This window comes from Saccopteryx bilineata, chromosome 1 (assembly GCF_036850765.1).
Source record: "Saccopteryx bilineata isolate mSacBil1 chromosome 1, mSacBil1_pri_phased_curated, whole genome shotgun sequence".
NCBI lineage: Eukaryota > Metazoa > Chordata > Mammalia > Chiroptera > Emballonuridae > Saccopteryx > Saccopteryx bilineata.
The window spans coordinates 22,731,477-23,019,834 of record NC_089490.1 but is presented as its reverse complement, the minus strand read 5'-3'; the positions used below and the strand labels follow the sequence as shown (position 1 = coordinate 23,019,834).

The 288,358-nt window shown below is 45.7% G+C and overlaps 1 protein-coding gene across 3 annotated transcripts; it reads right to left on the bottom strand.

Moving 5' to 3' along the window:
- Positions 1-138,247: 138,247 nt before the first annotated feature.
- Positions 138,248-274,040, bottom strand: RUNX2 (RUNX family transcription factor 2). Of its 3 annotated transcripts, XM_066251654.1 has the most exons (7): positions 273,625-274,040; positions 264,963-265,119; positions 258,611-258,715; positions 196,198-196,371; positions 176,291-176,452; positions 144,175-144,240; positions 138,248-142,641 (listed from the first exon to the last, which is right to left on the bottom strand). In XM_066251654.1, exons 1-7 carry the CDS (start codon positions 274,000-274,002, stop codon positions 142,163-142,165), a joined length of 1,521 nt encoding a protein of 506 aa, XP_066107751.1. In that variant the 5' UTR covers positions 274,003-274,040; the 3' UTR covers positions 138,248-142,162. The 3 variants fall into 3 exon arrangements, with proteins under 3 accessions (XP_066107751.1, XP_066107758.1, XP_066107767.1); XM_066251661.1 differs by lacking the exon at positions 144,175-144,240; XM_066251670.1 differs by lacking the exon at positions 196,198-196,371.
- Between the last annotated feature and the right edge of the window lie 14,318 nt (positions 274,041-288,358).

The following is a 288,358-nucleotide window of genomic DNA, read 5'->3' as shown; positions in this document are numbered from 1 at the left end:
CAGAGGCTGTAGTTCAAGGGTAAGGGCCTGAGTCAGGGAAGGGCAATAGTCAGGAGGCTTCCTTTTAATATTAGACAAGCATCCAGCTGAATCCAGAGGGGAAAGGTACACACTTGAGAGCACGGCCAGTGTGACCAGTGACCTGCCCAGGTGATGGACGTGACTTCAAAGGAAGAAAGTGTCCTAGAGTTTGGTGCATGGTCTGGTACAATGAAGCCACTTGAAGGTCCAATTTATAGGTGCTCAGAGGACAAAGGCACCAGCTGACCAGCTAGGAGCAGGTTCTTGTGATAGAGCTCGTTTTCTGATTTTATGTCATTAAAGATGTCCCTACCCTTCAGAGTACAAAAGAAAGGTCTGGAGAAAGTCCGCAAAGATCCCTAAGGTGGCCAGGGCATCTGCAATGTTAACAAGCCCTTTCCCATCAAGAGGTTCCAGTATTGGTGGTTGGAGGACCTATTGTGCCCGAGACCCTCTTCCAGGGCACCAAGCCTGGTCCCTTCATGGGCCCCAAACAGAACACTTGTAGGCAGGGTCAAGCAACCCAAAGATAAGCTCTCTGCTCCTTGAGTGAAAAGGCCACGGTTTCTCGGCCCTTCTTTTGAAATGAATCACAGGAGCACTGTGCCTTTGTTCTTTGTGTACACGAGGCAATGACTCAACTCTGGCAGCAGCATTCTGGTAAGATGGCCTTTGCCGGGCCCCATAAGCAAAGAGACAGTCAGATGCATCACTAATTCAGCTCGCTGACTATGGCCACACTTCACTCTCAGAGGGGCCTCTATAGATTTCGTTACGCTCCCCAATCCTCATTCTCCCCTCCCCACTCCACCAGAGCTGCCACCAATTACATATACTATAAGCAAGGAATAATAAGTAACATAAGCAAGGAAGGAATGTTTAGTGTCGTTATAAACCAGTGAGTTGTTAAGGGTGTTTGTTACTGTAGCGATGCTGGCTGGCACAGCCCTATTCCTTCACAGGCACAGTGTGTAGGCCAGACTTTCACCCAGCATACTTTCAAACACCTACCATGTGCAGATGAAAGGCAAAGCTTACACATGGAGAACGTGAGCACACCCTACCTTTCAGCTTTCTCCCTTTTCTACTCAGAACCCCTCACTGGCTCTCCAGCTAACTCAGAGTTAAAGCCCCCGCCCTTTATGGTGGTCTGGAGGGCCCCACAGAGCCTGGCTCTCATCTCCTGTCATTTTCTTACCAACCCTTATTGCCCAGTGCTCCAACCACTCTGGGCTCCTCGCTGTTCTTTGAACACGTCAGTGTGCTCCTGCCTCAGGGCCCTTGTACTTGCTGTCTTTTCTCCCCTGACTGCTGTTCCCTAAGATACCACAGGGTTCAATCCCTCCTCTCTTTTGAGCTTTCGCTTAAATGTCACCTTCTCATTGAATTCTGCCTGGACCACCAGTTTGAGTTGCGGCCTTCCCCCACTGCTTCCCCTGAACCTCTTCCCTGCTAGAATATTCCCTGTTGTCCTCACCACCAGTGTATGTAATCAATAGTCAGAGTGGGGTGCACCAGCCTCTGAGGGTCCCCGAGACCCAGTCACACTATTTCATAATCATGCTAAGATGTTATGTGTCCTTCTCACTGGGTTGGCATTGGTGCTAACGAGCCAAAGGCAATGGTGGTTAAAACTGGTGGCACCTTCATGTGAATCAAGTCAAACCGTACGAGTGTCCCTTGCACACCCCCTCCCTGCCACGCCCTCCCAGTACGAAAGGCACTAGTTTCACTTAAGGATGTCCCTGAGAAAACTGTATAAATTATTAATTTGATTAAATCTTGACCCTTGCATGCATATGTTTTTAATATTCTGAGGCATATGTATAAAGCCCTCCTGTCACCTATCAAAGTATGATAGTTGTCTCAGTAAGTATTTGTGAGATTGTTTGAGTTACAAGCTGAACTAGCTGCTTTTCTCAGAAATTCATTTTCACTCAAAAGAGTGAGAAACTGACAAATTATGGTCATTTGGACTTGGGTATTTGACTGATATTTTCTGGAAGATAACTGATGCTATCTGCTGATAAAGAGAAAATACAGGCTTTCAAGTAAAAATTAAAAATTTCAAAGACTTATATCTACCACTTCCCAATACTTAAAAGACTTTTCTAATGAGATTTGTGTTGATAATCGTAATGTTGATTTTTGCTAATGGAGAATGAAATGTATTAACATTTAGAAGATCTACAAAACTGGGTGAACCCATACTTTCCAAATGATTGGTTCATAATGCATGGGTTAAAGGCACATTCAGAATGCAAGACAGACCAGCATATTAATGACATAGAGCATAGACAGTTCATATCCAACACTCCAACTAACCTTGAAGAAACTGCTACTGGAGTTCTAGTGTAGCATCAAAGAGGAGCATCCCCAATTAAACGGAAAGGCTATTAAAATACTTTTCTCGGCCTGACCTGTGGTGGCACAGTGGATCAAGTGTCGACCTAGAATGCTGAGGTCGCCAGTTCGAAACCCTGGGCTTGCCCGGTCAAGACACATATGGGAGTTGATGCTTCCTGCTCCTCCCCCCTTTCTCTCTCTCTATCTCTCTCTCTCTCTCTGTTTCTCTTCTCTAAAAAATGAATAAATAAAAATAAATAAATAGAAATTAAAAAAAATAAAATACCTTTCTCTTTTCCAGCTACATGCCTCTGTGGTTTGCTTCATATACCTTCTGCCAAAGCAGTTTTTCAGCACAAACTGAATGCAGAAGCAGAAACGAGAGTCCAGCTGTCTCTGCTTCAGCCAGAAATGAAAGAGATCTACAGAAAACACTGAAAATGTCACCTTTCTCAAATTTTTTGTTTGTTTTGGGGGAAAAAAGTCATAATTTTTCACTAAACAGATGTTATCTATATGAAAATGTTAATGAGCATATTGTTATTTTTAAATTTTCATATACACATAGTTTTAACGTCTTGCTTAATTTCTAGTATTATAAATATCAATAGCTTTAACTTACACAAGCAGAGGCTCTTGGAGGTCCTCGATAATTGTTAAGACTATATATGGGTTCTGAGACCAAAACATTTGAGAACTGCTGCTGTCCATCACTCACTAGTTCTTCTCTGCCTTCCTCTTTTAGAATGCAGATGACAGTAAGGCGGGGGCTGTATTCTGTCTGCTCACTCCCGAGTCCCTAGAATTTGGTAGAGAACCTCGTGATAGGCACTCAGTAAAGAGCTGTTGAGTGAATGAATCAGTGAATGAATGGAGGGCCCAGTCACACGCTCCACTCACCAGGGCCTGTCTGCTCACTCTCCCATGAGCATCGCAAGCATCTTGAGTGGAGCTAAGACCCCATATCCTTCTGCTCTAAGATATGTCCCAACAAACCAAGCGATTCTCACCCGTTCTGAACTCCCCTGCATTGACCTGTGGCTGGCGGCTGGCCCTGGCCCTTCAGGCTACCCCTGGCCTTGTTTACGTGCATTTCCTTTTCTTCCCACCAGACCGCAAGATCCCGGAGTGCCACCTGCTGTGATTCCCTAGTCTCATAATATATATATATTATTAAATTTAATGCAGTGATATTGATAAATCAGGGTACATATATTGAGAGAAAACATCTCCAGATTATTTTGACATTTGATTATGCTGCATACCCCTCACCCAAAGTCAAATTGTCTTCCATCACCTTCTATCTGGTTTTCTTTGTGCCCCTCCCCTCCCCCCACCCCCTCTCTCCTTCCTCGCCCCCCCCCTTACCATCACATTCTTGTCCATGTCTCTGAGTCTCATTTTTATGTCCCATCTATGTATGGACTCATATAGTTCTTAGTTTTTTCTGATTTACTTATTTCACTCTGTATAATGTTATCAAGGTCCATCCACCTGATGTCATCATTTCGTATGGCTGAGTAGTATTCCATAGTATATATGTACCAAAGCTTTTTAATCCACTCGTCCTCTGACAGACACGGGCTGTTTCCAGATCTTCGCTATTGTGAACAATGCTGCCACAAACATGGTCAGCTAACCATGCAGGCAGGCGAGGAGTGCCAGGGCCCCAAGCAAGATTGGAGATCCCAAGTCACAGGTATTCCCAAGCTCTCTGGAGTTCACAGTGGTCAAGAGACAGCACCTAAGCACCTCTCTGGCAATCGAAAAGAGACAACAGAGAGACAGGCCCTTCCTCTCAACAGAGAACAGAGTGGCTTTGGCACCTTCATACACACACACACATGCACATCTTTGATTGTTTTAGGTTACTCTCTAGTTTAAAAAGTGATACATTTCAAAAATAGAAAATTTGAATAATACGGTAAAAGCACTAAGAAGAAAATGAAAATTACCTGTGACCCCATTGTTACCTAGAAATGACTATTTTGAGTATTTTGTACAAATGCTCTAGTCTTTCTCCTACACATATCTTTACTTTGAACATATTCATCTCATAATGTTCAAACCATTTTGTAAGTGGGTTTTCCACCAAACACCACATGGCAAACATTTTCTTCATCACAGTAAATAAGATTGCGTATTTAAAAAACATACAGAGCATATTCTGTCATCATCTGGGATTTATTGAAGTATTATGCCCTCTTATTTAACTTTTTTGCTATTCAAAACAATGTGCTAAAGATCTTGAACATAAGTTGAGCACTTCAATTATTTCCTTAAGAGGGTGACCAGATGGAATTATTAGGTAAAAAAAGTACACATGCTTTAAAAAATTACAACAGTTTAGGTATAATGACATACAACAAATTGCACATATTTAAAGTGCCCAACTTCATCATTTCTGACCTAGGTGCACCCTCGTGGAACCATGGCCACCATCAAGATCATCACCCTCGTTGGTTGCTATGTCCCTTTGCAATCTCCCTCTCTCTCTCTCTCCTCCTCCCAACAACCAGTGTTCTGCTTTCTGTCACTCTAGATTCATTAGCATTGTCTAGGATTTTGTATAAATAGACCCATAAAGTATGCACTCTTTTTGCTCTGGCTTCTTTTACTTTGCCGAATTATTTTGAGATTCACTTGACTGCAGGGAGCGACAGTCCACCCCTCTTTGCTGCTGAGTAGTTCTCCGCGGCACAGAGAGAAACGCGCGCACATTTTAACCACTCCTGATGCACACACACTGCCAGACTGGCTGCGGGGGGCTTCTGGGGACGCTCTGTCGCAAAAGCACGGTGATATGCAGGTGACCAGCCCTGAAAAGCTAGGGTTGAAGTTCCACTTGTTCTCAGAGCACCATTCCGCCTCCGGAGCTGTCCAGCCTCGGACAGAGATTACCAGGGAAACATGAAACTGACCAAGAAGAAACACAGGAGAAGAGGGACCCGTGGGGGCAGCGGCGGGGGTGGGGGCAGCAGTGGGGGCAGCAGAGCCCCGGCGGCTCACGCCTCGGCCCTCCAGGCCCGGAAGGGGCCTGTTTCGCAGGATGCTGTGCGGCTGGTAGAAGAGCCTTCTGGGCACCCGCTTCGGTCCCTGCAGTAACGGGCATTGATGGGCAGGGCGCTCAGACCGCAGCACAAGTGTGTGTGAGGTGCGCCTGCTCCCGCCGTACCTGTGCACCAACAGAGTACTGAGACAGACAAATATAACTGTAAAATAGCAGAAAACAAAACAGAAAAAAAAACACCTATATTTGCTTTGCTACTAGACTGTAAAACCACTTGAGGACCAAGTCTGTAGCTGACTCACAGTTCTACACAGCCTGTCACTCTGGTAAATTCTCATGCACTTTTCTTCAAGGCTGTTGATGACATTTTCTCTGAAATCACTCAGCTCTTGCCCTCGCCCAGGGGACAGAAGTCAGATGACCTCAGGAATAGTGGCCAGGGGGCGGGGGAGCTGCTCCAATCAGGGAAGGCCATCTGTCCTTCTGAGGAAGACGCTCACTAGAGGAGGGGTGACAATTAGTTTTACATGGCACACCTGAACATGTTCGTCACAAAAGAAGGAGGAATGCTCACCACGATGAGAGTCTTCAGTTCCGTAACTGGCCCCACGGGTGCAGCTGGTTGGACCTTCTTCCACTCCCCATTCTGTGTCCCCAGTGCCTTCAGCAAGCACCGCCGCTGGGCGTGGGTCTTCACCGGCCGGAGTGACTCCACCCTTCATTCCTGCACGGTCTGGGCCGTTAGGTCTCCTGCCTGGACTGGCTTGTTGTAGTTTTCCCTTGGCTTTAGTCGCAGAGCATGGTGATACTAAGAGATGCCCGGGATCTCCCGTGTTGCACACATTCTCTTCCTTCCCCACGCTGTGGAGGACCAGTCCAATCTCCCTGGAGAGTCGTCAACATCACTCGCCCAGCCAGCACAGTAACTCTCTTCTTTGCCCGATGACTCAGAGGCATGAGAGCCCAACGTGGCTGAGTGGCAGCTTCAGCTTGCAGTTCAATGGAATCATTATTGTGTTCCTGGTGAAAGCATTCCTCCTTCTGGAATTAAGACCTCTAGGCCAGCAGAGCATAAAGTCACAGAAACAGGAAGCAAAAATTTTGCTAGTGGGTCACTAGGGGTGCATCCTTCTCCCCACGTCCCTCCCACAAGCTCCTTTGCTTCCTTCGACATGCAGCCCCATGTCCCATGCTTAAAGCCACTTCCAAATTCCGCAGTGGGAATTAGTCACTGCCTCAAGGCCCTTTGCTTTCCATTGCATTGAAACTGTTTGTTCAGCCTGACCTTTCAGTGGTGCAGTGGATAGAGCGTCCGCCTGGAACGCTGAAGCTGCTAGTTTGAGTCCCTGGCCTTGCACATACAGGAAGCAACTACTATGAGTAGATCCTTCCCTCTTCTCCCCTCTCTTTCTCAGTCTTCCTCTCTCTCTCTCTCTCTCTCTCTCTCTCTCCTCTCTGTCCAAAACTCAATAAATAAAATCTAAGAAAAAAATGTTAAAAAAAAGAAAAAGAAATTGTTTATTCAACGAGTTTCTTGAGGGCCTACTGTGTGTCAAGTACCCTGGTCCTTCCCCTTGTAGCGTCCAGCATCTAGTGAAACAAAAAGACACTGAAGACAATCCGAAGATGCTTAGGAGCAATGACGGAGATGTCACCGGACAGCATGGGCCCCCGAAGGGAAGGTGCTTGTCATAGAGTGAGCTGGGATGGAGAGTACCCAAGGCTTTCTGGGGGAGTGGGGCCCAAAAATAAGGCTTGAAAAAAGTGCCTAGGAATTATCCGGGTGCAGGAGTTACAAAGGAGGCAGGGAGGGAAGGTAGAGAGGTGGTGGGTATGGGGAGCGATGTACAGAAGGGAGAGGAACACCTGGCCACCAGGAGGACTGGAGGCCAGCCCATGCCAAAGAGCTGAATACTCAGTCTGGTTGTCAGGAGCACCCACTAAGGGGTAGATCTGGAAAGGCAGGTGTAAGCCAGGGCATCAAGGACTTTGTACTCCATGTTAAGTGGGCAGAAGGGTGCCACTTGAAAGTCTGAGTGAGTGAGTGACTGAGCCAGATGTGTATTTTAGGCAAATCATTTATGCTATAGTGTTGGAGAGTGGTTAAGGAGGATGAGACCAGGTCAGACAGATTAATTATGAAGCAACTGCAATAATCAACAAAAGAGATTTAAAAGACCTAAACTAGGGGACTGGTAACTGGTATGCAGGAGTAGAGAAGTGTATGATGATGATTTCAAAGGCAAAATTAGAAAGCTCTGAAACCTATGTACTCTTATTGATCCATGTCACCCCATTAAATTTCATTTCCAAATAATAAATAAATAAATAATAAAAATTGGAAAGACTTGATGTTTGATTGCAATATGGGTGCTAAGAGGAGGGAAGAGTCAACAGTGACTCCTGGGTTTCCAAAATGGCTTATGTTGCAGATGCAGATGGCATATCTCCATCAACTAAGGCAGACCTGTTTTGTTTACCTCTCCATCCTGAGAGACCAACAGAATTTCTAAAATATAACTAGTACTTAATAGTATTTATGAATGAATGAATGAAAAAATGGGGTCAAGAACACGGCCAAGGTCTTGCCTTAATGCCCAGCTCTGAATACACAGAGTACAAAGTGAATGGTGCCCTAGAACTGAGCAGCTGTATGTATGTTGTGCAGGGGAACCCTCAGTTTGAGAAGGGACCTCTGGCTCAATAGCCTGAACTTCACAGGTGAAAATGCTAACTGAAGACTCAACCACAGCAAATAATAGAGGATACCAAATAACCACAGCAGGGGTGACTTGGATCCTGGTCACATTCAGGCTGTTGACAACTCATCAAGTCCCTGGGGGAAAAAAATCACAGGAGCGGCTTTGGTGACTTTGGTCAGGAAGAGAGACTGCACGTTGTCAAGATCAATGTTTACGAAGTCAGTAAGAGGACACCTAAACAAGGATATTCCAGCCCTCTTCTTAGTATATATAAAGATGTTAGCAGAGGTCAACTAAATGAAAACTCGACTTTTTGTGAGAGGGATCACATAGATTGTGGATCCCCTTCCATTGAGAGGAGATAAGATCAAAGACTACAGTAGATTTTTAATGCACATTAAATTGACTCTGGCTGATACACTAGAAGTTACCTGGGTGCCTGTGACACAACTCATGTATAGGATGGGGTCATCGAGTGCTTTCATCCTGCATCCCTTCCCTTTCTCGTCTCTGTCTAGAACTCCTGTATGTGCTTTCGCTTCCCTGGAGCCTCTTAGTTGAGTGTCCTAGAACAAGTTTTTAAACTGGTTTTCCAGATTCTTCACTGTAGAGAAGGCACAGTAATACCAACTTTGGAGGGCTATTGTAGGATTGAGTGAGGTACCACACCTAGGATGTGGTCCTTAAACGTCAGATTTCATCCTCAGAGATAGAATCTTGCCATTGTCTTGGAATAAAGAAACTTTTCTGAGTTTCACCACTCTCTCTCTGTCTGTCTGTCTCTCTATCTCTCTCTCTCTCTCTTTCACACACACACACACACACACACACACACAAATGGATGAACACATTTTCCTGGAGATACTAAGGATATCCACCTAGAGCATGTAAACTTTTGTCTTTAATTCAAGCCTGCAATTCAGATTGGAGATCTGCACGTTGGACTGCTTAAGAGCTAGGCTTAGGACTCCCCTCCAGGACCACCCAGGAGTCAGAGCAGCCACAGGACGCCTGCAGCTTGTTGACTTAAGAATATGAACCATTGGAATGTACTACACCTGTCTGTACTGGCTACCTAGACTTTAGTCCTTCAAGGTGTTTAATTTAATCTGCAGAACTCTATACAGTGGGACCCTCATTCCCTCTGAGGTTATTGCTTACTTTTATAACATCAAGCTAGGAAGTTATAAAATTGCAGAGTGTGGGAAAAATACCAAGGGCCTAACCTTGGTTTGACCACCAACCAACTGTGTGGTCCTCAGCAAATCATTTCACTTCTCTAAGCCTCAGTTTCCTGGCCTATAAAATGGGGCTTATGATCCCTGCTGATCTCTAAAAGTTACTGTGAGAATCAAGAAAGTATTTTGTGCCATATATACAATTATATAAAATAAATATATAAAATTATTCTGATTCCTGCTATATTAGTTAGCTTCAGCTGCACTATGCTCCGAGAACAGAACAGAAAGTTATTTCTTATGTACACAAAGTCAAATGTGGATTGGGTCTTTTGAGCAAATTCTCCTCCATGCAGTGATTCTGGTCCCCAGGCTCACTCCATCTTGAGATGCTAATATCTCAACTGTGAGAGAGGAAGAGAGGGATGGTGGTTCACCCCAGATATTATTAAAAGCCATGTCTGTAGTTGGTGGTACATCACTTCTGCTTACCTTCCTTGGGCAGAACCCAATCATGTGGCCCAACATATAGTAAGCGAGGGTGGAAAATCTAGGGGAGCTGATGGACTAATTAATTGGTGAATATCACTGTCTTTGCTACACCTGCACTAATGACAAGGAATTCACATGTTTAGAAAAATGGACAAAGGACAAAGATCTTGAAATCAGATAAGCCTGGATTCAAATCCAAGCCTTGTTGCTTACAAGCTCTTTGGGTAATTTGTTTAACTTTTCAGAACCCCAGTTTCCTCATCTTTAAAATGGGAATATGGCTAGAACCTACCTCATAGTTTTGTTGTAAGGATTTATGAGGCCATGCATGTAAAGTACTTTGCATCTGACACATAATAAATGTAACTATTTCTTTTATTTCTACTCTAGTCTCTGAACCTTGAAACTGCTACTTTACTCCTGTGAGTGTTTATGGCACACTGAGAAGAAAAGAATCTAATGTGTCTGTTACACTCACTAACTCTCACCCTCAAAATATTTTATTGCTAATAATACTGATGAAGATGATCTTCAGAAAGAAGCAATCAACTGGGGGACATTCATCTATCAAATAAGCACTTTATACTATGTTCTAAGTGCCAAGACCTGGGTTTCCACTATTCGACAGAGCAGCGGTTTTCAACCTTTTTACGCTTGGGAACCGATGACCTAGTGGTGGGAAATGGAAACACGCAATGAATAAGGTTTTATCTTCCCGCGCAAAGCAGTGCAACAAGGGACAAGCTGCTGCTTGATTTCTGAACTCCACGTACACAATGCGTTGAATACTACATAAGCTTGTCTGAATGTCTTTTGTCTGTTGTGCATGATTTGTAAATGCTCTCATGGTGCAAAAGGTCGCTTGAATGAGCCTACTCATTCTAATGATAACTAAGACAACCTCAGTAGTATATTCATTGATGATACAGGCTCATAAGTGGCAAATCACCCTGAACGTAAGTGAATTCGACTAAGATCATTGGGTCTATAATCTTCATACAACATCAGGGTGGTTAACTCTTTTGCAGATCGGCACAAAATTTCTGGTGGACCGATCTCTGGACCGGCAGTTGTAAAACACTGCCGTGGAATCCCTGTGTGCAAATTAGCAAAAACTACTCCCTCTCAGGGTATGATAATCCATGGGGCCGCTGCCTGGTGAGCGTGGATTTTATGCACAGCCACCCTGTGCAACAGCCCTGCTGGAGACACATGAATAAAAAACATCTAGTCTTACTCTTGAGTAGCTCACCGGGAAGCCCTGGAAGGACAGACCCACAACCAATGAACACTGCTGCATTGTGGAGCAGGGAAGAGAGAGAAAAGCATCTTATGAACACAAAAGCAACAGGTTGTCCTTTCTTCCTTCTCTCGCCTTGTAAATGAGCTTGTTTAGAACCATAGTGATTTTCAGTCTTGGATGCTCCATGCAGAGTTAAATGGGTTCAACGTCTTTACTCTCCTTGAATGGAGACCAGGGAAAGCCCGAGATGCATAAGTTAAATCACTCTAGTTTGGTCAAATTGGGATGCACCTCAGATCCTTCCTCAGAAAGCCTGGTGCCCCTGTTTCCAAGTCTCTCTCCAGCTCTTTCTACTAACAGGCATTTTACTTTGGAGAAATCACTTAACCTACTCGTGCCTCAGTTTCCCTTAGCATAGAATGGACATAGGATACTAATCACAAGTATATTAAAGGAGCTTAAGTAAAAAACATTATGAATTTTGAAAATTATTTACAAATATAAATACAAAGAGCTTGTTATTTAATGTGTATAATTGATGAGCCTCTACAGGAATTAGCAGTCATATTTTCTGTGAGATAGCTTTAGAATGTGCCTTAACTTCTTTGTTCTAAGCACTTTCTTCAAATGAGGATAAACTGGGTGCTTGAGTTTGCTGTTAAGAATTACACTAAGCTAGGCCCTGGCCAGTTGGCTCAGTGGTAGAGCATCGGCCTGGCATGCAGGAGTCCCGGGTTTGATTCCCGGCCAGGGCACACAGAAGTGCCCATCTGCTTCTCCACCCCTCCCCCTCTCCTTCCTCTCTGTCTCTCTCTTCCCCTCCCGCAGCCAAGGCTCCATTGGAGCAAAGTTGGCCCGGGCACTGAGGATGGCTCCGTGGCCTCTGCCTCAGGCGCTAGAGTGGCTCTGGTAGCAACAGAGCGACACCCCCTGGTGGGCGTGCCAGGTGGATTTCGGTCTGGCACATGCGGGAGTCTGTCTGACTGCCTCACCGTTTCCAGCTTCAGAAAAATACAAAAAAAAAAAAAAAAAAAAAGAATTACACTAAGCTACAAGTAACAGAAGCTTGATAAACAAGAGCATAAATAATTTAAAAGTCTTATCTTTTCTCTTGTAACTAGAAGTCTATAAAGAAGGCTTTCTAGGATTGGGTCAGTGCTAAGTACTGTGGCCATATTATCAGAGGCCCAAGCTCCTCTGTCTTTTGTCTCAGCCATTCTTAGCTTCTGCTGCCACCTCAAAGTGATACCCTCTAGCATACATTCTCATTCCAGGCAGGAAGAAGGAGACGGGGTAAAAGAGTTCCCACCCCTCTTCAGGAAACTCCACTGATTAGTGCATTTGTTTCTCATTGGTTAAAGGACAACTTCTTTCTGCCCGTGAAGCTGGGAAATGTAGGTTTTTAGCTGGGCACATGGATCGGTCAGTAGCAAGAAGGGAAGATTGGGTAGGCATCTAAGAGTATAGACCAGATAATGTATCTGGCCAGTTGGTTGAGACAAAGAATAAAGGAGTGATAAAAAGTAGATGGGATAATTTCCCATATCAAGCATCTACTCCCATACTAATGCTGCCTTACATCATGAAACTTCAGTGACACGCAACAGTTAACACCTAAGGTTAGCTGGGGGTCAGCTACATGGCTCTGTTAAGCTTGGCTGGGTTTACATATGTGGGTTTGACTGGCTTTTGACTGATCTATTCTGGCTTCGGCTGGGGCGACTGGCGTGACTCAGCTCTGCTCTTTAGTGTCTGTCTATTCCTCCAACAGGCTAGCTAGAACACGTTGTCATGGCAATGATAGATGCACAGGAGAACAAGAGGAAACATGCAAGGCCTCTGGAGATCTAGCTTTAGAACAGATACAAATCATATATTCACTTTATCCTGTTGACCAAAACAAGTTCATGACTAAGCCCAGAGGCAGCCATGGAGGGGACAGTACAAAGTTACGTGGCAAAGGGCATGGATACAGAAGGGATAAAGAATTAGAATAATTAAAAATTTTTTTTTAAATCACTTATTCATTTTTAGAGAGGTATAGGGGAGAGAGAGAGTGAGAGAGAGATAAGGGAAGGAGGAGCAGGAAGCATCAACTCTCATATGTGCCTTGACCAGGAAGCCCAAGGTTTCGAACCAGTGACCTCAGCATTCCAGGTTGATGCATTATCCACTGTACCACCACAGGTCAGGCCAAGGGTCATTTTTTATACCAGTAGTAGTCAACCTTGTCACTACTGCCCACTAATGGGTGTTCCAGCTTTCATGGTGGGCAGTAGCAGAGCAACCAGAGTATAAATAAAAAGATAGATTTAATTATAGTAAGTTGTTTTACTTAAATAAAGGTTTATTCTGTCAAACTTAGCAAAAATCTGACATAAAGTACTTGGTAAGTAATTATTATTATATGCTTTAACTTGCTGTAACTCTGCCTTATAAATTTTATAAAGTAAAGTTACTTCCCTGCTTTATAAATCACCATTACTGAGGAACCAGTGGGCAGTTAGAAAGTTTTACTACTAACAGAGATACAAAAGTGGGCGGTAGGTATAAAAAGGTTGACTGCTCCTGTTTTATACAATCGCACCATCCCCTCTCTATGGACCCTCATCTCTAGGGGCTTGAAGAAGCATTAAGTGTCTTAAAAGGACTGTTTAGGCAGTAGGGTTCAGCACATTCATACTCACAGGTGTGCTGGAAAAACAATTATGTCCAAGCAGCACGATCCTATTATTTCTTATTTGGGGAGTTGACTGTCTTCCCAGAAAGCAGAGATAATATCAGTATTTTTAAGAGGTAGAAGAACCAGGATGACAAAGGTTACATCAGAGCGAGGAGGAGGAACATGAATCCTCCAGCCGCAGAAACGGCCCCTCACCTGAACTTGGCTCTCCGCCGCCATTCGGGGCTGATGTAAAACTAAACGTGTTTCCAAGCTGCCCTTTCTGCACAGTGCCGCCATTGTGCGGTGGGTGGTGCAGCTTCAGCGGACCCTACAGGCTCCACTTCCCTGGGCACATCCTGCCGGGTTTCTACGACCGCTGGTGGTAAAGCTCCAAAATGGAGCTCATTCGTCACACTGCCCTGCCTTCCAGCCCCCCTCCTCCTAGGGGCACACACGGGAGGGGGTGGGAGAGTTTTTCCCTGGGGTCTTGGGCTTGTCTGTTCACGGTCTTGTAAGTCGCAGGAAGGAGTTAGGAAGACGCATGAGAAAATGAAAGTGTCCAAAAGAATCAGCCAACTGTGCAGAAACGGTGCTGGAAGAGCAGCCTCCGGGGAACCTGACCAGGACTGTCCCCCTCTGCGGGGCAGACAACAAGAAGGCAGGCAGCGTTCGGTGCCCAGTAGGAGAAAGAAAAGGGGCTGCAGGAGGCCTGAATTCTACGTTAGATAAGTGAGTGCGCCTCGCTGGGGCCTCAGTGTCCCCAGATCAGCAGGTGGAACTGGGTAGGACTGCCCCTTCCAGCTGTTGGAGTCTGTGTTGGGGGAAACCAAGAGGTCACCAGCTCAAGGAATTTGTATGGGACCGTGCATGTGTCCCCATCCCAAAGAGGAGAAGATGACAGGCCAGTTGGGCAGAGGGACGACTAGGGGACAGTGGGAGCTTCCAGCCCAGGAGAGTGTGCCCCTGACAGTAGCCCTTAGGGAGGCAGAGGGTATACATGCCGTGTCCCTGAAGCAGCGGAAAGAGCTCCGTCAGAGTATATTTTGGACAAGGGGAGTCAGAAAACAAACCGATTGATGATCCAGAAGGAGCTAGGGCGCCGAATGCTCTCCAAGCACGTGTGAGGAGCATTCACAGCAGACCACCTCGGTTCCGATCCAAAAAGGGTGACTGTGTCCCACAGGGACAGCCAGATGGCATTTCTGAACCGGAAAGGATTGTCACATTTAGTAATTCAGTGTAGGGGCTCGGAACCCTTAAATAAATTAGATCTAAACGTCCATTCATTGACGAAATATGGCTCGATCACCCACAATATATGCCAAGTCACATGTGGGGACTCTTGTTCCCTTCCTGTCTCCATGACATAGATGACAAATCCTATCACCTCTCAGCCACAGGTAGAGAGCCCCAGCCAAGGAGATACAACAGAACCACAGATCAGTCCTGACCGAAAATGCAACAGGGAGGTCTCCTATTTCCCCAGCTTCGCTGATAGAACAAATTTCCTGCCCTATCCACACGAAAAAAAAAAAAAAAAAAAAAAAAAGGAAAAGAAAGTAGCAAAGGCCTTTTAAAACTAGCATCCTGTGATAAGGGCTGGTAGGAGGAGGGACGGAAAGAAGGTGTTGGAAGAAGTCCAGCTTCGTCATTCCAGCTCTCTCATTCCGATTTGGTGATCTGGGACAGACACTTGATTCACAACTTTGGAGTTCTCGTTCAGCACTGATTTATAGATTGACCAATCTGGGCCTAATCGGTCGGAGAAGGATTGGGGGTTTTTTGGTCCAATAATGTTATATTTATGAGCCCATGAAGTGCCCCGTGGCCGCAGCCCTGCCTGGAGACTATGGAACAGAACATCTTAGATCTCGGAAAGGGGAGGGCATGGACCACTCTCCACTCCCTGATCATGCTTCAGGCTCCGCGTGTACATTAAAGCCTTCTGGGGTCATCTCGTCCTTAAACTCCGCACTGCCTGCCCGTAAATCTCTAACAACTGTGAACGGCTCCCTCGGTGTTCAATGTTCCTGGTTCCATCTGCTTGTCACTTTTTTTCCTCTCTCTTTTGGGGGGGTGGGACGGGGGGGGCACTGTGGAAGGAACCAGCCTGAGGCTGGGGTTTCCGCCGCTGCTGTACGCTCACTGGATACTTCGCAGCTGCTCCGCAGGCCAGGGCAGCGTTTGAACGGCCTCAGGAGAAGCCCGGCCAAGGCCGCGCAGAGTGCAGCGGGCTATCACGTGCTTCCGGCTCTATCTGTGGACATTCTGGCTCAGCGAGCAGCCCGGGGAGACAGAAACTATAATAGTTAGGAAGCCCCCACGACGGGAAGGAAGTAGCGGTGCTCAGAACACAAGCACCCTGGTGTTTTTCTCTGATGGGAAAGAGGGTGTCCTCGTCACTCTCCTGACAGTGGTCTTTCCTTGGCCCCCACCTCCTTCCGGGCCCAGCCAGGCCATCTGCAGGCTGTCTCTGGGCAGCGGTGTCCTGCCTCCTTGCCCCGTGTGGGTCCCAGCAGCACATGTCCATTGCCAGCCTTGACCCCCTGGTTCACCTTGGGAAGCCTCCTCAGCACTTGAAGTTCCCAGACAAGAGGAAAATCGAGCAACAGCCAGATCCCACTCAGAGAACTCGCAGGCAACTGACGGATGAAGGAAGAAAGCCTCGAATTCCGAAAATCTGAGTCAGAAACCTAGAAAGATGACCAGATCTACCCTGGAAAGAGGAGTTTCCAGGGTTCTGGGAAGACTGTTCACTGCCACTGGATGAACAAGCCAAAGAATCATCGAGACTGGGGACGGGCACCCTTTTTCTGCAAAGGGTCAGATAGTAAATATTTTTGGCTTTGCGGGCTGCATAGAGCCTCTGACGTGTATCTTTTTTTCACAGAGATTTAAAATTGTAAAAGTAGTTCTTAGTTCACAAGCTGAATAAGAACAGGTTAGGGGCCATAGTCTATAAATTTTTTATTAAGAGATGTTGATCCGTCCTCCATGTGTGTGTGCACGTGTATGTTGAGCGTGTGCGTCCACCGTCGGGGACGCAGGCTGCATCTAAGGAGGTGGACGGCCTGTCCAGGGGAAAGAGTCACTCAAAGGGCTCCAGGACGTGCTGTGGTTGAACGAACAAGGACCCAGGAGACATGAGCTTTCAAACCAGCTCAGCTTCATGTCCGCCCGGTGCCCCTGAACACGTCCCTCGACCTAAGTCACCCTCCTGTACAATGGCACAGTGAAGGGGCTCAAGCCAGACGCTGTCCAAGCACCCTCTCAGATGTGATATTCCATGCGGCCCTCTCAAACCCTCTTCGGAACAAAGTGGGATATAAAAGGGAGCAACGGATAAAGTCTGTTAGGTCTGTTCATTCCAGCTCAAAGCACAGCCAAGTTCAAGGCGACCACCACCCCCATCAGAAAATCCTGGAGTCGCTCGGTGTAGGTCCCGCTTGGGGTGGCACAGGAGGTAAGTCCGGCCTGAGTGTACCGGCCATGCCTGTCACGCTCACCGTGGAAACGAGGGGTGCAGCCTGTGCCACGCCAAGAATCCGGGCAGCTGAGCGAGCCATGCCATGGTGGGCAGACACCAAGGCTCCCAGAAAACAAGCAAAGGCAAGGCCTGGAAGCTGGGGCGGAGGCAGGTCATCATGACCGTCCCTCCTGGGCCGGCACCGGACTGGTGGACGGACGGGTCTTCACCTCCATCCAGGCATCCAGGACAGCACTCGGGAAGCGAGAGGTGGAGCCCACACCACTGCCGGGCTGGACCTCCGCGCCTGCCGCCTCCATCAACATTTGCTCAGCACCAGCTCTGTGCCAGCATAGTGTTGGCACCGCAGGGACAGGGTAGACGAGGCCCGGTGCCTGCTCCTCCAGAAGGGGTGGCTGGGCCGCAGTGCACGTGGGTCACAGAAACAGCACTTGGTGCTTTTAGGAGAGGAACACTGGAGCCCAGGGCCTTGGAAGAGGCTCCTAGTGGCCTCGCCTCAGAAGGTTTGTACATTTGCTTTGTGGGAAGGGTTTGAGCCCACAGGGGCCCGGCCAGCCTCATCCGGGAAAGCCACAGTGGGAGTCAGCCTGCTCGCCGCTTGCGGGGGGCCTTGCCGCACAGGAGGTTTAGCTGATACCCCTAGAACTCAGGGTCCTAATGCAGGCACCACAAAACTGCAGAAATTCTTGCATTTTCTGGTTCTCTAAGCAGAGTTGGTTGTTTGAATCAGGCAGACTGGGAAAGTAAGGAGTAAGAGAGGGGGGAAAGTACAATTGTGGTCGAGACACCTTGTACACGTAATGTGGTTAATGACATTGACCTTAAGGGACTCGAAGGTTCTCGGTATTTTGGAGCCACCACGGTGGCACAACCCTCCTGGCCTGTCTCCTCATCCACTCTTTCCTGTACCTTGTCGTTTCCTCCTTGGTCTTCTTCTCTCTCTAAAGCCCTCCCCAATATGTACAACATCATCAGCGCTGTGACTTGGTGGGGGTTGGGGAAAAGTCCCCTGTCTCCTGGCTTACTGTTCCAGTGTGCTGGCATTTTCTCATTTTTCAGAGACCTGTTACCCCCAGAGGGCAGCTGGCTCCAGGGGCCACCCCGGGGGGGGAATCCCCAGCCAAAGGCAGTTGGCAGGCCCGAGTCCCTGACCTTCTGAATGGGGGCAGTCCTACGTGAGAGTCAGCCCCAGGTGACGGCCCAGCCAGAGCTTTGGGGACAGACAAATCCAGGCTCTGTTGGTTATAGGCTGTGTGACCATGGGCAAGCCACATGACCTCTCTGTGCTTCAACTTTCTGATCAATGAAATGGGCTTATAAGCCCTTGCTCGCAGCTTTGCCTACAGGGTTACTGTGAGAAGTAAATGAGACCCTGTCTGTAGAGCACACAGCGCAGGGCCAGACACCTGATAGGAGCGTGACAAATGTTAGCGCAGACGTCCCTTAGACAATGGAACATTTCTAAAGGCAAGTGACAGGGCTGGCTTTCTGTCTCCCAAGGTGGCAACACACACCCGTTAACCTGTGATTGACCATGGCCTAACCGTGCACCAGGAAGGCTCAGAGACCCAACCCATGGGCACCCTGCAGCAGAGACATCTCTCAGGGACAGTCTCCCACTGTCACACTCACTCTCAGTTGTTGGGCTGTGGCCGATGACCGAGCCGGGTGCCTGTGTGCCACCGGGGCCGGTCCAGGGGGCCAAGCCCTCTGCTGCAGCCGTGAGGACTGCCCGCGGTGCCTGCTGCTCCTGCACTCAGGGCTGACCAAGCCTGCTCTCTGACAGAGGCTGCTCTCTGTAGGACGACCGCTGCTTTGACTCCAGTCGCTGCTGCCTCTTATCATTTTCCTATTTGCTGTCAGCTGCATCCCCATCCTCTTTGCTCTGCTCTGGGTCAGAGAGGCGGGGCCCCGGCAAACTGCATTTCCCAGACTCCCTGCAGCTGGCTTCCTGCTGGGTCTCAGGAAGGGCAGGTCCTGGCAGGGCCTCCCTTGTGGTCTCTAGTGGGGCCCCAGACAACAGGGGCAGCTCTGGTGACATCTGAGAGTGACCGTGGCAGCAGCTGCAGTGGCCGGGGCTGTGGCCTGGCAGTGTCGCTCTTGGGTTCCTGCTGAAGCAACATCCCTAAGCTGGAGCTTTGGAGTCGCATGGTCCTGTGTCCCCCTTGGCTCGTCCAGCCCAGGGCTGGCAGCGCTCTTCCCAGAGTTGCTCATCCTCGGGTCCCACCCCTTTTCCCATGCTCCTCCAGCCTCCCAACAGCCTGTTTCCAATTCCTCGATGACATCCCCTCTGCGTGAAAAACCTGGACGGCTCTGTGTGGAGCCACGCCCAGAACAAACGGGCCATTTGAGTGACCATCCAAGGTTCGCCTCTTCAAGGTGGCTCTGCGCATCTCTGATCCGGCCCTCTGTGTGCTGATTTTAAAGTTTAACCTTCAGAAGGCGATTTGTTTTTATTTCCCCCTTTCCCAGGGTCTTCAGTGCAACCACCTGGAGGCCCCTGTGTTCCTCCTACTGTTCATTCACTTCCCCCTTTTGAACCTAAGGAAGCCGCAGCAGCAACCTGAAACAGGAAGTACGCCTTTGACCCAGCACTCACACCTCTAGGAATTTACCTTAAAATGTAATTACGGGAGAGCAAACACATGCATGCCCCACAGATAGTCATTACAGCCCTGCTTATAATCATAAAAACTGGATGCACATATAGAAGATTGGTTATGTAAATTTTACTTCATATAGAACATTATTTTTTCCCCCATCTACTATCAAGTTAAAAAATAAAACAGCCTACAGAACAGCAGATAGACCGTGATCACAGTTGACCAGAACTACACACACATGGATGCACTTGTATCGTGACACAGATGTTTCAAATAGTAATTGCTAAAATATCTCTTAGGGGTGGAATTTTGGGTGGGGTTTATACTCTTCTTTGTTCTCTTTTGCGTATCTGAATTGCTACAATTGATGTGTCCCTTTTACAAAATACCATTTTATTTTTAAAGGCGGTATGATGGGATAACAGCAGTTAACAAAACAGACAAAAATCCCTTCCCTCATGGAACTGACATTCTAACGACAAAATAGAAGATAAGACACGTTGCTATGGGGTGGTGATTAGTGTGAGGCAAAAACGTAAGAAAGGAGAGAAAGAAATGCACCTAGGACTGAAAGGTTATGGTTAGGGAAGAGGTTATAACTTCTAAAAGGATGGTGATGTTTGAGCAAGGACCTGAAGGAGATAAGGGAGCAAGCCATAAGATCTATCTAGGGAAAGAATTGTCTAGGCTGCAGAAATAGCCAGTGCAAAGGGCCTGAGGTAGGCATGTGCCCGGTGCATGGGAGAAAGAGCTAGGGGGGGGGGGTTCTGTGACTGAAGTAGACAAGTGTTAAGAGATGAGGTCAGGCTGATAATAAGAGATCAGATTGTATAAAGCTTTGGCTCTTACTCTGCATGAGATAGAAGCCACTGGAGAGTCTAGTGCAGTGGAGTAAGCTGGTCAGAAGTATTTTAAGAGACTGCTCCCTGTGAGAGCAGGGAGGGAGCAGGGAGGCTAGTTGGGAGGCTACTGCAGTAACTCTGTGTCTTGGACCAGATGGTAGCAATGGAAGTGGTGAGAAGTGGTTGAATAGTGGAACTCTTTACAAGGTAGAACCAATATGATTTGCTATCAGATTGGTGTGGGTGTGAGCGAGAGGGAAGAGCCAAGAATTAGCTCAAAGTAAGAGGAGCAGGAACTGTAAATCACTGTCCTACCCAATGTAGAATCCCTTCTGCGGCACCATCAGTGACTCCCCGTCTGCTCTCTGTTTGAGGGCCGTGGGGAACAGACCCCTCACTGCCTCACAAAGATGAGCTGCTGGAGCTGGTGGTAAAGTCTTCCTTGGCTTAAGCCTGCTATTCTCTGCTTAAGATGAATGCCAACTTTCAACGTGCCTTCTTGAAGCATCACGCGCTTGTCTTATGCTGTGCTGACCCTAACAATGCCCTGAGCCTTGGGAAGAACAGGGATCAGGACAGTTTAGTATCCAGACGGGAATTTCCTTCTAAAATCTACAAAACTAGTTTTCCTTTTTTGCTGTCAAGCCCCTTCAAATTTTGATTGTGTGAGTGTGTGTGTGTGTGTGTGTGTGTGTGTGTGACAGAGAGAGACACAGAGAGAGGGACAGATAGGACAGACAGGCAGGAAGGGAGAGAGATGAGAAGCATCAATTCTTCATTGTGGCTCCTTAGTCTCCTTAGTTGTTCATTGATTGCTTTCTCATAGGTGCCTTAATTGGGGGGGGGGGGGCTACAGCAGAGTGAGTGACCCTTTGCTCAAGCCAGCAACCTTGGGTTCAAGCCAGCAACCTTTGAGCTCAAGCCAGCGACCGTGGGGTTATGTCTATGATCCCACACTCAAGCCAGTAACTCCATGCTCAAACTGGTGAGCCCTCAAGCCAGATGAGCCCACACTCAAGCCAGTGACCTCGGGATTTCAGACCTGGGTCCTCTGCATCCCAGTCTGATGCTCTATCCACTGTGCCACTGCCTGGTCAGGCCAAATTTTGACTTTCTAAAAACTCAATTCCACCCCCACCCCTAACATCCTGGACACTGGCAGACTTCCCTTGGCTGCACCTTCCGTAAGGTGAAGGCCAGGCCTGCTCCTCCCATCCCCCTTCAGCCCATCTCCAAAAACCTAGACCAGGCCCGGTTTCTAAGGCCCTTCTCACCCAGGACAAGAGCTCAGACTTCTCTCCGCTGTCCTTGCATGGAATGAGTGTTAAATCAGCTCCTTCCTCTGATCTCCTCAATCCAATCAGATAGGTAGGTAGGTGGGTAGGTAGGTAAGTAGATAGGCAGATCTATAATTATATATCTATATCTATATCTATATCTATAGATATAGACATAGACATATGGGATACTGACCAAAGGATTCAGTCACTGTATCTGAATACAGGATATATATGCCAGCCCCTCTTTGTTCCTAAAAGATTTAGTTTTGACGTTTTGAATTTATATCTAATACAAAATAAGTCAGTTAAAATGAGAACAAAAGACCGTTCAGATGAGCCACTGAGTGAGAAGTCGGTGCTGACGCTCCTAAGTCGCTCCGGCTGAATGCAGATTTAGTGTTTCTTCCACTAAGAGCAGAACATAGGACAGTCCCTGTGGGCCAGGGATTTTCTTCCAGAACAAAAAGGGGGAAGGCTTTGTCCCTCGGAGATGGAAGGGCAGCTGTGACCTGAGTGTGGGACTCTCACTCCACCAGGGGCCTCCTGACCCACGACCAGGAGGGAAGAAGTAATGATGCCCACTAACCTTCCAAGGGCACTTGAACCACTCTTTCCAGAGTGCAAAGTCCCATGGCCTCTGTGTCTGGTTCTGATAGGCCCTGGCAGAGCAGATGCTATCACGGCTATTTGACAGAGATTAAGAAACTGAGGTGACCCTGGTTGGTGGCTCAGTAGATAGAGCATTGGTCCAGCATATGGATGTCCTGGTTCAATTCCTGGTCACGGCATACAGGAGAAGTGACTGTCTGCTTCTCTCCCTTCTCCCTCTCCCCCTTCTCTCCTTCTTCTCATCCCACAGCCAGTGGCTCTATTGGTTTGATCATGGCCCCAGGAGCTGAGGATAGCTCCTTCAGAGCATGACAGTCTCAGGTGCTAAAAATAGCTCAGTGCTCAAGCATCATCCCCAGATGGGGTTACCAGGTAGATCTCAGTCAGGACACATGTGGGAGTCTGTGTCACTATCACCCTTCCTCTCACCAAAGAGAGAGAGAAAGGAGGAAACTGAGGCACAGAGGAAAAGTTAAATAACTTTCCCAAAGTCAAAACCCAAGAAGCCTGGCCTCCATGTGACTGCCATTTTCACTACCCTCTGTTTCAAATTGTTGACACACTAGAACATGTTAATCCCTCTCGTATGAGACGCGACCTGGGCTGCAGGTCCTGGAGGAAAGGACTCTTATTCTGTTCATCTTTGTGTCCTCAGGTTCACCAGCAGGAAGTGTAGACACTCAATGAATATTGAAGTTTATTTAGAAGTGGGTGGCTAGACCTACAATACCCTGGTTGAAAAAACAAACAACAACAACCAAAAAAAAACTTCCCTGCAGGAGCTGAAGTGAAAGTTTTGGTAAGAGATTGAGAAATCTAGGCCACTGTGGGGTGTAAAGACCCAGCAGGAATCCCACAGCAGACAAGCCCTCCCCACCAGCCCTCCCCACTCAGTGCATCTTGGGCCAACAACATCCACTTCCTCCTAGAGCAGTGGTTCTCAACCTTTCTAATGCCGTGACCCCGCAATACAGTTTCTCATGTTGCGGTGACCCCAAACCAAAAAACAATTTTGGTGGCTACTTCATAACTGTAATTTTGCTACAGTTATGATTTGGAATGTAAATACCTGATATGCGTTATGTATTTTCCGATGGCTTTAGGCGACCCCGCTGGGGTCGCGACCCACAGGTTGAGAACCGCTGTCCTAGAGCTAAATGGAAATGCTGAGTCTCAGGTCCGACCCCGGAGCTGTTGAGGCAGAATCCACATCTTAACAAACTCTCCAGGGGATTCCTGAGTGCAGAGAGACCAAACAGGCACCAGCCTCAGCACACCAGCTGCACGCCCTGCAAATGCGGGGGGATGGGATTTCACTGGATGCAATGTGCTTTCCTGCCCCTGGTTTGTTCCTGGACAGGGAGCAGCAGATTAGCTCTGGTAAATGATCGCAGTTTAGTTAAGTTCTAATTCAGATAGGAAGGTGAGAGCACCCTGCCCCTCGTTGTGGAAAGTCAGATGCTGGAGGCCAGAGGTTAGTCCAGGCTTCTGAAGTTCCTTCTAGGTCTCAGCCAGGGGACACTGGCAAAATCCGGAGACATTTTTGATTGTCGCAGTTGGGGAGGGTGGTGTTCCTGGTATCTAGTAGAGGCCAGGGATGCCAGCTTCCTCCAGAGTGGCCTCTGTGACTGGAACTCTGCTCCAGTCCAGAGAAAAGGGGTCGGTTGGCCAAACAGAGGGAGATCTGGGAGTTTTAGAAAACAATCGTGAGAATCTTTAGAAGCTTATTCTTCGCAAACGTGAGAAAAGTTGAAACAAGACCCACGGAGAAAGACGGGCTGAGACTAGGAACTAAGGACAGTAGAGCAAGGTACCCGCGAAGGAGGAGCGTTATAGAGAGAAGCCAACACCAGTCAGTACATATAAAAATTTTGTTTATTAAACAAAACACTTTCTTAATCATAAGAAAGACTTAAATACCCCCACCCTTCTCCAAATACATCAGGGTTTTTTTTCACTTCTCTATTTTCCAAACGTCTTGAAATGTGGTTACAATGAGAAAAAAATAAATTTTCCCAAAACTACTTTTTAAAAAAAGAAACATGTAGAAGTCACCAGAGATCAGACACAGTGACCAACCACCTCAAGAGAGGAAGGCTGGAGCTGCCGTTGAACTACTGCAGCTTTAGTAAAATGCTTTGCACCTGCCTTGCCTCCACCTTGCCCAGAAGTCACAGGTGTGAGATGTGAAAGGCGGTTCTCTGAGCACCTTTCCCGCGGGTGCACCTCCACCCTGGGGCGCTTTCCCCACCAGGAATTCAAGGCCTTTTCCAGACCCTCGAGGGGCCAAGAGAGCCTGGAGGAGGAGGGGGCAGGCAGCTGGGAGAGCGCTAAGCCTCGCATGGGGCAGGGTGTGAGCGGCCATACTTTCATATTGAAATGCCAGCGGAGGTCCGTTCTGATAACTAGGTTGGTCAGAGTAATCCCCGGTTCTGCTGGGTTTGCTTGGCTCGCGGTGACGGACAGGCGGAGAGGCCTGGTGCCCTCCGGGATCCCGTCACTGAGCGTGGCTCAGATGCACAGTCAGGTGACAGCTGCATTAGTTGGCATCAGAGGCGTCCTGCAGGGGCTGGGGCTGCGGCCCTAGGGACGAGGCCAGTTTGGTGAGGGCCCTCGCTATGACGTCCAGGTGGCCGTTCATCCTCCGTAGCTCCACCAGGATGTCCCCGACATTGGCTTCCAAGCTGGCAGGGGCGGCGAGCGGGGCGCATGGCGGCGGCGAGGCGCCCGGGTCCCCTGCGCCCTCTTCCCTGCCCGCTGCGCCCGGGCGCGGGGCGCGGCTCCTCTCGGGGCCCTGGGCAGGCGCCGGTCGCTCGCGCTCATCCCCCCGGACGCCAGGAGGGGTGGCCGAGGGGCAGCCCGGCAGCCAGTCAAGGAGGCGCGGGGCAGCCTCTGGAGAGGAGGCGGCTACCGAGTAGAGGCCGGCGCGCCGGGGGGCGCCGGAGCCAGGGGGCGCAGGGGCTGCGGGGCACGGCGCGGGCAGCAGCGGGGGCAGCACCGACGGGCCGGGGGAAAACGCCTGGGGCTCGCAGGAGGAGGAGGGGGAAGGCAGGGCGGCGGTGGAGGGGCCGGGCTCCTCCGAGGAGAGGAACAAGGTGGTCGAAGACTGGGAGTCCAAGGTACTGGGCTCTGAATCTGCCAAGGAAGAAACGAGAAAGGGTCATTCAGGCATTTATTGTCCGCTGTATGCCCAGCTCCATCCTCGGAAGTGCATAAGGAACTGAAGAAGCAGGTGACAGTTTATTTCCTACCCCAAACTTGCAGTCTAGTAAGGTAGAGAGAGTTATATGAGCTGAGCAGTTAATGTACAAAGCGCGAAGGGTGTGGCCCCAAGCACTGGAATTCAGAGGCAGGGAGAACCACGGGGCCCATCCCGGCAGCCTGGTGGGAGACGTTCTCCACTCAGGTCTAGACACGTGCTCTCCTGTGAAGACAGAGAAAGTTCAGACAGGGGCCAAAGCTGCAACCTATTTGGAGGACAGGAGGTGCAGACTGCAAGGAAGGCCCCTCGCGGCTCTTCTCAGGAGCAGAAGTGTGTTCAGCAGACAGCCCCCTCCAAAGTCCCAAAAAGCCAAACTCTCGGGGAGGAAGTTGAAAGAGTTTGGGGCCAGGAGCCAGAAAACCCTTAGTGCTAATTCTTGCTCTGCCAAAAAAAAAAAAATGCCCAGGCACCTTGGGCCAGTCCCGTCCCCTCCTAGGGATCTGGTTTTACGTCCCCATTTGTACAAGACGGTGGGGCCAGCAATCCCTGGGGACCTTTCCAGGACGATCGATCTGCCTTCATAGGTCTCCAACTTGAAACCTTAATCCGAGTTCACAGTGGGAGACACACACAAGATGGACAAACCTACCTTTGTTCCTTCTCTCCTAATCCCTTGAGCCTTCAGGTGGGGGACAGCTCTTTGTCAGGGGTGTGGCAGCAAAGTCTCCCAGCCTCAAATCAAAGGATTTACATCAGTGCCAACCACCTTAACTCAACTGTCTTGGCCCCCCTGCTCACCACCTTTGGGCAGGTGGTCCGTGCTCACCCTGGAGGCAGGTCTGAGTCTCACCAGAGCCAGGCTCCAAGGCCTCTCCCGGTTCCAGCGGAAGTATCTGCTCTTGGCTCCCTTCACTGTCTGTTTGGGCGTCCACCTGGATGCCCCGCCCTGCAGGGGTTCTGCGCCTCTCAGAGGCAGAACTTGCTTGATTGCCTCAGTGTATTCTACTGGGGACAGTGACATGATGAAAGAGTCACTGAGTTAAACAATCCCCCACTGCATGTGAACACGTGTGCTCTTACCCCTCGTCGTGGGTGAGGTGTTCCTTTGTCTGCCTCTGGCTGAGACTCAGAAGCCCTACTCATCTGGTGAGAGCCTGTTCCCTCCTCCATCCTGACTTCAGCGCCCAACAACGTTCTCACGGCCCCCAGATGTTCAGATGTCCAACTTGTGTGGTTGGCAATTATGTCTCACGAGGCCAGGGAGGCCATTGTTCCTTGAGGGACAACCTTTGAGGAGAAGTCACCCACGTGCCTGAAAACGTTTCTGAGAGAAATCATGAGCACCGAGAGTCTGCTGCTGGCTTCCATGGAACTGCCTCGCCTCCACCAAAACCTAGTTCCTCAGGTTTCTGTGATGACCTTAGTTTGTAAACCAAGAATCCCAGACACTTCTAAGCACATAGCTCCTAGGAGTTGAGAACGATAAGGGAGAAACTCCAAAATGTTTGATCTGGTTTTACTTGAGAAAGATGTTAATGAGCTTCACACGTCCAACTCTTGTAGCGGACAAGAGCCCTCGGCATTAAATCCAACAGAAGTCTCGTGTGTAAAGTGAAGTAGGGGTGGGCACACAGAACGTTCTAGGGCAGCACTTCTCAAACGTTAACATGCATGCCGTTCCCCAGGGCTGTTGTTAAAGGACAGGCTGTGATTCAGCAGGTCCGGGGTGGGGCATCTCTAACCAGCTCCCAGGTGATGGGTACGCTGCTCTTCTGAGGACGGTACTCTGGGCAGCAAAGGTGAAGACCAAATAGACAAGCTTGGCAAATAAAGCATAGGATTTAGGACTGTAGAAATTAGAGTGACCAGGTGTAGAGGAGCAACCTGGAAACCTAACATGATCATGAAAATAGTGTTGATGCTGATGACCTCCTTGGCTTCTGGGGGCATAAGAGAGGTGGGCTCTCCTGCCTCCAGTAAAGCCTTGAACCATGAACACGGGCTTGGGCAGGGAGGAGGGGGTGAACTTTTCTTAAAAAGAAAAGCCTGTCACTGTTGTTTCAGGTAAAACTTCATAAAACATCAAGGTGTCAGGACTCACCCCAACCTGACTGACACAGAGAATTGAAAAATGGAAGCACCTTTTTAACAAGCGCGTCACCTCCCAGAACTTTCCCCTGGCTGTCAGGACACTTGGTTGCAGCCCCAGCACAGTTAAAATCTGGGCCAGATGATTTCTAGGTCTCTTCCATCCACAGCTGGTTATTTTATCGTAATTTGGGTCATAGGCATTTGCATCAATGACATACTTTTTATGTGATTGCTACAAAATAACCTCAGTGTCTTGCTGTTGGAGACACGGCTCTTTGTGGAGGTTGGGATTCTCAGGGGCCGAGGGTCGATTAATCAGACTCCTTAATTCCTTCCTTCACCCCCTCTCATGGTCTCTGACTCTCATCTTGCTTTATTAGTCTTCTGAGAATTCTGAGCACCTGACATTTTATGTCGTTTTTGTTAACCAGAATGTAAGCCCTCTGAAACGAGAGACACTGCTTATTTCATTTTCTGCTGTGTCACCTGGGCCTCACTGTGTCTGGCAGAGAGTAGATGCTCAATAAATACTTGCTGAGTGGATGCCATGGACTCGTCATCGGTCCAGAAACACAACTCCAAAGGCAATAAATTGATCCAGCTGCATGATGGATAATCACCTGGCGCTTCGATTATTTATGGAACCTATGCAATATTTGGGGCATGCTTATACACAAAAACTTGTTCCTTGTTTATCTGACATGCTAGTTTAACTGGGCATCCTGTATTTTATTGGGCAACCTTGTGGGAAGCCAATATTTTCATCCTGTCTCATCAAAGAGGAAACTAAAGCAAAGACGGGAGTTGGTGGTCTTCACAGAATTTTGAAGTGATTAGGAGTCTCTGCTGTGACTGGATTAACTACGAAGGATGGGGAGAGGCAGGCAAGTGAGAGAAAGGGACTTGCTGTTTCACAACACAGCTGAGAACAGAGATGAGAGCGATCTCCTCTCTCCTAGCCGTCTGTCATTCAGCCACAGAACAAGTAGGTATTGAGGGCCTACTGTGTGCCAGATGCTGCACCAGGCTCTGGAAGCACTGCCGAACCAATGTCCCTACCCTCTCACTGGATACCAAAACCCATCCGGCAGACCAGACTGGGGCAGAAATCCAAACGAGTGCACAGCAGATGTGCACCGCTAGGAATGAGCACTGGCAGGGAAGGTGAGGCTCAGCAGTGCCGCTTCCTGTTGTCATCTGCGAACATCTTTGCAAAAGTCAGTTTTGAAAGTACACAATATATATAAATGTATATTACATATATATTAAATATATGCTTATATATCGTATATGTTAACCATATTAAATATATATTTGACTGCAAATTAAAGTAATGAATTATGAATTGAAATACATAAAATATACATTGAAATATATAGAAAATATATATAACTAATAAGCATTTGAAAAATGTTCATTCTAGAAATAAACGAATTGCAAATTAAAATGATTATGAATTGAAGTAACTATGAATAATGAATTGCTATTTTCCATCTGTAAAATTTCTAAAGTATTCTCATGCTAACGCTCACTGCTGAGCAGACAGCAGGGGAGAGGCATTCTAATATACAGTACTTTGTGGTAGAGCAATCAGTCCATCCTCTCCTGAAAGCAATTTAGAAACACGTGTTCGCTGTTTCGGGAGAAGAGGAAATTGCCAAATTATGTTATGTGGATGAGTTCAACTGCTTGGAGAACACCGTGTAAAATAGAGACCAAGAGAAAACACAGGGAGATGGGAGGCGTGCGAAGGGATTATACTTTGCTGAATTTTCAAAGATTTCTGCAGTACCTGTGCATGGATATGCCTTCCCTTGTGGCAGAAAGTGACCAAGGGACCGCTTCCCGCCCAGCCTGCGGGGCACGCTCCGCTGACCTCTTGCTGTTCAATCTTACTGCCCAGTCACTGAATCATTTCTTGGCTGGCAACTCTGCACTTTGAAAGGTCAACCTTTTTATCTTTTTTACAGCCACCTGGCACCCACACCAAGCCTGGGGCTTGGGCTTTCTCCAGGGGATGCTTTTGGAAGAGTAGAAGTGTGGGCCAGCAGGCTATAGGGACCCGCCATTCATTTGCAAATAAACCCTTTCTATCACCTCCCTAAGGCCTGCTCCTTTCCCTGTCTTCCCCTTCACAGTAAATGACCTTCCATTTGTTCAGCCAAACCCCCAGGACTAATTCTTGTCCCCTCTCTTTCCCTCAACACCCTGCTCCCACCTGCCAGCAATGGTAGTAGGCTCTGCTTTTGACTATGTCCAGCATCTGACTGTGTATCCCTGTCTGCAGCTGGTGGCCCAGCTACTGGGCGCTGAGCTGAGAAGAAAACAGGCCTCCTGAGTCCAGTTCAGGGCTCCCGCCTCCACACCCAAGAGCCTTCTTGATCCGAATGAGCCATTTAGAACTCTCCCCTACTCTCCTGCATCTCCCAGCCCTCCTGGCCACCCTCCACGACTTGTCCGGGAAAATCATTTGCTAAATACTATCCTTTTGTTTGTTTTTTAATGTGTATGAGATAATAGCTAAATTTATTCATTAATTCATGCAACAAATATTTATTGAGCACTTACAGGAAGTCCAGCTCCAACAGGGGTCTAAGCCTGGCTTAAACCCTGACCTCATACGAGCGAATATGTAATTGCAACAGTGACCCGATCTGTGTGCTATAAGCATCTGAAATAGGAGGTTGACCTCATGAAGGAAGACTCCCTGAGGAAACGCTGATTGAGCAGAGTTCTGAAGAACCAATAAGTAGTTAGGCAGGAAGAGGGGGGAAATACTGAAATGTGAGCAAGGGCCTGGGGCAGGAAGGAGTATTGCAAATATGTGGGCCTCCTGGAGAAAACCAGTGTGGTAAGAGTGGGGAGAGAGAGGTGGAGAAAGCAAGAGGTGAGAGGAAACTCAAGAGGAGAGCCAGGGTCTGGAAATGTAGCATGTGATATACACTGTCAGTTGTTACCTGAGATCCATTCTCCTCTTCTGCCTCCTTTTTAGCTGGTCCACGACCACTTAGAACAAAGATTACCTCTCCCAGCCTCTCTTCCAACTAGCTGTAGCAGTATCGTTAAATTCTGGGCAGAAAGATGCAAGTAAAAGTGCTGTATGCAATTCCTCCTTCCTGTGCCTGGAATTTTGTTGCAATGGCTAGTGCTCAAGCAGCCCTTTTGGACCATGAGGTAGAAAACCATATGCTAAGGCTGATAGAGCAGAGAACTGAGTCTCTGACAACTTTGAGGAACTGCTCTGCCAATCCTAGCTCATTCAACTGCAGGCTTTTCTTATGAGAAAATAAAATCTTACCTATCCACACTCCTGTTAAATTCTGTTTTCCGTTACAGCCAATCTAATTCTAATACACATAGCCTTATTGGATTTGTTAAGGAGTTTTGCCATTATCCTAGGAGCAGTGAAAAGCTTTAGGTAAATTTTAAGCATAAGGGTGTGTGGAACATGACTGGTTTTGTATTTTGAAGCGTTCACTTGGCTGCATTGAGCAGGTGGTAGAGAGAATAGGAGAAGGGAGACCACTTAGGAGATTCCAGGTGCAGTGAGAAGTTACAGAATGACAGTGGCCTTTGCTAGAGTTGTAACCCTCGGGATGCAGAGCAGTTGATTCTAGAGACAGCTGGGATGTGAAAACGTTAGGACTTGCTGTCGGCAGGGACACAGTGGGTGGGGAAAAGGAGGCATCAGAGAAATGGGTGCCCTTCCTGGCTGCTGTTTCAATTCAAGGACTCAGAAATTCTGGCCCTTGACAGGGAACTTTCCCTTTCTTGTCCTCTGGAGTCCGGGTGGCCCCTTCCCAGTCCACACCCAGCCCTCCAGCATAGCTCAGCTCTGACACACCTCACCAGAGGCAGCCCTTGGGAACATTTTCCCAGGAGCCGGGAGGGAGGAGAAACTGTGTAGCCTCCAGGGAAGCCGAGAAGCAGAAGTCTGTGGGAAGAGGACTAGACCTGTCTCTGCGGGAGCAGCATCTCTCAGCGCCGCAGCCTGGCCCCAGCCTTTGATGCTGCAGACTTGGCTGGGTGGCTACCTGCTCCTTGCGGAATGCCCTGCACACAAAAGGGAGGGTTGAGTGTCTGATGAACTCAACCCAATAATATTCGCTTCTTTTATTTTCCAGGAACGTCATGAGAACCACAGGGCAATCTTCTGGTTTTAAGACCTGGTGAGTCAAATCTACAAATACCTCTGACTCAATGTGATCCCAAGTTCTCAGCAGGCATCTCCCAGGAACATGGCTCAGCAGGAGAGCTGGAACCGGGCAGCCCCTGCAGGGGAGAGGGGGGCTGATTTCCCTGGAGGGGGTGAGAAGGGCTGGCTACAGTCGAGACAAGCGGATTCCTGACTTGACACTGACCATTCTCACAATAAGAGCCAACATCTACTGAGTGCTCACTATCTCCCAGCTGTGTGTTAAATTCTCTCTTCTAATCTGCACAGAAAAACTATGTGCTGGATTCTGTTCTTAATCCCGTTTTACTGTTGGGAAGACTGAGGCTCTGTGAATGCTGAGAACCCTGCTCACCAGCACAGAGCTGCGATATGACCCAGGACAGCTGATGCCAGAGGCTGTTCCCTGTGAAGGAGGGCATGTGCTTTATGACATATTTTCAGGGCTGGAAGGAAGGCTGAGAATGAGGGCGAGCGTTTATAGAGGGTCTGCTCCACTCTGGGCCTGTGATCCGCCACCTTGACTGCCTATTAACATCACTTGATTAGTAAACACTATAGATGCCCCCAACCAATTAAATCAGGATCTCCAGGGATGGTGCCCAAGTATTTGTTTTAAAAGCGCCCAGATGATTATACTCCTGCCCAGCTCCAGTTCCTTGACAATGACCCTCTACCTGTCTGCAAATGGAGACACGGAGGCTCTCCGAGTTTGGATAGCTCGGACAAAGTCCACAGCTGACCAGGCCCACGTCCTGATGTCGCTGGCTGACTCCCACACCAGTACTCATTCCTGCTGACCCGTTTGCTCTCATATCTGGGCCTCCTTTATTTTGAAAGTGTGTGAACTTCTTTCAATGTAAACTTCTTCAAGTTCAAAGGCTGCTCAGGCCAGCTGCCTGAGAGTAGCAATGTGGTCTACAGCCACTGAATGGGATGGGCTGGCCCAGGGACCACTGAAACCATGGCCTTGGCTTTGTTCGGGCTCTGCTACAGCCAACGGACCAGGCCCTCCACACAGATGCCCAGTAGCTCCAGCCAGGACGTGCCCTTTGACTCTCCCAGGAAGGACACTGCCAATGGACTACAGTCCCCAGCCTGAGGGCACACCAGACGCACTGCCAATGGACTACAGTCCCCAGCCTGAGGGCACACCAGAAGCACTGCCAATGGACTACAGTCCCCAGCCTGAGGGCATACCAGAAGCACTGCCAATGGACTACAGTCCCCAGCCTCTGAGGGCACACCAGAAGGACTGCCAATGGACTACAGTCCCCAGCCTCTGAGGGCACACCAGAAGCACTGCCAATGGACTACAGTCCCCAGCCTCTGAGGGCACACCAGAAGGACTGCCAGTGTACTACAGTCCCCAGCCTGAGGTCACACCAGAAGGACTGCCAATGGACTACAGTCCCCAGCCTGAGGTCACACCAGAAGGACTGCCAATGGACTACAGTCCCCAGCCTGAGGTCACACCAGAAGGACTGCCAATGGACTACAGTCCCCAGCCTGAGGGCACACCAGAAGGACTGCCAATGGACTACAGTCCCCAGCCTGAGGGCACACCAGAAGGCCCAGCCCTGGGGATATCCTCGGTCTCTCTTTTTTTTTTTTCCTTGCAATATTAGTGACTTCCCAAGGAGTGACACAAGAAAAGCCACACCCTTTTATTTCTGTGTGAATTATCCAGCCTCTAATCTCCTGGTGGCTGAAGGTTGAACTAATGAGCAGAATATTCATCACCCATCAAGCTCACAGAGCAAAGGAGCCAGAAAGGGAGAAGGGCAGGCAGAGAGACTGATTCAAACAGCCGGAACGTGCTCCCGCCTGGAGAGCCCCTTTAAAGAAGGAGAAAGCCGGTATCTGTATATCCGTGTTCATGGCTGCATCGTTCACAACAGCCAAAAGGTAGAAGCAATGTGGTGTGTATATCTATAATGGAATTACATTCAGCCGTAAAAAGAAAGACAATTTTGATGCATGGTACACGGATGAACATTGAAGACACTATGCTAAGTAAAATAAGGCCGTCACAAAAGCCAATACACAAAATATTGTAGGATTCCTCTTGTGCGAGGTCCCTGAGGGAGTCACATTCATAGAGACAGAAAGGAGAATGGAGGTGGCCAGGGACTGAGGAGAGGAGGGGCGGGGTCAGTGTTTGATCGGCACCAAGTTCCAGTTGGGGTGGTTGAGGGCTTCTGGAGATGGACGAGGGTGATGATTGCCCAACAGGGTGAAGATACTTAATGCCACCGAACTGTACACTTAAAAACAGTTAAAACGGTCAATACGATGTTGGATATAATTTGCCACAATAATAAAAACGGGTGGGGTAAGGCATGACAACTGAATTCACCATGTTATCCAAACGCTTGAAAGAAGGTCTGCCTATGGCATTTCTGGGACTTTCGAAAACTAGGAAGAGGAAGGAACTAATAAAATAAATTGCTGTTGAGAACAGATGTGGGTTGAACACCCCAACGACGCCCTAAGGACGAGGCTCACTTACCCAGTCCGGGACTGAAACACTACCGCATCCTCAAAGGTGCTTCCTTTTTCGATTACCAGGGTGACAAATCCTAAAATAGCTTTGTTGATACTGTGTGGACATAGGTTGGAGGAAAACAAAGTCCAGAGCCTGACACTTTTGGGTCTACTTTTAAACCTACTCTGCTTTCATAAGCAAAGTGATGTTAACCCTTCAAACATTTCGCAGCCAAGCTGCGGGCTCCCCATGGTCACATATTCTCAGGAGCACAACTGCCATAGAAAAGAGGCAACTGTTTCATTTCAAGAGCTCCATGGTCCTCTTCCCCAGTCCTCCTTCACTCTGCTCTAATTACTCCTTGAAAATACTGGGCATATCCCTACCTCAGGGCCTTTGCATCTGCTCTTCTTTCTCATTGGAATGCTTCTCCCTTGGATATCTGCATGGCATACCCCCACCTCAAAGTCACCTTCTCAAGGGACCATTTCTGGACACCTTACTTGATAGTGCCACCCCAACCCCAGCACAACAGCTTTCAGTCCCCCTAGCCCTGAGCAGCCAATGCCGTCACTGTCCCATTCATACCCCCAGGGCACTCCAGGTGGAGGGAATTATACATGCAAATAAATGCATGAAGCTTGGGAGACTGTGGCCTGAAAGGCATGTTGAAATGGCTGGAGGGTGGGCTGCACAGGTCTGGAGCTTTGCATGAAATGGGCTTAAAGGTAACAAGGACAGACAGCCGGAAAGCTTGTCTGCAAAACTAAGGATCTGACCATTAGCAGGCAACAGGGAGCTGTTGACAGGTTTTAAATAGGAGAGTGCTGGACTCAGTCTGCTGTTTTAAAAGCTGGGCCCTGGCCGGTTGGCTCAGTGGTAGAGCATTGGCCTGGCGTGCAGGAGTCCCGGGTTCGATTCCGGCCAGGGCACACAGGAGAGGCGCCCATCTGCTTCTCCACCCCTCCCCCTCTCCTTCCTCTCTGTCTCTCTCTTCCCCTCCTGCAGCCAAGGCTCCACTGGAGCAAAGTTGGCCCTGGCGCTGGGGACGGCTCCATGGCCTCTGCCTCAGGCGCTAGAGTGGCTCTGGTCACAACAGAGCGACGCCCCAGATGGGCAGAGCGTTGCCCCCTGGTGGGTGTGCCGGGTAGATCCCGGTCGGGCGCATGCGGGAGTGTCTGACTGCCTCCCCGTTTCCAACTTCAGAAAAATACAAAAAAAAAAAAGTTGACCCCGGGGCCCAGCACAGTAGAGGCTGAACAGAAGCAGGTAAGGCTGGACGTGAGGAGATCAAATGTAAAAGTAACATCTTGGACATCAAAGCAGCTAAAATGATACGACTGCAAAAAAAAAAAGCACAAGAGGGAAGTCCAGCCAACCAGTATAGGAAGCAAAAAAAATTTTTTTTCTAGGAACAGATTAAATTTCAGCAAAAAAGAAACTTTCCTGCTACCCTTTATGGACCTGACTGTGAATGTTGGCTCCCGCCCGCCCTGATTCGAGCCGGCCACCCTGGGTCTTGCATGCATCACCGTTCAATAAAAGCAAGCATGGGTTTTATGGGATTGTTTGCTAAGCCGGGAGCCAAGCTCCTCCACTGACTTAGGCAGGGCTGCTCTGCCAATTCCTGAATTGGCTGTTTTTTTACATATAGGGTGTGAAGGATATCTCTATGTGTCTCTACGAACACACCCATTTGGAAGGAGACACATGTGACTGTATATAATATCTTTATGTGATTTTTTTTTAAGAGATGTTTACACCGTCTGTATATTCCGTGGCGTGTATATTTCTGTAGTAGGGAGAAAGGAAGAGAAAGCATGAAAAAGCTATTCTCACACCGTAACCAACTTGGGCTCATGAAGAAAAATTCAAAATAGATTATGTTCCTAACAGTGCCTCCAGGGTAGAACGGTTTCCAAATCAACCCATTTAATTCTTCCTCCTGGAGAGTCACTCACCTTTGAACTTCATTTTTCTTTAAGGACTATTATTAAAAAATAATACTAATAACGTGGGCAGACCAGACCCTGGTGAAGCCTGTGCTCCCTGCCCCTCCCCCTCACCAGAGAGAGCGCACCAAAGGGGCCATCTCGCCTGTAAAACAAGAGGGTTGCTTGATGAACTTGGTGGAAAGAGCAGCATTTTGTGTAAAAGTCGGCATTTTGGCTTTAACAAGGCCAGGGAGCCCAGAGCAGAGCCAGCTGGGTAGTCTGAACAAACCCAAGAATATTAGAACCTGGGGTCACAGGGAGCTGGGCCGCCACCAGGAATGCAAGGAGAGACAGTCTGGCGGGGGGCTGGGGAGACAACTGGAACCCCACGCTGCCAGCTCCTCGGATGTGAGTCAACCGTCTGGGCGGCGGATGACGGGCCGCAAGGCGGGACCAGCACTGTGCCCGGCCACGCCGGGGTCACATGGGTCCTCTTCACACAGGACAAGGCTCCAGGACCTCTAGGGTGTGGCAGGTGGTCACACACATGTCCACTCACCAGCTTAACCGGGACAGCACCTTAGAGGCAATGCCGCCTTGGTTTGTCCCCCTTGCCAATCTGTCAACCCACACTGAGTAAGACAGCAGTGGGGTACCGGCTGGAGGAGAGGGAGGGGTGAAGGCCCCGTCCGCCGAGGCAATAAGCAGCAAGGTTCTAGACAAAGGTGTCCCCTGCGGCAGTGGCAGGGCAGGGGCAACAGCTCGAGATCCTCCAGAACCCTCCCTGGCCGTATGGACCAAGTGACAATGCCCAGTTCTGGACATGCTCGGTGCACATCCAGGAAGTGGGTTACCCTGTTTCTATCAGCCATCCCTGCAGCCCAGGGAGCGGACCCTGGCTCTTCCCAGCTGATGCCTCTGGTGGCTGTTGCCACCTCTTATGGCAATCCCTTTCCCTGCACTTTAAAAGCAAACAATCCCAGGTGATGACAGAAGCTCACAGTCCCCTAATTGCCCCTCCGGGCACTTTTTATGGTCAGTCCTTCCTGCTAAGAATCCTCGGAGCTGAGGCCTCCCAGCCACGCCACCCTGTCTCTCCTCGGGCTATCTTTTCTATTTTGGGTCCACGCTTTCCCTTTTCTTCATTTCATGCCATTCCTCCTAATGATCACTCTTTGTGCCAGGCTCAATTATACACAAAGCTTAAATGAGCAACCCTGACTCTAAATTGGTTCTGTCTACTGGAAGGAGAGGTCTGGGGCATCTTGCTTTGCCCAGAAGGACAGATGCTGCTCCCTAAGGAGAAACAAAGCCAAGAAGGGAAAACAAAACAAAATATAACGACTTTTACAAAAATAAAAGTCTGGAATGGAGAAACAGGCCAGCGCGGCTGCCCAGGGGCCACTCAGGGCTGCTCCGCAGCTCCAGCCAGGCCGCTTAGGGCTCTGCCCGCCACAGGCCCGCAGGAGAAGCAGAAGCACTTGATTGTTCCTTTTCGGAAATGCCCTCCAGCCTGACCCTACCTATGCTCTTCCTGCAGGGTCAGTGGAGGGTGACATGAGAGCATTTGCTGGGAATTTCCTGACTTCGGTGAATTTTTCTCAAGATGTGGCCGTGAGTCAATGCGATGCACTGTGACACCAGGTGTAACCTGCAGGGGCTCATTCTTCCCTCGGGGGTGACAGCATGGAAAGCATCTCCCTGCTGAGTAACTGAGGATGAAAATCCCTGCGTCCCACCCTGGCCGGTTAGCTCCGTCAGTTAGAGAGTCATCTCAAAACAGCAAGGTTGATGGTCTGTTCCCCATCCGGACACATACGGAAAGCAACTGATAAATGCACAACTAAGTGGAACAACAAAATGAATGCTTCTCTCTCTCTCCCTGCCCCTTCCTCTCCCTGTCTCTCTAAAATTAAACAATAAAGAAAAATAAAATCCCTAAGTCCCCCCTACTCTTCCTCCAAACTGTTCCCAAATTGGGGGAGATAAGGGAACTACGTTTACACTACTTAATCTATATTTATATCCTTATATATTTATTTTATATATTTATACATTTATTATAATATATAATAGGCATATATTAATATCATAATATATTACATATTTATATACTTATATATTGCTTTTTTAATCAGGATATTAATATTCTCTAAAAAGACAGAAAGATCTCTATTTATACAGTTCACTTCCTTTCAAAATTAAGCCGCCTTGCATGAGTTTGTTGATCTCTGTGTTTCAGGTGTTCTGAGGATGCGTGGGGAGAGGGGGGAGGGGAGAAGGGAGGAGACACTGCTCAGATTTACAATGTCCTGACGAGCTCTGGGGACCTAGAACATCCCCTGAAAGGTCTTAGTGAACTGGACAGCTCAGTTGGTAGAATGATCTGTTCAGTTTTATCGACGTTGACAACTAACCTGAAACAAACAAAGCAGATTAATTACAATATCGCCTGGCAAATTGACTGAGTACCAGGACTGACTATCCCTCGCCAGGGGAGGTCTACTAGGACCAGTCTCCCTGCTAACGGTGGTTCATAGTCAGCCCGAGAGTGTGGTGGGAAGCGCTTGGACCAATGACATCCTGGAGTGCAAATGGAGGGAGTGTTGAAAGGAGACCGCTTCATATCTATGGAGCCTGGTCCCACACGGGGCTGTCCGGAGCTTCCGGGGAAGCGTCTTGCAAGGGCTATGCAGACAGCAAGGGCTCTTCGATATCGTCGTCATTGTCATCAGGGTGTATGAGCACACCAGTCCAGGACAAGAAGACAATAGCCTTGTATACATAGAGCACAGACAGTCCACTGTCCTTATGAGTTCAGGGGCCAATACCATAATTCTTCTCTTTCAAATGCAGTGACGGGCAGATGCCAAGTGAACTGCATAGGCACGGACGGACAAGGGTCACCTCGTGCCCCGAAGTCACAGCCCCTCAGCCCACTCAGCCCCGCCCCCTCTAGGCCAGGACCGTAGGAGGAGCCCTGACCTCAGCTGTAGAGAGCCTAACTTGGGAAGGAAAGTCCCAGTTTGAAGCAAAAACGCACAGAGCGCTGAACACCTTCTGCCATTCTGAAGTAAACAGTAAGATAAATATTTTGGAGGGGCTCTTTCAACCAAGATGAGGAAGGTTATCTTCCTCTTCGCCGCCTTTCCTCCTCCCTTCCTCACCGCACCGCCCCCCTTCCTCACCGCACCGCCCCCCTTCCTCACCGCACCATCCCCCTTCCTCACCGCACCGCCCCCCTTCCTCACCGCACCGTCCCCCCTCCTCACCGCACCGTCCCCCCTTCCTCACCGCACCGTACCCCCTCCTCACCACACCGTACCCCCTTCCTCACCGCACCGTACCCCCCTCCTCACTGCACCGTCCCCCTTCTCACCGCACCGTACCCCCTTCCTCACCGCACCGTCCCCCCTTCCTCACCGCACCATCCCCTTCCTCACCGCACCGTCCCCCTTCCTCACCGCACCATCACCCGCACCATCCCCCTTCCTCACTGCACCGTCCCCCTTCCTCACCGCACCGCCCCCCTTCCTCACCGCACCGTACCCCCCTCCTCACCGCACCGTACCCCCTTCTCACCGCACCGTACCCCCTTCCTCACCGCACCATCCCCTTCCTCACCGCACCGTCCCCCTTCCTCACCACACCGTCCTCTTTCCTCACCGCACCATCCCCTTCCTCACCGCACCGCCCCCCTTCCTCACCGCACCATCCCCTTCCTCACCGCACCGTCCCCCTTCCTCACCGCACCATCACCCGCACCATCCCCCTTCCTCACCGCACCGTCCCCCTTCCTCACCGCACCGTCCCCCCTCCTCACCGCACCGTCCCCCCTTCCTCACCGCACCATCCCCTTCCTCACCGCACCGTCCCCCTTCCTCACCACACCGTCCTCTTTCCTCACCGCACCGTCCCCTTCCTCACCGCACCGTCCCCCTTCCTCACCACACCGTCCCCTTCCTCATCACACCGTCCTCTTTCCTCACTGCACCGTCCCCCCTCCTCACCGCACCGTCCCCTTTCCTCACCGCACCGTCCCCCTTCCTCACCGCACCGTCCTCTTTCCTCACCGCACCGTCCCCTTCCTCATCGCACCGTCCCCCTTCCTCACCGCACCGCCCCCCCTCCTCACCGCACCGTCCCCTTTCCTCACCGCACCGTCCCCCTTCCTCACCGCACCGTCCCCCTTTCCTCACCGCACCGTCCCCCCTCCTCACTGCACCGTCCCCCTTCCTCACCGCACCGTCCCCCTTCCTCACCGCACCGTCCCCCTTTCCTCACCGCACCGTCCCCCCTCCTCACCCCTTCCTCACCGCACCGTCCCCCTTCCTCACTGCACTGTCCCCCGTACCGTCCCCCCTTCCTCTCATCTCACTACCGTCAAAGGACAACTCTTCGCTTTTCTTCTCAATCTGGAAAAAAAAAAACCAAAGAAACTCGTTTTTCTGAATTGTTGCCTCTTCACTTGTGAAGGAGGCGAAACAAGAACATCAAATGAGCTCACTGGGTAAAAAGGAATCCAACCTTAGTGAACGGTGATTTTTAAAGGAAAACGTATTAGAGAGTTTGTATTTTATTATCTATTTATTAAGTATATAACATTTAATATTTTAAAATTGTTTTCCTTATAGATTTTAAATAAATTTATATATTTTTTTGATTTATTGTAAAATTAACGGAACCTTTCCTCCTCCCAGCCGACCATGTGCCACCACCTTGTGCGATTTGCCCGCAGCAGCAGCAACGCGGCCGGCCGCGGGGGGTGGGGGGGTGGGGGGCAGCCCGGGTCCCCCACCCACGGGCTCGGGCACCGTTTCCTCCCAAACCCTCCGTGCAGCCATTCTCCGCTACAGAAAATGAGCAAAATAACAGTCCTCCTTCCCACAGGTATGCGGTGAGGTTCAGTTATTGCAAATGTGTGAAGTGTTTTAAGGTCCCTGGATTGAAGCAGTTACAGAAGAAAAGAAAATATTATTCCGGAGCGGAGTCCCGCTCAGCTGTCATGCTCCTGCCACTGCCCGCCCGTGTCCCACATGCCTCGCACCGAGGGCGGAGTAAGGCGGTCTTCAGAAAGCCACTGAGCCATTTCTTGGCCTGCTTTTTCTTTACCTCTTCTTCTACTCCTGTTTTTTCTTCCTGGTGTGTGTTATCAGAAGGGGAGCGCTGGGTGGGGAGGACCACCCCCGCCCCCTGTGGGCCGTCCCTCCCGCACCTGCCTCTCCTTTGCCCCAGCTCCCCGCCCCCACCCGCATCTCCTGTTTTTAACATGCCATTCACTTTACTACCTGAAAATAAATTTGACCCTGAGCCCTTGGCCATAAATTTGCTTCTTCCTCTCAGACTGGTGGCGGAAACTGGGTACCGAATTCGCTCACCGGGACCGATCGAGTCCATGCCGCCTCGGGGTGCGGGTCACTGTCATGGTGACGGCTCTTCCCCGCTCGGGACTTCCCGACAGCGGTGTCACATGTGGAATGTGGGAAAACACCCAGGCAGCTGCTGGGGCAGCGATGAGACAGAAGTCAAGAATGCCCCCTGGCCCTGGCACAGCTGCGTCCCTCAACAGGTGCTGCCCGGCTGCTGGCTGGGCACACATGTGTCACATCTTCCTCCGGGCATACAGAACACATCCCAGGTCAGGGACACAAATGCGGGCTTCTCCTACCCCCGTCCCCCTCCCCCGCCAGTCCTGAGGCCACGGAGACTGTGCCTGTCTCCCCTGTAGCTGACTTTACTGAGTCGCCTGCATTTTCCTCTGTTTTACTTCACATTTCCCGCGGGCTGTGAACCAGAGTTCCATGGAAATGTCGTCTCATGAACAGGCGATGCTGGTCTGTTGTGAGCTGCACAAAGTTAAACGGTGTCCTCACTGCAGGACTTCTCAGGACCTTGACGTGATCAAGGGCATGGTGGTCATCCGTGAGAATGATTTCCAAGTTGACTTAACACTGAAGCCCCCTTTTGGAAGAGTATTTTGAGGGACTGATGTCCCTTTGGCCAATGGGGCAGGAGTCATCGATTCCTGTCTTGAATTATGTACAGTGACCAGCACAGGATCGTGCAGGGGCCGACGCCTCACCTTGCTCCCAGACAGAGGGACAGAACTGGCCTGTCTCACAGTACCTGTGCCTGTCCCAGCAGGAAGAGCTCACGTCTTTGTTATGGGGAATGTTCTAGCTGGGATAAGAAAGGGTCACCCAAGGCCCACACCAAGTCCCCTTGTTAAAAAATAAAAGAAGCCACATCCCTCAGCTCCCAGCCAGCAGTACTGACCTCAGGGCAGCAGAAACCCAGCCAAGCACAGACCCGGCACTGGGCTGTGATGAGTCTTTTCATCACAGCTCTTCCCCTCTCCCCACCCACCTTCTTGGACCTTGTCTAACTCCTTTTGAGTCTTTCATTAATCAACTCTCACCTCCTGGCTCCCTGGGGCCTCACTTTGGTGGTCTGTGTGACAAAGATCTGGGACCTGAGCCCTTGTCCTGAAGGCCTCCAAACTACTCTCTGGCCTGGACATATATCCATTGGCCAATTGTGTTTCCTTCAAGCCAAGGGGAAGAGAGGAATGGTGCTCTAGCCACCTGGAAACGCGGCACTGTCAGAGTCAAGCCAAAGACGGGGGGGGGGGGGGGGGGTAAGGGCACTGTCAGAGCCAAGCCAAAGACGGGGGGGGGGTAAGGGCACTGTCAGAGTCAAGCCAAAGACGGGGGGGGGGGTAAGGGCACTGTCAGAGCCAAGCCCAGGACAGAGCCAGGCTGTTTGGAGAAACCAGGTGGGTTGCATGGTGCACCATCAGCATGGAGCTCTGGAAACAGAGTGCTCCAGCAGAGGGCTGGGTGCCCACTGTCACTGCCAGCAACGCCACGGCTGCTGGAGCACAGACGCTCCTCACTCCCTCCTTGTCTTCCTCTGACATTGTCCCCACAGAGAAGGATGGGGATTACTCAAGAATCGGGTAGCTGATATTGTCTCAACGTCATCAGGGTTGCTAAGCATCACAACAAGCATCTGCAGGCCAACTCATGCATCTTTATTCTCTCCATGGGTGTGAGACACTGATGGGACAGTGAGGAAAGCACAGCTCAGGAGCCACCAACATTCAGTGTGATGGTGTAGTCACTTTGCAAGGAATCTCAGTGTGTTCATCTGCAACATGAGCGTCATGGTCCCCTCCTGGCTTGTCTCACAAGGGCCTTCTGAGATTCGTGGTGGGGCGAGGGGGCTGAGAGATCAAAGGACCAGTGTCCCCTCCTGAGCGTCCCATCCCTGCTACTCAGCAGCTCTCCCACACACAGAAAAATCCAGGCTCCCTCTCGGCCAGCACAGGACAGAAAGGAGACCCCAAAGTCCCACCTGCTCAGATCCCAATTCCAGAATGACACGGCAAGAGTCCCCTGCCCTGCCTAACCAGGCACAAACTGCATCATGGAAAAGGCAGCCTCCACCCCCTATCCTTTACCAATTACCCCGCTCTGACAATGCCTGGGCATCTTGTCACCTCTGCAAAGCCCTTTCTTGGAAAGCTCTTCAAGATTGTGGCAGAGCAAATGTCACTTTAACCCCACTGAGATTTAACCCCAGGTAAGTACACCTCCATATTCCTGACTGGAGCGTATATATGGAGTGAGAGAATAGGATGGGGGAGGGGGAAGAAGGCAGGGCAGAGGGGAGAACACTTCCTCTTCCCCACTGCCTTGAGCCAACCTCCCGACCCCGCTTCCAGTGTCAGACACTCTGGAGCCAGTCCCCAGCAGTTTGCCCAGCATAATTCAAAGGGAAGCCCAGGATTAGAAGACGCTTTCCCTGGACAGACGAGCCCGCCAGCGCACCAAGGTGTTGACAACGTGCTTGGCATAAGGGCTTCCTGTCACTGGGCTGAGGCCTCTCTATCTTCCTGAGTGTAACTCACAAAGCCTTCATCATCCCAATCTCAGACGTTAGGGCGTGTAGACAAAGTCTCAGCCCTTCACATACCCTTTCTCTCTGCAGGGACTTGACTGTGGTCATTGTTCCTTGGCTTGGGACTGCTTGCTCCCTTTTCCTGAAGTCTCAACACAGGGGAGACTCTAGGAGAAGCCTAAACCATAATATTTGGATGTATTATCCAAGGACAAGAGAGAGGAGGATATAGAAAAGGGAAGCAAGAGGAGAGGGGAGAAAAAAAAGAGACAGAGAGAGAGAACAGGAAAAGAGGAATTTTAGAAAAACCTTTAAAAATGAACTTTCTCTTCCCAAACAGAGGGATGGGATGGGCCTGGAGAAGGAAACGCCACCATAGAGAACACATACAGGTAAATAGGAATAGAGCTATTTTAGGACCGAGGTGGAGAATGGACGCTGGTGGTCTCCGCCTTCTTCCTGGTGGGTCGGCATTCATCCCAGGGAGGAAAGCTGGGCCATCACAAGTCTGGCCCTGCGGCCCACAAGGCAGCCAGCCTGGAACCGCGGCGGGCGGTCGCGCGGGCGATGGCTCCGAGCTGCACCTTGAGGCGGGCAGGCGTGTGTGAGAGCCGCACTTTGATGCCGGGCCACGAAAGGGCAGGTTCTCAAAGCCCCCATTCATGGACCCTACACGCAGGGGCAGCAAACAGAAAAAAATTGTTTCCCTGTCCGTCTAGAAAGGTAGGTTCCTGTTTATTAATCGAAGACCACATAAAGAATGCATGTGTTGAGGCCCACAGAAGCTGGTGGTTAGATGCTTAAAAAAAAAAAAAAAAATTCCATCCGGTGATTACCTGGGACAAAAAGCTACCTCTGCTGGCCCCGTGTTAGATTCAGGAGGAAAATTCTACAGAAGTACAGGGGCCCATGTTTAGCGGGCCGTCCCTCATTTAGGGTGATGTGGTTTTCCATAGGCCCTGCTAAAAACAGGCCTGCAGCTGGTCGCTCTCAGATGGTGGGGTCAGCTGCAGCCAGCCACAACATCCCCTTCTTCCTGCTAGCAACCCCCACCCCTATCCTTCCTTCTGAGTTTGTAGCGATGGGAAACACCCAAGGGGGTTTTATTTTGAGGTCGTTGGCAATTAGCTCCCAGTGGAAATGGGGAGAGTAGAGAGGAGGCTCATGGAGGAGGTTTAGAGCAACTCAATCACTGGGCAAGGCTGACCCCTCCATCTGAGACCATGGCTGCACTTCTCCCGACAGCAGAAACCGTGGGAAAGGTACCAGGGAGCAGACAGGACATGAGACGGAGGCTCCGGCTCTCCTTTGAAGCGTAATTAAAGCAAAAGGATCAGCCTTGCGCTGCGCTGCGTAAGTACGCACGCTGTGACCCCGACGTTGCAGATATTCACGAGCAGGGAGCGATGCTGCTCCAGAGCAGAGGGTGACAGGGAAGCTGGCCCAGGCTCCCCGCGCAAGGGGGGCGGGGGGATCTGAACGTGAGGATTACATACATGTCGTACCTAGGGCCAGCACGCTTCTTGCTATCCCCAGATAAGGGGGGAAGGAGACCGTCAGGAGAAATGAATTCAGGGCTATCTTCATTTAATTTATTTCTCCTGCAGATCCGAACGAGGGGAGGGGATCCAACAGCCCTGTCACCAAATGACGAAGTCTCAATATATGTGCAGCATGTACCCCCCTGCAGCTCCTGGGCCACCATCACGTTTTATGATTTCTTTACACTACAAATATTTGGCAGTGCTGAAATCACCCAATAAAGTCAACCCCCCGGGTTTCACCAGCCGTTTGGAGGTGCTCTCCAAAGGTTTGGTGGAGCCTGGCTCAAAATATCCACTGCTCATCTTATTCTAATGTCACAGGAAAACATGGCTTCCTTCCCACATCTGCCCCACCACCGTCTGTGAGCGAGGCGAGGGTCTTCGTTGGGTGTGTGTGGTTGTTGCTTTTGCGGCTGACGTGGCTACTGCTGTTTTCCATGCACACAGACGCACACACGGTCGGGCTGACTTGCCCATGGGTGACAGCCAGGTCCCATGAGCAGGCTACAGGACCAGTCCTGACCCCCCCCCACACACACACACACACACAGAAAAAGTGAGTCTAGGCCAGCCACCAGGACAGAGGCCAGGCGGGCCGCTCTGGGAAGCCACGACATAGCCTAGTGGCCTGTGTCAGAAGACCAAGACTCCGAGATTGTCCCCTACCATCTGTCCTTCGGCCCCAGGCCCTCTATCTTCCTGCCTGTAGAGGGTGGAGGAGGGAGGAGGGATGTGTCTGAGACAGAGAGGGAAGCTGAGACTCAGAGCGTATGCCTGAGGGGGTCCGGGCCGGGTGAGCAAGACAAGGGAAGAGAGGCGAGAGGCAGCCACAGTCATAACCCCTGAAGATACCCAGGGATATCGGGCAGGGAAGCAGCAGCATCGGCTACTGTTTGCTTCCGGCCACGGAATAAGATTTCACCCCACATGAACACATCATACACATCGGCCTCAGCTCTCTCTTTGAAGTTACAAGTTCTTGGAGAATACAGTTTGGGCCCCACTCAAAACCATCCTGGCCTTACTTAGAGAACTGGTATAACATTTGCTCTTCACAGATGAGAAAACAGAGGGACAGAGAGAAGGTGTAAAGCCAGTAGCCACGTCCACCATCACAGTCGTCTGGCCAATGCAGATTCACATTTGATTCAGACAGACGGTAATGAAACAACGGAGCCAAAAACTGGTGGGCCATTAGCTTTAACCCTAGCTTGCACCCAGTAGGCAAGAAATACACACAGTGGGAAAACACTTCCCTTTCCATTCAGGGCTCCCAAAGCCACTGACTTATCTGAGTGTCCTAGAAGCAAAGGTTTCTAGCTCACCAGACTTATTCACCTCTGTTCCCCATCTCCTTCTCTCTGCACAAACTCTGCACAAACTGTCTTCTCCTTCAACACTCTGCCATCTTGGCTGCTTCTCCTCTCCTCCACGTGGCCTTTCTCTGCTCTCTTTCAGCATGGGTTCCTCTGACCCATTTTATACTGTAGAAATCAAAACCTTTAACCCAATATACAAACTAGGAAGTCTCTGATACAAAGTCACTTAAGGTGGGAAAGGCTTAGTCTTAAAACTAAGCCTTAGGCTATAATGACCCTGCCTGCTTACAGCCTGTCCCCCACACCCAATGCAAACTATAAGCAAGCAAACTTATATATCATATTTACAAACTCATTTGACCAACAGAAGGGCAGTGTGAATTGATAGGAATCCAGGCAGGATTTCTCAGGCTGGACTGAAGCTCTGGAGTCCAGCTGAGGCCCTTTCAGGAGGCTTGGAGGAGTCTGCACTTGCTTGCTAAGCACCTGTCTCCAGAAGCCTCCGTGTCGGGGCTTCGGGACTGAACCGCGGAACCTGACAAGCAGTTTCCTCCACAAGTCCTCAGACTTCCAAGGCCTGGACAACACCACGAAGGACGAGATCCTGGACATCGGCTAACGTATCGTGCATTCTATAGCTACCCCTCTGAGCCGGGCTTGTGGACAGAGCAGACACCATCAGAACCCACCCCCAAGGACCTCTCTCCAGAATGGCAGCTTGCCCTGGTGCCAGGGGTGAAAACATGGAAACCAGCCCTGCCCATCATCAGACGCTTTTCATCCTGTAAAGAAGCAAACAAAGCCTCGTGGCCAGGCCAACAAAACCCAGTGTTTCTCTGAAGGCCACACCATGCTGCACAGGGACTAAGATCCCTCCCTCCTGTGAGTGACCCCTTGCCCTTCACTCCCCCCGCTCTGCTTCTTTCTTCCGGCCTCAGAGCTGGCAGAGGTGCCCAATGACAGCCCCCACTTCATGTTGGCATGAAGTCCAGGGGAGATGTCCATGTTCCCTGGCCCCCTCACTTCCCTTCTGGGAGGCCCGTGGCTCTCCGGGGTGTGGGCTCCCTTGCTGCAGTGAGTTCATAAACCCGGCTCGATCGGATGACACATGCATTCTTGGTGGTGGTTATCTGTTGGGAAGTGTGTGGGTTGCAGCAGCTGAGGCCGAGCTCCCGACCACAGGGGCCCCGGCACACGCCGCCTCCATCAGGGATGACGCTGACGCTCTGCTGAGACACCCGCCGTGTCATCAACAGCTGGTTCCCCAGAGAGAGCTCGCAGGCCCCCACCATGGGGCCGGGGACCCAAGTCCCTGTCCTCCCCCACCCCCTGGGAGGACACGTTTCCCACCTGCAGCCAGGGCTCTGTGGGGAGAGAGGAGGAGAGGGACACCCTGAGCTCTGAAATGCATGAGTTTTGTCTTTGTCACATCGTGGCTAGGTTTATTTTTACATGGGAAACAGCCGTACTGTTTTCTGATTTAAAAATGATAAGTAGTTGCAAAATTTTCAAACTCTAGAAAACTATGAGAAGGAAACTAAAACTAACCTGAAATCCCCTAACCTGCTAGTCACCATTAACACTTTGGTGACTCATCTTTCTATCTCTGTATGTGAACATACAGACCCTTTCTATAGAAATGGGAGGCCGTGCACGCTGGCCTTTTATATCGGGTGTGCCCTTTTTTCTCTTTTATGGTCTTTCTGTCGTACCTCCCACCTCCCCCTCGTTCACACTTCCCCTGCAGGGAATCCCCGCTCGCTCCCTCACCGGCCTCCTTCCATGCCGATCCCCACCCTTCTCTAGGGAGAGCCCCCGGCCTGTGCAAGGCCTAGATGTGGACAGTGGACCCTGGGGACAGACCAAGGCAAAGACCCACATCTGCAGGTAAGGAATCTCTGACCGGAAGTCAGAAGACATCTCACCCATAGATGCTGGGTGTGGTGCCGGCGCTATCATTTTATTTTATTTATTTATTTTTAAAAATTATTTTTATTTATTCATTTTAGAGAAGAGAGACAGAGAGAGAGAAAAAAAAAGAGAGAGAGAAAGAGAAGGGTGAGAGGAGTAAGAAGCATCAACTCCCATATGTGCCTTGACCAGGCAAGCCCAGGGTTTCGAACCGGCGACCTCAGCGTTCCAGGTCGATGCTTGATCCACTGTGCCACCACAGGTCAGGGTGCTATAATTTTAAAGATTGTCAGAGTCGGTTGCTGGGTCGAATTGCATGCAAAATATCCTGGCAGGACAAATAGGACAACCTCAGAGCCGCCTCCTCCTCCTCCTCTGGCTAGGTTGGATAAGGTCAAGGGTTCTATGTGGATTTCTATACACTTCTTGCTCCCTTAGGTGGGACTGTGGTTGGTTCTCTGTGGGTGGCAGTAACTGGGGCGGGATGGTACCCAACCAGGTTACGTCCAGCTTTCTAGATGACTGTACCACAGCCCCACACGCAAACTTCTCCCAGGCAGGAAGAGCTCAGCCCTACGGCAGGGCACCCATCTCGGCTCCCGAAGACGAGCCTCTTCTTCTCTCCCACCAAGTGTTTAAGATCTTGGTTCTCCTCCCTTCACCTGAATGCATTCACCATGTTCTGCACTGAACCCCTCGTGTCTCTCCATACATGCCACTTGTCACCATCTCGCATGACATCTTTAAGACACCAAGTATGATAAGTATCCGCTTCATAATGAGCTGCTGCACTCCCTAGCATGTGACAAAGATAGACATCAGTTTAATCCATCTGTCTTCTGAAAACTCAGGGGTACACTACAGGTGGATGAGATGGTAATTACTTGTTTAAAAGATAATTCATGCACAAAAAAAAAAAAGGAATATCCTACTTACCCTATTTGGTGTTATGAAAATATGTGATTTGTGCCCAACATTTCAGAAGCATATTTATTGCATTAAGCAGAGGGGGGCACATCTGGGTCCCTGTCTGTGCGTCTCGGCATCCATAACCTGGGCCTCTGGTCTCTGGCCTTTTAAATCAGGACCAGGTTCCTTGCCACATAGTTCTCTCCTGCTTGTCACTCACCAGAAGTGAGCCCTGGCAGGCGACGGCTCTGCTGTAAAAACAGGTGCCGCAGAGTTCACCCAAAAGATTTTTTTAAAAACCCAGAAAACAAAAACTTTCCACTCGGAGCAGGCCAGCATTACTTTTTTTCAAAGTGTTACTTAACAGAAGGCCTTGTAAAGCTCATAAAACCCGGGAACATCTGGTCAGTGGTGTCAGTTTTACACGTTCTCCAGCGCAGGGTCCATGACTCTTGTTTCCACTGGTGTAACTCAAGGGTGCTTGTGCCCCTCCGGGCACCCTGCCTGTCCTGATTTTTCTGGGATGCTCTCAAGCCAAAAGGTCTGTCTCCACCTCCCACCAGCCCAGGAACAGACAACAGACAACCTCAGGGCCCAGATAGAGAGGCGAGGGTGGGGAGGGCGGAGTTAGCCAAGGACACCACCCCCGCTGTGACAGGCACCCGGGGAGTGCTGGGAGCCTGGGGGGGGGGGGGAGGGGCGCAGACGAGGGTGCCTCGTGTGCCCGGCAGACTGACTTTTTTGGGTGCCTTTAAAATACCATGAGAACCTGCGGTTTTCATGTGCATTCACTTGTGCAAGATGCTAAGCGCACCTCCCGGTGCCTGGGTTGGGTGCCAGGGGTCGGGGAACAGGACTCAAGAACATTCAACGTCGACATTTCCAAAGTCGTCTGGAAATGAGGGCACAGCCCCGTCGGCAGATGCATTTTCTATATCTGTTTTTATGTCTTGGCAAGTGAGGACCCCCAAAGGCACCACTGTGAGATTCTGACTCTGTTATCAGAAGGCTTCTGGCTTTCCAGTGGGCCTGCCTTCCTGCTGTGTGACTTACAACTCTAGGAATAATCATTAAAAAAAAAAAAAAAGTTAGAGGGACAATCTAAATTTGGGGTTTCAAAGCAAACACCCCAGAAAGCAAACCCTCACCCTTTTTTGCAAACCCTCACACACTTGCATGTCCCTTTGGGGTGCCCTGCTTTTAGGGTTCGGGATCGTCCCGCTCTCCAAAACAGAAAGACATGAGGCAGTGCAAGCACCCAGGAGTGAGCTAAGGCTCTCTGGCCAGAGGACTGACCATGTGTTCTCGGGTGAGCCCATCGCCCGGGCTTCGATGTCTTCATCTGAGAGATGGCTCTGCCTTTCTCACAGGACTGACGTGAGAAACACACAGCTTCATACACAGGAATGTGGTCTGCTAGACATTCCACAGATGTTACTTACAGCTATTTGCGTATAATTGCTGACTCCTTTGTTTTTTTCTGTAGTATTCACTAATAAACCCAGTTTTGGCTAATGAATTAACGGAAAGTCTGCTGAAAGTTTTCTGGGAAAGAAATGTGGCTGCTGATGAAATATACTTGTGTGAGAGAGAAGAGCTCTCTGGTACACCCTGTGCTTCCTGTCTTTGTAAATGGAGCCACCGTAACTGTTCTGTAATCATAAGACTATAAACCCCACAGGGAAAAGTTCACATGTTGAGGATCGCAGGGAAGAGGCATAGAAAGGGTCTGGGTCCTTGATGACATCACGGAACCAGTGCCAACCTGCTTTTGGACATCTTGGTATGTGAAAAAAATAATAATAATAAATCCTATTTAGGTTAGCCACTGTTCTCATAGGACCTTGTATTTTCTTCTGATGAATTTATCATAGTTACAATTACTTTTAAATGATTTAATTTTTAGTGTAATATTATCTGTTTGATGTCTCTATCGCCAACTAGATGGTAAGTTCTATGAAGGCAGGAACCACATCTGTCTGGTTCACCACTGAATTCTCAGCTCCTAGCACAGTGCTCAGCATATAGTAGATGCTCAGTAAATATTGGTTTGTGCAATGAATGCCTCTTGTTCTGAATGGATGTTGATTACCTTGCTTCTTATTCCCACTAGCACTAATAGGGTGATCACTCCAACTAGTGTTTGGGTTCTGCCAACACGGAGTGGCCGCTCTATCATTTTACTTCCAATACTAACTTGAGTCACATTTTCCATGCCAGTAAAGCCACCTCCTTTATGGAGAATAATGCCCAACACCGACCATTAGAGCAGCCTCAATCCATACCTGTTGAACAGAATTTGCGGCGTCTGAGAACTGAGAGCTGTTTCCAGTCACATAAATGCATTCTGCATTCTAAAGGCAATTTGAATCCTTTCTTCTGAACTTCAAGCCTCAAACCCAGCATTAAGGACAGAACACCCCAGGAAGTAATATTCCCCCAAACAGTTTCCTGATTTTGCTTCAAGAAGAAGGAAAAACTTTTCTTAGTGAAAAACCTCCTTCCTTTTCTTGCCTCTCCCTGGGGCTGTGTGTTACCACTTCTAGTCTCAGCCGGAACTAGCAACCAACAAGCAGCCTCAGAAAAGAGAAGGAAAAAGAATTAAATCACACCACCCACAGGGATCAGGAGTTTACCAAATAGTTTCCCCGTGGTTGGCTGCAAACACAGAGTGGAGGGTGGTCTCTCCCTACATCGCTTGTCCCTCGTCCTCCGTGTGCGAAGGGGTGTGTATTACCTTTCCCTCCTCTTAAATGCCAACACACAAACTCCTGGAAAAGGCCCATCAGCAGTTCGAAGAAAGGATCTCCCACAGAAGGCAGGAGGATCCTGATTTTCAGCTTCCTGTCTCCATTCACAATGTACCTTCCAAACTGAGGGAGACCGGTTCCCGTGGGGCTGTAAAGCACAACAGTCAAGAACCAGGATTCCAGACCCGGGAACCCTGCCACTTCCTGGTTATATAATCCTGGCGTTCTATCCAATCTCCATAAAACTCACTCTCTGCGTTGCTAAAATTTGGAAATCAGTGAGATAACCCATGCAACGTGCAAGCTTTCCACATAGTGAGCCTCAAAAAAAAAAAAAAAAAAAAAAGCCAGGTATTTTGACCCAGGCTCAACAAGAGGCATACGTACTATCAAGCAATACTCCAGGGCTTGCTAAATGACCATTGAGGCTTTCCCTTCCGACCGACCGGTTCCCCCAGCCTCGCTAGTTTTGCCTGTGCTGTTTCTGAGTCCACCGGACTCTTTGAGCCCAATCCTCTATACTGAGCTGGTTCAACGTAAGAGACGCCTTCTACTGCATCTAATTGTGTGAGATACTCACATGGGTATCTCAGCTACCACCTCCGTCACCCTGACTCTGCTCTCCAGTTCTCTGCCAGGCAAGTCACCGCCCCTCTGCTGTTTATGTCCTCTGAGAAAATCAGGGATGGGAACATCTACTTTGCCGAATTGTGATAACGTTGAAAAATTAAATAATATTTGCAAAGTGCCGGGCACAAACTGGGCACTGAATATGTACTTTTGATATTGCTTTATAATGCGATGATGATGAAGGTTCCAGTTGGCATGCGCTGAAGTTAACTGAAACAGACAAACAAACAAACCAGGAGTAAGGACCAAAAATATGTTTTTCTTTTCTCAAAGCTGAGATGCAACTTGGCAGTTGGCTGGGGTCTGGAAGGGGAGCCGCCAGCCAGCCACCCAACATGCTGCTGCTTCCCGGGAACATTCTGAAAGCCGGACCCCCCTGGGCAGGGTCCAGAGACGCCTGGCACATCGCGGGCACTGCCACACAGTGAAAGAAGAATGTGCGGTGGCAGATGCAGATACAGATTGGAATTAAGAATCAGATGGACCCACCAAGCTTTTATTTTAGAAGGATTTCTTTCTCTCTCTGTCTCTTCATCTCTCTCTCTCTTTCCTTCTCTCTCTCTCTCTCTCTCTGGCAATATTCTGGGCTCCTGAAAATAGAGGTTGATTATGGAAATGCTGACAGACCCTTAAATAGAGCACTGTATTTGCAACATTGTAATTATGCCTCCATTGAAAAGCTCCAAAGAAAACATGATTTCCTTGTGCAAATAAATCAGGCACAGCTTTAAAGGCCCAGATTTAAATCATCCGAACCATAAAGAACCGTCATCTTCCATAAAGAAATGAATTATAAGTAATAATGACTTTAAAAAACACTAGCCAATGCAGCAGAGAAATGTAGATGGACTTTTATGGTCTTCAGCAAATCAGAACCCTAGCTTACTACCATTCTACTGCATAAGCAGGTACAGGCCTCAGTCCAGTGTTCCTCTGATGGGCCTAGAAATTGCCCCCAGATGAGGAAAGAACCCATATCTCGGGTCTCTCTCTCTCTCTCTATCTATCTCTTCCTCCCTCCCTGTCCCCCCACCCCTCTATTCTCACTCCCACCCTCCCAGTCCCCCTCTCCTGTATCCACTCTGTGGCATTCTTCAGCGAAATGACCTCAAGTCAGACCCAGGATATAACCATACCAGGGTGACACCGTAGCTCAGAGGTGTCCAATGACTACAGCTGTGACTGTCACACTTCTCCATGCTCTGGACACACGTCTCATTGCAGACACAAGGCCACCAGTGCTACAGAGCCGCACCTTAACCTGCAGCATGTGTCTGCAGCCTTGGCAGAATTCACTCCAGATTTCACGGGCTGCACGGCGCTGGCCGAGGGGCCGTGACGCACACCGGGCAGCTCCCAGCAGTAATCAGAGAAGCAGAATGTGGTCTTGGAGGACGGGCTTTTTTTTTTTTTTCCATCCAGATTGTGGTTTGCTTATTTTCAAACAGTTATTGATACTTCCAAATGGCAGTCACTAAATGACAGGTTTCATTTAGATGATTATCGAAAATGAAACTAGCAGAGTTGAGGCTGAAATTCTTTTTCTTAATAGCCAAAGAAAATCTGCATTATAACGATATGGACCTACATGTGGTTATAAATATTTATAGCTACAAAAACTAAAAGTGTTATATGGCATTAGTTTTTTTCAGCAACATAATTATATCTAGATTTTTTTTTCACAGATGTAGTTTTCACATGGGGGGGTGAATTCACTTCTCTGTGGCCTTTTGAATTACAGATAAGAGATTAATGATCTTTCTTATTTTCTTATCAAATCTATTTTATTACATTAATTCTTTGAAAATTGGGTAACTGAGAGCTACCTAAATCTATGTATAACTCTAAGGAACTGAGGATCCTTGTAACCTAGGCGTGATGCCATGGTGTATTAAAAGCAATTCAACAGAAAAAAAAAAATATATATATATATATATACATACACATATATATGTTTAAAAGTAATTTAATTATTTCTTTGGTTCTTTTTTAAAAACACCAAGTTGGCACAGGGGATTCATGTTTAATATGACAAAACAACTTTAAAACCCTAGTTATCAACTAAATCCCTCCCAAATGCATATGTTGAAGCTATAACTCCCAGTGTGACCATACAGGCAGGTCTTGTTTTATTGCACTTCTCTTTATTTTGCAAATATAGCATTTATTTTTTTTACAAATTGAAGGTAAGACCCTCCACCAACAAAAAAAGATTACAACTCACTGAAGGCTCAGATGATGGCAAGCATTTTTTAGCAATAAAGTGTTTTTTTTAATTAAGGTGCATATTTTTTTTCAGACACAATGCTATTGCACACATAATGGACTTCAATAAACATAACTTTAATATGCACCGGGAAACCAAAGAATTTGTGTGACTCACTTTACTGCGATATTTACTTTATTGTGGTGTTTTGGAAGCAAAAATGCAGTATCTCTGAGGTACGCCTATCTTTGGAGATGGGGCCTTTAAAAAGTAGTGAAGGTTAAAGAAGATTAAAGGTTGGGCCCTAGTCTAATATAACTGGTGTTCTTATAAGAAGAGGTGAAGTGGTAGAGTGTCGGCCTGGCGTGCAGGGGTCCCGGGTTCGATTCCCGGCCAGGGCACACAGGAGAAGTGCCCGTCTGCTTCTCCACCCCTCCCCCTCTCCTTCCTCTCTGTCTCTCTCTTCCCCTCCCACAGCAGCCGAGTCTCCATTGGAGCAAAGATGGCCCGGGCGCTGGGGATGGCTCCTTGGCCTCTGCCCCAGGCGCTAGAGTGGCTCTGGTCGCAACAGAGCGACGCCCCGGAGGGGCAGAGCATCACCCCCTGGTGGGCAGAGCGTCGCCCCCTGGTGGGCGTGCCAGGTGGATCCCGGTCGGGCGCATGTGGGAGTCTGTCTGACTGTCTCTCCCCGTTTCTAGCTTCAGAAAAAATACAAAAAAAAAAAAGAAGAGGTGAGACAGCAGGGATGCAGGCACACGGAAAAAAGGCCGTGTGAGGACACAGCGAGAGCAGTGACCCTAAGCCAAGCAGAGAGGCCTCAGGAGGAGCCAAACCTGCCAACACTTTGATCTCGAACTTCCAGCCTCCAGAAGTGTGAGAAAATAAATTGCAGTTGTTTAAAAGCCACCCAATCTGTGCCATTTTTTTTTTTCTGGCAGTGCTAGAAAACAAATATACCCCTCTTTAGGTATATTTCACAGTTCTTCTCTCTTCCTTACATTTATCAGTGACTCCCTCATCAAAAAAATAAAGAAATAAAGTCTATTTACTCCTCTTTCTATGGCTCTCAAACTCTCCCTGAAGTCTTGTTTTCATTTGTCTCTTTCGGTCTCGCTCTGTGGCTCTTTATGATGTATCTCTATTGGACCGGCCAGCTGCTCTAACCACTTGTCTTTCTCTTTCCTCATCTTACCCTGCCCAATACCAGAGATTCCAGAAAATTTACAGCCTTCCTCCAAGAGATAGAGAGAGAGAGAGGCCGAAGGGACTGTTACAATCGGCTACCCTTGTTACAAATGTCAAGATTATAACATATAATTTTTATTTATTTATTTTAATTTATTCATTTTTTAGAGAGGAGAGAGAGAAGGAGAGAAAGAAAAAAGAGAGAGACAGAGAGAGAGAAGGAGGGAGGAGCTGGAAGCATCAACTCCCATATGTGCCTTGAGCAGGCAAGCCCAGGGTTTCGAACCGGCGACCTCAGCATTTCCAGGTCAACGCTTTATCCACTGCGCCACCACAGGTCAGGCAGATTATAACATATAAGCAACTGGAGACAAAAGCAGAAGAGATGAAGGTCAAAAGACAGAAATACTAACAGCAGCACTGCTTCCGTGACATCAAAATTTAGTAGAAAAGACTAATTATTTCTCCTCATTGGAAAAAAAAAAAAAAAGAATCCAGATGTTTGACTAATATGTTTGCCATACTGACAAAATTGACCAAAAAGCTTTGCCATCCTGTCCACCAGATCAGAAAAGAGTGTGGAGATACCCCAGGGAAGGGAGCGGGTTCCGGTCTCCTCACCAGGCTCCTGCCCGGGGGAAAGCAGAAGCAGGCAGGCCCCATCCATCCATCCTCCCTCCCAAACAGAAGGGACAGGAGAGAGGAGGAAGGGGCTAGACATGCTCCACGGAACAAGGACAACTTTAAAAGCACCAATAGAGTCTGATTTTTGTTTTGGAATGGGCTTGTTTACAAGTGACAACCAAAATATTTAGAAATGTTATGGGGGGAAAAGGTCACCACCAACTCCAGCAAATTCTACTATTAGTCAGCAAAGTGCCTGTAAGTCTGGATTCAGGCATCTGGGTGCAATTATGACAGCATTTAAAATGCACTCTTCACCTTCAAAGCCCTTTCCTCAGCATTAAGGAGTGAATCCTCACATCACCCTGTCGGGAAGCTGTGACTACATCTGGAGAGAGGGGCCGGTGGAGACCAAAGAAGGCTTCGCTTCCCCAGGCCGGAGACAGAGGCCCGAAGACACAAACATTGGGCCAACTCCGGTCACCTCGGAGCGCTCCAAAGACTTCAGATGAACTGGCTTCCCCTGAGTGAAGGAGCCACCCAGAGAGGAGGCCACCAGCTAATGGCTGCCGCTGCCCAAGAAACTGAAAGACACAGGTCCTTTCTCATGGGTGATAAAAGCTCATTTTGGCAACGTGTGATAGCTTTGTCCAGTGTTGACTTAGCTAAGCTATAACAGGAATTCCTGGAATTCTGTTCCCTCTGTGTTCCCAGCTCAGGGTTGACCTCAGGAGAACCTGGGTTGGGATTTGGGAGGTGGAGGCGAACAGCCTCCCGACCCTGGGAAGGCGGTGGCGGGCTCTAAGCACCTCCGTGGTTTGCACCTGTGCTAGTCCTCCGGCCCACCTTCCTGGAGGAGGGCAGAGCTGGGCCGGAAGCTCTTGCTGATCCTGCAGGGTCTCCTCCTCTGGCTTCCCTCTGAGTCCTGGGCCAGACACGCATGCGGTCCCATGAAGAAGGGCACCTGCTTCTACGGGTCATCCATATCGTTAAGGTTAGAGGTGTTGAGTGACACACACAGGTTCAAGTGCATTTTCATGGGCTTTCTGAAGGTGTGTTACAATTTGTTCTTGGCTCTCCCCTACTTCACACCTGAGCTCCTCTTCCCGGTTGGCAACATCGACCTGCCATGACTTCCAGATACTGACCTGCCCACCACCGGTTACAGAGTCAACAGCCTTCCATCAACGTCTTCGCCAGTCCCCACAAATGCGTAAGGTATAATCTCTATGGAAAATCTCTTATTTACCATATCACTCATCGTGGTTTGGCTTCCTTGCTCAAACCCTCACTGACACAGAGCATTTATTTGACTACTTTTGTGATGACAGAACCTTCAAACAAAATGGCTGCCAACTAGGACTCCTCTCCTCTGGAAGCCCACAAGGCAAGTAAGGTGGCTTCCACAATCTGGATGGGTGTCCAGATCTTCTTCATTTCTCTCCTATAGGTTTGCTTGGCCTCGTTCCCTGTGAACCGGGACTCAGAAGACCTGTGAGTCCGGAGTCTAACCCAAGAGCACATTTTCAGTCCTGTGTGCTCCCTTCTACTTACTTGCATACCGCTGGTGGGAGCAAATGAAGGTACAAAGACTGGGCAACAGTGCCCGGGCTGTGTTTACAGGTCAGTGTTTATTAAGGAGGAGCTGTCTGAAAGGTGCTCCACCCATGTAAATTTCAGTTTCAGGCATGAGACTAGTTTGGGGATAGAGTGGTTTCACTAAGCAGGCTAAAAATGGAAGAAAGAAAAAGTAGGTCAGCACAACCCTCCAAAGGGCGGGCCACTTATCGAAGGGGAGTGCCGCCATATTCCCTCAAATCCACGCATAATGACTACTGCGGGAGTCTATGGATGAATAGATGGATGTTGTACTGGTCCTTTACCCGTTTGTCCTCAGACCCAGCTCCCACCATCTTCTTGTTCTTTTTTTGTATTCAAAAGGGATAATCCAGAAAACTACCAAGACTCCCTTACCTGTTGCTTCCTGCTTGGTGTGGTCAATGAGAAACACAAGCAGGAGACTGGAAAAGGGCTGGGAATGTTCACCTCCACCCCACTCCATGCTTGGGCTGTCTTCTCTAGCCAACGCAACACCAACTGGACTTTACTGAGAACCAGCTTTCGACAGGTAGCTCAGACCACTGGGCTCAGGTGACACCTACTTCTGCGCCACCAGCCCTGGAGGGTGGGGTGGCGTTCCCCAGTCGCTAACCCTGGGGTTGCCCTGCTTTTCCTGGTAGCTCTTGCAAGTCCTCTAAAAAAAAAAAAAAAAACCTTTGTAACTCATTTCCCATATTAAATTTCTTCTATTCAATTACTCCACATGGACTTTATTTTTTCTTGAGAGACCCTGGCTGATACAGATAGTCTCAACCCTGGAGATTAGAATTTGCCAAAATCAACTTCCTTCCAAGATTTCTGAGCTCCCTGGGCTAGCATCATTTTTAAAAAATTACTTGTAGACAACAATGCACAAAGTGTTGAAGAAGAAGAAAATTGAACAATAACTCCGCACCTGAACTTTGGAGGTGGGGGTACAGAGCCGAGTCAAGTCTTCCTAGGAACTCAGTAAGAGCAGACACGTTCTGGAGAAGTTTCTCAAGTGACAGCGATCAGTTTCTACACGTAGTCGTGGGTTTTTACACCGTCTCACCCAAATTTCACATCTTGTATATATTTGCCTGCACCCCTGGAGAGATATATGATGAACAAGTGTGCTCCTGACATCAAGGAACTTCCAGGCTAGCAGTCAAGTACGATCACGCGATCGCATTCTAAGCTCAGCCCTCACCATTATGACACAGGGAAGTTAACCGGTATGAATCTGTGGTAACGGCTTGCTCCATTAGAACGGCTTGCTCCATTCAAGCCAGCCAGGTAAACTCATCATAGGCTCCAATCTTTGAAGTCATTTGGGTAGAGATGTTCTTAAACATAAACATATTAATAAGGTTCTTCAAGTTCATCCTCACAGCATTACCCACCACTAAGGTCACTCAGGTGAGGAGGGCCGTGATGTGCACCGCCAGAAAGGAGACCATATTCTCCCTCTCAAAGTTCAGAGCCCAGTCTTTCCAAGGACTGGACACCATTCTGGTTGTTCGTTTCGCTGCGTTCTGTGCTCTGACCACATATCAGACTAATCTACCCCTTTATGGGTGGCCTTGTTCTGCATGTTCCAAACCCCTTACTGTCTCTCTTCCTCCATCTCCAAGCCAGACACTGACGTTGTCCCTCATGAGTTCCCTTCAGATCATGACGCCACTTCTTCCTTCTTAATCAGCTGTGTGTCTTTCCTAGGCACCTAATAGGTTCTTACGAATTGAAGGCCTTCAATAAGTGTCTGCTTGTGGAATGAATGATCTTAGGGACGCACGGTTGATTAGTTCGGAGTGGGAAACAGCCACTGATATGTTAACAGGCGCTGGTTTAGAGATCTCACTTTAACTGTAGTAACACATCCACTTTTGATCACCCTTGCAGTTGTACGTCAGAAATAAGACTTACAAGGAGTCACACTGAAACCCCGTCCCCGGACACAGACCAGGACCTGGCCGTGCAGAGGCAGGCCGGCCGCTGTGACCAGACTGGAAGAACTAGTTTTGTCCTCAGATTCAGCTGATTCTAGAAAAATCAAGATTTCTAAGAAAATGTTTGAAGCATTCATTTCCCAGAGTGCCTTCATAAAGTTGGCTCAGTATGGATCCAATATTCAAAACTCTTCCCCCGCCATTTCCACTCGCACAAAATGTGGATCACAGCAGATTGCAAGCAGACAGCTCCTTCGTTTTCCTTTGCCAAAGCGGCCTGCAAACCCAACACCCACGGACAGAGCCCTCAGCGGAGAGTAAGTTAGAGACTGCGGGAAGGTGTCTGTTAATAGCTGTAAAAGTCTCCCCTTTCTCAGACCTCAGACCTTGGTCTCTAGCTCCTTAAAGACAGACAGTAGACTCCCCTGAGACCCAGACTTGTGCCCAGCCTACTAGAAACCATCAGGAAGCCAGAAGTGACTCAGCTCCTACTTTAGAACCAGGATGACTGCTCCACCAGCCAGTGCTGTTGTTTTCAGGTACCCAACCATCGTCTGCTTTCCTGACCCTGCTTGCTTTGACCTCCAAGGCATGTCTGTCCTGTCCTGCCATGACTAATCCACTGGCTGAGCCTCAGGCTTGCCCTTGACCTCTGAGAGCATAAAGCTCATCACTCTTGGCCTGCAGACCCCTACTCTCAATTCCTGTTTCATCTCTGCAGGTCCAGTCCTGACAAAAGCCACCCACACCCCCAGTAACTCTCTCCCAGGAAAACCAAAGCAAAACCTATCCCAATAAAAACCCTGGCTGAAGAAATCTGGCAGTTTTCTTGTAACTTGGGTGACATGCAGAATTAATACGGGATGCCTTGTTCCATACAACGGGATCACAAGTGCAAGGATGGCCTCCGACTGTCCCTCCACCTTGCTGACACCGGGCAGCAAAGGCTTGCCCGCTCTTTGCCTTCGAGGCAGGAAGTCTTATATGGCTCTTGCATTCCATCCAAAAGACAGAAGAGGGGGTGGATTTCTCTGAACCCTCGCCAGGTCGCACTGAGGTGGGTGTTGGGTCTTTTGAAACCGTCAGAATGAGTATGCTTCTGATTATGGGGTTCCCAAGACTCTGAGCCAGCTTTTTTTTTTTTTTTTTTTAAGCACATACATTTTCTTTCTGGACTGGAGCCACGTTGCTCTGGCTATGTTAATCTCCCCCAGTAGTCACCGTGCTTCCCAGGGCATCCAGGGAGTTGCTTGTTTTAGGGGAATCCTGTTAGTTTGAACTCTGTTCAAGAATGTGCCCAGTGGGCTTCAGCCCAGGAGCAAAGTGAATTTTGCCTGGAGAGTTAAAAGTACTTGGGTAGTTGGAGGGGGGAGAGGGGTAGGCAGAGATGACACATGTGAATCTAAGGGGTCAGTGAGCTCAGCCCTGCAGCGTTGGGACCTATGATCTTAGAGATGAGCTACTGGAAGATTCCAGTTAACGGAGGGTCAGTTAATAGTGACATGGTGTGGGTAACTGTGAAGTGGACTCTCCTCCACCTTTTGTTACAAGGCCTTCCTCTCCCACTAGGTTCTCTCACCCTCTCTGTGTCTCAGAGCCCAGGAATAGTCAAGGCCATGTCTTTGCTGCTAGGGAAGTATGTTGCCTTTTCCAGACTTCTACCTCTTACTTTTCTGACCCAGCAAAACATGCCTGTCTTGTGTCTCTCCACTGATAGTAGGAGATGATGATACTCCCTGTTCATGGGTTTCCCTTTAAGAGCAACCCTTTAAGAAAACAACCAGAGAAGGCTACTTCCTGTGTGATGGGAATTCTAAAATGCCGATTGTTTGCCTCCTTCATCCCAAGGGCTCTCCACCTCTGAGTCAAGGCCACTTAGAGGTTCACCATGATGTATGTTAAAAAGCAAATTGAGGCCCTGGCTGGTTAGCTGAGTTGGTTAAGAGCGTCATCCCGGAACAACAAGGTTGTGGGTTTGATCCTCGGTCAGGGCACACATGGGAAGCAGCCAGTGAGTGCAGGACTGAGTGGAACAATAAATGAGTGCTTCCCTTCTCCCTCCCCTCTCTCTCCTTTCCTCTCTCTCTCTCTCTCTGAAAATAGAAAAGAAATTAAGCCCTGGCCAGACAGCTCAGTCAGTGGGAGGGCCCTGCCAGAGCGGAAAGTTGCCAGTTCAATCCCTAGTCAGGGCACATACAGGAGCAGATCCATGTTCTTGTCTCTCTCTCTCTTTCTCTCTCTCTCTCTCAAAATAATAATAATAATAATAATAATAATAATGATAGAAAGGTTAAAATATCCTTTCAGAAAAGAGAAAATTGAAGAGACAGAACAATACAGTGGGCAGAACATGCCACTGAGAATCAGGGACCTCTATCTCCCTCCTGGCTCTGCCATTCGCTGGTTATGAGAGTAGAAGCCTCTTTCTTCATCACCAGCACTCCATGCAAGTCCCAGGCAATCATGGCGATTTACTGCCTCAATAAAGCTATACAGCCGGAGGGCTGCCTGTAGGGGTCGCTCTCTAAATATTTGATGAACGGAATGTGTTCCTGCCATAAATTATCCCGCAAGACAGTCAAGACCCTATGATCATTTATGCTTGTACATTCATCCGATTCTTTCCCAATATTAAGTTTTATTTAGTAGGGAGAGGAAAAGGGAGAAAAGAGAAAGGGAGTGAGCGACGTGGAAACAAATGAGGCAGAGCCTGAAACATGCCGCCAGAGAGAAAAGGCAGAGAGGAAAAGCAAACGCCGCAGCGCGGAGGACAAAATAATCCCCCTTTACAGTTCTCAAGTGCTCTTTCTTTTTTCATAACCCAGTTATAATAGACCATGTGGCCCAGCAGTGAATCAAGCCGATAGGACGACTTGAATTTGAATACGGTCTCTGCCTCTTATTTTGAAGTTATTTAGCCTTTGTAGGCCCTGGCTTCCTCCTCTATAAAAGGACATTAACCTTAGTACCCACCTCAGTGGGTGGTTCTGTGGACTAAAAGAACTAATGCGAGTCAGGCTCTGCCTTAGTACTGCATGCTAAGCCTTCCTCGCTCAAGACTCGCTATGTGCAGTTTCTAGTACCGGGAGGAACACGGACGACCTGAACTGCAGGGCAGGCATCTAGAGGAGGAGTAGCCTTTAACCAGCAGGACAAGGGTGGTGAGGGTTGCCAAGGCCTCTTGAGTGGCACCATGTGAATTGGGAAAATGAGCTTGGCTTGATGAAGTCCATTAAGGACATGCGTGAGACTTGTTTATAAACCCCAAGCGATCCACAGGCGGCAAGTTACCAGCGCTCTGGGGGCATCCCCTGCTAAAGGTCCGGCCAGGCTGGTAGCATGGGACTCATCCCTGCATGTGAGATGTGCTCCCTACCCTGCGTTCTGAAATTCCCTGGCTCTTGATCAGTACATTATTTTTAGCTAAGAATGAACAGATAGACCAAAGCTCTTCACAAATTAAACTGTCATCTAGAGATAAGGTCAGCAGAGGCCGGGGGGATACCACCCAACTCAGAGGGAATCCGGCTGGGATGGGTGTGGTGCTTAGTTCTCAAACTAACACTTGGGATTTTTATCACCAATGATAATAATGTGAGCTCACAGCTAGAGCAGCTTAGGGAGCGACCAGGGCGTAAAGAAGGTTTGTGTATTAAGGAAAGTTATCTAACCATGTTTTTGTTTGTTTGTTTGTTTAATAAAATATTTCGTAGAATTCTTTTTTGGAGAACTAATTAAATAAAATCCAAAGTCCTGACAAGGATTTCAATGTTCCATGTGATTGAGCTGCTTCTCCGTCCTCATGTCCCATCACTCTTGTCCTCAGTCCCCCCAAGCTCATTACCTCTTTAACTTGCTGTATCCTGTTTTGGGATAATTCTTCTCAGATAAGTTCCAGCCCCTCATTTAGGTCTCACTCCAAATGTTACCTTAGCTGCAAACTCTCCCTAACCATGCAATTTACAAGAGTATTACTAACCATCTTTTCCCCTTATTCTGATCCGTCTTGATTAATAGCACTTAGCACTACCTTACATATTGATTTGAGAGTGGGATTTATTAAATTTTCTTCCGCTCACCATAGTATCCACAAGCAGTGCCTGGCCTATAGTAGGTACTCAACAGCTATTTCTTGAATAAAAAATGTGTTGAATGGATGAATGAATGAATGAATGAATGAGTGAATGAATAGAAATACAGTAAGGTGGCAGAACCCTTAAGTGACTCAGAGAACACTGCATGATCATCATCCTACAAATTTTGTTTTTTATATAAAAGGAAGCCCGGCATGTGGAAGTCCTGGGTTCAATTCCCAGTCAGGGCACACAGGAGAAGTGACCATCTGCTTCTCCCTCCTCCCACTACCTTTTCTCTCTCTCTCTCTCTCTCCTCCCTCCTACATCCATGGCTCAAATGGTTCAAGCAAGTTGGCCCCGGGCACTGAGGATAGCACCATGTCCTTGTCTCAGGCGCTAAAAAGTTCAATTGCTGAGCAATGGAGCAGTGATTCCAGATGGACAGAGCATCACCCAGTAGGGTGCTTGCCAAGTGGATCCCAGCTGGGGTGCATTTAGGAGTCTGTGTCTCCGCCTTCCTGCCTCTCACTTAAAAAGAAAGAGAGAGCAAAAAATAAAAGATTTGGCCATAACTGTAATTCATTTATATTTTTGATTAGTCCTAAAAATCTGAATTCCTCTTCCAACTCATTTTAGAAGAGTTCTGTGTCATGATGACGAGAGTGAAATTTAATCCTGATTCGGTCACTTCCAGGTACATGACCTTAAACAAGACTCATGACATCTCTGAATCTGAATTTCCTCACTTGTAAGGTAAAGGTTGAGATAACATCTTCAAAGTGTGTGTGAGGGGAAATGAGAACTAAGTGAGATACTGTATGCAGATGTTCTTGGGACTACAAAGTGAGATGTCAATGGAGTAGTAGTAAGTGCTGATGTTATATTGTAAAGCATAGAAAGGGGCCTTCTTTCGAAAATTTGATATTTGATAAATTGGAGGAAGGGACGGAGGGAGGGAGGGGGAGACCACACTCAGGACTATCACTAGAGGAGTGGTTTTTACAACAATGGGTCTTCACTCATTAGTGGGTCTTAAAATCAAAGTGATAGTTTGAAACAAAAACTTTATGCAAAAAAATGAAAAAAGAATAGAAAATAGGGTATTTCATACTACTTGCATCTTCATTTTGTGGGTATGTTTGTAATGTCACAACATAAAATAAAATTTTCACTGTGAGTCACTGTGGAAAGCACTGAAAATCAGTGATTGAGAAAAATCTATTAATAATACAGTACTGATTGTCACCATCAAATCCCGAACTGAAGTGGAAGCTCTGAGAGAAAGAACCACAATAATAACTATTATCATTATCTCATGTAATCCTCTCAATAACCCTATGAGGTATTTATTGAGTTGTCTTCACTTTTCTTTTTGAACCTGAGCCAAACTGCAAATAAGTGGAAGAGCCTGGTTCCAACCCAAGTTGTATTCTAGGTTTCTCTGTGTGCTCTGAATCCTGCGGTCCTGTGACGAGCCCCTCCGCCTCATCTCTCAGGGACTGAGGGAGGTGGGCATCTGAGGAAAGGAGGAGTCAGCATTGACATTCAGGCTTCAGTTCCGAGGGGCTGAGAGAACGCTTGTATAAATGTCCACAATGAATACATGCGCGGAGAAAAGTAGTCCGTGCAGGGGAGCAGGAACGACCTGAATTCAAAGCGATAGGAGGACGCCCGAGTGACTAATGTTGAAATCAAAGAACTACAAACCCCCTCGCTGGGATTTGGGTTGAGACATCTTTGGATCAGAACCAGCACCCACTCACCTGTGCAGAGACACTTCCTAGCCCCTGGAAGGGCTAACTGGAGCTTGTGGACAGCGCGCCTGCCCTCTCATGGGGCCAGCGCCCTATTGCCACATTTGCATTGTGAGGGGCCATCAGCCCGTCCCTGAGTGCAAACCTCCTTACCCCCTTCTCCATTCAGAGGTGGATGAACTCACTAAAGGGTTGTTTCCTGTTCCGCAGCTTCAGTCTCTAAGGGCCTCTTGCACCGTCTCTAACTCCGTCCCATCATTGCTCAGCGCTCAGGGAGCTCTCCCTCGCCTTGGTGACCAGCCTTTCTGTGCGTTTCATCCATACCTCTCCCCTCACTACAGCCTGAGCTCCGGCTCTTACAGAAGATGTGGCCTTCAGGAAAGATACCGACCACGGGCAACCATATGTTCATCCTCTAAACTGGAAGTCATGCCAGAAGCAAAAATTAATGCTCATATAAAGAGTCAACAACATGGCAGGAACACATTTTTTAAAAATCACTACCCCAACACTCTTCAGTACAGGTAAGGCTCAGAGGTGAGGCATATAACCAGTGGTTAAGGCTGTGGATCCAGAGTCAGAAAAATAAACAGCAACAAAACAGTAACAAAATATACAAATGACTAAGCTGTTAGCCTAGACCAGTCTATAGCATTTATGATTAGTCTACATGGTAGGTTGAATAGCAGTTCCTCTAAACATCACCACATCCTGGTTTCCAAAACCTGTGAATGTTACCTTATATGGAAAAAAAAATGACTTTGTTAATGTCAAATATTGTTGTGACAGGGCTATTATGTTGGATTAGCTGAGTGGGTCCTAAATATAATAACTAACTAGTGTGTTAATAAATAGAGAGGCAGAAGGAGATTTGACACACAGAGAAGAGAGGCGGAGACTGGAGTGAGGTGGGTAAAGCCAAGGAATGTTGGCAGCCACCAGAACCTAAAGAGGCGAGGAACAGGTCCTCCCTGAGAGCCTCCATAGAGGGCACAGTCCTGCTGACATCTTGACTTCTGCCTAGCAATAATGACTTCAGACTACTGATTTCCGGAACTATGACAAATGAATTTCTGATGTTTAAGCCACTAAACTTGTGCTAAGTCATTACAGCATCCATAAGAAACTAACACAGTCCAGAACACAAAAATGCCTCGCACAGTGAATGTTACATAGCAGACACTGAATATTTGGTTCTTGCTTTGCATGCCTTTCTCTATCCCTTCCTTCCTTCTTGTGCCTTCTATGTTCTCATCCTCCTTTTTATTTATGTATTTATTTATTTATTTATTTATTTATTATTCAGTGAGAGGAGGGGGGGCAGAGATAGACTCCTGCATGGGCCCTGACAGGGATTCACCCATCATTCCCACTAAAGGGCGATGTTCTGCCCATCTGGGGCAATGCTCCATTGCTCAGCAACCAAGCTCTTCTTAGCACCTGAGACAAAGGCCATGGAGTCAATTTGTTCCAGTTGAGCCATGGCTGTGGGAGGAGAAGAGGGAGAGAGAGAGAAGTGAGAGGGGAGGTGAAGAAGCAGGTGTGGACGCTTCTCCTGTGTGCCCTGACTGAGAATTGAAACTTGGGACTTCCACACACCAGGCTGATGCTCTACCAGTGAGCTAACTGGACAGGGCCTTATCTTCCTTCAAAAAAGTATCCAACCTCTAAGGCATAGAAAAAGGAGCACAGACTTTGAATCCACAGCTCAAATACAACTGCTACTCATCAGTTGAGAAAACTTAGGCTACTCCTCTAACCTCCTTCAGTTTTCACATCTGCAAAATAGAGATAATGCCCTTACTATGTAGGGTTCTTGTGAAAAGCAACGGAGACAATACACATCATCTGATACCATTTGGCTTGCATTATGTACCCATTTACCTTGCAAATTGAACTTTCCATACTGGGGGTGGGGGGAGAAAATGAAAGAAAGAGCAATAAACAAAAAATAACAATTTAAATAGCACCAGTAAGTAGCTATTTAAATAGTGCTGGTAATTCTAGGCAGTTGCCACAGTGAGATGAAGAGTATAAATCTGCTATTCCTTCTGTGGTCTCTGGCCTCAGGTGCTTCTGCTGAGTGTATGTGGTGGATGCGAGGCCAACATTTAAAGACAATTTTTTTTTTAGAGAGAGCATGGTCCATAAACATAAGCCCACTTCTTTATCTGGTCCCTAACCAACAAACAGCAATATGATCCAACAGAGAGAGAGAATCACCCGAATGCACGCCAGTCCCCAACACAGGGCTTTTCTATGGGATTTTCACCACTAATTTTAAACATGCATGGTATACACCTTCTAGCTGATACCAGGTCAGGGACCCAGGTGAGATGTGGCTGTCCTGCTGACTAGTCATTAGCCTCCCACACAGGTGTGCACTTGGCTCACCAGCCCTTTCCTTCCATTCCCCTGCTGAACCAACCCTCCCTGAGCTCCCGAGGCACCGGATGCTACTGGCATGCTTATCTTCGGGCATGGCTGTCCTTCCGGAACAGCTGTCCTGCTTGTATCTTATCTTCATTCCGTAATTTTGATGCAAAGTTACAAAGAGGCCATCATGGGGCGTAAAGATTCCCCAAAGTTGGGGAATTGCAGACAGCACTAAAAATTCGTGAGACTTATCAAACACCATGCTACTATTTCTTGCTCTCAGCAAGTCCTCCAGAGAGGACATACATATTTATAGAACACTGGTCTTCCTACAGCGTCTCCCACTTCAAAGGTGATTTTTTAAATTGTGGCAGAACTAACTGCTAAACAACCACGTTTGCATCCAATAGCTTTTTGGGAAGTTATATAAAACAGATAAGCAGCTCTAGTGGAGTCATAACATAGCAAAAACCTAGTCATACCCTAGGGGAAAAAAGAAAGAAAGAAAACCAGAAATTTACCCTTAAAATGGGAGTCTCTCAGGAGGAGAAAAAAAAAAGTATCTGGCTTCTTTAAATATCCCCCTGTATTTAATTTCACTGAAAACCACGCTTCTGGCCCCACTGTGCCTGCAGCCTTCTCATTACCTCCAGCAATTTACATTGCATCTTTTTTGAACTCTGAATTCCCGGACAGAGTTGAGTGTGGTGCAGCAAATTAGTGAATCGTAAAAATCAGAGCTGGAAAAGGCCTCTTGGGTCATAGGGTTATCCTTTGCCAATTCTAGATGGTTCTCTGTGGTTTATTCCTGAGTGCTTTGTTCAAACTGGTTTTAAGTCAACAATACATCCCACAGGGAGGGGGGGAGGAAAGAACACCAACAAAAATGTCTCTTGCCCATCCATCTCCCTAGCCAGCCCGACCCGGGCAAGGGAAGCCGGGGCCCACCGGGAAAGGAAGGCTGAATCATGGGATATGAGGCCTGGAAGGGACTTCAGAGGGCAAGTCCTCCGACATCAAATTTCACAAATAAAGAAAATGAGGTTCAGAGAGTCGAACACGCAATCCCACAAGAATTACGCGAGACCCACGACAAGGGAAGCCGGGCCTGGCACATCAAAGACACTCGACAAATAGTGGTTCCAGTTTCTTCGTCAGATCATCTTCTGCCTTGTGGTAGAGGCTGTTGTAGGCGCACGTTAAATGGTGGCTCGTGAACTCCTTGAAAGTAGAGCTTCTGTCTTATTTATTTTTATATCCCCCCCACAGCGCCTAGATCAGGGCTTTGCACATACAGGATGGCTCCGTAAGGGTTGGTCGTGTTGCATGAGATCACTACAAAAAGGGTCTTTCTTCCTTATACAAATCTCACCGGCTTGTATCCCCGTGTGTCCCTGCCCTCACCTTCCACACCTGGGAACAATGGGCGTGCATGACAGGAAGCTGGGTTTAGGGTCCACGTGAGCCGAGCTTCCTACGAACTGCGCCTGAAACGGATGGGCCTCCGTGGAGGTGTGGTGAGCAGAGCTGCACCCTGGGACGTTAAGGAGGGAGCTCGGGCATCCGATTTAGGCTCAGAGTACTGACTTCTGAGGTCCCATCCCACCTTCAGCTTTTAGACTCCATGATATTAAAAGAGCTTTATTTCCAAAGGCACATACGGTTTCAACTATAGTTGAATCCCTTAAAAGTCAAAGCCCTCTCATGACAGAGCCCCGTGGTCTCTCACCCTAATAAATCAAAGACATCAAAATATGGCTCCAACCGTGGGCACGGGGAAAGAGTTGTCCCCAACGTTTTCTCCCACCTCTTGATCTCGCTTCGAGACTTCAAAAGTTATCCTCTAATACGCTTTTTTAAAACCTCATTTAACATAGTCCAAAGTGAAATTGGTTGTGTGCCTTAGTTTGGCAGAGAGATGAAATCACATCAAATCCATATTCATTATAAACATCCCATGTGTCATCTGCGAGGATGAATGGGGGCTCTCATGTGTGTGTGTGTGGGGGGGAGGGACTTCAACAGAAAAACTCCAGAGTCACAGAGACCTGTCTGCTGCCTTCCTGTTTCGCCTCCTTTTAATTGATTCGTCCCCAAGTGCTGGGCAGCCAGGGAGACTCGGCCATTCCGGCTGAAACCCTTTCACACTTAACACCTTTCTTCCCACTCTGAGCACCAGCTAGCAAATGCCTGGGTTGGCCTTTGAAGATGTTTTCATTCTTATGTGTTGTTTTTTAAAATTAAGCTATTTAGCCCTGGCCGGTTGGCTCAGCGGTAGAGCGTCTGCCTGGCATGCGGGGGACCCGGGTTCGATTCCTGGCCAGGGCACATAGGAGAAGCGCCCATCTGCTTCTCCACCCCCCCTCCTTCCTCTCTGTCTCTCTCTTTCCCTCCCGCAGCCAAGGCTCCATTGGAGCAAAGATGGCCCGGGCGCTGGGGATGGTTCCTTGGCCTCTGCCCCAGGCGCTAGAGTAGCTCTGGTCGCGGCAGAGCAACGCCCCCAGAGGGGCAAAGCATCGCCCCCTGGTGGGCAGAGCATCGCCCCTGGTGGGCATCCCAGATGGATCCCATTGGGCGCATGCGGGAGTCTGTCTGACTGTCTCTCCCCGTTTCCAGCTTCAGAAAAATACAAAAAAAAAAAAAATTAAGCTATTTAAAACTGGGAGTGTCACTATAAAAAAATTAGAAAACACAGGTAAGTAAATGAAGAACTCCTACCTCTGGAGAGAATTGCTATGCATATCTAGCATGTAAGATGTTGTAAAGCCTTCTTTCTCCCTCATGGTTCTCTAGAGCGGTGGTTTCAACCCTTTTACACTTGGGGACGGGTGAAAATAGGAGTATTATTTCAGCGACCACCCTGAGTATAAGCAAATTCGACTAAGATCACTGGGTCTATCATCTTCATACAATAGCAGGGTGATTAACTCTCAGACTGGCACGAATTTTCTGCCAGTCTGAGAGTTACCCAGGGGTTGAAAGACACTGTTCCGGAGCAAGGGGACAGAGGGTGGTTAGAGAATAACTTCGTCACCAAGGCTGTGCTGAGTCAGCTGTAACTTCTAGGTCTTCAGCACTCACCAGAGAAAGGCCAAGAGTAGGGGTGAGTGCGAAAAACTTACAGAAATGATACAAGCTACTTCAAACCAAAACATAATCCTCCTCTTGGGACAGCTGGGGAGGGAGAAAGGACAGGGATGGCCTTTTGACCTAAATTATTCAGACTTGCAGTTATAATGATAGCTACCATTTATCGCACATTTACCATGTGCCAGGCAGCCTTCATCTCAGTGAGTCGACCTCTTCTAGAGCCTTCTCAGGGGATGTGATAGAGTTTTAATAGCTGGAAGTTTGGAGGCTAATCCTCCACTTGTAGCATTTGCCATTTTCTGTGGTGTAAATACTCCTACCAGCTTCAAGCTAAGACCCAGAGCTGGAAAGAGATGCTCAGGAGCGCATCGTGTTGTGTTTCTGCCACTCAAATGTAATATGTCACAGTCATAAGGGCCAGGAGGAAGGAGTGACAAAGGGCACAAGGAATCCTGTTGGAGTTTTGGATATATTCGTTAGCTTGATTGTGGTGATGATTTCACAGGTATATATATGTGTCAAAACTTATCAAATCGTACACAATAAGAATGTGCATTTTTATTGTCAATTATACCCTAAAAGGAAGAAAGGGAGGAGGAGAAAGGAGGGAGAGAGTGGAGGCGGAGAGGTGGTGATGTGGCCATGGCAGCAGGGGTAGCAGTAGTAGCTGTCGTGGAAGGCACTCTCCCTGCCCTTGAGGCGCTGGCAAGAGAAATTGTATTATTAACATTCACCCTGGATTTCCTTGTAAACCAATGACTGAGTGGTGGCTCCAGAGTTTCTACAGAACAGGGGCTTAAAGCCCTGGCCAGTTGGCTCAGCAGTAGAGCATCGGCCCACTGTGTGGATGTCCCAGGTTCAATTTCCATTCAGGGCACATAGGAGAAGCGCCCATCTGCTTCTCTACCCTCCCCCTCTTGCTTCTCTCTCTCTTCCTCTCTCTCTCTGTCCCACTCCTGCAGCCATGGCTCAGTTGGAGCAAGCTTGCCCTGGGTGCTGAGGATGGCTCTATGGCCTCCACATCAGGCACTAAAAAGAGCTTGGTTGCTGAGCAACAGAGCAACACCCCAGATGGGCAGAGCATCACCCTATATGGGATTTTCCAGGTGGATCCCAGTCAAGGCACATGTAGAAATCTGTCTCTGCTCCCCTTCCTCGCTGAAGAAAGAAACAAAACAGGGGCTCGAAAATGACATTAATGGATAGATATGGTGCCAGTACTTCTAGTAACTTATCTTGGAACTAAGTTTTATAGAAAACTTCTGGGTTTTTGATTATTTACTTGGGTGCTTTGTGGGTGATCATGGAGATTACAGGAAAGTGGCGCGGGGGGTAAGCTAATGCCCCTGTGCCTCCCGCCCTGCGGCTGCAGTTCACTCTCTGCTGAGAGGCCTAACGAGTGAACAGGACTGGTTCCCTTCAGGAGCCGGTCCCCCCGGCCATGGCCAGGCCAGCGCCCAGCAGCCTTCCCACCTCGCTGCCACCTCCTGCTGCCCTGAGCCCTCTGCACGCCCTCCTGAGCCTGGTCTGAGTGCGTGGGGAGAGGCACTCAGCTACTCCCACCGAGGAACCGGTGCCTGGAAAACGCTTGTGTTGGCCTCACCGGGACCTGCATTTTTCTAGATCTGTAAAATAAAAAGGATTCACTTCTAGAGGGGACATTAAAGACTCCGCTGGGGTTTGTGGGATCTGTCTGCCACATGAACAATCATCTACAACTGCCTCTCACCTTCTGCGACTACAGGTCAACAGACCTTGACTTTCTAATCGCTGGCCTCTTGGTAGAGCTCATCTCTCCCCTCCCTTCCAGCTGAGCCTCAGGAAAGAGCAGGTGGTGGGGACGCCCTGCAGTCTTCGCTGCCTGCTGGAACCCCCTGGTGCTGGCCACCACTGAAGACTGAGCTCCGGGCTAAGCACTGGGGAATAAACCCAGTCTTATAAAGGACACACTCCAGGGACACTGTGTCTGCCAAAGGTTGGCTTGGAATCATCCGGAAAGGAATTGTTCCTCCTCTAGATACGAATGGCCGAGTGGGCTCAGCTCTAAAAGGGGTTGGAGGAGAACTGGGACTTGACTCAGAGCCCCTGCATTTCGGGACCGCACAGGTGAACCCTGCAAGCCAGCCTCGCCAACGTCTGACTCACGTGGGGCTGGCTGAGCCCCGAGTCAGAGCCCAGTCAGAGACAGACAACAGTGCTATTTCTAGAGTTGGTTTAACTGTGTTTCAGTGTTTTGGAAAACTGAACATAGGATCAGGGAATCTCTGTTGGAGGAACAGTAGATGCATTCTAGCCTGACTACTTCGCTGACACAAATCCCTGAGAAATAGCTGTCTGGTCTCCGCCTGAATGCTTCCAGTGACAGAGTTTGATTTTCAAACAAGCCTTAATTGTTAGAAAGTTCTTCCTTATATGTGCAGCTGTGAAAAAGAATGAGGAAGTTCTCTTTGTAGTGATGTGGAAAAATCTCCAAGATATACTATTAAGTAAAAAAAAAAAAAAAAAAAAAAAAAAAGGTGCTAAACAATGTGTACAATATACTAAAGAGGCCCTGGCAGGCTGGCTCAGGGGATAGAACGTAGGCTCAATGTACGACAGGCCGGGTTTGATTCTCATTCGGGGGACACAAGAGAAATAATCACCTGCTTGCTTCTCTCCCCTTCCTCTCCCTCTCCTCTCCCTCTTCGCCTCTCGTAGCCAGTGGCTTGGTTGGTCCCAGTGTCAACCCCAGGTGCTGAGGTTGCCACCAAAAAAGATATTGATGTCCAGATTGATCAGGAGACCTACCTGCCTGAGGACATGTGAGAAGCATTTCTGCTTTCATGTAGCTGTTGCTCCTGGGAGGGTGGCCATACTCACACCCTGCATCAGTTCTGTACAGAAGAACGGGAAGAATAGAGCCGAGAGGAAAGAGAGCTAACCTGTGTGTGAAATTCACTGCATGCCAGTAACTGTTCTAAGTACATGCATGGACTCATTTATCGCTCACAGGAACTCTGTATTGTTATCTTCATTTTTCAGAGGAGGAAACAGAGCTTTAGAGAGGTGAAGGAACTTGCCCAAGGTCACGAAGTGAGTAATCCGCAGGACTGAGACGCAGACCCCCTCAGCATGGCCTCGGGGACTGTGCCAGACTCCCTACCAGTGCAAGGATGCAAGGCTGGCTTTCCCCATATTTGCATTTGTCCGGATACTTTTTCTTAGTTTGGTTGGTTAGATTTTGAAGCATGGAAGTGTAAGATTCTCTCTAGTTGCTTTGAGGAGGCATGTTAGAAGCGGGGTCAGTCAGTCCGGAAAAAAAAAGAAGAAAAAGGAAAAATGAATTTCTTTCTTAAACTGAGCAAAAAACCTGCCTTCTGAAGCTTTTCTGGCTTTTTTTTTTTTGGGGGGGGGGGGGTGTCCTAGATTGGTTCTTTGAGTAACTACCAGGTCCTGCTAAATGGATCCTTTCCTAGGAATGGAAAAAGTCATTCTTGATTCTCTCTGCTGACCCCCTAGATGCTGGATGTCCTGGGTTTCCACACCCTTCGTCAGGCTGGTTAGGCCTCCCCTAATACAATCCAGGATATCACTGTCCTCTCTAAGGTGAGGCCCCAAACAGAACTTGGTTCTCTAGCACTGGTCTGGGCAATGTGATTATCACCTCCCTCGTTCTGAGAACTATATTTCTTCTAATGTAGCCTATGTTTACGCTTGCTCTTTTGGAATCCCCACTTCTCCACTGCAGTTAACTGAAACGTCCAACATTTATTCCCGGCTGTTTCTGTTTAGCCAGCTCTTCCCCATTCCAGACCGGTACAGCTGTTTTCTGAACCCGTATCTGGGATCTTAAATCTCTTCCTGTTAAACTTTATCTTGTTAGTTTGTTTGATCCATCGCTTCAGCCTGCCTCAGTCGGATCCTGGCTCCGTTCCCCACAATAGTCGAGATCCCTCCCAAGCTCACGTAAGACAGGTCCCATTTGGCAGATAAGGAAATCTACTCTCAGAGAGGGGCCTGGGCTGAGAGCTCACAAACTGTCCATTCCAGGGGAAGGAGTGAATCTGGGGCATTTCATTCAGAAGGTGTCAGAGCCCAGGGCCTCGGGAAGAACTCCATCCTGCAGGCATTATGTAGGCCCCAGGCCCGGTGCTGCCCCAGTGTCCAGTTCTAGCACCTTCTACAGGACCCGGGGAGAGACAGCGCGACGGTAGTCCCATGATTGAGGGTTGCAATTAAGACAAAAAGGCCGTCATGTGCATGGCACATGCTCAAAGTTGGCTAGTGATTATAGTGGCTTAAAACATCATGTTCTAGATTAGCTGCTTGGGGTTTTCTGAAGCTTGTGCCGAAATCAGAGATGCCGTGGGGATGACATCTTCCTTATCTGTGAAGTGATGTGATGTGGAGTGATTCAACAAGCAATCTCCAGAGACCACAGACCGAGGAACAGATCCAGGAATTCCGCCCGTGTCCGCCCACCCGCCCGACGGCCAGATGTGCAGGTTGAAGTGTGTTTCGAGGCCCCGCACGTCTTCTCTCCCGGAGACGAGATCAGACAGCTATTTCAAAGATGAGTCAAGAGGAGGAGGGGGAGCCGGCCTAATCCTTATGCTGGTAGCATGTTTGATTTGGCCGAGTGGGTGGAAAAAGTGAAAACAGGGAAATTCCCTGGGGCAAATTAATCTGTGGTCATGAAGACCCCGGAAAACATGGCAGGGGGGCGACCGGAACCATGACTGGGCCGATCCAGGTGCTCTGGGGCCATTGTCCACGGGAGAAGTCAGGAAAGCACAAGTAGCCCCTTGTGAGCCCTCGGGAACTGAAAATGCCTTTGGGATGAGGTGACGCGGGTCAGACTCGGAGGCCTGCCCTCTGTGAAGGTCACGCTGGTCAGACTCAGAGGCCAGCCCTCTGTAAGGTCACACAGGGCTGACTGAGGTGCAGGACACACCTCAGTAACTAGAATGAAGCCTCAGATGTCATCAAGGGGTTGGGCTTTATTGGATCGTGCGTGTAATTAAAAGCTTGCTAACCTAGATCTCAAGACTGTGGTCTCTAGTTGTAACTCTGCCTTACTGGGGGGGGGGGGGGGCGGGGAGGGGGCTTTCGAATGTTACGTAGCCAGCCTGTACCTCCATTTCCCCATTTTGGAGGTGACTACTGGGAGGATTGGAGGCAGAATAAGAGACACGATTAATAATCTCCACTGTGCCTGCCTACCTGGTGTCCTATAAATACAGAGGCGATAATATCAGGACATTCTTCTCAATTACGTCAAGAGTGACAGGGAATGAATAGGAAACTTTGTTTACAGCTTTGTGATGAAATTCATAGAATTGCCTATGGGGGTCTGTTTCCCGAAACAGTGTTTTCTCAACGACGTAAACCTTCACCTGGTCGAAACTCTTTCACAGACGTTTCAGGACTTGGTCGTGGGGAATTAAATTGTTGGGAAAGTAGAAAGACCCCTAAAATGTGCCCTTCTGACCCAAAACCGGGAGCAGGTTAGCGAGGGAAGACATCGCAAGTGTATTCAGTTGTGAACTGGTTGCAGCTGGCGCCCCTAACGGATAAAACTGGTTCCAAGAATGAATCATGCTGATTATACCCTTGGGACATCATTCATAAATATCATCTGTCCCCAAAGACTTCCAAAACACAGGAGTCATGGCAAAACACACAGACACATATACATGTAAGCAAAGTTTCTAACAATTGGGCCATTGTTCACAGCAGAGAGACCCGGGCACACACCCTTTATCTAAGATAAAAAAAGAAAATGCAAAAAGCAATCAAATGAATCCTACCTCGCCTAACCTGAAAAACGACAGTTGAAGGAGAGCATCGTCTAAGATCCATTTCCGGCGATTCACCCTGCTGGGAGTATCTCAGCTGACAGAACACTTTCTGGGGCCAGCCCTCCCCTGAGCGAGGAAGCGCTCCCTGCCACCCCTACCCCTGTCCTCTTCTGCGGCTGTCCCCTAGTCGGTGCCAAGCTCACTCAACATGCCCAACACCTGGTTAATTCAACTTCTTTCTTCCCTATAAAATATATTGTCAGGAAAAAAAAAAACAACCCTATCCTTTTTTAGTAGGGAATAAAATTTTGGAAGGATAGATTTCAGGCACCTCCAGTTCCTGGGAAGGGGGTGAGGGGAGGTGGAGGAGATATGTGTAATCCATGGCTCACAAAAATTAGGGGATATTTCCAAACGAATACAAAGTGATAAAAACATCCTCTAATTTTTGTGAGCAGTGTATTTTTTCTCTAACTTCTCAAGAACCAGTCCGCGTTTCAGCGCATTAAGGGATCTCCTCCCACCTCCCCCTTCATTCCCGCACAGGACAGAAAGTCTCTAAAAGACTGGCCCTACTCCACAGCCACTTGGTCTCACAGTGGCACCCTACCTACAACAAAATTCCCCTAAGAATGGCTTTCGACAGAAGGACGTGGGGAAGAGTCCACAGGCCACACAGTGGAAGGCCAGACGCAGAATATATCCACCCTCGCCCTGGCCGGTTGGCTCAGCGGTAGAGCGTCGGCCTAGCGTGCGGAGGACCCGGGTTTGATTCCCGGCCAGGGCACATAGGAGAGGCGCCCATCTGCTTCTCCACCCCTCCACCACGCCTTCCTCTCTGTCTCTCTCTTCCCCTCCCGCAGCCAAGGCTCCATTGGAGCAAAGATGGCCCCGGGCGCTGGGGATGGCTCTGTGGCCTCTGCCTCAGGCGCTAGTGCTGGTCACAACATAGCAACGCCCAGGATGGGCAGAGCATCGCCCCCTGGTGGGCAGAGCATCGCCCCTGGTGGGCGTGCCGGGTGGATCCCTGTCGGGCGCATGTGGGAGTCTGTCTGACTGTCTCTCCCTGTTTCCAGCTTCAGAAAAATGAAAAAAAAAAAAAGAATATATCCACCCTCGCTGAGCCTGCAGCAGGGGACAGAGGTTGAGAAGTTTCGGGCCGCCCCCAACCCCTTGGTGTCCCTGGCAGGACTCAGGAGCCTTCTGTGTGCACAGCACGGGGAGCTGCTTCTAGGACTCGGTCCCCACAGCCCATTCCCACTGCTACTCCTTCACAGTGTTTCAAGAGTGAGACGCTAACTAGACACCTACCCCCTCATAGGAAAACCAAGTGTGGTCTGACTCCCCCTCCCACGCACGTCCTGCTAGAGCTTAAAAGAGAAATAGTGCCCCCCACACCCACCTTTTAGGGGCATTAGACAGACAACGTCCCTTTGGATGCCCGTCTTCTCATTTGCCCACCCAGAAGTTGTTACACCCAGTGGAAGGAGTTCTTGCATTGAATCTGCATGCTCAAAACACTCCTGCAAAGAGAGAGGGAGAGAAAGAGGGAGAGAGAAATGCCAAGAGAAAAAGGAGAGATGAAGCAGGGAGAGATAAAGAAAGACAAAGAGACTGAGAGAAAGGTGGAGGAAGAGAGGGAGGGAGGGAGGGAGTAACAGTGGGAGGGAGATTCTCGCAGACCACTGGGGTTGGAAGACACCTTAGAATAAGCCAGGCCAAGCCATTATTTTATTATTATTATTATTATTATTATTATTTCTTCAATGGTTATAGATCTATTTATTTTTGTATCTAGTCTGAGTCAGTTTGGTCATATACCTTAATAGGAAAGTCTCCATTTATATTTTCACGTTTATGGCATAAAATTATTCAAGACGGTCCTATAGTTATAATTATGTCCCCTTTTCACAGATTGTTCGTGCCTTCTGTTCTTTCTTAGTTTTGCCAGGGATTTGTCTTTTCAAAGGAAAAGAAATACAGTTGATTCTTGTATTTTGATATTGTATCCTCCAACTTTGCTGGGCTAGTTTATTCGCCAGCATAAACTGCTTTATACAAGAGCAGGTCATCTGCAAACAGAGATCATTTTATTTCTTCATTTCCAACTTGGTTGCCATTTTTTGTTTTGTTTGGTTTGGTTTTGTTCTTTTGCCTAATTATCCTGGCTAGAACTTGCAGTACAACATTGAATCAAGTGAGGAGAACGTACATTCTTGTCTTGTCTCTGACTTTAAGGGGGAAGCTTTCAGTTTCTCACCGTTAAGTTTTGTTAGCTCTAGGTTTTCCATAGCTGCCCTTTAGATCAATAGAAATAGAAACTATACTAATGTCTGAAAGGGAATGAGGGAAGTGGACAATATGGAGCAATTGGTAATGGGTATAGGGTTTCTTTCTAGAATGATGAAATGTTCTGAACTTAGTGGTGAGGGTTGCCAAAAGCTGCAAATATACTAAAAGCTATTGAACTGTATACTTTAAAGGGATCAGTTTTATGGTATGTGAAGTATATCTCAATATCTCAATTGAAATAAATTTTTTTCTAAGCATTGTGGCTGCATCATATAAATTCTGGTGATGTGTTTTTGTTTTCATTCAGTTAAAAAATATTTTCTAATTTCCCTTGTGATTTCTTGTTGACCCATGGGTTATTTAGACATGAGTTGTTTAATTTCCAAGTATTTAGAGGTTACCCATATTTAAGTATTTCTGTTGTTAATTGCTAATGTAACTCCATTGTGTTCAGAGAAATACTTTGTATTATTTAAATGTTTTTAAATTTATTGACACTTTGCTTTAGGACCTAGCATACAGTCTCCAGTCCTGGAGAATGTTCCGTTTCTGCTTGAAAAGAAGGAGCGCTCTGTTGCTGTGGAGTGGTATTTCATAGCTGTCAGTCAGCTCACGTTGGTTGGTAGTGTTATTCACGTCTTCTTAGATCCTTGCCAATTTTCTGTCTAGTTACTATCAATTATTTTTATTGAATTATCTTTCCAATTTTGTCAGTTTTCTTCATATATTTGAGACTCTATTCTTAGGTGTACATAAGTTTATAACTTTTACATCTTCCTGATCAATTGTCCTATTTGTCATGATAAAATGTCTCTCCATGACTCTAACAACATTTTTTGGTCTTAAAATCTATTTGGCCTGACATTAATACAGCTCTTTTATGGTTATTGTTTCTATATTATATCTTTTTCCATCCTTTTCTTTTTTTTTTTTTTTTTTTTTTTCATTTTTCTGAAGCTGGAAACAGGGAGAGACAGTCAGACAGACTCCCGCATGCGCCCGACTGGGATCCACCCGGCACGCCCACCATGGGGCGATGCTCTGCCCACCAGGGGGCGATGCTCTGCCCATCCTGGGCGTCGCCATATTGCGACCAGAGCCACTCTAGCGCCTGAGGCAGAGGCCACAGAGCCATCCCCAGCACCCGGGGCCATCTTTGCTCCAATGGAGCCTTGGCTGCGGGAGGGGAAGAGAGAGACAGAGAGGAAAGCGCGGCGGAGGGGTGGAGAAGCAAATGGGCGCTTCTCCTGTGTGCCCTGGCCGGGAATCGAACCCGGGTCCTCCGCACGCTAGGCTGACGCTCTACCGCTGAGCCAACCGGCCAGGGCTTTCCATCCTTTTCTTTACAACCTATTTGTGTCTTTAAATCTACATCTCCTAAATAGCACAGAGTTAAATCTTGTTTTCTTATCCAGCCCAACAACCTGTGCCCTTTTTTTTGGAGTGTTTAATTTCTTTACCTTTAATGCAATTACTGACATACAGGGTTGATGTTTTTTGTTTTCTATATGTCTCATGCTCTTTTTAATTTATCTGTTTCTCTTTTACTACCTTCATTTATGTTAAATAGGCATTTTCTAGTGTGCCCTTTTAATTTCATTTTTGGATGTTTAAATTATTTGCTTAGTGGTTACTCTAGAGATTATAGTTTATATCAGGAGTCCCCAAACTTTTTACACAGGGGGCCAGTTCACTGTCCCTCAGACTGTTGGAGGGCCGGACTATAAAAAAAACTATGAACAAATCCCTATGCACACTGCACATATCTTATTTTAAAGTAAAAAAAAAAAAAAAGGAACAAATACAATATTTAAAATAAAGAACAAGTAAATTTAAATCAACAAACTGACCAGTATTTCAATGGGAACTATGGACCTGCTTTTGGCTAATGAGATGGTCAATGTGCTCCTCTCACTGACCACCAATGAAAGAGGTGCCCTTTCCGGAAGTGCGGCGGGGCCGGATAAATGGCCTCAGGGGGCCGCAGGTGGCCTGCGGGCTGTAGTTTGGGGACCCCTGGTTTATATCTTAATTTACCAAAATGCACTTTGAGTGAATACTAACTTAATTTCAGTGAGAGTTTACTCTGATATAGCTTTATTGCATCCCTCTCCTTTTTTGCTATTATTGTTATATATATATATAACATATATATCACATATATATATATATCACATCTTTATGTGGTATAAGCCCCAAAATACAGTTTTATAAATGTTTTAGGCAATTATGTTTTAAATATGATATGAGAAGAAAAGAAAAAATATATAATACAGTGTTTTATATTTGCCCACATAATTACCTTTTCTAATATTCTTTATGTCTTCATATGAATTCAAGTTACTTTCTGGTATCATTTCCTTTTAGTTCAAAGGACTTCTTTTAATATTTCTTGTCAGGCAAATCTGCTAGTAATGAACTCTCCCAGTATTTGTTTACCTGGGAAGACATTTAATTCACCTTCACTTTTGAAGGACAACTTTGTTCGATCTAATATTTTTGGCTGAATATATAACTTTTTCTCTTTGTCTTGGCCTTTCAACAGTTAGATTATGCATCTAGGTGTAATTCTCTTTTTTCTTATAACACTTAAGTCAGTTGAGCTTCTTGAATTTTTTAATTCACCTTTTCAATCAAACTTTTGGACTTTACATTATTTCTCTGAGTGCTTTTCTGCATCCTCCCCCTTGCTTCTCCCAGGACTCACGTTACACCTGTGTTGGTGTGCTGAATGAGTTCCCACACCTCTCTCGGCTCTCTGTTTTCTGTCCTGCTGGTTTTTCCCCCTTCTTCAGATTAGATTATTCCTGCTGCGCTGTCTTCCAGTGTGCTGACTCTTTCTGCTGCTATCTTTCACCTGTTTCTGAAGGATTCTATTGGAGTCTTCATTTAATTTATTGTACTTCCCAACTCCAGAATTTCAATTTGGTTCTTTGATATAATTTGTCTCTTTATTAATAGTCTCAATTTGGTGTGTCATCATCGTACTTTCCTTTTAATTATTTAAACAGTCTCTTTTAGTTCTTTGAACATATTTATAATATCTGCTTTGAAGTCTTTGTCTGCTCTGTGTTTCCTCAAAGACAGACAGCTTGCTCTAGCTGCTTTAATTTTTTTTTTTGTGTGTGTGTAGGAGTCATGCTTTCTTTTGTCTTTGCATGTCTTGTAATTTTGTTATTGAAACCTGAACATTTCACTTTTTATATTATAACAACTCTGAATTCCCATTTTCTCTCCCCAAGTGTGAGTTCTGCTGCCGCTTTTTTTTTTTTCTTTTAGTATAATTTCCACTTTATTTTTTTTTTCCAGAGAACTTTTCTTTAGTCCTTAAGAACTTAGCTCATTACATGGGCTTTAGGGCAGGTCATGGGACCACACATTCAGGTCTAAATCAGGGTGGGGGTGTTCGACCTTCTGGGTTTCACAGGATAATTCTTGATTACCTTGCTGTGAATGGCAAAATTCACACAGTAATGTAGCTTCATATACAACTTGGGAGAATATAGGTGTCAGAGACACTCACTTTAGAAATGTCCCTAATGGCTGCAGCCTCTACTATGCTTTGAATGACGAACTTCTTAATGGTTTTGTCCTTGGGCACACAGTGAGTACAGTATGTGCAGTAAATAGGCTGCACAGGGCTGTAGTCCCTGTTGGCATTCAATTGTTGCTTCTTTTCTTGGTCATCTTAGGAGAGAGAACCCTAGAGAGCTGCTTTATTTGTTGGTTTGTTCACTTTGTTAGTGACTTCCTTGGACTAATCTAGAGAGTATGTCTTCCTGAAGTATATAGCCACTGATGTATGTATCTGCTCAAGTGTTTGAGAATTATTATTATTATTATTATTGGTAAAGTATGGTTTCCTACACCTCACATTCAGCCAGAGATTTATGGCTAATATATGGACAGTCACTCCTGGGTATAGACACAGGCTTGCATTTGTGTGCAGCCTTCTAGACCTCCAAGGATGTGAACAGTGTCCACCATGACAATCTCACTCTTTCAATTTCCCTGTTAATTTCTGGCAAGTTGTCTATCTGTTGCTTGCCCTTACCAGGATTGCAACCTCAGGGTAGCTGCAATGTTGGTCCTCTTTATTCATTTGACACCAAGATGATTAATGTTTTCCTAAGGTATTTCTGCACTCCACTCCAAAATAATTCAGCCTCCTCCAACCACAAACCTGCTGGTTGTCATGGCTTGCCCTGCCTCAGAGAAATACTGTGCTGGCGGAACTGGGATGGGAGCGGAGGATGGGAGCAGCCCCAGTCTAAAATGTCAAAGATTCCCTTTGTTCTTATTTTTTAAAATTTATTTGAGAAAGAGAGAGAAGGGGGGAGAGGAAGGGGGCAGGGAAAGAGTGAGAAAGAGAGAGGAACATCGATTTGTTGTTCCACTAATTTATGCACTTATTGGTTGATTCTTCTGTGTGCCCTGACTGAGGAATCAAACCTGCAGCTTTGGTATATCCGGACGCCTCTCTAACTGAACTACCCAGCCAAGGCCAAGATTCCCTTTGCTCTTAACCAGGGATCAGTACTTTGTATTGAACAAATACTTCTTAATTTGTTGTATGCCTTTAGTTGATTTTTCAGAGTCCTGAAATGTTTTTCTCATATATATATTTTTTTTTCCAGTTTTATCATTGCATTTGGGGAAAGTGTCTGACAAGCTTCCTCATTCCACCCTTCCAAAAATTCCATAATTCTTCATATTATATTATATCTCATTTAATCTTCACAATACAATGAAGTAATGCTATTATTTTTTATTCTTTCCAGGTTTTTTTTTATTTTTTTTTTTTTTTTTTTTTTTTTTTTTTTTTTTTTTTTACAGAGACAGAGAGAGAGTCAGAGAGAGGGATAGACAGACAGGAACGGAGAGATAAGAAGCATCAATCATCAGTTTTTCGTGGAGACACCTTAGTTGTTCATTGATTGCTTTCTCATATGTGCCTTGACCGTGGGCCTTCAGCAGACTGAGTGACCCCTTGCTCAAGCCAGCAACCTTGGGTCCAAGCTGGTGAGCTTTGCTCAAGCCAGATGAGCCCGCGCTCAAGCTGGCAACCTTGGGGTCTCAAGCCTGGGTCCTCCGCATCCCAGTCCGACGCTCTATCCACTGCACTACCACCTGGTCAGTCTCTTTCTAGGTTCTTTTTTTTTTTTCCTCTCTCTCTCTTTTTTTTTTTTTTTTTTGTATTTTTCTGAAGCTGGAAACGGGGAGAGACAGTCAGACAGACTCCTGCATGCACCCGACCGGATCCACCCGGCACGCCCACCAGGGGCGATGCTCTGCCCACCAGGGGGCGATGCTCTGCCCACCAGGAGGCAATGCTCTGCCCCTCCGGGGCATCGCTCTGCCGCGACCAGAGCCACTCTAGCGCCTGGGGCAGAGGCCAAGGAGCCATCCTCAGCGCCCCGGCCATCTTTGCTCCAATGGAGCCTTGGCTGCGGGAGGGGAAGAGAGAGACAGAGAGGAAGGAGGGGGGTGTGGAGAAGCAAATGGGCGCTTCTCCTGTGTGCCCTGGCCGGGAATTGAACCCAGGTCCCCCGCACGCCAGGCCGACGCTCTACCGCTGAGCCAACCGGCCAGGGCCTCTTTCTAGGTTCTCGATGATAGCACTGGGTTTCAGAGAAGTTAAATAACTTGCTGAAAGTCATGACCCGTATTTCTCAAGGTTGGTGCAGTGTTTGATGGGCTCTACATCTGCATCTTTTCTAACTCTTTAAAACTGAAAATAGGACACTTTTTATAGAGATGCCACCTCGAAAAACCTTGTACATCTTGACAAATAAGATTCAGCTTCAACACTGCTTGATAGTCCAGATAACATTGTCTATATCAGTCATGCCACAGTTACAAATTGTTTTTATTTTGTATTACTCATGTATTTCAGGTCCTAAACAATGTACTACCATATTTCAAATTTAATCCCTATAGCAACGTTAGGAGGAAGGGAGGCCTAACCAGTCCATTCTGAGGTTCCGAAAACTGTAGGTCAGAAATATCTTCCGTTGTAAGGGGTGAAGGTAGAATTCAAACCCAAATTTCAGACTCTTAAGACCGAGTGTTCAATGTTCTCCTTCAACTGGGCCATCATCTAACTAAAATAAAGTGGGGAGTGGAGAAAGAGCCCTGAGAAAATGGATAAGAATAATGAAAGATTTAGAAATGTAAGTCAAGACAGAAGACTTTAGTATTTGGTAATAATTAGTCTAGAATGGAGCTAAAATAGCAATATTTAACACGCAAAGTGATAGCAATGTTTGCTAGAAAGCATGGTGTAATTATTTTCATTGGAGGGAAAAGCAAACAACAACAAAAGGAAGTATATTTCTATTCCACCAGGAAAATTTTGCTTCTTTCATGGGTTCGTGAGATGTTCAAGTTTGTTGCCCAAAAGGGACTAACTGTGTGTGTGTGTGTGTGTGTGTGTGTGTGTGGCTTAGGTGAAGGCGAGCAGTGACTTCCCAAGACTCTTTCAGCCTTGCCTGAACTCCCAAATTAGAATGACAGGTGGCCCATCCAATCCCACCAGGGCCCGAGCTCCATATACTGCTCATCTCTAGTGCTTCCAACCCGCTCTCTGGTTCGCATAACTAATTAAAGCAAGATTGTTGCATGATACATTTTTCTGGGGAGGATCAAATCCCAATTTATAAGAAATAGGCCACGACAGTATGACTTCTAACGCGGAGGTGTGTAAAAGCCTCACTTCCTCCAGCATAGCCCCCTGACCGACTGCCACAAAAGTCCCCCACTTGATTTATTACTTTGAGGTCGGGTCCAGCCTCCAGAACGTTACTGATCGAGCACGTGCCTCAGCTTGGGCACATCTATTGTAAAAGAGGTGCGTATCAGGTTGGCTCACCATCACTTTGGGAGAAAGAGCAGTTCTGAGAGGATGCCAACCCAGACCCAGGGAAGTTTGAGAAAGGAACAGCCGATGAGGGAGAAGGGCTAGTTCACAGTCAGAGGACACCAGGGTAGGCCAGGCAGGACACTTTTGTCCTTCACAATTGTCCTTCACCCTGGCATTGACTCGGATCATTCAAAGTTTATTCCCTGGGGCTGAAGTGGGGCCCGAGAGCCTGTACAGCAGGGGTCCCCAAACTACAGCCCGCGGGCCGCATGTGGCCCCCTGAGGCCATTTATCTGGACCCTGCCGCACTTCTGGAAGGGGCACCTCTTTCATTGGTGGTCAGTGAGAGGAGCATAGTTCCCATTGAAATACTGAACAGTTTGTTGATTTAAATTTACTTGTTTTTTATTTTAAATATTGTATTTGTTCCTGTTTTTTTTTTTTTTTTTTTACTTTAAAATAAGGTATGTGCAGTGTTCATAGGGATTTGTTCATAGTTTTTTTTATAGTCTGGCCCTCCAATGGTCTGAGGGACAGTGAACTGGCCCCCTGTGTAAAAAGTTTGGGGACCCCTGCTCTACAGCCTTGAGCGCACCCCCGCTGGCCAGCTGGGGCTGTACACATATGTTTTTACATTCACTTTTATATTAACTTCATTTTGCCCGAGATTTCATTAAAACCCACTTCCAGTGTTGATATGTGCAACATGAAATCCTCCAGATGAATTGGTTCTGTAGATGGTGACAACACTCTCGCCACACTCCATGGATCAAGCCACTCCTTATCCATTTGACTTGGCCGGAATGTAAAGGCAAACGCTAAGCAAATGCTATGAAATCAATAGCTACAGAGTGTTGGGGTTTTTGTTTCTTTTTTCCTACATAGACCCCAAAGGAGACTGACACGCAGATTAGACAAATCGCTTTTCATAATCCTAAGGACTGCTGCATGATGTATCCAGAGTATTAATCAAAGGCTGAGACCGAATAAAATGTGAATTAAATTTCTTAATGGAGAGAGACATGAACTTTCTATCCTTAGATCTCGGGTTGTGGACATCTCTAAGGCACATGAAAAATTCAGCTACCCACTTTATAATATTCTGAGAGATATATCACCGAAGCGACACAATTTATCGTGGTTACATTTTCTGTTTAGAGAACTTGGTTTCCGATGTGGTCAAAAAAAGTGCTCAGGGGAGGCTGGCAGAGAATTTGAGGGTAGCCCATGAAACCCGAGGTCCTGTATGTTTGGGGTCACTTAAAAACTCCTTTCCACCAGTGGCTGGGGGCCTGTCCTGAGTCTCACCCAGACTCCCCGATCTGAAGACTCTTTTTTTTTTTTACTCCACAGAATTGCAATGAAGTAAACTCTTTTGCTTCTTATGCCAGCAAAGCCAAGATGATTCTAAAAGAACTTAGACCAGGGGTCCCCAAACTTTTTACATAGGGGGCCAGTTCACTGTCCCTCAGACCGTTGGAGGGCCGGACTATAAAAAAAAAAAAAAAACTATGAATAAATCCCTATGCACACTGCACATATCTTATTTTAAAGTAAAAAAAAAAAGGGGGGAACAAATACAATATTTAAAATAAAGACCAAGTAAATTTAAATCAACAAACTGACCAGTATTTCAATAGGAACTAGGCTCCTCTCACTGACCACCAATGAAAGAGGCGCCCCTTCCGGAAGTGCGGCCTCAGAGGGTCGCATGTGGCCCGCGGGCCGTAGTTTGGGGACCCCTGACTTAGACCGAAAGCAAATGAGATTTACTGAAAATAGGCCTGCACAAGGCCTTTTCTGAGAGTCAAATTCAGCATCGGAAATCCCTGGTACGACACTGCTCAGATTAGGGATAAACGGCAAAAAAAATTTTTGAAAAATTGCGTCAAAGTGTTTGTGAAACAAATTTATTTTGCTCCCACAAAGCAAAAAATTTGGGGTGACACGGCAGGGGCCCCGGCTGTGTGGTCCCACTGTCCAGCGGGACAGCTCCGTATCTGAGACGCTCGGATCCGCGGAAAGTCCAGGGTGGGCGCGGCTACCCACGCTCAGGGAGTTTGTACAGTATGCAGTGTTCGCGTGTGGACAGCTTTTCTCAAGGGGTTAAAGCCTCTTACGGGCATCCTCTGACTTGTCCCCACAACTTTCTGGTTAGATGGAGGGAGAGGAGAGGAAGCCAGAAGTATGGATTTGAAACACCAACCGGAAATCCACAAAGCCCGTTTTGCGGAACAGCACGTATCAGTGACTTGCTCAAGAGCAAGCAAGCTGGTGGGAAAGGAGAGCAGAGGCGTGTGGCATTCCCGAGTAGCTGGGGCCTGCGGGATCACATGCTTCCACCAACACACACACATACACACACGTGCAAGGCCAAACCTCCCCATGGCTCTGTTTTCTTCATTTCTAAAATAGGGATTATTTACAGTGTATAATTCGGAGGATTTGGATGAGCACTCGGGGAGATGACCTCGGTAATAAAAACGGATCCATACTAAAAGGCGATGCCCTCTTAACCCCTTCCCCTCCTCACTGCCACACCCAGCCAGATTGTGGGCTGCACAGAGGGGGACCAAGGCAGCCAGATCGGCAGTGGAAGATGCCAGCCTCTAACGCCCCTCAAATAGACTGATCATATATTCCTTATTATATATTCTAGGCTTCGGGCAGCCCATGAAAGCACCATGCTAAAATGTGTTTTGTGTTTTGTCAGGTTAAGAGTACAGCGACTCACGGGTGGAACTGCAGCTTTTGCTACTATGCCCATCTGCTTCTCTCTGCCTCTCCGGGTGTCCTCAGCAGTTGGGAGGAGGCAGCTCCCCACCCCCACCCCCAGCTCAGAGAGTATCAGCATGCCAGCAGTAAATCTTAAAGATCTATCCCCGCTGGAACAGAATGTGCCACAGCGCACCAGGTTACAAGAGGCATAATTAGAGCTCATTGGGCTGACAGATTAATGGGGGCGTAGCAGAGGCCAGAGAGCAGTAAATTAGGCAGCTATCTCTGGGTAGCATCAGCCTTAAATCACACATCTTTTGCTAGGCCAGCCACTTCTCACAGCTTCTTAAAAGTGGATGCAGTGTGTAGAGGGTGTTATATTAAGCAGGATACGTAGAGCCACGTCAACACATTAAAAATAAAAAAAATTTAAAAAAATTAAGAAGTGAATCTGTTTTATGAGGTGTTTTTTTCTTAAGGTAATGCAACACAGATACTTTTGTGGGGAGTCTGGCCTACTGGACTTTCCATTGTCCCCACTAATTCAGAGTCCTCTACTTAATATATATAATACATCATCATGGCTTACTATTGGATGAACAGCCAAATGTATACGTAGCAACAATAACTTCTTAATAGGGTTTTGAAATACTCTGGTTAACTAGCTAAAAAAAAAAAAAAAAAACTAACTAGCTCATGATTTTTGGACATATGTTCTGGTTACCTGATTCTTTTAAAGTAAAATGTATTATGAAGGAAGTTAAATTCCACATTGTTCTGGTAGGTTAAACAAATACACTTGAGTGGCCTGACCATTCTCATTTTCCATAGGACAGCTTGTCAAGATCACACAATGTCAAATTCATGCCCAAGTGCAGGCAGCGAGCGGTCTCTTCCCTCCCAGGGTCTCTGAATTCTATTCACCCTTTTCTACCTCTTTTCAGACTTCTGCAATTTTGAGAGCATTTTTCTAATCCTATGACTAATTTCTGCCTATTAATGATTTTCCTCTTGTCCTATGTCTCCAAACTTTCTCTAAACCAGGGGGTCTTCAAATGATTTTTATGTACCCTCAAAATAATTGTTTAAATTACATGTTTAAGACGACTTCTAAATATCACCATCACATGTTTAGATGGTTATAAAGAATGTATCACCTGGCAATTTATGTCTTCTACTGGCGCTTTAGTTGTATTTCATCAAAACCTTGCTTCAATAGATGTAGGTTTATTCCATTTGTAGGGAAAGTCTTCCATATGTGACCTGAATGACACAGCAGTTCTTACTGCCATTCCCACTGGCCGAGTCAGACTCACTATCTCGCAGAGAAATTATAGCTTCACTTTTCGATTCAAATAAGTGTGCTAATATGTGTCCCCACAGCAACCAAGTCATTTCTGAGTTGACATTTTAATAGAGAGATGGATGAGTGGAGTAGATAGACAGCTACACACGTATGTGCATGTAGACTGGCCATGAGTTTGTCATGGAAGGAAACAGAGCTCGGTCCCTTTTCAGTATTTCTCTGCAAAGCTCTCTTTGCACTTTCCCTCTTGGGATTCTCCTTTGAGAGCTATGCCTTTTCTAATTATCTCATTATTTAGAGACTCAGAGGATATTTAGACCCTGGGTGGGAGGGGCAACGCTCCATAGTGAGATTGGAATGGACGAGAGGATACAGTTTATTTAGAGAGTGTGAGAAGGATGCTGTCAAGGGATGACAGGAACACCAGGGGTGTGTTCTCAGCCTGGTGAGATTTTAGAAAAGAGTGCAGTGACTGTTAATCCAAAAAAAAGTGCCATCAGCATCATCATAAGTGCCTAGAAAATCATCATCAAATACCCCTGGAAGAATGCATGCTACAGGGTGAACATGGCTGTTCTTGATCAAGCACACAAGGTGGGCGGGGCTCAGTCTGGGGCTACAGCGAGAAGCGTCTGCTATAGCGCCATCTACCTCTGTTCCGCCAGCTGTGCCAAGCAAGAGGCGTCACCTCTTCACTCATCGTTTATTTAGTCAACAAACATCTTCTTTGTGTGAGACACACACAGCACAGGAGGATGGGGGTATGCTCCCTTAGCATTGAGTCCCAGGGTCCATCTTGAATGATCATTAGTATCAACAAAGTGTGGAGACTCCTATCAGCCTTTACTTGGGATAACCTCGGATCCTAGCAATCAGGATATGTGGAGAGAACAACTGGTTACTTGGTTCAAAAAAAAAAAAATCTGCCTACAGTATTTCCAGACACTTGAGCCATCTCGAGTCCAGATCCTAAATAAAAGAAAAGAGGAGGGAGGGGCGCCGGAGGAAAGAGGTCATATCCTAAACTCATTGTTAAATCGCTGGGAAGTGTGAGTGATGAAAATGGCCAGAAAATATGATCCTTCAGTGAATTGGGATCTCACTAATGTTTAATTGGGTCTCCTGTGAGGCATTTAAATCTACGGGCAGCTATCAAGGGTGAGAACTCTACGCTAGTGGCCCCCAAATGATTTCACCTTCACTTTCATTTAAGTGGTGGAGGAAAGCCAGGACATTCGCTAAAATATTTGAACTGCGGCTGTGCGTTTTAAGGCCTGTGTGTGTGTGGTAGTCACTGCTGAGGAAAGCCAGTGTTCAGTGATCTCTCTCAGCATATCGCCTGCCAACACCAGGGCAGCCACCCCGGACGTCCCATCCCCTTGTGCATGGCCTGGATGTCTCAGTTTCCCAAAAGAGAGTGCCTTCAAGAAATAGGGTATAGAAATGGCCGTATTCAAATTTTCTTCAAGTGTTTACAAACTTCCTTACGGCTGAAATGTAGGTGCTTCCAAATCAACAAATGTAGTTTGCAAAGCACTCCACAAACTCCTTCCCCGTCACCCCTTCCAAATAAGCCAAAAGGTAAAGCGTTGTATGTTTGTCTTGTAAATTCCACCTCATGATCGGGGGTCTGGGGACTTGAGACGGTCAGGTGGGCAAAGCAATGAACCAGGAGGCAGGAGGCCAAACAAAGTCTCAGCGAAGGGACGGAAGGGGCTCTGGAAAAGCTATGACTTCTGCCCTACATTTCATGGCTGTATGGTCTTGGATGAGTTACTGAACCACCCTCTACCTCGGTTTCCTCATCTGTTGAATGAGGAGCTTCTCAGTAGGCCGTCAAAGGTTCAAGGAGCCAAGGCCCGGGCAGTGTTCGGCCTAACACCCAGCTCCTCCCACAAGGTCAATCATACCTGCCGCTGCTGTTGGTGGCATTGAACAAATCAGTCACTTAATTTCTCTAGGTCTCCATCTTCTCTTCCTCTGCCAAAGTGTGTGTGTGTGGGGGGGGGGCACATTTTATTTTTTTCTAAGTGTACATTTTCCAAAAAGCCTACAGATCAAAGACCAGTTTCTCCCTCCATTAAATGGCAGACGTCTTGAGGTGTCGGGCTGGAGTCTTGTTTTCGTATTCCACTCCAGGCTCCCCGGCCCCTCTGTTGCCCAACAGCACCTTAGACGTGGTAAGCGTCAATGAATGTTTATTGAGTTGACTCATCTCTAAGTTTAACTTTATGATAAAGGAGTAAATGAGTGAGGCCGTTTTTGTGGGGGTGTTAAAGTGAGTTTGGGAGAGTCTGTTGGAGTGAGAGTGGGTGTGTTTATTAGTGACTTAGAGAGGAACACGGGGGTGACGGCACAGGGGTATGAACATTTCTGCGACGACTGAGCCCACTGTAACTGACCCAAAGACTTCACAGTGACACAGGTCTCCATCTGGCAGCTACAGATACTGTTATTCAAATTCTCTAAATAACAACAACAACAAAGAGGCACTTTTTAGCTCTCAAATGAATCAGATTTTGATCTTCTAAAGATAAGTTTGCACAGAGAGAAGAGGAGTTGCAAGTTTTCTCTCTTTGCTCTTTCTTGCCTTTGTTTATTGAAAATGTCACCTGGAAGAGGGTTTTTTTCAGTTCAGAAAACAATGACAATTTATGCCTGCTTCACCAGGGGTTCCACCCATCTCCCCCGTGAGTAAGTCCAGACAAAGCCCTTTAAGACAAGCCTAGGTATCCAATACTCTACTTCAGAAACCTAAAATTAAAAACAAATCTAGCCTGACCAGATGGTGACACAGTAAATAGAGCATCAGCCTGGGATGCAGAGGATGCAGGCTTGAAACCCTGAGGTTGCTGGCTTGACAACAGGTTCATCTGCCTTGAGTACAGAGTCACTGGCTTGAGCGTGGGATCATAGACATGACCCCATGGTTGCTGGCTTGAGCCCAGAGGTCGTTGGCTTGAAGCCCAAGGTTGCTGGCTTGAAGCCCAAGGTCACTGGCTTGAGCAAGTGGTCACTGGATCAGCTGCAGTGCCCCAGTCAAGTCACATTTAAGAAGTAATAAACGAACAACTAAGGTGACACGACTACAAGTTGATGCTTCTCATCTCTCTCCCTTCCTGTCTATACCTCCATCTCTCTCTCTCTCTCTCTCAAAAATAATTAAAAATTAAGAATTAAAAAATAAAAAACAAACCTAAACAGTGGATATTAATTGATTTTATTTTTACTTTTGAATTAAGACGAGGGAAAAAGCCAGTGAGGGCTTCACCCGGCATGCGTGTTTGTGATGACTCACTTCAGGAACAGTCTGGGGGAGCAGCCCACCGCGCTTTTCCCTCTAGGAAATTCCCTTTTCATGGGAATGAAAGCCCAGCTCCCACGCGCCCTGAGCTGAGGACCGCGGGTGGGAAGGTGGGTTGGCCTTCCCACCGTGGCGCTGCGAGCCCCAGGCCGGGCCAGTGCTTTCTCTCTGACCAGATCATATTGTTCGATCGGAGTGATTTTATGGTGGGCTTAAGCAACTGCCTATGTCCCCGATGTTGCTGCTCTTAACTTCTTCTACTGGGAGTGAAACCTCGACAGGGAAGCTGTAAAGAAAAGAAAAGAGAGAGGGAAGAAACTGTCTCTCTTCCCTTTCCTCCCTGAACACCCCCCCCCCTCATAAACATCCCGCCCCCGTGTCACAAAATGTATGGCGAGCGTTAAGCCTTGGCAGTATTTTGACACAGTGCACGGTCCCTTTCTCCTCCTCTATTCCTTTGAGGTTCATCTAGCAGCCCAGGGCTCTGTTCCCCTGCCAACTTGGTGGGAGTGTTTAGTGACTGGAAGGCTGTGGGCCGCTCTCCCCAGAACTTCACACTTCATTTTTCCATATCCCTGGGAGCAGCAGCAAATATTTCACCAGCCCGGTCTGCCGGCTACCGCCATACATCAGACTTAGGCCTCAAAAAAATAGCCAGGCCTGTCAAGGCCTTAGGCTTTTCTTTTCTGACTCGATCCAGTGGTAAATGAGAGCTTGTATTTTCCTTTAAAACTGTAAAGAGATTTTTAAGGATTGTCGCTGGACGGCTGCCAGCCTCGAAAGATACAATACAGAGTGTAACTGGTTAGGAGAGATTTGAAAAAGTCTTAAGTATGAAAAATGGCTTTTCTTAAAGGTTTTTCAATGAAATGAGAAACGGGGTTTAAATTTCATAAAGGTTTGGTTTTTTTTTTTTTTTTTCCTCCTTTTTTTGAAAGACCTGGGCTATTCATGAGAAAGGCATTAGGAAATGGGAGCGTCGCGCTCTTGGAGAAATATATGAATTATATTTGTTAAGCGTGCTCTCCCCGCCCGCCCCCCCCCCCCCTTGCGCCCTCTCCTTCTCTGTATACACAGATACTGGGGCCGGTTCATTAGTCAGTTCCTGCCATCATTACTGACGATATGACAGCAAGAACAAACAGACTGGACAGTTTTATGTGCTGTATATTAATTGCTTCATAATTTAGGCCTGAAAACCAGGACAGCGAGGCGAGTCCACTTGGAAAACCCCCTGCTTACAATTCTAAGCAAGTTGGCAAGGTGTAAATCACGCCTAGGAGACACATCTTAATGTCTCCCCCGCAGGCTGAGTAATCAAACCTCAAGCTCCCAAGGCAGAAAACCTTCTTGGAGCTAGAAAAGCGATGGAGTTTTAAAGTAGGCAGGCATGGCCCCGAGAAGACACCCCGCGTCCAGGGAGCCTGGGGAAGGGTGCGAGGAACCGAGCTGGGGTACGTGGTGGAGAAAAATGACCTGCTTAGGTTACGTGATGTGTAGTGTTTCGGTGAGGTACTTGTTTAATTTTAGTAGGCGGTAATGAAGTGAAAATAAACCAGTTTTTCTCTGCCTCGTCCGGGTCACTGTATGACTTTCAGTCTGGGGTGGCAAGGAGGTGTGGGAAGGCAGGGAAGAACTAAGGAAATAGCGAGCCCGTATTTACAAAGGCTTCAAAGTAGCATTTAAATCAGGATGAGACTGATCGAGACGGTGCCAGGCCAGGGAGACAATGTGATCTGATTTTATGATCAGGAGACTCGGGCACGAGGTGGGTGGCACTGACGGGAAAGTGGCAGCAAGGGACCCGAGAAGTGGAAATGACAGGCGTCAACCAAGGAGTGTCATAATAAGAGTGAGGCAAGACATACCCTGGGCTGACTTTGCAAGGATCCCACGGACTACCCGCCCTGCGTGTGTAGTGATTTATGTCCACCTCCCCCACCCAGTGCCAAGTTGGTTAGTTGCATTAAATGTTGGGCGTTCCCGTGGCGGGGTGTTGTTTTGCTGGGTGCTGCTTTGGCTTCTTGAAGGAGCGCGGAAGAATCTGAAGGCAAGCTCTGGGGCCTAGAGCACTCGGAGCGGCGATTCTAATCTCAGTGGGATCCCAGAGCGGAGCTACTTCTAAGGCTCCTGCCAGCTGATCTGGCTCCACGACTCCAAACCCTTCGGTGGCACATGGAGCCAAACAGCCAGTGGCTGAAGCCTCCGCAGCCGCAGCCCTGACCTCCGGCTCCCGCTCCGCTCCGTGATTTATAGCAACCTCCTGCTAGCTCTTTCAGTTGGCGGAGTCCTCTCTTGCCTCCAGTCTTCTCCCTCGGAAAACTGTGAAAATTATGTGAAACTCACACTTGAATGTCTGAATGAAGTTTCCCTGGGACACGGCCACGTTCACTCACGCACGTATTGTCCGTGGCTGCTTTCATGGGGGGGACAGCACAGCTGAGTAGCTGTCGCAGAGACAGTGGGACTCATAAATGGCTGCCATCTGGCTCTGTAAGAATTTGCTGACCTCTGCACGAAGTCCCTTCACTAACCTCCAACGCCCGCAATGAGCCTAGCCTCCTCTTCCTGCAGCTCTTTCTGTGAATATTTTGTTGACTAAATTCACTGCTAAATGCTTCCTGTGCAAACTACAGTGGCAACACTATTACATGAAAACTGGCATCCTAAACCTGAACTGTTCATCTTGATTTTCCATAAGTAGTGATATTTATGGATGAGTTCAATATATTTTAATTGTCTGTATTTCCTTAATTTTCATAATATCTCTTTTCTAAATTTTCACTAGAATGTGCGTGGTCTAGATTTTCTACACTGCGCACTCTAGAACGTATAAATGTTATGTATTGAGCACTTTTTCTATGCAAGGCACTGAGTTAAGCTCCATGGGGAATATAAAGATGTATAAAAAATAATTCTTGACCTCAAGACAATCTAAAATCTGGCAGTTGTTTTTTGTTTGTTTGTTTTGTTTTTTAAGGACACATATAATGATGATGACAGTGTGCAGACTCTGCCTGTTTTGGTTGAGCATTCCCGACAGCAACTCTGGTTTCTCAGGAGCTGGGTGTAAGTGTTACCGGATGATGTATGTCTGTGACTCTCTCTCTTATCCCCTCCCCTCAGGGGCATCCTGTAAATCCTGAGCATGTCTATATCTTTTTTAAAATATGGAGTGTGTGTTTTAGTTAACATTAAAAATATCCTGATATATTATCAGTCTTTAATTTTTATACTCAAAATATCCCAAGCAGCGTTTGGAGAATCTTCTGCCGGGTTAACTCCCAGGTTTGCTGTGGGTCATGGCTGGCGGGTAATGACTCTGGACCCTGGCAATCTTGCCGGGGAAGGGACAGTAAGCGAAACAGTCCGGAGACTTACAGAACACCGAGCCACGAGCTACGGAGTCTGGGCCTGCACCTGAGGTTGAAAAGCTTGGAGTGGGGCAGGGACCTGGGGGAGCCGTCTCTGTGTGTCACTGATGAGTGTGTCTCATGCCCGTCATAACTGAGACCCTGGCCGGCCTACTACGCGTGCACCTGACGTTTCCTGACCCCACACAGCGGCCACCCTGACTCTCTGACTGCACCACGCAAGGAAACATGCCCACCAAGTTACCCATTCTTCCCTTTCAAGTCCCTTGCAGAATCTCCCTGGGGCTCTCAGCCCATTATCTTTGCCATACATCTGGTGGCAAGAAGCCTGGCAGTGTCCTCTTTCCTTTATGTGACATTTGTGCCCTCCAAGCTGGCTTCCAGGATCCAGCAAAGCGTAGTGGGTAGAGCTCATTATCCCACGGCACAGCTTCTAGTTCAGTAACATCTGGAGAAATCTGGCATCACCGAGCACCAGAGGTTTCAGGTGCGGGCTGCCTCCTCTGACCACCACCGCCGCCTGGGCTAAATCTTTCACTGGTGTCATGACTGCCTAATTCTTCCGGAGGTCTGCTGACTGTGCCATTTTGGCAGGAGTAAAATGAGCTGGTACCCTTTGTCCACATCCATGAAATGTTGGCAGTGAGCTTTCGAGAGGTTTGTCAAAGGACTCTAGACAATCAAACCATCTTCCGCTAATGTTCTGCAGGACTGAGCAATGCTAACTCTTAACTGTGGCTGGGGCCAACTTTTCCCCAGTGACTTGCCTTCTAAGCACAGTTAGTCACCCTGCTTCTTTCAGTAATGAGACCACTGGCTCTCCTTCACCTGGGAGCTTTGAAAAATACCAATACCTAGGCCCCACCCACAGAAACCAAATCAGAATTTCCCATCTGCTATGTCAAGAGTATCGTGTTTGGTCTCTAGGACCAGGTCGGTTATTTGTCTGGCGGGGAGAGGCGGAGGGGTGGGGTGGAGAGCTGTCCTCCGACCCCACCTCTCTAACCACATCTAAGTTAAAACCACAAAACCAAGTAAACAGGCAAGTGAGGGTTGATGCAGTGATTGGAAAAAAAGGCGGCAGGGTGCAGTGGGGAGGAGGGAGGAGGAATAGAGGCCATATTTTATAGATGGAGCCTTTTTCACAGTCAGCACCCACACTCCACCGTGGACGTGAGCTTTGAATGCCGTGGAGAAGGACCATGCCCGCCAGTGTCCGGGCTGGAGAGGGCTGAACCAACTCCCGTTCTTCCCCTGTGCCCAGCTCACACTGACGTCATCATCGCTGCCGCCGCCTAAGCTCCCAGGGTGTCCCCCCTCCCCCCTGGGCTCTGGCTGCCCTGTGAGGAATTAATCTTCTAAAATTCCACAGCCTCAGCAGGTCGTTCTGCTAACAGGCTGCAGGATGGGCACGTGGCTCAGGAGGCTGTGTATCCAAGAACTAGAGGAGCTGGACACTCTTCCTGGGGGCGTGTGGAAGGCACATTTGCTCACCAGGGTGTTTCTAAGAAAGGAAGAAATTGGCACTCTGAGGCCCCATCCGACACTTCCATCAAAGTTACGAAAGAGCAGAAATAATTGTGCTTCCATCTCCATTTTCCTCTGAAAAGGACCTCCCAGTCCCAGCCCAAGTCCTCTGGGCGCCCTCTCCATAGTAGTAAATACCTCTGAGTGACAGCTGGCGAGTCCTAAGCGCATTGTGCAAGCACCTCCCATGCACTCCCTTCCGCATGAGTCTGCTCAGAGATGAAGAAACGGGCCCAGGAAAATGAAGCAGCTCGCCTTGGTCACATGGCCAGCAGTTGGCAGAGAACAGTTTAGACTCGGGCCAGCCTGAGACCAAAGCCACCACACTGTGCCGGGAGTTTTGTAGGCAAGAGACCCGAGTTGTCTGTGAAGTCACAGGTGCTGTTCAAAGGGCCTGACCATCATCCACCAAATCCACCAGAACTAAGAGCCACTTGGGCAACTCTTGGGGGAGCAGTATAAGCAGCGTTTGGGGCCCCACAGGCTTGAAGTCAGTTATTTGATTACCCAAGCTTCAATTTCCTCCTCATCTGTACAATAAGACGATAAAACCTACTTCATAGGATTGTTGAGAAAATAAGAGAATACAAGGGAAACATTTACTGCAGGGTCAGATATAGCATAAGAACTCCATAATGTTGGCATTTCATTATTAGACATTTAGCCACCAAATACTTATTCATGCCTTCAGTGAACATTTACCGAGAGCCCTATACATGGCACTGAGGCACATGGGTGAACCAAACAGCTCACTGCTATCTGCTGAATGGTTCATTTTTCCCAGTTGGAAAGTCAACTAGGTGATTCAAGTCACCGTTGGAAGTCTGCCTGGAAGTTTCATAGTCATCAGAGAAAGATGACAGGTTGTGGCAGCTTGAAGTGGTCACTTCCCTTCAAGCATCTTTGACTACTGGAACCAGGATTCAGAATGGCCTGTCCCATGGCCAGGAGAATTGGGGAGTGAAGGGACCAGGCCTTACTGAGTGAGCACTTTCCAGGTATCAGACACAATAGTCCTTGTCACAGGGCAGTGTCTCCAGTGAGGAGGATGCCTATACCCCACAATGTAGGAGATGCTTATAGGCAGCACCTGAGATGCTTTCTTGGGCATCACGAAGTCACAACACGAAACAACATTGAGTCACCATCAAAGAGAAGAAATAGCCCTGAGGTGACCAACTCCAGCTCTGGAGACAGAGCACCTTGGTTCCCATTGTGCCTCTGTCCCTGACTAGCTGTGTGCTTTGAGTGAGCAACTGATTCTCTCTCAGTCATGGTGCCTTCAGCTGGAAAGGGGGCGGACAGGATAGGAGTACTTGTCTCAGGATTGTGGAGGTGTGGGTGGGAATGCATGTGAATGAGGGCCCATGACATGACGGTTATCCTCGGTCAATCTTCTTTATTACAACAGGAAGGAGTCTCAGTTGGGTGTGCTGGTAAGCCTAATACTTGTTAGTAGGCCCTTTACCAAAAAGAGAGCAAGCCTCAGGCCAGGGACATCTACAGGCAATAGGACCTAGCTAGTACCTTAACAACATTGTCTTGTTTTCATGGTGGTGGTGGTGATGGTGGTAGTGTGTGTGCATGTGTGTGCGTGTGTGTAAGAGAAACAGAGAGAGAAAGAGATTAACTTCTAATCATGGCAAGTGATACTGGTTTTTCATTTTTGATAGTAACAGAAAGCTTCCTTTTAAAATAAACATATCTCAATAAAAGATCTACTGAAATGCACACAGTGAGAAAATAAAAGGACAGGTGACAGGTGAATATAGCAAGCATCTTGACTGTGGCATTCGAATGATTGAAGTTTGGGAAATGATGGCAGGGCAGTCCCATATGATAGCTTCGAGCCTCCAGTTAGAAAGGAGGCTTCCACCGCTTTGGAGCGACACAGCCCAGCCCTGACCCCGGCTCGCCCCTCCCCCACACCGCCGCCTATTCCTAGGACACGCCATCAGCAGACGCAGATCTTTGCTTTCCAGCCACCCATTTTTTCAGACCCCAAGGAGACCACTGCACGTCAGCTATGCCCTTGGTCTAACAGGCCACACACCATTGCTGGGGCTCGATTCCCTGGGGTTGCATCCCACCCAGGCTGAGGGATGCGGCCCAGGCACCCTTGGCAAGACCGAGCTACTTTTTTTTTTTTTAGTCTTCTTAGAAACACAACTACAAACCGTCTCTAGGTGTGCCTCCTTTGCACAGAGCTAACCTCACTCACAGGGTATCAGTTCCAACTACTTCCTTCCTTAGATGGCAACGGTGGCACCTTGCTGCGGCTCCCTGTGTTCCAGCCACGCTCTGAGACAGATGAGCATCTCGTGCAGCAGGAAAGCCAAAGCCACATGAAGGACGCTATTTCTACTGTGGCTCTGATTCTGTTTCTCACATTAGAGAACGGGGGACTCCGGGCAGACGCTGTTGGATAAACAATATTCCTGAGCACAGCTGTGCTGGTTGGTGGGTCTTAGAAGTCAGTGAACTAGGGAGCCCAGGGAATATGGCTTGGGAAGAGATGAAAACCATAGTAGTTGAGATGTAGACGTCCCCTCAAACGACACAGCCCCACTCGGCCGCTTCACGCAGGAGGGAAACGAGGCCGAGAGGTAACTTGACCGCCCAAGGTCACGTGCAGCGCAGTTAGAACACGACCGCGTTTCCCTTTGGGCTTCTGAACCCAATTTGACCCTGGGCCTCATTAAAAATTCTTGCCATGTCGTCTTTCTTCAATGGATAATTTAAAATAGAAATAATAATAAATATAACACCTCGTTGTATATGTGTAGCACCTTTCTCCCAATAAATGGGGTTCTTTCAGCCTGCCCACCCACGCTGCCTGAGCGGAAGTGTTTCCACCGTGGACTCTGACATTGGTTACTGACTGGAGCCTAGCTTCCAGCCCACACACAGACCCCTATCAAAGGTTCAGCTCAGGGGACAGGGCTCAAGTCCTACAGGGAGATCTGTTATTAGCTACTTCAGGGTGGTGTTTTAAAAAAAGAAAAGCCCTCACACATAATATACATGATGAATATGTTTAGAAAGCTAGAATTTTAACTGCCTTTAAAATTAACTATCTTTCTTTTAACCACCTAATGCTTTGATTCTCCATGAATAGCAAGTTCTTTTTTTGTACTAGAAGTACAAGCAGCAAAACAGGAGCAGTAGTAATAGAATCACCATGATTTATTAAACTTTTTTACATAGAAGGCACTTATTTCCAGTGTCTTATTTAATCCTCACAAAAATCCTAATGATATAGGTATCAGGACACCTCAGTGATGAAACAAACTAGAGCTCAGAGAACGCGCCCAAATGCAAAAAAAAGTAAAGTCTTCTCTTTTTGACAACAGGTGGACTAAATTTTTAAAGAATTCCTAAGAGCACTAAGTACAAGATAAAAACATTTAAGAAAAAACAAACAAACAACAGATCTGGCTAGAATGTGAGTAATTCCTTGGGGCCCAGAAATGACCCGAAAGCACAAAACCAATGGAGCCATCAAGTCAACATTTCCGCATATAAATGACACAACCTAAAGCCCAAGATGAGTAAAAGGTCAGAACAGAGACCCCCAAGCCAGGCCAGGAACACTGACGGGAGAGAGACCCTGGCAGTGAATGAACCAGAGCAACACCCACCGCACAGAACAAGAAGATAGAGGAGCCAGACCGGCTGGGCCTCAGCTCTGAGTGGAGCAGAAAGAGAAAAAGACAAAAGTTCCTTTTCCTTATTTCTCATACAGATCTAAACTTTATTGAGTGTGGGGCCTGAATATACACAACAATTGTGGTGGAAAGAAAACCCGAAATTTTTAGTTTGAATTGGTTCCAACTTGTGATACCCTCAAGCATCGGACAGAAGCAAATGCCAATCTTCTCTGGAAGAAAATATATACTTCAAAATGGGGCCTCAATGTGTACCTGCACCTTAAGTTATGAGGAAAATAAACTCTTTTTTCAAATCCTTAAACACACAAGGAAATAAGCCACCTAGAGTGAGAGTCAGCTGAAACAAGAAACTCTAGAATCAGATCTCCGGAGATCACAAATACTAGGTTTAGTCAAACATAGATTATAAAATGTGAATGATTAATATATTTTTTTTAAAAGTGAGAGGAGATTGAAAGTATAACCAACAAAAACCTATTATAACTGGTCTGATTAGGAAAATGACCAAATAGAAATTCTAGAAATAAAAGCATGGTAAAGAAAAATGAAATTTCACCTGACCTGTGGTGGCACAGTGGATAAAGCATCGATCTGGAACCCTGAGGTCACCAGTTCAAAAACCACAGGCTTGCCTGGTCAAAGTACATACGAGTTAATGCTTCCTGCTCCTCCCTGCTTCTCTCTCTCTCTTCCTCTCTCTTTCTCTCCCCTTTCTAAAATGAATCAAGTCTCTTTAAAAAGAAAAATAAAATTTCAATGGCTAAGCTATAAGATAAGATAGGTGAACTGAAATATTGAAGAGATTACACAGACTCTAATAAAAGAGGGGGAAAAGGCAATGGGAAATAGGGAAATGTTTAAGAACCCTGAAGAATAAAGTGAGAATATTCTATAGGAAACAACAGAAAAAAATAAAGTGAATGAGAAGAAGCAATATTAAAAGAGATAATGATTGAGATTCTCCAGTATTAATGAAAGACACCAGTGTATAAATTAAGAAAGCCTAGAGAATCCAAAGTAGGATATATAGAAAGAAGTCCATTCCTGGACATATCAAAGTGAAAAACAAACACAAAGAGGAGGTCTCAAAAGCAATCAGAGAAAACAAGCAGATTATCTAGAAAAGAATGACAACTTAACAGCTGATTTCTCAAGAACTGCAAGAAAAATCTGATGCATTGACAGCAATTAGCTAGCATCAAATAACTAACAATTCTAAACAAGAAAAGCTACCTTTCAAAGAGGGGAGGGGCAAAAAATATATTTCAAATTATGACAAACTGAAAGAATTTACATCAAAATGCTCTCCTAGTATGAACTTCTAAAGAACATGCATTTTAGAAGAAAGGAGAAGATGCCAGAGGCATATCTGACATGCAAGAGGGTCAGTGAGCAAAAATAGAGGTAAACATGTGGTTAAATCTAAATAGAAACTGATGGTATAAAACATCAATAATGTCTAATTTCTGTGTTTTTAAAAATCAAGAGAGAATCAAAATCCTGGATAACTGCACATAAAATTTGAAAGTGATTAATTAGAATTCAAGTGTTCTTTGCTCAAAAAAGCTTAAATATATTAATTTTCAATTCTATTATGTTAATTATGCATATTAAAATTTCTGGAATGACCACTAAAATAACTGGAATACAGGGGGGACTTTAGAATTGGAGGTTGGGGAAACAGAACTGATGAATTCAAACAAGGAAGTGAAAGAGAAAAGAAATGAAACAGATAAAACAGTATAAATATTGCTAGAAAGTACAAAACAAGATGGTAGAAATGAATCCAAATAGTTCAATAATTATAAATAATATAAATGGACTAAACTCTCCAGTTAAAAGACAAAGACTATCAGACTAGATCCTGACCTGGATGAAGTAGTTGATTCAAGCTGAGGAGTAGAAGTAAGGCTCAGATTGTGACCCAAGCAGCACCGTGTCACATAGGTTTACACAGCTTAGCTGAGGAATTTGACTTTCATTCAACAGGCTCTGCTAGCAAGAAGCATGGGGCAGGAGACTACTGTTTTTCATTGCAAGACTTCTATTATTATCTATTTGAACGAGTTTATGTTTAGCATGTACATGGATCATATTGATAAATATTTTAAAGATTAAAAAAGAAAAGAATCTGGAAATAAAAAACAATCCTCTGGCTTGCAGATAAAAGATAGCCAGATAGACAAACACAGACAAATAGGTGATAAATAGATACATAGATACATAGATAGAGCTGAGATTTTCCTCTATACATTTCTGTATTGTTTAAATTTGGGCCATCATTTAAGTGTTATTTTTGTGATTAAAACTGCTCAAAACTTGGCAATGGGGCACTATCGATTCTTGAGCAAAGGAAGACTTGGGAATGGAATAACTGTTGTTATTGACTGCAATATAAATTGAGAGATCAGGAGACAAAAATCAGAATCAAAGAAATAATTGGAACAACAAAAGACTGCCTGGACCAGTGTGGTAAGTGTGGGATGGAAGGAAAGAATACATCTAAAAGGAAAGAAGTGACAGAATTTGTTGACTGTTCTTATTCCTACAGGTCAGAGGTCGTAAGAGCAATTGAGTTCTTAAATGTGAAGCAGGAGGCAAAAGTTACCTAATAAATGGCAAAGATAACAATACCTGTCCTAGTCTTCTCCCACAGAGGGATTCATTTCTGGCCTGAGCCAAGTCCAAGGACTCTCTATTTAGAGAGCAAAAGACTCGCTTATTAGACATCCTGGAGGATTTATACAGAATGGTGACCCCTCTCCTTGATATCATCCTTTGAACTAATTTGGAACAGCAAAGAATGAAGTGCCAGAGTTTAAAAATATTATTATTTTTATAACTTTTAGAGTCTCTAAAACACCAAACCAACTTGATTAGACTAATTAAGAAAAAAAACTACCTCATTGGCATATTCTACAAAGACCTTCCCTAAACCCAGTCCACAATCCTGGAGGATCTGGAATGACCTTGGAATTTCAGAGAAGCTGTTTGAAGAGGGCAGTGCCCTGATTATGTCGTGGGCTGTGGCATGGGGCTGGCAGGTGCCACCTCTCTGCCCTAGGACAGGTTCTTTCTGGAGCCACAATTACCCAGCGGTTAGATATGAGATCCTACACTCCAATAGACAAGGAATCAGCTACCTGCAAATGGAAGCTCCTTTTTCATCATTTTTGGCACTACCAGAATGGTATCCACACTGACCATTTCCCAGGCCTTCCAGAAACTTCATCTGTGTGACCTGAGCAAGTGAGTCACTTAGTCTCTCTGAGCCCTAGTATCCTCATCGATAAAACTCCTAAAGGTTTGTCATGAGGGTTAAATGGGATAATGCTATAGGAATTACTTAGCACAGTGCTTGGCCAAAGTACTAACTTAATATTTATTTCTGGGGACAGACAGTGGAAATGGAAAAGGGAAGAAAGACCGAAAAACAGAGGAAAGGTAAAATCTTCGCGAATTCAGAAAGCATGTGCTGGGGCCTCCTATAGAAATCACGTTATCGGTGACCAGAATGAAAACGTCAGCGAGGAAAGTCTTATCTCTCATGAGACTGGAGGATCTTTGAGGCAAGACACTGCTTCTCCACCACAGCACGGAGCACAAGTCAAAATTCTTTTAGTTCTCAAGAAACTAAGAAGTGTTTGTTGAATAGGAAGTGAAAGAGTGAATGGATGGAGTTGGAGGGGAAGGGAGGTGGGAGGGAGGGGGGACAAACCGGAGCGCGGGGCAGGCGCCCGCTCTGAAGGCCGAGACCGCAGCTCTTGCGCGCCCAGGACGCTGCCTTTGTGGCAGCCTCACCATCGTTTCATCTGTTCCTAAACAAGTGGGGATCCTGAACCGTGAGGCAGCGGGGGGATTCAAGTAATGTAACAACCGGTTCTCTGCCCTAATGGCTGCTTTAAGTATAAAAAAGAACGCTGTACCAAAATTTAGTTTATTATTTCATGCATTTAATACTTTAATGAGAACAATAAAAGAGGTACACAAAAGTAGATTATAAGAGTTTAAAAATATTATTAATGAAAAAAATATTAAATAATACCTGACAAAAACAATAAAACTGTTATTTAAGATATTTCCAATAGCAGCTTGTCACCCCCTGGTTGTTTGGTACTTTTTCTCTTTATGTTATTTGTTTAATTACTGAAGTAACAAACTCAAGGGAATTAAAAGGTATAATGAGTTTTATGAAATGAATATGTAAATATTATAAGTACAGTTCCGTCAAATATTTTTCTCCTATGGACGGAATGAACATGACTACGGGAGCTTAGAATACGCTGTTGCACAGATGAACGTTAAAAAAGAATAAGGAATGTAAATTTGTGATTGCCACATTGGGCGGCTGCCCAGGTGCCCACTTTAGAGAGAACCCTGATCACAAGTGCCATTTTAACAATCGGTTTGCTGAACTCAACAAAAAATTAGGTATCAGTTCTGCAGAACTGGTGTGAACCAGCTGAATCCCACCACTGCCTGGAGGCCATGTGCACATTACTAAGCAGAATCCTTTCCTTTCCTATCAGCTAACTGTCCTTGAGGGGGCCCTGACCCCTGATAGTACTTCCTGAAGTCTGAGCCCTGAGGAATGAGCCCAAGCTTAGAGGTACGCTCAAAGAACAAAGAAATGGGACTTTTATTGGCTTCCAGCTATACAAGCGCAGAGGCCCGTCCCAGCCTGGGCACTTCGGTGCTCCCCTGCTCCAGACCTAGCTTCCACCACAAAGCACATCGGCAGCACCCTGCTCTCATCGCTGGTAGCGGAGTGGTTTTAGAGAACGTTGTCGGTGGAGTCAGGACTTGGAAGAATTTATTCCCCCCCCCCCCAACACAGTTGGCTCTTCTAATAAACTAGCTTTATTTTATTTTATTAATGCCAATAGTGGATTGTGTTTTCTCATGATTAATTTTCTTCACCTCCACACCCCTTTAGACCTTGGCTATATATAGGAGCATCTTTGTTCTGTCCCCTGGGGGCAGTAATTGGAAACATAACATGGGAACAGCCTCGCGCCTTCTCGGTCTCCTGGTTGTTTCTCCACAAGTAGGCAGCCCCACAAACAAACAGGCGGCTTTGTTTGGGTTTTCTCTGAAGTCACCATTTCTTCCACTAAATGTTTATGCATTCCAGCATCTTGAGAACTTCAGGACCAAGATTGATGGCATTTTAATATTCGTTTGAACATGTGCACTTAATGTGCTTGGTTAATTAGAGTAATTAGTAATCTTTTCATCCCAAGGCCGTTGCTGAAATTAAAACAGGGTTGTTATTCCTTTTAATGGAGTAACTGAAAGAATTTTTATTTTGAAAGTGAGTCAGATGAATTTCTGCTCTGCAACAGCAGGAGGAGGGGACAAGGCTTCTGAGGCCTGGGGTCTCTGAGGAGAGTTCCCAGCCCTACTCAGCCCCTCCAAGTCTCCATTCATTGATAACTACAGTGCCCGGGGTGAGGGAGTCTACTGCCCAAACCAGGACACTTTGGAGAATAAAATGGAATCCCGTTGCTGATTTCACCGGGACAGCAGTCCTAAACAGGGGCGGTCCCGTCAAACCAGGAGTATGGTTGCCCTATCCCACGTTACATAGAGCAATTTACACAGAGTAGTCACCATTTGATTCTGTCTGCTATTCACCCTGAACCAGGAGGGAGGGATAATTTCTACATAACTGATGAAGTTATAGGCCGGAAAGCAAAGTGGCTTGCCCCAAGCCCACCCAGCAGTGGATAAAGTCATGCTCAACCCCAGCTCGTCTTCAGCGTGGTAGTCTTCACCCACCGCACTGACCCACGTTCTTTTTGGGCAGTCAGGCATGACTGCAGGGAGCACGTGTGGACACGCGGCAGAGGGAAGGGCTGCGTTAAGGAGTGGGCAGGATGTCTTGGCCAGGAAGGCTCTCAGGTCTCTGAAAGAGGCTGACCTTCTCCGGAGGTCCTCAAAGATGGCTGCTCTGGTGTTCTGGCCCCGCTGCCCAGGCCTCAGGCATGGATGTGGCTCAGATGAGCTCCAGGGATCCTGTGTGGCCTGGAGGGCTCTAATAAATGCAGAGACTGTTGTGACAGAATTTTCTGGAAGATAGCTTTTGACAAACCCCTAGACTGGGAGGGCTGGCCGTAATGGAGCCATACAGGGGTCTGTGTGGGCTATACCAGTTGCTCTCCCTCAGCCTCGTCTGGGACTCATCGACCAGGTCACGCTGATTCTGTCCCTGCTACCTGTTGCTTCTCTCTGCCTCTCATCTCTCCAGCTCCCTTGTCTTTCCTGCATGGGGGGAAGGCTAAAGTGCTCCACTCCGCTTAACCAGTTCCCTGTGAGATCGGCATTTCTATCTTTACAACGTGGTGCCCCTGTGAAGTTTCCCTTTGTACATTTCCCTGTTCCTGTATCCCCATTACTCAGGTATCATCACTCAATAACCATTCGACAGCTGTAATGCTTCTCATATGGAAAGAATTGGTTTTTTATTGATGGCAAATGTGGTGATGAACTTTCATGCCCACTCGGAGCCAGAGGGGCTTTTTATTGGGTGAGCAGCGGCTAAGATGTGGTTGCTAGAAACGTCTTTGGAGTGTGGGCCGAGATGTACTTTTGGGAACAGGTCTTGTGGCGGAGGGAGGGGAACCGACTTTCCCTTTATCAAAGTCTCATCAATCAAACTGCACAACAGCAATATTATTAATAACTTTAGAGTTGATGGCACTTGATATTTTTCCAGGCACTTCCCTGGAATCCTAAAAGGAAGGTGGGAGAGGGGACAGATACTATTTCCATGTTACAAGTTCAGCAACATTGTAACAGGACTCGCTGGCCTCATGAGCAAGGAGTCAGTTGATAAGCAGGTAGGTGTCTCCTGAGCAGGATACATTCAGCAGGCGTGAAAAGCTCTCTTTGAGGGTCCTCGACGCCCTCTGAACATCAGGAGTCCTTCCCAAGCTAAACACTTCTGAGGTCCCCTTGGCCCAGTCCCAGAATGAGAGCACAGCCACCCTGTTCAGGCACGGTGCTCATCTCAGGGCCGCCTGCAATGCCATTAAGCATTCGGACCCCTAACCCAGAGGCAATGGGAAACCAACGATCATTTACCAACACACGCTGTCGGCATATGGTGTGGTGGACAGAATGTGAACACCATGTATTCACTGTCCCAGACTATGGCCATTCTCCACTGTATCTAACAACAGAACGGCAAACATGGGATGATGGGAGTGGTGATGTCAGTGTATCCCGTCCACATTAGCAACTGGCTACTGTGGACCCCTGCACTCCTCATGGTCAGCCTTGGCAATGGCCATGGTAAATAAAATAAGAGAACTCGGGGACTAGACAGGAACTTGCAAACCACTGGGGTCGCCACCCCCACCATTCTGTGTAATATGGAAGCTGAAGCCACTAGACTGTGAAGGGGCTTGCCCTTTTTCCGCAAGGTGAGCCAGGGCAGAGCCGTGCTAGGAACCCAGGACCCTGGCAGAGAATGTGCTCTTCCCTCAGCCTCGCAGGTCGAACCAGCGGGGTGTCTAACTCATCTTGCCTGACTTCTCTTCCTTCTTACCCCATCAGCTCTCCCTATTGCTGGTCTGCAGCTGGTGTGCAGGGCTTGCCATTGTACCTGAGTGAAGAAGAGGATGTTTTTCTATGCACTTGATTTCTCCATGCCCCGCCCACCCCACATCCGTATCCTTCATTATGAGGGATCAGAGCTCAGTGAGCAGCTCTTTGTAGGGAGCACTTGGAGGCGCTACGAATCGGCAGGCTGTTGGCACTCAGTGGGGCGGTGCGTGCTCAGCGTCCAGCGGCGCACCTCAAGGGGTGCACTGTGACATGTGTCCTGATCGTTTCAAGTGTGTTCTGATCTCAGACACACTAGATTACCCAGGAACACACTGGAAGGAAAGGTGTTTTTGCTTCTGGGCCACCGGCTCCTATTATTTGTGAATGTCCCTCAACAGGTCCACAGCCTACTTGTTTGTGTTACTAATTGGCTCCTAACACAACACCTGAACTCTTTGGAGCTCAGATCTTCTGTCATTTCTAGACCTAACCCTCCCTGGCTTGTGGTTCAAAGGCTGTTTTCCTGCTTACTGTTTTTGGCTTTCTCTAGTTCTTCGTCTGCTCTTTCTGTTTTGCTTGGCTTATGAAATGTCGTATTTCATTCTAAACCCACATACTCGTCCCACATCAACTCAATTTTAGCCACACAATATCGAAGAGAGAGCTCAAAGCACGAGTAGCTTCTATAGACTTTAAGATTGTAGGAAATTCCCTCCAATGGATCTACAGCTAATTGCCCATGCTATATGCAGGGTTCTTCATTTGTATTTTGCTTGGCAAACTTATGGGGATTTTCCTCCTCCACTCCCTTCAGAAATCAACCATCAGGTGCTATGACCACCACCACAGGGTTAAGAAGGAAGGCAAAGCCACCAGCTGGAGCAGTGGTGACTAATGAGGCTTTGGTTTCACAGCTGTTACAGTCTCTCAGCTGCTGGACTTGCTCACTGTCCTGTCTTGTGCTCTGTCCTCCCAGCGTCTGTCACGCTGAGTCTTCCTCCACCCACCTTTTCCATTCTGGTTCCGCTCAGATTCTCTTAATGAGGATGACCGCCTAAGGACAGCTTCCTTACACACCCATGGCCATTGCTCTATGCTGGAGGTATAGATTCAGGTACCTATTCTGAGCCAGGCACCATCTTCACACATGGTATACATTTTCACGTTATCTCGTGTAATCTTCGCTAGGATCTTACACGGGAGATACGAATAACTGAGCTCCCAGAGGGTAGAAATTGCCCACGGTCGATGAATAATCAAATCATATCCACCTCATTCCAAAGCCTTGCACTATCCAATATCCCACCATGTTTTCTCAGGGCAATGATTTCTGCAGGTGGGCCTCACCGAGCACGAGAACCTTCCCTATAAGCCAGGTTTTCTCCTTTACCTTTGTATTTAGCTAATTCTTTTTCATCATATTGCCAAAGCTAATACTCAGGGCCCTCCCTTCAGGAAAAAAGACCCACTGACCATTTATCATGACGCCCAGCACACATATGTCAAAGAACAGAGACAGCTGGTGATGGGATTACCAAGCCTGAAATCAAGGCCTCCGTCTTCAGCAACATACCCCCTAAGCACAGCTGTTCCCAAGTGTAGTCTAAAAAATGCAGTTGTGTTTCTGCTTGGGTTTGGAAGTGGTGAAGGGGCTCCAGGATCTCCAGACATCCCCTAAGGAAGGTTGGCAGGCACATTGTGGAGGCAGGAAGAAAAGAATAGCTGGAGCTGGTTCACACCAGCTGCCATCCACCATACCCATCACTTCTCAACTCTGGTTTTAGTGACGTCTCATTGGTAGCTTGGACTTGGCCATGGTTTGAGTATTTACACCACAGAAATTGGCAAACTACAGATAAGGGCTTCTCTCTCTCTCTCTCATTTTCTTTTTTTCTTCCTTTCTATATATAAAGGCCTTTCCTTCCTCCTTTCCTCCCTCCCTCCCTCCCTCACACCCATCTTTCTTTCTTTCTTTCTTTCTTTCTTTCTTTCTTTCTTTCTTTCTTTCTTTCTTTCCTTCCTTCCTTCCTTCCTTCCTTCCTTCCTTCCTTCCTTCCTTCTTCAGATAAGGGCTTCTCCTTCCTTCCTTCCTTCCTCCCTCCCTCCCTCCCTCCCTTCCTTCCTTCCTTCTTCAGATAAGGGCTCTTCCTTCCTTCCTTCCTTCCTTCCTTCCTTCCTTCCTTCCTTCCTTCTTTCCTTCCTTCCTTCCTTCCTTCCTTCCTTGCTTCCTTCCTCCTTCTTTCCTTCCTTCCCTCCCCCCCTCCCTCCAGTTCTTATTCCCTCCTTCCCTTCCTTCCTTCCTTCTTTTCTTTCCAGTTATTTACAGTCACCATTATTTGCAAGAACAGATATCGTATTGAGAAACAGCCCGGTAGCCAGTTTACCCAGTGGTCTTTGAGAGGCTCCCACAAACTTCACCTGCTCAAGACTCACTTGCCAGCCCTGGCCGGTTGGCTCAGTGGTAGAGCGTCGGCCTGGCGTGCGGGGGACCCGGGTTCGATTCCTGGCCAGGGCACATAGGAGAAGCGCCCATTTGCTTCTCCACCCCCCTCCTCCTTCCTCTCTGTCTCTCTCTTCCCCTCCCACAGCCAAGGCTCCATTGGAGCAAAGATGGCCCGGGCGCTGGGGATGGCTCCTTGGCCTCTGTCCCAGGTGCTAGAGTGGCTCTGGTCGCAGCACAGCGACGCCCCGGAGGGGCAGAGCATCGCCCCCTGGTGGGCAGAGCATCGCCCCTGGTGGGCGTGCCGGGTGGATCTGGGTCGGCGCATGCGGGAGTCTGTCTGACTGTCTCTCCCCGTTTCCAGCTTCAGAAAAATACAAAAAAAAAAAAAAAGACTCACTTGCCATGTTGTACCCCCACCAGCCAGGGCTATAATCCTAGCTTGAGCTGCTTTTCAAGACCAAACCACAGAGAGAAATATTCCTCCAGAAGGTAATGTTTACCATGCCCTCTTAATACCCCATTTGTTGACCAAACTTTCTCTTCTACTCTACTCTTAAAAGTAATAGCCCTTACTCTTATTGGTCAATGTCACCCCCATTAAATTTAATTTTTAAATAAAAATTTAAAAAGTAGTAGCCATCATTCCATTACCCCATAAGGGAACTGTCACTTGTAAGCACTGGCAGGCCGGGCAAGGACACGGGGAGACCAGGGTCCCACGCTGAGCAGGACAGCATTTAAGTCTGAAGCTGTCTTACGCTCCAGACCCCTGGTTGCAGGAGGTAGCCTGCGGGAACAGGGCAGAAAGGAAGGAAGGATTTTGCAGAGGCAGGAAGTTGAGTTAAAACTGTAAATTACCAAGTTACTAGGTTCGGGGATTTCATTTTTTCCCCTCCAAGTCCTGGGAAAGACCGCTCAACCTGGCGAAAATCCAGGCTGGTGTCCTCCTTCCCACAGGACAGTGTAGCCCCCCTCCCTCCCTGAGAAGGACCCCGACCTCCCTCTCACTCGGCTCCATGCTGTAGGCCAGGGGTCCCCAAACTACGGCCCGCGGCCGCATGCAGCCCCCGCTGCACTTCCGGAAGGGGCACCTATTTCATTGGTGGTCAGTGAGAGGAGCACAGGAGTACAGTACTACTTCTGGTGACGCAGGACGCACGCATCACAGCTCTGGAAGCGCATCATATCACTTGTTACGGCCAGCAGTGACAAATATGGAACTGGACATTGACCATCTCATTAGCCAAAAGCAGGCCCATAGTTCCCATTGAAATACTGGTCAGTTTGTCGATTTAAATTTACTTGTTCTTTATTTTAAATATTATATTTGTTCCCGTTTTGTTTTGTTTTTTTTTTACTTTAAAATAAGATATGTGCAGTGTGCATAGGGATTTGTTCATAGTTTTTTTTATAGTCCGGCCCTCCAACGGTCTGAGGGACAGTGAACTGGCCCCCTGTGTAAAACGTTTGGGGACCCCCTGCTGTAGGCGAAAGATCTGAGGGAGAGAGTTGGCAGAGGGACATCAGAAAGAAAGGAAGGAGAGACAAGATGGCGCTGGAGTAGGCGGACGTACCAACATCTACCTCCCAGAACCAAAGTGGATTACAAACTAATTTTAAGAGCTATCATCTGGAAAAACCAACTTTGGACTAAACTAAGAGGACTCTTCAACCAAGGAACACTGAAGAAGCCACACCGAGACTGCTTAGTGTATCCCAAGGTTCTCTTGACCATGCCACAGTCGCAGAGCTCCAGGGAAAAGCAACCTGGTCTCATCTCTCCAGGCAGAGGAGAACAGAAGCTCCACCTCCACGCATGCTGCAAATGGCTTTTCCAGTCTACCTGAATCATTACCAGCTAGAAGCAGCGGTCATTGGGACTTGCACATGAGCTGCAAAGTATAGAATGGTGACAACAATTCCAGTGCCATGCGGACTTTTCCTGGACTCCTGCTCCCTGTGACAGCTCCTAACAGACTGAACTGTGGTTGGGTTGCATTTTTCAGGGATTTGGCATAGTGATGGGGCCAACTTGGACTTGGTGAACATGTTAAGGACACCACTCTTTTATTGATTCTTGCTGTATTGGCCAAGAGTTTGCTTAAAGGTTTTTAATCACTGTAAAAAAAATAGAGGACTGGATAAAGAAGATGGGGCACATATACACCATGGTATACTATTCAGCTAGAAGAAATGATGATATCGAATCACTTACAGCAGAATGGTGGAATCTTGATAACATTATGCGGAGTGAAATAAGTGAATCAGAAAAAAACAAGAACTGCAGGATTCCATACATTGGTGGGACATAAAAGCAAGATTAAGAGACATGGACAGGAGTGTGGTGGTTACGGGGGGGTGGGGGTGGGTTGGGGGAGGGAGGGAGGGAGAGGGGGAGGGGGAGGGGGAGGGGTACAAAGAAAACTGGATAGAGGGTGACGGAGGTCGATCTCTCTTTGGGTGATGGGTATGCAACAGAACTAAATGACAAGATAACCAGGAAATGTTTTCTTTTAATATATGTACCCTGATTTATAGATGTCACCCCATTAAAATAAAATTTTATTAAAAAAAAAAGAAGAAAGAAAGGAGGAAGAAGAGGAACAGAGGGCAGAGGCGCAGTCAGAAGCAGAGGAGAATCCCCCCCTTGCTTTGGGGACCAGAGTGAGGAGGGAGGAGTGGAGGGGCCAGGAGAGGACGAGGATGGAGGCGAATGCCGCCACTGTCTGCATCTCTACCACAAGAGCATCCCCAGCACGAAAAATTGTGCACTCGGCAGCCAGATGAACATCGCAGAACACTGCCTGTATTAGGTCCCTGTTAAAGACTTTCACTGGCTTTCAGTGGCCCCAAATCGCTAGCTTTGCACCTAAAGTCCCCCTTATCTGGCTTGGACCTCCCTTATCAAGCCCATCTGCTTTTTCTCCCCTGAGACCCTCCCGAAAGGGTCCTCTTATTTCTCAAGATAGTCAAACAGGTGGCAGCGAATGCGATAGGTGATTCTTGATTGAATCCTAGAATTTTTAAGTAGCTGTAGAAAATAGCATTACAAGAAACTTGAGAAATTCAATATCTTACTAGTTAGTATAGTTGCCATATATTTCATACAGTAATATTTTAATATTTAAATAATTATAGCTAATACTACTTTATCAAAGTGTCCTGGGCTTGTCACTGTATTCTGGATATATATATATATATATACACATATATATATGTATATATATATATATATGATGAAGTATTTAGGTGTCAAGGATCGTGAGATCTGCATGCTACTTTAAAATGGTTAAAACAAATAGAGAGAGGGAGTAGGTGTGGTAAAATGTTAATTAGCGAATCATCTAGGACCAGGTGGTAAACAGTATTTATTGCACAGTTCTTTCAACTTTTCTGAAGATCTGAAAAGGTTCAAAACAGGAAGTTGGCTCTAGTGCTCTAGTCCACTGTTGTGCACAGTCTGTTTTCTATTGTTGAGAAAACTACAGCATTATTGCATCATTCTTGATGGTAATAAATTTGAACAATCAAACTTCTTACCAAAAAAATAACAAACAAAGCTTAAGGTAGATCATGTGCTCCATGCACCATGACCAACAGCTTCCCCAGTCACCTCAACATGAAATCCAAAGTCCTCCACAGCCAGCTTCTGGTGGCCCATTACTGGTCTGGCTCCACCTTCTACCTCTCCCTAGCTGTCTCACTACATTCCAACCTCAAGAACCTCCCCATTGCTCCTAGAGCCAAGCATAGGCATTATAAGTAGGAAAACAGGCAATAAATTATATCAGTGGGTAGGAAACAGAAGATCAGTTGGTGTTAGTGCAAAAAAGAAAACAAAGCATGTGCCTGCCCCAGGGCCTTTGCACTTGTGGTTCCTGTTGCCAGAACAATTTCCCCTGGGGTTATAGCTTGTTGATTCATGTTCTTCAGGTTTTTATTCAAGTGAACTTCAGAAAGATCTTTCCTGGCAACCCTATCCAAAGCAGCATTCCCACCTATTCTATTACTGTCTATCCCCTTTCTTTGCTTTTTTGTTTATGCAAAGCACTATCACAGCTTGATGTTACATTATTTATTTTGTAATTGGTTTACTGTTTATCTGCCTTTGTTATTGCCTCCAATGTCTAGAATAATGGATGGTAGTATTTTATATTACACAAATAAATGAGTGAATAAATAAATTGTTCTTTAGAGATCATGACTGACTGGGTATTGTTGGCTACCTTTCCATGTATAGGGATCTTAAATCACACCTACTTTTGGAAAGTTACTTTTAATTGATTCATTTTTATTTATGACTTGTCTGAGTGAAAGTAAACACAAGCATTCTCATTATAAAGTAATTTGAAAAGGTAATTTTCCAATTAATAAATATATGCCTATGTAAACTGTGTTCTCATGATAAAATAATTATAAAAGCTGCCGACAACTTTGCAAAGAAAACAAAGGTATTTGTTAGTGGCAAGACCTAATAAAAAATCTGATGGGCTACACAAGAAAAACTGACAAGCACAGTTTCCCCCACAAGAACACTGGCAAATTACTTGTGCTTTAATAATATTGCCTAAGGATAACTTCAGGCTTTGTGTATACAAATTCCCCTTGCAGAACGTGCACAGTAAGAGAAACCGTGTTGAAATCCTGGCTCTACAAGTCACTGTTTATAGAATCTTGGCCAAGTTGTTTAACTTCTCTGAACCTTTATTCCTTTACCTGTAACAGCATTGCCTACCATACTTTTGCAAGGTTATTGCATTAAATAAGATCAGGTATGTGAATGCAGTTGGTGAACTATTAAGGACTGTGAAAATATAGTCTATTATTTTACCTCTGAGAAGAATTTGGAGAAAATAAATACCTTAATTACCATTAAAAATATTACTAAGCCTGACCTGTGCTGGCACAGTGGATAGAACATCGACCTGGAATGCTGAGGTTGCCGGTTCAAAACTCCACACTTGCCCAGTTAAGGTACATATGAGAAGCATCTACTACAAGTTGATGCTTCCCATTCCTCCCCCACTTCCTCCTCTCTCTCTACCCACTCCTCCCCCAAAAGAATGTTCACCTGACCAGGCAGTGGCACAGTGATAAGAGTGTCAACCTGGGACTCTGAGGTTCCAGGTTTGAAACCCTGAGGTCACTGGCTTGTGCCCAAAGGTTGCTGGCTTAATGCCCAAGGTTGCTGGCTTGAGCCCAAGGTCGCTTCTTTGAACAAGGGGTCACTGACTCAGCTGGAGCCACCCCCAACCCCCACCCCGGTCAAGGCACGTATGAGAAATCCATCAATGAACAACTAAAGTGCCACAAAGAATTAATGCTTCTCATCTCTCTCCCTTCCTGCCTCTCTTTGCTAAAAAAATTTTAAAAGTATTACTAAAACTAGCAATAGTACTAGTTTTAAAAAATGCAATCTTCCTATAGTCATTTTGTAAAGCCACAGTGTCCAATAGAACTTTTCACAATAATGCAAGTGTTTTATATCTGCACCATCTAATACAATAGCTACTGGCCCCATGCGGCTATTGATCACTTGAAATGTGGCTAGTAATGACTGCAGAACTGCATTTTAAATTTATTGAATTTTATTTAGTTTTATTTAGATTTAAATAGTCATATATGGATACTGTATCAGATAGCAGCACACTCTAAAGCAGGGGTCCCCAAACTACGGCCCACGGGCCACATGCGGCCCCCTGAGGCAATTTATCCGGCCCCTGACGCACTTCCGGAAGGAGCACCTCTTTCATTGGTGGTCAGTGAGAGGAGCACAGGATGCATCCTCTCACTGTATGTGAATACTGTATGTGGCGGTGCCGCAAAGCGAGTCGTCACTCACATGCAGTACTATTTCAGGCGACGTGGGAAACATGCATGCGTCACGGCTCCAGAAGTGCATCATATCACTTGTTACGGCTAGCAGTGACAAATATGGAACTGGACATTGACCATCTCATTAGCCAAAAGCAGACCCATAGTTCCCATTGAAGTACTGGTCAGTTTGTTGATTTAAATTTACTTGTTCTTTATTTTAAATATTGTATTTATTCCCATTTTGTTTTTTTACTTTAAAATAAGATATGTGCAGTGTGCATAGGCATTTGTTCATAGTTTTTTTTTTATAGTCCGGCCCTCCAATGGTCTGAGGGACAGTGAACTGGCCCCCTGTGTAAAATGTTTGGGGACCCCTGCTCTAAAGCATCATTTCTTCAAATACATTTTGTAGATAACTCCTGCTTGGTTCTAACCATGACGGGATTTGACTTTGCAAGCATCCGGGAGCCCGGTGATAGAAATCTTGTGGTTCAGAGGAAAGGGAAAAGTGTGGAATGGTGGGAAGACTGGAAGAAAAGAGAAGGAGAGTATGGCTTCCTTGCCCTGAGGCCACGCTAATTTTGAAAAAGCAAACTGAACCTGCTCTTCTAATTTGCTGTGTGACCTTAGAAAAAGTACTTAGCCTCTCTGAGCCTATGTTTTAACTATAAACTAGGAATCATAATGCCTACTTCATACGCTTATTGCAGGGCTTAAATGAAACAAGTTAATGATACTAAGTACCTAACTCCCTGCGCCTGGAGCACGGGGAGGCCAGGACGGCACTTTGGTTCACGCTTCCTGCCTCTGACCACGTCCCGCTGGCCGGCCTCATTCTGAGTGGGGCATCACCCAAGCTGTTTTCAGCCTCCAAGAAGCCGAGGCTGGTGCACCTCCTCCGCCTACCTCCTTCCATTCAGGCCTCCTGCATGCCTGACCTGACCGGGCACTTTGTTCTGAAGATCTCTGCGGGCTTCAAAGACTCCTCTTTAGATTCAACACAAACAGTGTTCCTGGTAGGTGTGTGTACAGGTGGGAGGAGGGCTGGAGGGTGGAGCGCACCACCTTTCAACACAGGGCCACAACTCCCTCTGTTTGGGTCTCAGGGAGGCTTCCCTGCCGCTTCCTCCTGCTGGCAGGAAGATGCGAAGCCTGGTTCACCCGCACACAGGCTCCTGGGCGGAGGACTGCGTGTCCCCTGGGGCGGTCCCGCTTCAGCTAGAAAGCAGGTAGGTGGTGGTAGTCCCACGTCTCAAATGCAGCCAATACATTTTAAGCAAGCTGCCTAAAAGCCATTCTTCCCCCAGAATTATCCAAGAGAGTCCCATTTTTAATCATCTGTCTCCTCAAACCTTCAACATGGCCCAGAGATCAAATGCCCGAATCTCACCTCCTCCGTTACCTCCTTTGCCCTGCGTGGCTCCACAGTCCTTGGTTAGACAGTGGGCTCTCGGCCCCCACAAAGCATGATCACCATCTATGCCGGCTCAGTTGCCAGTTCTTTGGCACTCCGCACTTCAAGGACTTCAAGGTCCCTTGTCCTTGAATCTGGGTGGGCTTGATTCAGCTTTGGCCAACAGAGTATGGCGAAAGTGACGCCACGTGACTTCTGAGGCTATGTCAATAAAGGCCAGGTTGACTAGGATACTTGTTCCCAGAGCCCAAGCAGCCCAGCAAGAAGTCTACCTCCCCCGAGGCCCTGCAGACGGCAATCTTAGCTAAGACCATCCTTCCTCCAGCGCAAACCAGGCACCGGACATGGGAGAAAAGACACCCCTAGCCTTTTGGGTGCTTCCGGCGGAGGCTGCGAGCATCCGCGGCAGAGAGGAGCCTTCCCTGCCGTGCCTGTTTCAAGTCCCGGTCCACAGAATCCGTGAGCGTAATACAACGCTCTTCTCTTGCACCACTATGTTTTGGGGTGTTTTGTTGTTCGGTAATCAATAATGGGGCCCCAGAACAATGTCTTAGAGAACCCAGTCTTCCTCATTCCTAGCTTGTCTGGAAAACTGAATTCCAGAACTGAGGAGTCCTGACTGTCTGGGTCTCTGCAGTTCCCACTGCTACTCATGGATAAACTCGAGGCACGGGTGCTGTGGGCAGTAGAATGGGTGGGGGAGGGGAGTCAGGCAGAAAGGAGGCATTTTTTTTTTCTTACTTTAGTATCATTCTGAACATTGAGGTTTAAATTTTTTAAATAAGGAAGGAATCTATAGAGGAACAAGGACTTACTGATGTGATTTCAGTGGATGGCTTTAGTCAAAGATTTTTTTCACGTTGAAATATGCTGGTGTTTTCGGTGTTGTTTTGTCATGTGTTGTTCTAATGTTTTGCTGGCATTTTCTCTTCCACTCACCCCATGTTTTTCAGGGACATTTTGAGTTGCAGTGTGGCTGTAATGAAAAGTTATGTCCGTAGAGGAATTTAAACGTATTGGGAACAAGAGGACGAGCCCTGGGCCAAGAGGAGGAAGCAGGATTTCCCCAACACACGGCTGAAACGCAGGCAAATCGTTTTTTAACTTCTCCAGGTCTTAGCGCGGTCACTCGCAAACTGGATGCGAGCATTTCTAAGGTCCCTTTTCTAACATTTGGGAGAGAAGTTAATATTTATTAAGCGCTTATTACCCTGTGGCAAAGCCCCATGCCAGGCCCTCTATTTGGATTATTTTATTATAATCCTAAAAAAAAAAAAATCCTAAGAACCAGCGTTCCCATTTTGCATATGAGGAAAGCGAGGCCCAGTGAGATAGAGTCTCAGCAGCTGGGAGGTGGAGGGGTGGCATTCCAGAATGAACATGGCCGCCCCCAGGGAACGCTTACTCTGCCCCCACAGTGCTTCCCACACCCTGTGCCCCAGGCTCCTGGTTCTCCAGTCTAATCCTCCACAGCTAGGAGAGAGGGTCCTAACTACATTCCTTTGTACTGTCATCAGCTACTTCAAGTGGCAAGAAACAATAGCCTCTTTCTCTGCGTTCCTGGCAGGGTGGCTCTTGGACCCTGCCGAGTCTCTGAGTGACAACCAGGGCAGCCCTTCCAGCCCAACTGCCCCAGGTGCCCTGGGCAAGTCTACAGGAATCCTGCCACCCAGCACTTCCCTGCAGATTTCAAACTGGTTAGTGGTGTGAGCTTCTATTTCCCCTTATCGGAGTCCCTGTCAACTGACATTTACTTGGCCTATATGGGACTCAAAGAAGCATCTAACAGCCCCTTCCACACAATACTAGGGACTTCTGTTCCCCTGCCCAACTCTTTCATTTCGAGGATACCCTGGTCCTTGTGCTTTGATGCAGAGGGGTCTGCCTGTAGTGGGATCTTCCTGCCCCAAATCCCTTCTCACACATCTGTTACTGAAGCCTGAAGCCTGAAATGGTCATCAGATGTTGGCTAAGTGCCACCGCCATTGGCATAGAAAAGGTCACTGAGAACTGGGATATCTAAGAGTGACTGAGACAATGGTTTAGATCAGAAGCTTTGAAGGAAAACTACTCCATGTGACAGTTTTAAAATAACCGTAGATCCTTTGCGTATCCTCCTATGAAGAGTTGGGGTTCTATTCCCTTCCCCCTGACTCTGGGCTGGCCCTTGTGATTGGCTTTGACCAACGGGACACAGTGAAGTGACCCTGTGTCCTCTCTCCCAAAGGTGGACCTTAAAAGGTGTTCAGCTCCACTTCTATGCCTCTCAGAAGCCTGTGCAGTGGAAGAAAGCTGAAACCACCATGCTGAAGAAGCCCCAGCCAGCCCTGCCAGGCTCTCCTGCTGAGCCCTGCCTGCCTCCAGACCCGGAGAGTCATGAGCAATGAAATGGCTGTGGTCCCAAGTCCCTAAGTCGTGGTATAGTGTGTGAGGCAGAAATAGGTTAGCTAAAAGAGTATAAGAGGATTAGGGTACCAAAGTCACAGTACAGACAATGTATGCTGTGCTTGAGCCAGGGGGAGTCAACCTTTTTATACCTACAGCCCACTTTTGTATCTCTGTTAGTAGTAACATTTTCTAACTGCCCACCGGTTCCACAGTAATGGTGATTTATAAAGTAGGGAAGTCACTTTACTTTATAAAATTTATAAAGCAGAGTTACAGCAAGTTAAAGCATATAATAATAATTACTTACCAAGTACTTTATGTCGGATTTTTGCTAAGTTTGACAGAATAAATCTTTATAAAACAACTTACTATAGTTAAATCTATGTTTTTATTTATACTTTGGTTGCTCTGCTGCCGCCCACCATGAAAGCTGGAATGCCCACTAGTGGGCGGTAGGGACCAGGTTGACTACCACTGGCTTAAGCAATGGAGTCAAGTGGGAAGGATGTCTTTGTAGAGGAGGGGGACCTGAAGGTTTGCAAGAGGGGATGGAGTTGGGTGAGTGAGAGGACAGGGTGCAGGGGTGTGGGGGGAGGGAATTATACAAGCTCCACTATTCCACAGGCCTCTGGGCAGATGCCCTGGATGCTGACAGAACTTCTCAGTGGTTTCTACATGGCAACCTGCCTGCCAAGGGCAAGCCTTGACTCTGGGACGCCAGGCTCCGCGCAGCCCAATATAATGAAGATGATTTCCCCCAAGTCCTGTTTCACCTCCACAACTCTTACAAATTTTGCATTGCATTTCATATTTATTCCGATATAAAGAGTGGTTGGAATTGCTTACCCGTCGAATTGCTTAGCTTCACCCTACTCCAACCTCTTCAAGGACAATAGACACTCCAGGAAGAGGCATCGCAGGGAGACTTGAGGCTCTGAGTGGCCCCACCACACCCATGCACCCTGGCTGGGGGAGGGGCGGGGGGCAGGGGCAGCCTCACTTCTCTCTGAGGTCCGCGACTTGGGATTTTTCTTTCAGAATCTAGTCACTCATCTTCAGCAGCCAAATCTGGCCTCTGGATTTTCCCCTCCTGTCTCATCCTCAGCCTGAAGCTCCCCCTAGATTCACAAGGGACTCAACTAGGGAGAGACCCTGCCAACTCCCTCCAGATTCAGATTGAAAACCAGAGTCACCGGACAATCTAGCTCTCCCCTCTGACCCACGCTCCTGGTCGGGCTCCCATAGAGCATTTGGAAAGCAACCTTCGGCCACTCTGCCTGTCTCAACATACTCGGATGCACCCAAAAGGTCTTTTTTTACTCTTAGACAGACAATTCAAACACACACGCCCATCTATAGCCTGGGTGGATACGCTGACACTTGGAAGCAAAATAGAGGAAAGCTTTTATTATTGTTTGCCATTTGAAAATGATTATCCTGCAGGCTGATGTGCATTGGAGGTGACAGCCCACAGTTAGCATCCGGGGAGGGCTCCCTTTCTAGACTCCGGTGAGCCTATACCACCTCCCAGCATCTCGAGCGGGGACTGCCTGGTGCCAGACTTGGATGTCTCCCAACACAAATTAAAGGAATAAAATGCCTCCCAGACAGTGAGAGGCGGGACACGGGAGAGTGAGAATGCTGAGAATTTTAAAGGGATCATCACCTCAGCAGGAGACCAAAACTCAGCCTCAGTTAGAGAAGCTACCCCAACAGATGGTCCTCTCGGGAAGTCTTTGGTTCTGGGTTACTGGGAGATTCCAGACGCTGTCTCTCCGCACCCCACCCCCACTCCCAGCCCAGGGCCTCTGCAGCTCCCCACAGGAAACCTCCCTTAGTCCTATAGGGGAAGATGGGTGAGCCTCATGTAGAATTGATAAGCACCACTCTGTGGGAACCAAGCTCATCAACTTGCATCTGAAATGAATCCAGAGGTGGGACTAGGAAGCAAGGGCTTAGCGGGAGCAGGTTTCTGCTCGCTCGGGGTGAGGAAAATAGCGCACGCACAACAGTGAGCGGCGACTAAATGCCGCTGAATTGCTCACTTTAAAATGGTTCGTTTTGGCCCTGGCCAGTTGGCTCAGCGGTAGAGCATTGGCCCAGAGTGTAGAAGTTCTGGGTTTGATCCCTGGTCAGGGCACACAGGAGAAGTGACCATTTGAGTCTCCACCCCTCTCTCTCCCCCTTTTCTCTCTCTCTTTTTCTCTCTCTTCTCCTCCCTCAGCCATGGCTCGGAGAGTTCAAACTAGTTGGCCCTGGGTGCTGAGGATGGCTCCATGCTGAGCTACAGAGCAGCAGCCCCAGATGGACAGAGTATCCTCCCCTCCCCATAGGAGCTTGCAGGGTAGATCTTGACTAGGGCACAGGCAGGAGTCTGTCTCACTGCCTCCCTGCCTCTCACTTAAAAAAAAAAAAAAAAAAAAGGTTCATTTTATATTATGTGAATTTCACTCAATTTTTTTTTTTAAAGACTCTCCTCAGAAAGAGTAACCCTTCTCAAATCCTACCAACCAGCACCCCCTGGACTCTGGACCCCGGTCGCCTTTTTACTAAAGGGGGCAGAAACAGCTCCGTCATTCTGTGGTCGTTCCAGTTCCTCACAGGACAAGGACTTCAGATGACCCCAGGACAGAGAGAAAATAAGGTCCCCAAGCTGCCCAGTAAGCTAAAATTAGCTGACCCTCCCCGATCTCAACTTGGCAAGCGACTGAACTCCTCTTATGTTCTTCCTCTGTGAGCTCAAACATGTCTTATGAGGCTCCTGAGAGGAACCCATAAAAATGATTATGAGACACAGGCCAAACCTGGGGAGCTATATATTTGGATCCTATAACTTCATTTCTTTCTCAGCCACCAGCTAGCAGTCTCCAGTAAGTCCTCAACATCAGGCAGTGCACAATTTTTCTTTATAGATGATTTTAGTTTTCAACAGCCCTTGCCAATTCAAAATAGAAAGAAGAGAGGATTCTGGGAGAATATACCCTACAAATTTAAAAAGAAAATGATAGACGTTCTATCTTGTACTTCCACAAGTTGATTTGATACTTAGAAAATGGTGCTTTGGGCCAAAGAAAATTTTTACTTTGTGTGTCTATATAAATATGTTTTTCTTTTTCTTTCTTTTTTTTTTTTTTAATAGAAAGCACATCGCTGGTGTCTAAAACCAAACGTGGTTTTGATTGAACCAGACTTGCATTTCTATCTGAAGTTCATTTGCTAACAATAGAACTGGCCTTCTCATTTGCCAACATCAATGTTGACCTGTTTTCACCTAAATTTTATAGATGTCAGAAAAAGAAACTGTTCAGTACTCAGTGGCATACCCTGGCCTTTTTCAGCCACACTTGCTTGCATTTTTTGCAGCTCCTTTAAATTCCCCTTGTCACAGAAACTAACAATAAGGTCAAGTATTTCAGTAAAGAAATATTGAATTATTATCCAACTTTGTCAAACAGCCAAGAGCCTACGAAAGCTAACCACGAACTGCAGAAGAGAGTGGCTTAACCTCAGGCCTCGGGGCCCTGCCTCCATTGCCCGGGGAAGGATTTTTGGCACTGGGGGGCACCGGGAGGGCTGGGGAGGAAGGGGGGAGGGTGGATGGGCGGAATGGGAACTGGACGGCTCACAATCACGTCCAGGCCCGCGTCCCTACGGAGTGTCTTGTTGCACTCACTCACTGCTGCAAAGAGCCAGCTTTGATTTTTCTTGGAGAAGGCTCCAGGCACCCTAACATCTCAGCCATGCCAACACCAAGAGCCTGCCGAGCTCTCCTGATCCCCCGGCCATATCCCTGTCCATCAAGGCTAATTTCTATGACAACATAAACTTCACTGTGTAGCCAATAAACTCAAAGCCGATGGAACTTGATGTGGCCAGGAAGGAGAATGACAGGCTGGCATGGTGTCAGGGCTGGAAATAGAACTTGCTTCACCAGCCATTGGTTTGGGAGGAGGGGGAGAGATGGATTTACGTCCGTGTGCATGTGTTTTATTTGTCCTAATAATGCTAATAAAGGTCCCATTAATCAATAAACTGTCTCTCGTAAAGGCAGAAATAAATGCAAGGTCCCTGAAGTGAGCTTCAGGTTGAATAAGAAATCGCCCTCATTTTCATATGGTCCCCTGTGACCTCAAAGGATCTGGGCAGGGCGCTTGGGTGAGAAAGCAAGAGAGAGGGAGAGAGGGAGCAATAGAGAGGGAGAGAGAGAGAGAGAGAGAGAGAGCGCAATAGAGAGAGAGAGAGGGAGCAAGAGAGAGAGAGAGAGAGGGAGGGAGCAATAGAGAGAGAGAGGGAGCAATAGAGAGAGAGAGGGAGCAATAGAGAGGGGGGAGCAATAGAGAGAGAGAGGAGAGGGGGGAGCAATAGAGAGAGAGGAGAGAGGGGAAGCAATAGAGAGAGGGGGGCAATAGAGAGAGAGGAGAGAGGGGGAGCAATAGAGAGAGAGGAGAGGGGGGAGCAATAGAGAGAGAGAGGAGAGAGGGGGGAGCAATAGAGAGGGGGGAGCAATAGAGAGAGAGAGAGGAGAGAGAGGGAGCAATAGAGAGAGAGAGAGAGAGAGGGAGGAATGGGGACTGGCCTCCAGCTGGGCGAGGACAAGCAGCCTGCAGTCGGCAGCAGCCCCCGGACAGCACGTGAGGGATGTCAAGAGAGCATGGCAAAGGCAGGGCTGGCCCTCCCAGCAGCGTGCGTGGCTTTGGGAATGAGGTTTTAGTGGTTCAGGAAAAAATCTTGAAGTGCAAATACATAGACTCCTCAAAGGTAAAGGTCAAAACAGGTTCATTGTATAAAAGGAGAGGTTGGCAGTACAGGGTTGGCTGGTGTGGCCTTGGGGACAGAGGCACAGTCCAGGTACAGTCCTTTCGGGGCATGGCAAGCCTCCAAAGGAGAGGCCTGCAGGTGCGGGTAGAGAAGATACCAAGATATTCTTGGGGCAGAGCTCTCATTAAGTTCTCTCAACATGTAAACATGCAGAGTATAAACATCTCCCAACCAGCAGAGCTCTCATTAAGTTCTTTCAACATGTAAACATGCAGAGTATAAACATCTCCCAACCATTTATACTTGTCACCCTTCCCTACTGGATGCTGAAAGGTCCAATGTGCCAAATACCCCTCACCTTCTCACCCTACCCTGCCGCTCCAGCCCCGTGAGGACCCCTCTTGCTCATCTTCTCGGTGGAATTGTGATCCGGCGTGCTACAGAGTGCCACAGTCTGGGGTCGGTGTCTGGCTCTTCCTTTCTGGAGGGCTGTGCCTGGGATCGTCACGGCGGGAGACCTGTCTACTCCCAGGTCCTGCTCTGCAGGGCGGGTGTAGCTCGGTTCACTAGCTCGGCTGCAGACCCAGAATGGCAGAGAATTACTTATCCTTCCAGATCCAGCTCAAAGCCGCCCTCCTGCCTCAGCCAGGAGGCGCTCCCTTGTTGGGGCTCCTCTACCCTTCATTCACTTTTCTTTTGCAACACCTGTGTGCTGCACTGCGTGGCCACCTACAAGTTCATTTTCTGGTCTCTCTGAGAAGATGGCGAGCTTCTTGAGGGCAAGGGTGCATCTCATTCATTTTCATTCCATTGTTTCTCGTGTTTAATCACTATTTATTGAATGAATAAAAATGCAGTCCCTCCCTTAAGATCAGACTACAGTTGGAGACTGTGAAGCACAGCACTGAAGTCTATTCTCTTAAGCAAGGGGTAGGGTGAAGCTACAGATCCTTTCTCTTCTCAGTCCCCCACTTCCTTCTGCCCGTAAATGGCTTAGCACTTGTGTCTGGTAATCACCTGGCCCAATAAGATTGTGTCTCACATTAAACAGGGGTCACTTTAGTGTTGTCTACTTACACTATCACCTGATACCTGTGTGTTCCATCATTGCCCCATTAGCATGGTTTCCCTCTTGTGTTTTTTAAATTGAAGAGACATTGGTTATAAGAAACTCACATAAGCGTATAAAAGGCAAAATAAAAATGAAAAGTCTATCTGTTTTTGAGATTAGCTGTCATGTTTTCATATGTTTAGGCAGCCAGGATGTCATGTTAATGAAGTCACAAGTGTGACCTCATCTCTATAGCCAAAGTTTGAAATAGCAAATAGACCATTAACCCTTAGCATTGAAGGCAAAGGAGTCTCTTGTCCACTAAAGGACAATCAACTTAAAGTATGTTGCCCGTGGATAGGTGATCTTTGTCCAGGAAGGAATGCACTGATGCTCTTAGACTGAATGGCTACTCAGGCCAGGTATATAACGTCATGTTTTTTTATGAAGTGATATACAACAGGACTTTCCCAATGACGTTAGCTGGAGCATGATGGAGTCAGTATGATGGAAATTAATTTTCATGAATATAAGAAATTGTTTACAAGATTAGTTTGCCTAGGTCTGTAACAAACAGTAATAGGTAATAGGTTCATAGAAACTAGAAATGTAAATAAATGTACATGCTTAATAAAAAGATCATGTGGAGACATTACTATCATAACAGAAGGAAGCGTGTCTTACAAATGAGTGAGTATGGGAACCGTTTGGAAATAGATGTCCAGCCTTTAAATTCCTTCAACTACCGACAGGGCAATCCTGCATAAGTGATCTGACCTCTCCGGGATTTCATTTCCTCATCCTCTACAAAATGGCATTTTTGCCAATTCTTTGAGAAATAATGGACCTCATTCTCTCTCTTAATGCTAGGCAGACTCCAGCTGCACCTCTTTAAAACTCTCTGTAGTTTCTCCATTCTAAAAGCTACTCCAAATCTATAGGTAAGAATCACTGCATGGACCTTAACATAGTATCCAGAAGGTAATATTGTCCATATTTAAGGAGAAGGTCAAGAGAGGGCAAGTGGCTTGTTCAAAGTCACACGTATAGTTCGTAGTGGGTAAGGATCTTGAAGCCAGGTCTCTTTGCCACTTTCTAGCTCCCCCTTGCATACACCGCTCAGCCCCTGAGGGCAGAGTTGGCCTGTGGCTGTGACAACATGGCAGAAGAAATGGAAGAGCAGCTCCCCACCCCACCTTGACTATATGGAGATCACCTCCCAAATACTGAGGTGAGAAGAAAGGCTTGCATGACTAAATACACAGTGCCAACTCGCTTACAAACACCGAGTACTTAAGAAATGAGAAATGGGAAATGAAATCGGCTATAAGCAGAAATCAAAAGTATCTGCATTCTCTCCAGAAACTAATTGCTAACTTTCTAACCTCTGTCTCTGGCAAGCTGAAGCACTCACGAATTTGCTTAAATGAAGAGTGACATAACAAACATCTCTTGTTGGGGTGGATTAAGTTGAACAGAGATGCTTTCCAATGTGCTTTTTAATGGGGGCCAGACTTTCGGCGTATTGTTCTTCTTATAAGCAGTGTTCAATAAATATTTCAGAAAGAAGAAAGGAAAGAGGACAGACTGGGTGTGAGAGAGAGAGAGAGAGAGAGAGAGAGGCAATTTCTCTAGGATTTCAGTAAAATGGGACATTATTTCCAAATACTAAGTATACTTAAAGAAATGTCTATAAAGTGCTTTAAAAAACTCAAGGAGAAGCCCACCTATTCGGTCAGAGGAATTCAAATGATTTAGGTTAGGGAACACTGATGCCCGTTCCTGGGTTTCTCCAGACCCATGCACAAGCGTGCAAAGCCTGGCAAACTCCAGGTGCCCTGGGCCTTGGCGCTCCCAGATCAGCTCTCTCCACTGCACAGCACTGCCTCTTAGAGATGTCAGTTTAGAAATGGGGGAATCTGGGTGCTGCCCCTCTGTTAGGGGACAAGAATGACCCCAGACCCACTCTTGGAAAAGTTAATATTGATGTTGACCAAAATTTCTTAGCTTGGGTCTTTCTCTTGTTGAATGAGCCCAGTGCTGCCAAATTAAGCTCAATACCACGTTTCCCAGTAGCAAGGTTGACACCAAACACAGCACATCTAAAAGGGCAAACCTTGGAAGAGATCATAAATTGGAGATTAAAGTTTGGGTAGGGTCAACATTTCTGCTCTGAACGTGTCGATATGTTTTATGCTTATGGTTTATGTGAGGTGATGTCCCTGAGTTCCTTTGGGGAGGGAGCCCATGGTAAGCCAAGGCCAAACTTAGCCTTGATGTTTACTAGAAAAATAGTTTATAAAACATATGGGAAAAATATTACTTTCAAAGAGCAATACAGTACTTTTTAAAATGTTAAAACAGCAAATTTTTTTTGAAAAATCATCCTATTTGAGTCTCCAGTCATCCTATTTGTGACTCAAACTAATTGAAAATTTTAGTTATGCTTTCAAAAAATAATCATCTGAATTATTATGAGTAGTAATAAGTACAAACTCTTTTACACCTGTTTGGTGCCGGACACAGACTAGGCATGTTTACATCTCATTAACTCATTTACTTCTGACAACCTCCATTAGATAGAGGATAAAGGAGATTGGGTCTAAAATTTTAGCTTGGGAACATAGTGTTTTGAGTCAGGCAGATCTAGGCTTGAGTCCTAAGAGCTAGGGAACTTTGGGCAAGTCTGAACCCTAGTTTCCTCATCAGTAAAATGGTGGCACAGCCGGTACCAACTTCTGCATCGGTTGCTGAGAAGATTGAGATTAAGGCACGTGAAATAATAAGCCAAGTGCCAGGTGCAAAGTCAAGTGTGCAGTAAAAGTTAAAGATCACTAAATATTGTCATTTGATCATGTCAGCAGTCCCAAGTAAGGCTTTTCCTCCAAAAGGAAATTAAAACGGCCTTCAGAGCCATCCTAAGTGGGGATGGAGGAATTTCGTCTTCGGTCCCCACTTCTCCCTGGGATGTTCATACCGGTGAGATCAAGGCCGAGGGGACTTCAAAGACAGCTATGGAGGAAGAAAAGAATGAGACAACAGTAGCTAGTGTGCCCTTTGTGCTTTTCAGGGCAGGGAGTGGCAACCAGGAGGGAACCGTGAGGGTTAGGGGGATGGCAGGAAGGGGAAAGGTAACCAGGGGGACTTTGTGGAATCGATTACTGGTATGAGCCTCCCTACCTGCTCCCAACATCCCTCCCTCCCCCCTAGCTGCCCCCCACTCTCCTGCAGGCCCAAGGAGCAAAGCCCCAGGGGACACAGTCAGAGCTAGGTCTGTGTGGACCTCTCCCACAGGGCACCCTGCTCTCTGGGCGGCGCCCTGAGGTGGCATGGGCCTGCGACACTGGTTGCTGTCAGCTCCAGTCAGCCTGGCCCCGCGCGCCCAGCAGCGGCCCTGGCAGCTCCCTGGGGGAGAATAAGGCCACGTCTTGCATGTGTGGCATATTCTACAACAAAATAATAACCGAGAGCGTTGATTGGCTCTGACAGGGGGAAAGAAGGGAGTGAAAAGGATGGAACAAAGATGCCATTTTAAACTTATTGGCTCCTGTTCAAGATTTCACTATTTTCTATGGCAAGGAGTGAATAAAAAAATTCCTCCTGTTGATGAGTATTTTTCTGCAGTCACTGAAAGCCAAAGGGTGCAGGGCTTCGGACGGTGCCCCTCCGGGACGCTGCGAGCCTGGCCTCCAGGGAAGGCCGGAGGGGCCGGATGGCGCAGGCAGCAGCGCCACCCCCCCCCCCTTCCGGCGAGCAGCGCGGGGCGGGGTGCCGGGGCCGAGCGCACACTGTGTTTTCAGCTCCGAGTCTGTGATCTTCCTGCCAAACAGGGGTTTACAAAGCAAAAACCTCCAGAGAATTCTCATACTTTCTGGCTTATTCTCCTGGTGTTCGTCTTAACAGGAATCAGCTGTTTGCCTTCTCACTTCTCCAGCGCGTTGCCGAGGAGAAGTTAGCATCTGGTCTGGCCATTATTAAAAACAAGAACGTCCCGCTCTGTTGGGAGAACAGCACCACCGGCAATAAAGGGACAGAGAGCATTTGCATCCAGGATTCCAGAGGCGAGTTTCGGTTCAATATCTGCTCGCCCCTCTCCCCCACTCCCCCAATAGCGTTTGTTTTCAAGTTTCCAGGCGCGTCCATCATTTGCGTCGTGGTTCCTGTCGCCGGGACACAGAGACAGGGAGTCCTTTTGCCTTTCTTTCACCGGGAGGCTGGGCTCACTGCAGCGGTCCCAACCCTGACCCTCTCCGTCCGTCCGCAGTGTGATAAAGTTGAACTGCCAGAGGAATTTTTTTCTTTTTTTAAATTTTACAACTGCGGAAATGAAAAAGTAAACAAGACTGGGACTGCCTCGGTATTTAGGCTCCGGCCGTTTTGTTGTTGTTTTCGTCTTTTTCTTTTTTAAGCATCGGGCCCGAGGCCTGAAGGAACCATATAATATGAAAAACCCTTAGAGGTTTTATTAGCCAATAAAAAAATCTCAGTTCCTATTAACCACTTAACTCCTTGCTTGAGTTTTACACTTGCTTCCTTCCCGCCTCCTTTCTCTCCCTCTCACGCCCACGAGAAAGGAAAGTTGGTCCATCAGCCTCTCCCCACACAACCCCAGTTTGCCCTGTGTCACAGAGGTTGCGGTTGGGACTCATAGCCAATAATGGTCTTTGCATTTCTCATCAGTGAAGCCACCAGTAAGAAGATATCCATAAGGAGTCGGATTTCTTTATGCCCCCAAATCCACACACAGAGAGACTTTAGAAACACGCTGCTAGGAAGGAGGGAGGACCCTGTGAACTCCTAGTTGTAAACACGAAGTTACTGTCAGGGAAGACGGAATTGGGCCACGGCACTACTAGGATATGTGACGATGCCGCTGAAGGGTCCTCTCACTTGGGGGCAGAAGGATGAGAAACTCACAGAGAGACAGAAAGTGAAACTGGTCAGATTTGTTGAATGGTCAGAGATGGATGGAGTTATAAAAATAATGATAATTATAAATGACCTAATTTAAAAAGGAAAGGATGTCAAAGGATATTGAGATCATTGTTACTAAGTCCCACACCATGCTGCATGTCACGTGGTCTTGTTGTTGACTCTTTGCTGTTGTTAAATAATAAATTTGCACCGTTGCATCAGTCCACCAACCAATTTTGTTTTGGGAATTGTTGTTATCCCCCTCTCTCAAAAATCCCCCTAGAATTCACCCACTAGGTCAGGGGTCGGGAACCTATGGCTCGCGAGCCAGATGTGGCTCTTTTGATGGCTGCATCTGGCTCGCAGACAAATCTTTAATAAAAAATAATAATAATGTTAAAAATATAAAACATTCTCATGTATTACGATCCATTCATTTCCTACCGCTCCTGTTCATGGTTGCGGGTGGCTGGAGCCAATCACAGCTGTCCTCCGGGACAACACCAAATTTTTATTGGATAATGCGTAACATACACGGGTCGTTGTATGACTCTCACGGAATTACATTTTAAAATATGTGGCGTTCATGGCTCTCTCAGCCAAAAAGGTTCCGGACCCCTGCACTAGGTCTTGTATCTTCCAGGTGCCCGAAGCTTGTGCTCTATCTTATTCCCACTTTCCGCATCCGAGCTAACTCTAGTTAGTACTTTGGGTTGTCCAGGAGAAATGTCCTCAGGCCTAACATTTAATGTTGCAAAGACAAGACTACTTTTTGAGGGGCTTGTGTGGAAGAATTGTAGCATTATGCTCTATGGTTTGGATTTCTTTATCAAAATGTCAGGTGAGGGAAAATTCTTCCCGTTCTGCTGGCTACGGAGAGGGACAGATTGACCTGGGATGAAGACAGTGGTCGAGGAGTCAAATCTGCAATGCTAAACCATAAAGCAGGTTTTCCAGAAATCCTCGGTAAGTGGCCAGATATTACTGCAACAAGATAATCAGATGACAAATTAAAATGAGTTTTAGTAAAGGTTAAGCGGGTTTCCAGAAACTTGATCCTTCTGCTTTCCAACTGGTTGAGCGTGTCTGAACAGCCAGCCTGGTTGAGTCACAAAAAGCTTGTGAATCAAAGCTTCTTAAATGTCAGCTTCACTGTGTTCCTGACATCTCAGGTGCATCCAGTGTCCCTGGTCCCCTCTAAATAATCTATTTGAAGAAGAATAATTGCTTCTTCACGACTTGTGGGATGAAGATGGTGATTTTTATCTAGTTGTTTTTTAAAATTTGCAGGGATAACAAACACCAGAGTCAAACAAATGCTGTACCAAGAAGCATGTGAGTGCCCAGTCAGCTTCATCCCTCCCTGAACTTCTGCTTGGGCACCTCTTCCCATCCTCCACCCTCCTGCCTCCCTTCCGGCATGCGAGTGTGCACACATGCACACACATGTGCTCGCATGCACGCGCGCGCACACACACACACACACACCTTGATATATATTACCCTTAGCACCACACCTGCAGTGGCTCCTTTTCTTTGCTAAATTTTGATTCATAACTTATTTCAAAACTTCACCTCCTGATTCCATAGCTACTGATGAAAAACCCCTGGGCAGTCACAAAACATGCACAGGAACAACGGCTCGGAGGGAGATGCCTGTGCCTTTTCTCTGAGCTTCTAATTTACAGAGAGCATCAGCTACCCTTGAGGTTCCCACCTGGCCTTCCTTAAGCTCCTGCGCCTGGCCCACGAAGAGAGCCAGGGAAGGGAGAGCAGAGATGGGTGGAAGGCAAATCGGAGTAGCCCGTGTACCTAGTCCTGGCACGCAGGCCAGCTGTCTCCACCCGCTCGTTCTTTGCATCAACCCCCGGACAGATGGCACTGAAGGCACCCTTCCCGGCCCCTTAGTGCTGACTCTAGGAGCAAATCCCTGAGTTCGTCTGGGATCTCACAGGTGGAGCTGCTGCGCTCACTAAAACCATGACTGTTGAGTTGTCCCCAGAAAAACTTCAGTGACTATGATCGTCTTATCGTAACCCCTTGCCTTTTTTAGATACCCCAACACCATTGCTTCCTAGGACTGGTCTCTAAGGTGATTTTCAGATGCAGGGGTCCTCAGGTTATGACAGTCTCGACATACAACATTTCAAGTTTATGATACCCACTCCCATACAAATTTTTAAAAATTGAAAAGTGTTTTGGCTGTTATGGTTGCCTTGCAATGCGATAGGCAGATTTGGGAAGAGAAGAAGTCATCAACTTTCCAGACTAGCCTGGAACAATTCTTTGAGAAGGCAGAGAGGCCTGTGACTGATCCTGTTCCCTCAACATCAGCTGCTTCTCTAGATGAAACACCTGTAGTCCAGGTAGATTCCTTTCCAGCATCTCCTGCATGTTCCTTAGGCAATCCTGATTCACCTGACCCAGTATCTCCAGCACCTTCTGCAGGTTCTCCTGCCTCTCCAGCTTCCTCCTCCCAACAGGTCACTCTCTGCCACTTTGCAATGCCCCTTCTAGTGTGCAAGTCAACCATAGCAATAAAGGGAAGGAATTTTTGTTACACTTATTTTTTTCTGTTACTACAGTACAGTGAATTTATGTCCTTTTTACTTTTTCTGTGGCTTAGTTTAATTTTTACGTTCTAGATTATCTGTTAGGATAGGTAAGTGACTTAGGCTAGGGTGTGTTTCAACTTAACACCAAAATTCAGATTGTATCAGTGTTGTAGGCATGGGAACTGTGTTGTAACCCAAGGACCTCCTGTGATTGGGACAGAGAGGTCAGTTGACTGGGTTGCCTGTTTATCTAACTATCTAGGTAGAGCTGTTTGCTTAAGTCAAACACAGGTACCTCTCTCTCTGCTGTGGCTCTTCATCGCTTCGTTGTTAACCACCGTTTCCTCGGGGAGTGAAAAATAAACCCCTGAATCTCTGTGGGCCCTGCTCTCTCTGCCTGGGAGCAAGGGCTTCCCCACCTCCTCCTCCTCAGCCTTTCAGACTGTTTTCAAATCCCATAAATATAAACATGTGGCTCTTCAGCTGCATCTGTAGATAATAACTTCAGGGGGCTTCCTGTTTACATGGCAGTACCCATTTCCCAGCCAAATAAACTCCGTGACAGAGAGCTGAGGTGTTTATTGGGCCAGCCTCGGCTGGGACGGAGTTAACAGGAAACACCCACTCTGGAAGAAATGTCTGATGATTAAATATGTAGGGGAGGCAGGGGGCACAAGGGGTCAGAAACACTGGAGGAATTGCTTTCTTCTCCCGCCTGTCGTTTCCAGTAAGAAACAGAAGCAGCCATGATCCACATGGCCAAGCAGCCCAACACAGCCCCAGCTGCGCTCTGCCGGCGGGGGGAGGGGGGAGGGGCCGCACACGGCAGCCCGGAGCCGCCTGCGCCACCCAGCCAAACCTTAGGTGCCGTCAGGTGACGGGTGGAAAAGGCTGGCGATGTACTGCCATCACTGGGAAGCCCCTGTCTTCTGCCTGGCTACGTTTTGCTGAGCGACATTTCTGCACACCAGATCTGTCAGAAAAGCCTGAGCTGAGAATCTAGACAGAGCCCAGTGGTTCTCAGTCGGGGAGAGGGGAGCAGTTTTCCTCCCAGGGGACCTTGGTTGGTGACTGGACACGTTCTTCGTTATCAGGACTGGGGCCATGCTGCTGGCGTCTAGTGGGTGAAAGCCAGGGCTGCTGCTGACCCCTCCGTGCAGGGGACAGGGCGCCCTGCACGCACACTGGAGGACCACCCTGCCGGAAGTGTCTCCCGGGGCGTGGTGGAGCCCAATGCCTTTCCCCAGGCCCAGGGCCCGAGCGAGAGCGAGAGCCAGCGGAGGGGAGTGACTTACCCTAAACCACGCTGCCCCACACAGCTGTGGAGGGAAGAGCACCACTCAGCCCACCGCCCAGGCGACACCTTTGAAAGTCACACAGATGTTTCATTTAAAAAGATAAATAAGGATACATCCTCAAAGAGCTGCCAACACGTTCTCCGGCCTAACTTCACTCAAGTGCTTTCAAGGATGTCTCTGAGTATTAGACATGAGCTGCTTCCAGTTTCTCAGAAAAACAGTGCCAGAGGGGTATGAATGAGCAGGCCCCAAAGGGGGCCTCCAACGTGGGTGTGACATGGGTCCCCAGCCAGGCACTGAGCTTCTCTGTGCCACGGCTTCCTGGTCCCTCGTTTAGAACTGTGGTCAGCCGAGGCCTACAGACGGCACAGGACCTAGAGAAAGGCACCGCTCTACCCAGGCCCTCAACCTCAGCACAGGGGAGGGACTTACCGAGAACAAACAATGGCCCAGGAAAAAATAACAAACCTACAAACTACATAGTCATGCTCATGAGTAGACTGTTTCTGAGGCTAGAGCTCCTGAAGCCCAAATCCATTTTTACTCCTCTTTCGGCTTCGTTTGACTTTCTGTTTAAGAACCCGAAGGAGAGGGGGGAAGGAAAATCGAGTACCCACTATGGCTGGGCCATCTGTGGTCTCCTGATTAGAACCAGGGTTTGCTCGCGGGCCCCTGTACGTGTGCCCAGAGAATGGAGTCACAGAGCCCCAGGGACTGCTGTTCTTACACCCAGGCCAGTCCCATAGTTGGAAAAAGGGGCTTCACCCCCAGATGGCGTGAGCGGTCACAGGCCCACGAGGGAGTCCGTTCACTGCTCCATCCTTCACCCGCCCCCTCTCGGAAGAGGACAAAATGAGACCCCCAGCGCTTCCCAAGATGTGTTTCCCTCCCCCCACGAGTCCTACAGGACCTCTGCTCTCATGCACCCTGGCAGGTCTTATGACCGGTAAGTACCCAGGTGTGCGCAGGAGGGGACGTCGGACTAGAGAAGAAAGCACGGACGAGAAAAGACCCAATATACACACATAACAAAACCAAAAAAGCCATTTTATTGAAAATTAAATTCAAACTTCAAATTAATATTACAATCATGAGAAAAATGCCAAATAATTCCATTTACAGTTGCAACATACAATACAAATAGTCCCTTTGAAGTTAAGAGTAAACTTATCCACAATCATGACCTGTGGCACAAAGCAGAATTTGTACAATATGTGCATGGAAAGCAAATCTTGGGCAACAGCGATTGGAAAAAATAAAAATGAAAAGCTTGTATTTACACAAAATGCTACAAATATTTTTGTTCCACAGAAATCTAAAAATGGTAAAGCATATCCAGAAAAAAAATGGAATTTTTATTCAGAATACCTAAGAAATTACTGTAAGTTATGGGTTTTGGCTGATATATGTCAAAGTACTGCAGTAAAAAGCAAACAGTTATTTGTAAACATGAAGTAAACAAACATCTAAAAAAATTCTCACATAGAAAATATTTTTTTAAAGGCATTATCTTTTTTTTAAGAATAACAAATTCAAGGTTTGGAAGAGTCGTCTTTTATTTATTTCATTTGTGATTGTTCTCTCGGATATCATAGATATAATGATTGTTTCTGCGAATGCTTTGTGTCTCCATGTACTGACCTAGGCTCTGAGTCAGTCCCTATCCTGGAAATGGCGGGAGCGCTGTGGGCCAGCTCGCAAATCCTCTCCCCTCTGCACCTGCCCTGGATGGTCCCTAACTGTATGCATTTCTCTGCTCAGGTTTGAAAGGCTCTGGTGGGGTTAAGACCGTCTGAAGGGCAAACAATCAGTCTGTTGAGTCTCTGAGTTCCCGGTTGGATGTCATAGGTACCAAAGCTGTGGTATCGGTTCTGGAACTCTGACATAGGTTAAAAACTGGTGAGACAACTGAAACAGATTATTAAAAAAATAAAAAAAATTTTTTTAAAAAAGGAGAGACTGTTGTCCACGCTGTCAATTTCAACAATGTTTGTGCTACAGAAAGATCCAGGCTCTTTGAACCTGAGGGAAATGGAAGTGTTGACTGATACTTGGTTCCCGAGCAGTACGGTAAAGGCTTTGCTTTGGTCTTGAAATCACAAATCATACACGTGACCCAGTGTGAATAAAGGGTTCAGAAAAAAAAAAAAAAAAAAAAAAACGTAGAAGAAAAATTGAACCCTCAGGCCAAATTTGACCTAAAAATGTGAATTACCCCATTAGAGTGGTTGGAGTGAGGGTAAAACGGATGAAGTACTTGAATTTTTCCCAAGGAAAAAAAAAAAAGTTTAAGTGTTTTCGGATTGCTGCCTGCAGCCACTATAATATTTCAACACGAAAGCATCCCTAAGGTCACTTAGTATGTGTACTGTAAACTTAAAAAAAAAAAAAAAAAAAAAAAGCCCTTTTAACATTAGAAAATAATGTACAAATATAGTACCTTTTTAATTATTAAATAGGGTACAGCTGGCACTGGCAGTAACATTTTTCTGTCAATTTCTTAAAACTGAAATGTGTAAGCAGACACTGGCTTCTTTAAGTGCTGCTGACACAAACACACACATTTTACACTTACAAATAAATGAACAGTGGCCTGCTTCAAGCTACCACACACAAACAATAAATAGTATCAATTCCTACTTCCATCTTAAGTGACAGAAAAGTGGCTTCTTTACCTAAGCATACTTGGTACACAACCTTTAGAAGGCAAAGTGTTTTGGTTTGGTTTGGTTTCCCCTCGATTTTTATTAGGAGGGGTCAGGATGGGTCTCAGGGGAGGGAATACCCAGGCAGGAAGCACAGGCCCAACAGCCCGGCAAGGTGCCCGGCACACCCGGCATCTTAGAAAGGGGGCTTGAGAACCACTGGAGAGAGCCAGGGGTCTATAGGACTGGAGGCAAATCTCTGCAAAGTTTTGTTGACCGGGGCACAGAATTCATACGGGTGTGGGGGTGGGGGGCTGACCTGTGTGTGGTGGGGGGGCAGGCATTTTTGCCTGGCGGTGTCCTTAAGTGATCCTGGCTTGGATGAACAATTCACACTTGAGAATCTGCCAGGTGGCCATCAGGAGTGGTCAAAGTGCATCCTATGGGAGGGCCTTAGCTCAAACTCATATAGACAGTAGTAGGCACCAAACTGCACACAGCTTTGCCTTCCCTTTGCCCTCCACTGTGAGAAATGACCACGTCTCAGGTTGTATCTGGGGCCCCACAGGCTGTGTGTGTGTTCTCTCAGCTCAGCTATCTGCTGGATCAGACCCTGCTCTTGCAAGACAGTGACTTCAGACTGCTCCTTTCAATGCAAATTCTGCGGAGAGCTGCCCGTGGGGGCTGGGTCGGCAGACTTGGTTCCCCTGACCTACTGTGCAGTAAGGCGGGGTGGTTCAGCATCTCGGGTGCAAGTTTGCTTTCCTGTATTCCGTGCCTCATTATTGACCCTCCAGCCGCACACAAGGCTTTTGGCTCACTACGTCTTCACTGTGAAGCCTGGAGATTTCAAGTTCTGCTTTAACGAGGAAACCACAAAATGTTCCTCTGCAGTTCAATGATTCTCTTGTGCTTGTCTTTTTGATATGACAAGAGTCATGGTTATTTGAAAGAAATGAGCAAACCACATCCCTCCAGCATTTCATGCTGATATAGGGCACCGTCAGTGATAAAGGGCAAAGAGTTGTTTGTTTGTTTTTTTAACTCCCTAATTATTGCTTTCAAAGGCAAAAGCTGTGTTAGAGGCAATCGAAGATCTGAAAGAACGAAACATAACATTTCCTTCATACATCACAACAAGCTACATCTAGAATATCTGGAGAGGGAAGCACTTTTGAAAATCACATTGTGCCTGGATGAACTGAAATTGCTTAGCAATATTTCAGGTATGGCTCTAGCCCACGGAAGAAATTTGTCACTTAATAAAGAGCACTTTTAGAGACCGAAGTCAACATATCAATACACTAAGAAATGTCTCAAGGGTCCAAATGTCATTAAATAATTATAAATATATCTTTAAAGTTATATGACCATTCACTTAGCAAGTTACCTCAGATTTTACACATATTCATAATTTAAAAAAAAAAGAAAACAATAACACACAGCCAAACACAAACACTATCTATACCATCATGGCTATTATAAAATATTGCCATTTTCAGTTTCGCATAAAAGGAGGAGAGGGGGTTTCAGGATGGTATTTCTTTTTTGGTTAAATGGGAAAAGGGAGGAAAAGTATATATATAAAAAAGTAAAATAAAATAACCTTTCCTGATCAGTATTTTTGAAGTCACTTTCTTAAAGTAGGGGGAGGAGAACTGAACTGAACAGTTCAAAGGAGTACTTGCAGCCAGTCTGAAAGCTGCGTTTGGGACAGGGACGCTGTGACAGAAGCATCCACTGTCCCCCTCGTCCCTCTCCGCGCACCGCGCCCGGCTTTGTAAGCTGGTGGGCAGAGCGCACAGTGCCCACGCAGCGGCTGCCGTGAGGACGGGTGCTTTCAGGGCACAGAGAGGAAGCGGCTTTGCTCTTCTTCCTCCTGAACCTGGAGTCCACCTCTGGAATCCGTATCTGAAACAGGTTACTTGTAACAGACCAAACAACAGCAACAAAAATATCTTTTTCCTTTGTAAAAAAGCACTGTTTTGTTTTTTAGTTTTATTTCTTTTTTTTTTTTTCCATTTAAAGGAAGATAGAAAACAATTTGAAACCTGATTCTGATTGTCTGTCTGGGGCCTTTTGCCTCCCAATAGCTACCCTCTTTTGGTTGTAAGAGCACGACTGAGTGAAAAAAATCTTCTAAGAAACAGGCACTTTGTAGATGACTGAGTAAGTGAGTGAGTGAAAAAAAATCTTCTAATAAACAGGCACTTTGTAGATAGCTAATTGATATACATATATACGCACTCTCTCTATATATGTATATATTGATACATTTGGGGTGTGGCTCCCAGATACCGCTGGGCCACGGCTGAGGAATCTCAATATGGTCGCCAGACAGATTCATCCATTCTGCCACTAGAATTCAAAACAGTTGGGGAACTGCTGTGGCTTCCATCAGCGTCAACACCATCATTCTGGTTGGGCAGATTGGGATTTAATAGCGTGCTGCCGTTCGAGGTGGTGGTGCACGGCGGAAGCATTCTGGAAGGAGACCGGTCTCCCCCCGGCACCATGGGGAACTGATAGGATCCTGACGAAGTGCCATAGTAGAGATATGGAGTGCTGCTGGTCTGGAAGGGTCCGCTCTGGCTTTGGGAGGAGCCGGGGTAGGGTGGTGGCAGGTAGGTGTGGTAGTGGGTGGTGGCGGACATACCGAGGGACATGCCTGAGGTGACTGGCGGGGTGTAAGTAAAGGTGGCTGGATAGTGCATTCGTGGGTTGGAGAAGCGGCTCTCAGTGAGGGATGAAATGCTTGGGAACTGCCTGGGGTCTGAAAAAGGGCCCAGTTCTGAAGCACCTAAAAATTATAACAGAAGATGGGGGGGAAAAAATCTGTAAATATCAATTAAAATAATGATAGAATTTTTACAAGAAAAAAGAAAACTTTAGCTTCCCCCATAAAAAAAACAGCAAGCCACAAACAGATCTTCAAATGCACCAATCACTACACATTCTTTTTTTCTTTTTCTTTTTTCTCCCCACATTATATAGTTTTGTAGCATTTATTCTGAAGCTCTTCAACCCCAGAGAATCCCAAAGGGCTTTAAAAACCCCAATGTGGGCCAGGTCCTGTCTGTAAACCAACCCAACACTCCTTATATAGATCCACTCACCAGGCTTTAAGACTGAATCTTCACTGATTTTTTTTTTCTCCTCTCTTTGTTTCTCATTGCACCTCAGATATTTGAAAGTGATTCTTTTAACTAAGGTGGACTCATCTCATTTTCTCAACCGAATGTAGAGAAATTCCAGGTACCAATCAGTGAAGGAACTTGAAAATGATACACGTTCCTATCACTTCAACTCTTGAAATAATTCAAAATCTTGTTTTATTCTTCATCTTTGGTAACGGATTTCAAAAAATATCAAATCAGACTGAAATCAAAGAAGATCTCAATGTACTTTAGAACTATATTACCTATCTGGGGCATATAGGGGGAGTCTAGCCCTGTATCTCCTAAGGGTCATCAACTAAATAAGCGGGCTTTAAAACCGGGATGGGGGAGGAGGCTTAGAACCTGGAAATCACTGCATTTCAAGCCTTGGTAGTAGACCTAGGACCTGATGTAGGCCAGGTGCGGGGAGTAGCTTTGGTGGCAGGCTACTCTTTGGTGTAGGGGAGCTATGAGGAGGAGCCCCTCCCATCCACTTATCAGGCCTTGTACCACATCTTACAGAATTTGCCTCAGGCCAACTTGGGTAACTTGGAGGCAAAGACAGGTTTCCCTCTGAGATGTAAAGTCATTTAGCTTCTAAAGCCAACAATATGCTTCCTTGATAGATACTTCTGGTGCTTAACTTATGAAACCACAGTTATAAAACCACTTCATGTGGAAATTAGTTTTCAAAGACTGGGTTATGACTTTCTAAAATAGAATTGTGACAAGTCCTTTTATAATGCCGGTGGTTCTGAAGATTTTGATCCCATCTAAAATCTTCCCATTCTTTGGATCTCATGTCTTTGTTTTCCCAGAAGCTTTTGTCTATAAGAGAAAGTGCTTAGTGATTCTCAGAGGCCCTGGTGAGTAGGTTCTTCTTCAGCCCCACAATTTATTCAGCACTTGATCTTAGACACTACAGTACTTATTGAAGGAATAACCCTAGTACTTTTCTTTAAAGGTGCTGAGTTGAGAGTGGTTATTTTTGTTAAAATGCACACTGCCTGTGATCTTTCTAAAATGCCACGGGGTAAGCACCGGGATGTGCATTTGTAATCAAAGTTGGCTGTTTAAAAGCAATATATAGTTAACGAAAGTTTTTTCTCACCAGTAGGACAGTAGCAGTCAGGCAGCCCCACCCGGCCCAGCCCAGCAATTGTTAAAAGTCTCACCTGCCTGGCTCTTCTTACTGAGAGGGGAAGGCCAGAGGCAGAAGTCAGAGGTGGCAGTGTCATCATCTGTAAAACGAGGGGGATGAGCTCTAAGTTCCCTTCCAGCTCTAAGTTCTACAGCAGTGAATTCCGAGACAGAAGGAGAAGCAGCAGCCTCAGGGCAGGGGAAGGCAGACAAGGTCCCACCCCCTCATTAGCACTTCCCTGGCCTCCACAGGCCCAGAGGCGGAGGGTAAAACGCTGGTGCCCGGCTTCTAATACCGGAAGCAACCGCTTTCAAGATGACAAACCAAAACTAACAGTCTGGGCAGTCACTCTCTGCTTTTTATAAACTCTCCCATCCTCAGCTGACCTCTACCTAACCCCTCCCTCAGACAAAATTCTGACAAGCTCAAGTTTAAAAGTCTAGAAGCTGTGATTATGACAGAGCAGAGGAGATTGGATGTCTCCCTGCCCTGTGCCTTGCAGGACACTGGCACAAGGGCACAACGCGGAGGCCCCAGATGCTCTTCGGCCAGCCCTCGCGCTGCGGAGCGCCCAGGTGAACGTGAGCGAGCGGGCAGAGCTAATACTTATAGGCAGCCCACTTCTATACAGATTCCGTTCAGCCCAAGACTGGATCATGTGAAAGGAACCAGAATCATGTGATCAATGTCAAACAGGAAGAAGTCATACCTAAGCATCAATGTTTGCCCCCACGGAAGCAAAGAGCTCACACAGATAGGCTTGCCAATGTAAAAAATGCTTCTCGCGGGTATTTGTACTTGAAATATACTGAAGTCATAATTAAAATTCCATGTGGTTTCCCTTATTTTGGTGCAGAAGCCTCATTAAAACCCTTTCTCTGGGTCCCTGCCAGTAAACTCCAATACGGTTCTGAATCTATCCCTCCACACTCCCCCCCCCCCCACTCCTCTGCTTTACCTGATACATTTTGCTGATGTTTTTATTACCCGTAGCATGCCAGGATCGCTGCACCTTTAGTTTATAGAAGCCAGCTAATGCAAATCAACATCCATTTTTCAATTAATGAGCTCTGGCTGTGGTTTTACAGTACATAATGCAACAAATTTCCGCTAGGTTTACAGAATTCTGAGCGATCATTTTTAGATATTTGAGACGGTCAGGTCTTGAGGAGCAACTCCTGGGCAAAATGTGAACGTTAAAGAAATTATACAGCAATTTTATAACTTACAAAAAATAGAATTCTCTGGAATTTGCTTAGTCATTCTGTGTTAACAAGGAATGTCTCTGAAACATATGCAATGTTTTCTGTATGAAGAATATTAACAACTTGCTACAGTATTACATGAGATCCCTTACATCAGCAATTTTCCGCGTGTGCTGCAAGAATTTTTTAAAACATGCAATACCTGACTATTTAATCAGAGGCACTGACCTACTTCCCCATAGATTGTCAAAGAAAAAAATCACAACAGCTAACACAACAATAGCCATCAGTATGAATGTATCAAAATCACACCTTTTTTTTTAAATCAGCAAAAAAATATTATATATTTTTGGTGTGCCACAGAATTTTAGAAATTAGTTTATATGTGCCATGAGATGGAAAAGGTTGAAAATCGCTGCCTCATATTATAATCTATGATGGGGAGATGGAAAAAATATAACCCCCTTCCTTATCTTCAACTTACTTATAATAATTGTTAGATAATTAAATTTTCTTTCACCGAATAGGGTTGTAGCTATACTTCTAATTTGTTTTGTACATGAACTCAGATGCTCTTTTAGACCGCCTTCTTGGGTTATTTTAACATTGTGTCCTACTTTCTCGTTCCTGTCACTAGCCACATTATAATTATACATTTAAAAAATGGACATGGGTATCATATCAACTAAAGAAAATGTACTATTTACTAAAAGGGTCAAGATAAAAGCCTAGGAAGTTCGAAAAGCACTATCACCCCAACTTCATTTTATGAACGTAAACCCAAAGCTCAGTCACTACCCCAGTGACGTGCCTTGTAGGGTCCCCGCTCCCTAGAGCCTGTTTCCAACTCCTGACTACAACCTACTGATTCAATAAAGCCAGGACTGCCAGGAGTTACTTGAAACCCATGATAAACACGGTGTATCCTTCCGATGGGCTGGTTTTACTTAACTTGGAGTCGGACACACTGTGCAACAGACTCAGATAGGATATGCAGTCAACGTGATGTTTGGGTGAATTTATAGACAAACAAAACTTCTGCACTTGTGAGGCTTCAGGCAATGCCTCCAGATCCCCTAAGGCACCCACGTACCTTCCCTCTGCTGGCTGGGTGCTCTGATGGAGAGCTCCAGACTGATCCTACTCTAACCTGGCCATGCATAAAAGAGCCGAGGACCAGAGAAGGGGAGCCATTTATAAAATCGCAACGCTTAAGAGAGGCTGAGCGGCAAACTACACAGACCCCTTTGACTTCTGACCTCTTTGCGATCTTAGTTACACCTTGAAGGGATTTTGGTTGATATAATCATGTGTGTGTGTGTTTGTGTATGTGTGTGTGTGTGTGTGTGTGTGTGTGTGTGTGTGTATATATATATATATATGTGTGTGTGTTTGTTTGTTTTCCCCCCTGCCATAGAAGTCTATTTGCCTAAAAAAATTTAAGTAGGCTCTTCCAGTGCTTACATGATGCCTCAATGACAGTTACTGTCTGTGGGATACTACTAAGAACTCTATTAGGTCTCATTGTTGATCTAACCTACTAAATTGTAAGCAATTAGTTCAGTTGCTCACGGCATAATGTGAACGAGACCCAGGTCAAGGGTCCGATTCCCTCAGGACCTGCTGGTTGCCTCCAGATCATTTCCCTCCAGACCTGTTATCTGCACCCGGGCTACAGTCAGCTCGCAGATGGACATCGCGGTCACAAACACAGATGCAAAAACCTTGCTCATTAAAACAGCCACCACAGCAAAAGCTTCCACAGCCTCATGGACCGGGGTGGGGGAGGGAGGTGCTATTATTAATAAAATGCCCAGGAAGCACAAATAAAAATAAAATCAATGTTAAAAACAATCTTTCCCCCCACCCCGTCCCCAAGGACTATGGGGGGAAAGGAAATAGCCTCTCTTGCCCCAACCAGGTTTCCTGGGTCTTCAGAGCAAGAAAGTGTGGTAGAAAGAAGTGAGACCATGGCAAGGGAAAATAAAAGAGAACCTCTGATTTCTCGTCCTTGTGGCCGGCAGCCCCCACTCAGCGTCTTTCGCACCCTGCGTCCTAACGCTGGCTCTCTTGGGTCATGCGTGACCCCTAATAAAGAGTGCGCTGGTGAGGGCAGGGAGCAGTTTCTGGTGAGGGCAGGGAGCCATCCAGTCCCGGTTTCTCTCCTTCAGTGCTTACTACCAACGACACCTGACCTGATGTTTCTAGGCCCTTACACATTTAGTACTTTAACACACATTTTCTCATTAGAAGGCCCTCCGTGTAAGTAACGCCTGGTTGGAAACGAGCAAGCAGATCTCTAGAATGATCTCTAGAATGAAAGGAAATAGTACTTAAAACAACAACAACAACAAACTGGATACTTGCCATTTGAGGCTGTCAGCTGGGAAACACTGTATCTCATCCCCAGCAGCAGCGGGATGGATTTACACCCACCCACCCCAGCCGAGAGGGAAGCTCTGGGCAGAGAAAAGAAGGGCCTTCAATCCACGTGGAACATGCATTGGCATCTGTACAGCTCCCTGTCCCACTTTCTTAATGCAAGGGTATAACCGTACACAATGAAAAGCCATCATACTTCTCAGCAATGAGGTGTGAACTTCAAAGCTTCACTGGGGCCTTTTAAATGGTAGGAGTTACTGCTCCAACAAATCTCAAATAAAGCCCAAGTCCGTTTTATTAACCCCCTCACGGCATTCTTTCCAATGGAACATGTACTACCCCTGGTCTCAGCAGAGCTGCTCTCCTCTAAGAATCTTCTTCCTCCTCGACAACATTTCGGCGGCGCCCTCCACAACAGCTCTATTATATAATTTCCTATTCCACTCCTGTTCCAATAGCACTCATTTTCCATATCATTCTTTTGGGCTCTTGGTCAATGCTTTACTGAGTTATTAGCTGTTTCTTCAACTGTTCTCTCCAACTATAAAGTAAGCTTTGGATGGTACAGGCCATGATTTCTTTCCCTCTCGTATCCTTCAGAACCTTCTAAGAGCTTAAGTGGATGGAGGGGTAAATGAATGAACAAGTAAATTAGGGACTGGGAACACTGTATAATAACATACATTTTGGACACATTAAAAATAAATATAATAAACATTAAGTCATGTTGACATCAACATGAATGGTAATTCAAATACCATTCCATACCTATAAACTTTTGCAAAACCCTTTAAAGAGTGTTCAAAGCTCTTTGCAAGCATCGTTACATCAGTTGAACTCATGGCCCCACAGATGGCATTTCCCAGTAGTGAACAGACAGATGCTTCTGTTCCGCCACCAGTGTGGTCCCCAGTCCCCTTGGAGCCAGCATCTGTGTGAACGTCTACCCCGGGGAGCTATGGGGAGAAGAGATGAAGGTGAAAGAGTAACAGGCCAGAAGTGCACGGCCTAGTGGCAAGTTAGTTAGCAAGCTCATCCTCCTCAGGGTCCCAGGGTAACTGCTGCCTGTAAGGTCCCATTATTTACCATTTGGAATAGGTAGTAAGGGTAACATAGGGTACAGCTCACATGCTATCTGAATTTCTAGACGAGCACACAGAGCTAGTATGTCAGAGTCAAGAATCACAGATGGCCTCTGCAAATGAAGAAACGGGAGCCTGGAGACACGGCGGGTCTGAGGGACATCACAAGATGAAAGTGCGGTCCTGGCCCAGATTCACGCGTTCTGCTCTACCTCCGCGGCTCCGCCACAGCGCGCGCGCACGCGCGCGGGGGGGGGGGGGGGCTGGTAGAGGATCTGCCTGGGGTTCCCTTAGATCTGAGCTCTGTGATAACACACCTGGAAGGAGAAAATCTTCCACTCACGTTACCTTTTCTGGCCACACAGGTGGCAGAGCCTTACAACCAAAGGGTGTCACCCCCGACCAGCACAGGCCAGCCACCTTTCACACGGCATGACTGAGCAACTCTGCAAATGAGCAAAGAATGAGGAGGAGGAGATTGGCGTGTTCAGAGTCCTCTGTTATACTTTACACCAAGGTCACGTCTACTATTCTTTGGGGTAAACCCCTCTTCATGGCAGAACTCATCTCAGGACCCTGCCGGGGGCTTCCCTCACACTCTCCCCAGCCTCACCGCCACCTCTCGTCTCTCTGCAGACCAAGGTAAGTAAGTACTGTCTGTAGACACCACCATTACCCAAGGACTTCTCAGATGTATAAATTCTTGCTATGGTTTCTTTATCATATGCATCTTGAATTATTTATAGTATAAATTTTACCTCTCCATGCATTTTAAGAAATTGTCATTGATTTTAAGATTTTTATTTATTCACTTTAGAGGAGAGCGAGAGAAGAGGGGGAGGAGCAGGAAGTATCAACTCTCGTTTGTGCCATGACCAGGTAAGCCCGGGGTTTCAAACTGGGGACCTCAGCATTCCAGGTCGACGCTTTATCCACTGCGCCACCACAGGTCAGGCCAAGAAGTTGTCATTGACTTTAGATAAGTATTTTCACTTTCCAACTAAAGGGAAAGCACATTGAGAATAAGAACCTTGTGTTCTTTTTGATCCTACCTCTTACACAGCACGGTGATGGGAAAAGACTAGTGCTTCCAAAAAATGTGCTAAATAAATGACCAGCACAGTCTAACGCAGGCAACACGACAGAGCAGAAATGCCATGTAAACGTTATCCAAAGCCAATCTTAGACTAGACGCAGACCGTTACTCTCTTTGAGGTTTTAAGCGATTTTACATCAGTTTTTTTTAATTTCCCTGATTTTGTCCCCTCACACAAAAATGATCAGGTAGCTTACCACTACATTCGTTTTACTTCTAATTTCATTAGGTAATAACTGGAAACATGTAGCCTACACGAGAAATGTCCCGGGCCATGCTGATGGAGAAGAAACCAGCAAAAGGAGAATGTGAAGTTAAAATTTTCTTAAGATAATGAAAGGTCAGGCTAGCAAACTCCATAGTTTTGCAAAAGAGAGGAAAAGTGCCTCAACTATCCAGTATAAATATTTATTTTCCGTGTTGTAATGAATTGTACTTTTCCACTGCATGCTAGCAAAATCTGCGAGGCCAGCTGATCCCAAGGCTAAGAAAGTACGCTGGGCTGCAGGAAGGGGGGCGGGGGCGGAACGCAACAACCTGGCAATCTTCAGAACCTTCAACCAGCCCTTAAACTCGCCCACATAGTGAGGATGTCGCTGGGACAGTGCAGTTCCTCTTTGTGAAGGGAAAGGAGGCCGGCGGAGGAAGAGGTGCGAGTGTCTGCGAGCCTGCAGGGAGAGTGAGGATGCGAGAAGGAACCAAGGCGTTGGGGGCGGGGGCAGAAATGGAGGAAAAAGGAGAGAGATCTCCTTGCTAGGCCTTGATTAAGGACTTTTTAAAGGCTAGGAAGGGTGGATAGTCTTTGAAACCAGATCCGCTGCAGGAAGGAGGCCAGCACCCAGGACACCGCGTCTTTCACAGGAGGCCACCCACGGTGCCGTGGCGGTCATATGACTGCTCTGTCACATCCTGAAGCCATTTCCAGCCCATGCACACGTCTGTGCTCCCATTTAGAGAGGATAGGATATATTGGGAACGCACATATGGAAACACTTTCAGAGAATCAGTTTCCATGAAATTCATAATGAGCCAAGTGGCCTCAGATGTGGTTGCGTTCCTCCGATTAGCCAGGAAAAAAAAAAAGGGAAAAGGAGGAAAAAGGGACAAATCCACCCTTTCAGACCTTATTTCAGTTTCAGGGAAATTAAAAACCACTAATGACTTATGGCTACCAAAACATGGAGCCACAATTAAGAGAGGAGGAACTAGGAAAAAGAGGGAAAGAGGTTTAAAAGCAATAGTCCATCTCTCCTAAAAATAACAGCTTTAATATCAGTGACCTTATCTTGGATCAGGAGGAGGCTGTCCTGTGATGGTATCTGCGTGGGGCTGGCTTAGTTCTCTGACTTCCTGGCAGACCGCAGTGCGCATGCGCACGTATGGGGGGGGCAATACGGAGGAAGGCGGAGGCTAAAAGACCCACTCTTATTTGATAACATATGTGGCCAATTAAGATTATTTTTTAAATTGCAACTAAATGATAAATTGTTCCTAAGTAAATCTTTCAGAAAAGCTTGGATGCAGAGGGGACAGCCTGGTATTTTCCTGTGGCCTGCGCTAGTGGTTACTCAGACTATATTAAAAGCAGAAATTTATGAACTGGTTGAGATGTTATATATTGGACATCGAAGCCTCGGTGATAGGAGGGCATTGCAGCGCAAGAAGGGAACAAATGGGGGAGAGTTTTGAAAGAGGGACATTTAACTGATAATAGTAAGTTAAAACACTTTTTAGATTAAAAACAAAAAAAACTGGCATAAAATGGGGTCAAGTTCCCATGAATTTTTAGATAAAACTAAAGACTTGAAAATGCTCACCTTGTGGGAACTGGGGTTGTCTGGGGTTATGTCAACAGACTGGGAGAGCAGGAGCAGGGAAGGGGTCCTGGAGTCTCCTCTGCCCTTTGGGGTACTTAGTGGGAAAATCTGAGGAGCGTTTCTTCAGAGCTCGGTAGCAAGCCTAAACCCATTGTCTAGGAATGCTCTGACCGACCGGAGGCTGCCTGATGCCGGGCTGGGAACCAGCACCAGCTATTGCTGCTTAACAGACCAGTCTCTGCTTTGCTCAAACCGTAGGGCTCCTGTGAGTGCTTTAATATTTGCAACATTCCACCGGGTGACAAGTGCCACTAAGAGGAAAGAGGGCTACTCAAAGCAGACAACCGAGATGTGATGGCTTCAGTTTGCAGAGAATCTTCATGGAAACAAGTTATGGTGTGTTAAAACCTCACCACAGCCTTGTGAGGGAGACGGTGTCACCCACCATGACAGATGACAAACAAGCTCAAAGCAGTGATTTTCTCCAGGTTATAGGACACAGCGGGCACAGTCTCCTTCACAGTGTCAGATTCAGTGCCATGCTCACCAAATTCTTACAGGTTGGCTATGTCTACCTGGAGGGCAATGACTAGGCTTCTGGTCAGTTTTCATCGACAGCCCTGGGGACGAAGGTGGGAATGGCATGTGGCATGGGGAGGCTGATGTGTGCCACTTATCTGCTATGTGTGACCCAGCCCCTGAATTTTCATATTGCCTTTACCACTGATGTCTTGCGTGATTTTAAACAAATCTTTTAAGTGACCCGGCAAAGGACACAGAAAGCAGCAAGCATCTCCAGCTCAAAAGAGTTTCTTTGTTAGTGGTGCTATTTGAACTAGCAGGGCCATAAAAGAAGAAAACTAGAAAGATTGGGTCCACGCTGGAAGAGATGGGGGAATCAGAATCCTGAAATTCCTGATTCACTCCACACACCCAGTTCCAGCCCCAACCAAACTCTTCTGTGAAAGAACATGCCTGGTGCAGTAGGAAAAGGAGCAAATCATCACCATAGAGACTGCATTCCACCAACCTCTGGAGGCACACGCTGTTTTCAGCTGGAGCTTCGATTTGCCACTTAAAGTAGGAACAGGTCTGCTCCTTTAAATCTAGCACCTATCCAGTCTCAGACGAGCCCCGTGACTGAGTCTAGCACAGATCCAGACAGGGCCAGAAAAGCAAGAGTTGGTTCTAGGCCACAGCTGCCCCCAAAGCACTGTCACTCAAAACCTGACAAACCTGGGGGACAGTTTTTCAAACATAATCCCCCTCAAAAGGCTTATTTAGCACCCTGGTGTGGTCCACCAGCCCTGAGGCCATCCTAGACCTTAAAGCACGTGACTCAGACAACCCAATGCTCCAAGACACTGGAACCAGATTACCAAAATGCTGCCCCATCTAAGCTCCAAGAGGTACGGCTATCCCCGTCCTAACACAATCAGTATTAACCCAGGATCAAAGCCACAGGCTTCGGTCTCCCGCTGTGTCCTGCCAGCCCGTCCTCCTCTTCGCCCTCTCTCCCTCTCTCGTCACGTGTACCCACTTACCTGCTCCCCCCCCCCCCCAGTGTGGGCCTGGGCTGATCATGCCCTGGGATTGGTTCCTGTCCCAGGAGGAAAATAGAAGACGCTTCCTGGTTTTGACAGAAGGTTGCCTTAGAATCAAGATCCTCTTTTGTTTGTGTGATGCATCTTCTGCCCAGATGGCTTATCTGGGCTCCTAAATCCTCGTCTTACCAGCTTCCTGGTTCCTCAGGATTTCCCTGTTCATGACTGCCTACCTGTTTTGTAACTTCGTGTCAGGTTTTGGGGGGTTTTGTTGTTGTTGTTTTCTTTTACCCCAGGTATGTGCACATTTCTAGATCTCTTATTAGGCGCTCAACAAATGTTTGCTGTAATAGTCATCTTGCCCCAAGTTACCTTCCCAGTCCTGTCTCTCACTCTACTCCTTCATGGGCACGACAGTCCATTCAAACTGGACCCTTCCTTAGTTCCTGTGCTGCCCTCCCCTTTCCCGCCTTCACGCCGTGGTGGTTATTCTCTCAGCGCTTGGCATCCGCAGCCCCTCCCTCCCTCAGTCCCTTGAAATTCTAAGCAGCCTTTAAAATCTACATCAGTCAGCTTTAGGGAGGCTTCTCCTGTGCCTGCTGTAGCGCGGTGCCTTCTCCTCCCTCCGCATCGGGTGCTTCCCTTGGACCTCGTGCCCATGCAGGGACGCTCCAGACACCTACTTTAGCGCGTCCACTGGCTTGTAAACTCCTGGACAACGGGACCTCTGTCCTACTTCTCTTTAAATGCACTGCAGCTCTTCCCAGCGTGACATTCAGAAAGTATTCCAGTGTGCGTGGGGGGAAAGGGGTGGGAATACCAGGCTTGACCTAACTGTGTCTCTGGTTTCTGCCTGTCTATCTTCAGCCAACCGCTTTTCCTGACCCAATACACCTGTCTGCCTGGATCAGGCTGGCTAGTTCCAGGGCCACAGCTCTGCTCTGCTCACCAGGTGTGGGTGCAGCTCTTTCTCTAACCTCTTCCCTGGCTTACTCCCTTATCCGAAGAACAAAAATGGGTTCTGGCTTTTTCCCATATCGACACTGACTCTCAAAAATAGTAACTGAATTAAAAAGTTTCGACTTTATATACTGCTTTTTAAGTTGTCACTGCTTTTACATACATCTGGTTTTACCTTCACAGAAAGACCGTGTGGTAGGCACGACGGGTACCAACTGATAATGAAGCTCGGTCGAAGAATGACGGTCTCGAGGACACACCCAGTTGGTGGCAGAGCTGAAATTAAACTGTTGGGTTTCCTGATGTGTGTCCTTTTTCCCCGCTAGACTTGTCTCCTTATTATCTACTGCCTTTCATCCTAACAGAAGTTTAGATAGGGGAAAGGATGGTTTTTCTTTAACAACAGAGGACATTTCAATTGAATTTTTTTTAAAATGATGACTGCCTGAACAGGCAGTGGTGCAGTGGATAGAGCATGGGTCTGGAATGCTGAGGACCCAGGTTCAAAATCCTGAGGTCACTCACTGGTTTGAGCATGGGCTCATCCAGCTTGAGTGCGGGATCACAGACATGAGCCCAAAGGTCGCTGGCTTGAGCTCAAGGTCACCGGCTTGAGCAAGTGGTCACTGGCTCCCCAGTCAAGGCACATATGATAAAGCAATCAATGAACAACTAAGGTGCCACAAGGAAGAACTGATTCTTCTCATCTCTCTCCCTTGCTGTTGGTCTGTCCTCTCTCTCTCTTTCTCTGTCTCTTGCCAAAAAAAAAAAAAAGTGATGACTTTCATGGTTTCTCACATTGGAGGTTTAGATCCAATAACATCAGAAACCAACCTACTACTTTTTTATTGAACTAAAAAGAAAAAACAACTCACTTTGAAAAGAATTTATTTTTCTACCTTGCTAGGATTTAGCCTAAAACTACATACAAGAGTCTTAGTACTATCCTGAGACAATTCTCCTTATGTAACTTCCAGAACCCAGTTGTAGTAACTCCTTCCCCTGACAGTCTCAGAGTTTTTCCACTCGAGTCTTGCACACGGAATTAACTCAAAACTTCTGCAAGAAAAATGTCCCTTTCTGAGTTTGATTTGGCATCAATTTCAAAGAGCTGTTTGTATATTTTAGAATATGTAGAATTTTCCTTTGATTGAAACCTCTCTTTTAACAATGGACAAGAGATGATTTCTTTTCTGAGTGATTTAAACAAAAACAAACACATCTTAGTTACATAGAGCCTTGTTCTCAAAGTGATCTTTTTGTGAGAAATCAAACCGAACAGATTGTTAAGCATTTGGCAAAAGCCTTCAAACAGCCAAAGCCAAATAGTGAAATTTTCCTGGTTGAAGGAGATAAATAAATATTACTAGAGCAAATCAAGAAAAAAAAAATAGGACCTTCTTTTACTTTCTACTTACTCTGCTTGACAACATTCTCCTCTCAATACACGCACTCACCCCTTCGGAGGGCTTGCATCCTCAATGTTTATTCCTGGTGCTACAGTAATGAACTTGCCACAAATGGACATTTTCAACACCTGTTTGTGGCTGCTCCCAGGCTCCTTGTTTGTCTTTGGGACATAAAGCCCTCTGTCTCCCAAGTGTAAGCAGACACACCTATTGTGTATTAAGGTGTCTGAGAAGAGCTACCTGTTTTGATGAGAAAAAAAAAAAAAAGACAAAAAGGAGGGCGGAGTGTGCTATGGGACAAACACCCAGCAGAGCAAGTTCTCTCTGCCACAGACAAAACACAAAACCCATTTTCCCCAACCCGAGAAATACTGTCTGCGGAGTCCCTCCCCCCAGATGTAGACCAAAACAGATGGTGATTGGTCAAGAAGGTGGTGCTGTCACAGATCCAGGGCAGAATCTATTCAGTCTCTTTATAAAAAGATTGGCGTTTAGGGTGAAAAGAGGAAAAGAACAAAGAAGGAGTAGGTAATTTGGGGGTAGCTCTTTCTTCTTCAGATAACAATGGCATGTAGAGCAATAACAACAACGAAAATGTCAATCATCTGTTAGAACTGTAGCAGGAGAAAATGATTCGAGAGCATTGGGACAAGAAGTCCCGGCTGTGGGTTCTGGTCACAGTGCTGCCCCCAACAAGCAGGGTGATCTTGGTGGAGTCCCTTCCACTCCCTGATCCACATACTCCTCATCAGTAAAGTGATAGAATTTGACTAAATCATCTCCATGGGTTTCCAACTCTTATAATTCTGAATCCTGCTCCATACACACAACCTTAAGAATTCCAAAAATACTTTCAAAAGTTCTACTAGAAATACTGTTCCTCTGAGGGAAGGTGGTCATTCATTAAGAAATAGCATTACAGTTTGTGGAAATGAGGTATATCCACATTGCAAAACATACACAGGTTTTCTCTCTAGAGATAAAATGCCAATAACAAATTTTGATCTTTTCCACAGAATTTAAAAAAAAATAGAATTGTTATGGGAACACTATTAGCTTTTTACAAAAGTTTTTCATCATTAAATTTATCAGTAAAGGGAGCTAAAACTAGTTTTAAGCTCACATATTCATATTCGTCGAGAGACACGGTATGATCTATTTCTTTGTTCTAGGTTCTGCAAACTGAATTGTTCTGATCCAAACTATCTGCAGTTCAAGTTAATACTATGTATTTTATATCAACCTTTCCAGCTCTTGCAGGAGAGGCTATAATGTTACATATAATTTAAGTTGCTCAAGTTTCCATGCTCTATATATAAAGTATATATACTTTGAGGTTTTAAGATTTCATTAATATGTACATTTTTTAACCTCCAGAATAAAATTTAGATTTACAAAACTAGGAGGTGGATTATTTCCGCTGTTATTTCCGATAGAATAGAAATGTAGTGAATTTGACCTTATTTTGGGAACTGTGACCCGCATCCAGCATGAACACTGGCTACTTAGGGAGGATTACTGGTGGTCTGTCCCCCAAGTACGGCCTGGAAAGATCAATGTGATAACAGTCCCTCTGAGGATGACACCCACAGGCTTGCACAGGGAAGTCTGGTTCCCATATGGAGACTTCTATGACAACTCACAGTGGGAGCGGAGAGACCTGGGTGGAGTCTTCACTGTCCCACTCTGAGTGTGTGACCTATGACACGTCTCCTGCTGGGACTGTAATAATGTCACTCTCCAATGGGCGGTTGTGATGATTAATGTATTTTTCACTCCATAAGACACACCTGACCATAAGACACACCTAGAGTTTTTTTTTGTTTGTTTTGTTTGTTTTCATTTTTCCGAAGCTGGAAACGGGGAGGCAGTCAGACAGACTCCCGCATGCGCCCGACCGGGATCCACCCGGCATGCCCACCAGGGGGCGATGCTTTGCCTCTCTGGGGCGTTGCTCTGTTGCGTCCAGAGCCATTCTAGCGCCTGAGGCAGAGGCCACAGAGCCATCCCCAGCGCCCAGGCCACCTTTGCTCCAATGGAGCCTCACTGCGGGAGGGGAAGAGAGAGACAGAGAGGAAGGAGAGGGAAAGGGGTGGAGAAGCAAATGGGCGCCTCTCCTGTGTGCCCTGGCCGGGAATTGAACCCGGGACTCCTGCACGCCAGGCCGACGCTCTACCGCTGAGCCAACCGGCCAGGGCCCACACCTAGAGTTTTGAGAAAAATAAGAAAAAAAAAATCTGAACCAAATGGTGTGTAAAAATATTTAATAAAATACCGTATTTTTCGCTCCATAAAATGCACGAGCATTTTCCCCTCCACTTTTGGGGGGAGGGGGAATGTGTCTTATAGAGTGAAAAATACTATAAATGAGATGATGTCTATGACAGCATCTTTGGTATATTTAAAACACTATCTAAATATAATTACATATTATAATTACAATTATAATAGAATCACTAAGACCGAGTTTTGCTCTGCTTGCTTTTACTATCTCCTTTGGACTTGGTTGCCATCATTTTTCCCACTTCCTTCTGCTCCTAACGTGTCCTTGGTTCTAACACGGTGTTCTTTATCTGGAAGCTTTAAGCAGTTTCTGACATTAAAAAGGCCACTATCACAGATGACCTGAGGGTCCTGGGTCTGTCTTTTCAGTTTCCTCACTCCAGAGTTCCTGGATGACAGCAGTAGATAAGTTCAAGGTTCCCCCCACCCCAACGACACCTCCTGGTTCCTGGTGGGTCTTCAGTTTCTCTCCACACGTTCTGTGGCCCCTACCCCAGCACCACCCCACCCCGCCACTTCCTGGCTCACCCAGCCTTCAGAGCGCAGCTCCTGAGACAGCAGCGTGACCTGCTGCTGGTGGCCGCTCGTCATCGACCACCTCGGTCGGCCACATGCGTCCTCGCGTCCCGTGCGATGCCGGGGGCACCCGCCGCCCCGGCCACGTGCGTCCTCGCGTCCCGTGCGATGCTGGGGGCACCCGCCGCCCCGGCCACATGCGTCCTCGCATCCTGTGCGATGCCGGGGGCACCTGCCGCCCTGGCTACGTGCGTCCTCACGTCCCGTATGATGCCGGGGTACCCGCTGCCCTGGCCACATGCGTCCTCGCGTCCCGTGCGATGCCGGGGGCATCCGCCGCCCCGGCCATGGGCGTCCTCGCCTCCCATGTGATGCCGGGGGCACCCGCCGACCCGGCCACATGCGTCCTCGCGTCCCGTGCGATGCCGGGGGCACCCGCCGCCCTGGCCATGGGCGTCCTCGCCTCCCATGTGATGCCAGGGTCACCCGCCGCCCCAGCCACGTGCGTCCTCGCGTCCCGTGCGATGCCGGGGGCACCCGCCGACCCGGCCACGTGCGTCCTCGCGTCCCGTGCGATGCCGGGGGCACCCGCCGCCCCGGCCACGTGCGCCCTCGCGTCCCGTGCGATGCCGGGGGCACCCGCCGCCCCGGCCACGTGCGTCCTCGCGTCCCGTGCGATGCCGGGGGCACCCGCTGCCCCAGCCACGTGCGTCCTCGCCTCCCATGCGATGCCGGGGGCACCCGCCGACCCGGCCACGTGCGTCCTCGCGTCCTGTGCGATGCCGGGGGCACCCGCCGCCCCGGCCACGTGCGTCCTCGCCTCCCATGTGATGCCGGGGGGCACCCGCCGACCCGGCCATGGGCGTCCTCGCCTCCCGTGAGATGCCGGGGGCACCCGCCGCCCAGGCCATGGGCGTCCTCGCCTCCCGTGTGATGCCGGGGCATCCACAGCCCTAGCCCACAGGCTGGGTGTGCACAAACCTCTCCGCTCTCCCTGCTTCCCTCAGCGCTGACCTGTTTGCTGTGTTTGTTAGAGCTCACTTCCTTCCACATTCTTCACCAACTGAAGAGCTTCCCCTCAGTGTGAAAGGCTCTAATTTGCTTTCCGTATAACCTCAATGTGGTACTGGATTATTTGATTTTTATCAACTTTCAGAAAGATTTTTTTCCAAACTTTGAACTGGAAGTTGTCATTTATTGTTTAATTTTGCTTTTTTATTAAAAACTTGGCAGGATGGGGTTCGGTTGGGTGAAATAGTTTTTTCTCTTTTAGGCAGCAGGAAACGAGGCAAAAAAAAAGGCTGCCGTAGCTCGGCCACCACAGGGACCCGGCATGAGGCCGCTCTGCTGACACTTCAGACACCGGCTCGGAAAGGCTGAAAATGGGCCGACACACAACCATGCCTCCAGCTTTCTAGGTCCAAGGTCCTTAAATATAGGCCTCACTATCTATTTCCTTACGCACTTTGGCAGTGATTTTCAGTGTCATACCGCAGTGTTGCTGTGAAAAAGAACAGTCCGAAACCCTCAGGACTGGACAGGGCCATGGGTATTGAGACCACCTCCTCATCTGAAGAGGAGAAAAATTAATTATGCATATCTGTACTGTCAGGAGTCAGACCTCTTGGCTCTGGGGGAGAAAGTACCCCTCCTTCCAGTAGAGCACACTATCTTTCAATTTTATTCCTTTCAAAAGTGACTTTGTTTTTACAGTGAATTATCTGTTGTTTCTCACTCTCTTTTATCTCCTTCTCATACTGAAGCCTGTGATTTCTATTCTCTCTCACTGTTCTATTCTAAATGACAAAGCCAGTAAGAAAGGTTGAAACTGGTCCGACAGACAAAGAAACAGCGAACCCACTGTCCAGAGCTCCAACCTACAAGGCTTTCAGAGCCCTTGAAGCCATTCTAGACTTCCCATCCTATAAGATACTGATACCTTTGAATGGTATCATATTGTGGGTCCATTGAGCTTCCAAACTCAACATAAACCCATCAAATAAAGTTAAGTAGATTACTTACTGAGAAATGTGCTCCCCAGACCCTCATTTAAACCTGTTTTCAGTATGTAGTCTACTACAGTACCTTAGGATTCCAGGAAAAAAAAGAGGAAGCTTGTGCCCATGGAGAACAGGACTTGAGTTACTTTTCAGATGGCAAACACAAGAATTACTCATTGCTTCATGAGAGCTTGAAGCTCGTTTCTAGAGCCACAAATTAAAGGTTTGGGGGAGGAGGGAAGAATCTCTTTTTAAGGCACAGCTAAAGGATCTAAGAGAGCTAAGAGAGAAGGCTAGCTAACCACAGTAGTTCTACTAACATCTCAGCTGTTTAAAGCCTCCTTTAACCTTGTTTGTATTTATGAGATTCAGCTTAGAACAAGTTCCTCATCCCTTACCGAGTTCTTGCCTATTTCAGATATGCCCCGATTCCTCTGTCTTCTGGGAAGAAGCTGTCCTGGGTGTTGAAGCCATTCTCAGGGAGGGTAAGAGCTGGTGTCTCCCTGGCTGTCCTCTTCTCAGATGCAGAACGTGACCGCGCGAGCCGGCTGTCACTAACCCCCAGCCCCCGGCCCAGGAGTCCTCTCACGTCAAGGTTGTTGTCACACATTTCCTGGTGTGATCGTCTAACGAGCACCTGTATGACCAGCTTGGTCACGCCAATCTAGTGATTTTCATGTCTTTCCATCTTATAATCAACACAAGGAACTGGTGTGGATAAAGACTGTGGAAGATATGAAGACCAACTACCTACGTTTGAACAGGAGGAGAGGAACATGTAATGCTGGTACATCACCTACACTAAATCTCATCATCACACTGGACTGCACTGAAATCTGGGTGTGCACAAGGCCAAGGAAGGGGAGCTACTGGAATAATCAGATTAATGTGTCAGTGAGAACAGCCACACCAAACAGGTCAACGCTCAAGATGCATTTCTGGCCTGAATTTTCCAGATTGATGGTTCTGTGTTCACTTAATAAATTAAGCCATTCCTGAATTACTGACTGCTTCATTATGGTGTACATGAACAATGTCTAAATATTAACCAAAAATTTACAAAAATATAATATTATTCCTTTTTAAAGTAAAATAACAATTGAGGGAACGCGATACTAAAACATTTTGATGATATAAGCAAAATACCCCCTCCAACCCTGAGTCTCCATCTCCACCACTCACAGGCAAGCACAGGATGCCATACTCTCCCCAGGGAGACTGCCACGGTCGCCGAGCCACACTCTTGCTTCCTCCCCCATCCAGAGCCATCTTTTGAAAACAGAAATCCATCTATATTGTGACCCTGCTTAAAATCTGCCAATGGCTTACTATGCCTGTACGTACCAGCAAACCCAAACTGCTAATCCTGAGTGGGAGAGCCTGGGATGACCTGGACCAGGCCCCCTCTCTGGCTTCGTCTCCTCCCCTCTGCGCTCCAGCCACCAGGCGTTCTTTCCACCTCAGGGCCTTTGCACTGTCTTTCCCCACTGCCTAGAATGATCCTCACAGAGCTGACTCCTTCTTGCTGTTTAGATCTCAGCTTAAAGGTTTTTTTCTGGGCCCTAGCTGGTGGCTCAGTGGATAGAGCGTTGGACTGGCAGAGGGACATCCTGGGTTTAATTCCCAGTCAGGAATCATGTGGTTATAATACTGATAGCAATGTTTCACTAAAAGAAACTTTGTTATAATTCTAATCATATTTTCTCTAAATATACCTAACTTATTTAACCCTTTGAGTAGTACAAACGTTCATGTACATCTCATGCCTCCTGACCATCCAGAGTACAACCGTACAAAAATTTTTATTTTAAAAATGTGTAAGGAAACATTATAAAAGGAAAATGTATGTTGTTCTTGTTTTCATAAATTAGTTATCAAATAAACATGATTTTAAGTTAATAAAACTGTAACTGGAGCTAATTTCATTTTTGGAAGAAAAAAATCACTCTCGGAGGTCAGCGAGCATGAAAAATACTCACTACTCAAAGGGTTAATATAGAAAGTCTGGTCCTCTGATTCCACTTATTCTATTATCAACAAAATTCACCAGTTCTTTTGTTTCAGTAGCCATTAGCTTAAAAGATTCTCATTTCTCCAGTTAGATAAGTAAAAAGGGTATAACAGATAAGTTACATAAAACCACACATGTAAAATGTCAATAAAAGAGTTCCTAAATTTTAAATTAAAGCCGGGTTTCCTGAATCTGTCTACAGACTCTGACATGCACCCACAAAAGGCTTCACCGTGAACAAAACTTCTGCCGGAGTCCAGGTCAAAATGTCGAGTTCTTTGGCGTTCATTAACCTGATCTTAGGTTGCTTCTCTTCAGAATCAAGTGAAGCACAAGACCAAGTTTTTCTTGACATCTACAGTAGTCGTTCCTATAAATTTAACTCATAAATAAAAAACTGTAATAACCTTACTTCTTATTATAAATAAGAATTTATTCAAAATAAGTATTTGGTTTTGTGATGTGCTGATTACTGAAAGGTGCTGTGAGAAAACTTACCCTTTCAGGCCTTCTTTTAGATTCACAGATGTTCACAGCGTTATGATGTGCTTCGAAGAATATCTAGCTCAACTAACTCATTTCACACATGAGGAAACTGAGACCCATAGAAGGTATCACCAGCTCAAGAACATAGAAATCAGATAACAGGTTCCTCAATTCCCAGCCAAGTACTATTTCCATCATAATGCCAATGATTCCATGAGTGTTTGGTGGCCGTGCCAGATGTCTGGGCCTTAGAAAAATTGGTTTTCTGATAAAGAAAATTAATTCAACACAATTTTATTGAATAACTGCTATTCTATCAGTGTTGGGTTCGATCCTCCTTTGAGATGTATGTCCCAATTTAAATGCTTCAATCATTTTCTAGATTAAAGAGGTTATCTGAGGTTTGACTAACACTTCAAAGAGATATTAATCCGACTATATCAATAATCTCTTGGAACGTCAATGGTGTCTAAATGCACCAATTAAGTCACAGATTGTGAGATCTCTGCTTGAATGTTTCTTCCTCGCCACATCACAAAACAAGACCCAACTGTATGTTGTCTACAAGAAACCCACTTTAAAGACGCATAGATTCTGTGGAGCAATGGGAAATCTCATTAATCACTGGTGGGAATGCAGAATGGTGCAGCTACTGCGGGAGATAGTTTGACAGTTTCTTACTAAACTAGATATACTACTTGTAGCATGTGACCCAGCGAGTGCACTCCTTGGTATTTACCCAAAGGAGTCAAAAACTTATACACAAAACCACACAAAACCTATACACAGACGTTTATAAGATCTCTCACTGTCCACGATGTGGTAGTGTTACTGAAAGTGGACTGGACCTGGAGTGGTTGTAAATGTAGACTGCAACTCTAGGGCAGCCACTAAAAAAAAATTTCTTAAAAAAGAAAAAAAGGCACCACATAACTGATATGCTAAGAAAGGAGAGAAGATAGAATCATAAAGACCACTCAAAACCACAAAAGGAAGAAAAAAGAGTGGAAGGCAAAAATAGGAAAAAGAACAAGGTCAATAAATAGAAAACAGTAACAAATATGGTAGATGCTTTATCAGTGTTGGGCTCGATCCTCCGTTGAGATGCATGTCCCAATTTAGAGGCTTCAAGCATTTGCTAGATTAAAGAGGTTCTTTGAGGTTTGACTAACACTTCAAAGGCATATTAATCCAACGATCAATAATCACTTTGAACGTCAATGGTCTAAATGCACCAATTAACAGACGGAGATCATCAGAGTGGATGGAATGCCAAGGCTCAACTAATGCTTCAAAGGTACGGGACCTGCGACACCTACCAACTTCTGAGATCAGAAAAGAACTTTAATTTTCTGTTCACTGCCCAGGGGGTCAAATGCTTTCCTCTTCTGAATCTTCCGCTCAACGTTCTATCCCACTTTCAAGCAACACCAAGAATATACTGTTTTCCTAAGCTGTAGTTTGGGAGTTTACAAGTGTTGTTTTGTTGTTTTTTAATGATGAGTACCGCAACACTGTTATCAGACTTATTTTTCTTTTCCAAGTCTGTTTTTATTTCCTTTGTAGTTTTTATTTAGAAAGCGTTCTTCTTAATTATGCATGGATTTATTGTAACCACATCAATGGTTTTTTTTTTTATTGGTTTATCATGAATCACTGCTCTCCTTGGCACAGGGTAGAGTGTTTATAACCATCATTATTTCTGTTGTTATTATTACATTAACTGCAGCATTATTACTAATTATAATAGAGAGCTAGAATGGTGACGATTTGGGCTGTGGAGAGAGCAGTGAACTTTGGATATAGAAACATTAGTGTTATTTTAGTCTGCCATGCTTGGCTGCCGTGTTCCTAAGTTGGTCACTTAAGGCCAAGGTCTCTCTGGAAAAAACAGGACACCTTCTTGCTCAAGAAGTGCTTTGAGATATTTAAGGACAATGTTGCCTGAGTAGCATTTCAATTTAATTTACACTACTTTCATGGAGTTAGAGATTTGTGAATTTCTTGAGAGTCACATCAAAAATAATAATTTAGACAGTATATAGTCAAATGGGTTCCTGGATTTGCCTCAGAAAACTTGGGCCCTCGCCGGTTGGCTCAGTGGATAGACTGTTGACTCCATGTGTAGACTTCCTGGGTTCGAACCCCAGTCAGGGTACACACGAGAAACAATCAACCATCTACTTCTCTTTTCTCCCTCTCCCCGTTCTTTCTCTCTTCCCCTCTTGTAGCCAGTGGCTGAACTGGTTCAAATATCCGCCCTGGGTGCTGAGGAGAGCTGGGTTGGTCCAAGTGTCTGCCTCAGGTGTAGCTCAGTTGATTTGAGCATCAGCCCCCAATGGGAGCTACTGGGGGGATCCCGGTCAGGGAGCATGTGAGAGTCTATCTCCCCTCCTCTCATTTAAAAAAATATTTTTAATTAAAAAAGAAAAATAAATAAATATGCCTTCCTATTGGTTTTTCAAGAAAACAAACTAAAAAGGAGTCTGAAAATGACTTTGAATTATTCAAAATAAAATGTTGTCCAAAAATGACTTTGAACAATTAAAATTCAAGTGCTGTCATTTGCATTTTATTGTATAGGATTTTAATGATAAAAAAAAAAGCTTCAACATGTTTACTCACCTCTTTCAAATATATCTTCCTGAGGTTCCCCTTCTAACTATTTCTATGTATTAACAAACCTAAACACTAACTTAAAACAATCCTGCAGTTTCTCCTTCCCTTTTCTACCAGCAGTGATCCATTAACTATTTTCTGAAAAATCAATGCTCGATGAATTAACAATACAGTACTAAGACACAGGGGCCCCAAGAATCCTGTTTTTCCTGAAAAAGTAAGTGGTACCTCTGCTGATATTTATTAAGATCCCAAATTCACAGGCCTGTCAATAATACTTGTATGTGTATTCATTCTAAATGTAGTAAAGAGATGAACACACACACATACATATATATATATGTGCATGTGTGTGTTAGCTCTATGCTGTAACATACATATGCACATATGTGTTGTTTCCTTCTAAACAGAGTAAAAAATTGTATAATATAATAACTTTCAAGGAACATATTTGTGTAAAGGAATATGAAATTAAGGTATATAGCAATTGTCATCAGTCTCTTATACAGGCCCACGTCTAGATCTATGAGCCATTGCTAATGACAATCGTGGCTGACATAATCCTGAGGCACGTGGCACTGACTGTTGGCTAGACCTTTGTCTGCATGCAAGAACTTTCCACTCTCTGTAACAAGGAGTTACAGAGAGACAGCAAAGGATTAGGAGGACAGGCCCTTAGCCTAGAGTAGTGGTTCTCAAAGTGTGCGCCAGGGCGCACTGGTGCACCCTAGAAGATTTCCAGGTGCACCCTATGGTATTCCAGAGAAATATGTGCCTGTTGGGGACCAAAAAACCAACAGAGTTTTTAGAGTTTAGATTTTTTGGGGACACAAGGTGTAAGGAATTGGCTGTAAGCTGACAGTCTGCCCAACCCCCACCTCACTTGCCTGATTAGGTTGCAAAAGGCTGTTAAGCTGTGGTGCTGGATTGTTTACACTACCCCCCATGTTCCCTGGAAAGACTGGAGGCAAGTTTCTTCTATCCTTTGTTTGGTGTAAAGTTAAGATGGTATGTATGGTGGGGGTTTTCTGTACTCAACACAATTAAGAGTAAAAAGAGAGGAATTCTTCAATGTATTAACAAGTAAATGAGAGTTTGCCTTTCAAATATATACCCAAACATTGAAGAAATTGCTAGGACACATCAGGCTCATGTTTCTCATAAACACAAGAATGAAAAAACAACACATTCACGCCGGGACCTGATAAATTTACTAAATCTTACTAAGAATGTATCTATCTATATATATAAAAAGATAACTTTTTTGTCTTTTTATTTTTTAACCCCTCTTTTTTACAAATTCTAAAAAGCATAACTCAAAAAATGTAACATAAAAATGGTTTTGAGTGTCAGAATAAATTTAATTTTGTTGTATTTATTTTGTTTAATTACCATAAAAGTACGCTTGGAGTTTATATATTTTTCTTTAATATTTGACTTCATTATTATAACATATCTCTCAGAAATTTGTATATAGTGTGCCTACAATTGTTCGTAGGATTTTAAATGCAACCCCAACTTCAAAAAGTTTGAGAACCACTGGCCTATAGGAGCTTTCAGTGTCTCTGGAGAAAGATAACATCTTATACAGTCTTCTTATATTTTAAGAAACATCATGAAACCACACGTCAACAAGTGTAAATTTTTTTTCAGTTGAAAAATGTAATTGCTGAAGCAACTCAGATTAAAGTATACTCTTAGCAGAATGGAACTGATTTTTTTTTAACTGCCCTAAAGGCTTTGTAAGTTGGGTATGCAGAGGAGCAAAAGAGATCTTGCACTAAAACCCTGAGCGCTACCGGCATATTCTGGCAGCTGGATGGGCTGTTCCCATAATGTAACTGTGTTATATTTGCAACGTCATCTCCTAGTTGAGACCATAGGCTTCCTGAGGGCAGAGACAATGTCTCGTATTCACTTTTCTTCACTGGCTACCTAAGCATATTTTAAGTATATATATATCAAATATTTGTTCAGCTGACTTAAAATGTTTGAAATGAATTGAAATAAATTCCTTCCAGGCAGGTAAGAATGAGAGAGATTACTAATATATTGGGTGATATTATAAACATCCAAAAAGTTCTCGAGAGGCAGAGATGATTACCTGAACTAAATAAAATAAACAGAAATAACTATAAATTATCATATTTGGAACTAAAAAATCTGTTACTAGTAAAAAAAAAATGGAAGAAGTGCAGCTTAACAGAAATAGCTAATATGAGAAAACAGTGTAACCCAGATATCAAAGAACTAAGATCATTACAGCCTGCATGAACAGAAGCCAGAAACAGAGGGGTTCGGTTCTGGGTTCTGGTGTTAAGAGGAGCACTGACAAACTGTAGTGTGCTCAGGACCCCTGAGCAGGCCTGACACAACACAGTCGCTCATACAGCAAAGGTCTAGAAAGGGCAGAGGATGAGGGCGTATAGGAAATGTTCAGCCTAATGAAGATAAGGCTTATTGAGGAATGATCATTGTCAAAACCAGACGTTTTGCTTTATTTTAGAGGAATCATTTTTGCTTTAGTTTATGGCTTAGGTAATATAATTTCTATCATTTTCTCAGAAAAGACTTTGACACTTTAAAACAGGATGGCCATAATTAATGTCAGACTCTAAATTAGAAATAAAAAATTCTATTTGATCATTTGGTTTCAAGCTGGACCTAAAGTATGTTTTGGCATTATTACTAACTGTTAGCAGCAAGTCCTGGAAACAGATGCAGTCTTGATATGTGCTCTAAATATGAACCACATTGCAAAAAGACTTGAAGATAAAAATACACTCTGCTTATGTGCACTCTAACTGCGCTATTTCCTGTCCTTATCAGCAGCAAGTTTCTCTCGTTTTGCCCTTTCTTTGTTGTTCCAGGTGAACAAAATCTTTCTCCTTTTTTCCTTTCTTCTTCCTTCTTCTCTTCTACATGTTTATCTTCCCTTTTTCCTACCTTTTTTCCCACTAATATTTGTTTCATTGACCATTCACTGAGCACCTACTACGTGCTAAAAAGAAACTGGGCGAGGTTACAAGGATTCAGGAATATGGGAGACAGTCACGGCCCTTGAGAAGCTTACCTTTCCTATGAATGGGGAAAGGCCTGGAATCAAATGATGATGCTAAAGGAGGATATACACACATCCGAGTTACGGCGTGTGGAGATGAGAAACAGGCGTGTGCACATGAAGGCGAGTAAAGTGGCCGTCGGTAAAGGGATGTCTGAGAACAGTCAGCAGGACCAGGCCCTGTGATACAGGCAACTGGACTGGCCTGGACGAGTGAACACAGCACCACCCATGTGAGGCCTGCCAGGCATCCCTGAGAGAAAAGGAGCATCCTCTACCTAGGAGAGCTGAATATTTGGGAAGGCAGCTTAGTAGCCACATAAATGGATTGTTATTTTTAGCTGGGTGTGTCCTGTACTTGAGTTGATACAAATGACCACTGAAAAGTAAATGTTTTAGTAGCTTGTCTATTGGCAAAAGTAAAGAAACGATTTCATTTAAATGTGAACTGAAGCTATGGAAAGCCATTATCTGGACCATCTGGTGACAACAGCGGCCGTGGCAGAGGAAGTGTTTCCCCAGGAAGGAATGCATGAAAGGCTTCCTAAGAAGAAATAGCACAGGCAAAGCCAGGGATGAGTGGGAAGGATGTGGTGGTATCACCAGTGCAGTCAGAGCCGTCTGGATGTTTTCAAAAACATTATACACCCCTGCAAGGGAACATTCAGTGGTAAAAAGAAACAGGCCATCCAGCCATGAAACGAGGACGAGGAAGCTCTAATGTGCGCTGCTAAGTGAGAGAGTCCAGTCTGAAAAAAGTCTACAGACTGTATGATTCTAATGACATGACGTTCTGAAAAAGGCAAGAATATGGAGACAGGAAAAAGACCAGCGGTCTCCACGGGCTGGGGGGCAGAAGGAAGGGATGAACAGGTGGAAGACGGGATGATTAGGGCAGTAACACTATTCTGCATGACTCGGTGATGATGGAGTCACGGTGTTGAACGCATCTGACAAAAGCCATAGAAGTGCACAGCGGGAGAGTGAGCCCCAAGGCGAACTCTGGTCAGTAATAATGCACCAGCATTGCCTTACCAATTAACTAACAATGTGCCACACAACTGCAAAATCTTCATGATAAGAGGTGGGGGGTGAGTGTAGAAACCATTTACACTCAATTTTTCTGTAAATCTAACACTGCTCTAAACAATAAAGCATTAATTTAAACACAAATATATGTAACAGTATGTTCCCTCTCTTTTGAGGTTAATGGCACAGCTTACTTGTACATTTACCAGATAAGGGGAGCTTGCTTTACTGAAAGTCCTAAGAACAACAAATCCCTGCACAGACAGCACCTTATCCTTGCAGGGCCTCTGAGACAGGTGAACGGGCCATTCTGAGTAAGTCACTCACACCAGACGGGGGAGACACAATAAATTCACTGACAAGTCTGAGAACAGCGCGAAGACTCCTCAGCGACGATGAAACTAAAACTCAGGTTTCCCCAGGTGGACTGCCTCCACCCTGTTCTCAGATCCCCAGCGAACCACAGAAGCCACTGTGCCATTGGAAAACTAACTTGAATCCTTTTGGTGAAGTGAGGTTCAAGGCCCCACTTTTTCTTTTAAGAAAGGGACTGCAGCAAATCTTTCAGTAACATTTATAGCGCTGTCCTTGCCATCCCTGCATAACCACGATTCCTTTCGTGACTGTATCTCTTCTCCATGTGGGGGTGGTTATACACGTTACCAGAACTACATCCTCACAGAAACACCTGACAAGAACCACGCATAAGATCAGCGTCAAACCATGTTGCAAATTTCATCCTGAACTCTGGTACCACAGTCTCGCCATAAATAACAGCAGCCAGTCACACAGCCTAGTTTAGTTAACTTCGTGAACGGTGCTAACTACCCCCAACTGACTCTACTAGGAATAGAAGCCACTTCTTGGGTCCTCGGCAGCAGCAACTCAGAAGTTATAGTGAACTGAGGTCCAGGTGTGCCCTGAACGGGGGCCCCCAGCAATAAGATAAAAGCATCCTCAGCTCATGTCAGAAGATAGCCTGTGTTTTTAGAGAAAGCAAGATGAAGTTCCACTTAAAAAGAATGCAAAAAATAACCCAACACATCTCAGTTGATACACTAGAGATGAATTGTGAACGTTCAATGGGTAACACAGGGCTTGCCTTGTTTACGGCCCATTAAAGTTAATATCTTCCCCCTTCTGTGGCTTTAAACAGAGGACTTCTTCAAAATAAAAGTAACTCCTATTCAACTTCACCTCTTGCCTGCGGCTGCCATGGCAGGGGTATGTCTACCAAACAGGCAGCTCTTAATAAAGCAATGGTTCTGCAGTAAAAAGTAGACAGTATTCTGTTTTACTACAGTGGCTTCAACTTTCTGGTTTATTTCTATTAATTGCTGGAGTTTTCCTTCTAACCTCTCTTTTAGGCATCACTCCCTCCTGTGAGTTACGAGTGTCCCCGCTAAAACACAGAAACCTGCCCACATACAGGCGGCACATCACTGAAGCTGCTGAGTTCAAGCCCTGGCTCGGGGGACTTGCTGGACACGCAGTGATAAGGGGCACTGAAAAACGAGCTGTATCAAGCCACCACTGATTTTGAAATTACACAAAACAGTCCTCCCAACATACCTTAAATGATCAAGTGAGATTCTTCCACTGGTAATTTCTAGATTTTTGTGGTAGTCATAAATTAATTTTAGTTATTTTATTTGTTACACTAATGCCTATTCTGCCGACCTTTGAAAATATTATAGTGGGGCGACTGCGAGACATAAAAACGGTGACATCATTAATGTCCTGTGTAGCTGATTATGTGGGACTTTTTTTTTTATATTTAAATATTTTGAAAGAAATTCAAGACTATTTGCTTAAACAGAAAAACAAAAATGAGAACCTTCAAAAAAATCATTGTTCTTAAGTGTCTTAAGTGAAAAAGTCTGACAAATGCAGAAAAACGTCACCCATACTGGTACTGGCCGCGGCCGAGATGAACTGAGGCAGAGAACACGTATGACCCTTCTTTGCATCTCTAACTCCTGTATCCTAAGTCCCGAAGAGACCTCCAGAATGCATCAGAGGGGCCCCTGGGTGCAATGAACAAGATCACAGCAAAAACGCCTTGTAAACCCCTTCTACATTGCAGCTGCCGGAAAGGGCTACAGACTGAGGTTAAGCTGAGCGACTTCGCTCAGATGGGTGGGACAGCGGAGGAGTTTGCCAGGAACAAACCTCTTTACGCTCTCCTGTAGCAGGCTAACAATAGCTCATGATCTGACCCATAAGTCAAAGAATCAGGCTCGGTAAACAGTTGTGCTTCTTTTCATAGTAGGCTAATTACATAAAAGACGTTTTGAAAGTCAGTAATTATTTATTTACACAGCATTTTGTAAGGACCTCCAGAAAAGTAATTATAATCTCCGTGTCAAGCCTCACAAGTGCTTTGAACATCACAAATGCCACGGGTGATCACCGGGGGCGGAGGACAGGCAGCGCTCTGGGGGGGTGGTCAGGGTGACTGGTCCTCGCCTCGACTCGCCCTGCCCTTTAACTTTGGCTGCCTCTGCAGAGCGCATCTTCTCTGAGGAGCACAGAAGATAAAATGAGATCATGTATATATAAAGTCACTCAGGGTGTGGGGGGTGTGACCTAAGTACAGATTACTGTGTGACAAGGCCACACTTAACCACAGTAAGTATGGTGAGGAAGGGGGACTCACCCCTACAGGGCTGCTTCTGCACTGGACTGCCTCGTTATATTACGGCAGACCCTAGCAGTCCATTACGTGACAATAATTTATTGATCACTGATAAACCTATCATTGCTGTGATCGTTCTTGTCATAGTATGCAAGTCTATTCACGGTTAAGAAAATAGCTCCTGAATTTTGTATTGCAACTATGAACTTCAGGACAGGTTTTGTATCTTTTCTTTGCTGTTAAGAGACTGTGGATCACATACCATCATAGTATTATTTTATTCATACCTTGCTTCCATAAAGGATTTGAGGGAGACTACAGGAACCATATAATATAATATCACTGTCATTACTGTCACTCATTAAGCTCTAGTGTTTGTATCCATACTTGAAAAATTACTCAGAAGAAAGGATACCAAAACAACAAAAAAAAAGTTGTAAAATTGGATCTCTGAAGGTCTTTAAATAGATTAAATTAGGGTCTTTCTTCGGTATGATCTTTTAGGATGAAATGGAATTTCTTTAGGAATACTTTCTGAGAGATCTTTCTGGTTGCTTTTATTCCTATGTTCTCTTGACAAAGAACTTTAACATGCTCAGTTACATGTAGGTTCACTTAACATTTTCTAATCTCTAACATTATAATTGGACAGTCATTTCCGTCTAGTGCTTTAATGAGTTTGTGTGAATGGCTCCCAATTGCTTTTAGTTCTGCAGATATTCGTTATATTTCCACAGAATGATGATGACGATGATAAATGTACTGAGCACTTCTATGTGCTAAGCACAGTGGCAAGTGCTTTATGAATGCATGTGAGTATTAATTCATCTCAAAGGTCTTTATCTTAAATGTGCTCTGGGGTGATCCTTTTATCAAGCAAATAATACCCTTTGAAAGTTTAGATTTTTATCCACTTGATACATTTAAGCCAGGACTTGCCTGCAGATTATATATAGACATACAATTCTTACAAAACAGTTCTAGCTTCATAATAACAGCTGCAGTCTGTTTAGCACATCGCATGTCAGGCCTGTTCTAAGCCCTTTATTTAAAGCATCTCATTTAACCTTCACAGGAAAACCTAAGAGAGAAATAATAAAACTCTTTTACGAATAATAAGACAAAGTTTCAGAGAAGTAAGAAACTTGTCCTATACGTGTATGAGCTGGGATTCAAGCCTGAGTCTGAACCTCCAGTCCTACTGTACGTGAGGAATGTTATTCTCTCTCACCCATGAGGGCATGATGATATTTTGGGTATCCCTGCGTACAAGGAAATGAGAATGAACTGCTCCGCACAAGAACGAGGGACTGCTCTGGAAGCACTAAGAAAAGCAAACATCGGACTGCTTAGAGATGGAAGACGGTGAATGCTTCAGCTGTCCATGTTACGGAGCAGCAGGGTCCTGGATCTCAGGGGCAAACATGGGACTGCTTAGAGATGGAGATGGTGAATGCTTCAGCTGTCCGTGTTACCGAGCGGTAGGGTCCTGGATCTCAGGGGCAAACATCGGACTGCTTAGAGATGGAGATGGTGAATGCTTCAGCTGTCCGTGTTACGGAGCAGCAGGGTCCTGGATCTCAGGGGCAGCCACATATATTGAGAGGGATGACAACGAAGCAGAAACCATGTAACTGGCGCCTTGGAACTCATGAGACAGGCTCCTCTCCAAGCAGGTTCCTAGCACCGGCCCCCAGGGAAGTGCAGGTGGTGCTCATTCCGGATAACTCGGTCCCTACGTCCACCAGGCAGCAGTCTGGGGTGTGGGCCGCGCGCCACACCCCAGAGCAAGGTTGGGTACACCAGGGCTCCTCCGCTTGCCTGACAGTCCACATCTAGTCCTTTCTTCCTGTTCCCCCACGCTGGCCAAAGGGATTTTCTGTTCTCCTCATTTTCATGTTTACACGGAAACACCCACCCTGGCACTGTGTGACTCTGCCAGTAACAATTCATAGACACGTTTGGGGCGGGAAGAAAAAACTGGACTAAACTCAGTTTTAAACTAGTTTAGAGCAGAGGCTCATTCCTACCTTTGGCCTCAGATCAATTGACCAGCTTTTGCTCCGAGTGCCTCCTCTGTTTATGGAAAATTTCAAAGTCATGATTGGTAAACAGACTCCAAATAACCTGGCTGTTCTGTATCACACAGGTAAGTGATAAGCAGTAAGGACAGCATGTTAGGCAGTATTTTTTTCAGTGCTGTTTTCGATGGCTCTCCCCTTGACTCCAGGCACGAAGGGCCCTCAGTAAGAGAGCGCTGTGGACACGCACCTCTAACGCTATCATCGCTCCCTGAGGTGTTTTCCTTAGGTACTGCCAGAGGACAAACAGTAAAAATCTCCTTCAGCCATGCAAGGATGGACAGGAAGCCCTAGAGGACCCTAAACAGAAGCAAGGTGGCACAGATCTGTCCTGACAACGTGCCATGCTGGCCGTATGTGAAACAAAACAGACGCAGAATGACACACAAAAGGGACGGCCAGAACTTACTGCACGCCGCCCGACACCGTGGCTCCGATAACCCCGTCAGCCCTCCTCACGTCCCTGCGCCTTCCTCACCCTGCCCTGCGTCTTTAACTGACACTTTCCCAAAGGACAGTCGTTCATGTCAAGGAAAACGGTAACTAAAATTCTATACGCTGTACAGTTCCCCAGTAAAACAGCATGTAATTCACGAAAACAGTAGTCATAACGAAAAGTGATGACACGGTTTGCCAAAGAAACGGTTCTCCCTCCGCCCCTCTCCTTTCCCTACTCACCCCTACGGGAGTCCATCTGCGGCAGAAAGTGTGAAGGCACTAGGACCAGAGAGCCCTTTCCCGCTATTTGCTTGAGATAGAACTTCCCTCCTCCCAAGTTGAAAGAAAGAAAGGAGTCTGCACTAAGCAAAACCTGCAAGCCTGCGGGTGGAGCTTCAGCTTGTCAGTGGTGCAACCCAGCGGAGTGAGTAACGGCGTCGAGCTTTGCAGAAAATGAGAGAGGGAGAGAAACAGAGACAGAAACACAAAGAGAAAGAAAGAAAGGCATTAACCTGGCCAGGAGTCAAAACAGGTGCCTGGAGCCCGAACGCTGATAAGAGTGTCTGACCAGCACAGGGTCCAACTGTGTGCGCCTGCGCAGGGCTGCGCCTTGACCTAGGGGGCGGGGCAACGCTGCAGGACGTGCATGGTGGGTGGGCAGAGAGATTCACCGCTTATTCACAGGACTCACAGGGTTGGCCGAGAGCCTTTAACTCCACTTGTCAGTCCAAGTCTCCATGGACACTCTCTGACTCTCTGTGATGAACTCTCTCCGTGATGGAGAGGCGGCCAGGCTGGTGACCCCACGCACTTCTACCGGAAGCCACCGGTCTTGGCAGTGCTTTCGGGAGAGTGGCTGTGTGAGCAGCGGGGCCTCACACGGAGAGCCGTGCAGGGTGCTCTGGGAGTCACAGAAAACCTGTCTCGGTCTCAGGTTGGCCGCTCAGAAGCCACAAACCGCCTTTAAAGACTCTTCCAGGCCTCGCTGCACTTCCAATAAACTAGTTTCTGATAAGGATCTCATGTTTGCAGGTGCTCTCTCTTGAAACTGGTGAACTTGGAACCCTGGGATTTCAAAGCCTTTAGGAACAGAAGGCTGTGCCGTAACTCTACCGTTTGGTTTACAGGCAGGAGTTAGGAAAAGGAAGGAATGCAAGCAGAGGAAGGCCTGGCTCAAGACCCTCAGGAGAAGGCTCCAGCCATGAGACAGTGCCACCAGCAGGGAGCCAGTTCAGCGGGACTAAAACTGGGTGGCATTAAATATCGTCTTTAAAAAAGGATGCCATCTCTGGAGGATTTTCAGTCTCTTGAACTAGAAAGTATTTGATAACCCCAGTAATTCAGAAGACCCAGTCTGCCAGCTGTCAAACCCTTGCCCACGTGCGTCTAACAGAGAGGCACTGTGAGCATCGATAAGATGGACTTGGCCCGTCCTGCAACCCCAACGCCACCCCTGCACGGGAGTGGGTGTTTAGTTAAAGTGCGGTCTTTACCTGAAATGCGCCTGGGCACGTCGGTAATGGCAGGAAGCCCGGTGCCCCGTGTGGAAGACAGCGGGGTGGTGGAGTGAATGGATGGGGACGTCATCTGGCTCAGGTAAGAGGGGTAAGACTGGTCATAGGACCACGGTGGGGAAGACTGTGCCTGCCTGGGGTCTGGGAAAAAGAAGAAAAACATTAGTATACCAGCTGCTGTGACCACAGAACACGCAACCCACAATTCGAAAGGATAAAGTAGAAAGAAAAAAAAAAAAAAAAAAGAATATATAAGGTCTGTTTATTCCGTACGACCCCCTCCTCTCGGGCCCTGCAGAGCACCACGCTTTACAGACATCAGGGGTCAATGAAAACGACACGGCGGGTCGCACATGAGGACTATCCGTCTCTCCCATAAATACTTCTCTTTTGGAAAGTCTGATGGCCATTAGTAAACAATCTGCTTCAGTTATTTTTACAAAGCGGAATTCCCTTTTATTTATTTCCTGTCTTTTCTCATTGACTCCGATGAACATGTACTATGACTTAATTTTTTAGGTTTAAAGTTTTTTGGACAATTGACTTGATTAAAGGACAGGCAGACTGCAGCTCTTCGCTGCCCTACGCCCCGCGACTCTCTCGCGGGCGTGCTTCTCAGTTTGCAAAGGGCGTGATTCCACAGCTCTGGCCCCGTTCGCTGGCTTTCCCGGCAGGTCATGGGATGGCACTCTCTGGCACTGGGGTGAAGAGGTTGGGGGCAGAGATGAGAGCAAAGGAGGCGGCATGTGAGAAGAACAGAGCAGAGGAGAGCTGGTTCTATTATTCTCATGGTAAAGTTACTCCAGAAAATACGAAAAGACACAACTTAACTTCAGAGTCCGCTACCAGGAAGAACTGAGAGGCTTCATCACCACCCGGATAGTAAGAAAATGACCCAAAACAGGAGAGCAGGAAACTGTCTGTAATCCTATCGGAATCTGTTTAAAAAGATGTCATGTGTTTGGAATGTGACCTAGTGTGACCTACAGGCACTGTAATGATAAAAAATAAGCAGCAGCCAACTTGTTAGGGTTAGCTGCTAGGCATTAACAATCTTTTCTGATGTATCTCTATGGAGTCTCCTGGAAGTGCAAACTCAAATCAAGGCCAAGCAGACTTATCAGAGGGTCAAGGGTGGGGGGGGTGGAATAAATGGTGATGGAGGGAGACTTGACTTGGGGCGGTGAACACACAATACAATATACAGATGGTGTATTATATAAACACCTGAAACCTAGACTTTATTAACCAATGCCACCCGAATAAATTAAAAAAGAAAAAAAGAGCTTAAGTCTAGATAAGAAGAAATGTTAAATCTGCTGTATGTTTTCAGGGTGAAAAAGTGTATATCTCAAACTTTTGTTCTTACTTGAGAGCTAATCAAACAGAATCATAAGCAAATTTCTCTTTGCTTTTTCCCCCCCACTAATTTTAAACATTTTTGTTAATGCTTAAAATTCTAACATACCAGGTCATTCACAAGATAGCTTTGTGGATGTTTTCTTTGAATATATGTACCCTGATTTATTGATGTCACCCCATTAACATTAATAAAAATTTATTTATATATATAAAGAAAACTATGATAACAAAAAAAAAAGAATATCCATGGACTTTGGAATGTTCACAATTAGGTTCAAGTCCTAAGACTTTTACTTTCTGTTTCTAGCTGTGTGATCCTGAGTTCATTACTCAGATCTTCTGAGCCTCAGTCTTCTCCTCTGTAAAAGGGAGTGGGGAATACTAGTATCTAAATCACAGGGAAGCAAGAATTACATGAGAAAACTATGAAGAGGGGGCTAGCCCAGGAGGCACTCAGAAAGCATCAATTCTTCTCTTCAAAAACAAAACAAAACAAAACAAAAGCAAACACCTCTTGCTGACTCAGGGAGACTCCCATGGTTAGAACACATCCACACTGAAGTTAATACTCTTCTAAGAAGTATGTCACCTACCGGCCTCTGACTATACAAAGCTTCATTTCAAAAACTATTAATATATTTGAATAGTCAGTTCAGGTTTAACTCTAAAAATAAACATGAGAAGAACAAAACAAAGGTTTTCCTGAGTCGAGTCCCTTTTTACAGCCTTTCCGTTCTTCTATACCAAGTCCGTTTTAGCTTGAGCTATTCCTTGTTTATTCAATTCAGAACCAATGTATTTAAAGACTGTCTACATAGGACATACTTCTCCTGAGTCAAAATAATTAAACACATCTGGGTATTTATCTGATATTTACTCCACAATAAACATAAAGAAAAATTTCATCCAATTCAATTTTAAGAAACATGGACCCGAGTTTGGAATTTGAATAACAGGATAGTACTGTCAACGGTTCCCATAAACGTTTGCTTCAGAAATCTAAAGGACACTGGATTGGTAACGTCATGAACTTTGGTACTTTAAAATGTTCATGGCTGAGACTGTACAGAGTGGCAACATTCCAGACCTGAGTGAGGGGTCCTGGTTATAGATCTGATACTAACTTCCCTGTGTTCACCCCCAATGTAATTTGCTATTCAGAGAAACATAAGAGATCTTCAGATGGAAAAAGACGCACTCCTCCCAGCACCAGGAGCAATCTCACAAAGGCAAGGCCTTCTTTCAAGCAACATTTTAGAAAAGGTCAAGAACCACAGAGCTAACTGAGTTGGGCATGCAGGACTCAAATCTGGATTTGAGTTCTAATCTAACTTCCCCAGGTGACTCCCTAAGCAAGCGGTGCAGCCTGCACATCCATTCCTCTACTGTAACACGTGGTTCCCAGTAGTATGGGGGTGGGGGGCGATTACTGCCCCCAGAATGGAAAAAATACAAAGAAATGCAAAGAATGACTAAAATGGCCAAAGTGAAACACATCACAGAGGAATTCGGGAACTGCACTTGGATGTAAGATTCAGCCTCTCGGAGCTCCTGTGCGGAAAGGGCTGGGGACACAGCGAGCTAATGAGAGCACAAGAGTTAGGGCCCCGCTCTGCTAGGTATAAGCTGTGTGACCTCAACTGTTAGCATGTGCTCTGCACCTGGGTGTCCTCAAGCAGAAGATGAGGCAGCATGACATGGTGACGTGAACAGAACCAGTAGTGACGTGTACCTAGCAGGGCAGACAAGCCTAGGCTTGAATCACAGCTCCCTCCGGTGCTGAGCAAGCCACTGAAACTTCCGGGCTGCCACGGCTCATCTGGAAAATGGGGATGATGACACTGATCAGGGCTGTTGTGCGCACTGCGTGAACGAGGCCCTATAAGTGATCGGGCGCGCTTGGCAAGGTTAGTTATATGATAAACAAAGGTGATGATTGCTGTCTATACAATGAATACAATAACTACTGCCATTTTTTGTTTACAGAGTTAGATGAAATACTGTAGGTAAAAGCATTTTTGGATAACTGTAGAGTACTATATTAAAACTGATTCTCTTCAGGAGCTCACGCCACCAAGGCCCGGCGGTGTGATAAGGGTCTGTTGCTTAGTGTTACTGGGCCTGAATTTCCTCCCTTGTAAAACGGGTCTGATAACACTACCTCAGAGAGACTGTGTGAGCATTAAATAGAGTCAGTGCCAATCATCATTATTATTCAAAAAATTAAAAATCTGACTCTATTCAGGATGGCTGGGTTGCCTAGTGTTGTTATTCTTGAAGCTGTCCAAGATCACATTCAGCACAATTCAGTAAAATGCCCGGCACACAGCAGCTGCTCAGTAAATAACCACTAAATTAACTTTCCAGAGTGGCTTGAGTGAATAACAGAATTTTACAAGAAGTAGTCATTAGTCATTTTCTAACTTCCCCTGTAAAAGAAGTTATGTCAGTGAGGCTTCAGCTTTTACATGAACTTCCTGTCAGGATTCATACTAGAAAAATCTATTAAAGGGTAGTTTTACTTCTAGTGGAGGTCTTCCTGAAGGTATCCAAGGTGAGCAAAAGTAACTTTGAGACGATCTCTCTTTGTGTTTCTGTTTTTTTGTTTTATTATTTTTCTGTCTCTTAGAAGGCAGGCTGCAGTCCAGCCAACCTCCTTCAAGGTCACCATTCTAAGGTCCTATGATAATGACCTACTCAAGAAGAGAGAGTTAATGAAGAAAGATAAAACACAAGAACTGCCACGTGGGAACCACAAAATTTCAGAATAAATAGTTTTTAAAAGGAAGAGCAATCTTTAAAAATATTTTTTTTCAATTATAATTGACATAAAATATTATAGTGCGAGACAGCAATCTTAAAAATCAAATAAGGTCTCTGGGCCTTCCCTAATACCCTATGGAGGAGCTCCACCATTGCTGGCCTGTGTGATCTTGGACAGATTATATAACCTATCTGAGCATCAAGTTTCCTAATTTGTATAATGGGCTAAACAGAAAGAACTCTCCACTAAAACTGTCCTGAATATCATATAAAATAATGTATTGATTAACTTCGCACACGGAAAGAACCTGATAAATGTTCGCCACCATTAAAATGTATACCTTTACTGAACTTTCATTCTGTATGTGTGTTTCCAGCCTGTGAACTTGTACTCGAGAACAATTTTTGGAAAGCTTCCTATAGTTCTAAAATCCACTAGTTGGAGGCTATATCTATGTTGGTCATGTCAATACCCATTACTATCATTTTACCTTAATCCTGTTCCTTCTTAGTCTTGGTTTCTCCCAGACCAATAAATCCTAGTTCGTTTTAGTGTATTTTCTAACACAGTACACTTGAACTTCTTTCAAAATGTTAGAGGAGAAAAACGGCTATAAAGTTTCTTGACTTCCTATATGCCCAATCAACAAGAAGATACAATCTTATCATCAATACACGATCGCATCGTATTTGTTTTGCTGGGGACGATGACCAATGCTTACTACGGTAGAGAAAAGTCACCTTCACCTGATCTCATAAACAATTTCTGAGCTCCACTTCCTGAAGAAACCCGAGACTTCTGAGATTCATCCCACTTGGATGAGTCAGAGCAGGTGACAGATGTTTTTTTAGGTATCACCCGTCAATCCTAAGGTTGCTAAACAGGGAAGAGTCCGGGGCCCAGCTCCGACACAAACCTTAACCACTAACAAGCAAGAACCTATCTCCACCCCCACCTCGGGCCCACAGAGCTAGCCAGGATGGTGCACGCCTCTCCCCTGCTCCATCCCCGTGGTACTGAGCGGTCTGTCCTTTGGAGTCAGCCAGGCAGCGGAAGCATGGAAACAAACACGGAGGGAGGAACCCTGTCCTATCACACCAACGTAAATAAGAACAGCCTTGATTTTTGAGTCTCAGAGCATAGAGGAGCCGACCGACGTCTTGACGTTGCATTCTGGGTGGGCTGAAACGACCCAGAAGCAAAAGTTTTGTGAGGAGAACTAAAGTCTATTTCACAGAAATTTTCAAAAGAGAAGAAAAGTGCTGTTAAACTTTAAATATTTTTATGGTGTTTTAAAAACGATGATTCACTATTTTTACATGGCAATCTTCAGAAGCAGTATCAATATTTTTTTTTATTAATTATAGAAACTCAAAATACCGACATGTGTTTTTCTATATAGATAGGACACTTTAAAAACAAAACCCTTGCTGTTGGGTTTCTTTATGTGCGCATACTCTAGCCCTTGGGAAATCTCCAATCCTAAATATCACAGGAGTGTTTCAATAGAACGCCACCTCTATTTCTCCCCAAACTTCTCTCCTAGCGCCTAAACAGAAGGTTTTAAAGGGCGGTTGTAATCAAATTGGACCTGTAACAAACCTGAGAGAGAAAAATCAGGTCTTGCCTATAGTACAGGCCTGCTGCGCTCACAGGCAGGATGTGACTAATCAAAATGACTAAGTGGGAAAGGGGAGAGAAGCAGAAGCCCCAGGGCAGGGCAGGGCAGAGCGCCCAGGGCAGAGCAGAGCTTGGAGTCGCTGGGGGTGGAGCCAATGAGAAAGAGTCCTCAGGTCAGACTGCGAAAGCATGCTGAGCACTACCACCACCAGGTCAGGCCACTCATCGGACACCTCAGATCTACACGCGTCCAGAAGAAAGTGTGGTTGCCTTTGTAAGAGCAGAATCAAACCTAGCTACTAAGAGTTCAGGTTTAATAAAAAGGAACCAGTCGTTTGACGTAAGAAATCCCTCCGGTGTTCGTTCCAGCGGAGGCCAACTCTGTCGCAGACACAGCTACAACCAAAGTATCATGCAGTCCCTCCACGTAGCTGGCGTTCTAAAAAGATACAGAAGTCCATAGCCTTGCGTGCACTGGGCAGCTTCTCTCCCAACCAAGTCGGGGCCAGGCTCCGACTTAGCCATCTCATTCGCAGCTCCAAAGTGCCGGTGGTCATAACTGCCACATTAACAGGACTTCTGAGGGGGAAAAGTTCTTCCATGTTGTTCTGGTGAACCAGCAAATGATCACTGTGTGCTGTGATGAGTGGCTCTGGGTGACGGCTGGCAGTGTGATGGCCGAAGAGACTGGTAAGAAACAGAAGGTATTGGCCCTGGCCGGTTGGCTCAGCGGTAGAGCGTCGGCCTAGCGTGCGGAGGACCCGGGTTCGATTCCCGGCCAGGGCACACAGGAGAAGCGCCCATTTGCTTCTCCACCCCTCCGCCGCGCTTTCCTCTCTGTCTCTCTCTTCCCCTCCCGCAGCCAAGGCTCCACTGGAGCAGAGATGGCCCGGGCGCTGGGGATGGCTCTGTGGCCTCTGCCTCAGGCGCTAGAGTGGCTCTGGTCACAACATGGCGACACTCAGGATGGGCAGAGCATCGCCCCCTGGTGGGCAGAGCGTCGCCCCTGGTGGGCGTGCCGGGTGGATCCCGGTCGGGCACATGCGGGAGTCTGTCTGACTGTCTCTCCCCGTTTCCAGCTTCAGAAAAATGAAAAAATGAAAAAAAAAAAAAAAAGAAACAGAAGGTATTTCTTGCCTTGCGAAAGCTTACACAACCAGTTGGGGAAGTAAGACACAGAGATGTAAAGCAATTCATTAAAAAAAATGTTCTAAGCATGCACTTGTGTCTTTAAAAAAAGCTATGAAGGTAGAAATGAACCGCAGAATGCCAGGTCAAAGCAGACTTCCTGAGTGCCCCTTCCAGGGCGCTGCTCCTTGGGCTTAGGCGACCTGGAGGCTGGTCGCATCTGCTTCCCGTTCTATCAAACGTGCGAGTCCAGCCGGCAACATACCCAGGGGAAGCTCACAGTGCTAATTGGGGGAGCATGGTGCCCACATCTCCGGTTGTCTTTGCACTGGGGCAAAAACGGAGACCACGTTTATTTAATCTTGTGGCTACGAGAAAGGCAAGCTCTCTTTTTTGAGTTAGACCATAGCTTCTGAAGTTTATCATTCACGTGGGGTCAAGGATGGAGCGGCCATGCACTCTCTGAAATGACAGGTAAAGAGTCAGAGGCTTAAGAGCGACCATACCTTCAAATAACTGAAGAGTTAAATCTCATGTCTATCTGCGTAATGGGAGTCTGAACACTTACAGTCATAATGAGAGAGGAAGGAGGAGGGCAGATGGTTAGAAAAAAGGCGCCCTAGGAAAATGACCTGACTCTGGGAAGACATGCAGAAGTCCTTTCTCAATACGTCTGAAGGTCAGGGAGAGGCCGAATGGTCGGGCAGAGAGCTTTCTGCAAGCCCAGCGGGAGGTGTGTGTGGAAACGCAGCCGTGGCTCTTAGCTGGCCTCCTTCTGTAAACACGTTGGTTAGACATGTGTGGGTGTGAAGAAGGGCCCGTTTTCCTAAGGATCCCTCACAACAAGGCACGCCACGGACATGGCGCTGAACACACAGAGGAAATGCCAGCAGGGACGAAGCCTGACCCAGCGCACGGAAGGCTTCCTCCTGTGGGCGCTGCCGGCGGGCTTCGGGCTTCCGTGGGATGCGCCGTGACAAGAGCCAGTCGTTTCCGTGGTTTCCGCCAAAGCTCCGTGTGTCCACAGTGAGCACCTGCTGTGTTCAGGGACTAGGGCGCAGTTAGGGAGATCTACACCTCCACACACACACACATACACCCCCATCTTCCATCCATTTTTTTCTCTAATCAGAACTCAAATCAGGCTGTGTAGACCTCATATATTTCTTGAGTGAACTGGGCTATTTAAAATGAACTGGAATGCAGAGTCTACTAGTTTAAGATTATGCCTCTCCATTGCTACCAGGATCAAGTCAAGTCAATAATCTTAATAGAGAGAGGCAGATTTACTATTTCCTATCCTCAATTATTTCTGTCATAGTATTGTCATATACTCAAATTCATTCACACATTAATTCCCATTTCAGAACAACTTATACTACATAGTAAGTGTTAAATTCTATGTCTTCCATAATAACCCTTTTTAGCTAGACTGGATTTTTGAATGAACTTTCCCACTTCTTGTTTTCTTGACTAAGAGAAAACACAGTCTTAAAAGAAACAGGTCCACCCAAGAGCGGGAAGAGCCCTGGCCTGGAGGCCTTGGCCCCCACTGGGCAGTTGCACTAATGAATTCTACCTTCTCCAAGCCTTGGTGTTCTCACATGAAAGGTGAGAATGAACGGGTCATCTCTTAGATGTCTCCTGACTCTGAAATGCTATGACTTTACTCAGAAATGGGAGCTCCCTCCTTTGTCCTTTCTGGAGAGAGGAGTTGCAACTAGAGCCACACTGAGCTGACTTGGTACGGCTAGGACATGCAGCTGACAGGCTAGCATCACAGACCTCCCTGAACGGAGGCTTTGGGCTCACGTCGGCAGAGAAGACGCCAAGAGCAGGATTTTGATTCCTCTTTTGTTCCCACCAGAGGCTTTCTCAGACTGACCAAGGTGGCTGCCAGAATCATTTGGTAGAAAACCGACCCAACTGAGTTCACAGAGCATGAGACTGAAATCTGAGGGGGACAGCAGCGAACTGGCTAGAATAGGGTGCTCTGTAGAGTACACCAGGCATGACAGCAGGTTATGTTACGATAAGAGAAGAGGAACTTGGTATATCTCAGGAGACAACAGCAGGGAAGAGAACGAGAAGTGATATGTCTAGCCCAAGAGCATATCCTGTAACAAAACTGTAACAGAAAAACCAGAAGGACGTTGAAATTTTAGGACAAGGTCATGAGAAGCGCCTTTTGGGTGTCACCCACTTTTGGCTGAACGGAGGTCATAACTTTCTTCCTGAAAATGAGGGATTTTCTTATTTAAAACATAGACCTAACTATGTAGAAGAGACAACAGGTTACACCACACGTCACACTTAACCTGGCCTCAGCTTTGGCATATCCTGGGCCTCGGAAGGAAAGCCAACAGCGAGAGGTGAGTAAGCCACAAAGGGGTAGGACCAGAACCGGAGATATAACTGGGAAGTGGCACTGGCTAGCAGAAGTGACCTCTAGGTCAAATCACAGTATTGAAGTGGGTACCACAAATTCAGGTTCAGATCAGTTGGATATCAACATCCAGGGTGTTATAAAACGTCCCAGGCATGGTGATTCCTGTAGTCGATAGATGATGGTATCCGTGGTTCTAAGAACTGTCTCTTCAGGCAGTCATCCATTCATTCAAAGATCTTTTTATTGAGTGCCTACTCTGTCTGGCACTGTGCTTGGCACTACAGATATTAATGGTAAAGACAGATCTAACCTCTGCCCTCATAGAGTTTTTAGTTTGGCAGGTGAGACTGACATTAATCAACTAATCATTCAACTGTGGCAATTACAAAAAGGGAAACCCCCTTGGCACAGCAGGAGTGTATGCAGCGGGGGACCCCAACCACGGAAAGTTTCTCTAATAACGGGCTGACTAAGCCGAGAACTGAGTGGCAAGCGGAAGTCTAGTGGACAAGTAGGTGGGGATAGGAGAACTTTAGAACAAGCAAACAGCATGTATCAAGTTCCTGGGACTGAAGCAGTACAGTTTTGTTTTGTTGTTTTTTGTTTTTTTTTTTGGGGGGGGGGTGTTGGGAAAGCCAGTTTGGTTGGATTACTGACAAAAGGCTCAGAATGGGTTGACACGAGACCGGAGAGCGGGCAGGGAGGGGCCGGGCCGTGTAGAACCTGCTGGGCCACACTGGAGGTGCAACGGAAGGTCATGGACGTGTCTGTAAGTCTGATGTGACATAATCAGGCCTGTTTAAAATCTCCCTCTGACAGCATCGTGAGAGAAACAGGGCAGAGGTCCAGTCCCGGACTGGGCACACAGGGAAGGGTGTGGAGGGAAAACAGCAGCTGAGATGGACACGAGGGTGGAGCCCAGGAGCTGCTGCACTCAGGGACCCAGAAGCAGCCGGGGGCCCCGAGCTGCCCCCACAGACCCATCATCTGACCGTGAAAGTGAGGCTCCTGAGACGCCCTTGGCTGGATCAGGACCGGCTCTGGGTGAGCAAAGGAAGCCTGGGTATCTGGCCTCGGGCCTGCAGCAGTGAGTGAGGCAGGCTCCACCTGGTACGTTCTGGTTCAGGGGCAAAGCCCGGGTATCTGTACGTTTAATGAGCTCCCCAGATGATGCTAATGTACAAGAGTTTGAGGAGAACACTGAACATAATTTTTACTGATGACAGTTATAAAAGAAAATTACCCAACACTATTTTGATTTAATCTTCCCTACCAAGAATGTTTTTCAACTAGAAGGAGCAGAACAAACATGCTTAAGAGGAAATTAAGGCCCAAGAGAGGTAAGGAGATAAGGGAGAGCAATTTGCTGCTTTAAATGCATTCAGGTTTCTCCTCCAAGATAAATTATACCCCACGATGCTGGAAGAATTTGTGGCAACTTGCAGACAAAGTGCTTCTAGTTGACAGAGCATGGGCTACAAAGTTCTTCCTTATACTAAGTAAAACATTTCTCCTTATAACTCCACTTACTACTAATCCTAGCTTTGCCCTCTGGGATTATTCTTTCATATGACAATTATCAAATTATTTGAAATGTACTGCCTTTAACGCTTACCATACAATATATAGTAGGTTTACATTTTCTTTTGACCCCATTTACTTTATTCTGAAAATAACACAGCTATTGGTAACATCTAAATTTCAACTGCAGATGCTCCTCCACTTATGATGGGGTTATGTCCCCATCACCAGCTGAAAATATCACAAATTGAAAATGCATTTAATACACCTAAGTTACTGAACTGACGTGGTTAGGCTAGCCAGTTTCTACTGAACTGCTTTTGCACCATCATGAAGTTGAAAAATTGTTAGGTGGAACCATCGTAAGTTGGGAACCATCTTAAGTTGGGGACCATCTGCAGTTTTTCTAGAACCGTTGTTTTTGTTGTTGTTGTTGTTGACTTGCTTTCAGTCCAATAAAAATCCTGAGTCCCTTTCAATAGTGGTTGTACAATGAACTTTTCACTTTGATCTCCACAGTGACCATCAGAAAGCAGAACGGGTGCACTAAAACTTGTTTCCTAGGATTACTAGAGCAATAGATGAGAAGAAACCTTAGCTGCCTAGTGTGTATCTTGACCCAAGCAAGATGTATGCCTTATCTCTAATGTGATTTGTAGCTAGTTCAAAGGCCACCTGGAAAGTGGTCATTGATATGGATCAAGGTCAGCTTTGAGAGACTTACACAGTGACATACTCAAAAATATAATAGTCCTAGTTATGTCCAGCATGTTCAACAAAGTCTTGGAGAATGAGCAGCGACCTTCCTAAGCGTCATGATGAGACAGAGCTGGAAGGACTGGCCACCACACTGGATGAAGAATAGATGACAAAGCAGCCCTCCGAGACAGACAGATGGAGGAGGTGAAGCGCAGCATTGAAACTGGGCAGGGACACGAGGGCAGGGCCGCACTGGTCAGCTCCGAGGCAGGAAGCCGGCCCAAGGAGCAGCTTTTCAGGGACCACAAGCGACAGTGTGATGGGATGACAAAAAGTGAACGCAATCTTGAAATGCATTAGCACGGGACTAATAAAGCCCGCCCACCCACTAATAGAGCCCGCCTGCCCACTAACAGAGCTGGAGGACTGTTTTCTCGGGGCATGCCAAATGGAAACTTTGGAGAGGACAGAGCAGGGTGCAGGACCTACATCTCTCATAAGAGAAATGGCTGAAGGACAGCTAAGAGCTCCCCTCTACCCTCAGCCTTTCACTGACACTCCTGCTGCCCACCAGACCTTTCTTCCTAACCTGTTCACTTGATTGCTGCTCATTCTCCAAGCCCACAAGATGAGCCAACTTCTCTTCAGAAGTTCTTCCATCTTTACCATAACCTACCAAACTCCAGAACATTCCCTCATGTTGATAAATGGCTCAACAGCTTCCTTGTGTCCCTGACTTGTACCGGGTCCTAGGAGACACTGTCATTCTCGCTGATGAAGCCCACCACACCAGAGCACTCCTGGTCACAAAGTGTAAGCATGGAAGATGATAACCACATCATTGTGCTGACCGGCTCTTTCAATTATTTCTCTCCTTAGCTGGGTCCTCAGTGATTCTCACCCAGTCATTTTCCTTTCACACCATTTGCCTTGGTGACAGCTCCAAGCATTTATTATTATTCTTAACTCCTTCCCTACATTCTCACCTGCCCCCCCCACCTTCATGGGACCCTGATTTCTAGTTTCGGCTCTGAAAGTTTAGAAATCTCCTGTTGCCTACGTTTGCTTATTCATTAAAGAGAGTTCACAATAGTGACTCGTCTGTGAAATCTGTCCTTTCCAACAGTTTTTAAACAGTTGGAAAACAAGTCCTTAGCAAAATAAACAAAGCCTAGAAAGAATCTGATGATTTTAACTGGGAGGACCTACAATTATATTCCTGGAATACTTCTATATTCACTGAAATGGAAAAAAAAATGGAATGAAACAACTTTTTAAGCTGATAATACATGTAAAATATTGGTGTTGCTTTTAACAGTGTACAGTACAATAGGCAGCAACTGTCTGTCTGAAGCCCTGGATGTCCATCTATACTTAAATATCACAACACACCACCAGGGCATCTGTTACCCCGAACGGCACGCTGACTCGCCCCTGCGTTAGCCCTGTGGGGTGTTTCCTTCAAAGCCATCGCCCTATTCTGGTCATTGTGCCCACAGCCCATTGCGAAAGGTATACAGGGGCTAAAGAGGTCCTTAGGCAACTCATCAAAGGAAAAGATATGTATACATGTATGTACACACACATATACACATGCACATAAAGCTGTAACTAAATAGAAAACTACAAAGAGAACGCTGATGCTTTGAAAAGAAGGAGCAAAACTAAGATTTCCTCTGTCTGGGCGGTGAGCTAAAGGCAGGCTAGAAACGAAGACACTGAGTGAGACATTATGTAGGAAATGGCGTCTTATCACAATTAGACATTAACTGTGCTTCTTTTTTATTCCTGAGAGTGGGAAACGATAAAGACAAGGTTTTGGAACTCAAGATATTAATTCTTCTTAGAACATCACCCCTCAGTTTTTCTGAAGACATAATCTTCAGTTAATAAGGAAATTCCAACTGACAAAAGCCCGGAGACCTATAAGAAACCCATCTACAGATGCTGCTAACAGGATCACAACAACGTGACGTGGCCACCAGCCCTGCACAGGGTCTCACTGAGCTTCACCCTTCCAAACCGGCACAGGCAGGACAGGGCGCTGCTCTTCCTGGTAAGGTGGCCGCCAGCCCTGCACGGTGTGAAACAGTGTTCACACGCAGAACCGGGGCCATTTTTTCATCAAGAATATAACCAGCAATCTCCTCTAAAGGTTATTCCTGCTCACGTGTATGCCTGGCAGAGATGAACGTCCTTGGCTAGCCTGCCCGAAAGGTCTGAAAGGAAGAAGAAGACTGGACGAGACTTCCCAGGAACCGCCGAAATGAAAGCACAGCACCCGCAGGTAAGAGAACGGTCCTTCCAACAGCCTGTCTCTGAGGGTGGTGCCTTCGGGTCCTCAAGACACAAGATGGCTGCAGGTGAGTAGGACCGCAGTGGTCCGAGAGCATGAGACCGCACTGAGCTAGCTCCCACTGGCCCCTTCCTATCGCTCCTGCCCCACTGGTGGCCCCTGTGGTCATTCTTTCACTACCACTGAGACCCTCAGGGGTTCCTCCTCCTCCACACTCCCAGCCGCTGTCCCCCCACCCCACGCCCACTGCAGCTCCCCACTTGTTCCGCGTTAGTGAACCGTGAGGTCCCTCGGCACTTGGATAAAATGGTCATTGAGAAACACTCCTCACTCTGAGAGAACTATACTAGTCAATGGTTCTGTGCGAGCACAGCGGACGGGGGCCTCGGACAGCCAGACGTACACACGGCCCAGGCCCAACGCGCCGCAAGGGCGGAGATCCCCCTTGTGTTTAAAGGGGGGACACTATCTGCTAAGGGAATGCAGAATCAGGCTGACGTTGGCGGAAACAGCTTCAGTTTGGTCACTGCTGATAAGATTATCGTTATTCTATTTGATGTCTGGCAAGTTGTTTTTCCAAGATATTCCTAAAAATGTTACCATGACTAGCTCTACTCATAGAACTAGAATCATTAAAAACAATTATATTGCACTTTAAAATAAAATCCAAATAGTCTTAATGCATCCTTTTTTTTTTTTATGAAAATATTGTTTCTAAGAGTCCTAAGTCATATTCAATTGGTGAGAAGAAAAAGAAACGAGTCTCTTTAGGACACGTGTCGCTAAAGACTGTCAGCGACATGCCCAGCTTGATGGGGGCGAAGGTCATTGCCTGTCAAGAATCCGGAACTCACAGTCAAGTGCAACAGCCGAAGGGACCTTCAGCAAGTCATTTCTCAAAGAATCAAGTTCTTCCGCCTGCAAAATATCTACTTTTCAGAACTATTTGGAGGCTTTAGTAAGAACTTTATGTAGAACCATTTCACACGTGGCTAAGAGCAGCGTAAGTGAGCTCCTGAAACGGGAGGGGACAGAGCCCTGACTGATGCTCGTGCCAGCTTCCCGAGGGCACAGCGGTCAAGAGCCACGTGGGTCTGGATTTCGTTCCTGCATTTATCGCTCACTGGAGTACGTGGGACCTGGGCGAGCCTCAGTTTTGATAAGAGAGCCCCCAGTCTCAGAGCTGTTGTGAGGAGTGTGTGAGTTCACCCCATTGGAACAGTACCTGAGGCACACAGTAAGTGGGGGTAGCGGGAATCCATTCAAATAGGAAAACGGTTGGGGCTAGGAGACTAATAATGGGTCCCACTTCCTGAAGAAGTGACTGACCTGTTCCATTCATTCATCACCAAACCGAAGTCACCAAGCAGAAGGCACCGTATGAGACCAGGAAGATACAAAGATAAACAAAATGTGGACTTAGACTGCAAGTTCAAAGTCTGATGGAGGAGACAGATGTGTAAAACAAGTAATGGTCCTCAGTGGAAGAGTGCTGTGGAGAACTTAAGACGTGGCTCAGGATGGAAGAGGGGCCGGCATCTGGCTTGAGTTTTGAATAGAGAAAAGCAATGCTACCATCCTCAATTCACCCCTGGGCTACTGCAGTAGCATCCAAAATGGGGACCCTGCTTCTACCATGGTCCCCCTTATGACCTGGTCTTCAATTTGCATCCAAAGTGATTTTTTTAAAAACTTACAATGTCATTCTCTTGCTTCACATCCTTCAATGGCACAGCAATGAAATCAGAACAAAACCCAGGCTCCCTGTCAGGGCCACGAAGACTCCGTGATCCAGCCCCTGCCTGCCCCTGTGTGTCACTCCCCTTGCTCACCGCTTCCCACCCATACTGACCTTCCTGTCCCTTGAACACCACACACATTGCTCCCCAACAGCCTCTGCGCGAGCTTCTCGCTGCCTGAAGTGCTGGTGCTCACGGATCTGCAAAGCCCTGCAAAACCCTGCAAACAGCCCTTCTCCAACTTTCTCATCACAATTAGCCTCCTCCTTCCTTCCTAAACGGCTACCGCATTACCCTATTTCACTTTCTCAAAGCATTTACTATAACCTAAAATTGTTCTGTATGGATGCTTATTCACCCACGTACTGACTATCGTTACCACTAAAATGTAAATGCCTTTGTGAGCAGAGACTTACTTCCCTTGTTCACTTGACTAACGGAATAGCAGAATGCCCACCTCAAAGGTTAGACGAATGTCCCAATGCCCCAAACCCAATGGCCTGAGTCAGCTTTTCAGGTGCGCAGTTCACCTATCTGGAGAGCACTGAGTTTAAAACAGCAATTATCTTGGGCGATATCTCCAAACACACTATCCCTTCTCTACTGCTGTGGCCACCTTCTGAATCCAGAGGAGGACATTTGTGACAGACTAGGTGTTTCCTAGCACCCAGAGACAGGCACCAGATGTCTGAAAGATAAAATAAGGTACAGAGGAAGCGACTTCCTCAGGAAGCCACGAGAAGGCCCTGGGCCCTCAGGCGTTGAACACGGGCCATTAAAGACCACTACAGAGTGACCCCGCCAGACCAGCATAGCAAAGAGGCCAGCCCACCACACGCTGGAATCTCTCTAGCCCTAGAAATTGCGGGAGACTCTGGAGAACGCTAATATGAAACACTAAGTGCTTATGACTTCCTCAATTTATGATTTCTAATTTCATTTCCCTCTTCTGGGAGTTTGACTTGCCTTTTATGTTGGCAAGTATGAGAACTCGTAGTGGCTATACAACCAAGGTCATTATCTTCAGTTTGGGTGTAAGAGCTTGAGATATTGAGAGAGCCAAGTCAATGAGAGCTACCCAGAGCCCTGTCTGTTACAGACGTCTGTATCCAAAGGATTTCTGGAACAACAGGCAGCTGTGGCACATTACAAAGAAGTTACAAAACCCATTACGGGTAAGGCGCTTAAGTAGAACTTCAATTTAATCATGCAATTAATGGAGCTCCCAAACTAGAATGATACCAAATGGTTTAACCATGTAAGGGCCACACTGAAATGTGACTTCTGCCGTTAACGTCCACCACCAGGGAACTGTGACACCCCGGGGCGGGAAATGAGAAAGAATTCCTGCCCTCCTTGCACTGACTGCTTCTCATCTAAACTTTCATTCGTTCAGCATTTAATGAGATGCTACCCCTGAGGTCAGCACCAAAGAAAATAAATCCCTGCAAGAATTTATAATCTAGCAGGGAAGAAAAAAAAGCAAATTCACAGAAGCTACAAAATAAGGCAATCTCAACTAAAGCTGAGAGGATGACGAGGCAGCCTTCCAGATGAAGGTTCCGGGACTCTTTCCTGCAGAAGACGTCGTGGCCTAGAAGGGGGGCAGGTCCTGTGAGCAGACAGTGACCACCGGGGAGAGTGGCCCATGGAAGCGGGGACAGAGAGAATAGGTACACAAGGAACAGCCAGAGGACAGTCTGGGGCACAGGAAGGTCACAATCTCTTCAATTAAGACTTTAACGCAAGAATGGGACTTTTCTTCTCTCCTCCCTCTTACCTAAAACCCAATTCTCTACCTGTGGTAGGCTCTAAAGTAAACCATACTTATTCAATAAATAAGAAAATTAATCCAGAGAGAAAAAAATGAAATCTATTCAATTTACGTTGAAGTTGCTGCTGCTGTTGTGGGTATTCTTGGGTTTTCCTAATAATTTGGGTCATGGTAGAACTCTGTATGGTAGAAACCCTTGGTTATAGGCAGATGCTTACATTACCTCACTAACAGTATGAGAGCGTTTAAAGAAAGTGCCCATGGTCAAAAGTGGGTAGGGGTGGCACATGTGTGCATGTGAAGTTTCAAATCTGGAAAGTCTGAGAAAGCTGGTGGGCCCAATACTTTGTGGATATTTTCAAAGAAATGACAAGACTGATCGATAAATCAATTCTTCTATAATGGAATCCCAAAATGCAGAGCTAATACTCCTGTCATAGAATTCCAAAAAGCTATCAATACCTAGAAATAAACCTGTTTTGTATTTTCACTCTTAGAACTATCTCCAGTGAGTATTTAAACATTCCTCTGAAACGCTCTCGATGGAGCTGCAGCATGGTATTGTATAAGAAAAGCCATCACGCATTGGGAACGCAGAGACCTGCAGCTGGCGTGCCACTCACTGGCTATGAAACTGCTGACAAGGAGCTCAGCCTTCCCGAGCTTCCGGCCGGGACAGAATGGATGAAGTCGGCTGAGAACTCACTGTGGCCATGGCCACGCACCTGGTCTGCCCAGCTGCTCTCTGCCCATCAACCTGCCCCACGCTCTCTGCACTCACATCTGGGGGGAGGGGAGTGTGCGAAAATATAGCTCCTCTTCACAACTTTTACCAACTTTTTGGTTAATGTTATCTAAGGTAACTTCAGATTCCAAAATGTCCCCTGGTTCCATTTCTGGATGTCATCTCTAAGTTTGAGGGCAGAGCCTTGAGAATAGCATCTTCTTAAGTGAATCTAGCAACGCACAGATTCCAAGGACGATTTGAAAAGCATTAGTCATTAGCAAAATATAATTAGCAAACAAGGATTAGAATATATAAATACAAACATATATATAATTAGCCATCATAAGTCCCTTACAGATCACATACAAACACTTTTATATATTGATATGTATATATCTGCTTCTACACACACATACACACACATACACACACACATAGTTTAAGGATTAGGTATAAAGATACAAAGATGGTTATCATAAACCTTCACTGGTGACCCAAGGCTCACTACTTTAAATGCAGGAGAACCTATAGCTACGAGCTCCAAATTCCTGTTAGTGTGAATTTCACCCTTGCATTTTTACCAAGGACTCACGTCTCGTGAACACCTTAATTTCTGATTCCTACCTACTAACATTTAGAGATTTATTTAGGCTAAGACATGGCTATTCTTCACAGAGCTCTAAGGTTCTTCCCTGATGCAGATATCTGGTTCTCTTCAGTATTCAGCTATTTTATTTTTATAATCCTATATTATTTTTTAAAATAGGTACTCAGGCATACTCATGCATTCAGACTAATATTCATATACCCACGAGAATGTATTCTAAGTAAGTATCTGAGAAGACATATATCTAATATGGTCAGGAGAGGAGGGGGGGTCATCTAATTTGTAAATAATTATGTTTATAAACCATTTAAAGCCACTCAAAACTCACCACTATAGACAAAAACCTAACCGTGAAAAAAGATCCATTTTGACAGTTTACTGTACATTTTGTTTTGTGTTATTTTCCCCTCTATTCTAGTCCACGTCTGCCAACAATAGCGACTATCTGTAGATACCATGCAGAGTTTCTTCTGGCTCTCAATACCTGTGATCTTCAAGTTAAAGATCTGGGATGAGTAACATACTCTCTTGTCCCCATGACCTGAAAGCAAGCAGATTAGTCCTAAAATAAGATGTTTTCCTCCAAGTAGGGGCTGAAATAAAAAAATGTTGGGCATCTTACTGAGCCAAATGTGAATTGGTCTGTAATGCAATGTTGATGTTAATTGTTAAGAATAAAGGTAAAACAAGCAGCTTACTAAACTGAATAAAGAGAAATGTCGCTTGGGGAACCAGAGCCACCCGTGAACCAGAAGAAAGTTTTGTCTGCGTGATGAGCCAGCCGCACGTTGACCTTGACTCATCCTCACCAATCAGGGCTTCCTGTTAGCCCTGGGCAATTTTCAAGAAAACTTAATGAAAACAGTTATACATATAAGATATTTAAGCCCAAATCTGAGACAGTAACTCTCATTGTCTAATAGTGAGGGTGTGAATGTTATCCCCTGCACCACCTGGACACAATATAGAAACAGTACCAAACATTCTCCCAGACAGCATAGTGATTACCCTTCTACCAGTGTGCAGACTGACGTGGCCATAGCATACACCATTAGCAGAAACTTCACCCACATTTGATCCCAAAGTTATCGAATAGTGGAATTCGTTTTTTCATAAATAAAAGGTCAGTGTCAAGTCTTAATTCTTCAATAACAAGCCGCTGCACAGCGCCTGGAGTCTTGAAGTGCACACATCTCATCTGGTAGCCCCTCTCCCCCAGCCTGCCAGCCTGTGCAAGTGAAACCTAGGAGTCTGTCTTACCTGTAATCTGACTCTGTCCTTGTGGATTAAAAGGACTTGGTGCAGAGTTCAGGGAGGGCCGTGGGTTCTGAGGCGGGACACCTACTCTCATACTGGGATGAGGAATGCGCCCTAAATCACTGAGGCGGTCAGAGAACAAACTAGGTTTAGAGTCATCAAGCTTCTGTCTGTGCCCTGGAAACAGCAAATCATAAAATAAAAGCATATTAATTAGCTGAACAATTGACCATGCTAAATAGATATGTGAACATACATACTGGGGGTTTAAGCCAAGGAATTATTGATACCGGTATTCATAATGAAGCGTCTATATAAAGCCTTCTGTTACAAATTGCTTTATAGGCATCATCGAGCAGCAAAGCATTCCTAGTTCTGTTCTACAGATGGAGAGCTGAGGGTCCCAGAGGGTGACTCAGAGCCAGGCATCGGCAGGGAGGCGGGGATGCTGGCACACGAGGGGGCCTCTCTGGGTGCCTCCCGCGGCCCTCTCAGCGTGTCTGGGGTGTGCTCTCGTGGTTCAGGAAGGACACCCCTCCCCTGCAAGTCCAGGGAGTCTGTGCATGTGACACCTACTGTCCCCAAGTTGGGGCGGGGACAGGGACCAACACATTCATCAAAGGGACATTTCCATGATGACCATAGTGACTTTATTTTGTATCACAATTAATACCTTATTGAGACTCTAATCTGCAAAAATTAAAACTCAATCCTAGAACCCCTTAAGAGAAAAATGCAGAAATACAGGCAAGGAAACTTGAGGAATCTGGGTATTTTCTGATACGCCAAAGCAGGAAAGCATGATTAAATCGCAGAGAACACGTTCTTATGTTAAATCTAGTACTGTGGTTTAGTAAAGGAATCAGAAAATACCCTTGGGGTAACCATGTGAATGTGAGAATCCATTATTTTTTTTAAAAAAAAAACAAAAACAAAAAAACCTCTGTCTCTCTTCTAGTTTATTCAAGTCTAAAATCCAAGGAAATTCTAAACATTAAAAAGAAAAACACAAATTAAAAGATAACCAAGGTACTAAGACTTCTTTACAAAAAATCATCAAATCATATTTATAGTACTGTCTAGGTGTGACACTAGTTAAGTGTGAACCTGCACAGGTGCCAGGGTGAGCGAGTGCAATGATGCCTAACACACCAACGGGAATACACTGTGGGGTCCTTCTCCCACCCGTCCTACTCCTCCTTCCCCATGCCAGCGAGGCCCTAGGATGTTGCCCCAACATTTCAGTAAAATGTTAAGTGGTGGATGCTTATTTTAATAGCCATTCAGAAGACTAGAATAAGAATTTTCCCTTTGGTTAAGGGAATGAGGATTGATGTTCATAAAAGAAAAAAGAAACAACTTTGAAGGAGAATTATGAAGAACCTTCAAGAATGCGCCAGTATAGACAATGGGCAGCAAGAACCCCTCATCTCCCACTCCGTACAGGACAAGAGGACTCTATCAGGATAGGGTTAAGCTGAACATTAGAATTTCCCAACTATAAGCTGTCTTCATAAGACAAATTCCTTATTTTATTTGCCCCCAAATGTATTTTCCTGTCTCCTTTTTCATTGCCTACCCAGCCCAAAGAAAACAGACAGGAAGCCAAGGCTCGGTAATATGAGTGTAGCGCCTCCTCGGCCAAACATGCTCCAACTAGACCCATTAACTGAAAGGCACCCACCACCCCATTTCCTGCCGGTGCAAGTGGGGGGCATCTGCTCTCACAGAGGGACAAAGACCAGGAGAGAAAGGGGCGGAAACAACTGCGGAAACTCACTGTGTGTTGTTTGCTGTGTCCCCCACCACTCATGGCTTTTTGTCCAGATTACAAATAGATTTTAGAACTCTAAAGAACCTTTCCAGATGACCCCAAACAGCTCCTAGACCCCAGGAAGTAAGATGTTCGCAGATGAAGCACTGAGCCCTAGAGGTGGCCCTCAGATACTGATGAGCTTGTCCTAGGCCAGGATACAGCTCTTGTCTCGGTGGACCGAGCTCTCCACTCCTTGCGTGGCTCCACCAACGCTGGCATCCTAGCATTCTCTTCCCTTCCTCTCCTGGCTGCTAGGGCGGACTGAAAAGAATCCAGCTCGACCAAGTGAGGCACCAGAGGACTAAGCCCTGTGAAGTGTCAAGGCCGGTTTTCAAAGCAAGTTGAAGCAGCAGCAAGGATTCAATTACAAAGTTAATAGCTCACCCATTACCCTAAACAAACTTCCATCAATACATCTTGCTGTGTCTAACTAGTTTCACGAGTAGAGAATTATATAGGCCTTGTCACAGTTCAATCTGTGGATTCTGTTCCTCGCATACATACAAAAAAGTATCGGTGCGGTGTTGATACAGCTGTAAACATTAACAAGAAAGCTTATGGAATTGTCCCTGGAAGTTATTTTTTTTAATAGGCCATATTTTTGGAAGGGCAGGTTCCCTGAGGGCTAAGGGGAGGGCTACAAACTCTTGCATGGTTCCTTTATACAGTGGGACTTGATGTGGGCCGTGGGCCACAAGAAAACTTAATAAGCTCTGCCTCTGCTTTCTACAGCCTTTTCATTAGGTTTTCACGGAGGCCGGACGAGGTTTGAGCTCAGTACATGGATGTGTGAGGACACTATTTTCCCCGAGCCTGCTGCTTCGGGGGAGTAACAGGAGGTTAGAGGCAAAAATAAAGAGCTCGAGAAACACTGGCAAGTGTGACAAATTTAAGAGCAGGTGAAATTTTAAAAGCCTCGGTGACCTTTCAGAAATTGATCTTCGAAGACAAGCTACCAAGTAGCTATGAACACCCTGGAGTAATTCAGGGGACATCTATCTGTGGCTGCGCAGACACAAAAAAAACACCTGGGTTTTTCCTAGTGGATGTCTCCCCCTGCACAGCCGCCACCACAACCCACCACAACGAAATCCTTCCAGTACAATGACCAACAGAAGCGGAACAGGTTCTCCGTCTTTCCAGCGCAACAAGTACCCGTTACCCCTAGACCACATCGGGGTAACACGCGAATGACTGGCTGAAGGACGATGCAGTTCAGCCCTCGGCGCCCGAGCGAGCCCCTCAGAAACCGAGAGCACGGAAGACAAAGGGCACACCGGCTCAAATCAAGAACAAGGGTAGTCTGCCCCGGCGCAGGGAGAAGCAACCCACAGCCAAAGAGCCACAGACGGGATCTTCCCAGCAGGACAACAGTATGAAGAGTAGGAAACCCTTGTGTTGTGCTGAAGACTACATAAAACTCAGTCCTAGAGCCTCTTTTTTTATTATTATTTATTAAGTGAGAAGCAGGAGGCAGAGAGACAGATTCCCATATGCGCCCTGACCAAAATCTCTACGTGGCAAGCCCCCTACTGGGCTCCCGGGGTCAACTTGCTCAAACCATTCAAGCCATGGCTGTAGGAAAGGAAGAGAGAGAGAGCTAGAAGGAAGAAGGGGGTGGGTGGAAAAGCAGATGTTCACTTCTCCTGTATGTCCTGATTGGGAATTGAACCGGGACTTCCACATGCCAGGCCGAGCCAGGGCCACCTAGAGACTCTTCTACACGTGTATACTTTCCCTTGAGCAGTGGCTCTTCCACCGTAGCTGGATAAGAAAATCCTCTAGAAAGCTTTGAAGAATATCAGTTCAATTAAATCAGAAGTGAGTTCAATGGACAGCTGAGGTAGAGATCATTACTCACTACAACAGCGGTTCTCAACCTGTGGGTTGCGACCCCGGCGGGATCGAACGACCAAAACACAGGGGTCGCCTAAAGCCATTGGAAATAAATATTTTATTTAAAAATGTATTGTATAATAAATATGTATTTTCCAATGGCTTTAGGCGACCCCTGTGTTTTGATCGTTCGACACACAGGTTGAGAACCACTGCACTACAATATCAGCCTCATGTGGTCAATGCCACCTACTCAAGCCAATGACTCCCCATACTTCTGGGGTAAGCTTTGACCTTTCCCCTGAGTTTCAGATATATGTATCTCACTGCCTACTTGACTTCCCCTGCAATGTCTCAAAGGTATCTTAAATGAAGCATATTTAAGACAAAATTCTTTATTTTTCTACCCCCCAAAAAAACCCTCCTTATTCTTCCCCTAAGAGTCCCCCCACCATCTCAGTAAATGGCAACAGCCACTTGGTTGCTTTAGACCAGTGGTAGTCAACCTGGTCCCTACCGCCCACTAGTGGGCATTCCAGCTTTCATGGCGGGCAGTAGCGGAGCAACCAAAGTATAAATAAAAAGATTTAACTATAGTAAGTTGTTCTATAAAGATTTATTCTGCCAAACTTAGAGAAAATCCAACATAAAGTACTTGGTAAGTAATTATTATTATATGCTTTAACTTGCTGTAACTCTGCTTTATAAATTTTATAAAGTAAAGTTACTTTCCTACTTAATAAATCACCATTAATGTGGAACCGGTGGGCGGTTAGAAAATTCTACTACTAACAGAGATACAAAAGTGGGCGGTAGGTATAAAAAGGTTGACTACCCCTGCTTTAGACAAACACCCAAACATTTCCTCAATGCCCCCTTATTCCTCACTCCCCACATTTAATCTGTTACTGAGACTTGTCATTTCCATCTTGAAAACGTATCTCAAATCTAAACAGTTCTCTCATTTCCAACGGTACCACCCTAGTCCAGGAACCCATTATCTCGCTCCAGTCATCTGACACTGTCTCCCTTTAGTTTCTTATCCCGGGACCTTCCCACATTTCTAAAATGCTCCCTCCAGATTTTCTGCATAGCCCGCTCCCTCTCACCCCTCAAGCCTCAGAGTGAACACCACCTCCTAGGAGAGGTCTTGTCTGCTTGCTGCACCCGGAGTCCTTTCCTCCCTCTCAAGCACACCCTCTGTTACTTCCCTATATGGCTGTTACCACCATCAGTAATTAGCGTGTGGAATTATTTGGCTCCTCAGCTCTGTCTTCTTTATAGCTGTATCCTCACAACCTAGTCAGTGCCTGCACATACAGTAGGTGCTCAATAAATATTTAGGTAATAAATGAATGAATAAATATTTTCCTCTTTTAGATGAATGTCTTAGTTGAGAGAAAACCAAATTACAACACTATCTCCCCCCATGGAGAAGACCTCTTCTCTTCTTATTTGGCAGTCTAGTGAATCCAGTGGGCAAAGCCTTTCTTTAGAAAGCAGCTGTGAGGCCCTGGCCTGTTGGCTCAGCAGTAGAGCGTTGGTCCAGCATATGGAAATTCAGGGTTTGATTCCCAGTCAGGGTACACAGGAGAAGCAACCATCTGCTTTTCCACCCCTCCCATTCCCACCCTTCTCTCTCTCTCTCTCTTTCTCTTCCCCCTTTCCACCTCTTGCAAACATGGCTCATTCGAACAAGTTGCCCCCAGGTGGTGAGGAGGGCACCATGCCCTTGCCTCAAGCACTAAAATAGCTCGGTTGCCAAGCAACAGAGTAACGGCCCCAGATGGGCAGAGCATCACCCCATAGGGGGCTGGCCGGGTGGATCCTGATCGGGATACATGCAGGAGTCTGGCTCTCTGCCTCCCCGCCTCTCACTTAATAAAAATAGAAAAAGAAAAAAAAGAAATCAACCTTGATTAGTGCTTCCTAAGAAATTTCCTTGCAAGACATTCAAGCGAAAGCTTGCTTGCTTGCTTGTTTTCTGGAAGAGTCCCATTTTGTCACTATAATTCTTAAGCATTTTTGCAAGTCATTTCGAATCACAGGGGTAAAAATGACAACAGAAACAGTTTAGACCGAATTTTAGAGCCGTGTACGGTTTTCGTGGATGAGGACCCTGAGCCCCTGGGAGGGGAAGTGATTTACCCAAAGCCACATAGTGGCAGGATTAGAACTAAGGTTTTCTGATTGTTGGTCCAGGACTCTCTCCCCTCCCACTGCTAACAAGCCCATTTTAGATTGTTAACAGTGTAATATCAGTCATTCAGGGGAAATCATGATCAAAAGTGAATTTATAATGAAAAAAAAAAAAAGGTTTCAGAACAATTTTTTTTCTCAAAAAGTTGAGTGTGTTTGGCTGAATATGACTTTTGTTGCAATAAATTCAGGGGCACCAGAAGAAAGCTCCATCAAAAGGTCACGGCAGTCCCACATCCCTGGAGCCCAGACCCATGAGGAACTGTCTGGCCATTAAGCAATGGTCCGGCTAACTGTCCCGTTCTCCCACGCCCAGCTCTCTCCAGCCAGGGGCAACCACCTCACGGTGAAAGTTAGTAATACCGACACCAGCACTTCTGCTTTAGAAAAATTATACATCTGAAACTGGTGCATGAAGATTGTGGTATGTGAACATTTTTATAAAAATAAACTTGCCGCTGCGACGTGACCCAATTTGCCCATTTTTGTAAAAGTTGATTGAGAACAGCTTCACGACTCTGGAGAGCTATGCAGGTCCCCCAGCCAGCACCTCACAATCTGTGCACTCTGTTTACAGCCTGACGCACCCTGTCCAACTTCTAGCACTCCCCCGAAGGGCGTCCAGATACACGTACAAAAGAGCGCGCCTTTTAAAAACAAGGCACCTTTTACAAAGATCTGGAAAGAACCACGACCACTGACCTATCATCCGGGTAATGCCATGGCCAGTCCACCCTAATGTGGCACAGCAGGGTCATAATGTTTGGCAGCTCACCTTTTTACAGTAGTATTTTTTTTAATATTTTATTTGATTTTTAGAGAGAGAGAGAGGAGAGAGAGAGAAGGGGGAGGAGCAGGAAGCATCAACTCCCACATGTGCCTTGACCGGGCAAGCCCAAGGTTTTGAACTGGCAACCTCAGTGTTCCAGGTTGACGCTTTATCCACTGTGCCACCACAGGTCAGGCCTATAGTAGTATTTTAGTCAGATTTAAATACTCGCTGATTTGTTTTGTTTTACTAAGTCTCTACTTATATCCTGAGTACCATGAAGAAGTTACTCTTTTTTTCAATCAAATAAAGTTGAAAGGCAGATCTGCAATAGAGCATCAATCAGGAATCAGTACCACGTGCATCAGTCAAGTCAGCTAGTCCTGCACTAGTGTACGGGGCACCCGGCCCAGGCAAGTCTCACTAGGTACTGTAAGGAGGGAAGAGAAAATATGTAACACAATGTCCTTACACTCAAGCAGTTCACAGTCTAGTAGGGAAGGAAGAAAGGCAAGCAATTAAATATAACTGAAAAAGACCGTGGTGAGTACAAACACTCAAATGCTGTGGTTTGGAGATTGATTGAATAAATATGAATATGGACTATGTCAAAATATTAAAGAAGTATATACCCTTGGTGATTACATAAAAATATGCCCTTATCTTTTAGAAAACCTAACTGATATATTTAGGGGTTAAATGTCATGATATCCAGTATTTGCTATGAAATAGTTCAGCAAAATAACAGATAAAGCAAATACGGCAAAATGTTATTAATTATAAAGTAAGGTGAACATATGGGGTTTTATTACATGTAATCTCTTAATGTATGTTTGAAACTTTCCATCACAAAAAAAACTTTAAAAAATAATAAAGTGCCGGCCCTGGTCAGTTGGCTCAGTGGTAGAGCATCAGCCCAGCATGTGGATGTCCCAGGTTCAATTCCCAGTCAGGGCACACAGGAGAAGTGACCATTTGTTTCTCCATCCCTCCTGCTCCCCTCTTCCCCCCCCCTCTCTCTCTCCCCCTCTTTCTCTCTCTCTCCTCCGCAGCCATGACTCAGTTGGTTCAAGTACATTGGTCCTAGGCACTGAGGATGGCTCCATTGAGCCTCCACCTCAGGTGCTAAAGATAGTTCAGTTGTGAGCATGGCCCAAGATGGGCAGAGCATTGGTCCCAGACTAAGTTGTCAGGTGGATCCTGGTTAGAGCGCATGCAGGAGTCTGTCTCTCTACCTCTCCTCTTCTCACTTGTAAAATAAGGGGAAAAAAGAAAATAAAAAATTAATAATAATAAAGTGTTGTCTATATGAAGGACAGGGGAGCAATTGATGTTGACTGAAAGAGGAGACCTTCACTAACGAGATCACTGTGTCTGTGAGGGTTGAGAGGTTATACATAGATACTATATATTTATATATAGGTTATATACCTATATGTATAGGTTATACATATATAGATATAATCTATAAACAGGCACACTATTCTTTTTATTTTGTTTACTCACTTGTTTTCATTTTTTTAGATTCTACATAGAAGTGACATCATATGGTATTTGTCTTTCTCTGACTTATTTCACTTAGCATAATACCCTCTAGGTTCATTCATTTTGTTATATTCTTTTTTATTGCTGAATAATAGTCCATTTTATGTGTGTGTGTGTGTGTATGTATCATATCTTCTTTATCTGTTTATCTATTGATGAATATCTGGTTGCTTCTATATCTTGGCTATTATAAATAATGTTGCAATGAACACAGGAGTGCATATGTCTTCTCGAATTAGTCTTTTTGTTTTCTTCAGATAAATACCCAGAAGTGGAAATGCTATATCATGTGGCAGCTCTATTTTAATTTTTTGCAAAATCTCCATACTGTTTTCCATAGTGGCTTTATGAATTTACTAATTAATCTCAACAGATTCTTCAAATCAGTTGATGCCTCTAGTTTTAAAACTACATACTAATTCTTTTTTAAATTATGCAATATATATTAGAAACACCCTTTTGGGACAGATCTTTTTATTCCCAGTCCAATAACACAATACTTTGGCAACCCATGAGCCTCCTCTACCATGCATTCAGGCTTTCCCTGGAGGAGATTGTGACAAGGGAGACATTAGCTAATTTCACTGTCATCAAGACAGAATGAAATCTGGTCCAATACTCTAGGACAGTGTTTTTCAATCACCAGTCCATGGACCAGTACTGGTCTGCCAGAAATTTCATGTCAGTACACGAAAGAGTTAACCACCTGATGTTGTATGAAGATTATAGAGTCTACAGCCACTGCTAAGCCACAGGATATAACTATGTCATTTCAATCCTGGGGTCACTGGCTGGTTCCCAAGGGTGCTGGTTTGAGCCCTGGTCAAGACACTTATGAGAAGCAATCAATGTGTACACAACTAAATGGAACACGAGTTGATGCTTCTCTCTCTCTCCCTTCCTTTCTCTTCTCTCTCTCTCTCTCTCTCTCTCAAAAAAAAAAAAAAGATATGACAAAAGGAAGAGAGGAAAGGACTGTGTCCAAGTTATCACTTTGCAGAGTAAACTGGTTATACACAAACAGCTGCTTATTCCACAGGGGTTCCCAGGGTGCGGGGAGGGGAATGACAACTTCGATTTTCATCTCTCTAACCTAAAAGTGGTACATAAAGGAGTGTTTGCAGGGAGGAATTAGGGACTAGGTTGACTACTTTTAAAGTTATAATTAAGCCTTGGCTAGGTAGCTCTGTGGATAGAGCACTGTCCCACACCAGATCAGGGCATGTATAAGAAGCAGTCAATGAATGCACAACTGAATGAAACAACTAAGTGGAAAAACGAGTTGATGCTTCTCTCTCTCTCTCTCCTCCCTCTCTCAAATTAATGGAAAATTATTTATTTATTTATTTATCTTTTTCTGAAGCGAGAAGCAGGGAGGCAGAGAGACAGACTTCCACACGTGCCCAACTGGAATCCACCCGGCATGCCCACCAGGGGGTGATGCTCTGCCCATCTGGGTCATTGCTCCGTTGCAACCAGAGCCATTCTAGTGCCTGAGGTGGAAGCCATGGAGCCATCCTCAGCGCCCAGGCCAACTTTGCTCCAATGGAGCCTTGGCTACGAGAGGGGAAGAGAGAGCTAGAGAGGAAGGAGAGGGGGAGGGGTGGAAAAGCAGATAGGCGCTTCTCCTGTGTGCCCTGGCCAGGAATTGAACCCGGGACTTCCACACACTGGACCAACGCTCTACCACTGAGCCAGCCAGCCAGGGCCTCAATGGAAAATTTTTTAATTAAAAGTAAAATAAAGTCATAATTCAATTACAAATGAAATTACTTGGAATTCTACTACAAGAGAGGAGCCTTAGTCTATCTTAAGATGTTGTGTTTCAATGGTTTCCAGGGAAAGCAATATAACAGAGAAGATTACAGACCCAAGTGAGTTTTTAGGGAAGCCATGAAAAACTTGGATCCAAATAATTTACACTTATTGAGGCTCTAGATTAAAAACCTTGATTTTCTGCATTCCTACATACGTGTGAAAATGGAGATACTACTGACAAAAGTGAAACTTCTGTTTACATTCAGATGACTACATTTCACTGGTGGTTTGTAAAAGTCTAAAAATTAAAGACCTATGCTCTTGTAATGCCTGTAATGTTTAGTTAAGCCCTTTGCCTCTCCCTGACACACCCCATATTCTCTACTACAAACAGTCCCAACCAGCTTCCCCTCTAATTTCCTTATTTCCATTCATATCACTATTTTCTAGTATCCCAGGCTCAAAATACGGCTCATGTAAACCTTTTCTACCTCCCTGTCCTAGACTCTCTGGCTTTTTCACGGATGGTCCCCTGTTTCCCATTCACACCAGAACCCCTCCTGACCTCTCACCTGTGGCCAGCACCCTGGGGTAGCAGCCTGGCGTATCTGAAAGGGCATCAACTCGTTGTATTATCACAGGAAGGGATTTAACGAAACTCTCTGGACCTAACAAAAATGAAGCATTCGTTTCCACAATTTTTAAAATGCTTTCAGCCCCTAAATCCTAACATTATTCATGTTTACCTTCTCAAAATCTCTCACTGTGTTGTACTCTGTCGAATTAAACAGCTCCCTCAGCCCAGCAAACAAGGACCTGCAGAATACGGTCTCAATGTACCCTTGTACCTCTCATTTCCAACGGCTACAACTGTCCTGCTCCCAGCCAATGATCTACCCACACTGTACTAGCCACGGTGCTTCAGGGGCGCGGCGGTGGCCCAAGCTGTCTCCTCTACGCAGAGCACCCTCTCCCTACCCTCTCCACTTGGCCAAATCCCTTCCCAGTCCCGGCTCAGTCATCACATGGTCTTCTCTGTCTTTAGGGCCTCGGTGATCCTCCTGGTTTCCGTCTCAGCAAGCTAAGAGCAGCTACAACTGTTTTCTGTCTACTACATGTGGTTATACTTAAGTGTAGCAAGCATTCAGTAAGCATCAACTTACTATGAATTGATATAAAATATTTATATAAAATTCCAAACCCTATTATCTTAGATTCTCCTGAACTTCACTATGAACCTCTTGAGAGGGGGGGTGTCCTGTCTTAAGTCTAGGACATAACATAGCTTCAGGTGAAGGGAAGGCAGACGACAAATGCTTGGTCCAGTTAATAAATAAGAACATTGTTCAGTTTAGAATGATCTCTCCTTTGTCCAGTAAAAGACAGAGAGGGAAGAGGAAAAAAAAAATCTGGCTATTAGGAATCATTTCCCACAGTAAAATTGATGAGTCTATAATCTTTGCTGGGAAAGGCTGCTGAGTCATCTTTTTCCTAAGAGTATGCTGTCTGGTTCAGGGCAGAACTATTTCTGGATGAAAATAATGAACTGGACTAGAAACTGTCTTCATCACGTTTAAGGCCTCTCGCTCCTCTGAGCCCCTGCAAACGAGCCGCCGCGCAGTGTGACGTGCGCACGGGCCCTCGAGCTCGCACCGGACAGCCTGTGAGAGGAGACAGCCCTAGAGCACCGCCAGTGTGTGGTTTCAGACAGAGGACCACAGATCATAAACAAACCCCCTTCCAGGAGATCCTTCTCTGATGGCATTTCAAAAATGAACGAACAGAGCTTCTCTCTAAAAGGCTCTCCTTAATACATAAATACAATTTCTTAGGGGGAAAAAAAATCATAATCACTACCACATATCTTCAAGGAGCCCCCTCTCAGCCCTTGCACACAATCAGGCATGTAGAATTCAGCTTAACAAGGAAGAAGAGAAGGAACAATTTCACCCAAGAGAGGTCTGAAGCCTTCCAGTCTCCCGGGGAAAAACATAATTATGGGAAGAAAAACATAATCTACTCAAGAGACATAATTACATAGTTAAGCCATAGACTCCATAGAAATATTCTAGGAACTCCAGTACATTAAAAAAAAAAAATGTTAAAAGCTGAATTTGCTTTCTTTTAATAATAAAAGGCGCCAGTTTAGATCAGTGAGTAAAAAGTTCACTCTCTCAAACTCATATGTAGTCATTTTTAAAATACAGTTAGATGAGAGACAGAGAGAAGTATCATGGAAGGACAGCCTCTTTCAAAATTTAGGCTTCTAAAGGTCAAAGAATTCAAGCTCTTTCAATGCCTATACAAATGAAAGAACTGGGAAATTTTAATTTGCATGTATACAAATGGAAGTTCCTTATCACTTTTAGATTTCAGGCTGTGGCAAATCACAACCATCCAACAATAAAGTGTCTGGAAGAAAGGACCGGCCTATCAGGCCCCGCCAGTATCATGCACACATCAGGGAACGACTTCTAATAAACATATGCTTAGAATATAACTCAGGTTTTTTTTTTTCCTTGAAATAATGGACTTTTAAAACTTGAGACATCTAAAGAAAAAAGAAAACTCATGGGAGGTATGAAGAAAACCAGGATTGAAACATGTTAAAGGCAGACCAGATGAAAGCATAAGGGACACACACAAGAGGAGCGGTAATGCCTTTTGCAGGCAGGGAGAAGGGCTTCTGGGAGCCAACTGGCTTCTCTGCGGGTCCTCTCCCGTGTCCTGACCCCGCTCTCCTCTCCTCTGCCTCTGCACCTCCAAATTCTCTGGTACCTTCTTTCCAGTTACCATCCTGCCCGCCTTGACTTCTGCCCATGGTTTCCAATGGACCCTTCTTTCCCTCTCGACTCCCGTTCAAAGTAAAATTGATTGTACAAGTTAGAATTTTTCAGAATTGGAAGAGAACTATGGGTGGCACCAGCCCGTGTTGCTCATCTTAGAAAGGTGACTGGTGCCCAGAAACGACCAGTTTGAAGCCACGAAAGCAGGTGGAGAGACGGTGCACCACCACCAGTCCCCAATCTTCCTGGGCCCCTTCTCATGCACCAGGCTGCCAGGCCAGGAGCGAAGAAAACGTGTTATGGGAAAGAGATCTAGAAAAGAACAGAATAAGAAAAAGCAGAGAGGCTCAATTCAGAGGTTTTATTACATGGAATCTGGTATTTCTGACTCCGTCCTAACACACGCATCTTGTTCTCCTATCCCAGCATCCGCAAGCATCCCAGGACGTCTGAACCTGCATCTCTCCCTTCAGCTTCCAGGGAGTGAACAAAGATCTCTTCTTTCTCTGTGTCTGTACTTGACTCCCAAAGCTCAGGAAAAGTTGAGTGTTTTAGTTTTGAAAACATCCCTTTGGCCTTCTTTTACTAGAATATATCCACACACATACCACCGTTTTTGCGTTACTAACGTTTATGGGGGACCCCACTGAGAGATGTAAAGACTTTTTCAATGGCAACGTTTTAAGCAATGGAAATGGTAGTTTCCGTAGTTGAACAAAAAGCATCACTGTTTATTTGCCAATAATCCAGCCAAACATGGATGGCATTATTCTTCAAAGAGTCCAGTGACAACGAGCCTACAGACTGTCATGCAAGTCCTGGGTCCCGGCTGAATTTCCTTAGCGTGTGATCTTCTCTGTTTCCCTTTCATTCATTATCACGGCTTCGTATGCATATGCTATGTAACTGCGTGTGTGCGCGCGCTTTCAGCAGAGAAAAGACACCGCCCAGAGGTAATTAAAATGCGCAAAGGGCCCCTCTCTTGACATTTACTGCTACAGCAGCAGAACATCATCTTCAATTTTCCCATTTCTGCAACAGGAAGAATATGTTAAAAAGTAATAAGCAAGGAAAAAGCCAGCCAGCTCGCGCAACCGGGTCTTGCTGTGCTGCATGGCAGTGAAGACCATACAGGAAGAAAAAAGAAAAAGACAGAAATAAAAGGAGAGGGGGCGGAATTTTTTGCTTAAACTGGACCCCGTCCAGCTGGCAAGAAGAGACGGTTTTCTTAACGCTTGCGAAACCTGATTACCTTTTTTTTTTTTTTTTAAAGGAACGAAGAAGAAGGAGATATAAACACAGCCATTAAAACAGATTTAAGGTACTTAGTCCTAATCTAGTCTAAGGCCTCTCCAATTGTCTGCCCCTCTGCAATCCTCCGCTTGCTAGACGGTCCTACAGCGCATGTCCGGGTCTCCACGCGGCGCACGCCGTCAGCGGAGCTGCGGTTACCCTTTCGGGTCAGGCATGGAAGCAACAGCAGCTTAAGCAATAATGGATGGATGTCTGTTATGTGCTGTGTCTATCAGAAGTCTGTTTTACTACATTAAAGGACTATTGTGTTTATATCTACACAACAGGTCTTAAACAGATTGTTTAAACATGATTAAACAGGAGATGTCTTTGAAATAACCCTCTTAATAAAACTCAGATGGGTAAGGAACTGAAAAATGCCATCAACAGTATTTAAAAAAAAATCTTTTCTCTCTAAGCTGCAACAGTAACATGATATAAACTCCAAAATAAAACAGCCTACAAGTTAAACTCAAAGGATTCCCTCATGTATCAGCACCCTTTTATGACGGAATAGCATTTATCCACCTATCCATCCACGCGTCCTAATGCTGTTGCACAATTTGCTATCGTCTTGATAGACAGATAATTGCTTTCTTCAGCCATGTGTAAGGAAGGGAGTCTATTGTGTTAATCCTGGTATTCTTATCTGCTGTGAACTCTGAATAAGGAACTCAAATCTCCACCTCTTCATTCCAAAACTACTGGAGTTTACTCACATTCAGATCTGCTAAAGTGTTCCTACATTCCACCCTGTCACTAAAGGTGCCAAGTATTTTGAGTAGGATCAAGTTATTGTTATGTAAAAGGAATCTAAAGTAGAGTTAAATGGAGTTAGAAGACAGCAAGTTTTACCCTTTTTTCCAAGGCCCAGCAGGTTAGAAAAGTGCATTCTTTTCAAACCCAAGAGTGGTTTGGTGCTCATTTTTTCAGAGTTCATCATCATCACCATCTACCTGAATGAAAGAACACTCCTGAGAGAGCCAATACCTTTAAAAATATATTCCAAAAAAAAAAAAAAGAACCTTCAGGTGATTAAAATTAATTTTTTTGTTTTGTTTTTTTAAAAGCAAGTCTAAAGTTTTAAAGATTTTTGTCTGCTGGCTTCGTACTGAATTAATCAGTAATGATAGTTTGGAGAAACATTTTCTTTTGCCACGTGAAATGTATAAAGTATTGTCTTTCTAATCATGCACGTATATGGCTATAAATTCCTATTATCTCTATTTTATGGATGCCTGGATTTGTACAGAGAGAGGAGAGTCTAGAGAAAAGAAACAGTGACACTACTAATACGAGTGTCGCGTCTCTTCCAGGTGACTTGGGATGCTGTCCTCTCAAGACCCAACATGCTTCATCTTCTATTTACACCATCACACCACAGCCCTCTGACTGCTGAACACAGCTGTTCTGAAATATGGAATTCTTAGGTCAGCCTAATTAGATACCTCCTTTTTATTTTGAGATGGCACATGCTCAAGAATCTACGAAGCTCACTGGAAGAGAAGTAATACAATCTGGAAGAGTAGGGTAACCAATGAAAGCAACTCACCATTTGATTCTTTCTCCTCTGGGTCCTATCTCTTTCATGGACCTTCACTGAATGTTCACAGACAAGATATTCTTTCTGCAACAAGGGTAGTCTCTTCCCAAGAGTTAACTGGCCTAATGGCTCAACAAATCCTACTGACAACCCTTGAGATACAAAAGTAAAACTCTGTCCAATAGAACTGATGATTGCCCTGCATGTAGTTAAAAAGACAGTGTGTTACTCTAAGTCAGGAGATGTGGGTTTTGTCACTAGTAATAAGTTGTGAATTTCTCGGGTACAGAATTGTCTCACCTGCCAAATAACAGACTTCCTAACTTCAAATTCTAAAAATCAGTGATGCTATGGATATCTCACCTGTCACTATGGGTCACATACACACCCAATGAATGCACTTAATGGAATAGTTAAAAGACCAAGCCAGTGTCTGACTGAAAAGGAGAATGAATCCCTTATCTAAATCTGGGCCTGACTACACAAGAGGTGAAAAATCCGTGAGTCTGTTCCTAGTTTTGCTGCTAACTTGGTTGTGGAGCTGTCGGCAAATAAACTATCATCTCTGTGACTCAACTTCCTCCTGTGACTCAGCTTCCTCATCTGTCAAATGAGGATCAAAGTATCCGCATCACAGGTGCGCCATCAGGATGAAATGTAATAGAGGTGAAAATGGCCTCCGCGGGTAAAACCACGTATACGGATATAATATTCATTTATCTACTAAAATCTCCCAAGTATTTATTGTGTGCTATGAATTATGCTAAAGTAGGAGGTTCACAGTATACTTGGGGGGGGGGGCATTACATAAACAAATAATTTCAGCAATAGGAAAAAAAGCATCACCGAGGTCTGAACAGCAAAGGAGGACCAAAGAATAAATGCTTAATTTCTAAGGAAGGGCTCAGTGAAGAGGTGAATAAGCTTAGGAGATGAAGAATTCCAGTCAAGCAAATTCAGAAGAAAAAGACATCCCAAGCGAAAGGAACAGCAGGTGCAACAACACAGAGATTTGAAGTGTGCAAAGACACTGAGATTTAAAAAGTGTCGAGAGTGAAGCAAGCCGGCACGGCAGGTGCTCAGCCCCAGCGGGTGGCAGGGAGGCAGTTGGGCAGGTCAGGTGCGGAAGGGCCTTCTCCACCACTCCACCAAGTCTGCACTCCATCTGACAGGGGACCACTGGGGTATGTTCATCCAGCGCATGCTGTGAGCTGGCTTACAGTTTAGCAGGACCACTTTACCCCCAGGGGAAAGACAATGTAGAAGGAAGTGCCGTTAGAGGCATGGAGCCAGTCAGAAAACAATTTTTATATTGCAGGCCAGGAGATAAATACGGAGCGTATGAACTGAGCTAACACGGTACTAGTGGGTATGAGGGAACGCATCGGTGACACAGAAGAGAGGTTCGGACAACAGCAGAGTAGAATAATTAGATGTAAGAAGTAAGGCAGAGAGGGTGACTCTCGGGTTTCTGGTTTGGTCAGAGGTGTGACCTGTGGGGCACTCAAAACTGATAAAACTGGAGGGGTTCATATTCGGGTAGAGAAGTCTGGTTGAAGCGGAGGTGGGAAATCCGAATATGGTGTGGGACGCCAGACTGACATGCCCGTGGGACTTACTCAGGCAGACATGCCCAGGAAGCAAACTAGCCAAGAGTCTGAACTTCAGAAGAGGCTGCAGATGCGTTCTCAGGAAGTAGTCAAGGGAGCTTGAAGTCAAGGTGTAAATGACATGGTCACTCAGAATAGGCCGAGAGTGAATGAAGGGAAGTATCTAAAAGGAACCTAAGAAGCACAAACATGTAAGGGATAGGGCAAGGGATTGAGCCAGTAAAGAGACACTGGAAGGAGGAGGAGGAGGGGCCGACAGTGCCATGGCGACCAGGAGTAGGTACACTACCCCGGGGCGGCCGCTGAGGCAGTCCTGACTCTGCTGTCCTGCTGCTTTCAGGGCCCAAGGGAGGTTGGCAGGGGAGCAACCTCTCTTTCTACTACTCTGAGCCAAGGGCACAAAGTTAATTCAGCCACAAGGGGCCAAGGGGTGACTCTCCTCCACTCATTCTGCACCCATTCCCAGGGCGACCTCATCGACCCCAATGGCTTCAAGCTCCTGTGACTACCGAAGACGCATCTGCATTGAAGGAAGCATCCGCAGACTCTCCTGAACTTCAGACTCCCCTTTCTCATTGCTTCCTGAGTACCTTTCGGGTAAGACCAGCTTTACTGGTGACTATGAGCAGGCAGAGTGCCTTCTGAGTTGTCTTGGTCATGATCTTTTATTAAAAGGATGGGGAGAGTATCAGGCATAAAAGAACCTCCCGACTGCATGGCAATCAGCTGTTCCTAGACCAAATCACAAGTCAGGCTGTGACTTTACACCTACCATTTGCACAGATCAGAGAGTAAGCAAGACTTTTTCCTAGTCTAAATATTATACTAGGGATGCCAAGATCAATCAGCATCGAAGATGAGAAAGAGGAAAAAACAACAACCACAAACCAACAGTTAAAAGTCTCTAAAATCAACCATCTTTCCCAACCTATCTTCTGAGAAAGGATCATTCCTGAATCCCACGGAGCAGCATATTGGGCCACTTCTTATCCTGCCATTTACAGTCTTGTAAGATGAAAAGAAATACGAAAACAAAATAAAATGAACCCAGTTCTTCCTCTAGGCAGTGGTCCCCAACCTTTTTGGGGCCACGGACAGGTTTAATGTCAGAAAATATTTTCACGGACCGGCCTTTAGGGTGGGATGGATAAATGTATCACGTGACCGAGACAAGCGTCAAGAGTGAGTCTTAGACGGATGTAACAGAGGGAATCTGGTCATTTTTAAAAAATAAAACATCGTTCAGACTTAAATATAAATAAAACAGAAATAATGTGAGTTATTTATTCTTTCTCTGCAGACCGGTAGCAAATGGCCCACGGACCGGCACCAGTACTGGTCCACGGCCCGGGGGTTGGGGACCACTGCTCTAGGGCCTCCCTCTTTCTGCACTCTCACTCCCATTGTCCATCAGAAAATAACAAACCCCGAGGAACGGAATGGAAGAAAAGAATCCATCTGTTATGGACAGAGATATGGCAAACAGCCTGAGTGATATATCATTTATAGAACTACAATTTAGCAAATAAACATGTATAGAAGGACTTCGGAAAGAAAGTCTGAGCCACCAAGTTGGCCTGAAGATTTTTAGACCCTTTTCCTTTTCCCGGTATGGAAACTGAACTCCAGAGATTGCTAAATTATCGAGCAGTTTAGAATTTCCCTTAGGGGGAAAAAAAAAAATGATTATCATGTCTACTGATTTTGTAATGAGCTTATTTTCTATTAACTCAAAATTAGGCCCAAGGCTGGTCTATAATTTTATGTACCAGGTCACAGTATAAAATTTTATTCTTTAATTCTAATAGAAAACAAACTTTAAGACGTATTTTACAAATTAATTTAATTATTTGATCTACTTTGTTCAATTGAATTACATTCAGCTGAGCACTTAGAACATGCAAAACATGATCGCATTGGTACTGGCCCAGCTCTGGTAGAGGAGCTCAGCCAATACAGAGCTAAACAAGACTGAGCTGTTAGAGTATTCGAGGTGGTGGCATTGAACTCAGCGCTGAAAACTGAGTTGGCCCCAGGCTTAGAGCAGAGAGCAAAAGACAGGAGAGGTCCAAGGAACCACCTGGGCCAGACACTGACCCAGGCTGTTCTTCCCATCAGTAGGCGTGCGAAGGGAGTCAGGGTCCACATGGATGGATGGGGGGTGTTGTCATAAATATAAAAGAGATGTGGTGTTAAGTTTCCTGAAACTCACCATCTAACTACTAGAACTGAAGATTCAAGAATTTCTACCAATAAGTTTAATTACCTATATTCAAGATTAAGTTCAAATGCCTTCACTTCAATAAACACCCCCCTCCCCGCCAAAACAGAAGTAGAACTGCTTCTAAACGTCCATGTCACTTGACCTGCCCCTTTTTTATGCCCTTGCCCATTTTCCATCACTTCTATCACACAATCCTCAATATCCATGCTTTGTCTCCTTGTAAAACTGAACTTCTTTCTGGGCCAGATAGATGACGAACTCTTCTCTGATTTAGTGCAGTCTTTTTTAAAGTACGTGTGCTAGATACCCTGTCAGTGTCTGTTGAATAAATAAAGGAATGAATCCAGAACCTGTGTCAGTAATGGAGGAATCTACATGCGAGCAACCTTTCTTACCTCGTTACAACAGTTCTGACTACAGAAACACCTGAGGCATTATGAGAAAAGCCTTCTTACTACTCAGTCCGTAGGTATCTTACGTGCTTCCTACAGAATATGAAATGAAAAGCTGAACTTAATATCTATTAAGTATTCTTAATAGATGTGCTTAAGTCTGGCACTCAAGAGACATTTTAACTTCCTATCATGACCAACAGCCAGACTAAGCTCTATAGATTTTAATAATTCTCTAGGCTTATCAATAGAAATGAACAAATACCAACTTTTGCTTATATTCCTTTTATAAAAAAACTAAAGCAGAAGACCATAACCCCCAGAAAAGATAAAAATGCATAACAATTCATCACAATGTACATATTGTAATGTGTACACATATATATATATATTTAGCACATAAAAATGTCTACTGTATATTGCATATAAATATATATCATATAAAATATACATATGCCACATAAAAATACTGTGGGCTTTAGTTAATATATTTACCTAACTTAAGTTCTACCCAAAACATACCCTCGCCATCACGCAAACTGCGCTCTTCCTCACTTTACCCGTCGCTCTAATCTAGCTATCTCTGGGACACACGAGGACTGTGACAAGAAGTCTAGAGGAAAATTTCATAACTGGGCAAGAGGAAAATACAGCAAAGCCAACTCACTCTGCATTAAGGGCCTGGGCAGACAGAATGCAATTATGCTGACCTTAAAATGTGTTTTCAGTGTTGACAAATCACATGGTTCACTGGATTGAGGCAAATTTTTATTTTCTTTAAGAATAAATTCCCTTGGCCCAGCTAATAATTCAAAACATGTACACCTGAGATGGCTGTGCTGCTTGCTGTGCAGCTGTCCCCTGCCCAGGGCCCTGGACCTGTTGGCCACGGTGGCATTCGTGAAAAAAGGCAAGAGAATGTCTGACTTTCACAACTCCCCTGGGGGAAGAGAACTTGACATCCATTCTCAAGACATATGCGACTCCTTCTGAAGAATTCCTGACTCAAAAATTTAGAGGGAAGTGGCCCTATAATAACATCTCTTCTGAGAATAGTGCCATATGGTTTTAACAGAGGTTTATTTCCTGAACCCAAAGAGGGCTGCTGATTCTCAATCCAAAGAAAATAATTATGCAGACAATTTCACTCTATTACTTTCAGTGAAACCCATTCTGTGTGGTCCACACATGCCTGCTGACACCTTCAAAGAGACATTAAGCCATTTTTATGTACTGTACCCTTAATGGGTGGAATGCAAGGTAAATTTCCTTGAAGATTAGCACCTGTCGTCATGCATAAGGCACCCCCCCCCCTTTAACTACCACATGTTAATTCTCTGAGTGGGTCAAGTGAGAGGAGAGAGAGATGAACAGAACTTTCAAGCTGAGTAACAATTAATTATCAGTCAGATATTAAGGCAGACACACATGCGCGCACACACACACACACACACACACACACACCGAGAACCAGAAATACTGCATCTCCCAAAGTCAACAGCACTGCTGGGAAATTACTTCAGACACAATTGGCAGGTAGGAGGACGAGGGGTGGTTTGAGCTGGGGGGATGGGGAGCCACTCCTCTGTGTAAATTTCTTTTTTTTTTTTTATTTATTTATTTATTCATTTTTAGAGAGGAGAGAGACGAGAGAGAGACAGAGAGAGAGAAGGGGGGAGGAGCAGGAAGCATCAACTCCCATATGTGCTTTGACCAGGCAAGCCCAGGTTTCAAACCGGCAACCTCAGCATATCCAGGTCGACGCTTTATCCACTGCGCCACCACAGGTCAGGCATCTCTGTGTAAATTTCAGCAACATTAAACTGCTACCCTTACAATAATCAACAGAATAGGGAAATAAAATCCTTTCGGTGCAGAAACTGAACAACACAAATGCTGTAAAAATAAAGATTTAAACCAAAGAATACAACTATTAAACAGTACTTTGAAAGAAGACCACCCTTCAAGCCTCAGAGAATTCCCCGAAGAACAGAACATGCTGACCCACGCCAAGCTGCCCCTGAATCCGAACTGCATTGTAGTAGCTGGCTATGCAACAGGCTAGTTCTCCCTTTCAGACTATTCAAGAGCGCCGAGTTTGAAAACAAACCCGTGAAAACTATTTTTTATTTTGCCAGCGTACTTGGCGCTGTGCAGAACGACCCCCTTCTCCTCTGGTAAGATCTTTGCCTTCCCATTCCTACCCGCCTCCTCTCCTCGAATCAATAGAGAAACAACGAAGAATAAAAGGGAAGTTTTGGCCCTGGCCGGTTGGCTCAGCGGTAGAGCGTCGGCCTAGCGTGCGGAGGACCCAGGTTCGATTCCCGGCCAGGGCACATAGGAGAAGCGCCCGTTTGCTTCTCCACCCCTCCGCCGCGCTTTCCTCTCTGTCTCTCTCTTCCCCTCCCGCAGCCAAAGCTCCATTGGAGCAAAGATGGCCCGGACGCTGGGCATGGCTCTGTGGCCTCTGCCTCAGGCGCTAGAGTGGCTCTGGTCGCAACATGGCGACGCCCAGGATGGGCAGAGCATCGCCCCCTGGGGGGCAGAGCGCCGCCCCTGGTGGGCGTGCCGGGTGGATCCCGGTCGGGCGCATGCGGGAGTCTGTCTGACTGTCTCTCCCTGTTTCCAGCTTCAGAAAAATGAAAAAAATAAAAAAATAAAAAAAATAAAATAAAATAAAAGGGAAGTTTCTCTAGGTGTCCACAGGAATTTCACAAAATCAGACCAAAATCCCAAAGATTCTTTGGTGGAGGGGCAGGAGGGGGAAGAGAGAGAGAAGGAGAGAGAGAGAGAGAGGGAGGGGGAGAGAGGGAGAGAGGGGGGGGAGGGAGAGAGAGGGAGGAGAGAGGGAGAGAGAGGGAGGAGAGAGGGAGAGAAGGAGAGAGAGCGAGCACAGGGTCCAGCCTCACCAGGTCAGAGCAGGAGCCAGATACGAGCCGGCACAGCACTAAGCACGAGGCAGGCCCGAAGGCCGCTCGCTCGGGGACTGTTTTCTTTAGACTGCCTAAAAGTCTTGCCAAGAAACAGACGGATGCTGCTAAAAGAGTATCTTCCACAGCTGGGCATCTGGGTTGTGTGACAGACAGCCTTGCTCCTGTGTGTGTGGCCTGTAGAACATATCAAAAGCTTGGGAAGGAATACTGGGCAGAACGGGAGAAAACCTGAGGATGTTCTTTCCTTTGGGGGGGGGGGGAATACAATTCCAACATCCCACGCCACTGATCAAAACCCTGCCTCTGCGCTGACTGACCCTCCAGACTCCAGCTCTGTTTCTGGCCCTTTGTACGTCTGTCTGATGTCTCCTCACCGGTCGGGCGGAGAAATCTCCCTGCTCACTTTCACTCCCATACTTTTCCATCTCGTTTTGGTACCAGGTCAACACTAAGGCATTTTTGTTTTTAACAATCCAGGGGAATGTTTAAATTTTTTTTTAAAAAAAACCCTGAAAATCTTGAAATTTCTTCAAGACAGAAACAACTGGAAAGGGCCCAGCCATAGCCATGTATGAGAACTATGTTGCTAAACAGGTTTCAGCCGAATTTTCTTGAATTAAAAAAAAAAAAAAATTCCACATACCGTCATTTATCAGATTTATTTTCTTAAAACACTAGCAGCCCCAAAGTTTTACTTGGATAGTGTACTGGCTAAAACAATAAAACAAGAACAGATTTCTATTAAATAAAGAAAGCCAGCCTCTACTGTGTGCTCTTCAAAGGAAAGAGTCAGAACTCAACAGAGAAAAGGACGGTGAGCCCGGGAAATTAAACGTTCATGGAGAATGTCGATGCCTAGGGAGAGGAGTATCGGTCCTGCGTAAGCTTTCCAGAGGGGGGAAATGCACATAACACAGGCCTTGCTTTTTAGGAATTTAAAAATAGACCAATTCTCTGGTTTATATCCATAAACATCACCCAATCACGAGGATTCTGTGTAAAAGCAATACTTAACTCCTTACAGTATGGAACTCCGCTGCTCGGAACCTGCCTTTCGATATAACAATTCTGGTCAAGCCAATGAGTGGGAATGGCTCCGACTTACCAGTGGAGGCGCTTTAGCGAACAAGAATGGGAAGACCGGGTAGTCTCCCGCTCCCGCTCCCAACTCCTCAGTGTCCCTGCTCAATATGGCTCCTGGGTTGGGTTTCTATTACCCTTGGCTTTGACTGGCCAAACTAAATAGCTGTACCATTTTAATGATCACAATACCATTATTATCTCAGCTTTGTTAAAATCTCCAATTTTGGGATGTGAATTCACAAAGCCTACAAAAATCCCCCTAGGACAGGGGAGTGAAAAAGAGTAAGCTAGAATGAACCCATTTAATTTCTATGGAAATTCTGTGCCTTCCCAAAAGCCACAGTAACTGACAATCTTGCGCTAACAAATGTAAGAACTATGGAGTATGGGGCGTGTCTTCAAAGAGGTGTGTATTAAAGGGGAACAGGAGACATTTTAATGAAACAGGGGCAAAGCCAAGTGAGCTAGGTTAATGTCCTACCTCCTTGCTACAGAAAGAACAGTCTCTTGGTCTGCTGAAGGCCCACGGTCAAGGCACATTAAAAAAAAAAAAAGAAAAGAAAGAAAGAAAGAACAGTCTCTGAGCCCCAAAAGAAGCTCACAGTGACCAAGAAACGTATTCTGGAACCAAAGAAGGACAATCTGGTCAGAAGGCAATCTTGGCTTCGAAGGATAATATCCAGGATGCTTTTCCTGTGAACATCAGGGTCCACGGTGATCTTGTCCCAGAAATGTGTGGTTCCCTTTGTCTGTATCACTCATCTGACATTTATCATACGTTTCTTTGTAATCTTCTCTGGCGGGTATTTCTAAACTTCCCCTCTCTATGTAAAAATCTCTGAAGGCAAAGGCACATCTTTGCGCTCTGTTATGTCTCTCAAACTACGGGAAGAGCTGGGGAGTTTTTCCGCTCAAACTGGGATCTGGGCAAGGCTCAGACGCAACTGAGGCGGGCAAGAGATGGAAAGAAAGTAATGAAAATTAATCATGTCATTTGGCCATATCATTTTCTTGGATCACATTACATAGTTTCTACATTCAAAGGCAAATACTTCCTACCTCAAAATATATATATATATATACACACACACACACACACACACACACAAAGGGCTGCGAAGTTTCTCACAGTAACAATACTTTTGTTGATGAGCACCTATGGCTTGCCTAATTGTCCGATCCACGAAAAGGCAACCACCAGAACTACAACGTTGCCAGAGCGCTGCATTTAGATTGACAGAAAAAATAATATCTACTTTTCCAGTGGCAATGGTGGTATGCGGTAGCTTAAATGTGTTTTTCATTGTCGAAGGGGTCTGATTTCTTTCATACGGATATTGTTAGGAGGGCTGAGGGTTGGTGATGGAGTTAAGATGACAACGTGAAGGGAGGGCAGGAAGGACTGCACAAAGGCTTCCCACGCCTCTAGGGAGAGACGGAAGGTAGGCGGGGAGAACGCCGGGCTTTCTCCGCTCAGGTCGTTGGAGAGAGGTGCTCAAGATGGAGTCTAGAGAGTAAAAGTTAAAAAGCATCCAGTTCTTGGAAATCTTGTTTACTCGCTAGACTGTATGCGCTAAGAAGTAGATCTTGAGGGAATTACCCATAGTGGTTTTGAGGTTTTTGAATAAAGGGGGAAACAGGGAAATCGCATGGGCATCCTGATTGACTTCAAAAGTCAATGTTATCTGTACATTTCAGAATTGAACGAAGAGGCGCCGTGGCCTCATTTCTCACACTTTCAGTGTTTGAGGGCTAGTTTAACTCTGCTCCAGATTTTTGCGACGGATAGAGAACGAGGCCTCTCCTTTCATAGTTAAGTCCAAAAACACACATATAAAAATATATACAGACCAAACTTATGGACCCATAGACTTCTTATACACTTTCCTGATATTCATTGGTATTATTAGAAGTTTATGACATGAAGGTAACATGTAAATATCACACAGACAACAGAATGGTGATAACCAGGGGGGAGGGGGTGAAGGAGGGAGATGAGGGTAAAGAGAAGGGGTAATAAATGGTGATGGAAGGAGACTTGACTTGGGGTGGTGAACACATAATATCTCATATAGATGATGTATTATAGAATTGTATACCTGAAACCTATATAATTTTATTAACCAAGGTCACCCCACTAAATTCAGTTTAAAAAAAAATAAACATAATTTTAAAAGTAAGGTTAAAATGCTAAAATCAGAACCAAGCGTTCCTTTTGTTTTTCTCTACAAATATTTTTTTAAAACTACATCCATCTATTGACCCAGTAAGCATTCACTGGACACAGACTACGTACAGGGCACCTTGCTTGAAATACCGGGAACGATAATAACCTCCCCTACTATATATATATAGTCGTATATATATATATATATATATATATATATATATATATATATGACCTATGTTGTCAAGGACCCTACAAGCTGATAGGCAGTGCTACACATAAATAACTAACGTGAAGCAACATGTTTTAAGAACCGTCAGGTGATACAGGGGGACGGCTGCAAGATTTCAGACTGAGCAGCCCCCCTTCTGATGGAAAGCTTCATGGAATACACACCACTTGAGCTCCAGAGGTGGGTAAGGTTTCAAAAAATGGAAACAGAAAAGGGAAGCATATTCAAAGCAAAAGCGGAATGTGAAAAGGGATATGCGACTAGGGGAGGGCTAGGCATGTTCAGGGGACGGTGTGAACAGTTTGGCCAGAACGGTGGTTCTCAACACAACCGGTACCGACCACTGGGGACTTCCAGAAGTTGGCAGAGGTGATTTTGACTGTCACACGATTGGAGGTGCAGGACTGTAATTTAGTGGGCAAAGGCCAATAATGCTAGTTGTCCTGTGATGCATGAGACAAGCCTACACAATGAAGCTTTTCCACATCTCTCGACAACTTTTGGTAAACCCACCAGGCATTCGAGTAGATGAAAAAACCTGGTTATAATTTCCTAAGCCTAGAACCTAAACTCTACTTATCTATATAAACATAAAGTATTTTCTCCTACAGGTTTAATATGTTGGATTTCCTAGGAATAAAACTGCCTAGGAATCAAGAGAAGAACATACTTTGTTTTGTTAGGAATTTTACCAGGAGTGTTCGGCATTTCAGAAAATCTTCACCTAAAGTAACATCACTGTTGGTATCTGAGCCACTAATACACCTCGGCATCAATCTCAATTTGTAGCTGTCACATTCAGGATGGCTCTACACCTGGACAAGCAGCCTGGATAGTTCATTACCCTAGCATACTCTTCTACAAGTATTTATATTTAGATACTAAAATATATCAATATAACTTGTTTTTAATAAAGTTCCTTTATTTTTCCTTTATGCTACAATTGTAGCATTATGTTCATCTTTTTTAAAGTTAATCTTTAGGGAGAAAGAAAAAGGAGGGGGGAGAGAGAGAGAGAGAAAGGCATCAATTTGTTGTTACACTTATTTAAGCATTCACTGGCTGATTCTTAAATGTGCTCTGACCAGGAATCAAACCCACAACCTTGGGTGTATCAGGACGACACTCTAACCAACTGAGCTAACTGGCTAAGGCCATATTAATCTTTTATAAATTATGTGGACAGACATAAAAAACCTACGATTCTACTTTAGCGTAGTAAAGGGACACTATTATTTGTTATAGAAAGGGGTGTTAGCTCCAATGCATTAGAGAACCGCTGGAGACAAGAATGTGTGTAAGAAAGTGATTGGAGATGTGAGGATAAGATGGAGCCAAGTGATGGCGGGCTAAGAGAAGCCTGAAAAGCCTGTCACGGGTTGGGTAGCATCTAGGGTACCACTGAGGGTCCCACAAAGTGAAGCCTTCCTGTCAACACGATCAAAGCTGAGCCCTAGGAAGACTGAGCCACAGCATGGTGAAGGAGAATCCTACGGGGAAAGGGGAGGGGGGTGGCTGGAAGAGCAGTTAGTAAGCCTGGCTTGTACTACAGTTCTCTAGGTTAAGCTAAGGAAGGGACGGTTTTTACAGAGATACATTAGTTAAAAATTAAAGATCAAAAGGGTTTCATGGCACCGGCTTCTAGGGCTCAGGAAGACGAGGACACTGGAGATAGTGGGGATGTAAGATAAAGATTTAGGAGTTATTCATAGAATCAGGGTGACTGCTCATGTGACGAGCCAGCAAGGAAACGCGGAGAGGAAAGCCAAGCTCAGAACTTCCAGCGGTGCCCACTTGTGGGAGGTCTGTGGGAGTTTAAAGAGAGGAGCAATCAGACAGGCAGGAGGAAATCAGAATAGGACAGAATAGGACAGCAGCCAGAGACCGAGGCAGAGGAGGTAATCAACAGGGTTACAGGCTGCAGATGGACTGAGAGAAAGGCTGCCCGAAGAAGGAGGCGTGGGCTGTTGCTGGCAACCTCCGAGCCCGGGGAGCGGAAGCCAGACGGCAGGAGGTGAGGAGTGGGTGGGCGTGAGGAAGTGGAGGTGACGAGTCTAAGTGGCTCAAGAAGTCTGGTGGTTACAAAGAAGAGAAATTAGGTGTTTGTTCAAAGGAGTAGTAAAGAAAAGGGATGTTTTGGACTGTAAACTGACCAAATAAACAACAAAATGTTGCGGGGACTCTGTCAGTTTCCTTATCCCTCAAATAAATGAACTGAGCCCCCGTGGCCTTGGCTACAACTCTCAGAGTCTGTGATGAGCTGCTCAGATGTACAAATTATATGGGTTTAGAAATAAGGCATTCCAACAAAAATATGTTTGATGAGATTTAAGGAGGGGAACAAAGATAAACCGCCACTCCCTCTAGACTCCTACCATAAACTACCAAGCACTGGAACACCTGCAGGGCCCACCAAGCCCACCCACAAACAGGTGCCAGTGGCCAGACTGGCCGCCCCGCCTGTGGACCAGAGAGACCACTGCACAACCACCCGAGAGACACGTGGCAGACAGGCGAGAGCTCAGGCTCAGACATCAGGGCCAGTCCCGGCTTGCAACCCACAGTATTTGAGGGCTCGGGTGCCCTCCCCTTCTCCAAGCCATTTATTCTCCACATTTTCATTGAGATCACACCAGTACTTATGCCATAGATGTGTCATGAACATTATACAGTGTGTCCGTAAAGTCATGATGCATTTTTGACTGGTCACAGGAAAGAAACAAAAGATGATAGAAATGTGAAATCTGCACCAAATAAAAGGAAAACCCTCCGTTTCTGTAGGATAATGTGGCAGCATGTGTGCATGCGCAGATGATGATGTAACACCGTGTATACAGCGGAGCAGCCCATGGCCATGCCAGTCGAGATGTGGACGGTACAGAGGAAAGTTCAATTTATCTGTGGCAGGCTAAATTTGAATCCGTGACCAAAGTGCAACATGAATATCGGTGCATTTATAACAAAGCGCCACCACATAGGAATAACATTACTCGGTGGGATAGGCAGTTGAAGGAAACCAGCAGTTTGGTGGAGAAACCCCGTTCTGATAGGCCATCAGTCAGTGACGAGTCTGTAGAGGCTATACGGGATAGCTACCTAAGGAGCCCTAAAAAATCTGTGCGTGAGCCCACATTGAACTGCACTGAATAGGTATGAAACTGGGAGGGTTTGCCTTTTATTTGGTGCAGATTTCACATTTCTATCATCTTCTGTTGCTTTCCTGTGACCAGTCAAAAGTACACCATGACTTTAAGGACACACTGTATAATGTAAGCTGTTGTTAATGGCATACTTAGTATCTCAGGGCTAGAGTTGCTGCAGCAGTTTAGCAGGTACGGACCTGAGGCATGAAAAGATGAAGAGGCTGTCCTAAGCCCTACAGACTGAATGGAAGACACACTTCTAAGCTAACAACACAGTGACCGTATCAACTAGACCAGGCTGCTACTTTCTTTCTTTTTATTTTTTATTCATTTTAGAGAAGGAAGAGATTGGGGGGGGGGGGGTAAGAAGCAGGAAGCATCAACTCCCATATGTGCCTTGACCAGACAAGCCCAGGGTCTCAAACCAGTGACCTCAGTGTTCCAGGTCGATGCTTTATACACTGCGCCACCACAGATCAGGCAAAGGAGGCTTCTTTATTAACTGAATATCTATACGAGTTCTGATCAATTAAGTACTGATATTCATTATACAAGGTCAGTGTGGTACTAAAATCAGAATCTTTTAAGAATGAGATTCCTGGGCCTGGCCAGGTGACTCAGTGAGTACAGCACCCTGATGTACCAAGGTCAAGGGTTTGATCACCGGTCAGGGCCCATATGAGAAGCAATCAATGAATGCATAGCTAAGTGGAACAATGAGTTGATGCTTCTTTCCCTTCCCTCTTCTCTCTCCCTCCCTTTCTCCCTCAAATCAGTGGGAAAATCTTAAAGAAAAAAGAAAAAGAATGGGATTCTTCTGACCAATCATATTTACCTGTTGCTAAATAAATTATGTAAAACCCCAAAATACCATTAATTAACCACAAAACACTAACGTTTCAGAACAATGGATCAAAAGCTGTCACGTTTCCATTCCACTGCCCTCTTTTGGTCTCAGAAGCCTTACCCACCTTACCCACGAGGCAAACACAGGGTGCAGGCGGAACAGGGCACCTAGGATCTGGTGCCAGGGAGGAGACCAACCGGCTGGTCCTAGGCCCACTGGAAGGTGTCACAGACATTTTGCCAGTGTTTTTCCTCAGGGGTAAGAAACATGTTTCTGAAAGATCCCCTGAGATCATAATAGGAACCTGGAGTTTTCAGAGTATCTATGGAATGCCCACAAGAAATGATCTGGCCGAGGCTTATAAATACAGCGGTACCCTGACACACGAGTTTAATTCGTTTCATGGCCAAGCTCATGACTCAATCTGCTTGTGTGTCCAATCAAATTTCCCCATTTAAATTAATGGGAATGCAATTAATCCATTCCGGCCCCCAGAAACAACACAAATTTTTTGTTTTATATGCTTTTAAATAAGAAAATGTACTTTTAATAACAAATATATATATATAATAAGAGAGAATATAAAGAAATAAACTAGTTTATGAAGTGTATTTACCTTCAAGGTCAGGCAAAGATGCTAGAAGAGAGGGGGAGGAGACATTAGCATAACAATGGCCCTTCCCAAACAGGAAGGTAATTAGCGATTTCACAGAGAGCTGCCAAGAGCCATTTTTTTTTAAGCTAAATATTTTTTTTATTAAATTTAATGCAGTGACATTGATAAATCAGGGTACATATGTTGAGAGAAAACATCTCCAGATTATTTTGACCTTTGATTGTGCTGTATACCCCTCACCCAGAGTCAAATTGTCTTCTGTCACCTTCTATCTGGTTTTCTTTGTGCCCCTCCCCTCCCCCACCCCCTCTCTCCTTCCTCGCCCCATCCCCCCTCCCCCCACCCCCCACCCCCATTGCCATCACATTCTTGTTCATGTCTCTGAGTCTCATTTTTATGTCCCATCTATCTATAGATTCATACAGTTCTTAGTTTTTTCTGATTTACTTCTTTCACTCCGTATAATGTTATCAAGGTCCATCCATGTTGCACCAGAGCCATTTTTAACAATAAAAGTGAGCAAACTCAAAAAACACAAATTTTACAAACTCATTTGGCCAACACTCATGATTCAAATATCCGCTCGTGACTCTAAAGCAAAAAATCCCGCGAGTTACTGCTGGTCTCTCAAATTGCTCGTGATTTAAAGTGCTCGTGTGTCAAGGTACCACTGTATGCCACCACACAGGTCGCCTTATTTCAGACACATACTCCTCTCCCCAGACTGATGGGGCAAATTATAAGGAACTACAGTACAGACAAAAGACAGCCACACATAAACTGTAAGACATTTTACCCAGTTTATAAATATTTATCTCACACGGCATAAAAGATAGCAAATCTTGTAAACTCAAGTATCAATGTCACTCCCTACAGAGCTTTCCCGTGGTCACCACGGTGATGCGGCCACGTGACAGATCAATGATCCTGACAGTGAAGAAACAGCCCTGGTGCTATTGTGCAATAAGAGATATTGCGGTTCACACCCAGGGGCTGTGTCCAGACAACTGAAAAACACTACACATCTAAGACACAGGTTGCTTATAACCATGAGAATGACAGCTTCTGATGTTACTAATGATATGAGGGCATTCATTAGGGTAAAACAAGAAAAGTGAATGAAGACTATATATCTGCTCCACCTTATACAGATTCTGAAGGAGGATATTCCCTTATTTCCTATAAGAAATTGGTATTGGATAAACGCGGTGACGCTGGCCCTCAGCTGGTTTTTCCGGCTCCATAAAGAACAAAGTCAAGGACATACCAATCTGGTTTCGGGTGGCTCATGCCACCCAAGGGCCACTGTAGACACAGCTTTAGACGGCTGACACTCCTCAAAATGAAATAAAGGATTTGTGTTTCATTTTACATTATTCTCATGTCATCATCCTCGTCCACTAAAGGGAGGGGGAAACATGTTTGTGTTTATTTAGGGTACTTCTTGTGTTTAGCAATCACTTAACAGTTCATTTACTCATTCTGGGACTCTCCTATTCACTACGACCTGACAGGTACGGAGCTGGGCACTGGTTCTCAGGGTGGAAAGACACAGTCCCTCGCAGAACCCTAATATCACTGAGAAACCCAACTACCTCCGTTGCTAAGAATATTTTTTCTCATTTTGAACACATCCTGTAAGCACAACTCATTGTCTGATTGGTCTTATCCCGTGAATTAATAAAGATTTTTAAAATCCCATTAATTTGTTTATTTCCAAACTAAACTGAAGATCTGGAGGCAAATAATTCACTGCATTGTCTCGAAGCAATATGACCCGGCTAAAGAAGAACAACAAATAAACCGAGCGAGCCACCTGACGCTTGCCAGCGAGAACTAAGTACATGAGAAATGGAAAAGGGGGGAGAATTCATGTTTCTTTTTAATTCATTTAAATAAATATATTACTGTATAAATGTCTTTGGTTTATTATAATATGACACTCATGATGAGGGAATCCATTATTTTTAACTCTACTGTCAAGACAAAAGAGGCCTGATCAGGTGGTGGCGCAGTGGATAGAGCATTGGACTGAAATGCAGAGGACCCAGGTTCAAAACCCCTAGATTGCAGGCTTGGGCACAGAATCACGGGCTTGAGCCTGGGATCACAGACATGACCCCAGGGTTCTGGCTTGAGCCCAAAGGTTGATGGCTTGAAGCCCAAGGTTGCTGGCTTGAGCCCAAAGTTTCTGGCTTGAGAAAGGGGTCACTCGTCTGCTGTAGCCCTCCAGGTCAAGGCTCATATAAGAAATCAATCAATGAACAACTAAGGCAGTGGTTCTCAAACTTTTTGAAGTCAGCGCATTTAAAATCCTACAAATAATTATAGGTGCACTATATACAAATTTCTGAGAAATATGTTGTAATAATTAAGTCAAATATTAAAGAAAAAATATATAAAGTTCAAGTGTGCTTTTATGGTAATTAAACAAAATAAATATAACAAAATTAAATTTATTCTGACATTAAAAAACATTTTATGTTATATTTTTTTGAGTTATGCTTTTTAGAATTTGTAAAAAAGAGGTTAAAAAATTTTTAAAAATGCCAAAAAGTTATCTTTATATATATAACTATAGATACATTCTTAGTAAGATTTAGTAAATTCGGCAGGTCCCAGAGCGAATGTGTTAAGTTTTTTCATTCTTGTGTTTATGAGAAACGTGAGCCTGATGTGTCCTAGCGATTTCTTCAATGTTTGGGCATATATTTGAAAGGCAAACTCTCATTTACTCATCAATGAGAATTGAAGAATTCCTCTCTTTTTACTCTTAATTGTGTTGAGTGCAGAAAACCACCACCATACATATCATCTTAACTTTACACCAAACAAAGGATTGAAGAAACTTGCCTCCAATCTTTCCAGGGAACATGGGGGGTAGTGTAAACAATCCAGCACCACAGCTTAACAGCCTTTTGCAACCTAATCAGGCAAGTGAGGTGAGGGTTGGGCAGACTGTCAACTTACAGCCAATTCCCCACACCTCTGTCCTCCAAAATCTAAACTCCAAACACACTGTTGGTTTTTTGGTCCCCAATAGACACATATTTCTCTGGAATACCATAGGGCACACCGGGAAATCTTCTAGGGCGCACCAGTGCACCCTGGCGCACACTTTGAGAACCACTGAACTAAGGTACAGCAACAAAGCACTGATGCTTCTTATCTCTCTCCCTTCCTGTCTGTCTGTCCCTCTCTCTGTCTTTCTCTGTCTCTCTTACAAAAAAAAAGGTAAAAAGAACCAACGTATACCAAATGAAATAAAGATTAATGTGAGATATTTTTTCTCCCCAGTTAGAAAGGAAATATCTCTACCTTTTTAGAATAATAAGGGAACTTAAAATGCCTTAATGTCAGTCTACTCAGCATAGAGCCCACCTTACAGCATTACTTTCCTATTATGACTTGTTCAGTTCGCACTATAATATGCCTGAGGATGCTCTGAGCACTTCCTTGTACAGGCTTTTCCTCTTGCTTCTTTACGGAAAAATTCTATTTCTATTGGAAAGCAATGGTATGCATTTTATTTCCATTAGAAACTATCAACGTGTCTTTTATTTCCTGTGCTCGTAAGACCAGAAAGAAAGACAAAGAAATGACCTAGGCAGCAAAACATCTGGTCAACTCCCTCCCTTTAAAAGTCACTGATCTGTATTTGGTGGAAAGAGAAATTGGCTGTGCCGTGTTCAGATACCCCAGTGGCCGCTCTGCGAGCCGCCTGGGTCAATGCGTCTGTCCTGCACACAGGGACAGAGAGGGTGACTGCAGCCTCGGGGGTGACTTCAGCCTTGGGGCTGGCCAGCCATCGCAAGTCTGGGCTTCAACAAGTAACTTGTTTCTTGTCTGACACGAGCACAGAAACACAGTATTACACTGTGGCTCGTAAAAACTATGCTAATTGGTGATGCTTTCCAGACATCTATGTCAAAATTAACTTGTAGTTGATGCCTACTTGCTTACATTATATTCGAGTTCAAATTATTTCGCTCTGAAAGGGAAATGTTTACTTTTGTACACATTTTGGTTTCAACCTCCAAAACAATTGCTAGAAATTCATCTTAACCGCCGAACATCTGCTTTAAAACCCAAACCCAAGTCTGTCATTCTAATGACATCAATTACCAAACAGTTTTTAAAGTTCTTTTGTGAATAGCAGCGTATCATCACCACACAAACCATTAAAACTACAGCCTGGGTCCCGACAAATTACTCAGAGCTACAGTTTGCAAATTAGCGAGGACTCACTATCTCGGGCTTGAAGTGAGTTTTTAGTCAGTTCAAGACTCATGCATTCACGCACCCGTCTATTCTCACCTAAATCTCTGGCTGCATTATTACGGGGTCTTCTCATCCAAAAATACACAAGCCCTATGAGAAGACCAATGTCAAGGAAAAAAAAAAAAAAAAAACAATGGCAGAACCGCCACGCCCCATTAGCTTAGTGCTGAACAAGTGAAGGTGGGCCAGCACCTACTGCAGGATTAGAAATCGAAAATGCGTTACTTCCCGGACATAACTTCTCAGTATGCTTGATGGCAACACATCCTTTAATGTATTTAAACCAATTTCCTTAAGACAGATGATCAGAAATGGAGCCCTTTGCCCCTTTATTTGAAATCAATGACTTGCTTTATTTTTAATTAACATCTTGTACTGTGATGACTCATTTTTATGAGTGTCACATGAATGCCGGAGGTGGGGGGCGGTGTGGGGAGCACGGATGCGACAGTCCTCCTCCGCAGCGGGGCAGCCAGCTCTGGCCGTGCGTTCCTACCCACAGCTGTACTGGGAGAACAGTTTTAAGGCTAGAAATGTGTTTTGACAAGTCAGAGTTTTATGAAAATTGCGGCCACAGATGAATATTGCACAGTCACTTAATATTACAAGTTCATTTAGCAAACTACATGACAGGCCCAGAAGAATATACAAAATCCAGCGAGATACAATCCCTCACAAAACAGAAAGCAAGAGAAACATAAACCCTGTTCTGTCACAGTGTGGCTTCCTCCCACACATTTCCTGCCATTAAGAGTGTGTGTTGGCCCTGGCCGGTTGGCTCAGCGGTAGAGCGTCGGCCTGGCCTGCGGGGGACCCGGGTTCGATTCCCGGCCAGGGCACATAGGAGAAGCGCCCATTTGCTTCTCCACTCCCCCCCCCTCCTTCCTCTCTGTCTCTCTCTTCCCCTCCCGCAGCCAAGGCTCCATTGGAGCAAAGATGGCCCGGGCGCTGGGGATGGCTCCTTGGCCTCTGCCCCAGGCGCTAGAGTGGCTCTGGTCGTGGCAGAGCGACGCCCCTGGTGGGCAGAGCATCGCCCCCTGGTGGGCAGAGCGTCGCCCCTAGTGGGCGTGCCGGGTGGATCCCGGTCGGGAGCATGCGGGGGTTTGTCTGACTGTCTCTCCCCGTTTCCGGCTTCAGAAAAATACAAAAAAAAAACAAACAAACAAACAAACAAACAAAAAAAGAGTGTGTGTTGTAGTCCGTGGTTAGAACAGGGCTTGGAAGGGTACCCGGATGAGTGCCATGGCGCATAGTAGGTACTCACAGACACTTGTCGACTGGCTGGCGTAGGACTCATTTCATGCATGTTTCCCCATCTTGATTCGCTCCTCCCTTTTGCACTCTCCTTCTCTGTGATGCGAGCACTTCCTGTGACAGCACATCAGCTCCCGAACAATGAGGCTGGATCCTGACTCTCCTGCCGCTTGAGTTGGGGAAAGTACCTCGGCAGGCGGCTTCCTTGCCTCCACACGTTCCTCCCTTCCTGTTTCTTCCTTGTCTTCAGTTCCTCCAACTTCCCCCACCAAACTATGCAAAACATCCCAGTTGGATCACAACACTGGGGGTCCGCTGCAGACACAGGTAGAATCTGCTCTCATCTCTGCAAGGCCACCTCATGTAGAAACTCAGAGCCGTCCCCTCTCAAGTACCCTTCCGCGGACCCCACAGGCCCCACCCCCCGCGGCCTGCCCCAGGGGCTCGGGCTGTCCTGAGCGACTCTACCGCCTGCGTCACCAGCCAAGCCCTGCCTATCCGACCCATCCCTCCTCTCCCCGGAGTCCACCCCCTCCTGCAGCCCGCCCTTCCTCTTCGCTCTCCCTTCACATCCCGCAGCCTCTCCCTTCCCTGTGCCTTGAATGAATGTCCGCAGTTCACCCAAGGTTCACGTCCATTCCCTTTAGGACTCGGCTTCTTCTAGACTGATCATGTCTTTCTTTTAGAATTTCTACGACACCCTAATGATGGGAAGACTTTCAGGTTGATGTTGCAGTTTACAGATGACGGACTCTTATTATACAGGGTGGGGCAAGAGGATGTTTACAGTTGTTCATATGGAAAATAACAATAATTAATAAACAAGAATACAAGAATAAACTCCATGTTTCACGTACTCACAACCGTAAACCGACGTACACCCCACCCTGCACAGTGCCCTTAATAATCACCATGATAGGTAGGTTCTCTTCTCCCCATTTTGCCGTGGAAGATGCCAAGGCTCTGAGACAAAGTGATTTTTCAAGGTCACTCGTTCATGAAGGGTCAGCACTAGGATGGGGGTTTGCCAATGAACACCAGTGGTCCCTCCGTTATGCCACGCCCCCCACACCAGCTACTGCCGCATACACTAACCCCCTTACGGAGAACCCTGAGCCTCCCCTTCTCCCGCCCTCTTCCCCACCTTCCACCCTCTGTTTCCTCTTCAACTTCCACCAAATGATCTTCATTTTTTATTTCTTTACACTTCTATTGGGGTGACATTGTGATTAATAGAATTATGTAAGCATGCAGGTTTCAGGTTTACAATTCTACAATGCATCTGTATGTTGTACTGTGTGTACCGTATAATGTGAACCCACCACTTCTTTCATCGCCGATGGCTTCCACTTTGCCAAACCCAACAGCAGTTCCTGGTTGGCAGAATCTGACTCAGTTACTGTCAATATTCTTGAACATTGAGTCCTTTTGTTTCCGGGGTTCCATGTTCTTGTGGGCTCCTCCTCCTCACTGGCTATACCAGCTCCGTTTCTCTCACTGTTTCCTCTGCTTACTTCCAACTTCCAAATTGTTGGGAATTACCCCGGGACTTTGTCCTTGACCTTCCTCTCTTCTCTACCTAAAAATTCTTTCTTCCAGTCTCATGGCTTTAAACACCATTCCAGATTTGACTTGTAGCCTGAACTCCAGAGGCACCTTCTAGATCCCACATGATCTGGGACTTCCGACACCACTCTCTCTCCCCAACTACCTCTGCGGCCTCATCACCTACCCCTTTCCCGCAGCCCCGCAGGCCACACCTCGCTACTACTTAAACATGCAACAGGGCCTCGCCTCATGCCTCTGCCCTTGCTGCTCCTCTGCCTGGCCCTCTCCCCAGACAAGCAGGTAGAGGACTTAATTAACTTAATTCCGGTCTCTTGTTCAAACCAGCCCCTCAGCAACACCTGCCTACTTTAACAAAAAGAGCATCTTCACGATGCTATACCCCCCCTTCTCCTGCTTCACTTTTCTTTGAAGCACTTATCATTCCCTGCATATTGAATATGACCTATTTATTTGTTTCTTTATTATCTGCTTCTCCCATAGCCTAAAAGCTCCACGAGGGGGGGAAATGTGCTTTATTAAAGGTTACATCCCTCACACCTAGAAGAACATCTGGCATATAGTAGGACTCAAAAAAGTCCTTGTTGAAGGAATGAACATGTGATCGCATCATACAACTAAATAAATAAATACCATTTAATTGTTGGGTAATTATAGTGTTATATGAACCATATTTTAATTCCTCAAGGGCAGAACTTTGTGCCTTACATTCCAAATCTGTACATAGTTGGCAGAGTTACGGACACACAATAGATGCTCAACAAAGACTGTGGACACCTGGTTGATTTCAGCAATGCAGAGAAAGCAGGATCAGAATTTCAAGGATATTTGACTAATAATTATCTTTAGGTTATGTTATGTGCGCAGATTTTTACAAGGAAAATTAACTTATATAGCCCCCGTCCTGTAGGAATATAATTTTATCATATTGAAAATGGAAAATCATGTGAAAATGGAAAGGTATACAAATAAATAAAAACATGTCAAACCCTTATGGTAAGAGCCCAAGCTAAAATAAATTCACTTAAAAGAGAGAAAAGATTGAAAGTAAAGAAAGGATATGGGATTTTCACTCAAGAAATGATGATGGAAATAAGACGTGAATAGTCCTCCCTACAAAAGGCAAAAGGAGAATTCATCAGAAGGGAAAGAAGAAAGTGGTTCAAAGCCACTGATCTGTCAGGTTTTAGAAACAAAGAATACAGCAACACATAGATCTCCGTCCACAAGTCTGTTGGGAGAGGACAGAATATGCACCTTGAGACTTTGTATCAGTAGCACCTTCTCAAATCAAAACATTAACAAATAGCAGAGCTCTGGAATTTTAGGGTGTCCAGAGTTTCTGTAATATTTCCAAATCATTCTTAAAATCAATCTCCCTCTCCTGCTACAAATTACTACCAATAAGTTTTATTTATAAAATGAACATGTGAAACTTGATAGGTTCATTGAGCTAACTGGAAGATTCTGTTAGCAGTCTGTTATTCATATATTTTTTAATATAATTTTTATACCAGAGAAGAGGGGAAAAACTCAAGAAATTACTATTTGCTGACTTAATTTATTTACAGGGCAAGAAGGATTAGAAACTGAAGAAGGTCTTACTGTATTTGCCAGTTAACACATTTTGGCACTGAATAAATGTATAATTTAAGTTATCATAGTTGGTTCTTTAGTGACCCGGTATTTCTTTCTGATTTTTTTTTTCAACCGTTCCAAAACTGAAATGTAAACTCTAGTTTCACCAAGACTTTAAGATGCTTAACAAATTCTCTGTACCGCCTGTAAATTGTTTGTAATTTCTTACCCTAGAACACATCGCTGCGTGTGCTTAGCTCTGTACAATCGGAGCGCCTCCGCGGGTCCTAGCCCATGCCCGTGAGCCTCTCGTCTTGTGCCCGGGGAAGAATGCACTCTAGAATCACCTCTGGAGCTTTTGACCGCAAGGCTTTTTCTGAGCTGCTAATATTTCCTCTCAGTCACAGACCCTCCTCGGCCACGTCATCCTGCCCTGGTTTCTTTCTTCTGCCTTGGTCTGTGGGGGCAGACCCCCCACAGAGTTGCCACTTCTTTTCCTCTATTGACGTAGCCCCACCCCCACCTCACTCCACTCCCCACAGAAGTCAGACACGAAAGGCTAGTTTCGTTTTCACAAGCTTTGAAGAAAAATAATAGTAATTCAAATTACATTTCCAGACAGACGAAGGAGCTTAAAAAAACAAGGTATCTGCTAAACAGGGTGCTTCCTCTTCTCCAGATATCCTCAGGGACTGAGCGTGTTTTAGATTTCGGGATTCTTTAAGAGTCTTGGATCTGTGGCGTCACCTTTCATCTTTCTGGAACTCCAGAAATAGGCAGAACCACTGTCTGACTTTGGATCTTCCTTCTACTTGTCCTTTACAAGTCCCCCTGTCTCCTATGGAGAAGGGCCACAAAGAACTAGTCTACGCACTGATTCAGCCACCCCTACCCCACGGCCTTTTTCTGTTAGGAAAGGGAAAAACTATCTTTCCTTTACAACTTCGGTAATGACGGGGCAGCTAACCTGGAAGAGACAATCTTTTTTTCTTACATATTTTTCCATATTAACTGATTTAAAATTTTTTTCTTCACTTATACTAAATTCCTACTAACTTTTGCAATATATATATAAATTGGTTAACTTCTCTAATTATAGTAACCTGAAATTATTTTGGCTCTGGAAATATTTTCCTCACTTTCTTCTTTTTTGTTTGGATTCTGTGTTTGTGTATAGGTGTTTAATGTTTATTTTATTTAGATTTTAGAGAGAGGAAGGGAGGGAATAAGAGAGAGAGACAGGAACATCGATCTGTTCCTGTATGTGCCCTGACCTGGGATCGAACCAGCAACCTCTGCGCTTCCAGACAATGCTCTAACCAACTTGAGCTATCTGGCTAGGGCTTCTTCTCTTTTCTTTAAATACTCAGCTGAAAAATGTTCTCTTCTTGAATTTGGTTTGAGTTATACTTAACAATTTTTAAACGTGAAATGTCCGAAGGAGACGTGTGACCCTGGGCAAGTCCCTGAACTGCTCCCAACTCCTTCCTCACTTGCAAAATAATATCTTGACCGCCCATTCCACAGGTTACTGAAGTCAACGGGGTTAACGTAGATTTTATAGATGACACGAGCACAGTGGTGTTTTCTCCAAGGCCTCTGAGGATTCTCAGCTGAGGCGCACAGCACAACTGGCTCCACAGGAAGGCGTGCAGAGATGCGGCCTTGAGGAGGTCTGGGCAGAGCCCCACAGGACCTTCCAGGTATGACAGGGCACCTAGCACAGCCTGCACCTGGTCACTTGGCACACCAGACGGCACACGGGCAGCCAACCACCAAACAGATGAAAGGAAAAAGAAACAGGAAGAAAAGCAAAAAGAAGCTTGTATAATTAACCTAAGTGACATTCTGATTATCACAAAATAGCATGTTTCCCCATGTATAAGACACTCTCGTGTATAAGATGCACCTTAATTTAGAGGCCCGAAATTTGAAAAAAAAAAATGTATTTATAAAGTAATTTTTTTTTTGTATTTTTCTGAAGCTGGAAATGGGGAGAGACAGGCAGACAGACTCCCACATGCGCCCAACCGGGATCCACCTGGCACGCCCACCAGGGGCGACACTCTGCCCACCAGGAGGCGATGCTCTGCCCCTCTGGGGCGTCGCTCTGCTGCTGCGACCAGAACCACTCTAGCGCCTGGGGCAGAGGCCAAGGAGCCATCCCCAGTGCCCGGGCCATCTTTGCTCCAATGGAGCCTTGGCTGCAGGAGGGGAAGAGAGAGATAAGAGAGGAAGGGGGGGGGGGTTGGAGAAGCAAATGCGAGCTTCTTCTATGTGCCCTGGCCGGGAATCGAACCCGGGTCCCCCGCACACCAGGCCGACGCTCTACTGCTGAGCCAACCGGCCAGGGCCTACATAAAGTTATTGAACTCAAGTTTTATTCATCATAAAATTTCTACAACTCCTCATCACTGTCAAAACTCCCATCCATTAGCTTATCCTCATCTGTGTCTGATGATGAATCGCTGTCTTCATAGATTGCCTCGTCCTCAGTTCCATCTATGGCATTTGAAATGCCACAACCACTGTATAAGATGCACCCAGTTTTTAGACCCCACATTTTTTTTGGAAAGGTGCATCTTATACATGGGGAAATACGGTCATGAACTATAGAAAGGATCTCTGAAAGTACAGTCTTAGATCTCACAAAAGAAATAATCCTGAAGGATATAATATTTTTAAAGAAACTAAGATAGAAAATTTTATACCAATTTCTGTTAACTAATTTCCAATATGTTTACCTTTACAAAACAGAAGATTTACCATTATGAAATTAAGTAGGGTGTAGCTCAATTCTAATAAAATTCAAAAATAAAATCAGTTTAGAAGATATGAGCAAAAATCTATCAAATAAAAAAGTATGTATGAATATATATACACAAATATGCACTTAGGAAAAATACTGAAAAGATATATATCAAAATATTAATTGGGATCATCTTTGGTATTGAGTTTTAAGTGACACTTTCTTTTTATGCTATCTAAATTTTCTGAAATTTTTAAAACAGATGTCTATCGTATACAGAAATTGAATTAAAACAAATGTTATTATGAGTGGGACAATGGACTGTGGTACATCCAGACAATGGAACATTATTCAGTGTTAAAAAGAAATATGCTATCTGTTCAACAAATAAATCAGAGTAAAATTCAGCCAAAAATAAGTGCTTGTTACCTGAGGCTAATTAGTACCAATAAAAAGCTAGTTAATGTAAACATTTACATATGAAATACCAACAAACATTTTGTTAGAAACCCTCAAAAAAAATGCACTCTCAATCCATAAAAATACATGGATATTAAATACACATTCCTAAGCGAAAGAAGCTAATCTGAAAAGGCTACATGCTGTATGATTCCAATTATGTGACATTCTGGAAAAGGCAGAACTATAGGGACCATAAAAACATCAGGGGTTTCCAGGGTGTGGGGATGAACAGGCAGTGCACGGAGGCTTTTCAGGGAAGTGAAACTACCCAGTATGATGCTATAATGATAGATGCATATCACCATATATTTATCCAAACCCATAGAATATCCAACACCAAGAGTGAACCCTAATATAAAATAAAGACTATGGGTGATAATCGTGTTCATCGACACAGGTTCATCAACCATAACAAATGCACCACTACGGTCGGGGATGTTGATGATGAAGAGGCTGTGTGCGGGGAGGGGGTGGCAGGGAGTATCATGGGGAATGTCTGTATCTTTTTCTCAGTTTTGCTATGAACTTAAAACTGTGCAGAGCCTCTGAAATAATGGGCATCAGTTTTTATCCTCTAACACCCGCCACAACACACACCCACACTCCAAATTGGACCAGTTTTGTTACATTCTAGGTAGCTTTGGAACCCTTTCTGCGAATCAGAATGTACTCAGAAGCCCCTTTTTGTCAAGAGCAGAGAAACGCTCAGCTGGTCTGGTGGAAGGGAGAGGCGTAGAGAGGAAACAGCCTGAGAGGTGTCGGTGAGGAAAGTAGGTCTGGTGAGCGACAAGGAGGCGAAGAGGATGGAAATTCAAGGTGAACTGAGAGAAAGTGGGAGGTTGCAGGATGGACTTCTCAATGAGGGCAGAAAGCAGACGTGGAGGGGACAAGGAGACTGAGGACTGGAAGAAGACATGGCTCTGGCCAGGAAGGGGACAGCTGACAAGTACAGTTTATTAGACATGAACCTTCCTAAGTTACTGAAATTAAAAAATGGGATCCTGCACATTTCCCTATAAAATAAGCCCTTTATCTCCTGATATGTTCAAAATAACACTGGGTACCACCCGTGGCTTTATTCCCAATTTTGCTATGGCTCTTTCAAGTTAGACATTCAAAGTTATACCATCAGTTCCTAGCATTCAGAGGCTCTGACACAGGGCAGGTTTGTTATAATGTTTGCTCAATTAATGTAGAAATAAAGGTAAGGTATTTTATCATTTATTTTATTAAAACTGGCTTTTCGGCTGTGGCTGCCTTGCTCAGTGGATAGAGCATTGGCCCTGTGTATGGATGTCTCGGGTTCAATTCCCAGTCAGGGCATCTATGAAAAGCAACCATCTGCTTCTCTCCCCCCTTCTTTTCTTCTTCCCCTCCCACAGCCAATGGCTCAACTGGTTTGACCATCAGCTTTGGACACTGAACACAGCTCGGTTGGTCCCAGCATTAGCCTCGGGTGCTAAAAATAGCTCAGCTGATTCAAGCATCAGCCCCACATGGGAGTTGCCAGGTAAATCCTGGGTCAGGGTGCAAGCAGCAGTCTGCTTCACTATCTCCGCTCCTCTCACTTAAAAAAATAAATAAAAACAAATAAAATAAAAAAAACTGGCTCTTCTTCCTAATGTTGGCTTATTTTAATTACCAAAGTCACCGAGAATAAAAGAATTTAAGTACCAACATCACAATTTCTCTGAATTGCTATAGGGACTCTATAGAGGTTTAAAATTTAAGACCCTAATGTACAAATAGAAATATTTTTAAAGCAGTTACTTTAAATAATTTACAAACCTTGAGTCTTTCCAACAGCCTGGCTAAATGTAGAAGAAACTAGTGTGACAACATTTTCCTGATATAAAAACTATCAAATCCATCCTAAGAACTGGCCAAGTAGTATCAGGGATAGAACTAGGAACAGAACACAGATATGGTTTGGCCTCAGGAGTCATTAGCAGTACTAGAAAAAGAAAAGATAAAAGGAAAAGACAGTTTTCTTCAGTACCCTTTTTGATGTAATGCATTCCAGTTTTGAAAATAATGAAAGGAGGCATTTATAAATTAGCCAGAAATGCCACCTACTCCTTTAAACACAAGGATCTCTCCCTACCCCATCAAAGTTTTTATTTACAGCTCTATTTGACTCATCCTGTTGAGTTCCTAGCACAGAGGCACACAGCAAAAGTGGTCATAACCAGAGGCATCTATCTGGATCATCAGATTTCCTTCCTCTGGTCAGTATGTGCCACAAATCTCATGCTGCAAAAGCTACATTTCATCTTCCAGTGTCAGAGTTCTTTCCAATTCAGTTGCAACTTTTTATTTCCTCAGAGTTCAGTTCACTGAAGGAAAGAAAGGGAACGAACAAGTGGTGACTCCATACTACACGAGGGCTTCTCCCAGCTGCCACTGACGCTGGACGGCTGACCCTCGGCCAGAAAAGGATGCTTGGTGCTGTTACATCTTGTCAAGTCCCTTCCTATGAACCAACTCCTATTCATAGCCACCCCTGGACTACAATGTGGCAAGTTAACTACAATCCCGTCGCATCCTGAGCACGGGCCCTTGACAACCCAGGTCGAAGGAAAGAGAGACACCTCTCTTTCGTGGGTCCTTCCAACTACCTGGCTCCACCAAGAAACTGCTGCATCACATCTCAAAATATACAGAACACAGTAAAAAGGGGCAAAAATATGCAATAAAATGTGCATACACCAATAAATAAATAAAGTCCTAAGGCTTGTGGTGGCGCAGTGGATAAAGTGTTGACCTGGAACGCTGAGGTCGCCGGTTTAAAACCCCGGGCTTGCCCGTTCAAGACATGTACAGGAAGCAACGACTATTGAGTTGATGCTTCCTGCTCCTCCCTCCTCTTTCTTTCTCTCCCTCTCTCCTCTCTCTAAAAGCCAATAAATAAAATCTAAATGAATAAATAAATAAAATGTGCATACATCTTACATCTTGTCCATCCATACATTCCTAATTATAGAATCCAAAAACTCCCGCCTCCCTGGCCCCAGCAAATCTCCTTGCTCTGTCTGATCTGTGCTACCAATGTAGAGTCCTAAAAATACCCCAGCAGAGCCCATGTGGGAATCCCCTGAGAAGTGATCAAAGCACTGAACCTCGCGCTAACACGCCACCCAAAGCATCCACTCTTGCTCCCTATAAACCTAAGGAGCTTTATAAAAACCTCTGTCCTTCTGGATCACTGCCATGTGTCCAACAAGCCCGAACCACAGTAAGTTCTCGCTCTGTCTCTATCACAGATTCTCTAGAGGAAAGGGAAGTTGGTTCATAAGTCTTAAGTCCTCAAGAAAGAAAAGAACTCAGGGAAGAACAGACAACCAGATAGTTTTTGTGAGTCCACCAATGGGTCTTCCATTGCTTCAGATAAACCAATATTCTCAATTTCACAGCTTACTCCCCAGGGAAATACAGCCAGCCTCCGTCCCGGGTATTTCCGAGGCATTACAGAAAATAAGGAACGAATGCCCGTCCACTGTGCCCTCAGCGTAATGAAGAGACTTTCCCCGTCACTAAGTTTTCAGAAGAGGGCTCCTCTTTATAACAGCAGTAAACCATACCTCTGTTCAGTTGTTTTTCTTCCGATACCAATTTTTTTGGCCTCAAGCAGAAAAGAGAAGCCACAAATCGCTTTTAAGTCACCCTTTCGCATGGAAAAGGTCGCTGTAGTTTTTAAGACTCCTTAGAAGGGGTTTTGAAAAGGAATTACCTGGGGGTGGAGGGTAAGGGAGACCATGAAAGAACTAAATAAAGCCCAGCATGCTAAGGCCACCAAGAAAATTATCACAGACAAGGAAGGAAGGAAGCCAGCACGCCGGAATGGGCAGCGGCTCCTGACCCGGCCACGGCTGTGGGTGGCTGTGCACCGGGCACGGGCTGTGGAAAGGCCAAGTGCAGTGGCCCAAGGGTCTGAATGTGCCCAGCCAACCAAGGAGCCCAGGTTTATTTTGGGAGGAAGGAAAAATCTGTTTCCCGAGTGTTTTTCCTTCCCCCTCGCTTTAGCGCCACACCCATGCAAGCCCTCTCCCAGTCAGGGCACCTGTTTCAGAGTCTGCTTCTCTGGTCTCTTTGATTGTTTTTTTTTTCCCCCTTTAGAGAAAATTATATCCACTTCGGTTCAAAACAAAGGATTCATCTGAGAACACAACGTATGTGTGGGTACTTTGTTTGCACCGTTTCATCAGCGACCTACAAGTGTTTAAAGCAAACCATCTGCAAGTGTGCTAATTGATTACAATATTACAAAAGCTGCTCAGGCAGGTATTTAGTAAGCAAAACTAAAGAATAAATAACTCTTGTCACCTGGCTTCATTGAGAAAGGCTGACCCAGGAAACCAGGCTCCATGCTTCCCGGTGGCTCAGGGTCCGGGGTCCGAAGGAACGGCACACCCAGCCAGCCCTCCCCAGGGTCCGGGGTCCGAAGGAATGGCACACCCAGCCAGCCCTCCCCAGGGTCCGGGCTCCGAAGGAAACAGCACACCCAGCCAGCCCTCCCCAGGGTCCGGGCTCCGAAGGAACGGCACACCCAGCCAGCCTTCCCCAAGTCCGCTCTGTGCCACGTCTTCGCTGCTCCGCCAGCTTTTCAAAGGTTTGCTTTCAAAAATAAATCCTGCCTTCTTCCTCTCTCCTTCCTTCTCAGTGCTGATAAATTCCTGGAGGGTGATTTTTGGATGGCATCTCTCAAGATCCAGGTTATCTGAACTTGGGTGTCACTTGGAAATGTTTTTCATCTCTCCCAGCAGGGAAAAGGAACAGAGAGAAAGGGACCAACTTCCTAAAACCCTACCTGCCTTTTGCAGCCGACACAGACAAGCCAAACAAACCTGAGTTTTTCTAAGAGAACGGTCTCACCCTCACTCAGCCCCACATTCTTAGCTGTGCATCTATTCTGATTACCAATAACAAGTGTTTGATCATGGGGCAGATCTGTTCCTCTTTTTGGTCATATTTTTCTCAATTAAAGATTCTAATGGCCATTGAAGTAAGACAAATTACCCTCATCATTTATGTCTACAAACCTCTGTGACTCTGAGCTTCAGAATTATAATGGGAAACAGAAATCATGCCTTTGATTTTAAGAGCAGAAAGGTGGACCTTTGTTGCGCTTCATAAACACATGGAGAATCGCTGAGATGGAAGGGGTTTGAATAAAAAACCTTCCAGCCAAACCCTCAGCCTTCAGGAACCTGTTTTGTCAACAATTCTTACAGTCAAGAAGTTCTTCTGAAAATCTAACCTAAATCTATCATGCTTCAGTTAAAAACCTCTTCCTCCCGACTGTGCCAGAAACAAGACAGCTGGTCACCATACACGGCGTAATAACTCCTCATAATTTGAAGTCTGTTATTAAGTCATTTTTCAGTCTCCTCTTCTTGAAGCTAAATAATCCCAAGTCTTTCAACTTATCCTTATAGGTTCAATTTTACAATCCTTTAATCAACATCAATGCTCTTTGCTAAACATTCTTAAGTTTTCCATGTTGCTCTTGTGTTTTGAAACCCTGCTCACCTTTGGAATTGCTTCTTGTCCATGAAAGCCCAAGACTTGAGTGCATTACACACAATCCAGAGAACCTCTTCCAGTAGGTAACCTGCTTTGTGTGGGTTAATACGAGCCTGCTTCTACGGCTCCTTCTCTAAGGAAAACATGGTCTTCAGGACCCGGGATTCTTCCTGAGCAGCAGAGGAGCCGCCATGCTCCTCCTCCTATGCTCAGGTGGTCTTCCCTACCGAAGCTCTTCAAGGTCATTCTCAACCCGCTTTCCCTACCTGATCTGTTACAAAATGAGATCCAGCTAATTTGATCTGACCCACTTACTGCAACCAAGTTGTGAACCAAAAATACCTTAAAAAGCTTTACCCTTGATAGAACCTCCATGAAGTTCCTGTTGCCCTCAAAACCTTTTTAAAGCCAAGGAGGATGTCAGGAACCCCAGTCAGTATCAAATAAGAGAAGTCTGGGGCCAGCGGGGATGGACACAGAGAACCGTTCTGCACTTCCCCCAGATTATGCCGCATCAGCCTTGGGTAGGATTATAGAACAGGCAACTTTCTATTTTTTTTTTTTTTTTATTTATTCATTTTTAGAGAGGAGAGAGAGAGAGGGTGAGAGACAGAGAGAGAGAGAGAGGAGAGAGAGACAGAGAGAGAGAGAAGGGGGAGGAGCTGGAAGCATCAACTCCCATATATGCCTTGACCAGGCAAGCCCAGGGTTTCGAACCGGCGACCTCAGCATTTCCAGGTCGACGCTTTATCCACTGCACCACCACAGGTCAGGCAGAACAGGCAACTTTCAAGTGTGTGATTCTACTCAACTCTTTTTACAGCCTGTTCCTGACCATGCAGGCATTTCTAATGCCCTCTCTTCTATTCAAATTAGAGGTTGATTCTGACGCTGGTCCCAGGCAGGGCATTACAGCTATCTGCGCCCTCTGCTTTGAAACCCCGCCCCTATTGTCCCCAGCACTGGCTTCCTCTCCTTCTCTGACGTCACCTCCTCAATGAGGCCTTTCCCTGCACATTTGGGATAGGTCCCTATCTGTCCCCTGACGCCCCATTATTCTTTATTAATACACCCGTGCCCTTTAACACACTTACCACAATCCGCAATTAGATGTAATTATAGATAAATGTTCATTTACTCGTTTCTTGTCTGTCTTCCCCACAGAACGTAGGCTCCTCAGAGGCGGGAACGGTGTCTGCTTCGTGCTCTGTGGGTCTGGCACCTGGCTAACATCACACACTCAAAAGTTATTTTTGAGTGAATCAATGTCCCCACTGGCAAAAATATTTATAGGTGAAAGCCTAGCTCTAATCATCATTTAAAAAAAAAAAAGGTTCTGTTGACTTTTATAAAGAAGGATGGTGTTTTTGGTGGTGGGATGGAGTAGTGGGAGGAAGGGGTCCTGCTGACCCGTTTAGCCTCAGTCATTCAGGCAGGGCCAGCCCTCCCTGTCGCAGAGACGGCTGCTGCCTCCTCTAAGAGGTCACCTGGAGACTGTTGCGCGTCCCCCCGTGCTGCTCCTGCTCATGCCAGCAACCTAGCTCCCAGCCAGTCTCCCTCCCTCCAGCTTCCACCCGCCCCATGGGGCAGTCTCTCGTCTTCCTGATGCTGCCTCCTCACCGCACGGCGGTCCCAGAAACACTAGCCCCGCCCCCAAGAGCAGGACATTCGGGAGCAGATGTATCAAAACACTAGCGGTGGTGAACTTTGCAGATGCGGTAACGGACACTATTTTTTTCTGTTGATTAACTTTCACTTCTAATTTTTCTACCAGACACTTGTCCACATTTTCTACTTGTGCGATTTTTTGAAAAAGTAAACCTTTGTTCAAGTACTAACTTTATTCCACTGGTATTCAAGGTGAGATTCCATTGAGGGCAAACTTACACAACTTATTCTCATCTTACCAAAGGCGGTGTATTAAGCTCTGTTGAACTGTCATCTTAATTTATTCAAGACTCATTTAACAAACATGCACACACACACACCCCAACTATATATGTGCCTTTTCTGTGTGAACTTACACCTTGGGACTTATTCACTATCTAGGAATATTACTACATCACCAGCTTGCTTCTTAGCGAACTCTACTTCCTAACATCAACTGGGAACACCCTGGGCCCAACACCGGGAGCTTCTGCAGCTTCCATGACAAAGCATCTGGCGGTTTTAGTAGTGAATAACTGAGCATTAAGAGACCTGGGCTCCTTGCCCGCTCCCATAAATCATCTGCTGACTTGCAGAGTGACAGAGCAAATGAGTTTTCAAATACCCAGGCCTCAGTTTACCCACTTGTAAAATGTGTGATGCATCCCTCAAAGGGATGTAAAGAGAACCAGTGAGGTAATGTCTAAGAGTGTGGAGCGCCTTGGCAGAGAGGCGCTACATAATTACTATCTGGTATTTAAGCTGCCCTTCATGTGTGCCAAGCACTTTACGATCATTCCTCAGGAGTTACTCCCAGCGACTCTGAAGTCATCCTCATGGCTATTTCCATTGAAAGGATCAAGAAATTGTCCCAGAGAGAAGGTTAGTGATGTGTTTAAGATCACCAAGAGAGCGCTGAGGTCTCAAAAGAGGAATTTCCAGTCTCCTAATTCCCTTCACCATCACGGAATCCCATCGTCAATACAAACTACCTAGATAGATGAATTCCCGGTTAAGCCACTGTGCTGTTGCACGGCACCAGCTTGTTTTTGTAAGAGAGAGTGGATGATGGGAAGGTGAAACAGAAAGAAACCAGAGCTCTATAATAATTACCCGGTCTTCACAATCACCCCACTTTTTTACACATTTATAGATCTTTTCACTTCCAGTATAAAATCCTGTGTTTTGGTGTCTTCATAATCTCCTTGAAGGGCCCATTTTTTTTATCTACTAATATCCAGAGCCGACCCTAAGGAAAGCTTAAAACCAGGTTAAACCACCAAAATGCATGCTGGCATTTTTACCCGAGTTGTAGCTCATGAAAATCAGGGCCCAGAAGGTACAGAATGAGAAGATGCACATGACAGATGGCGCACAGGCAGTCTGAGGGTTAACGGAAAGGCTGAAAGCCCCAGGGTGCTTTAGCTTCGGCTGACCTCTTCCCCGCCAGCCCCTTCCTGCAGGCTCCAAGGACAGGCTCCCCGAGCCAACCCTGGAGTCACCCCACCCACTACGCCTATGGGCAGCTCTACCCTACATCATAGTGCCCCGGCTCTTCTAGTCCACACACCTGTTTTCTTCCCTGGGCTTCATTCACTGATTCACACATATAATAGAAGCATCTTTTGTTTCTGAGTCCTCTACTCTCCCTAAAATGACAGAAAACGTATGGATGCCGAAATGCTACTTGGGTTGTTCAGTGAGCAACAGCCAGACGACCTCTGAGGATCAAATGTAATGATGGAGCTCTTTAAGATAAATTTGGATAGAAAGTTCCAAAGCAGCCCTGGCCGGTTGGCTCACTAGTAGAGCGTCGGCCCAGGGTGTAGATGTCCCGGGTTTGATTCCCAGTCAGGACACACAGGAGAAGTGCCCATCTGTCTCTCCACCCCTCCCCCTTTCACTGCTCCCTCTTTTTCTCTCTCTCTTCTCCTCCCCTCCTGCAGCCATGGCCCGACTGGAGCGAGATGGCCCCGGTGCTGAGGATGGCTCCATGGCCTCCGTCTCAGGTGTTAAAAAATCGGCACTACTTGCAATGTAGCAATGACCCCAGTTGGGCAGAGCATCGCCCCCTACTAGACTTGCCAGGTGGATCCCACTTGGGGCACATGTGAGAGTCTGTCTCTCTACCTCCCCTCCTCTCACTACAGAAATATTTTTTTAAAAAGAGAGAGTTCCAAAGCAACTCAGGACTTGCCCAAGGCAAACAGTGGAGGACTGAATTCCCTGCCTGCATGCCCCTTTCTGTGCCTTCTCGCCCTCTGCGCGAACATTCCCTGCCACCTCCACAGCAGAGCTCCTCATGGTGAATGGTGCTTACACAGTTCCCGTCATCCATCTTCCATGAAAATATACCTGAGCTGTGTTCCATTCCCTTAAATAGTATTCCAACTCACTCGATAACATCGGGCTGACAGCCCAGACGAATGACCAGCAGCATGGTTCTCCGGCGCTGGGAGCCGAGAGACTTGCACAGGGTACCTCTCAGCCTGCATCGTGTTGGCAGCCAGTCTACACAGAGCTGACACTTTCAGGACCAAAAACAGAGGCTACCACTAACAGGTTCTCACTGAGCAACTACCAAAGAATCTACTTCAGGAGAAAGGAAAACTGAATCCTGAAGGAAGAACTGAGGCGTGAGAAGGAACAGTGAGCAAATCAACCAATAAACATAGATAAATGTCAAATAAACAGTTTCCACACTCAGGATGCTACTCCAGGGGCTGTAAAACAAAGATAGGGCTATCACATGACAACATCATAAGAGAGGGGCTGACTGTGGTCTAAAGGATGCTGACGTTCCTATACTGTCCCAGAGGTGGACGGAGGTTATGGTTAATTCTAGTGACACTAAGTTAGTAAGTTCTGATAACCCACCACTACCATCGGACCAGTCATGATTAATTTTAGTAAGATAAGTAATTTTCAAACCAGTAGAGGAGAAAAGCTGGCATGCATCTAGAGCAAAACTGAATGAGACATACTCGGTTAAAAGAAAACGTTTGCAAAAAGAGGGAACTATAGAAATATAAAAACCAAAAAAGTCACAAGTGAAAATGTAAAATCCTGTGCTCTGACTAGTTCACCTGACCTGAAACGCGCCAGGAACCCACACCGCTGTAGCTGGCCTGCAGCACGCCCGCCCGCCCGCAAGGCCCCAAGTCGGCGGGGCTGCCGCCTGCACGGCGGGCGGGCGGGGGGGGGGGGGGGGGGGGGGGCGGGGGGGGGGGGGGGGGGGGGGGGGGGCGCGGCACCAGAACACCTGCCTTACTCTGCATTCTCTGGTGCCCAGGACCTCACTGTCCCGTCATCTCCCCCAATAAAGGATTCTACATCACTTATTGTTATCTTCGTATGAATTTAAGTTCCAGTTAGTTTTTCCAGAGGCATTTGGATGTGAGCCTTAATTCTTACATGTTAATGAGGTGCTTCTGTTTACTAGCAAATAGATTTCGGCCACCCGTGCGTGCGCGCTAGCAGAGGAACTTGGGGAGGACCTGGGAGCACCCCCTTCGCCACGTCAGCCCCGTAGCCCAGACGCAGTCTACTCCCTGAACTGCTTGCGGCACGTGATCTTAAATCGGTCATTTCGATCAAAATGGCTTCCACGTGGACTCTCGATTTCCAAAAGTTATTTGAAAAACATGAGCCGTTGTTTTCTATACTTGCCTAAATAAAAGCTTTTGCTATCTTATGTGAAGACCAACGACGTGCTTTAGGTGATATCATAATGTATCCTATAAGTACGCTGGGGAGGAACAAGTATGAATATGGAAAGCAACACAGTGAAGCATTTTTCTGTCATTTTTAAGTATATCCTATTCTCCTCTGGTCCGGCCCACCCTGAAGAAAATGCCGCCCTGGCCGGTTGGCTCAGCGGTAGAGCGTCGGCCTAGCGTGCGGAGGACCCGGGTTCGATTCCCGGCCAGGGCACACAGGAGAAGCGCCCATTTGCTTCTCCACCCCTCCGCCGCGCTTTCCTCTCTGTCTCTCTCTTCCCCTCCCGCAGCCAAGGCTCCATTGGAGCAGAGATGGCCCGGGCGCTGGGGATGGCTCTGTGGCCTCTGCCTCAGGCGCTAGAGTGGCTCTGGTCGCAATATGGTGACGCCCAGGATGGGCAGAGCATCGCCCCCTGGTGGGCAGAGCGTCGCCCCTGGTGGGCGTGCCAGGTGGATCCCGGTCGGGCGCATGCGGGAGTCTGTCTGACTGTCTCTCCCCGTTTCCAGCTTCAGAAAAATGAAAAAATTTAAAAAAAATTAAAAAAAAAAAAAAAAGAAAATGCCATGGTATACGATCAAAACGGAAGCAAAGTAGTGCAGTGATCTACCGGAAATCACGTCTTTCGAGAAGGAAAACTTATTTTTAAATCAATCAGTCAATCAGTCTCTCAAGTCCCCAACACTGTTTTAAGAATGAATGATTCCTGACTACACCAAGACAAACGACTGACACAGTGGAGCGAGCACCTATGTGTGAGTGTGTTTAGAGAACACAGATCGCGTGAAAACCTACTGTGCTATATTTAGTCCGAAGTAAATGCATCAACTGGAACACCTGTGGAGAATGCGCTCTCATTGTACAAGCCGCCGCTCCTTGTTAACACGAGTCCGATACAATGAGAAAGCACATCCGGGGCCGGGGAGCCGGGGGAGAGTGCACAGGAGGGACATGGCATGTTTTAACGGCTGTGATAATTTGCCATGAAAGGCTGTTTCGGCCCTAGCTCCTTGCTGCAGCATGCGATGTGCTGCTGAATTAAATTACTGCCATGCCGTCGGCTCGCGGAGGAATGTGTAAACAGGCCATATATCCTTGCATCAGATCCACAGACTGTTGCACAACACAAATGCCTCTCGATGTGTCATTTCCTTCTTGGCCATCTTCCCAGCTCCTGACAGTCAGTCAACAACAAAAAAAAACAGTACTGAGAGATTTAAAACTGCTCTTCTTGAGAGCACATTCCACCAACCACCAGACAGAGCCTCCGCCAGAGCTTCTGACCCCCTTCTTGGTAAAGAAAGGGAAAAGGGGAACAGTTTTTATTTTTAACTGATATTATCCTCTTAAGTCAAAGATTTTCAGCAATGTTTTATATCCTAGTGATGAAATGATTCATATCTATGACAATCCAACTGCCGCTTCCATCGGCTGACTTGTAAATATCAAACTATGGCGCTTCCCCCACAGTGTCCCTTCCTTGGGCACAGAGGCAGTGAAGAAACCAGGGAAAGTCTGCAGGTCAAGCAGGTCAGGGCTTTTCCAGGGCTTGGCTCGGAGGAGGAAATTTAGGCCGGTGGCATCAGGAGGAAGGTGTGGGACCTATCAAGGTTTTCGCCAACCGTCTTCACAGACAGCCAGAAAGTGAATGCAGGAACTGTGTCCAGAAGTATCAAATTGCCTTAAAAATGCTCTTCTGGTATCCCTCCATCTAACACATTTTAATTTTATTCATTCATTCATTCACTTTAGAGAGGGGAGAGGGGAGAGGGGAGAAAGAGAGAGAGAGAGAGAGAGAGAAGGGGGGAGGAGTGGGAAGCATCAACTCCCATATGTGCCTTGACCAGGCAAGCCCAGGGTTTCGAACCGACGACCTCAGCGTTCTAGGTTGAAATTTTATCCACTGCACCACCACAGGTCCATCTGACACATTTTAGATGTTCCCTACCTTCTCTTATATGCATTCTCTTTAGACCAATCTCTAAACATGCATCCACCATGGATAAACTAAGCAGCCAGCCACCACGCAGAGCTCCCCCTTCACCCAACTGGGATGAAAAGTAGTGGAGAATGAGAGCGAGCTGTCGCTGACATCGTCCAGAATGAGAAAGAGAAAGTGCCTAGCCCTCCATTCTCCCCACCCGTTACCCGGCTGGAAAACAGTCTCAGAAGTGGGAGCAGCAGCACGAGGGGAAAATGAAATGATGCTCAGTCCAGACCTCCCCGATAGGTTAAGTCTGCTACTTCAAGTTTATAAAGTAAAATTTCTGGAGTCAGAAGTGTCTCAAGAATATGGAAGAATAAAATGTTCTCTAAAGAATAAAAAACGGCCCTGGCTGGTTAGCTCAGTCGACGAAGAGCATCGTCCAGGAACAAGGTTGCAGGTTGGATCCCCTTTACCCCCTGCACACCTGGGAAGCAACCAATGAGTGCACGACTGAGAGAAACAACAAATGAATGCTTTCCTCCACCCCTCCCCTCTCTCCCTTCCTCTATCTGTCTTTCTGAGGGAAAAAGAAGAAAGAAGAAAGAAGAAAGAAGAAGGAGAAAATTAATTAATTAATTAATTAAGCCCTGGCCAGATGGCTCAGTCAGTTGGAGTGTTGTTCTGGAGCATGGAGGTTGCTGGTTCGATTCCCCAGTCAGGACACCTACAGGAGCAGCTCCATGTTCCTGTCTCTCTCTTCTTGCCTATCTCAAAAAAAAAAAAAAAAGAAGAAGAAGAAGAAGAAGAAAAAAGAAAAGTACCTGTTGATAAATTGGGCACAGGTAGAGAGAAGCAAACAGCAAAACAGTTCGCCGGCAGGATCTGGAGCTGACAAGCCGAGGGAAGCAGGGTGCGGAGACAGTCCTAACCACACAGACATTGCCATGCGCTTCCAGACCACTCCCCACTCACCTAAGTGCCGGCCCCTACTGAAGCCACAGACGGGGCCAAGCAGAGCGGTGCTGTGGCCATGTACTCGGAGCCTGTAGGAAAGGAGCCAGGTCACTGGGAAAGCCAGGTCACAGGTCTCCCACCAGGCCAGAACAGTTAGCTGGTCAATGAGGAAGCAGCGCTAGCACTAGCCCAGCAGTTAAGTCTACAGATGTTGGCTCTGGTCGCCCCCTCAGAGTAACCATGATTTACTTCCCTGGGGCCTAAGACACGAAAAACCTCTCAGAAACTCATTCATGTGTGTCAGGTATCCAGGCTGCAGGTGTGCTGGCAGGTGAGGATTTTCAAAGCTGGGTGATATGAAGTATAAAATCTCAGGCTTGTCCACTCAAGGATTCGTAAGATACTTCTGTGGTACGCTTTCTACGTTGCCAGGCAGGGCTTATAACCTCAAATATCTAATATTCTCCTCTCATACAAGTACTGATCTGGCTCAGCTTGATGCTGACCTGCTGATACCAGGCACCACAAAGTAACACCCAGTTTTAATTCCTCTGGTAAGTACCAAATCTGTTCAGTTCAGAATGAAGCTACTTGTAGTACCCTGTAGACTTCAAATGTCCCCCAGCTTAAAAAGTCAAGAGACCTTTCAGGCCCTGGCTGGTTGGCTCAGTGGTAGAGCATTGGCCCAGCATGTGGATGTCCCAGGTTTGATTCCCAGTCAGAGCACAGAGGAGAAGCGACCATCTGCTTTTCCAACCTTCCCTTTCTCCCTTTTCTCTCTCTCTAGCTCTCTCTTCTCCTGCAGCCATGGCTCTACTAGAGCAAGTTGGCCCAGGCACTGAGGATGACTCCATGGGCGGCCTCTGCCTCAGGCACTAAAACAGCTCAGTTGCCTGAGAGGCAGAGCATCTCCTGGTAGGGGGCTTGCCGGGTGGATCCTGGTGGGGGCGCATGCGGGAGTCTGACTCTCTGCCTACCCACTCCTCACTTAAGGAAAAGGAAAAAAAATGTCAAAACACCTTTCAGAGAACAAGACCTCAAAAAAATTATTTCTCCTGCTGCATCAATGACATTTGCCATCCAAACATGTATAGAAGTTGATGATATTGATGATCCAAGGAAGCTCTGCCCCATCATTGGTATCTTTCTGGGTTTCTTCTCCTAGGCTGCACCTGTCTCTTGCTTTAACCAGAACATGACAGAAATAATGCTATGACAGTTCTGAGACACAGAAGGCTCAGGGAGGCCTAAGCGCCCCCCACTTCTGCACCTTAGGGAGCCCTGAGCTGCCGTGTAAGAAGTCAGGTGCTGCTGGGAAGACCTCATGGAGAGACCAGGCGAAGAGGCCGCGTGGAGAGGAAAAGGCTGCAGGTGGACTCCAGGGAAAGAGAGAAAGACTCCGCTGTCCCATCATCCCAGCAAGCTTCACCTCGCAGTCACCCCACCAAGGCCCTAGGCATACAAATGAAGTCATCGCGCCTGTTCCAGCCTCAGCCACCACCTTTGCTCTGCCTCAGGAAAGACCCCAAGCAGGGCCGCGGGACACCCACCCATCCGGATGAACCCCGGCCAACCCACGCCGTCGTGAGAACTGATAAACTGGTTGTTGTTCCAACCCACTGCGTTTGGGGGAGGTTTGTTCATTAGCCACAGGTCACAGAAAAAGCGGCAGGCGAACGAGAAGGGTTCTGGCTGTGAAATGCGGCTTCCTCGCCCACCCTCGGCACAGCCAGCCACGCCTTTCCCTTCCGCCCTCCTCCCTGACTCGGGACCACTCCCACCGAGCACGGCAATTGCTAACCAAGCTTTCACCTTCCTGTAGAAATTCTTTCAATCAGACGGCAGTTGGAACCGAGCACATACACGGAACAAAGGATCCTAATGGGAACTGATGTTTTAAAAGAGTCAGGTATCCAAACGCATTACTGCTGCTGCGGCGGCTACACCGACTCCGACTCCTCCGCCTGGCGCGCAGACGGCGGTCGGTCCTCGGAGCTAACTTGCCAACAGAAGGTCAAAACACCCTGCCTGAACACAAGACTTACAAATTTGGGATCTTAAGTATGATGTCATGTCTTAAAATGATAAGCTGGCAAAGAAAATAAATGGCATTTTGTAAAGATGTGCACCGTTTTCATGTTTACGCTACTTAAGATGAAGGTTCTAATAAGTCATCGGCTATGTTTCTTTAAAGGGAAGTTTTATAACTGAGATGAATCACAACTGCAAAAGATCAAAGTTAGAAAACATCAATGATGCCATGGGGTACTTTTTAATCTTGTAATGAGTGATGATCATGTGCTCTTATGAAGTTAGTCCAACTGCCAACGCCAGATGTGTATATTAAGAAGAGAAGTTGTTTGTGATGTGACACGCCGGTTCAGCTGCCAGAGACAGAAAACGTAGAAGGAGAAAACCTTTCTGATTTTTGAGTGAAAAGCAAGCTTTGGCAGATGTGTTGATAAGCAGGGCCTCAGAGGGAGCGCTAGGGCCGAAGCATCCTCTCTTGGACTTTTCTTGGCTGCAAACAAAGTTCTGTTTATCCTCAGTGCTGCACAGCCGTCTACAGACAGCACACATACCCGCTCAAGACACAATTTATAACACTTATTAGTGTCATCTACTAATGAGCAGAAATTAGTAAAGCCATCTGCAAGGAAATAAAAAAAAATAATTCACTGGAGAACAGAATCTAGATGGTATCTATTTCCTGGAAGCATACTATAATATAAGCAAAATGTACAACAGACTTCTGACACTGAAGGAAATTGCTATAATAAAAGCTAACGCTTAATGAGCACCTAGTACAGAATGGCCCCTGCGCTATGCAATTTACACGCCTCACAGCATTCACTGTCTTTGCAGCAATGAGATGAAAAAGATGCTGTTGCTATTATAACCTCACTTGAACAGACGAGCAAACTGAGGCCAGGAGAAGTGAGGTAACTTGCCTACCACCATACAACTAGTAAGTGGGGCCGGGGTTCCAATCCAAACAGATTGACACCAAAGCCCACACCCTTAGTCACTATGCTTTGTTGAACACAAACCCGGACAGTTAACCCAGAACTTGTCCTTGTTCAGATGGCTGGGCTACCAAAAATAGTCTCTTCAATATCTACTCTGACCTTTAGAGGAAGGAGCGAAATTCCTTAACAGGCATCAACAGTACATAACCCTCATCTTCAAACCATTACAGTAATAAACAGATGTACGCTACTTCTCTAACAATCGCTCCTTAATTATCATTTTGTGGGTGAGGAAGCTAAAACAATTGCATAAATTGTCTTTCTTTCCTCCCCGCAGGAAAGCCTTTTTACTAAAGCTCTTCTCTGTTAATGGTCAATAAAATAAGCTTTTTGAAATCTAGAGCAGTGATTTTCAACCCTTTAAATCCCATGGCACACATAAACTAATTACTAAAATTCTGTGGCACACCAAAAAATATATCATATTTTTTGCCGATCTAACAAAAAAAAAAAGTATGATTTTGATTCATTCACACCAGATGGCTGTTGTCATGTTTTATTTGACAATCTAAGGGAAAAGAGGTCAGTGCCCCTGACTAAACAGTCAGGTATCGCATGTTTTAAAAATTCTTGCGGCACACCAGTGTGCCTCTTGGGAAACACTGGTTGATAATCGCTGGTCTAGAGCAAGAGCCGACAAACTACAACTTGTGTGCCAAATCCATCCCACCACCTGGTTTTGTAAATAAAGTTTAATTGAAACACAGCCACCACTATTGGCTGGAAGGACAATACTGAGAAGCACGCGAGACTCCAAACGTGAAGTGCCCAGGATGGCCCAGAGCGGGACAGAAGGGACTCAGCCAGCACAGAGTCCAGGCTGTCGGAGCGAGACGTCACTGACGCCAGACCTATCCTTCTAGCCAGACAACACCGCGTCACCTCACGATATCACAGAAATGACACTCCGTTTTCACAGATATTTTTGGCTCTCGAGAAACGTTACTCGGTGGTCTGCCACTCAAGATCTGTATCTGCTTCCTCCTGGCACCCTCCGCACCCTCAGCAGCACCACCCACAGCTTGAACTCAGGTCACTCGCCCCACCCACCCCTGCGACCCCTAACGCTCCCTGCTTTCAGGGCACCTCGCCCTGGCAGGGCAGCGAGCCTATCGAGGAATCAATTCCGCCAACACCCTCTTTGGAACCAAGTCATGTTATCCTCCCTTGAAAGGGAAAGTGAGTTTCCCAAAGGTACCTTTTGGCACATCTTTCAGAAGGGGACCACACACACCCTTCCCCATTTCCTCCTCCAATCATCAGATTTTCAGCACCGACTCTTGAGTGGATGAACACACACGCGTTTGCACACGCGCGCGCACACACACACACACACACACACACAGTCTTTCCAAGACCCGAGAAAAGCAGCTGTGATCGGCAGGAAACTTTAAAAGATAAGTATTAGGGCTAAAAGTTAAAAGACTACTATCCTGCTTTATGCCTTACTAAAATGGATGGCCCTGCCTTTTCAGGAAGCCAAGGGTTAATGAGATAAAATGTTTAGAAGGCGTCCTCCACCAAAAAGCATCATCCTTATGGCAATCCCGGAAAGTCCGGTAACAGCCCACACCTGGCGAGACAACCCTGCTCTGTTCTGTTCACCTGCGCCGCATAACCACTGGCCTTCGCGGAGGGCGACCGGGTGCAAACGGAGACGTGCGTGTGCCTACGACAGCCTGCCGGGACAATCGCAAACACGACAGACACGGCCAGCGCTGACCCGACTTTGTGAACCTGGAAGAGCGCCACACACATGAAAGGAGAAAAGAAAAACCTCAAAGACCGGCTTCTGAGACAGGAAACCTCCCTAGTTCAGGCAAGCAGCCTGCCTTGGTGAAAAGAGACAGCCGAGAAGGGAGCGGAGAGCACCGTGTGTTCCCACTGCTAGAAGACCTGTCGCTGGGGAAGAGGCAAAACTCCACCAGCCCTTCCTTTTCTTTCAGTTTTCCGGGAAGAAAGGCTATGCCACTCTCACTGTCTAGGCAGGTGTATCATTATGTAACAAATATTTCTGCCAGCTGCACCCCCACCACAAACCAAATTAACTCTTCACACAAGGGCTATGTAGCCAAAGGATTCACTCATCAATCAAAAGCAGAGTTCTAAAGAGTGTTTCCATTGGTACAGAATTTTTAATGTTGTAGATAGCAAATAATTTGTCGTCTCCAAATACATTTAAATGCTGCTATGCCAGGTCTGTTCAACTCAGTTTTGGGGGAGGGGGAACCAACCCTGTTTCAATTTAGATTTAGAAGGAAAATGTGTATTAGCCCAAACAGATTATGTGCACTTTCTTAAACCAGTGCCGGTTAAAGCTTCTAGATGTCCAGACAGGCAAATAAACCGCGGTGGGTTTAAACCCAGTTTGACTCTCCATGTTAAAAGAAACTATCTATAACAATTACTAGAACATGACCAAACAACAGTGTTGTAACAATCAAGCAAGTTATCATTTGCAAATAAATTCTTTGTAATTAAGCAGTGTGCTCTTTATAAAGGGAATTGAGTGGGCGAGGTAAAAAGTTAAAACACATTCTTAGACCATGGGAAACACGCAAATGCTTTTTGACTAAGCTCAAGAGTTTTCAGTTTATTGTTTTCTTCCTCAGCTCTAGTAGGTCTGTTCCACCCTGTCTATTGTGTACAGTGGATGAGCAGAATTTCTTAGAAAATAGTTACAGTAACCGAATAATTATTCACCCATTTCCCAAAGTTATGTAACCCTTAGCAATTCTGTGCAAAGGTTAACAGTGTCATTTTATTTCCTACTAACTGTGAAGTTGTACTAACTGTCCCTCATTAAAAATATACGCAGACAGCAAACTTTGCAAAGAAACGACTTACATGAAAGTAGCACTGACTTATTTGGGATAAATACCTCATAGGGTCTCTGCAAACTCTATTACCATTTCCAATAGGAAGGCAAGCACTTACTTCTGGGTTCCCGGGGTCCATCCACTGTAACTTTAATAGCTCTGTGATAGGTGGCTACTTGGGGAGGATTTGTGAAGACAGTTATGGTCAAGGTGAAACTCTTGCCTGCAGATGTAAAAGAGGATAATCCATAGTGAATATAAAAAGAGAATACGGAGGACAATACAACAGCATAGACATCCACTCTTCATTTAAGCATCTCTGAGGAGGTAATGAAACAAAGACATGAGTCAGGACTCCATATTCTAAATTAGAATCCCTCCGAAGGCTACTATAGGAAGTCACTAAACTCACTGAAGTGTTAAGATCATCACCACAGTACTATACAAGGAGGGTCCAATTAAACAAAAAATGCTGCTCGGTAGCTCTAGTGGTAATGGACACAGAACCCCTGGTCCATTTGAGGAGGGTTCTCCGCCTTTGAGTTTTCTCCAACATCAGGAATGCATCCAAGCACAGACAATTTTAGAAGTCTTTATTTAGGGTGAGGTCACGACCCCATGAGAGAACAATAGTAAATCACTGTTGATTATGTTATTTACTTCACATGGCTTTAGCATTTCATTTGCTTAACTGCACTACAATGAGAAGATGAAAGAAGAAGGTTCTTATGGGAATCATTTTAACAGGAGCCAGTGTCTCCTGTCCAGACCTTAATGTGCCTGTGGTATGATGATTTCATCATTACTGGAACAAAGATTTCTGTCCTCCCTGCCCACCCCTTTCCTAACATACAAATCTTGAAATAACTCCCTGCAAGTGACTTATTTTTTGCTAAAATCATATAAATATGAATTTCTGCTTTTAGCAGAGGGTGTGCCTCATGAAAATACTACGTCTGATGTTTCTAATTAATGAGCTAAAAGCCACGAATAGAGGTTTGGGGGTGAGGGGGGGAGACAGGGAAAAGTTTGGTAGCAGATGAGGATTTCTTTCTTTCTCCAGAAGAAGATACCAGACCCTGTTACACAGACTCACTGACAGTTGTAATCAGTTAGATTTGCAACGGTTAGTCATGTCAGATAGTCAAAACTGCAAACTGTTACAAGACAGGAAAAGGTGGGCGTGAAACAGTGACTCAATAAAACATTCAGCAATCTCAGGCCAGAGCATTCCTTGAGCCGGCTCCTGCAACAGACCTTTAAAAAGCTCATTTTGTTTTGCTTTGTTTTTTGGGTCGGAGACTGTTTTTCTCTTTACTGAAAGCTGAGGGTATTAAATCAAAACACAAATCTTAAACAATATGTATCGATGCAAAGTTTAATGCAATCTTTTTCAAAGCTTAATACAGAACAGGTTATATACAAGGCTTAATGTGGAACAGCTCTTTGACTGTCAAGTCTAGTGAATGGGGCTTCTTTTCAAGCCAGACCATGTAAGTTCCTAAAATATGTTTAAGACACACATCATTTGTTACTCAGTATAGTTTTTAAGTCTCTTTGGCTATACTTTTCTGTACCCAAGAGGAAAAAAAAAGAAAAAGAAAAAGAAGGAAAGAAAACAGAAATGCAAAGAGTGGGAAGATGAATATTGATTAGAAACTTACTGAGTGTGGCCAGTTTGATCCTTTCCAGTTAGGTTTATCGCCTCCATTTCACATAGAAAGAAACTCAAATCCAGAGAGGCTTAGTAATTTATCCACACAGCTAATAAAGGGAAGAAACCAGGATCTGAACCCAGTTCGACAGACCCTAAAATGAATGCTCTTCTTTTTAATACTGCCAGAGAACACTTAAAAAAAAAAAATTCATGGACCATTTTGTTCAGCATGTGTCTCAATATGCTCTATAAGAGCAAGAAACAGTAAATATAAATCTACTAACACAGTATCCTGGCTAAGATGATGAAAGCACCTATTCTTAAAGTGTCATTATTATATCATAGTTCATTATTATATACTGGATGCTGCATGGATGTAAGTAATTTAATTATCTCATTAGAGAACAAGATTTATTATATACATGAAAACTAACCAGAAGAATAAGGCAACCAGAAGTCGAAACTAATTACAGGAAAGTTAAAGTCCACCAGAAATGGAGATTAGAAAGTTGAATAGGTGGCCACTGGATCCAGGTCAGGACCTCAAAACAATAGAAGGATCTGTCTGGAGGAGTGAAGAGGCAGAATCCCTAGGTTGAAAGTTAATTTAAACGAAACCATAAAAAGTTACCATTCTAGTCATGAGCCAGAATTGCATTTCTAACAATGGCTCAAAGGGCAGTGCTTAGAAGGTATGTGTCATCCATGGCTATTCTTTTTTGTTTTTTCCCATTGATTTGAGGTGTGGGAGAGGTTAGGGGAAGAGAGAGAGCGCGAGAGACAGAGAGAGAAGCACCAACTCATCATTCTACTTAGTTGTTCCATTTAGTTGTGCACTCATTGATTGCTTTTCCTATGCTCCCTGACCGAGATCGAACCCATGGACCTCAGTGCACTGGGAGGACACCCTATCCATTGAACAACCCAGCCAGGGCCTATGGCTAATCTTAATAAATCAAAGATGCATGTACCCCAATTGTCTTTAATGTCTGTAAATAATCTGCCAGAGCTACTGTCCATGAATGTATCTAAACTGGTTCTGAGGATATTCCTATTTGAGACTTTCACAACTTAAGATAGTAAAAGCCAGGATGCTTATCCCAAAGTCAGAGAAACGCCTCATGTGGGGACAAAAGTCAAATACAGAATTCACCCTGTAAGTATAAAGCGTCCAAGTGTTCAAAGTGGAACCAGTTTTCCATAACACTTCTTTTTAAAAGAAGTGGCTCCTTTGGGAGGAAATAAGTATTTAATTATAACAATAATCTTCTAAAATCAAAACCTATGAATCCACATGTACTTTAACAACTACAACAAAAATCAAGGAGTTTCTTTCCATGTCTTATTGCCCCTTCAGAAGGAACATGAATGTCATGTTCCAGAAACTATCATCCAACTAGGTAATTAGTTTTCACCTTATAAATAATAACTCATTTCCTAAGTCAAATGTTTATGTGAGTATTTACGATTTCCTTAAATTAAAAAAACAAAACAACTTTTCCCAAATCCCTTTTTTAATCACTTTCAATAAGTGATAAAAATTAAGACTCCTACTTAAAAACGCAGGCTATTACGAAGAAAGCTATCACTCATTAGACAACTGTATCATTCATAGCTTCATCTAAGAACTAATAGTGCATATGTCCTCAAGAAATATATATTTTCTAAGATAACATAGGAATTGCCTTTAAAAGACATTTCCAACCTTACCTGAAGGGTTGTCAGGAATAGTCAGGAGGGCTCAGACTGTAAACAGGGATTGTATCCTAACTTGGCAAAGTCCCTTGCTCTGTATACTGTAGGTACTTAAAAATGTTTATAAATTAAAAGTAGCATAATTGATATCAAATGTGAGGAAGCACACCAAAAAAACGTAAGGACCAAAGTCATTTTAAATTCTTCCATTTAAAATACAAAAGCTAACCCTCCCGGGTTAGCTCAGTTGGTTAGAGCGTGATCCTGAAACAACAAGGTTGCAGGTTCGATTCCCGATCAGGGCACATATGAGACGCAGCCAGTGAATGCACAACTAAGGCACAAGTAAATGGGACAAGTGAATGCTTCCCCACCTTCTCTCTGCATTCCTCTCTCTGTCTCTCTAAAAAGCAATCTATCTACCTATACATATATATAAAAGCTTTTATATATATAGATAAAAGCTGGAAAAGGAAAAGATATTTAAAACCCATAAACCACTCCTAGCTTCATGCAAGTTTCACTGATGCTCTACTTTTATTCCAAGGCACCTCGAAAACTTGGGGTCATTAGCTAACCCGGAAAGCCCAAGTAAGTGGGGACACAACTCCTCAATAAATCCAGAAGTGTTTTTCATTTCTGAGAGTTTCTATTTGTCAGTGGAAAGAAAAGCTGTAATAATTTGAGGAACACGGTGTCATCTTTTCAATGCTACTGAAAATAGATTTACATAGCTGGGGGGGAAATACAGCAGTAGCAGCGGTGGATCCAGACTGGATAACTTCAGAGAAATGTAGAAGTGTGAAAATTGAAGAGGAAGCTAGAAAGAGTCTGTTAGAAAGCAGGTCAGGTACACAGGCAGCTTAAAGGGTTTCCTGCCACGGAAAAACTGACCCTTTTTTTTTTTTTTTCAGAGTGATGGCTCTTATCAGTGTTCTCTGCCCTTATTTCACTCTTCATTTCAGCCGGTGTTCCTGTTTTCTTTCATAGAATGTTAACGGAGTGATATAAAAGTCTATTATTAGTGATAAATCAATTTTTCTTTCTCTCTTCACCCGCCTCCCCCCCCCTCCCACCCCCAATCTAAGTCTCGAAGACAAGTCTGGACCAATTTCTCCATCCTGCCTCTGGCAGCAGACTGTAGCAGTTCAGATCCTCACCAAGTCCCGGCTGCTTCAAAGGAAAAATCCTACTTTCTTCAGTTAAGATCATAAGAAATATAGGGGGAGGGGGTCAGCTCTGTTTGGACATAATTACACTTCATCAAAAGAAGCTTTCTTCATCTTCCATGCGTGAAAAGTCTGCAAGCAGTTAACTCTGTCTTTTTTTTTTTTTTAAATATAAAAATTGCTATTTGGGAAACCAGCCAAAACTCAGAAAGCCAATATAGTAAAACAGTGCACACCCTTTGTTTCTCTTTGAAGTTTCTTAAATAAATATGTTGAGGGTTTACAAAGTACACTATCACTTTGCCATAGTTTCTACTCAAATTGATCAGAGAAAAGTTATGCAGCATCTATAGAATACAAAAGCAAGATAAATGAAAACACTAGCTTGAATCTGTAACGTAAAATATAGTACCCAATCTTTTAAATACGAAAATTCATTCCTCTGGTTAAAAACAAAGTAATATTCTCTAAGAGGAATGGTATAATTCAGAGCAGACAGGTAAATCATCATATTCAAATTCTTCTCGATTCTTACTAGGAAAGAGAAGCTTGAATTGGGCTGCCGTTCTGCACCAATAACTGACGGGGGAAGAAAGAATGAGCGCACACACGTACACACTTCACACCTAATCAGTCAAGGAGAGAGGATGTTTCTTTTTCTCTTTTAATGAACGTAAACTAAAACTGATGCAGAGATAACCCCTTCAGTTTTGATTCTACTGTAGGCCCTGAACCTCATTTTATTCCAAACAACCTTTCAGTGACAGTATCTCATTAGCATGCATCATTTTTTTTTTTAAGTTAAAAAGTACAACTTCTTGGCCCTGTTCCTAGAAAGTAAACTAAAACTACTCATCGGAAACAGCCTTACTTGAATTTCCCTTATCAAGTTTTTACAATGGTAATAATTTGACATCTGATCCAAACTAAAGAGTAATTACTGAACATGGTTTAAAAATTGATGCTTCTCATTTCCTAGTTCAAACCTGGGCTGGAGTAATTCCATAGGTCTTTATAATTTATTTCACCTCAATCCTAAAGTGGACGATTTTCTCTCTTATTATGGAAATATTAGGTTCAATAAGTAAATAAATGAATATAATACTTCTCATGAATGACTATTAAAAGTCTCTCTACAGAATAAGTAAATAAAGCCAAAAATTGGTTTCTTTAGAGAGACTTTTTTTTTAAAGATTAGACCCATTTATAAAACAGCCATGAAAACGCTAAAAGGGATTATTTTGTTTTTTATGATCTTTTTTAGGATTCCTAATATTGAAATATGAATCCAGATGGCAGAAGCCCTTAAATAATGTGGAAATATTTCAAGTTCTGATTATTCATCTGTCTAGGCAACTCCACATAGTCATTTTGACATAAGTAACACATTCACTTATTCCAATGAAACACCTTCTGTAAAAAAAAAAAAAAACCCAAAAAGAAAACCAAACAAAAAAAACCACTATGATTTTTAAACAGATTTTTACTAAAAGAATAAATTAACTCATTGAAGTAACACGTTAAGTGAAGTGCGTTATATAAATACTAGCTGTCCTTGCTACCACTTCTAGCAAAACTGATACTATCAGGAAACTGATCAATGTGTTACTTTTTCTTTCCCCTTTGCCACTAAACTTAGTTATTTGGCTCTTCATAATTCATCATTTGAACCCCCAACTATTCTCCTCTCCACCTTATATGATCATAACCAAGGAAATGAGGAACAAGTTCTTCTGAAAACACTGAATATTCAATATGATAAAAACAAATGAAAAAGGCCTGAGTACTCAGGAAAAAAAAAATCAACTCATCTGGATGTATTTAAATCAAACCTTCAGTAATTCTATAGAGTAGGAGAGGGTGCTGACTTGTACACAGACTAGCCTACATGTCATCAGAGGATCCTAATGTGCTTATTCGATTACCAGTATTAAAAGTCAGAGACCTACCTCGTCCGCTCCGGCCCACAAATCTCAGGTCGTTGAACCTTGCTACTTGGTTTTTCATAACAGCAGAGGCATTTCGGAGCTCAGCAGAATAATTCTCATCGTTACCCGCCATGACAGTAACCACAGTCCCATCTGGTACCTCTCCGAGGGCTACCACCTACATAAAACAGGAAACACAGCAGCAATAATGGCACATCAGAAAAGCTTCAAAACTGAAAATATATTCTCACTGTAGATGACGTGTCTTATCAGGACTTATAGTGCTCTAGTTCAGTCATGGCAGACAGGAATGAAGCCTCTACATTATGTTAGGATGCCACTTCAAACAGACCAATGTTTCTGGGTCCACCCATCGCAAAGGTTGGCAGAAGTTTCCTTCATTTGTTGTTGCATTCTTCGCCGAATACATGTACATTTTTATTAAATCCCCATGTGAGGTTGTCCATAGGAATTATGCCACAGAAGGAAGGCTGATGGCCCGCCCATCTGCAGATTGCATCGTACATATTAAGGCACTGCCTGTCTGCAGCCAGGAGCGCCCTGAGGTGTGGTCTCATCCTGATCTCAGGCTAAAGGAGAAAGTCGAGTCAGCTCCGTGGGAGAAGACATTTAGGTGAAAGCCTGCAGTTCCTGACTATATGGGAGCCTAAATACAGCATGGTACCCAAGACTACCTTATTTCATCTCCTTATTCTGGGCTAGATCTGCAGCTTTTAATCATACTGCAAATAATTACTAATGTCCACTCTGCTGTAGGACCCAGTGAAACATACAAAGCCATCAAGAAGCTGTAAGGTGCAGAATAAAGACATGTAACAGGCTGATAATGATCACTGACAAACGAGTGTTATATACAGAAAATACACCTTTAGCCAAACTTCTACCCTGTCTTTGTCCCATCCGCCATCTTGAAATGACACATCTGCCTCCTTAACTTTCAACACAACCTTGGGCAGATAAACTCAGTCAGAAGAACCCAGGATAATCAGTGTTTGAGGCTAATAATCTTCTTCATTGCTCCAAGGCTGGGGATTACACTTTCGACCAGGGTCAGCTAACTTGCAAATGGGTGTCTCTTGTTAACACAGAGCCTGGTTAGGGAATGCTGGTGCAGAGCCATTGCTGTCACATATAAAGCACAATATTCTTAATCCACGACCAAGATCCCGACCCTTGATAATGTCCTTTCTCTCAACTAACTCCCAAGAGCCTCTATTCAGATTACTTCCATCTCTTCCTCATTCAGCGTCCAGATGCCCTTGTGGTGACTAAGCATTGACTCCAGCTAGGTACCCCACTACTCTGACATTCACACCCATATGTGATTGCCCAAACATCCCACTCCTCTTTCTCCTGCTTTTGCTGCTACTCCCTCCTTTGTCAAGATTTCCATCAAGCCAACGTAAGCATTTAATTCCACACTCCCAATACAATTTGGGAAACTGTGATTTCTGAAACTGGGATAAAACAGACACTAAATAACTACACTTTAGGGCTTGTTTCTCCCACCCACAAACCCTAGTCCAATATTCCACTATATGCTCTGCCCCAGCCATGGGGGGGGAGTATTAATAATATTTTAAGCACCCTTACTTTTCTTAGGCTCTTTTTCAATTCCACCCCTCTTTAGCACTTTGTTTAAAATCCTAAAGCTACCCTTAAATTACAGAATCTATTTCCACAGCATTTCACCATACTCAAATGATCCTTATTTCAATGTGCATATATTAATCATGTATCTACTCCTTTTGATATACTAGCCCAAAGTTATGAGACTCACTCCCAGGAGTCCAGATTTTATGAGATTGGACACTACAAGAGAGAAGGGCATTCATCTGTCTCGCTCAGCACCATATGACCAACTCTCAAAACAGTGTCCAGCACAGAGTAAGTGTTTCATAAATATCTTTGAAATAAATAAATGAAAGAGCTAAAAAAAAAAAAATCACATCCACAGCCAATAGTCTGTGATGCTACTGGAAAAACACTAAGAGAGAGAACCAGTTAAAGGTTGGGTCAGCATCCCCCACTAGGAGCACTCTGCCCTTGCTCCAAACTAGCTTTCTGACAACTCTTTCCATTCCAGAGGAGAGGGGATCATGCCATCTTTCCTTTAATCATAGTATACGCTTACGCTATTCAATCTGAGAAGACTCCTAGGTCATGGCTAAATCCCTTGAGAACGTGACTTCTTCCCTGCATACTTGCTCTAGTGCCTCAAGTGGCTACTGACTACATAAGCTGTACTACTGATGGCAAACAATGTGCTTTTCGATTTTTCAAATTCACAATGCCAAAAAATGTGTGCATTTGAAAATACTGAAATAATTGACTAAAAATCTTTGCCAGGATCCATCTGAATGTTTGACATTCTTTACACTCAGCATATTGTGTTTTAACACTTGCTGTGTGGCTTCCTATGTCAAAGTAAATATGGAACCAGTAAGTGGATTAATGAAGGCAGAAAAGCTGTACCGTTTAGAAGAGAGCGAATGCACAGAACTCAAGAGGCTCCACTTTTCCCCACCTCTGCTATAATCTAATACAAGTAACCTCATCTCCAGGAACCATAGTTTTTCAATATAAATTGGAAATAATTTTTTTAAGCCTGTAAAATGGAGAAGAGACTCTGTAAGTATAGAGTGTAATTATAATGATGTACTTTTTGTAAGACAAGGAGGCTAACTTCTCTTCCATGTCTGCTGTGTGGTAAACATAGGCTTTTACTTATAAGCATCCTTAAAGGATTCAATTGAATATGTAATTCTTCACTTCAAGTCCTGAGAAGTCCTCTGTTGCTGTTGAAAGATACAGGATGGCTGCTGATGGGTTTCACTCCAGTCTGGCTAAGTTTCAGAAAAAAAGTAAAGAAATTTGCCCCAATGTGAAGATTTTCAAGAGCTCTGGGACATTATTATTTTACTGCATATTTTTAACATAATGGGGTTTTTTTTTAGTTAGAAGAAAAGGAAAATTGATTCAATATGGGAAAATATGAAAGAAAAGATCCTTAAGAGTGAAATACATAAATCCATTTTACTTTGCTTAAGCAGCATAATAATAACCATATTAAACACTGGTATATCTTACATGTTACATTTAATAACAAAACCAATAGGTGATCACAAATCTGAGTCTTCTCTGAGGCCTAGAACTTGGCCTGAATTAAAAACATGCTAACTGAACTAATATAGTGACAACTTTTCCTGTTATGGCTGAACTCTATTTTAATGGCTAAATATATTGTGAGGGGTTTTTTCATGCTATATATTCTACCAAATCATATTGCCTAATGTTATTCTGAGAAAAAAAAAGGGAGAAGGGAGTACTTGACTTTATATCAATCAGAAGCATAATTATATGTTTGATTTTTTTTTTTTAAAGTAGGTCTCTGAAACTAAAAGTTTCCCTTGGAGATTTTCAACTGTGTTTATCTAAAAGAAAACCAAAAGAATCATGAAATTTTTACACATTTCATCTCTACCAAACCCAAGCAATGGAAAACATTTTAAGGGGCAGAAAGAGAGAGAGAGAGAGAGCAGTCAAAAATCGCCTTTAAACTAGTTAGGAGTAAGCACACATTAAAATTTGTTTCCGCACTGCCCAATACAAAAGTTCTGTTCTGCAAAGAATTAGTTGTGAGGAAACCTTAACAACTACACTTCACTGTATTTTGAAAACGTAAAATCTATAAATTCAAGAAACTTCATGGGAGAGAGAAAAAAATTTTTACATCCTGACATTTCAGAATTGAGCAAGAAGTTTCTTTATTTAGCGCACCTCGCTGTAACTAGCATTTAAATCACATGATACGCAGCTTGTATAAAATAAAGGATATTTAACTCTAGAAATGCTACTGAAATTCTGTATGAGACTCCTTGTGATTAAATCTGTGAATTACTCTGAAAAAGGGACATTGGAGGATTAGCTCAGACCCTTAAAATTGTTTTTGTGGTCTTACTATACGGAAATAAAAATTGCCCATTACATTTCCATGAACAGAAGTCCAGTCTTAACTAATCAATTACACTTACAGACCAATATCATTTGGCACATTGTACTTGCAGGAAAATTGAAATATAATAATTTTTCAAGATAGAATCTGATCAAATCTTTCTTGGAAATAAAAAGAGAGGTAAAGAAGTAACTGCAATAAGAAAAAATTTTAATCCTATGATAGTAAAAGATAACTTTAAATAAACTAACAAAAACACTCACAAATATTATAGTTAATTTTTCAAGTTTAACCTACAATTTAGGAACAGGCAATTGAATTGTAGAGAAGAAAGTAAATATAAAGTATCATTTCATAAATTTTAAAACATATGTCAAAAAGAAAATTGATGGAAATTATTTCAATTTAAGCCAGGAATTTATGGGCCATGTTTCAAGCTGGTTTAGATCATCTAACAATGGATATTCTGAAATTTTTTTGAAAGGATACTAACAGCAATGACAAAGGAAAAAAATAACAAAATATTTCACTTCTTTGTCAAATATGTTTTCTAAAAGATTTTTAATATTTGTTTTTTATCTAAAAGTTTTCATTTCAATCACCTTAGTAATAAATTTTATACATTCGATCCTAACATTTTTAACTTGAAACAATTTTATTGTATTTAAAGGTGTAACAAAAAATGTGTCTGTCTCTACACAACTTGATTTCTACTACGATTTACATAATTTTGCATAACAATCCACAGCAGGCTTTATAAGGTTTTAACAGGTTTAATAACTTCTTTCCTTTTGTTTAGGTGCAATTACATTTAAAAAGACACAGACATAAAATCTGATATTAAGTATGTAGGAAAATACAACTCACTGGTGTCAAATATTTATTAATTGCACACTTGTTTCTGAAAATAGGCCAATGACATCAAAAAATTTTTATATAGAAATCACTCCATCATTTTGAAACTCTACGTATGACAAATACTGAAAGCTGTCATTGAACATACAGAATGAACTATGAGTAATAGATCATATATCTAAAAATGTGTTTTAACATTGCCAGAAAAACATATGATACTGGTAAATATATAGTTCACTGTTCTCTAACTTAAAACAGCACATAGCCTTGTGTTACTTTTAGTTTTAAAATATACATCTGGACTTAAAATTTCTGCATAGTGTTTCAGCTTGAAGCTATTTAAAGCAACTGAGTTATGAACCCCGAACACCAGGCTTCATGGTGGAAATGCTGACAGACCCCTAACTACAAGGGTGCTACTGGATGCAGAGTTGACATACTCTATCACCATTTCTATCTGACCATTAACTAATGAGACGAATTTGCAAATTATTTTTTTGTCACTAGAATTTCAAGGACAGAAAGGCCTGGGATCTTCTAATAGTATGACTTAACTATTTTAAGCTTTCAGTGAGATACACCTGAAAGAAATGTTAAAAATATTTATTTCCATTTCCTTGACACCTGGGACTGAACATTTCAAAACTGCAGAACTTTGTTAAAAATACAATGCTAATAAACAACTTTACATATTTTAAAGTATACTGGTTGTTTCTGCATTTTTACAAATTGAGTATAAACAAATTAAGTATCCTTGTAAAATCCCCAAATGAGATCAGAGGAACAACACTAACACACCATTTATGGCTTAATACAATACATTGTCAATATCATTCTGAAGCACTATTTTAAATTAACATATCACAGTCCATTGAATTCATTTCTGATACTCTACAGTGGCAAGTTCAGTATTACAGACATAAAATATAGGCTCAATAAATACTGTATTGATTTTAATAACAGATTTCTCAACAATTCGGTCTCTGTGGGTTTTTTTAATATTATCTGCCTGTATGTTATCTACCCCATAACACTATAATTTACTTGGTACCTGGCTCTATCATAAGCCAAATTCTTCTCACCACTTTTAAAACTGAGACTTCTTTCTATTATTTCTCCATTTCAGATGTATTTGACTTTATTGAAAGTGTAGAAAGCCTACTGCTATCAGGTTCATAACTCAAAAGTAAGGTAAGAAGAGTTTGTTGTTACTAATATTCAGATGAAAATAAAAATTGTTGTCTATATTTTGAAGTTCCAAACAGCTACAAATTCTTTGTAGCAGAGACAAAACCTCTATATTAAGTGGATCTCAGCTATCACCTGCCATTTGAGTTTTGTTAAACACAGGTATGGTGGTGGGCAAACACTGAGAGTTCATGTTTTAGGTTAACTCAATTTCCTTTTCGATTAATATAAGAACTAAATATGTACTTCAGTATGGCCATGTATTATCTATAGCATTGTTTGCTGGTTACAAGTAAAAACATTCTGTAATTAACAATAAGTATGATTAATGGCAAAGAAAGCAATTTCTTTTCAAAATAATTTCAAAAGGGCAGTGGTGCAAAAATCTAAAGACAAGCAAAATCTGAGTTAGGCCAAACTAAATTTCATTCTATCTGTATGCCAAAAACATCCTTTCTATCCAAAATACAAATGCTTAAAATCAACTCAGCGCCACAAATGTATAAGAATAGTTCAAAACAGTTATACCTTAAACTTGTTTAGCAGAACAGAAGGCACACCATCAAACATCTAAATGCTATCTCTAATGTAGACACTTCTTAATTTTTCACATATCCTGACTTGTGGCATTGTATAAACAAAATATATTATTTGTGTTTGCTGTTTTCATATGGGTTTTTTGTTTGTGTTTGGGATTTTTAGGGGGTGGAAATAAATGCCCACCCTCACACAGGGCTAGTAGAAAACTCTGGGCCTTTGGAGATATCTCCTGTACAGAAACTTTAATTTCTGCAATATTCTGAGTTTTTCATGTTTCAAGAATTAAACTTACAAAATGGGTAGTTTATAAAAGGAGAAATGGGACGGTTAAAAAAAAAAATTCTTGAGCCAAGTGCAAAAATGAAACTTGCCTCAGAACGCAACATCCCCTTCCCATAACAATTCATTCTGATTTGTTCTGATATAAGACCCAGCGAGATAACCAGCTCTAACTTGACCTGGACTCCTCTTTCTTTCCACCCCACCCACACATGGAATCTGAATTGATGCGGGGGGTGGGGCGGGGAGATGGGGGCTCAGCCCCTGGAAACTGCCGGCGGCCTGCGGGAGTGTGGCCCCAGGGTCCACGGTGGAGAACTTGGCACGATTCCTCCCTCTTTACCCCTTACCCCAGGGCCTTGCTAGCCTGCTCCCCACGGATCCCAGAACCCAGGGGTCTCAGGCCAGACAGGGCCGGAAGCGGCTTTCTGAGTCTCTTCTCCCCGTCTGGCCACCGCCCCCTCCATCCCGGCGTCTGGTCCCGCGAGTGAGGACTGCCCGGGAACCGGCTTCCCTTCAACCTAGCTCAGCCCCGGGGGCCCCGCGTCTCCCCCTGGCGAGGGCTGCCAGGCCAATCCGAGTCTCACGATGGACACCATCGGGCTGCCCGACGCCAAGGACCCTACACCCTCAACCTGCCGAGCCACTGCCCCGACTCCCGCGGCGGACACCCGCCCTCTAAGTAACGGGCCGGCGGGGCGCAGGAGGCCGCGGAGGGCGCTGCCAAACCCCGGGTCACTCCCTCCGCACCCAGGCCCCAGCCTGGGGCTCCCGCGACCTTACAGAAACACAAGGGACCTTTGGGGTCTAAGTCCTATAGAAGTAATAATAAGACAAATCCACAAAAATTCACCTCAGATTTCAAGGCGAGCGAACCGAAGACATGGCACAGGGTTCCCAAGCCCCCGCCAGGCTAGGCGAGGCGGAGAGCTCACTCCCGGCGGGAAGAGGTAGCCCGAGCCCCCGCCCCCTCAGCTGGCCCGCGCCTCCCGCACTCAGGGTCCAGCGCCGGCGATTCCCGGCTCCCCCGCCTCCAGGCGCGCCGCGACCCCGGCGGCCCCGCCTTCCTCCCGGTAACGGGAACTGGCGCGATCTGCGAGCCGAGCTACTACCCCCGGCCTGTCTCCCCCTCACTCGCTCCCCGAGTCCCGCGGTTTGCCTGAGACCCTCCCGGGCACGGCTAATGCGGCCCACGCGCCGCAGCTGGAGCCCCGCCCCGGGTGCGATCCCAGCGCCGTCACCCCACGAACACCCGTGCCCGAGCCCGGGATGGGCCGGGGCCGCGGAGGCTCCAGCGGGTCAGAGCTGGGGGCTCCGGGACGAGCGGAGGGGCGCTCCGCGGGAAGAGGAGTGGGTAGGAGCGCAAGGAATCCCGGGGCGGGCAGCGCGGGCAGCCCGCGGTGCGGGGCCCGCAGGGATGCCTCGGGGGCAGGACGCGGGAGTCCGGGGGTGAAAATGCCGGGGATCTTCACCCCTAGAGAATAGGGTGGCGGCGACGCAAAGAGTGGGCACCTGGAGGCTCCTGGGGGAGGGGAGACGGCTCCGAGGAGTGGGTTAGAACTAGGGCCCCGAGGCTTGAGGGGTGATGAACAGATGAAAGGGACAAGGACTGCGGTGGTGTCTGCGGGCACAGGTGGGAGAGGGGAGGGTCTGCGCGGGGTCACTGCGCCCAAGCCCGCCAGGAAATCGGAAAGAAGAGGGCCACCTGGGGGTCCCTCGGGTCAGAGCCTCCGAGGTAGGAGGCCTTGGACGCCGTCCGGACTCTGGCCCCCGCGGTCAAGGAGACGCTCGCGGGCAGGTCCCGCGGCGCCCGGCCGGGGGCGGGGGGCGGCCGCAGCTTTTTACCTTGAAGGCCACGGGCAGGGTCTTGTTGCAACGCCAGTGCGAGGGCAGCACGGAGCACAAGAAGTTAGGGCTGTCGGTGCGGACGAGCTCGGCCGGGTGGTCGGCTATGATCTCCACCATGGTGCGGTTGTCGTGCGGCGGCCGCAACCGGGGCACGGCGGCCGCTGCTGCCGCCGCCGCCGCCGCCGCCGCTGCCGCCGCCGCCTCCTGCTGCTGCTGTTGCTGCTGCTGCTGCTGCTGTTGCTGCTGCTGCTGTTGCTGCTGCTGTTGCTGCTGCGCAGCCACCACCGGGCTCACGTCGCTCATCTTGCCGGGCTGCAGGCTGCTGGAGGGGGGGCTGAAGCGCCGGCTGGTGCTCGGATCTACGGGAATACGCATCACAACAGCCACAAGTTAGCGAAGTGGCCGGGGGAGGGGGAGGAGGGTGGAAATGAGGGGCGAGGAGGAGGAAATTGGGGGGGTGGGGAGTGGAGGCGAGACGAGGGAAAGGGGATGGAGGTGATGGGGTTGAGGAGGTGAGAAATCAAGTTCGATGAAGACGACTGCCGGGCCGAATAGGACGGGGGCCAGCGGTGTCGATGCGGGGAAGTCGGGTTGGCGCGTGGGGAGACCCGGGAGGCGCAGATCTTTGCTGGAGTCTTTGGAACACCCTGGGTGGCAGCTGCGAACGGGTGCGGGGATGTGTTTGTCCCTGGGAGACTCGGGGCAGGGTGGGGGCCGCTTCAATTTGCAGCTTAGAGTGTTGTCCCTTGGGGCACCGCGTCCCGGGTGCGCTGGCGCCCCCTCCCAGTTCGAGTCCAGCGGTGGAGCCTGGTGGGTTCAGTTCAGCCCCGGGGCCGGCATAGCCGCGCGCTGCCCGCCGCCGCCGCACTGCACCGCGCGCAGCTCCCCAGCTGCAGGCGTTCGCGCCGCCGCCGGCCGGCTCAGGCTGCTGCCACCGCCTCCTCCGCGCGGCCGCCTCTCCCCCCGCGGCGGCTGCACGCTCAGATTCCTCCCGCGGCGGCTGCCAGCCTGGCTCCCCGGCTCCGCTCCTTCCTCTCCCTTCTCTTCTCGCCCTCTCACCGCCACCTCCTTGCATCCACTCCCTCCTGCTACTTGCAGAGCTCCCCTGACCCTCGCGCTTCGGGGTGCCAGGAGGTAAGTCTCGGACGGCGGATCTCCGGGCAACCGATCTTGAGCATTCGAATCGTAGCCGCTGCCGCCGCCCGCCGGCCGCGAGAAGGAGCCGGGTGGACGCCGCGCGCAACTTCCGAAGCCGGGAGGCGGCCCCGGTCTAGGGGGAATCTCTTCTGGTCGCGTCCTCTTGCTTCTCCCCGCCTCCCCCCCAGGGCAAGGAACCCCCTCTTGGTCGGACGAGGTTGAAGCTGAGACGCCAGAGAGCCGCCGGCTGATCTGACTGTCGATATTTTTCGTTGTAACTTCAGGAGAGGAGGAAGGAAAATTCTTGAGTGTCTGTGCTGACTTCTCAGCACTCTTCACCCTTCCCCCACCCTACCCCCCCCCCACACCTCTGCCGGAGTGGCTCCCGGGGGAAAAAAAGATTTTGCAGGGTTTGGGTGTTTTTTTGTCTTAAGCGACACAAAAAATGAGGGGGGGCATGCATCAAAATAGTTTTTAGAAACTCAAGTGGGGTGGCTGGACAGTTTTTTCCTTACATATTCAAACTTGTTGTTCCTAGAGAACAAGCATAAGTTTTTTTTTAAGGACTGGAAAACTGTCTTCTTGGTGATTAAAATAAGTTGCAAAACGCTTGCTGGAGAGACACGCCCAGCAGTTTTCCATCAATTTCAATCTGTTATTAAGTCTATTTTGCATCTAAAACTAAATCTAATGTCTTAACTTTCTTTCCCACATTCCTGGGGGGGGGGGAAGTAAAAAAATACAAAATAAAATATTCAAAATACTTCGATGGCTATTTATTTATGTATTTATTTCCCACTGTGGGTTTAAAAAGCGACTTTGGATCCCCCAAAAAGTTGTGGTCGAGAGGATGGAGAAGCGCGGGGGGGAAAAGCAGCAGTTTTACCTAAAATGTGGTTTTTGGAGGCTGGGATTTCTAATGATTAGGTTTTTGTGGTTTATATAGACACGACTCTGGCTGAGGCGATCATTACGCTGATGAGAGTCAGAAGCACGTGGTTGTCTCCAACCAGCCTCAAACTCTGAGCCTTCAAAACAAATAAAACAATGTGCGGCGCCCGCAGAAGCCGGGAAATCCGCTTGAGGCTATGGCACCCCTAAGAGGGGCACGGGGCTCGTTCCCCTCCACTGTCAAACTACTGAAACCTTCCAAAGCTTGACTACGTGTTTCTAAAAAGAATCATCAGTTGTCAGTTTCAGCGATCCTCAAGAGTGTAGCTGACACAGTATTAAGGGGTTTTATAATTGAATTAAAAATGAGAATGCCTCCATCTCGGAGTATTAAGGAAGGAAGATAGCTGCGTTATCGCTCATATTCTCCCGACTTATTTAAAACAATTGACCTCCCATTCATCGGTGTTTTTATGGTCCGGCGCAAACGCCTCTCTGACCCTCGTGGCGACCTGCCGCGACCCTCCGTCCAGTTAAAGCACTGCAGCGGCTCGCAGAGCGGACGCTGGGGTTCGCGCCTCTGAGGGGCCAGAAAGAGCCTCGAGAGTGTGGGGACCCGGTGCCAGTCACGGATTCTGGAGCCCCTTCCAAGCGCAAGATGAACTTGGAGGGCTGTGGATGACTTGGACATCAGGATTGCCCTCTACAAAAAGATGCGCCCGCGATAGAGGGGCTATCAGCCACCCGAGTGGTGGCTGAGCATGCACCCTGGAGGGGGTGACGATGGGGTTCAGGGGACACTGCTCTGTCCTCCTCTTTGGGGATTTATTTTTACATTCTCCACTCACATCTCCACGCCTACCTCGTCCGTCTTTCCCTTTCCCACTTTTTTTCTCCACGTTCCCGCCTTTCCCCAAAATACCCCCACAGACGCGAGCCTTCGTGCCGGATCCCTCCAGCTTCCTTGGCCTTCCCACGGCCGCCTGCCACCCTCTTGACTTCGAGAAGCATTCTGCACCAGCCACTGTGATACCCCCGCCCCAAAACCTACTCCTTGCCCGCCTCCTGCAGGGGTGTGAGAACCCACTTATCCAGACGAACCTGATGCGCCACAAGAAATTTAGCGGTCTCCTGCGCGTGCTACTTTTAATTATCTTTTCCGTCACAGGGGAGAGCTCTAACCCCGGGCACCACGGCGCCGCCTGCGCTCACCAGGGCACAGGCTTCCCCGGCCCGCGGGCAGCGGATCTGGGAAGGGAAACCAGGCTTACCCCTCAAAGCAACAATAAAGGTGAGGCTGCACGCATTACTCCCCTACCATACACCTTCTAATAAGACCCCAGACACTCACTTTCGGACATCTACACACTGACACGCCTGAATACACATACACAACTCGCACATAAGCATTTTCATTATTATTATTATTTTGCCTTTCAGCTGGGACGCTTTATTTTGGGCACGCTGTACCACTGTCGAACAAAGATCTCTGACTTGTTCTGTTTTCTTTTTAAAGGTGTGGTGGCGGCAAAGAGGGGAGAAGTTACACGAAGTGGATTATTTCTGTAGTCAAAGGGAGATGGAAATACAGTAGCTACCATAGTACGTAATCTGCCACCTTATCTGGTTGTCCTTATCTCAGGAAGTCCACAGATCACGGAACGCCCAGTAAATTTGAAGACGCTAAGCAATAGTCAATATTTCACACACGGGCAACCAGACGAGGCTTTATTGAACGAGATGGGCACTTCGAATTCAGTAATCATCTTGGAGACTTAACCTCTCTCTTTCTCAATCTGTTTTGTCCTTTCTTTGTTTTACTTCGTGGAGAGCAAAATATGCAGGCCTCAGTGGTTGAGTACCTTGACTGGGGAAAAATTTTCAGGGCAATTTAATCAATGGTGAATTATTTATTTTAATTAATCATATCTGGTAATTCAGCTTTAAATTTTGCTTGGGCCCTCCCTCTATTTCACATTTCAGTGGAACTAATATAAGCAGCTCTTGGAAGTTACTAGTCTTGGATCTCTTAAAATATCCTACAGTTATTTATAATGTGGAAATGAAATTTTCCACCAAATACCCTAACAACATTTCAGGTATCTGGCACAGCAGATCTGCAGTCTCCTTTCAGAATATCCTCTTGCCGAACATTCACACTTCCGACAGGAACTGACTGAGCCTGGAACTGATGATGTCTTGGCTCAGAGCATTATACTTAAGGAAGAAAACATTTTTACAGACCCCTAAACCAAACCTCTCCTGGTAGGCACATAGGAAAACCTTGAAACTTTACATCTGTGTATTTTGTGCTATAGTTTGCATGATCTCACTCAGGTTTAGATTTTCTTCACCCCAAAGTATTTGGAACAAATCAACCACTAGATTCCTCTTCAGAAATATTTATCTTTTCTGTTATATGTTATGGTATAAAAAAAGAACATACTTCTTTTTTTCTGTAAATGTGGCGACTCTAGAAAATACGAGCATAATTTCCCCCTTCCTGTTCTTTAACACTTAATATAATTGTTTAGTAAAATGGTATGTGAAATGACCAAGTTATTTATCTAGTCAAAGAACCGAATCTCTAAACTGGAACCAAAACCCATGTTTCTTTCATTCGGGTTTTTGTCTTCGAACTCCTATACATTATTTTACATATACTTTTTCTTGATGAAAAGTGAAAAAAAAAGTCAGTAAAATCTTTAAATCGTTTTCAGTGGACCAGCTAATAAACTAGATAGACTTTCAGATGTTGAATGGAAGATCATGGACATATTGATGATTCCCTGTTTTCAGGTATCATATAGGAAACCTTTATAAACAGAACTATCTTTAGAGAGTTTTGCTTTAGACAGTGATTAAGAATACCTAGCCCGGCCCTGGCCGGTTGGCTCAGCGGTAGAGCGTCGGCCTGGCGTGCGGGGCACCAGGGTTCGATTCCCGGCCAGGGCATGTAGGAGAAGCGCCCATTTGCTTCTCCACCCCCACCCCCTCCTTCCTCTCTGTCTCTCTCTTCCCCTTCTGCTGCCAAGGCTCCATTGGAGCAAAGATGGCCCAGGCGCTGGGGATGGCTCCTTGGCCTCTGCCCCAGGCGCTAGAGTGGCTCTGGTCGTGGCAGAGCGACGCCCCGGAGGGGCAGAGCATCGCCCCCTGGTGGGCAGAACGTTGCCCCTGGTGGGCGTGCCGGGTGGATCCCGGTCGGGCGCATGCGGGAGTCTGTCTGACCGTCTCTCCCCGTTTCCAGCTTCAGAAAAAAAAAAAGAAAAAAAAAAGAATACCTGGCCCTTGAAGGAATTGTCATATTACATACAACCTGTAGCCAAATGTGGCCTGATGCCTATTTTTATGTGACCCACAAGTCAACAATGTTTTTTGTGTTTTTAAATACTTGGGAAATATCTTTAAAAGAATAATATTCATGAACTTGAAAATAATATAAAATTCAAATTTCAGTGTCCACAAATAAAGTTTTATTGGAACACAGCTGCCTTCACCCAGCACAGCATGATTGTGTAGTTGTAACAAAGATTGTATGACTTGTAAAGCTTAAAATATTTGATATGTGGTTTATTTTTTTATGAAAAAAAAGAAGTTTGCCAATCCTTGCTCTAAAGTGAGAGGGCTAGAGGACCCTGGCAGAATGGGACAGCAGAAAGAAAGGAGGAGATATTAAAAGAAGATATTGGGATAGAGTGTATATGAGGTCCAGATTAGTTCTTTTTTCTTAGATTTTATCTATTGATATTTAGGGAAAGAGAGAGAAAGGAAGAGAGGGAAAGAAGGGGGAGAAGGGGAGAAGCAGGAAGTGTCAACTCATAGCAGTTGCTTCCTGTACGTGCCTTGAGCAGGTAAGTCCAGGGGTTTGAACCTGCGACCTCAGGGTTACAGGTCGATGCTTTAACCACTGCGCCACCACAGGGCAGGCTTTTTTTTTTTTTTTTAAGATTTTCAGAAAAAAAAGAAGATTTTCAGTTCTTAAAAGTGATAAATACATAATTTAATCTATTCTTTTCTGTATAAAATGTTAATGAGTTAGACTAATATTTGTCACCATTTTTATAATTTTGGATATGCCGAAACAAACAGAAAAGAATGAGGAGTTAGTGCTTTTTCATGAACTCCTTAGAAACAGCTGTCTTTTACATCCCTGAACATCAGTGTTTCCATTGTCCCTCACAGTGGGAGCACATTAACTGCAATGAGGAGAAAAGGCTGAAAAAACTTTCGTGTAGTCTGAACATGAAAAAAGCAGGTAAGGTTTTTAATAGGTTTATTCCATCTGCTTTACAGATGATTACACAAGAAACATAAACAAGCTTACCAAGAATTTTCTGGTATACAATATTTTTACAAGTCCTATATATACTTTTAAGACAGTTAGCTTAATAACTTAAGTGATACCAAAGCTTTCTGACATGTTTTCCATTTCAATTTTTTATGCAGTTCAATACTGTCTGATTTGTTTTAAGCTCAGTAAACTTCTCCCTTTGTCAATGGACCTATAATAATTTGCATGGCTGTAACAAGAGATGAAATGTTTGTATTGGAGAGCTTAGCGTTATAAACCTTTCCTTGTTGTTCTAGTTAGCATTCCCCTGGGCCATTTTCAAACCTTTATAAGAGAGTGAGGCATTGTCATAAAAAGGCTGACACTCCACATGTGATGTTTCAGAACCATGTTTGTGGAGCACCTGTCAAATTGGTCTTCAGGAATGGCACTGAGTGAAGTAGCATATATTGTGTTTGACTAAAAGACCAACTTACTAAATGACATGTTTACCTGCAGAGAACAATGTAATTTTTTAAAAGGCTCCAATTTATTACCCAGGGGTCAGAATAATAAAACTAATTTTCCCAAATCAGCCTTTTGGTACTTTGATGTTGGCAATTGTCCTATAGTGGTAGCAGTTTTCTTTGAGAGGTAGTGGAATATGAAATGTAAAAGTTAATATAGTTTGATGAAACACTTAAGAACACGCTAAAAGTATAGGTTTCCTGTGGTAGTGGAACCATTTGTTATGGATGTGCTTCCATATTACATTCCAGGCACCAAGGAAGGTGCTGTCCAGTTTTCACCCCACTGCTCAGAGTTCTAAAGTTGCACGCGGCCCTGGCCGGTTGGCTCAGTGGTAGAGCGTCAGCCTGGCATGCAGGAGTCCCACGTTCGATTCCTGGCTAGGGCACACAGGAGAGGCACCCATCTGCTTCTCCACCCCTCCCCTTCTCCTTCCTCTCTGTCTCTCTCTTCCCCTCCTGCAGCCAAGGTTCCATTGGAGCAAAGTTGGCGCAGGCGCTGAGGATGGCTCTGTGGCCTATGCTTCAGGTGCTAGAATGGCTCTGGCTGCAACAGAGCGATGCCCCTGATGGGCAGAGCATCGCCCCCTGGTGGGCGTGCGGGGTGGATCCCGGTCAGGCGCATGTGGGAGTCTGACTGCCTCCCCGTTTCCAACTTCAGAAAAATACAAATAATAATAATAATAATAAAAATAATAGTAATAAAGCTGCATGTTAGCCTATGGGATGGTGGTCTGGACCATTCAGCCCTGGTCCACACCCTGCCTTCAGGGTAAGAAATACAAATCATAATACTTTCAGTCCAACAAAGTACAAAAACCAGCATTTGTGCAGTATGAGAAATTGGAATTACAGACTAGAAAAACAGGAAAAATAGAAGAGAAAAAAATAAAATACCAAGACTCCAGCTTGGTCCTGTTAGTTAAAATCCTTGGGGATATAGTCCCCAGAAACCATCCTAAGCGCTTCTCTACTCTGCGTTTCAAAATCAGAAACCCTTCCTCCAGGGTTTCCCCCTCTGGACTTTCCTGAACTAAGGTTTTCTCAGAGAAAGCCCTTTCTTCTTCCCATCTAGCCATGAGCAATGTCTATAAGCAATGATTCTTTTTCCTTCTTTGAATTCAAAAGAATTATCTTTTTGTTGGGCAGGATCTGTTTGTTCCTCAATCACATTCCTGTGTTTTTCTTCCAGATCCTTTTTCTTCCCTAGATGTGCCAGTTTATCCACTCACTGCCTCTCGGATCCTAATTCATCTTATTTACCTACTCTGTGAAAATGGATCTGGGCCCTTTAAATATTTCTCTTTTCCAGCTGGCACTGAGCTCTTGTCAGTAGGGGGCATTGGAGAAACGTTGAAGGAGGAAAGGGCTTTTGCTTCCTCTTTCCCTTGCACTCAAACGACAGGTTTCTACAGCCCAGCATATACAGCCTCTCCAGGGGCAGCTCTGCAACAAGGGGCGTGGGGGGCTCCCTGGTGCCAGGCTCCTGCAGCACACAGCTTGCCCCCACACACCCACCCCGCCCTTGGCTATTTCATAGCAATGTGCCTCTGGTGAGACACCTCCTTGTAAACACTTTCCCCGGCACCCTAGAGGGCAGATAGATATCCAGCAGGTGCCATGTGTTCAACTTCTCTATCATCAGGAGCTAAAGCTGTGTTCCCCCTAAATGGGGGTCGGGAACCTATGGTTCACGAGCCAGATGTGGCTCTTTTGATGACTGCATCTGGCTCGCAGACAAATCTTTAATAAAAATAATAATAACGTTAAAAATATAAAACATTCTCATGTATTACAATCCATTCATTTCCTACTGCTCATGTTCATGGTTGTGAGTGGCTGGAGCCAATCACAGCTGTACTCCGGGACAACACCAAATTTTTTTTTTTTTTCTTTTCTGAAGCTGGAAACGGGGAGAGACAGTCAGACAGACTCCCGCATGCGCCCGACCAGGATTCACCCGGCATGCCCACCAGGGGCGACGCTCTGCCCACCAGGGGGCGATGCTCTGCCCCTCTGGGGCATCACTCTATTGTGACCAGAGCCACTCTAGCGCCTGGGGCAGAGGCCAAGGAGCCATCCCCAGCGCCCAGGCCATCTTTGCTCCAATGGAGCCTTGGCTGCGGGAGGGGAAGAGAGAGACAGAGAGGAAGGAGGGGGTGGGGGTGGAGAAGCAAATGGGCGCTTCTCCTATGTGCCCTGGCCGGGAATCGAACCCGGGTCCCCAACACCAAATTTTTATTGGATAATGCGTAAGGTACACAGGTCATTGTATGGCTCTCACGGAATTATAGTTTAAAATATGTGGCAGGGTAAGGGAAGACAGACAAGTGCCCAGCATAGATGTAAACCTGAAACCGGGTACTCAGTATGCAAAATAATAAAGTAAGGTCCCTGCCTCACACAAAAGTAACTCAAAATGATCAAAGTTCTAAATGTAAAAGCTAAAACTAGGAATCTCTTGGAAGAAAATATAGGTATAAATCTTTGTGACTGGGTCCTAGTGGTTTCTTAGGCAGTGGTTTTACAGATATGATAACTAGAAAACAGCAGCCAAGGAAAAACTAAATAAACTGAACTTAATCAAAATTTAAGACTTCTGTGCTTTCAAGAAAACTATTAAGAAAATTAGCCAACTCACAAAATGGGAGCAAACATTTGTAAATCATATAGTTGATAAGGATCTAAAATCCAAAATATACAAAGAACTCTTATAACTCAACATCACCAAACAAACAAAGGCAAATAACACAATTTAAAAATAAGAAAACGATCCTAACAGACATATCTACAAACCAAGAGTTCAAATGGCCAATTGGCACATAAAAAGATACCCAACATCATTAGTCATTAGAGAAACTCCAGTCAAAACCACAATGAGATACTTCTTCATACCCAGTTGGATGGCTATAATGAAAAACATGGACAATAACAAGTGTTGGAGAAAGTGTGGAGAGATTGGAACATTGCTAGTGGGAATGTAAAATGATTTAGCCACTGTGGAAAACAGTTTGGTAGTTTCATTAAAAAAATAGAGTATTACCATAAAACACAACAACTACACCCAAGAAAAAAGAAAACAGATGTTCACACACAAAAAACTGTATACAGAAATTCGTAACAGCATTGTTTATAACATCCAAAATGTGAAAAACACTCAAATCTCTATGGATTGGTGAATGGATAAAAGTGGTATATCCATTCAATGGAATAACTTAGTCATTAATAGGAAAGAAGACCTATTACATGCTGCAACATGGATGAACATTGAAAACTTTATGCTAGACGAAAGAAGCCAGACAAATCCATATTGTATGGTTCTGTACCAACAGAAAGTATATCAGTGGTCCTTGGTAAAGAGGAGTGACTGTTAATAAGTAGAGAGTTTTTAAAGGGTGATGAAAATGTTCTGGAATTAGCCCTGGCCGGTTGGCTCAGCGGTAGAGCGTCGGCCTAGCGTGCAGAGGACCCGGGTTCGATTCCCGGCCAGGGCACACAGGAGAAGCGCCCATTTGCTTCTCCACCCCTCCGCCGCGCTTTCCTCTCTGTCTCTCTCTTCCCCTCCCGCAGCCAGGGCTCCATTGGAGCAAAGATGGCCCGGGCGCTAGGGATGGCTCTGTGGCCTCTGCCTCAGGCGCTAGAGTGGCTCTGGTCGCAACATGGCGACACCCAGGATGGGCAGAGCATCGCCCCCTGGTGGGCAGAGCCTCGCCCCTGGTGGGCGTGCCGGGTGGATCCCGGTCGGGCGCATGCGGGAGTCTGTCTGACTGTCTCTCCCCGTTTCCAGCTTCGGAAAAATACGAAAAAAAAAAAAGAAAAGAAAATGTTCTGGAATTAGATAGTGGTGATCATTGCACAAGTTTGTGAATATACAAAAAGCCACTGAACTGTACACTTTTAAAGGCTCAATTTTGTGGTATGAAACTCATCTCAATTTTAAAAATTAGATTAAATTTTTAATAAATGAAAGTGTGGACCCACTGTGTTTCAGAGCTCTGTTGTGTGAAAGGAGCCATAGCAGTTCCAGTTGGGAAATTATTCCCAACAGAAATCTGTATGTATGTACTCTAAAAAGATATCAACAATAAAAGGATAAATATATTGTGGATATTATGCCATGGAATATCATCAGTAGCAAAAAGGAATGGGCCACAGTACACACAATATCATGGATGAATCTCAAGAACTTAATATTGAGTTAAAACAACTCACCTGAGTATAAAGACGTATAGGAGAATGATCACAGCAATACTTCACAAAAGAACCGGAAAGGAACCTCCCCAACCAACATCAACAAAGGAATGAATGGATATATAGTGTGATATTAACATAATGGAACACTATGAGTAATGAGAATGAATAGAATAAGAATGAATCTCATAAAAATAATATGTGAGCATATTGTATGATTCTTTTTACATAAAATCCAAGACCAGGTGAAATGAATCTGTAAGGTTAGAAGTAAGGAGAATGGTTATCCCAGACTTCAAGGAGGCGGACAGGGGGCTTCTAGGAAGCTGATAGAGCTGTTTCTCTATCTCAGTGTAGGTTAAACTTCTACCTGAGAATTCAGGATGCCAGAACATACCAGAACATTTCACTTGTGGAAATGCATCAAGTAGCACACTTACAGTGTGCACACTTTTCTGTATATATTTCATGGATCAAATAAAAGTTCAGAAAGAAAACAACCAGTTGCTAATGAATTAGGAAAGTATAAAACCATTTATATGAGATTTAATCACATGCAACTTTAAATAATATATTGGAGAAACTAATATTTGTCAAAATTACAAACAAAATCAAGGGAATTATAAACCCCAAATTCAAGCTTGTAGTTACTTCCGAAGTGGATCAGAGACCAGATCAGGGTTTCATAGGTATCAATAGTGTTTTATTTCATATTCAGGGTGGTAGGGATAGAAATATTTATTGTAGTGCTATTCTTTACACTCAAGAATATTTTACAAATATTTTTTCTGATACTACTCAATATTTATTAAGAGCCATTTTTAAAAAAACTATGATTTTGAAGACCAAAGTCTATAATTAAAAGCAAATATATTTTCTTGTATTGGGTTGGGCTGGAGATTGGTTTAGACAATCTATGTCATTAATTTTAGTTTCTTTAAATACTACTAATTATTCTCTTGCTGGAGTCAAGATATTAGAAAAGTAAAAGTTTCTGGCTAAATCCTATGTGAACCAGTTATTAAAGAAAAATCCATCTACTAGTCAGTTTCTAAATATAAACAATTACCAGTTCAGAAGAATTGAATTTACAAATTTTGTTTGCAAACTGATTTGGGGCCCTGGCCGGTTGGCTCAGTGGTAGAGTATCAGCCTGGCGTGCAGGAGTCCCGGGTTCGATTCTCAGCTAGGGCACACAGGAGAAGCGCTCATCTGCTTCTCCACCCCTCCCTCTCTCCTTCCTCTCTGTCTCCCTCTTCCCCTCTTGCAGCTGAGGCTCCATTGGAGCAAAATTGGCCCGGGCGCTGAGGATGGCTCCATGGCCTCTGCCTCAGGCGCTAGAGTGGCTCTGGTGGCAAACAGCACAACGCCCCAGATGGGCGGAGCATCGCCCCCTGGTGGGCGTGCCGGGTGGATCCCGTTCGGGCGCATGCGGGAGTCTGTCTGACTGCCTCTCCCCGTTTACAACTTCAGAAATATACAGAAAACAAACAAGCAAACAAAAAATGGATTTGAGGGTAAGGGGTTGGGAACACTTTTTTCCACAAAACAGTATTATAAATATTGGTCGAATTCCCCTCTGGCCCAGGAAATTTAACCTGTAATATAACTAAATATAATACTGAGTCTTTTCTTTTATTCAGTGAGAGGAGAAGAGGCAGAAAGACAGACTCCTACATGTGTCCTGACTGGGATCCACCCAGAAAGCCCACTAGGAGGCAATGCTCTGCCCATCTGGGGCATTACTCCATTGCTCAGCAATGGAGCTCTACTTAGCACCTGAGGCAGAGAGCTATCCTCAGGGTTCAGGATCATGGTTGCAGGAGGGGAAGAGAGAGAAAGAGAGAGAGAGTGAGAGAAGCAGGAGGGGGAGGGGGAGAGAAGCAGATGGGCATTCTCCTGATCAGGAATTGAACCTCAGATATCCACAAGCCAGGCTGATGCTCTACCACTGAGCCAACCAGCCAGGGTCAATACTAAGAGTCTTACATTCTTCCATGATGTTTTGGAAAATGAGGCACAACTTCTACCTGAGAAGTCAGGATGCCAGAGCATGCTAGCTACTACTTTAGCACCAGCCTCTCAGTTAGTGGTCTTTCTACTGTAGTATCTAGAGTGTAAGATTCCCAGCCCGCAGTCAGGATGAATTATAGAAGGGGTAGGTGAAGAAGAATCCACTGAGGCGTCAGAGGATGTGTGCTCCTCTGCGCAGCAGAGCAGTTGTGGGAGATATTGTATAAGTGAAGCATGCCCCATTGTGGACTTTCTTGAAATCTTCATAGAGCAGCTGGGACTTTATGATATAAACAGAAGGATGGTATAACAAAAAATAATCTATTAGTTATTGAATGTTTACTATGTTTTAAAATTTTTTCTAAGTGGTTGACATGAATAAACTTTATGCAATTTAGGTAGGTAGTTTAATATCCTCATTTTCACCCTAGCCTGTGGTGGTACAGCGGATGGATCCTTGACCTGGGATGCTGAGACCTGGGCTTGCCTGATCAAGGAGCACACGACAAGGAACCTACAAACAACTGAAGTGAAGTAACTGTGAGTTGATGCCTCTCACTCCCCCCACCCACCCAACTTCTTCTTTCTCTGTAAAATCAATAAACAAGATCTTAAACCACAACAACAAAAATCCTCATTTTCAGATGAAACTGAGAGGCAGAGTAGTATTTCACCAAATGATAATGCCTGATGTGAACCCAGACTACTGATTTTTAGCATCTGCCAATTTTTATGGTGTAAATATTCCTGTTACAGTTGACCTAAGCTACCAACATGATGTCACCTAACACTGGGTTGAAAAGTGATATGCACCATTGGTTCTAGCAAACCGTTACAAGCCAGCTCTTGCGGAAAATTGAACAAAGATTTGTCAGCGCTTACTGTATATAAGTATTATGCTAAAAAAAAGAAAAAGTTTAAGCTCCAGTTCTTGCCCTATGATAGTGATTGTATAAATGGAGAGGCAATATTTACAGTCATGAAATACTGAATAAAACATATACATGTAAACTTTATAATAGGAATGATAATTCACAGTTAGTTGCCAGATAAATGTTATACAGACTAGTTTACAGGAGGAAAGTAGCAGTGGCCTCTATGGACAAGTAAGATTTTATGGAGCTTAACAAGTTATTAAGTCATTGCAGAGTTGCATGGCTGGAGAGGAAAGCATTTGAAACAGGGGGGTAAGAACATGAACAAAAAGTGCCATTTAAGTGAATTAATTTTCTTTGAAGTCAGCTCAGTTTACTTAATCAGACTACAAAGAAAAATTGTAGAAACTCTCTCAATGGAAACTTTTCCAGTGACCTGGATCAGTTTCAACACTGATCTGACAAGAGGCAGGAGAATAAATCATGTGACCTTTTGAAATCTTTTTCAAGTTTGCTAGTTCTTAGAGTTAAAGCTCATTAGCCTTTCTGATTTTATGTCTCTATCACTGCCTTTCCAGAAATGGATTAATAAAAAGAGCATTGAAATCTAATCTTTCAAAATAAGATATTCTAGTCCTGGAATGCTGCAAATCTTCTTCTGGCTAAAATATGAATTTCACATCCTTTTTTTGTTAAACTACAAGTAATCAATCAGGTTGGTCTGTTATGTTGATTTCTAGTATGTTGCTGACATACATCCTGAGAATTGTAAAGTCTGCTCAATTGCATGAATATCTTAAAGAATGAATGAATACATGTCACTTGGC

What these genes read in the sequence shown, in the direction of transcription:
- RUNX2 (XM_066251654.1), bottom strand. Translation starts at nt 274,002, where the DNA reads ATGCGTATTCCCGTAGATCCGAGCACCAGCCGGCGCTTCAGCCCCCCC. An exon ending in CCCTGCCCGTGGCCTTCAAG is followed by an intron (nt 265,120 to 273,624) that starts GTAAAAAGCTGC and finishes TGTTTTATGTAG; the next exon opens with GTGGTAGCCCTCGGAGAGGT. An exon ending in TGTGGGCCGGAGCGGACGAG is followed by an intron (nt 258,716 to 264,962) that starts GTAGGTCTCTGA and finishes TTACATCTGCAG; the next exon opens with GCAAGAGTTTCACCTTGACC.